The 270,367-nt window shown below is 42.5% G+C and overlaps 9 protein-coding genes across 13 annotated transcripts; 6 read left to right on the top strand and 3 right to left on the bottom strand.

Moving 5' to 3' along the window:
* Positions 1–33,378: 33,378 nt before the first annotated feature.
* On the top strand, positions 33,379–107,854 carry tenm2 (teneurin transmembrane protein 2). The gene is made up of 34 exons (XM_034690342.1): positions 33,379–33,382; positions 35,476–35,682; positions 44,707–44,938; positions 57,813–58,051; positions 70,898–71,020; positions 72,421–72,647; positions 73,325–73,520; positions 75,610–75,711; positions 76,187–76,381; positions 77,856–78,056; positions 80,104–80,289; positions 85,836–85,982; positions 86,280–86,490; positions 87,608–87,727; positions 89,089–89,350; positions 89,630–89,897; positions 91,456–91,599; positions 92,829–93,078; positions 93,483–93,503; positions 93,616–93,845; positions 95,925–96,079; positions 96,385–96,486; positions 96,796–96,969; positions 97,296–97,933; positions 98,541–98,716; positions 101,572–101,807; positions 101,907–102,203; positions 102,448–103,005; positions 103,102–103,371; positions 103,506–103,916; positions 104,057–104,167; positions 104,352–104,619; positions 105,123–105,253; positions 105,452–107,854. The coding sequence occupies exons 1-34, from the start codon at positions 33,379–33,381 to the stop codon at positions 106,187–106,189; spliced, it is 7,830 nt and encodes a 2,609-aa protein (XP_034546233.1). The 3' UTR covers positions 106,190–107,854.
* A 1,431-nt stretch (positions 107,855–109,285) lies between these two features.
* zgc:165573 (cysteine-rich and transmembrane domain-containing protein 1) lies at positions 109,286–117,835 on the bottom strand. Its single transcript, XM_034690761.1, has 3 exons — positions 117,647–117,835; positions 112,942–113,255; positions 109,286–110,348 (listed from the first exon to the last, which is right to left on the bottom strand). The coding sequence occupies exons 2-3, from the start codon at positions 113,234–113,236 to the stop codon at positions 110,245–110,247; spliced, it is 399 nt and encodes a 132-aa protein (XP_034546652.1). The 5' UTR covers positions 113,237–113,255; positions 117,647–117,835; the 3' UTR covers positions 109,286–110,244.
* Positions 117,836–122,599: 4,764 nt separating this feature from the next.
* eif4ebp3l (eukaryotic translation initiation factor 4E binding protein 3, like) lies at positions 122,600–126,770 on the bottom strand. Its single transcript, XM_034689791.1, has 3 exons — positions 126,306–126,770; positions 124,198–124,374; positions 122,600–123,157 (listed from the first exon to the last, which is right to left on the bottom strand). The coding sequence occupies exons 1-3, from the start codon at positions 126,436–126,438 to the stop codon at positions 123,129–123,131; spliced, it is 339 nt and encodes a 112-aa protein (XP_034545682.1). The 5' UTR covers positions 126,439–126,770; the 3' UTR covers positions 122,600–123,128.
* Positions 126,771–130,000: 3,230 nt separating this feature from the next.
* On the top strand, positions 130,001–139,198 carry acsl4a (acyl-CoA synthetase long chain family member 4a). Its single transcript, XM_034689788.1, is given in 16 exon segments — positions 130,001–130,130; positions 132,138–132,703; positions 132,785–132,962; positions 133,051–133,160; positions 133,774–133,912; positions 134,036–134,186; positions 134,571–134,694; positions 134,849–134,861; positions 134,864–134,919; positions 135,090–135,229; positions 135,321–135,493; positions 135,581–135,655; positions 135,763–135,951; positions 136,155–136,269; positions 137,533–137,690; positions 137,892–139,198. Coding segments are annotated over 15 exon segments (2,136 nt in total). The 5' UTR covers positions 130,001–130,130; positions 132,138–132,346; the 3' UTR covers positions 138,050–139,198.
* nxt2 (nuclear transport factor 2-like export factor 2) lies at positions 139,195–141,248 on the bottom strand. Its single transcript, XM_034689790.1, has 4 exons — positions 141,084–141,248; positions 140,820–140,906; positions 139,692–139,836; positions 139,195–139,477 (listed from the first exon to the last, which is right to left on the bottom strand). The coding sequence occupies exons 1-4, from the start codon at positions 141,096–141,098 to the stop codon at positions 139,293–139,295; spliced, it is 432 nt and encodes a 143-aa protein (XP_034545681.1). The 5' UTR covers positions 141,099–141,248; the 3' UTR covers positions 139,195–139,292.
* A 221-nt stretch (positions 141,249–141,469) lies between these two features.
* On the top strand, positions 141,470–145,116 carry psmd10 (proteasome 26S subunit, non-ATPase 10). Its single transcript, XM_034689789.1, has 5 exons — positions 141,470–141,713; positions 141,800–141,898; positions 142,293–142,439; positions 143,845–144,011; positions 144,311–145,116. Exons 1-5 carry the CDS (start codon positions 141,600–141,602, stop codon positions 144,462–144,464), a joined length of 681 nt encoding a protein of 226 aa, XP_034545680.1. The 5' UTR covers positions 141,470–141,599; the 3' UTR covers positions 144,465–145,116.
* Positions 145,117–147,775: 2,659 nt separating this feature from the next.
* xiap (X-linked inhibitor of apoptosis) lies at positions 147,776–153,533 on the top strand. 2 transcript variants are annotated; one of them, XR_004632173.1, is made up of 7 exons: positions 147,776–147,956; positions 149,613–149,871; positions 149,986–150,550; positions 150,688–150,787; positions 150,882–150,960; positions 152,446–152,617; positions 152,715–153,533. XR_004632173.1 is itself a non-coding variant. In XM_034690420.1 (7 exons), exons 2-7 carry the CDS (start codon positions 149,632–149,634, stop codon positions 152,906–152,908), a joined length of 1,218 nt encoding a protein of 405 aa, XP_034546311.1. In that variant the 5' UTR covers positions 147,776–147,956; positions 149,613–149,631; the 3' UTR covers positions 152,909–153,533. The 2 variants fall into 2 exon arrangements, 1 of the variants encoding a protein (XP_034546311.1); XM_034690420.1 differs by having other exon boundaries at positions 152,446–152,485.
* Positions 153,534–154,535: 1,002 nt separating this feature from the next.
* Positions 154,536–177,858, top strand: stag2b (stromal antigen 2b). Of its 3 annotated transcripts, none has more exons than XM_034689891.1 (34): positions 154,536–154,886; positions 156,838–156,965; positions 157,055–157,136; positions 157,296–157,439; positions 157,573–157,669; positions 158,425–158,501; positions 158,705–158,909; positions 159,681–159,832; positions 161,056–161,129; positions 161,257–161,380; positions 161,828–161,926; positions 162,117–162,196; positions 162,407–162,514; positions 162,651–162,762; positions 162,871–162,988; positions 163,091–163,194; positions 163,976–164,068; positions 164,185–164,274; positions 164,417–164,620; positions 165,289–165,359; positions 165,472–165,559; positions 165,676–165,756; positions 165,859–165,951; positions 166,364–166,538; positions 166,661–166,800; positions 166,926–167,027; positions 167,134–167,282; positions 168,352–168,480; positions 168,700–168,926; positions 169,800–170,019; positions 170,895–171,002; positions 171,093–171,219; positions 173,036–173,113; positions 175,986–177,858. In XM_034689891.1, the coding sequence occupies exons 2-34, from the start codon at positions 156,922–156,924 to the stop codon at positions 176,007–176,009; spliced, it is 3,819 nt and encodes a 1,272-aa protein (XP_034545782.1). In that variant the 5' UTR covers positions 154,536–154,886; positions 156,838–156,921; the 3' UTR covers positions 176,010–177,858. The 3 variants fall into 3 exon arrangements, with proteins under 3 accessions (XP_034545782.1, XP_034545783.1, XP_034545784.1); XM_034689892.1 differs by having other exon boundaries at positions 154,664–154,752; positions 175,986–177,557; XM_034689893.1 differs by lacking the exons at positions 173,036–173,113; positions 175,986–177,858 and adding an exon at positions 171,329–171,550 and having other exon boundaries at positions 154,667–154,886.
* Positions 177,859–190,578: 12,720 nt separating this feature from the next.
* On the top strand, positions 190,579–251,278 carry efnb1 (ephrin-B1). 2 transcript variants are annotated; one of them, XM_034690723.1, is made up of 6 exons: positions 190,598–191,677; positions 208,473–208,514; positions 215,294–215,571; positions 238,322–238,414; positions 244,843–244,959; positions 247,271–251,278. In XM_034690723.1, exons 1-6 carry the CDS (start codon positions 191,448–191,450, stop codon positions 247,663–247,665), a joined length of 1,155 nt encoding a protein of 384 aa, XP_034546614.1. In that variant the 5' UTR covers positions 190,598–191,447; the 3' UTR covers positions 247,666–251,278. The 2 variants fall into 2 exon arrangements, with proteins under 2 accessions (XP_034546615.1, XP_034546614.1); XM_034690724.1 differs by lacking the exon at positions 208,473–208,514 and having other exon boundaries at positions 190,579–191,677.
* The last annotated feature ends 19,089 nt before the right edge of the window (positions 251,279–270,367 follow it).

Raw genomic sequence — 270,367 nt, 5'->3', positions numbered from 1 at the left:
TCTATATGCATGCCTCTGGTTTGTATTTCCTCCAGATATTCTGGTGTTAGATCCTTTAGTGACAGCCCATTATGTGAAGATGCTGTGCTTGTTCAATCTGTGAGTGTCACAGCAGGGACTGTGCCTCCACGTATGCTTTGACAGTGTGACTCCACTATTAAGAAAACAATCTCCAGTATAATAAGGTTTAATTAAACATGTCACTTGATAATGCACATTTACATTTTACAGACTTACAGTATGTGCTGCTGGTGCAGACACCTCTTTTACACCTGTATATTGTTTAGCATACGTGTGTGTGTAGGTGTGTGTGTGTCTGCACGTACAAAAAGGTATGCAAGCCTGTGTGGGTGTGCGTGTGTGTGTGTGTGTGTGTGTGAACATGTTGAGGGGATTAAGGATGTAATGCAGGATTATCCAGCAGGTAGACTTCCCACTTTTTCTGCAGAGAGGAAGAGATGGATGGAGGGTAGAAGACATGAAAGAGCGTATGAGAGAGTGAATGAGGAAAGAGTTAAAGGAAGAGAAAGAGGTGTGGGCCGTATCACAGTATTTAAATGGAAAAATTCTACCTGCAGAATGTGTTTGAAAAGAATTAAAACTGAAGAATTAAAGGCAAATGTTTGCCTAAGAGAGATTTGGATGGTTTTTTTTTAAAGAGCTCATTTCAAAGTCAATCACATAATAAGGAAGAAAAAAAATGATAAAACATGAACACATGCATAGAAATTAACACCTCAGATCATTTGCCAACTTGTTCCTCAAGGTACTCACATAGAGATACACTGATCTTTGTTCTAACTCAAGGAAGAGCAAACAAACCATCTCAGGAAGATTTAAGAGCTGTAGTAGTTTCATTTTGTACGAGCTAGTCAGCCATGTATCTTGGGGCTGAGCCATTTAATGATTTATAGACAAGTCGTACGTATTTTTTTTACTCTGTGACACACTCGAGGCAGATGCAATGTCAGAGAAACATGGAGTGTGTGTATGAGAGGGAGAATAAGAAGAATATAAATATACAAATACACCTGGCAAGAAGTGGCATAAATGTCTGAGGGAGAGAAAGAAAAAGAGAATTAGAGGAAGAGACGCAGGAGGTACAGTGGTGGGGGGTAATGGTTTTGTACTTTCCAAGTGAAGCACCAAATATTGAATTTTCAGACCAAGTAATGAGAGCAAATCATTCCCCCACCTTTTTCTATTTGTGTATCTGTGTCAGCAAATCAGTTTGTGCTCTTTTCGTCAGCCTGCTTAACATTGTTAACTGCACACATCACTGTTTGAGTATAACGGCACATATTCGAACTTAATGAGACTTGAGTCATTGCCATCGCACTGCTCAAAGTGTTTTTTATTTAGTGCTGCTTCAAGGTCCCTGCTGCCTTTTGCTCACCAACAATTGCCAAGTGTTAAATAAAACATAAGATGTGGGAGCAATGTGAGCAAAAGAGGCCGTGTTTAAAGCCCACATAAGGGGACAGAGGCGATGTAACTCACACACACACATTTACAGCATGCAGCATCCAAGGGGGGTAAAGGGTCTATCTGTAGCTTTTTGTAATTGTTTTGGGCTAATCCTGGTTTTAATATGTCTCTCACAGCAGGGAGGCCTTCACGCTTAATAGACACTACGGATTTGTTTAATTACGTCTGTCTCTCTGTGTGTGTGTGTGTGTGTGTGTGTGTGTGTGTGTGTGTGTGTGTGTGTGTGTGTGTGTGTGTGTGTGTGTGTGTGTGTGTGTGTTTCCGTGTGGGTGTCATGTGTGTTTTGAAAAAGTAGGAGAGAGTGTTTGAGTATCCGAGCACCACTTTGATGACTGTTTGTTTTGGAAGCTGTGCATATGTAATGTAGTGAATAAAAAAAAAAAAACTATAAGAGTAGCTGAGAGGATTTGGAGGTAAAGAGAGCATTTGTGCTTATAGACACAATGCACACACACACACACACACACGTACACACACACACACACACACACACACACACACACACACACACACATCCAACGAGTGAACCCTTGGTAGTACTTCTCAAGTCTGTTTGAAGTATGGTCTCAAGGGAGAGTATAGGACTGTGGCAGTGTTTCACCCACTCAAACACACACACACACACACACACACACACAGCCATGCACGCATGTATGTACACTGGCTCCCATGGAAAGAGGGATTGCAGAGAGAAAAGGAAAAAGACAGACAGAGGAGACAGTAGGGAGGAGTGTTTCACCTCAAACACACTCCAGCTCTTCTCCTCTGCTATCTCTCCGTCGCTCCCCATGCAGACAGGGAGGACAGGTTCAGGTTGTTTACATCCACACTTCCTTTTTCCCCCTTTCCCCTGTGCTCATGCGTTCATATCTCCCTCTATCACACTCGCTCAGACCGGGTGAGATTGGAACAGCACGCTGGGGACACGGCAAGGATATTACCCAGGCTGCATCGGCATCAGAGAGGGGACTCTGTGTTTCCTTTAGTCGCGGTGTCAATTAGAATAGACGACCAGGAGGAGATGACACAGACTGCAGGAGCTACATGCAAACACCTCCCGATAAAAGCACCCCTTCCCCAGCTCCTTCTGGAATATCTTAAACACACAGCATGGTCTCTCAGCCTGAGCACAACTCGTCTTTGTCTGTTTTGTTAGCTGCGTGACCCGATCAAGGCCGCACAAATTTAAAGCACCACTTGCCAATTTCAAGCCCTGTAAACTCATCTTTGAGAACAAACATACAATACAAGCAAATAAGGTGCTGAATAAATAAAGTGGGAAATCAAAAAAGAAAAAAAAAAGCGAGAGTGACGGGCAAGTAAAAGGTATCAAAGGTGTTTTTTTTCCTTCTTCTTTTTCAAGGATGCCATAGAAAGCAGCTCATTTTAATGTTTCTGTTTTTCCGGCCTCTGCCTGAATGCTTCATGTTTTCTTAAAACAATGGACACACACACACAAGCATGAAAATTACACATGCACAAACAATCCCACTTAAAGACAGTGCTGCCGCGCTGCCAATCTGCAAAGCTATTGTGTTATTTTGTCACTGCGTCTGCTGTGTACTTTGCTTTTGTTTTCCATACAATCCCCCTTAAACCTGTAATTTTCCAGCATCTCATGTATGAGTGAAGGTATGCAGACGGGGCCCTGCATCCATCCAGGTCCATTATTCTCTGTCCTCCTTCTCTCACACTCTTTTCTCCAGACTTTTCCCCCCAGTGTCCTCTGGTGTAGCGACAGAAGCAGCTAATAGAGGAGGGATGTAGCTGCACACAAGCACAGGTGGATGTACAGAAAGAGGGCGAGTGACAGAGATGGAGGTAGAAGAGGCATGAAAGAGAGATGGAGGTAGAAGAGAAAGAAAGAAGCAGGGGAGGAAAGTATGTTGCCAACATAACAGCCTTGTTCTCTGCTTATCGGTGACTTCGGCTCCAAGTTGTAAAGTAGTTCATAACTTAACCCAGACTCAGGCTCAGTGCAGGTCTGTCTGCACCAGCTGAGACACGTAGGTGCTTTTTCGTGGATATAAAGGGCTTTCATTAACCTTTATTTTGACTATGGATTGTATGAATTTTATAATTAATCAAAAACAAAAAGATTTGTAATATACAATGAATATTTTGAGAAATATTTTATTTAAAAAAAACTGATTGAAGCTTATCTGTAACATAACTGCAATCACACATTAGAGAAGAAATAGACACACTAAAATCAAACTGTAAAAAATCACATTTTAATCCCTCCACCATCAAAATCCTGTAAGATATTAGTTCTGAATGAGTAACTTTATGTGTCTATAGAAAATAACAAAGACTAATTATCAGCTGATGTAAGTGACCATTACTTAACTGTTGTTTCAGAACAATGCACAGCGTTATTTGACGTGTGTATTGGGTGCTTGCGCTGAGCGCAGCATGACCAAAATGTGGGCAACTGAGTGTGTGTGTGCCTGAGAGAGAGAGAGGAAGTGTGTGTGTGTGTGTGTGTGTGTGTGTGTGTGTGTGTGTGTGTGTGTGTGTGTGTGTGTGTAGGTGTGTGTGTGTGTGTGTGTGTGTGTGTGTGTGTGTGTGTGTGTGTGTGTGTGTGTGTGTGTGTTGAAACCCATTATGAGCAGTTTACTTTCTGGTTGCGTTCCAAATAGCATATTTTTCTATGGTTTATTTATCTCTGACCCTCATTTATATATCTCTCTCAACGCTAGTTTTTCTTAGAGAACCCCCAGAACGCTCCGATTATAGCTCGAAACCTTGCTCTTACTTTCATGACTGAGATTTATTTTTTCTCAAGGTTTAGGTTTGATTTGTTTGCTCTTATAACTTAAAAGCATTACAGCAAAAGATAATTTAAAAAAGAAAAATGGAAAAAAATGCAGCTACGATAAGCAGAAGTGATTTTCAGCTCATCTAGATCCACACAATCCTGAGCTCATAGAAAAAAAGGAAAAGACTATGTATGATATAAAGAATTCATAAAGGAGAAGAAAGTCAACATTAGAACATATGTGTCGCTTTACAGATTACAAAGCTAAACCCAACAGCATAATGAATAATTTAAGTTGTTGTCAATTAATTTTTAATTGGTCAATAATTTCAGCCTTAATGCTGCATTTAATGTTTCCTTGAATATTTACATTGCAGTATTAGCAATCGTTTTCATCTCTGACATGTCATGTGAAAATATGTCCAGCTTAATTAATTCTTAAATTTTACATAACTTACACATTGTTATTCTGACAGCATGCAGCCAAGGTTGTCAGGATTTAATATGATTGACTTCAGAGTAAAATATGTAGCCATGCTTTCGAAATCTAACTCAGAATTATGAGCCCACTTCTTCTTTCCTTCCTCCTACATCCTTGATTTTGTTTCCATCCCTCCCCTGCCCTTCACCCTCTCTCCTCTCGATCTCCTTCATCCCCTCACTCTTCCCTCCCGTTCCAGAGGCAATTTTTTTCATCTCCACTTAGCTTTTAGTGCTCTTCCGTGCCCCACTCAAGGGGAATCCACCTCTTTCCAGACACAGCCTTATTTTAGCAACACAAGCTGATCCTTGGAGAGCACTGTCAGTCCTCATCCACTGCACCGTCTGCTCCTCTGCTCTGTGTGTGTGAGTGTGTGTGTGTGTGTGTCTGCACGTGCACATTTTATGTTACAGGACTGACAGGACATGCAATGTCATCAAGAAAACATTCCCACAAGATGTTTGGAGTTTCATCTTTTTTCCGTCTTTCTATTTTGGAGTGGTCGCAGCTACAGGTGAATTATTAATGAGATTGGGAATTCTCACTCTATCTCAGATCCCCCGCTTCTTCTATGAAAGAGAGCAAGAGAAGTCTCTGAAAGAGGCAAGAATGAAACACCAATCATTCTCTGTTTCCTCTGACATTCAGAGGCCCATCAAGGAATCTGTGGCTGCTCTAGGTTGCTACCCTCTTTGTTTATGCTCTTGGTGGAGACCCTTATTTCCATTTCTTCATTTTTCTCACTTCTCCCTCCCCAGGCAAATACAATAATCAGCCATCCTCCTTCCATTCATCCCCCCTCTCTCCCTCGCTCTGCTTTCAGTCTTCAGATCAGCAGGTGAAGCAGCGTTTGGCTAACGGCGCAATGGTGCAACCAAAACAAGCAGGAAAACACAGAACGTCTTCAGAAGCATCACTGCGGGCCAAATGCCTTATTATGTCAGATTTACAAATTCCCCACTCCCGAGTCGGAGGGAAAGTGACCTACATAACTACCGACCAGAAAAGAAAAAAAACACCACTGGCCCCATTCTCCTCTTCTCCTCTCCTCTCTGCTCCAATCCCTTGTTCTCTCTCTGTATCTCTGCTCCCGCTTCAGCTGCTCTCTTTCTCTCTCATTTCGTCACCCCTCGTTTATCTCTATCCTTTCCCCGACAGCGGCTTGGTGAGTTATCACCCCTCATTCAGATGAGAGGAGCTGTGTATGATGGTCTGTTTTTTGTTGTTGTTGTGTGTGTGTTTGTGTGTTTGTGTGTGTAAATGGTCGGCGGTGCTAAAATGGTATGGTCGGTGGAGGGGGGTGGTTAGGTGATCCAACCAACCTGCTACTAGGTAAACACCATCTGTTCACACAAAAATCTGCCCCCTCCGACTCCACGACTAGAATAGAGTGATCCAATCGCACCTCGCCTCACACACTCTTACCATGCCAGGTTCACACCAAGGTGTGTGTGTGTGTGTGTGTGTGTGTGTGTGTGTGTGTGTGTGTGTGTGTGTGTGTGTGTGTGTGTGTGTGTGTGTGTAGGTGGCAGCAATGATAATACATCATGACAGAAATGTTGGCATGGATTATATTTTGCGTTTTTAGGTGTTGCTCTTTTAAATTTTACAGTCTGAAACACACATGGGAAACATATTTTCTCCACCTGACTTTCTCTTAACCTCTCCCTCTTCTTTTCCTCTTGTCTTATCACTCTTTTATCTCTGCTGTCAGTCCATCCGTCCATCTTTTCTCACTTTCTCCCACTCGCTCTCAGCCTGCGGTGGGATCGAGTCAAATCAATCAATTCAGGTTTCCTGGGCAGACCAGTGGTGTGGCAAGGAATTGACCTTTCATATCAGTGCGTGTGTTTATGTGTGGGTGTGGGTGTGTGTGTGTGGGACAGTGTGATTGTGTGTGTTTGTACACTAAGCAGAGGGAAGCAGTCAGAGCTAAGTCGCAATCTGCCTGCCAGCTGATGGTAACGGCGAGGACGGCGGTGCCCCCAGCTAGCCACTAAGGACTGTGCACACACACACACAAATGCACACAAGCTTTCCACCCTCGGCTATAGCAGATATGACAAGTACACGGACTGTGGACACAGCATTAGCGAGACTCTGTCTTTTTATAGCTTTTATGCTAAGCAGCATGCCGTTGCAGGCTCTCCGTTTTTTGCCCGACTGGGTATTGAGTATATTGAGTGAGTGAGTTAGCCCGGGTTAAGTGGCTGTGCTTTAGGGCACAACAGTACTGCTGCGATCACTGGCTGCAGCTCTCGAATGAGCCCTGAAAAACAAGAAGAAGGGCTCAGGAAAACACACACACACACACAGTCACACACACAGCCTTGGATTGGCTGTGTGTGGGGAAGAGCCGTTTGATTTTCTGTCATCCGTGTGTTTTTGCTAGATTGTCAATTTGTATTTCTCTCATTTCCACCTCTTTTATCCCACACTCTGAGTTATAGATTTTAAACCCCTCACACATACACACATTCACATAGAGTGCCAGATGTGGGCTGACACTCCCCATCTATCCAGAAGGTGGGGGTTTAATAGAGATTTATAATGATTATCAAGAGACCGAGGAAGAATATATCGTGGCTGCTTAAAAGTCTACTGATATGGATGGACGCTGTGAGAGGATGATGGCGAATAAAAAGTGTTCAGTAGAGGATATGTTGGGGAAGTATTGACAGAGTGCTATAAATGCAGGGATCTTTTGTGTGTGTGTGTGTGTGTATGTGAGTGTGCTGCAGGCTAGGTCACATAAACAAAGCCGAAAAATCTGAGAGGCCAAAGCTGCCGGGGCTGTAACCTGAGGGCAGAGTACTGAAAAGCAATCCAGTGAGTGTGTATGTGTGTCTTCTCTAAGACTTCCCACTACTTATTTGCTCTGTGTAGCTTCCATAATATCATGATAATGCACTGTGATTCCTCCACTCCCGGACCCGGCGGACTCTCCAGAGATTTCCCCGTGGAGGATTTCTTGGCCGACTCGAGCCTTCCACTCCTCCGCCGTTGTCTGTCTGTCCTCATCCCGCTGTTCCGAGCTAAAACAGCTCATAATTATTGTCTTAGCATCCTTCATGTATAATTTATCAGCCATTTAAAAGCGGAGGTGCATGCAATTAAATCTAGAGGGAGCTTCTGTCTTTCCAAATATCCCCTTCCTCTCTCCCTTTCATAAATCCTACCCTCTTTCTCTCTCTCTCTCCCGCCCTCTCACATGCGCAGGAGCTTTCAGTCACTTCTTTTTACGCTTTGTGTTATTCTTTTATGCCGCATCCGGCTTCTTTCTGTCTCTTCCACTCAGTTTTTGAGTCCATTCTACCTTCCCTCTCCTTCTCCCTCTCCTTAATATCTAAATATGTGTTGGAAATTGGATGAATCATGCAGAGGTGTTCTTGTTCTCCCTCTCCAGTTTCTTTTCATCCTTCACTCTTTTGCTCCCTTATTTTCCACCCTCCCAGAGAGAAAGGAGAGGAGAGGAGAGGAGAGGCGCAGAGTAATTGGATTCCCCCTAATAGCGAGGGTAATGTTGACAGTACATAAATCCTGCCACTGAAATAGCGCCTCGTTTATCTTCTGATTTTGCCTCATTGTTTTTCGGCGCCTGTTACCCACCCTCATCTTCCTCTCCCAACCAACCCTTGCGTGTGCTTTCCTTCCATCCTTCCTTCCTCACCCCTCCTTCTCCTCTCACCATCTCCCCCAGGGTCTCATCAGGTAGGCTTGATTGTCTAGATGGGCCCCGTATGGGACAATGCGTCTCCGCATAAATTGGTCGACATGGTTTGGTTGCAGCTGAGCAGATATTGGAAGGAACAAGGCGAGGGAGAACATAAAGTGGAGACGCAGATTAAAGGGAACAAGCACAGTGCATTTGATGTGTGGCGCAACATAAGGCTTACAGGAAACAGTGACGGAGGCATTTAAATCTGCGTCAGTAGAAATAAAATCTGCTCCGTCTGTCACCAACATGTTCAGCTCCTATACGTTCAGCTGGTTTTCAGAGTCACATTTAGTCTTAGGGTTGTAGCAAAGGACTTCAATTTGAACAGCACATACAAACCATCTCAATACATTTATTGTACTTGCAGAATTTTGGGGGGGATCAAAAAAGTCTGATATAAAAAAAAAATTAAGTTAAAATATCCTGATATTTATTCTCTAATATGGCTTTAAGTGGGTGTAAAGCACATGGAATGCTGGTTCCTGTATTTCCAATAATGCAACTTTACATTATTCTAAGTTCACAATGGGAAAAGAGGACCTAAGATAGAATTATAATAATAATCAAATACAATCTGTAGTCTAAAAGGATGCAGACTGTGTAATCTTACAACACCTGCCTTCGTGGAGCAAACTGAATATAAGAGTGAATCTCGGGTTTGCATGTGAGAAGAAACAGACAGGCCTGCACCAAACCAGAAGGACAAATCAAGGCTGCAAAGAAATGCGTGCCAAAGGTGACAACAACAGGGTTTAGACTAACACACAGCAAGGGAGTTGCCAAATTAGCAAGCCAGTATTGCTCTAATGATAAACATGACCAGGGAGAAGGACAGCAGTTTGATCATGAGTTCATCTTGACCCGATGTACTGATTCAAGGTCTGCCGTAAAGGTTTGTGTCAGAGATCTGTCTCAGGAACTTGGGGGAAGTTAAGTAAGAGTGGGGGCAAGAAATGTAGGGCTTGTCTGAGAATAGCTATGACGTACAGCCAAAAGAGTAGATATGAACAGTTATAGTATAAGGAGGCATCTTTATGCATCTTCCCTATCTGCATTAGCTATTTCTCAAAAACAACAGAAAGTATACTATTAATATGTCTTTGAGTCCAGTGGACTAAGTCTCCTTATATTAGATGCGGAGGGATCCAGAGGACCCTGTTGCACATCCACCACGGTTAGGTTAAGGTTGATTTCATTAGAAACCCTTAATCTGTGAGCCTTCTGTAGTCCAATTAAAACAGTAACATAATCCACCCCTACACTGCCTTTTAAATGCATACACCTTTTGTAAACCAATGACTATCTGTCTACATTTTAACTCACTCAAAACTGAGTGAATCCATATGGCATCACTGTGACATCATCAAAGCCCTTGTTAGGATATCAACAGGTGCTCTGGACCAAGTTTTTTATATGGATGACAAAAATTGTAAAAAGATAACTAAAGTACTATTTTTACGTTTAACTTTGATGTTCTTGTACTTCACTGACGCATTTTTTGTTTTAAGCCGCTTTTTACTTCTGCGTCACCACATTTAAGAGGCATATATTTTAAGTTTCACTGCTGAAACAATAATCAGTGAGCAGCACAACCATTTTAGTTCTCCTTGAAGGATGAGTATAAGACGGGATCCAAAAAAAAGACCCCCGCATTGTGTAAGAACCCACAAAAACTCCCCAAAATACTGCTCAGAAAGTACAGAAAACGCCTGCAGGTACAAAAAATAATTGTACAAGTGAGTGGAGAAAGGACGGAGAAAGAAAAGGTATGACTAGTGTAACATACAGATAGAGAAAGTAAACTTGGTGTCACACTTCCTATTCTTTTCCCTCTTGCTCTGTCCTTTAAATATCAAACAGCCTCATCAATACTTGGCCAGGAGTCTGGCTCTTGATCAGCTATGATTGGCTCTTTTAAAGCAGCATTAGGAACCTGTCTCATGCACACACACACACACACACACACACACACACACACACACACACACACACACACACACACACACACACACACACACACACACACACACACACACACACACCCTCAAACACCTTCACTTTGATGCTCTTTCATGATCCATCTCATTGACGCAGGAGTCCGGGGTCAGGTCAGCTAATCAATCACCTGCGTGACATTTGAATTGTTTGGTCTGTCTATAGACTTCGTGTGTGTGTGTGTGTGCTAACTCATCTGATCTCCTCTCCTGCAAATACAGGAACACTGACAAGGTGCATCATGAGAGCGGGTGCTTGTTACAAAGTGGAGATTTCTATAAGTTGAAGAGTGCTCTGGTTGCTGTTGACAATGCAAAGAGTCAAGAAGCAGCATCAAGGTCAAGTCTTGCTCTTTTATCCTGCCTGCCTTGCAGGGTCCACTCAGCCCTTTCATATTTGACCGCCTGGAGGAGCAGAGATGGAGAGGATGATAGAAGATGTCTATAAGTGTGGGTTTGCGCTATAAAGCCAATGCATTTAGATGTATGTTCACGATCAACTGCACAGACAGCCCCCCTAAATCTGGGTGTATGTAGGTCAGAAATGTGGTGTTATTTGTCGTTTCCCTTGGTGGTCTGCAGCCGCTCTTAACACACCACACAGTCATTTAATTGGATTGTCAATCTGGGAAGCCCACTTCCTCCTCTGCTTAACACCCTCTCATGATAACATCCCGCAAGCCCCGGGCGCTGTTACCTTAACCACACATCATAATCATATAATAATCAGATTTTATCCGTCAGAGAGCCAAATCACCAGGCTGGATGCTAAAGAAGTGTTGGCAAGTGGATAAATCCGAGCTGAAGTAAATGAAGATGGAATGAATACACAGAGAAGAAGAAAAGGAAGGAAGACATTTTGTCTCGTCCTCATACCACCACTGCCGCCTCCAACCCCCCTGCACGCCAAGCTCTGACATCTTTCTACAGCCAATCAATAGGTCACATTTCTTATTACACCCTGCCACTCACCTACACCAACTCCTGCCTGTACACACGCGCAACACAAACAGACACACACACCTACACTTGCTATTAAACCGGCTTCTTCTTTTAGCCGTTTCTATCACCACTGTCCTCTCGGGTGCTTCTTTCCCTTCCGCTGTCCCTCACCTCTTTCATGCCACCATGTTGCTCTTTGCCATCTCTGCTCCTCTTTCACACCTCCTCCTCCTCCACTTCGTCCCTCTTTTATTCCTCCTCCTCTCCTCTCATTTTCCACTTTGCTGCTTGCCCCTCATCAGTCAGTCAGCCTGCGGTCTGACAGAGACGCAGGGCTCTGATGGAGGCTGCCAGACTGTCAGCACATATCTACTCACCAACGTACACACATGCATACACTTAACATTCGACTAAAAGCAGGAGCAACACAAGCCTTATAACTGAGTCCTACCAGAGTCCCTATGCGTTTATTCCTCCTAAAGCTGTCTCACAGGCCTTTCATCAAAAAGGAAAAATGGTTTGTTGATGCACCGGTTCTCTTGACATTATAATTGGGAGGGTTTGTAGGGAGATAAACAAACTTTAAAGCCATTGTTTGCTTTCTGAGCTCCGGTGTATGTGATACTGTAGATGTTATCTGGCTGATATTATAGTGCTGGACTGTTTTCCAAGGCCAAAGTATGCGCATTATTGCCAGTCGCCCTTGTAAACAAATTCTCGGGCTGTGAGGATGCTCTCAGTGAAAGCTATCACACTGTGTCTGACTTTCACATTGTTGGATAAAATCAAAAGTCTCTCAATATTTGCGCTTGACTTTCACCGTTTTTGTCTCCCTGCCACCTTCTTCTATTCGGCCAGTGTGTTTTATGAGACAGTGTTTGGCTCGTGTTTGTCGAGGCTGCGTTCAGCTCCTCCAAGGTATTGGTACAGGACTTATCTGCTCGACGAGGCTGCTTTGATAGTGAGTTTTTGCCTTCACAAACAGTGGTATCAAAGGAGATATAATTTCTCTTTACAGAAATGAGTTTGATTCAGTCTCCGCTCTTGTAGCGCCGAGTAAACAGACGCAGCAGGCCTTTGGTTTGGCATACTGATGTCCTGTGGGAGTTGGTCTATGAGCAAAGATGAAAATATGCACAGTTTGATTCTGAGGAAAGATGTCCTCCACCCTGCCACTTTTTCCTGCAGCGCCGCATCTCCTCCAGCGCTCTGTTTTCATCCCCTGTTCCCTTGTTAGCCTGTGTTCTCCATCTCTAGGGTTTTGAGAGGAACTCGTGGGTGATCCGTATGTGGACCTTTGGCATGTTCGTCTGTGGATTTGTGTGTGGGAATATGCGCATGTTGAAAGCGAGATAATGTGATGCAAAGACAAAGAATGCACAGTTGTTACAATGGCATCTGGTTGACTCTGCAGCAGGAGCAGGGGTGCAAAGCTAAATCTGGTCCCACATGATTCCAAGTGAAGCTCAAACTACAGTAGATCCATTTCTGGGAGGGTTTTGAATTTGGAGATTTATAGATGTGGGACGCAGGAACAGAAGAACAGACAGTGCTGGCCCTATAGGAGTAAATCTGTTCCCCTCTTTATTGTTGGTTTAAAAACACACACACAAAAAAAAAGAGGGCTCGGCTTTAGCCTCTCCTCTCCTGTTTGGGATGTAACAGTAAATCCACCACCACAAGTGCCTTCAAGCCCCTTCTGCTGCTCTCACTAAGACTCCTCCATACATGCATACACGCCTTTTTACTCCTTTTCCCTTTTTTTCCCTCTGCAACAGTATAGAGCAATCCAGCAGTTAAACCTCTTTTCTCTCCCTTTGTTTTCTCACATGTACTCATATGCTTGAGAGTCACGCTGGCAGCAAAGGGAACTTGTCATAGACGAGATAGCTTGTGTCAAACAAAGAAACGTAAAAATGTACCCAGATTTACTGTGCAAGGCTGAAGACAAACACACTCCAAAACTCCACATTTTCCGCCAAAAGAAAACTTTTAGAAAAGCATTTGTTAAATGGATCATCAGTAAATGAGGCGCTGCCTGTTAAATGAAGAATCGAATAATGTGCAGTTAACGATAAACAGAACCTCATCATCAGCCCGGTCTAATGATAGTCTAATTGAATTTTTTCATGGCAAAGAATTAGAACGATCATTTTGACAGTGTGAGCCACGGGCTATGATGCAGCTCCGAATCGGGCGATAAAAATAGCGAGCCATTTGGATCTGTCATTTCCTGGGTGTTGTTTTTGTACGCCTTAATATTTAGTACTTGTTGTTTTAAGCTCCACTGTAACCCAGACTGCTGCATCAGACCTACACTATAGCCTTTTCTATTTTCCGCTCCAGTAAAGAACTGATTAAATTGTTATACTCTCTAACAAATTGTAACCCAGACAGATTAAATTTCCTCAGCGGAGAATGTATATGAAGCTCTTTGATGAAGTGCACTTTCTAGTTTCTTTAGCGTTATCACTGCCATACCGAGCTCCAGAGCTTGCCAGCGAGTTTGCCTCCAGATGTGACCCAACCCGGGCTGCGTCTTTCTCGGGGCAAGACTTGCCAGATGTGGAGGGGGAGGCTGTGGAGCGGTTAGAAAGATGGAAGCCGGACCACCCCCCAGGCAAAGAGGAGCCATGTGACATTGAGGGGCACAAGTGGCCGCAGAGCTGACAAGATGAGAAGTGATATGCCCTCACCGCTCCTGTCAGTCACGCCACCTCATTAGAGACAGAGAATAAGAGAGGAGGAAGACGGCAAGAGAGGGAATCTAGCAGTGGTATTTATGTGAGCGAAAAAAAATATTTTTTTTGTAGCATTACAATCATAGGAAGGCTCCATAGCTGTCAGGGAACCAAGTTCAAAGATTGTCAAATTAGCATACCGTGTGTTTGGCATACTAGCAGAGCAATGAGGGCTTGCTGCTGAAGCAACTAGCATGGATTTGATGCACAAGCTGGAAATAGTGGAGGGAGGAGGATGCTGGAGGATTGAAGGTGGGATGGGTGGTTGTGGGGGGAGATAACATGGAGGCATGAAATATTAACCCCTGGCTAAACACCCAGGCTTAGCCGTCTGTGAAATCCCACTGTGGACAATGCTAATACATGCATTCACAAGGGAGATGATAGGGCCGTGTTGCACCGCCAGATGGGAAGTGTGCATTAAGAAGCTCTCTCATGTATTCATACACCCATAATAGGATCTATAAGACGAAAATCCCAACAGTCATTTCAGGAGTGCAGACGGAACAATAGTGCAGAAATCAGAAACACGTGTATGCACGCACACACACGCAGTCTCCCCTCGCACACACACCGACACACAGCATCCTTTGCCTCTGAAGCTAAATAGTTGATTGATGGTCTAAGCTGTGAAGAAATGCTCTCCTTTATGTCTCTAAAGGTTTGTAATTGCTGCAGTGAAAGGATGCTCACTCGCCTGGAATATTGATCCTAATGGGATTACCATCCTCCACCAGAGAGAGGTTGATGGAGGGAAAGAGGTGGAGGGAGGATGAGAGAGAGAGATGACGAGGGATCTGGACAGAGAGGTGAACGGATAGACAGAGGGAGAAATCTAGTTTGTCCTTGCAGTTTTTTATTGATTTTTTTTTCTCTTTTACCACCATTCAGTAACGACTTCCGTACGGGAACAATAAAGCATCACTCTGGAAATCAAAGATGGTGAAAATACTGGGAATAGATACGAGGGTAGGTGGGAGAATTAGACTGTTTCTCAAGGGAGTGATCATTGAAGGGGGGATGCGGAATCCCTCCTCCCTCCCGGTCCTCAGGGACTGTTGTTGTTGTTGTCACTGTTTAGGTGCTGCTTATGTCCCGGCAGCTGCAAACAAAAGCAAGTTCAGGCAGGATGTGGAAGAGATAAGGTGAGAGACTGTTTTCAAAGAAAGACTTATATAACTGTGGAGCCGGAGGTGTGATGCCAACAAATATTCAAATGGAGAACAACCATATGCTCTCAGTGGCCATATTGTAATTCTGGGACGAGTACAGCTCACTGCCTCTCCTGATTATTCTCATCACTGTGTACTGATTTCACCCCGCCCTCTTCATCTCTCAGAATTAATCAGCGTGGAGGGCCATCAGCCCGTCTGTCATTCTGTCTGTCCATTCGCCCGCCTGTTTGACTGCAGTAACCCCAGATGGGAGGCCTGGCCACGGGTGTGAGGCCAGACTGTCCTCTGCAGCTAATTGAAACGTTACAACGAGGGAGAGTCACGGAATCTGCGTATATGTGTGTTCCTTAGCGAGTCTGTGCGTGTGTGTGTATGAGGGAGAGAGAGTCTAGGGGTGTGTGTCGGTCTGTTGTAGCAGACCATAATGTTGGTCATCTGCCTGTGTTGTGACTAACTCAGGGCTCACTCTGTGCTGCTGAGCTCAAGCACTTAGTGGCGCTTGCACCAAAAGTCACCTTTATGAATAATTATCAGAAAGCCATTATGTCCGTTCTGCGCCTCTTGATGTTCCTCAGCGGGAGTGTGTCTTTTCATAGTGGAATGTGTGAATGTGTGACTCATTGTTTGGCTGGCTTTGAAAGTTTATTTTTTCCCAGCGGGGGTTCTTAGGGAGAAATGACTTTGCTGAGAGTTCGAAAGGGAAGAAAGAGGTAAGGATTATCCAGAAGAAGACGTGGTAGGTGGGTGTGTGGGAGAGAGGATGGAAGGGCTGAGGAACGACAACTGTTGCCAAGACAATAATAATCAAATGCAAACTGACTAAAAGAAAAGAGAATATTGCCTAACCCACTTGGTGGAAACAGTCTGACTACACACACTCACGCACACGTCTCTCTACCTGCCTGTGGGGGTGATTGTAGAAATGAGTTTTCAATACCTTCAAAGGCTTGTAATGCAGCCAGCAATTTCATTTTGACAGACATACTTCTGAAGGTGAAGGTATTTTTCCCGCACCACAAAGGGAACTTACTGTGAGCATGTGTGTGTGTGCGTGTGGACTCAGTAGTGATCAGACTCCCACAGTGCCGTCTCAGCCTTTAAGAACTGCAGGACACTTGTAGAGGACAAAAAACAGCATGAAAGAAGAGAGAAAAAAGGGGGAAGGAGAGGAAGGGCAGCGGCAGGTTCACTTTCCGACCGCATGTTTGCATTACTTTGTGAAACTACACTTTTTGACAAGGAGGTCTTTGCGGGATGATTATCAGAGCGCTGACTTAAATCCTGCTGATTTAAAACTGCTATTCAATATGATAAGCTAGCAGGATCTGAATTTAAATTACTTCAGGTGAGGGACTCAGTTTTAAATAGACACATCACGCTGTTTACACAAACGGGCATCAATCAAATTCAGCCGTCAGATGGACGGTTTATTAACTGTGTGTCAACTCACAGTCCTGTTTGGAGAACATTTAAACACCGCTACCATGGGCAGATGTCCTCTTAGTCCATACAAACACACGCAGATGTGGATAATGTATGCTCAGATGTACATGTGTGGCATAAAAAAACATGAGTCATTCTGCTGATGGGTCTGCAGTAGCCTCAAATTCAGACACTTCCCCAATAAATTCAGAGAAAAGGCAGAGAAGCTGAACACAGGCCATTAGCAGCATTACCACAAGTGTTCCTGCAGGTGGTTACTCCTCATTGCAGTGTATGCCTAACTGATGCTTTGATGATGATCTTTTATGACATGGGCAGGCCACAAGGAGCCCCGTGGGCTTCCAAGGGCCACACAGTCTCATTTTGGCGTGACATCACAGGCTGTGACCTCGATGAAGGGGCAACGCTGAAGGCGGGAAGTGTCTTGTTTGATTGAGCAGAGTGAGAGTTTGGAAAGACAGAGATTATGATTTACTACTGTGAACCATTTACTCTATTTGTTCTGCTGAGGAAAGCAACAGATTGTAAGGAACAAACACACGGGGTAAGCATCTTTATTTGTAAGAAATCCAACTCTTATGGTTTTAAGAAAACATTGAAAATATGCTGTCTGCAAAAACAGACATTCCTGCATACTGAAGGCTACATTATTTACTATGAGAGAAACTATTTTTCATTATTACCCAGTTGTGTTGAATACTTGATCCTGATTGGTCAAAAGCCCATGACAATTGTTAATAATTCTCAATAGCAAAAGTCACGTCACGCCAGAGACAACCTGATCACACAGGCCATATCAAATCAATGCACAGAAAGAAGTCCGGCACATTTTACCTCTCTGCCTGTTGACACTGTGGCAAAAATATTAGTTTCAATCTCAGGCTGGTTCTGAGAGTTGGGAACTAATGAAAGTTCGTCTCAGATGTGACAGCAGCATGAAAGTTTCTTAATGTTTTACAAATAAAGCCAAGAAGATCTGGCAAACTTGCTCCACTTGAAAAAATATGAATCTTCATAAACAAATATATCCCTTAGAATTGGTGGGAACCAAAACAGAGCGAAAAAAAGAAGAGACTAGTGTACTTCTATTGGTCAGTTTTTGTAGAATAATGTATAACTGGACTGAAAATGAGTGCTAAAGATTTGCATCTTAAGGGGCCAAAGAAACTTGTTACTGCTCCTTTAAACTTGATGGACACAAGACAAGAGATGTCCTGAAGTATTTGAATGGCAATAATTATCCATACGACTGTCTTTTCATTAGATATCAGATAGAGGTATTCATTTGTTCAAACACTTTTTATATGTACCTTTTATCCAAGGAGCTATTTGTGATCATGCAACAAGAGAGAACAGACAGAAGTAGTGTGAAATTGTCATAGCGCTGCAGAGGAGGTTGGTGTGAACAGTTTGGCGAAGAGAGTGTCTCATTTGACACCGGAGACCAAGGTTCACATCTCATCTGCAGCCAAGCTTAGTTTCTTCTGACCATGTTTTTCTAACCTTTACCACACAGATTTACTCACCTAATCTTAACCAAAGCTCAGCTGCAGAGGTGGTCAACCAGAAAATGCTCATATGATTCATTTCAGTCAAGGTCTTGAGGGTAATTTTGGAAGGCAGTGACTAACAAGCTAGAGTGCCAGTCCTTGTTATCCAGTCATGACACAAGCAAAGCAGAAAGTCAGTCCAGTACTCCACATCTAAAATCTTGAAGCTGCAATTGCACAGACTCGGAGTTCTATTACAAAGTTTTCCCCAAAGTGACCCCTCCCGCATGGCTGCGAGAAGAGGGGGGAAATCCAATGACGCAGATTATCTGAGATTGATGACATCTGGAGGACAGTGGAGATTATTCCCTTCCAGATTTATGGTGTCTGAGGAAGAGCCCCATTTCTAGCTCGCTGATTACTGCTGTAGGGCTCGGCAGGTTGCTCACACGTGTGTTTATGTGCATATGTGCATATTTTTCAGGACACAGTACCCTGAGACTGATGTGTTTTGTGTGTAATAAAGAAGCAGTATAATGAGATGCCTAACTTTCCCTCTTTGAATGATATTTTGCATTAAAAATGTAAATTAAAAAGTCCCCTCTCACCACACCCCAAACCCCCTTCTCCTCATCACCATGTCCAAAACAATTTTCTGCATGGCTCCCTTGCGGTAGTGGAATAGCCTGCATGCCTTTGCGTGTGTGTGTGTGTGTGTGTGTGTGTGTGTGTGTGTGTGTGTGTGTGTGTGTGTGTGTGTGTGTGTGTGTGTGTGTGTGTGTGTGTGTGTGTGTGTGTGTGTGTGTGTCCGTCCTCGTCTGGACCCTAACTGATTGTGATTGCATTTCCATCGGATTTTCTCCCAGCAAGAAGGAGAGCTGGGCCCGGACAGAGAGATGGGATGAGAGGGGGAAAAAACTCATCTCCCCTTCCCAGAGACAGTCCCTTCCAGAGTGTGGTCAGGCAGACACACACACACACACACACACACACACACACACACACACACACACACACACACACGGTGTCCTCTATTACTTGGGGTATTAGCATCACTAATGAGGTGTGAGAGAGGGACAGAGATGGAGCAAGTGGAAAAGGAAAAGGAGGTGGATGAGAGAAACAGAGCCAGAGAGGAAGAGGGGGAACTATCCATCTCAGTGCAGGGTAATCGGTTAGAAAGGCAGAGTCAGAGGGGAATGTATTGAAAGAGTTACGAGTGAGAGTTTGGAAAAAAGTGAAGAAGGAAAAGAAAAAGGAAAGATGTGAGGAGGTGCTGTGAAAAAAAGAGTGTGAAAAACACATTTCTCTTTTCCATGCAGAGTTGTTTGTACGAAGGTCAGGTGTTAAGTATGGGAGTCCATGCGTATGTGTGTGTTTGTGTATGTGTGTGTGTGTGTGTTTCCATGCGTCTTATCGCATACATATACACAAGGCTTCTTATCATGTCTGCTAATCCAGAAGGATTTCACGATTCATTGCAAGGGATGAGAGGAGATCCAGACTCGCTAACAATGCCTTTAATTGATGCTTTCACCCATCCTACTCATATACATTGTGTGTGTGTGTGTGTGATTCTGGGTTGTGTGTGTGTGCTTGTTTTTTTCAGTGTGTTTGTGTGTGTGTGCAGGATCAGACTGCATTTCAGAGGAGCTGTACCCACTGGACACCTGTTCTGATAACTCAACATTGACAAGCTTATTGTTCCAAGTGCTGCCCACACTATAATTCCACATAAAGCCTGTAATACACAAGTAATGAAACATCCTTCAGCTTGTATGTGTGCGTGTGTGTGTGTGTGTGTGTGTGTGTGTGTGTGTGTGTGTGTGTGTGTGTGTGTGTCTGTGTGTGTGTGTGTGTGCTGTTTGGTGATGTGTGCTTGTGTTTTTACCCCAGATAGCATCTTTGCTCCAGATAAACCTATTGTTCTTGCCTCTAACCACCATTATCCCGTTGTAGGGGAAAAACTGTTTCCCGGCTTCAGTACAAAACCTTGAGAATTGCTCCTTATCCATCTCCTGTCTCGTCTTCCCCCTCCCTGCACTTTTTTATTTCATCCTTTATTCATCTGCCCCCCCTCTCCATCTGGTGCTCCGCTAACTTTTTTTGTTCTCCCTGCACCTCATTTGCGCAAACACTCTCTCTCTTTTCATCCTTCCCCTCTATCCCTCCTCTTCCTGCCCTCTTTCCTTTTGTCTGTCATAGCCTGGTACGGCACAGTCATTTGCTGCTATAGTCTGTAGCTAGAAGCCCTCTCACTGAGATAGATGCCTGCCTATGAAAGACATTTGTTTCCTTTACTGTCACTGTGCAATAATCAGCCACTCTAACGTAATCAACATATTGCCCTTGCGGTAAATACAGCTGAGCAAGTGGGTCTGAGCGCTTTTGTGTGGGCATGTAAGCCCACGTGTGTGTATGTGTGTGTGTGTGTGTGTGTGTGAGTGAAGACGCAAGGGAAGTGAGGGTATGCCTATGTAGTTGTGTGCATGTGTACCTGCAGTTGTGTGTCTGTGTTTTTTTTTTCTCTGTTTGGCAGTGCATGCAAATGCAGTTTCTCGTGCATGAGTGTGCCATGTGACAGAGAGAGATGATTCTTGGTGAAAAAGCAGTTTGTTAGCGAATTAGAGTTAATTAGCCAACTTTCAGTTCCCAATGCTGTAATTGGGCCCATTTCTCTCTGTTTCCTCCAGCTGGCGTCTCTCATCCACTGCAGAGAAAGAAAGAGAGAGAAAGAAGGGGGAGCAGGGAGGAGAGGAGGGAGATGGGGATGTATTACATGTCTGTAGGGGTCTGTGGAGTGCTAGCGATCCTACCCCCTGGGGCCAAGAACCACTTGCGCTGGGGATCGAGACAGTGAGAAGTATTAACTGGGAGATAATGACGAAAGGAAGGCTGATGGGAGTGAAAATGCAAAAGAACGTGCCAGATGAGGGCGGGGAGGAAGTGGAGCAGGGCGAAGCTGGGAAGGGGGGGCAAAGTGACATAAATGTTGAAGGATGAGAGGGGAGGCGGTGAAATCATAAGCCATTACAAATTGAGGGAGCGGGATACACCGTGGAGCGTGGGGTGTAGAGGGAGCGCACACGCACGGGGCAGCTGTTGTCAAGTCCAGCAAGTCCAGAACTTTCTCATACATCTCTCCAGATCTTTCCGCTTTGTCCTTTTTTTTTTAATGCTGCAGCTGTCTAATAACCCCAGACAAGCCATGAAGATATCATTTAAAGCAAACGTTACTGCAGGGTCTGCGTGGGAACAAGCGCAACATTAAGAAAAAAAAAGAGGAATGGCAGAAAGGGGGAGAGGCAGGGGAGTATTGGAGCGGAGAAGAAGTGATGAAAGAGGGGAACAGGCCCTCTCTTGATGCTGCAGCGTGATGATCAGTAGACTCTAATGACGGTGCAGATGTCCCACAAGAGTCTTGTGCTCTCTTGACGACCACTGGGAATGGCAATTAATGCACAGTGTACTGAAGGAAGATGCATGCATGCACACTGGCTGCCGTGCACAATCTTCAGACAGACCTTACATTGAATATGTCACAGCTCCTCTTGGCCATTGCCTACCCTTAAATACAGTGTGTGGTGCATTCAGCCATGCTACACTTACTATCAGGTTATATAATGACATTTGTTACCAGAGAGCAGTATTATGCCCCATTATTCCATATCAGCACCAGAGAGAATAGCACACTGCTCAAGACATTGCCTCCATCGTGCCTGTAACCATCCAGAACTCTCCACAACACGGCCCTGCTTCTTAAACTGCACCAAAGGAGCCCTGTTCCCTCTGTTGTGTTGCTCTTCTTATCATATAAAAGTCCTATAACTGTAACTGAATCCCCTCACAGTGGCCCTGTGCTCATTATCTTATTGATATTTTATTGGAGCAGGATACAAGGCTTAGGTGGAGGGGTCCCTGCACTGCAGATCAGCTGTGTTGTGTGTGAGTTCTGGGGAACATTTAGTTTTAGAGGCGATCACCGAGGGAATGCACGGTTATGTAAAGATGAAAGGATATACTGCTGAGACAGGAGAACGGAGAGGAGTGGACGAGAGGAAGAGATAAGGAAGAGTGTGCACAGAAGTGTATCTTTACACAGGCATCTGTGCGTGAGTGAGTTGGTGAGTGTGTGTATGCGTGTGTGTGCTAAGTAAATTTTACAAGCCAAATATGGCTAGTCCGCCCTCTTCTGAGATAAAAGCATCAGCCTCTACGTATACCACTGAGAATGTGGCCTAATGGCACAACAAATAACACATGAGGTTGAGAGAAGGGATGGGAGGGTGGTGTTAGAGGATCTGTGGGTGGGTGACGTCAATATTGTCCCTGGCATTTACACAGCAGGGGGTGGAAAATGGGCACTGCTCTGTTCCACCTCAACATCTTGTAGTGGAAGACAGAGAGACAGGCTGAAACTTTCTCCCTTTTTCCGCTTGTCCTCTTCTTTATCCAGTGAAATTACCTTGACCTTTGCATATGTCAATTGAAATTGTTCTTTCCTTCTCCTCATCTTTCATTCTGCTCACTCTTGTACCTACTTGCTGCCTATTGAAAAAGGATTCTTTTTTTGTCTGAGGCTACAGGAAAGACCACTTGAAAATCCCTCCTCCAACAGAACCTACCCCTGCCATTCTTCATGTGCAACACATAGACATAAAAACATTAAAGGTACAAATCAAGGCTCTGCATTCAGCAGTGGACCTTTATGACCCAGAGTTCAGGCTTTCAGCTGGAGATCCTCACGCTGTAAAATGAGATTGACTCCAGTTATTTACCTCAACCAAGGATGTTCAATTCATTCCAAATGATGGAAAAAGACACCTGTGAGCACTTTTTAGAAACACACTCGTGCACGCACATGCACTGGTAGTTTAGTGTAAGACAGCAGAGGTGCTATCAGTTGTAGTTAAGGAGGAGGGGTCTTAGTTACCTCTAGGTTAATGATCCTCATTAATATGCGCTAATATACCCCAGGTCATGCAGTAATTAAAAATCTCATTCGACACTCGCAGCTTAAACTGACTGACTTGGCTTCGTCCTACAAAGATTAGCATTTATTATTTGTCTCCTAGGTCTGTACTTTATAGCAAGAGGGTGAGACTAAAAGCCTAATGTTGAATATTTGACTGGGCTCTCCGTCTCCTCCAGTGCCAAGTAAAATCTTTTTGCATCTGCTTGGCTGGGCACAACTGTTTATGAGCTGAATGGGTTTTGCAGGTTGTGCCTTGGAGAGTTGCATCACGTTTGCAAGAGAGTGTTTGTGCGAAATGGGCGCACAAACAAGCGTTCCGAAATACACACTCAGGCGTACACTTAGATGCACAACTGCAGGTGAAGTCCTCCAGCGCGGGGACTTCCTTATTCCTCTGAGTCAGCTGATGTCAGCTGATGCAAGCTGTTATGCTAATTGTAAGGATGCATGATGATTGCATGTCCTTGCCAAAAAAGAAAAAAATAGAGGGACAGGTAGATGAATAAATACATAGATGGATTTAAAATAACTCAACCCTCTTCCTATGACACACATTCACATTTGTACACGCATACATCCACTCAGCCATTTATGACTAAAGCAGCAGCTACTTCAAAGAGCAAACTCATGCATGAAAATGTGCAACCACTTCTCTCCACTCTCCTCTGCACATTAAAAAATGCAAACACCTTGAGGGGGAAGGAGGTGATGAGATAGCCGAACAGATTTATGATACATCCATTAGAAGTGCGGCGCAAGTTTCCATCGCAACTTTTATTCTGTTTGAGCTCACAATCTGCAAGTAATTAACATTTGATTTACCAAGGCAGCGGCTAATAATGCAATCAGTGATTGGGACGGCATTGTAAGCACGTTCTTCCAGTGATGAGGAGCTCAGAAGGTGCGGTTCAGCAGGAGGATTTGCCTGAGATGCAAGAAAATATAGTTTTTCTAATAACCAAAATGTCAATTCCATTAACTTAGCCCACAATTAAACTCAAACTGAGAAAGTAAATTGGGCATCTAATATGATAAAAATTGTAATGACTTATTTGTACAAAGGGCAGTAGAAGTTTTTCAGGAACAGCTTTGAGTCGTATTAAAAGTAGCACAAAGGAAACATTGCTTGAAAAGTACAAGCTGCAGAATGTGAATACCTCAACAAAAGGGAGCAATCACCAAAATGTTCATTTTTAGTTCACACTCTGCTCCATCTCTCGTCTTATAAAAGAATCACATGTTTTGTTCATTTATTCTAGGGTGCATCTCTCCATTTCTCCCTGAGATAACATTTTTGTCCCTAAACAAACTCACTGCAGCTGTAGTTGCAGTGCCCTCACATTTAATTAACTTTTCTTTCCTTTGCCACAACCAGTGTTGTTTAAAGGCGAGAATTACCCCGGTAACAATGGCTCTCTCAGCCTGAAAGAACTTTCATAAAATTCAGTGGAATCAACCAGAGTTATTGTGTCACCTTGTTTTGTTTGTATTATTTGTGCGAGCCCTTTCCAAATTCATGTGCATAAAAGCAAGAGGCGCACAAGGTGTACCTCAGATGACAGCCAAACTGTGCCTTCACACTGCTGTGTCTCTTTGATAAATAACACACACATCTCACAGGCGCGGAGTGTGTCTGAACTGAGGCGCAGAAGGCTCAGTAAATTTGGCCCAGAGTGTGGAGACTGCAGCCTGTTCACCTTGAGAGAGAGAGAGAGAGAGAGAGAGAGAGAGAGAGAGAGAGAGAGAGAGAGAGAGAGAGACAGAGACAGAGACAGAGACAGAGAGAGACTCAGCAGTAAGCTAGTTTTAGGGAATATAATGTGGCTCATTGTCTTTTTCAGCACTCCCTCCTTTTTTTCTGCTGTTACTATAAATAGCGGCTGCAGAACATCAAAGAGAGGAGTTTTTTTCTCTCAGCAACAGGCCACAGTACAGTCATTATCCGCTGGCTCTGAATGCATCACCCCTCTTTCAGCTCATCCAACTGTGGTGGACTCTCCCTGCTTGTGTGCATGCATGTGTTTGCTAATCGTCAAAGGAGACACTGCTGACTCAGCCTCACAAGCTCAAACACACACTCAAACACACACACACACACACACACAAGAATCACACACGCACACACACACAAACACACACACACACACGCAAGCACGTGCTCCAGATAATGTAACATCACACACACACATACGAAATAGACTCCATAGAAATTTAGTTTATTCATGAGTTTACAACACAACACGCTATCTCTGACTACACAAGGTCGCAAACTGGCAGATCCATGCGCCAAACAAATCTGGATCGCTTACCATCTCCTCCCTCTCCCAGGGCTCTTCCTCCAACCATTTTTTTGTATTTTTTGATCTCTCTTTCAAATGTTTTTCGTCTTTTATTTTTTTCTTTGTTTTCCTGTTTCTTTTTGTGCTTTTTACAGAACTATATTGTCATAGCAACCAGCAGAAATTGCCTGTTGTTTCAGTGAAGCCCCGCTATGTTGAAAAGGTAGTTCTGTAGGCACCTGCGCATGTGTTGAAAGTGCCTGCATTTCTGTATTGTGTATGATCTCGTGTGTCTGTAAGACTCTTTGTGTGAGTAATTCAGTAACCATTGGATTCTCAATGACTGTCATCATGTCAGATGTGGGGTGATTGTGGGTAATGCAGTTTTTTGCATGAGCCCTGTCTTCCAAAATGTCATGAAATGGGCCGTATCTTGAAAAGCAAATGTAACTCCTCTCCTCTGCAAAAAAAAGCCTTTTTGCATCCACCATATTGTGTGCAGGAAATGTGAGTGTGATGAGGCAGCAGGCAGATCTATTAAGGTGGAATTTTAGGGTGTCATAAATATGTGTTAAGATTTGATTTAAGCTTGGATGCCTCATATTTAATTGTCAGCGTATTAATCTTTTGTAAACATAATTTGCTGCTTAAATCAAACCGTCTTTTTTTTTTAAATATAATTTTGACTCTTAATTTTGAGCAGCAGGTTAAAATATGGACAAGGGACCAAATTCTTTCCTCATATCCTGCCTAATTCATATCAGCAGCTTGTAATCTGCAGTTCAGATTTCATTCTCATGTCTCTAAACTTTCTCCAAATGATGCAGCACGGTGGCAGATTGGAGGAAAAGCTCTCCCAGCATTTCGCTCTGCTGATTTTTGCACCACGCCATCTAAAAGCTTTCTCCAGTTGAGATAACAAACACTGATATTGCTCTTCCAGATACCATATAAATCTACGAAGGTCCCTCCAAAGCCGCAAGCAGGTTTCTGTTGTTTTGTTAGTGTCTTCACAAAGTGCCAAGACCAAGTGCCAGCACCACTCATAAAAGAGTGTCCATATTTCACACTCAACCTTTTGCTCAAGTGAGAAAATATGGAAGCAGCCTATCTCGTAGCATAAAATCTCCTTCCAACCGGGTGAAACATTTGAATTTATTGCAGAAAAAAAGCTTTTCCTTGGCCCTTAAATTTATTCCTTTAATTCATTGTTCCACACAGCACAGTTGTTGTCACTGTATTTTGTAATTTGAATAACAAATTTGGAAATAATTAGGTGCCATTTTTTTAAGCCTAAGTATCTTTTCTGTGGAGAGAAATTACTTCATTTATTCTGGTTCCTGGGACTCCATTATCACGGTTCATACCACTTAAATGTTTTTATTTCAGTGCAGATTTTTATTTTATTGTTTGTTCTGCCCCCAAGATTAAAATGACATTTTTTCTCCTGCTGTCAAATTGATTCACAAATAGACATAAAGCATTTTATTGAACAGAGTAGCAGCAAAAAGGCATTGTTACAGATTTTGTACATTACTCACACACAAACACACACAAACACACACAAACACGTAAACAGATAATTCCTCCTCTGCAGATCTCCTCTTTTCAGCTGTTACAGGCCATGTTCAGAGGTAATGGAAGGCTGAGAGGATAGGTGTCCCTCTCTGCACCTGGGATTGAGGATCTGTGCATGTTTGTGTGTTTCCATGTGCTTCTTGTGTGTGTGTGTGTGTGTGTGTGTGTGTGTGCGTGCGTGCGTGCGTGCGTGCGTGCGTGCGTGCGTGCGTGCGTGCGTGCGTGCGTGCGTGCGTGCTTGCATGCTTGCATGCGCACGATATGCGCGAGTGTGTGTGTGCACATGTGCGTGTGTTTGCATTTATGTGGGAGGAGGAGGCTATTTATTTTGATTGTTTTCAATGAGGGTCCAATGTGTAGAATCCATAACAATACCATCAATCCACAGCAGCAGCCGCAACATGGATGTAATTTATATGGTAATGCAAGCGCCATGGTTGCCCCAAGTTACACAGTGGCCATCTCTGACAATGGACAGCATGAGTGTGCTGTAGCATCCTAATACTATATATACAGCCACGGACACACACTTGCACTTCCCAGCAACAGGGAGGCATGTTTCAATTAGCAGATGCAGATCGGTGCTGTGCTGTGTTTGCGTGTGTGGGTCGAAAGGTTGAGTGTAACACTTCGTGTCAGCTTGTGTCTGTCCTCATCTCGTCCTGGGTGAACAAAAAAAAGAGAAAAAAAGCCACTCGAGTGAGGAGAGGGGTAAGGAGCAACCTTATGATCCAGATACTGGAATGAGTCAGAGATGATCCGTTAGAGTACCTGCTGCAGATGTCTTTCATTGCAGCACCTTGTAGTGTGCTAACTTACACTGGGACTGAATTTATTCTCCATTGTCATGCAAAACGCTGCAACCCTCAAAGAAGTTCTGAATGTGCTCATTCAGATAAAACTCTGTCATTCAATTCACCATCACCTCGCTCTTCTCTTAAAACTTCTACGCAGATGACTCAGTATCTGTGCTCAATGATTCCAAATATGCTATCCGCGGAATGCAAAGGTCGAAGTGTGTTGTTAAGATGCAACTTAGCATCAGAGGCGTTCACTGGTGAATGGCTTCACAGTCAGTGGGTGTCATTGTCAGCAGTCGTGGGGTTAGATTTGTGATTGAACGAGACGAAGGTTTCCTGCCTTTATCTGTTCGTCTCTCTCAACCCATTACACGTATTTCAAAGAATCCTTTCGGAGAATTCTTTCAAAGATCCCCTTCAAAGAATTATTTTCATGCACATCCCGTTGAGCTATTGTTGGCTATAATTTTTCCCAGTTTTAATGGTGGAAGTCAGTCATCTTCTGGCCTATTATATCTCCAAGATTGTGATGTACAGTATGCTGAAATCATCGTGGAAATATTATACTCAGATGAAATTTTTGGGGATAAATATTAGGTTACAGTTTAGCAGTTTGTATTTCTGTTCATGTAGCCTACCATCAGCTGCATCAACCACTCATAGTTTTGTCCTATGATTTCCAGTCTACGGGTAACTTGTGCAGCTGAATGTTTTATTTTATTTGTTGTATTTTTTCTTTGCTTGACTGATTTTAAAAAATATATAGTTGAAAAAAGAACTTGTTTTAAAAATATTAAGTCAACTGTTCCTTGTTAATACTAAATGTTGTCATTAAGACTCTGAACAGTAGTTAGCTCGCTGAAAAGTCTTTAAAGTTGATCTAGATTTGATGATGGAAAACTGAAAATCAGCTTCAAGTACTGGTTTCATAATTAAAATATTTGATTAACTATTACTAAAATAATTAATTAATTAATAATTATTATTATTATAATAAACTGTTAGAACCATTGGCTAATTGAACAGACTGAACTTAAATAAGTCAGCTGAAAGTAATGGATAAACAGTTGAATTACTTACCCCAAACCCAAAGGGATACTCAGTTTGCTTTGAAGTTGGATTGTATGAGGTACTTGTCAATAATAAGTGTATTGCCCACAAAGGATCCCAGCCAGCTCGGCCCCTTTGTTGAGAAACATGCCGTGAACAAGCCCAGAGGGTAAACTATCAGCTGCTGCAGACGTGGTCAACTCCAGCACAGCATTTATTTTATATTAAGAAAGTCTGACCCAAACATCAATATTGGCGTGAGTGTACAATGAATTTAAGAATATTCAGCAGTCAGGTGATGTCTTGGTCAATTTGACTCCACCCCATTTCTAAACAAAGGGTCGAACTGACCCGGATTCCCTGAAGTTGATACAGTCACTATTGAGTTGTACCTTATACAACCCCACTTCAAAAACCCCAAATACTTCTTTAAATAGACTGTAAAACAATAAGAGAATAGATTTGCTGTCATGATGACTGGGCTGAAATTGGTGGGCCTAGCTACAAAACAAAGGGTTTAAATAGTTTGCGAAATTACCAAATAAATGATATAATTAGCTTGAAGTAATGAAAGCGTGGCTGAAATGGTCAACCTTATGCTATACATAAATGGTTAAAATAAAAATGTAAACTAAGCCTGACAAAACAGATGGCAATTATTCAATAAGTTGTTAAGAAAAAACAGTGATTGTAATAATCCACACTAAAATTTGTAATCCATGCGGCAACTTCAAGTGTTGAAAACTAAGGCCAAAACTCAGGTGTCAAAAACTGTTGTTCCTCAAGTGTCCACTTGAGGCTGACTCCAAAAGCCCAGAAGCTCCCATTAGGTCTCACGTCATGCCGGTTTTTACAGGAAATCAAACATGTTCCAGGCTGGTTGATAAAGCAGTTTTGGTTTGTAGCTTATCTGTTTATTCATACACACTGTATGATGCATCCGTTTTTGTTTTATCAGGACTAAGAGTTGTACATACATTTGCATAGTTATGGGTGCAGCTAAGCTGACAGACAGGAGGCAATGTTGTTGCCAGCAGGCTTGAAGCCCGCCTCAGCTTCACTTCTTCGCTCGTTTCCAGGTTGATCAAAAGTTAGGTTGAGTCAGCATTTCTGATACGGTGTCTGCCATCACTGGGCGTCACGTCTCCTCAGAAACCAATGGGTGATGTCACAGAGACTGCATCCATGTTTTTAACAGTCTCTGGTTACTTCACATGCAGTTGGAAACATGACTCAGTGTGTCGATGCAGGAATACTTGAGTTGATAGAACGTGGCTGTGGCGGTACAAAAGTAAAACCAGACTGGTGCAGACTACGCAGTTAACAGGATTTGCCACTTTTGAAACAATCCAGGTATTTTCAGACACAAAAGAAGTCTGACTCAGTCCTGGGAGGAATATAGAACCTGAAAATGAACAATGCTGTGATGTAGAACAAAACAGTGTGACGCTGTGAGTGAGGATGGCGTCTTTTTCCCAGCCGGAAGGCGTCTTCAACCTCTGCTTCAGGCTGTTTGTGTGGTGTGTATGTGGAGGATCTGCCTGTTTGGGAAGTGGGCCCCACAGTTTTTGGCGTGATAGAGTGATGCAGGCGTGATGAAAGAGAGAAAATGGAGTGTGAGCGGAGGAGAGCTACAGGCCAGAGAAGAATCCAGACACTCTGTTACACATCAAAGACAGAGCCGGTGATACAATCATCTCTTTAGGCTGTGAAAGCCCAACTTTATTAATTAAAACACGTCTGTTGAATCATCCTCTCATCTCTGCCGTCTCTCTTTGCTCATTTTATCACTCATCTTCTGCAGTGGCACTGATTGCAAGAGGAAAGAAATGAGGGGGAGGCTGTGGGATAACACATTCTAGGTATCAAGCGGTAGGATTCAAAACGCTCCTGGATAGGCTGTGACATCCATTTGTTGCTCGCACATGCTGACAACAACAGGTGTGCGTCTTGCCGCAGTCGAGCAGAATTTGAAAAATTAAAAAGGAATGAATAAGAGGGAAGAGGAGGCGATGATTTGAGGAAAAAAGGGAGGGAAGGGGGAACAGGAAGAGAGATTAGATGGAGGAGACAGACTGCACTGTATAGATAAATAGAGAAAAGGGCCCATTGTGTCAGCAGCTGTCATCACTAAATAGCCCTCAGATCACTGTCAAACACTATCACACACACGTACGCATACTGTATATGTGCATACTTCCACAAGCACACACACTGACTGACAGCTCCCCCTCAGTCCAACATCTGTGCTGACAGCAGCCGTGGTAATGAGTCTCTGCATGTGCCAGCATGGGTGTGTCGTTTCTTTTTCCTCCCTCTTCTCCCGCGTCCCGCTCATTTCACGTCTCTCTTATCTTGTTGTTTCCCCTTCTTTTCTCGTCGTTACTTTCCGTCATCTTAATAGAAGAGCGTGCTGATTGACTCAGCATCAGGAGCAACACGAGTTGCCGCTAAATCAGAATGACACCAAGTATGAAGACGAGAGGAAGATCTGTGGGGGTTTTTTTTGTTTTTGAGTTACCATCCAGGTGCGCTGTATTTCACGTTGAGGTGTGTAAAAAAGAGAGGGATGAAAGAACGGAGAGATGAAGCAATGATGAATGGCTCTCGTTAGAGGGGTAATTTGTCTCTCCTTGTCTGACTGGGCTCCAGCTGTCGCTCCATCCCTCGCTCCACTCCACTCTCCTCGGCCTACCACTCCTCACCTCAACCAGATGGGTGGACGGATGGACGGCGCGAGGCGGTAGGGAGGGAGCAAAGAGAGAGAGAGAGACAGAAATAGAGACAAGGACGAGTGGAAGTGAAGTTACTGAGCAGTCAACAAGCGGAGTTATTTTTGATGTATAATGCCACTGCATGCTAAAGAATGGCTGCATGGGGGAAACAATGGATCGTACAAAGCTCCTATTGAGACTATTCAGCGTAGATCATACAGTAACAAAGCAACAGGCATGTATGACTCACACAAGCACGTCTTAGTGCTCACACAACACACAGATGATGATGATGGCATTTCTTTTTACATTGTTAGAAATCATCAAGGGACGCCACTAATGCCTTCAGTACAATGCCACAGTGTTAAGATGACTACTTTTCCCCCATGATACTCTTATTTTTCACACTAATCAACACTTTAGTGAGAGAAGCACAGATTCAAAGAGTGAGAGACGAGCGCAGAGAAAAGGACTGAGAGATGTATACAGATGGCCGGGGAGGCGGCTGAAGGATGGCGACGCACAAAATCGTCAAGAGAACCTCTTTGAGCTCTCTTCTAAGTCTTTGTTCTAATAACACAAAGCAATTTCCACTGACCTTTCTGGAAATGTAGCGGGCAGAAATGACTGAGTTAAGGATGCCCCACAGCATAATTGCTAAGGAGATTAAAGTTCCCTTAATTGCTTTTGGCCAACTAGTGCAATTTTTCCTTTTTTGTAATTAAAGTGATTTAAAATATTAATAACCACACCCGCATGCACATAACCTTCTGTGCAGGAGCTCACACACAAAAATTGTGTAATAAAAGCATGCAACAGCGATAAAACAATCTTTAAGTTGTGCAGCTGCACAAACAAAACCACACTTGGACACACACACACACACTCATTTGCGTACATATTTCCTCCCCTGTTGTCACCAATAGCCTCATTATAGGTCCAGTGAAATATGCAAATAGCTTGATCTCACCCGCCATCAATTGAAGTGAGTGATCGATTCATTTAGATCAATCGCGTCTTTCTCTTTTTTTCTTTTTAGTCTGAGTGTCCATTGCCTATTCCCTCTGTACCTCTTCATTTATTTTCCCTGCCCTCCATCTTCCATTGCTCCGTCCCCTCTTATTGCCTCCTCCCCTCCTTAATTACCCTCCTCTACAGCTTTTTTTTTATTAGCAATAAGTTCTGTCAGCTCATAGCTCCTCATCTGTCCTGTTTTTCCCCTTTCTGTTCTCCCTCCATTCATTTCTCTCCCTTTCTCTTTCTATTCCCCAAGTCACCCCCTGTGACCTCCCTCGTCCCCCCCTCCCATCCATCCGTCTCTTGCTGTCCCTCCCTGTCCCTCCCTGTCTCTCTCCTTTTCCCCTTCTGTTGGCCACAGTGTTTGCTTTGCCATTGTTTATCCATTTTTCTCTGTTTGCACTGATGAGATTGACCGGACACAAACACACACACACACACACACACACACACACACACACACACACACACACACACACACGGACACACACATACCTAAACAGAAGACAAGGCTGGCATCTCTCTGGGGTGTAGTTAACGTGGGGCTGTAGATCGATTCTAGCTCTGGTTTCCATGACGCAAAGCTCCAAGCTGGAGCAGTTTGGACAGCAGGACAGAGGCATCACTCTGCCTCCTTCTATATCAAATATATCTCTATAATGCCACAACGGCACTTAGACTCAAAAGTGTATCTCCTGTGATTAATGGGTTCCACTCTGAAGCAGCATATAGATGGGTAAGTTTACCAACAACTATCTCTGAGCACTTTGATTCTTAAAAGAGCTCTACGTTTATCCTCCCCCTCCTCCCTCACCCGGCTCTTGTTTCCCTGATGCAAGCAATATTGCACCTTGAGAGAAAAAAAAGCAGCCCATCTATCATGGCCTTTACACATTTTGATTTCTATCAATACTCTGTGATGGGAAGGTGAAGGCTGTCAAATTACAATCACAGCACATCTGTATTCTGAAGAAGTGCCGGTAAGAAAGGGGAAAAAAAGAGAGAGAGAGAGTATGACAATGAATGTTCAGCTATCTCGTCTTTTCTCCTCAAGGTCTCACAACTTTTTTTTCTTTCTTTTGTTGTCCTCCATTTCAGCCTCTTTTTTCGTTCCATAAAGAAGAAAAAGATGAAAGAAACAGTGACTTACTGAAAGGCTGTGCATTGTTACTCCTCAAATTTTTCTTGTGAAGTTTACAGTGTGGAATGAAAGAAGGAATAGCTGAAGTTTGTTAAACTAAGGCCGCTATTTCTTCTCCACTCCTACATTTTTGCTCTGGAATGTGAAGGACAAGGCATCATTAAAAAAGAAAAAAACACAGTTTATTTGTTAAACTGTGCAAAAGAAAATTTGTTGGTGCCCTGGGCGATCATTTTCAAATGTAGAATCAGGAGGAAATAAGTGATAATCAGTGTGTCAAAGTGTCTTTTTGGTCGACTTTCTAATTAGTAGATGTAATAACCTGAGTCCTTCGGTGGATTGGCTGGACTCAGTGGCCTCATTCTTACCGTATTGTTGATTGATTGAGCTGCAAATATGGCAGACATAATTATTCTATATTTTGAGCCGTCTCTAAATAGAATTTATTAGATTTGTCTTTGTCCTTGATTCCAACCCTTAGGAGAGTCGAGTGAATTCTCTTCATGCCTCTTTTCTCTCTCTCTGGTGGATGGGACAGCCTGATTGTGTCCACGCGTCCCATGGCTCGCACTATTTAAAGACTTGGCTGTTAACTTTCTTTTGTCTTAGCCATGTAGAGGACAATCGTACGGTGGGTACAATGGTACAAAGTAGGTCCTCCTCAAGAAAATCAAATCCTGTCATTTCATGGAGCGAGACAGTGTCACACTTGAAACGCAAAAAGAGCAAAATCTTCCTCTGAAAAATGAAAAGTTGGATAAAAAATCATTCAAATCAGTCCTGATTTGGCTCAGTTTGGTGTTCTATCTGGTCTGACACACACTTTACATCTTGCTGTCTAACTAAAGTGAATTCATAAGTTTAATTTATTTATGACTTTTGTTACTCATGAGAAAGAATATAACCAGTTTTGGCTAAAGACTTTTGGGTGGCTCTTTGGATGGCCAATCAGATATCTGGAGGGTCCATGCCACTCCCGACCAACCCTCTGGACACGTCCCTGCATCTGTGGGCTTTTTACGTGAAACTCTTTCTATCTCTTCATTCTTTCTCTCCATTCTCAGAAAGCTTCTTCGTTTGTATCCAAGCTGCTTTGAATGTACCAGAGGCCTGTTCCAAAAGCCATACCTCCTGCACATCTTGTCACATTAATCCAAGTAACTGGTTTTTAAGGTTTATTTAATCCCAGTTATTAAAGAAACTTAACACTTCCTCACTTAAATTCCACCATGCAGATAAAGATAGTTTATTTGATTATAGTACCAGCCTGAGATTTCTGCACCACATGTTTCTATTTTTACTCTCAGCACTACTGAGCATCTAAAAAAAAATTAACACCTATTTTTTTTTCCTAAAACACATTGTCCCACTTACTCCAGATATGGCTGTCAACAATTTTCACAAGGACTATTTTAGATTTTTGAGGTATTAAACTGTTCACATTTTTATTGTTCCCAGTCGTACCAAAAGAGAGGCAGAAATCTCACAGACAATTATCTTTCAAGCTGGCATGGTTTTTCAGTGATTTGACTGAATCAACAGTAGAAGCGAGGCCTCAGTGCTTCACTATCTCAGTCAACCTGCTGGAACAGGCCCCTGTGTCACTGTCAGTCATTGCCATCTGTTTTGTCTAACACCCCCCGCTTCCCTCCTTCTCCCCCCCTTCTTTCTCTCCCTCCATCCTCCAGGTCGCCCACTCCCTCCGACCTCCTCCTCCTCACTGCTCCCTCCGTCCCTTCCGTCCTCCTCGTCCGTCCCCCACCACCCCTCCCCCGGCCCTTCTCCTCCGATCAGGGAATGCCAGGTGCCCCTGCTGGAGAAAAACTCCACCCACTCTCACCTGGATCCCCACCCGGATGACTCATACATTCTCCGTGCTCAGCCCTCCTCCACGGGTAAGAGAGCTCTCCATTCATCCATCATTGAATTCTTTTCATTCACTCATTTTGTTTATGCATCAGTCTGTCATCCATCACCTGGGGCTCTGCGTTACGACATCATGTCCATCTCCTGATCTGATTTGGTTGCTGCTCAGTGAAATGCCAAGCAATACTCTGCTTTATTCAATATCGCATCCGGCTCTTTCAGGCGCTCTGTCTCTGATTTTATGCATTCATCCAAGTCAGCATTTTATTTTTAGGATGTAAACAAATATTGTTTACATTGTGAAGAATCATAAACTAATCTTAGATATTTAACATCACATGATGATTGCTATTGTGGTCAATCACTTATATGAGTCTCATGGTGGGTCGGGTTGATTGTGGTCATTTAAAAAACTTCTATATTTCTTCATTTCTTCCTTCTTTCCAAATGAATTGCATACTTGGTCGTACTATGCTCTAAAACTCACTGAATTTGGTGTGTGCTTCAGGCCTGGTGAAAAATTTATATTTTATGGGTTTTGCAAAAACTTTGGGAAAATGGCACCATAGCTCCCCTTGAATTGTTCAAAAACTCTTTTTACCTACAAATGTGAAAACTGGTAGGAAAATATATGTATCATGTCCAGACCAAAAAAAAAAAGTCTCCATGGTGACAACAGAAAGTCCACTCAGTTGAGTTGATTTTCAAAAGAAGGGAAATCAGTCTTTTTTACAGAGTTTACATTTGAGCAAATTTCAATGTCTGTTTTTATTACAGACGGATAGAAATGATTGGTTTTTATTTTTAAATATCTTCAAATTTAAAAAAATCTAAAAGCAGTTTGAATGACTTACCATCTGGCTCAACTTGTCCTACTGTCTCCTAATCTTCTTAACTTCTCTTATATGACATCATGTATTGGAGACCTCTTCCACACTTCGGCCTCTACCATCAGTGAGTAAATGGGTATGAATGGGTGAATGTCACGAGTAGTGTAAAAGCGCTCCAGCAGGTTTCTGTAGACTGACCTGGTGATGCTGACTTTACACCAAACAATGTTTCAAGCTGTTCTCAAAGTCACAGACCAATTTCCAAGGTCCTGATACAATCATGAGAGTTTCGCCAAAGTTGGGTCTTTAGTCCTCGCCTTTGCAAATCCTTTTGTTGAATGATGTGAACATCGTCAACAAAATGTGCCCTCTCGCTCCAGTATCAAACAAGAAGCTGCAGACAAGAAAAGCCAACATGATGAGAAGGTGAAAGAACATGCGGTTCTCTTGGACTGTTGAAAGGACAAGATACTTGTGGAGTTGTGAAGAGAGCAAGAATGCCTCTTTGATGCGTCCTCCTGTTTGTACCATAGTATGGAAATGTGGTAAAGAGGACAGAAACGGCTGTGGTCCTCAAAGTCCTCTGTGCTATAGTTAGATAACTAGCCAACCATTGATCTGTACGGAGTGATGAATCCAGTCATTCTTGCACTTAGTGACTCTGCAAGATTCCCAGTCTTTGCAAAATCTTAAGTCTCTGGCTAAACCCTCCATGACTTGCTGACACTGACTTTAGATGTGAGAGGATGTCAGACGGTAGTCTTTTAAAAATCTTTTTGAAGTTCTTTCAAAGTCTACTAGTGTAAGGGAGACAGAGGGGTTAGTTATCTAACTTATTTGGGAATCAATGTGATCTCTCCCTGTTAGGAGAAGTCATCGGTGTGTCTGCATGATCCACAACTGCTGGGACGTCATGAGTTCATGTAGAGGATTAGATAATGAGTCTGCATAGTCTGGATTTCTTATCAACTGATCCTCAATAGTTTGGTTTCAGACCCCAATACAGGCCTCTGCTGTGCTTCAACCTTGTTGTGGAAAAATGTAGCATGTGTGGACGTTAGCTGATATATGATTTATAACAGCTAAGCCACCGAAAAAGGTATCTGAGTCTGTAAACGGCGACGCCACCACAAAGATACTGAGAAATGAAACTACTAACGTCGCTGTCAGTGGTGCTGTTACTGCCCAACGTTGTATATTTTAACAGTTAAATATCAGCCAGTTCAATGAAAAGGTTGCATGTTTAAAAGCTTCATGAATTAATGAAGGATTTTGCTGAAAACTTTGCCATTTTTGAAAAAGGACAATCAAGAAGGAACAGAAAAGAAATCTCTCTCTGTGTTCCCACCCCTGACTTCTTTTGTTGCTCACATAACAAAAAGCAAAAATCTTGAGCTGACAATTGTTAATCTCTTAATGGATTACATTTAAATGGAACCTTTTCCACCTTTGTCAACTTTTGCCAGAAAACAATGATGCAAGTGAGAGCAACCCTGCACTCTGCTGAGAGCAGACTGGTTGCCACTGAGTCGTTGTGTTTGTACCTTTTTTCCATATGACATTAATAATCTGCTGGAAAGTGAAAGGTAAGGGGATGATGAATTTTAAGTGCCGGCAGGAGGATCAGTGTAGGAGACATACTAGTTACTTTTCCCCAGCTCTAAGCTTTCTCTTTCATCATTGGTCTCTTTCTAGCTGGCTGTTACAGGTCCTACTTGCTTATATCAGCTCCTCACAGCCATTCATCTCCCCCATATCTGCTGTGATGAGTTTGTTCATCAGCATTCACATTTATTCTCAACAATTAGCCACTTTGAGCCGACTCTGCATGCCTCTCTGTCCCTCTCTGCCTCTCTTTCCCGATCTTCCCTCTGTTCCTCTGTGCATCTGCACTTGTAATCAGCAGATATATTTAGCAGAGGCCTGATGGGAGGGAAGGGGGTGGGCAGAGAAGTCCTAATGTGATTTTTGGTGGAATACAATCTATTGTTAATGGCGTTAGGCTCTCCTTTGATCCAGTATAAATCTTCATTAGGGAAGGCCCGGGTCCCAGGTTCAAGAGCAACGTGATTAGGAGGCTTTTAAAATGACGTTACATCAGCCTTCTAATTGGTTTACTGTTTGCTGGGGCAACATCAATCATTAGCCCGGTAACCGCACAGCAAATAAATTCACTCTGCCACTGACACCCTAATGGCAGACACTGGCAAAGAGGGAGAGTGAGGCTTGCAGGCGCACTCTCTCTTTCTCTCATTCTTGTTGCATACACCCACACTTTCTGTTCTGGGGCTTCTTTCAGTCTCTGCTGAGCGTGAACACACAGAGACGGCGAGCAAAGAGACAAAGAAGGGAGAAAAAAAAATGACGACGGAGACGCAGGAAAAAGAGGCACAAAGAGGCAAATGGGAGCAGAGATAGAGAAAGCCAAACTTTGACTTTTGAAGTTGTTTAATGAGACATCTTGCATAAAAAAAATCAAAGAATAGAGAGAAAACATTAAATCTGATGCACAGCAGTAAAAATAGATGGAGAAAGAGACTGAAAGAGAGGCAGAGACCAAGAGACATTGGGAGTCAAAGAGACCAAAAACAAAAAAGGGGGGATGAGAATGACTCATGGTAGGCTGATGAGAGCTCAGAGGGTGAAAGAGAGATATTTGGATGAAGGGAGAACAACATTGAGATGAAATTGCAAATTGCTGCGCTACCCAGCCAGGACTGCTGAACTAATGGGTGCAGAGAGAGTCCTTGGCTTTGGGCGTCCATTAAAATCGACCTAAATGAGTTTAGAGTGGCAGCCTGGCACTGCGTAAACACACCCTGGCATGTAGGAAGACACAGGAATGGCTGCTAGGAAATAAAACACCTTTAACCCAGGCCTGTTTATGCATGTACTGTGAGCGTATGCCTGTGTGTGTGTGTGTGTGTGTGTGTGTGTGCGTGTGTGTGTGTGTGTGTGTGTGTGTGTGTGTGTGTGTGTGTGTGTGTGTGTGTGTGTGGTCCTGTAGAGAGTGGACGCTGGGCAGGAAATGAGCCTTACCAAGCCAGGCAGAAACTGACCACAGCGAGATAATCCTCAGGAAGCTGCATGCTGCTCATATGTGTGTGTGTGTTTGTGTGTTTGTTTGCATGCTTGTGAGTGCGTGTTCCTATGAAGTCGTCCACCATTACCTAAGCTAACAGGTGGACAGACATGACTTGTGTTCCTAGTGAAGCGTGACAGGTGAATGGGAACGGAACGCTGTTGCCGAGGATTGGCTGGGAATTGGGTCTGCGAATGTTTATATGGGAATACTGTCTGGCTCAGAGCACCTGTCTGGGAACGCTACCCCCCTCCTCCCCCCTACTCCCCGAAACACAGGGGGAGCTGAGACGGCCAAACGGAGCGTAGCGGATCACTCCTGGAAAGAGCTAGCGTTAGTGCTGTCTCTGGTCATTCATTATGCATGGAGAATGCTAAGCTATTTTTAGCCTGTGCCTCATTTGAAGTGGCTAGCTATCGGCTGCCGGGGAAGCCACCTCAAGTCACTGCCGGAGCGCTAAATGTTTAATGGCTTTGTTGAAACAAATCTACAGAAACAATGGCACAACAAAGATGCGTCCCCTTCATCTGCTCTAATGTTATTCCTCCTAATGGTGCTTATGTAAGGCTGACATTTGAGTAACAGTGGGTTGTGTTGCGCGCGCGAGTGTGCGTGTGAATTAAATGCACACATGCATTTCTGCTCATGGAGACTGTTTGTTTTTGGCTGAATTTGATGACTCTTCTCTAGCGGATTATTGCCTCCTAATTAGACAGAGATGACTAGCCAAGGCAGAGGCGGTATATGTGTGTTGTTGAGCATGTGTGTGCCTGCATGTGTTTAGATTTATGGCTTTAAGTTTGTCTATCTCTTTGGTGCCTGCATGCATCTACGTGTATGCCTGTGTATTATAAAGCTTTTGTGCAAATTAAGCCCCTTTTGTCAGCCTGTGTGTGTTTGTATGTGTGTTTCACCTCAAGCTCTCCTTCCATTGTGCTCGTGCAGCCTCCGAGCTCTGAGAAGAATGACAAATGAGGGGCATGTGACATTCTGAGACAGAGGACATAAGAAGAAGCGGCACATGGGAATATACCACCTTAAACACAGGGAGCATAGTAATTAGCAGAGAGAGAAGGTGCATGAAAAACAATGGAGGGTGGAGTGTGTTTTTTTTTCTCCAGATAAAGCAGTGGATTATGGGGCGTGAAAGAAAGAGATGGATAGACGGAGGGAGAGAGAGAAGGACAGAGGGAGGAGAGGGAGCGAGGGGTGGGAGCTGAGCCCTGCAATGATCCTTTTTAACTGCTGAATGGGCATTTCTGTCCTGCACCAACACACTCACACATAAGCACACACACACACACACACATAGATGCACATCCTGCCCTGCAACTTTTCTGTTAACCACAGAAAATGTCAATAAACAGTTTGCCCATCTAGAGCTGCAAAACAAACTGCCTTGGTGGGTCCCTGCTGCCAGTCGGCCACACAGACACACAAAAAAACACACACGCAGACACCCTGAGATTAATATGACGCTGTCAGCCTCTGATGTATCTGTGTGTTGTGTGTGTTTCATGTGAGGCAGGTTAGCAGACAGGCTAATGCTCCTCTGCTGAATGAGGCTCCTTTGAATTGGCAAGCATAATGAACTTCCAGGATTTAGCCTGAGCCAAACCCACCGGCTCACAGCTACAGCATCCCCTTTCTCCAGACTCGAGGGACTCTGGACGGAGTAAAGTGGGTCAGGCTTCAGCAGCAGTCAGGAGGGCTCTGTGGCAGAGAACACAGAAAATCTTTTCATGATCGCTGTTTACTTACACTGGCTGAGGGAAAGAAAGGAGGAAAAGATAAAGTGGAATAAAATGTGATCTGCTTGGCTGCTCCCTAATTGCTCTATTTGGTTGCTGCATGTTTTGTCTTTTATCAGACGGGGTTCCTGGTAAAACGGTTGTTCCTATTAGCCTACCTGCGGGTTGTTTTAGCAGCCGGACAATTCATCTGCTAACTTCCCCCTCTCCTAATTTATTGGAGCCATTTACCTCCGGCCTCTCTCCAAATTGTTGGTCAGATTTGTGTTTATGTGGCCTCAATAATTTGTTAGGGAGTTCTCAATGTGCTTTAAAAAAAAAAAAAAAAAAACCTTGCACCTTGGCCATGCTGCTTAAGCACTTCTTTCTCTGCGTGTGTTTTTTCTGGTGAGCTAAGGGCTCTTGTAAGGATTTGAAGTCTACATGAAAATGAATTTCTTTGACGTCTCTCTACTCTGCTGTAGCAGAAAAAGAGAAGAAAGCAATTTGTCTCTGATCATAAATTTTTTGCAACATTTTGGGAGAGACTTTCTCTTTTTTCAAACTCTACCAAAGGCTGTGTGACTTTTGAATGGAAGTGATTTCTGTGTTCATTTGTATGCGTAGCTGTAAGTTTCTCCTAAAACAACAGTAAACATTGGTAATGAGTCATTTATACAGTCTTCTAAAAATATTGATTCAATGATGAATAAAACTACAATCTCTTGTTCTCATGTAACCATTTAGCTCAGTTAACCTGACAGCACATGACTGTTCAGCTGAGCCCAGGAAGCTCTAAAGAGAGAAAATGCACTAGATTACACGCAGTTGTTTTCTCTACTTTACATTTTTCTGACATTATCTGGTGACATGTAATAGAATTTGCTGCTAGATGATAGATAATAGTGTTCTCTTCTTTCTTTGAAGGGAAACGTTAAAATCTTCATTATAAAAAGTGTTAGGATGTGATGTGAGGGATCCTGTTGAACAAGACGCTTTCTCCTTGAGACGTACATGCACATATATGGGCAGAAATGCCCTCACACTTGAGGATCCACACACACACACAGCAGCTCGTGGAAAACTAAGGCTACAAAATCATGTATTCTTTTTCCATGCAAGGTGTGCTATATATTATTCATTTGAATTTGAATGCAAAACTGTTCAATATTTATAGCAGGAAAGTGAACAAAGGAAATGCATGCATTTTCTTATACAAAGATTTAAACATTTGAGACAGCGGGGCAGTGTGTGAGGCTACGACTGCATACTGTTATTTTTGGACCTGCTGCGTCCATACTCATGTATGCTTCTGAGATGATTTTATTCCAGTCTAAGGCTCAGTGTGTGTATTGTATTGTAGCTATGCTAAGATAAGAGTATTTATGCAGATAGGCTGTAGTAGGAGCTATATCTCATTTACATGTGCAGTGGTGAAGAGAGTGGGAAACAGGTCAGATGTATTCATAAAGTGCTTTTAATAAACAAGTTTAATCAAAGTGCTCTAAGGACATAAACAAAATGCAAATAATGAGAAACAAGAGAGAGAAAGGATATCTTTAAGAAGAAATAAGGGTCTATAAGAGGAAAGCATGAGAAATCAAGTACATTTCTGCATACTTACATATCAATTTACAAACTGCATGTGTGTTTGCATGTGTGAGTGTGTATATGCATGCATGTGCGTCCGTTTCTCCCAGGAGCATCTTTGCATCAGCAAGCAGATGTTTTGTGTCTCTCCCTTGTCGCAGAGGTCGGGCCCCTCCATCGTTCTCTCATCTCCCGTCCCTCTTCTCTCCTTTCACGAGCATCTGTTCTTCAGGGCCATGTGGGTGACACCTGCGTCCCAGCAGCGGCATGAATGAATCAGGTCACCTTACAACTTGGTTCGCCATTACAGCTGGAGAAGCGGGGGGGAGCTCACTGCGACCTATACGCTCGGAATAAAACGTCTATAGGAAGCGAAAGGGGAGAGAGATGGAGAATTAGCATAGGCAGAGATAAAGTGCCAGAAAAACACTTAAAACTGTGTTTATGTGAATCTGCGTTGTATATATGCTAGTCGCGATGATTAATGCCTTTAAGAAATAAATGAATGACGCATATCAAAGCAAAAAAAGCTGATGTGGGTGTTTGGCATATCTACTTGTGTCACTCCTTTCTTCGTGCACTTCTTTTTCTCTCTAATTCAAAAGGAGATGACAAATAAAGGCAGCCACACTTAATTTCTCATCTTGACAAAGCAGTTCCTTTTATGTTTTCAACTCAAACATATGTGTGCATATGTGCTCTTACTGCATCCTTTGATCAGGAGGAGGATGACAACACACAAACACAATCATCATAATGCAGCGCGCTGTAACGATGAAAGAGCGGTGTGCCGCATTGATGATAAAGCAAACGCGCCTGTGAAGATGGAAATCAAAAGCCAAATGTAACGTCATGACTCGATGTGTTTTTTAGTAATTCCGGTTCACGCAGCATTAGGATGAAGATTTAGAAGGTGTTGTTGTGACATGTGAAGTGATTTGTGTGTGTGAGCGAAAAGTATGCTAATGCACAAGAAGTGATGCAACCATGTCAAGCTCTTCTTTTATGTATAGTATTTGGTTTATTGATTTTTCGGCGGGAACCCACACAGACATACACACACACACATACAAATGCTCTAGACAGGCTCATATCCCCCGCTGATTCATAGAGAGAGAGAGAGAGGGAGAGAAAGAAAGAGGGAGAGACAGACAGAGATAGAAAGGTGATGTGTGAATGGGTGTTCTTGTCTGAGTCATCCGGGTTTGTTTTTCAGCTCTCTCACTCAACAGTCCATTAGCTCAGTGTTGGAAGGGCTGGTATTGGATTCTAGCTGACATGTTCCCCCAAGTCTGAGAGCAAGAGATGAGGGCACACGCTGTGCTGAGTGCTCCAATACTGCTCAAACACACACTCACACACTCATAGACACACACACACTTTCTCCGAGTCTTTTCCTACTTTCTTGAAAGAAAACAAGAAAGAAGGGGTGAAAGTGGAAGAGGAACAAGAGGAAAAGACTAAAAATATTACTGACAAAATGTAGAAGAATGTGAAAACATGTTTATTGAGTGTTATGAATCTGTTTTTGCTGAGATTTCTTTGTAAAATAAGATCGACCATCTGGAAAATATGACACCTACTCTGAAGAAAGGTTTGCCGACACAAAGGTTGCACATAATGGAATGTAAATAAATGTATTTGCTGGATGAAAAAAAGAGTATTTTTTGCATACCCAGAAAGGCTTAATGTCAATTCCTTCATACATTTGGATTTCTAACATTTGAAATTAAATCTCTTCCTCCCGTCATCTGAATCTCTTTTTGTATCCTCTACAAAGAAATGTGACACTTAAATTGCTCTCCGTTCTTGTCTTGTCAGGGGCTGCCAACCACCACAGTCAGTCCACGCTACGGCCTCCACTGCCCCCTCCACACAACCACCACACCTTATCCCACCAGTCTGCAAACAGCCTGAACAGAAATACTCTGAGAGGGGGCCGCAACCCCATCCACGCCCCAGCTCCAGGCACTGGAGACGGGCCGACCACGCCGGAATCGGTCCAGCTACAAGACAGCTGGGTTCTCAACAGTAACGTCCCACTGGAGACCAGGTCAGATGAAAAGTGTTCCCTTTTTCTATTTTTCTCTGCTTCTACAGTTGTTTACCTGACGCTAATACCCAGGGCTACTTACAGTTAGCACAGCAGCAGAATAAGCTTTGGGTAATCAATAGCGAAGAATGAAAGGTCAGAGCAATGCTGCTTCAACAACATTCCTATGAGCACAGAGTGATGGTGTCAGACAGAAAATGCTAGGAGAGAAAAAGAGCTAAGGATGATGTAGCCTTGATACAGAGCTATTCACTCCGCCACTAAAACATGGACTTTGTGCAGGAATGTTGAGAACATCAGCTCAATAAAAGGACGGCAATCTTCGAAGTCACCTTGAGAATCACTCGGCTGCTGCTGGTCACACAAGAAGAGACAAAGTGTTTCCACTTCCTTTTGAAAGGGCATGTTTTGCATGATGGTGGTATGGAAACTTCTATAGGTTAGGTTGTTGTGGCTGGCAAGCTAACTGAAATCATGTCAGCACAACTGTAATGCTAGCATCCCAGGGGAGCGCTGATGACATCACCGAGTTGACTTCAGGGTGATGACATCATTTGGTATACAGGCGCTGGTGAGATGGTCTTGCTGACATGCTTATTACATAAGAGATGAATAAGAGATGAGTAACAGCAGGGAGCTTCATACAGAGCGAGATCAGCATGTATCCAGTCTTCATGTGTGACATGACAGAAAACTAAACGGCAGAGATTATATTATTGAAAGTGTTTAACATGGAGGTCACATGAGAGTGCAAGCTTTTTTTAAAGGACAAACTGGCCAAGCAGAACAATAGCTACAGATTTTCTGCCCACTTTGGGGAGAAAACCCACAGGGGTCAAAGATTATACCAGGTCTTTTTCTAAGTATGATACAACTAATCAAACCCACTGCCTCAATAAAATAATCACATTGCTGAATGTTTTTAAAAAGCCATCCAATTAGTTTGCTTTAAATTGGACGCTGATTAAAAAAAGCACAACACCTTAGCAGTGATGACTGTGTTGTAGCAGCTTGCCAGGATGTGAATAGTCGATCCTCCGCTGAGCCAATGTAAAACTGTCTCCGTGCCTTTTTAGATTTCCGCCTTTCTTACTTTTTTTTTTTTACAAAGATTTAAATCCAAAAATTGGAACGTTAACATTTTCTGTGGATTTGTTAAATTAAATGAGAGCTTGTTCACACCTGCTGCTGACATGCGTCTTGGGTGATCTGATCACAAGTTGACAGCTCTAAGTACGGCTGTTCACACCTGGCATTAGAATGCGTCTCCAAATGTGTCTCTAGTGACCACTTGTGATTGGAGCTCGCCTCCCTGCTCTTTATGCAAACAGACACGTAGCCTGCATCCTCTTCATTATGAAAACACACAGGAGGGAGAGACAGTGAGAGAGCGCTCATGTAGACGAGTGAGAGAGAGGGAGCTGGTGATTATGAACTGAAGTGTTTAGTAAGGGATAGGCTGTTTTCGAAACTGCCTACTATACTAGCAGTACGTACTGATTTGGCCAAAATTCAGTATGTAGTAAGTAGTATGTGAAAAAGAGAAAAATCTGCAGTATGCCAAAACTCCCCGGATGCCTACTGGTTTGGGAATATTTCACAGTATGCATCGGACCAGTCTGCCTCACGTTATGTCTCCCACAATGCACAGCATTCGTTCCACTTTTTCTTTTTCCTTCTTTTTTGACGGGAGGAAATCCGTTTTTGGGTGAAGTGAAGGTTATTGAATTACATATAAACCACTTCCTAACTTTTTAAATCATAAGTGATGCTAAAGAAGCAGTTTCTCTATCGGCTTCGCCGTTGTTTACTTCCGCTTTCCGAAACCGGAAATTCAGTGACGTCTGACCCAGGATACTGCACAACAGATCGAACTGAACAGTCATACTACATACTAAATTCAAACGCAATATGTAGAAGGCAATACCTACTGCCTACTACATTAGTAAGTAGTATGTAGCAGGCCGTTTCGAAAACAGACATAAAGTTGAGTTTACAGGTAGTTTTGCAAATTGAAATCCTGATAGGGTGAGCAGGACCCCTGAAGATGACATATGATATATTTTTTAAAGATTTTTTTACTGATTTAAGATTTATTTACACATTTTAAAATAAGTCCCTCATGGTTGGTAACCTTTCAATGACAACAGATACTTAGCAGCCCAGACCAACTTGAGACGGAAACGTATTAAAAAGCTAAAAGAAACTTTTTATTGATTCATTGATTTGATATAATGTGTGATCTGTTTACCCTGGCATTGCTTTTACTATTCAAATTAGTTAATGTTGGTGTGGGATTTTGACCTATCAGAATTGAGTAGTCAAGACGGCTGGGTAATGATGTGAAGTAAACACCATCCTTTATGAAGCCTAATGTAATACTGACAAATAGTTTTGTGCTACATTATGCAATCATAGCAAGCAAGAGTCTGTCATTCAACATCATTAACACCCTAATATGGAGACAAGGTGGTCCTTGGATTGAGTCAAGGACACAAGAATGCAGCCATATGTGTACATGACCAAGGGCCAAACAGCTCAGGACCCATGTTAATACCAGGTTCTAGCAGGGCCTTAGTGCAACAAGTCTGTAATCCAGTCTTTTGGGCTGCCAGATCATACAGATCCATGTTGTTTACCCATTCTTAGCTTGTCCAAATACCATTGGCTTGGCTTTGCAACATAGCATGAAGGTCTTGGATGAGGACAAATGCAGAGCAAATAAACTTGTTTGTGGAACGGTACAACAGTTCTACAGACCCACATATTAGAAATATGTGGAACTGTAGAAGTGCATACATAAAGTATAATTGCTATGTAGGCTATACTGACACTTGAGTTCACAGAGCAAGCACAATACCACAGAATAACTTGTGCAAAGTGTCACTGAGCGTCTCCCCATCATCATTCTGAGGCTTTATAGGAGCCTTATCTAGAAGAAAAATTGCTCTTGGCCTCTGATTCACTAACAAGTGCTATTCAAATCCATTCTCTACCTTATTTCCAAGTGCAATTTATACAGAAATCCACCATGTGTCAAAGCTGTTATGCATGCAGCTTGGACCAGAGAGCAGGAAATACAAACCATTTCACACACCCTACACATGTGCTTTTGCCAGTACACAAAGAACACTTACAGGGCAAACAGAGCATTCATGCAGGGTATTACTATTCATGAGGCATGCAGTGAGAGGGACACTGCCACCATGCCTGCTAGCATGCCCACGTTTGCTCTCTGAGCGTTTACTCTGCAAGCTGTAGTTGTGTTTCTCCTGCTGGGCGCAGGGCCTTCCAGCTCTGATGGTCCTGGATGTGCTCCCCAGAGTGCTGGCCCCTTGCAGTATTTATGAGGCAAGGCCATGTTTAATTCAGCCCCACTGATCTCAGGTCTGTGCTCAACCTGTGCTGATGCATCGTGCTGGTATGCATGATGGGAAAGAAGAAGAAGCATGGTGTTGAACAAGAATACCTTTAAATAGAAGCTATTTCCAGTCGCAAATGTTTATCTAGACCTACGTTGCCATGGTGATTTGTATGCCATATTATAGTTTCAGGGGAGAGGAAATATTTGGTTTCCACTTGTTAAAAAGATGCACAGATCTTTGATGTTTCAGTTACCAAAATAAAGTTATAAAATCTTTTCACAGAAGGTGTTTGGATTCCATCCCTGCAGATTTAAACAAAGCCACACACACACACTCACCCATGCTGTCAAGACCTCTGCAGTGCCAGTATTTGGTCTTTTTCAGGTGGTGGGGTTGGGCATGGCTCAGAGCCTGTCGCAGTGAATGGAGCCCAGAGGAGTGAAACAGAGTTTCCAGCTCCACCCTCCAGTCCAGATTGGGACTCCTCCTCTCTGGGCCCGCTGATGGCGGAGGCTGGGTGGGCTGGCTGGAGCTGCTGGAGCTTGTGACTGGGTCAGAGCCAGACGGGCAGAGCCAGAGAGTCACACCATCCCTTCACTGGCAGAGCCTGTCTTCCATCTCATTATACCCGGCAGCTCGGAGATGATGAGCTCACATGCTCATGTGAAGGAGGGAGCGTGTGATTGTGTGCATTTCTGTGTATGTTTGCATCTGAGCATGTGTGTTTTTCTCTGGCTGCTCCCAAATGTAATCATATGTAAATCTTGGCATTTGTTGTCCACTCATTACAGTAAATGTGCGTGCCCATGTGTGTGTGTGTGTGTGTGTGTGTGTGTGTGTGTGTGTGTGTGTGTGTGTGTGTGTGTGTGTGTGTGCGTGCACACGCTTTGGCTTGACCTGATAGTGTGACAGCGCTGAGAGGATGAAGATTGATCACCTAAGAACACCCCAGGGCTTGGATGACTGGCACAGAAGAGAGGGAGATAGAAACAGACGAGAGGAGGAGTGGTGATAAAGCAGAGAAATATAAGTCGGGTGAGCGAGAGAGAGGGGAGAGGAATGGAAAGGAATGGTTTACGGTAGAGGAGGGAGAGATAAAGAGGGAAAGAGGGGAAGAGAAATAGAGAGAGGAGGTGATTGAAGGAGATTGTTTTGGGGAGTGAGTATGAGAGAAGATAGAAAGGCAGAGTAGGGAGATTGGGGCCCGTAGAACATGGATACATTTACCGGTGTGAGATAAATGACTAGAGATGGCTGCTGCCATTGTGTGTGTGTGAGCAAGAACCAGACGAGGAGGAAAAAAATGCCTTCCTCCCCGTGCATGTGAGTGCACATGTGTGTACATGTGTTGCAGCATTTTGCAAGAAAGCACCTGATTTCCAATCGGTCCCTTGGAGCCTCTTGGCTAGCTGGTGCCAGTTTCAATCTCTCTGTGTGATCTCAGGACATACCTCTGCACCCCCTACTTGCACGGCTGTTGGCCACAGCTCTAGGGGAGAAATAAGATCACTGAGAGGGGTTGCAGCATCTCAATTTATCTGGATGGAACAGCAGAGGAAGGGGTGTTGTTGGGGGAGGGTATAGGTTACTTTATAATGCATTACTGTTGGGACAGGTTCAGAAGTGCTACCTGTGGAAACCAATGGGGTGGATGAAAAGATTAAGGAGTTGGCCACGGAGCACTATCTGTGCCCAGTACAGTAACTACAAATGGCACCGTACAAAACTAAAGCTACTGTTCTACTTGTACAGAGTATATTGTAGACATAGTTTCTGTTAGATAAAACCACTCCAACAAACTAAGCTCTCTTTAAGCTACCTTTACACTTGTTTGCCCACTGTCGGCATTGTAGGATCAATATTATTAAACATTAATTATGTATTTCCCTGACTAGTAATTCTTGTGCCAACTAGCAAAGATGACAACATCTAATCTTAAAGTCAACCAAATGCCCACTTACCTATTCTCCCCTAAGTTATGTTAAGAGCCAAACGCTTCAAATTTTAATATCTAATTCCATTCACTAAAGCTGGATTGTGGCAGTACAGAGGTTATAATGGCATTTAAATCGGGAGAGAAACAATTTGAAGATTAAAGGTTATTTATTACAACTGAATGAATAATGAAACTTGACAGAAATCTTTGGAATAAGGACTCTATGGGGAAAATTTTGTGAGTGAAGGATGCGTGAATTTGGCAGCAGAATAAATCCCCCTAGACTACAGACACTGGTGGTGGTTGATGAATTCTGAGAATTGAAGACTTTGCGGAGACCAGGTGGAGGGGTGCGCACCATCAATGCAAGAGGGAACTAGCAGAAGAGAGAGACACATTTAAAAAGACAGCAGAAAGTTGTTAGGCTGATGATGAGGGCGTGCCACTAAGCTATTGGATGACAGCTCCGGAGCATGCAGCTGTAGCGGGTGAGCTATTGAATGAGGGAGAGAGAGTTAAACAACTGCTGTGATTGCTTTATAGTCTTCCTGTCTAAACTTTTGCTAGAGCTACATTCTTACAGAAAGTTCATTTGAATCATCATACCAGCTTGGCTTTGTGGAGTTAGCATGTTGTTTATGTGCCTGTGCACGTTTTCAAGTTATCTGTGACATTGCATTGCCAGTATGTGACCGTAAGGATGAGTGGTTGTGTAATCTCATACGTCAGCCCCCTAGAATCCCCCCCTCCAAACCTGTCCATTATGTACCCAGCTCTGACCCCAGTGTAAGCTGGGTCATTTTCAGCCCCCTACAGTATAGATTATAGTTAATTGGCCAGTCTTAGGATGTGCTCAGAGCCCTTGTGCAGTGAGTAAACTGACTTTGCGGTAGGATTTTTCAGAACTGAATGTAATTAGTAGTTTTCTTTTTTAGAATGCATTTTTTTTCTTGTCCCTGACACACCAGCGCAGCCAGATGGGCAAAATGCCCTGAAACCCCCAAATGATGGAGGGCAAGTTAAACCACAGACTTTCACATCCTCCAAGCAATATTGGCTGATTTTACAATGTGTGTTGGAGGTGCAGCAGTATGAGAACTAAATCCATGAAACAGGACAAAAAAAACAGGGTGTCACCCAACGATACATCCTGTCCAGTCACAACCATTTATCACACGAGTCCAGCTTGATGTGCTTTTGAGTAAAACGTGTTCCCACTGATGATTATCAAACTAACTTCAGCTGACATTGCAACATGCTGCTCTAATGAATTGCTTGGAAGCGAGCGTACAAGGTGATCAATCGATCAATCACTTGCTGAGTTTAATCAGATCAGATCCTGACACATCTCATCCACTTGATGATGGTTTGAACAACCCAGTCACTCATTTAATATGAGTCCTTTGGTGTGTGATGTGTCACTACAGCTCATTTTCCCTGAAGCTTAAAAAGTCTGATATTATAGTTCATAAAAATGCAGCCCATTCCTTTGATGCTAGGTATTCAAAAGCAATTAATCAGAAGCACTTTTTCCCTTACCACCAGCTTTACCTGCTGAGGTTTTTTGAGGTATCCACATGTGTAACACCTGTTTCAATTGTGAAAGTGTCATTTTGCTCCTTTCATGAAACAAAAAATAATAAATCTAAAACATTTCTGGATTTGAATACTATATTGGCTGCCTTGTATGTTTCACTCAGCCTCAGAATTTTTACATGTCCCTCTTCAAAGCGACACTCAGCAAATGAATGCCCATTATACCGCATCCATCTGCCGCTTATTGTTTCCTACCGTTGTAGCAGGGAACAATTCTCATGACGCCATCCTCAAGCATTCTCCACTCCCTGAGCCCTTTGTTTCATTCTCAGATCTGACCGCTTTTGCAGTCAAACCCCGCCGAGTCGACCTCCGCTAATTGTTCTGTACCTCTGATGATGATTCTCCGAGTGCTATCCCCAGCAACCACATGTTTGTGAGAGCTTATGAAATGTGTGATGTGTGTGTGTGTGTTAGCGCTTTGGAGAGCATGTGTGTCAGTCTGCTCAAGGGGAATGCGAGCTTTGACTTCTTGCTAATTACCCAGCATGCTCTCTGTTCTGTGGTTAATTGTCCAGGTCCTCCTTTCCCTCGATGGGGAAACATGGTTGGAATGGAGTAAAAACGCATCCCCGGGTTCCTCTATCTGTTGTCTCCCTCTCTGTCCTCCATCCTTCTCTTATGTCACTTTGTGCTTCTTGATAATGCAAATGAAATGTTTGGTATCACATAAGGGATAATCTCTGGAAGAAACACCCACATATATATATTTTTTGTGCATGGGTGGGCGCCTAACTCTGTGCAAATGTGTGTCAGTGTGTGAGTATGCATGCTCCTGCATTTGTATGTGTGTTGCATGTGTAAGACATGAAGCATGACACAAGGTAGCACCGGTTGGAGTTGATGTGGTTGGCGAGTGGGGGTGGTAGGGGTGTTGCTGCTGCTGGCAGCTCAGGAGAAAAAAGTGGGAATGGAAGAGAAGGAGGAGGAGGAAGGGGGTCTCTGTCAGCTCTCTCTAATTATGTGTGACGTTTCCATGCTGGACTACTGTCAAAAAAAGCCAACACAATATTCTCACACACACAGACACACATACAAGCAAACGCACACCGCGCCTAATGATACAGAGTTGTGATTGCTGGCTGCCTGCTATGATAGAACCCCTCCATAGTTCTCCACAACATAAATCAATGTCAATTACCTCCCCAGAGCACATTAGACACTTTCCATTCCTACTCGTAATTAGTGTGGCCCATAGACATATTCCCATCCCACATCAAGCTCACAGTGGAGCTTCTGCACACAAACAACAAAGCCAGGGAGTGAAAGGACTTTAGTGTGCAAGTTCAAATGCATACCAGCACATTTAATCATATACATTGTCTTGCATAAAATGAAAGTAATACAGCAGCTCACCCTCTCCTCCCAGTCACACACACATTAGGGGTATCATAATTAATTACCCCTGGCCATGCTATCACAGAGAGCGACAACGGCTGTGAAAATGAGTTGCAGCGACTACACATGCAGCTTGACCTTGGAGTGTGTGTGTGTTTGTGCGTATGCATGTGCATTCCGTGCGCATCCTTGAGAAGATAGATTTATGCTTGCATATTAAAATTGATGGCAGTGACACTGAGAGGATGGTATTTTTAGACAATAACCTCATATTTCTTTGCATGCCATCTCTTGTGCTCTTTCAGCCTCTTTCAGCCTCTATCTGTCTCATGATTTTTTTTTTCTCTTATACTCATTCCTCTATTTTTCTTGGTGTCATGCAGCGTACCTGACAGGTAAAGGGGGAAGAATGAGTAGAGAGGGAGAGGAGGAGGATGAAAGAGAAGATTTCAGCAGGATACCAATTCCAACAATCAGTGGCATGAGAGGATGAGAGAGTAGGAGAGAAACAAAGCACAGACTGGCTGAATAATTGATACAGAGTGGAACGGTACTCCCAAACCAAATCTTTGTGCTTTGAGCAGATCACCTGTTTACACCAACTGCTTCGAGATGCACAGACACAGGTACAGACAGGGTGTTGTGACAGCCGTTATTAAAGACATCAAAAGGAGAAAGACCACACAACAAAGTGCAGTTAAGCGCTACCTCAAACAGCAATTATCAGATACGGCCACAGCAGTGGGTCATTATTGGTCCTACTAACTGAGTCTGAATAAAAGAGAGTGAGCTACTGAAGGAAGAGCAAAGCAGTGAGTCACATTTGTGCACAAACACCTGTTCATATTGAGACAGGCATACACTGCGCAGACTGAGGCCATTTCTGACCCCACTTTTGAGCTGGATGACTAATTCTTTAGTCGACAACCCTCGTGTGCGTTAATGGAGGGGGGCAAAATATTGAAACAACTTTGAATATGATGCACTTCAGTCTGCTTTCACCACCCACTATGACTTTGGTGATAAATATAAAGTAGAATTATCACCTTCCTGAGCTTGTTGATAAAAGCTGAAAACAAAGAGGGTAGAGTTGTGTTGTATTGAGTTGAGTCAGATTGCTCAGGTGGTCATAATGTTATGTAGAACCTGTTTTCCAGATATATTATAGAGAGAAGTTTTAATGTGTTTTTTGAGTTTAAAGAAAACTTTACTGACATTTGTCAATCTGCTGATTCAACACGTACACTATGAGCACTCAGGTCGAGCTTGACAAATGGACCGGGCAGCATGAGAACAGGTTGTGCATTGTAAATGATTCACTCATACAGTGTGAGCTGATATTCCACCCTGACATTTATACAATCACAGGGTGTATGTTCAGCCTTAGTTGCCATCAGTGGGCTCCATCTGGCTTAGTGCCTGAAAAATGTGTCACATTTCTGAGACCTGAGGAAGACTTAGTCAAGACTCTGGTGTCGCTGAACTCCACATGACACTACTTATTAAAGACAAGATTTATATCTCAACTTAAACACCTGAGACTTGTGACTTCACTTGAACTTAAGCCTTTTTCTAGGAATGACTTGTTATCCTCCAAAAGCTTAAATATAACATAAATTTCATAAAAAGCTGTAGAGAAAGTCAATATTTCATTCCTTTAAAGACAGAAAGGCTTTGACCTGTCTGTCATGTTGGAACAAAAGTTGTGGTTACATCCTGAGAACAGTACAGAAAGTTAACCCTTGTTTTTTAGCTCGCTCAATTTTGAGGTACTAGCTAATATAAATAATCAGCGGGAATTATCAAATACATTTCAACAGTCTCAAAAAGGTAATAAAATATCTTTCTGTCCATCGTTTGCATCTTAGGTGATCTCTTTTGCAATCATTAAGAAATCAACAATGTCTGATATTAGTGTCTGCTATCTGTCACCTAGCTAGCAGTAATGTTAGCATCAAAATACCAATGTTACAACTTCACCAGCAGCATCATGTTTTATAAAACGCACAAACAAAAGGCCAAATAATCACGCCCCTTGCCTGCAATATAAACGCCACAGTGGTATGTTGGTGAGAAGTCATCTCACCACTGTGCCGGCATTAGAGGTAGTAACAGAGATGAGACAGGATCACTAGGGAGCTGTCTCTGTGTGTGTGTGTGTGTGTGTGTGTGTGTGTGTGTGTGTGTGTGTGTGTGTGTGTGTGTGTGTGTGTGTGCGTGCGTGCGTGCGTGCGTGCGTGCGTGCGTGCGTGCGCGCGCGCGCGTGCGCGTCAAGCTATAGCAGTGTGTTTACCTCTTGTGCTTCAGCAACACTGTAACGCCATGTGAGATCACACACTGGGACACCAGTATTTTTCTGATGTGAGAACAGTGTGACAGTAAAAAGGTGTGATGATGGCAGAGCTTCATTAAGGCTCTGTTGTAGACCCGCAATATAAAAAGGGGTAGTGAGTGAGAAAGCAAGGGAAAGAGAGAGTAAGAGATTCATTTAAGTGTTTTTCTCTCTCAGCTGGGCAACAATATATGACATTATGAAAAAATTTGACGTCGACATGTTCATCTAACTCTCACAGAACAGCATTCACATCTATTCAAATATGATGAATGTCCGCCAGTCATTGTATTGGTAATATATTTCTATAAACACTAACAGCTCACAGCACTCATGATGGACACAGGCTACATTAGGAGAAACTTGATGACGGAGGAAGCTGAGATTTGATATTGCTCCCTGAAGAATGTTTAGAGGCATCATCACTAAGAATAGTTTGCTTTATGTTCAGAAAGCATAAAAAAGAATAATAGTCATTGTTTTATGTTCTCTCATTTTTAGGTTCTTATTTGCTTGCATAAGTTAAGTTTGTCAGCACCACCAAAGGAGCCATTGAGGTTTCATGTAATTACCCAAAGCCAGTCGTTGAATTTGCGTCACTGTGTTGCTGAGAGGAAAGAATGGAAATCAGGAAGAAGATGAGGTCTGTTGTTGTCAAAGTTTGATTTTTAAGAGAAGATAATAACAGTCCTAATTAAAATAGTCACACAGTGTCCGCACAGCTGGCACCACCACTGACCTCTATGGTGACTTATTTGAGATGTGAACTCAGCGCAGCTAAAACGTGGTCTGGACTTGTCGCCTTTAACTCATCAGTTATGATTTTGGATTTGACTCAAGACTTTAAAGCCAAAACTTGTGCTGACTTTTTGGTTCAGTTTTGCACACAAAACACAAAGTTTGATGTAATCCGCCATCTAACTCGTGTTTTTGGCGTGTTTACTTGGGTCATACCTTGATACAGAGTAGCATAATATTCTACCTGAATGCTCTGCTTTCAGACAACCCATCTTATCTTGTATCCCAGGTCTTGATTGGCAAGTTTTTGGTTACATGTCCAAGAAGTTTGAGAAGAAAATTGGAAAAGAAGACCCAAGTTGGATAAGCAAGAATTTATCATCACAACATTACTAGCATCAATACTGAAACGAGGCCGTGAGCCCAAATTTGACAGAATTTTTTATCTTTTTGCAGACATGTCCGCACTAGCAAGGTCAGAGACCCACACAGATAAAAGTAGATCTAGCAAGATAGCAGTACTAGAGCATGCACACCCACACACGCACACACACCCACAGACACACAAACAAACAAGTTCCACAAAGACATGGAGACAAAACACTCCCCCTGCTCAGTCATGTTTGAGGCAATAGAGTGACCTCGCTTCTCTGATCTGTCACTCTCACCTGAGGGCTTTCTTCTGTCGTACCACCTGGAGTCAGTGTGGGGGCAGCTCCTCACTCCCCGTGTGTGCTAGGAGTGTGTTGCGAAAAGATGTCGCAAAGGTGTCACAAAAAGTTCTGCTTGCAGCGTCCTTGAAAAGTTTTATCAAGTTTTCATCAGTTTCATCTTTTATTTTCTTTCTATGGTGCTGATATTCCTTCAAGGTCTGATCAGAAAATAAGTCTGAAAGGGAGGCTGAGGGACATCTTTTCAGGGATAGATGGAGAAAAAACATCAGTGTAGTAGCATAAGGTGGGGGGACATGATAGTGAAAGGTAACTGAGAGAAGAAAGGGAGGGGGTGTAGCAAAGGAGAGGCCTTAGGTGAGCAGGTGCAGCGATAGCAGAGGATAATGTGTTATATAAGTGAAGGGATGATGGTTCAAATCCCATTTTGATCCTCTCTCTGAGCTGTGACCCCGCTAGGGCAATGAGGACAGGAAAGGGGGATGGCAGTTATCTTCTGCAGCTCCTGAGAGCAGAAATGAAGCACATCATTGGTGGCAAAGAAAGGGATGGGGGGGAAAAAAGAGCAGAGCAGGTGGAGGTTAAAAAGAGACCTTGGACTGGAACAAGCTGAATTGGAGACTAAATCAGTTCAAGGATGTTCAAACCCATATGGCAGGAAAGGTTCATCGGAAAGAGAAATTTGACAGAAGCTTGCACATATGTGACCCTGTCATCTGGACTGGATTGGATGGCAGATTGGTGTGTCGGTGACATGTTTACCTTCCAAGAGTCTTTTTTTAACCCTTTATGTAACCCCTCCAGAACTATTACCTGCTGAAACACATGGTCATCTTATTGTACTTGAGAAATAACCTTTCCTCTCATGGTTTCTTTCTCTCTCTCTCACTCCCTTCAGGCACTTCTTGTTCAAGACGTCTTCAGGGACAACCCCCCTCTTCAGTAGCTCCTCCCCTGGTTACCCACTGACCTCGGGAACAGTGTATTCTCCGCCGCCTCGCCTGCTACCCAGAAACACCTTCTCCCGCTCAGCCTTCAAGCTAAAGAAGCCGTCCAAGTACTGCAGCTGGAAATGTGCCGCTGTGACAGCCATCGCAGCTGCTGCCCTGCTGGCCATCCTACTGTCCTACTTCATCGGTAAGCAAACATGCACCGAGTGTGATACATGATGAGCATTGATTACATTATGTCTTAATCAGAGGCAGAGTTGCACACACACACACGCACATACACACGGACGAATGCACGCACGCGCACACACACACACACACACACACACACACACAGCCAATAAAATGTTACAAAAAGTGAGGATCACTGGAGCTACCTCCTAATGAACACATGCTCAGTCAGTTGTCACTTTCTTTTGTTTTATGAGCCCTCCCTGTTCAGCAGTGACACCTACATGAACATTTCCTTTCTTTAATCCTTCCTAGACCACAGACAAAACATGTCAAGCTAACAGCTTGTTCTAAACACAAAGCAGATTTGTGAAGCATAAGCTTTGTTACTGCAGCCAAAGTCAAAATCAGACTCAGCAGGAGCCCTGGCCCCCGCTCAGCAGTAGTAAACAGCCACTCAGACATACAGAAAGGTACATAAGCACACCATAGTGAGGCTGTTTACTCGAACACACATCAGTAAAGGTAGGAGTCACAACAGACCCAGTAGGGACATGGACGTTTTTCACCAATCTGAAGCCAAAACGACTACATTTTGAGGAGAGCTCTTACCGAGTCTCTCAGGATGAGATCCGATGGCTGTCTACGAGTGGATCCGCTGGAGGGAGAGAGATCATAGCTCAGAGCATGTGGGCGTTTATTTGGGCGTGGATTTTATTCCATCTTGACCTCATTCACAGGACAAAAGATGGCAAACCTGTGTGTCTGATAGTGTGTGTGCTTGTACGGTACAGAGCAGTGCGTGTGTGTGCGTGTGTGTGTAGAGGAGGAGGCAGATGTGTCACTGAGCCGTTGATTGGCCTCTTACCCCAGAGACCAGAGTCAACAGATGGGGGGATCTTAGGAAACAGTAACCTCAGCAGAAAGAACAACCCCCTTATTGCCTCTGCATACATTATTAATTGAGTTTTACATTATTTATAAAAATATATATATATTTCTTATTTATATATATATTCCTTATATATAGATATGTTACCATCCATCAAACCATCCTGAGTGAGTGCATATGTGTATGACAGTGTGTGTGGGTTTTTATGCGCCTCAGCTTGCTCACCAGGATGTGTCCACATTGCTTATGTGAACCCAAATCTGTACCTGCTATGGGCATGTGTTCATGCTTGTGTGTTTGTGTGTGCGTCTGGATGTGTGTGTGTGTGTGTGTGCACTTTCTGTATCCCCTCGGAGTGCCCTTCAGAGTGGTGTGTGTCCTCCAGAGCAGATCAAGGCCCCTCGCCTGGGGCACACAGACAGATCCATCCTCTCCTGAGCCCTACACGGTCACACTGTGCTGGACAGCCACATATGGAGCTGCAAAAGACAGGCGAGGGGAGAGGGAAGAAGGCCACAAAACACCACAAAAGTTCACAACACCTCCCCCTGTAGATACTCCAGGGCAGGGATGTAGTGGAGCATACACACGACCCAAACCTCAGTTTATCCATCTTATTTTATTAGCAGCGTAGTGCTCTCTTGGGGCTTTAATGATGCAAATATTTGTTTCTGTCGGAGAGCACACATTTGTAACTCAGCTATATGTAAAATAAGGAACTAATTAGGAAAATAATTCCAAAGTCTGTCTAATCTAAGATAATGATTGCAGCCTCATCCACATTTTTTTAATCACTGCATCAGTGTTAGTGTGCCATCTGGATACTTGCCAGGTACACACAACTTGTTTACAACAATGCCTGTCTGTCTTAATAATTGGTTGCATTAGCTTATTAGCCACTCTAAGAAACTGGTTTATTTGTCAGTGTTCAATGTTAAGAAGAGACTGGTTAGCTTTTAATCCTCATGCAGTGTGAATATGATATTTGAAGCTGCATTTAGAGTGGAATTCACTCAGTGAGGAGCAGTTTCCCTGTAAGCTCTACTTTCTGTGAATTTACTATTTTACTCAAAGTAAGGGTCTTCAAGCTAAACTTAAATTTGCTACTGCATTCGGCTGAACAATGCTGAATCATACTTCATTGTTACTGTTATTTTTGCTAACTCTGTGGCCTCTTTTCAGCTGCTGTAAGGAAATATTTTGCTCTGTTGTGTTGTCTGTACTGAACAGAGCTGTAGCAGTGCTGCCAAGCCTGAAACCCTTGTGTTTACCTAGCTTTTTGTAGCGTTAATCGTGCAGCGGGCTTCAGTCGGAGGAGTACACTGCTCATAAGGGGGTTTTGTTCTACCTTGAGTGTGTGTGTTTAAGTGTGTTAGTGTATGTATGTGTGTGTGTGGTAGCCCAATACTCACTGGGGGGATTGCGCAGAGCACCCAAAGCCATGCAGCGTGAAGAGGACCCCTCTGAGGCGTCCACCCAGGAGCCCACTCATAAATTACACCAGGACACATGTGCCTGAACAGCACTTTTTTGTGTGTGTGTGTGTGTGTGTGTGTGTGTGCGTGCGTGCGTGCGTGCGTGCGTGCGTGCGCGTGTGTGAGTGTGTTTGTGTGTGTACTTCTTCTCTAAGAAAAGGCAACAACATGAGTCTGATTGTGCAGCTTTCAGAGCTTGCCGGCCTACAAGGAGTTCTTTTTTATTCTTTTTCACTTAAGACATATAAGCATTAAAAACAGAAACCCTAAATAAAGCTTCAGAAATTATTCAAGAATCTTTCAGAAACACACACAAGTATGAAGGCGCTCTGGAAACCTTTTAGTAAAGGAAGGACCCAGCATGCTTCAGGAGGAGCGCAGTAGACGACATTTCTTTGAAGCTTATTCACTGTGTCCTACTGCTGGAATGGAGCCGTAGGGATGAGATAAGCACACACACGTGGATACACAGCATGGCAGAACCATGTGCAGCTGTGTGTCTTTGCATTTCTGGATGTAAATGTGTGTTTGTGCGAGTTAGAGAGAGGGAGGTAAAGCATTCGGTTCCTGACTCCAGCAGGGTATGTCCTCCTCTTTACGTGTGAAGGAATGACTGAACGGTTGGAGAGAGGAGGATAAACGAGAGTGCTTGTTCTTCATTCCCCTGGCGTCTTGTTTGCTTGCTCCGCATGGAGCACTGGAGCCAAAGGAGAGGTGGTTGCTAGGATACAGGTGAACGGTTGGCATACAGGAGGGAAGACAGGTCCGTCATTGTGAACGGCAACCTGGAGAGTGCGAGATAGAGGAGGGTAAAGGGAGAGGAAGAAAGAAAAGTAAGGAAAAGAGTCGGGGCAGAGGGTGAGAAAGGAGATGTGTCACTGTCAGCATGTAGCCACAACAAAAAGGGGTGAGGAAGAGGAGGATAGATGACTGGGAAGAAGGAGAAGAGTCGGAGGAGAGGATGGCTGATGCTGATATGTCATTGTCGACGCCGTAAGGGATGAGAGCTGGAGATTGGAGAGGGAGCAGGAGAGGAGCGAGGTCTGTTTGCACTGCTGAGGAGAAAAAAGGGGGGAGCTGATGGGAAGGAGGAGCAGGAGTGACAGGACAGCCAGGTGTGGAGAGGAGGAACTGAGGGGAGGCAGAAGGAGGAGAGATGAAGGAGAGCGTGGCCTCCCGAGGCTCTGTCACCTGGAATATCTGTGGGACTAATGTCTCCTAATTGATCACAGCGAGTGGAGAACAGAGGGAGCGTGACAGCGAGAGGAGAGGACAGAGCGAGACTGTGGAGGACAAGAACAGGGGGATGACGCCAAAAGAAGTTTGGAGGGATGAAAAGAAAAACGGATGAAAGCCTCAGAGGGGAGAAAATGTACAGAGAGGAGAAAACAGACAGAAAGAGAGATGCATGGTGGTTAGAAATGAGAGGGAAGGTGGGTTTGATACATAGATGAAAGATTGAGGACATGTCAGAGTAGTTGAGTCCAGGTGGAATGTTCTCACACACACACACACACACACACACACACACACACACATGCACACACACATATATACACAGGCGTGCCCTTGACTACAATGAGCAAACTTGCTAGCGGGCGCTCGTGTCACCTTTGCAGGGGTGTTTGGTGTGAATGTGTGTGTGATGGCTGAATTTGTCGGGCACAGTAGCACACTCCGCGTGGTATTGTCAGCACTGATGAATGAGAGCGTGCGCACACACACACACACACACACACACACACACACACACACACACACACACACACACACACACAGGCATGCACACACCCAATGTATTTTTAGTCTTACTCTCAGCTCCCCTGTCTGTTGATTAAACAGACCCACACACACATACACTGACACAGACACACACACACTGTCATGGAGGTTGACCTTCATGCCTCTAAGCCGACCGCTTTCCATCCATCACTGCTGTCTCACTGCTCCAGACTGATAACAATCGCTTACTGGCTATTCTCCCTGGTTATAAGAGTCTCACTACACTGCATTCATATCGCTGCTCTCTTACATAACAACATGTTAATGGTTTTTACTGTCAAAAGATATAAAACTCTGTGAAAACACTCCAGCTATTATTCCAACCAAATCAATAAGAAGAATGTAAGAAGACGCTGTAAGCAAAAGAGTTATCATATTAAAGCGAGAAAACGGATGGCATTTCAGGAAAGTATTTGCCAACAGAATTGTAGCGTTTATTGATTTTTTTTAATTCAATACAAACAACATAAATAAAAGAAAATGTTACATTTGCTTATTTTAGCTTCGACATAAAGTTAACCAAAAGGCTTTCGTTGGATTTTAATTTGTATTGTTAAACAACACATCAGCATACAAAGGCCGCAGACTGCATCAACAAATCAAAAAGAAGAGTCAGATTTCAAACCGTCAAAGATAGTAACCAGAATATAACCTTGCAAATTAGATGGATGGCCAGATTCCATATCTGTCATCAGGGGGATCCATCCTGCAAAGCTTCAAGCTGACACGTTTGTTCTCAGTCAGAAAATGACCGGACCAATCAGCATCATTTCAGGAGACAGAGGTGGAACTACAGGTGTGCTTCAGTTGTGGAGTAAGCAAAAAAACAACTGCAAGCCTGTAAGCCATGGCAGTCTGTGAAGAGGTTTTTGTGACATGCAGCTATAGTGGCAGATTTATCAGAACTGGACATTTCTTTATTAAAAGGAGAGAGGAAGCCTTTAATGTGCAAATGTTATAACTGTTTATTGACATGAGGACAGCTGCCTGTCAAGCTTGTGTTATGTTTACTCTTCGAAAGCAGCACTCCAAGCACATCGTCCATGGGGTGTTGCCCAGACGGATGTAAATATACCCCATGTCATGGATATGTGAAACACTATCTGATGTGTCAGATGAACCATAGCTCAGGGATTGCAAAATAACACGTTTTAAGACCAGATCACTTATTATCATGTCACCTTGCATCCTTTATAACTGATTATTACTGTTTTCAATCCTGACATATTTAAATGGGTCAATTTTGACACCACACCACTTCTTTTAGATGAAAACCTCTCTATATGGGTTCACAAACAGCCCTGTGAATGACGTTTTGAAGACATTATTTTAAGTTCCAGAGTAGATGTAATTATGCAGAAACTCTGGGCTTTAGTTACACTTTAATGTTTCAGGTAGCAAGGAGAGTGTATTTTACTCCACTCGTTTCTAAAGAAAAACATCTACTATCTCACAATATCATATTCTACTTTACCCGAGACCCGAAAACGTTTCAGCCTCATTGATTTAAATATGTTTTATTAAAACTATAAGTGGAAAGAACATTCTGTAACTGTGGGGATAAAATATATTACTAACCATTAAAACCACTTAACACTATCCTCACTGCTACATCAGAAACAACATCATCATAAAACCATATTTATCTATAAACTTTTGATTAACACTTGGTACATAAGACATAAAACACTGCTTGTTCCGAACTAGTGTGTTCTTTCAAAGCAGGAATAGTGTGTGGGACTTCACTCCCACATGTCAGAAGATCAGATCAATGCACAGTAGGTCCTTTTGCCTTAACCTCAGTCATTAAAATGGCAGCTCAGCTGCCTTTATGATCTTATACCCCCCTAACTTCTCCTTGATCTCTGTTTTGACCTCTGTTAGCTTTGATTTAAAATATTCCAATTAATTTGTTTATATTGTTACATTGAACGCTCTTGTGCTAACAGACCAGATCTTTCAACTGTTTCAATGCTCCCGCTGACCTTTGTATGTCTTCTGTTCCTTATGTGCACCATATATGGTCATTCCTCTGCAGTTTTATTCTTTAACTGTTTCAAGATCCCCTCATGACTCTTCAAAGACCAACAGGTGTGTCTTTGTGGGAACCAAGGCCCACGTGGTAGGATCCCAGGCAGAGTTTATGAAAGTCTCAAGGTTCCCCTTTAAATTTTGTCATTACTGTCCCATTAAAGAAACACACATACATGGCATGTGTAGTTTCTAGATTCCTGGAAGCACCATTTTATTATATCAAACCCACATTAAAATCCATTTAATTACATATAGGTCAACATCAAGCATCAAACGTCAAACATCAAAGATTAGCTAAAACAATGACATCCAGGGTGTTTTAACTGATGTAAAATATCAAAAGGAGTCAAATTTGACCCAAACAGTATGTAAATGTTAAGTATGCTTTGCCGCACTGTGAGCTCAAACAGCAGTTCGTTGGTTTGCCTGTGACTCTTTAAAGTAAAGGTTTGCCTCCTCCATGAGTTATGATAATTCATTCAAAGAGCATTATTCTCTTTTAGGATTGTAATATTTTCCAGAAAAGAGAAGAGAAGATAAAATATTCCTTTCAGTTTAATTCATTGCCTCACAATAAAAGAGCAAAAAGACCGGACAAACACAAAAAGTGTCACTCGTAGCATGATTATTTCAGCTCATATGTCTATAAATTGTGAGCTATTTAGCTGAAGCTTGATGTTTCCCTCTTGGATCGTTTTATTTGTATAGTTTCAGAGTCCTTAATATGTAAATGTACTCATTATTTGAAAATAAAAAAGGAGAGTTTTGATGAAAACATGAATATCCATGTTTGAGAATCAGAAATGTTCTCTTCTTCTCTCCTTGTAATCATCTTGCGACTTCACAAGTATCTCTGTGACCCGTCAGGGGGTCCCAACCCAGGGAGCCTGTCTTTGAGATGCAGGCTGTTACAACGAAGAAACGTTTCCTTGTTAGATTGTTTCATTTTGTGATCTGGTGAGGTGGAACTAAGATTAAATAAGAATCAAAACAGTCATACGCTTCTGAAGCAGGAATATGAGCGTACCCTGAGGGGGTCTCGACCTAAAGTTTGTCTCAGTGCTTCTGTTAGAAGAGAAATAAAGGAAGAAAATGCAAATGAGTAGCTAATAACACATCAAAGTTTTTTAATTTCTCATGATTTTTTTTGTAAGTTCATCGCTCGTCCTTTTTTTTAACAAGAAACACAAATAGTAAGCCCTTGAGTATGCAGACTGTCTGCTTGAGTTGTGTTGCACCTGCAGGTCTCACAATGTGGCTGCTTTCCAAACCCAGCACCTTGACCCCAAAGTCCCCTCTCACTCTGCATGTGGCTTCCCTTCTGCTGATCCAAGGTGAAACAGCTAGAGGTCAGGATGTGTCGCTCATGCCAGTGTATGTGTTCGCGTGCGTGTCATTTTGCATTTGGTGTGTGTGTGGTCTCACGTGTACTGAGGTGAAGGCACAGTTGGGCATATGGTGAATTCAGGAACCTGGGCATAAGGATCAGACGTGGAGCGGGTGTCTGTAGCAGCAGGGCCTGTCGCACTGATAAAGGTTGGGATCTTACCACACGATGCCAGTCCAGGAAAGGGGCAGGGCACGGCCAGGACCAGGCGCAAGGTGCTACACCATCTGCACTGAGGGATAAATGGGTCACCTGCACTGGTCAGGTGACAAAAAACAGGGTTCACACTTGTTCAGACGGTACATGGTGGTTACATCAATCCTCGTCCTCTGACTCTTTGTTAGATTACCTGGAGTTTTTGGACACACTTAAAGGGAAATATTCATTCTTTGATGTCTGCACAAATGCAGAATTTCCAGGAGTGTTTGTTGCATTGGTCCATTTCATTCATCTGTTTCCTCATTCATTTATTCATTAGTGCAGGTCTTATCAGGCCCAATCATTAGTCCAATTAGGCCTGTGGTGTTTCACTAGTCCTGTGTTCGAAGCAGAAGATGGATGAAGGCAAAGAGAAAGAAATAACTGTCCTCTCTTCCCCTCCCTTTCTGTCTTCTAATTTTTTCTGCCTCTACCTTCCTTGGCCTCCAAGAACCTACTCTTTCTTCTTTCTTCCTCACTCTTTCTCTCTCTCTCTCTCTCTCTCTCTATGATCTGCGATAAGATAGCATAGTTCCTCATATCCTGTTTCTAATACAGATCGATGAGAGGGAAAGGACCAAGGTAGGGAGGGATGAGACGAAGCAGAGTGGGTTGATGTGAAGAGGAGGAGGAGGAGGAGGAGGAAGAGGCGGGTGAAAGGGAGGTGGGGGGGTCAGGGTAGAGATATCTGAAGAGGAAATGAGGATTCAGAAAGGAGGACATCACTCAGATTCACATCTCTTTTCATTTAGCCCATCACACACTTGCATGCACGCACACACGCGCACCGCTGCATCTGCGTCGGTGCCGTCTCAATATTTCAGTGCCAATAAGGAAGCTGTTTCTGCCGTGTGATTGAGTGAGTTGCCGTTTCTCTCTCCTCTGACAGACACACACACACACACACACACTGTCTTGCAGGTGGGAGCTGCGAGCAACTCACATAACCTTTTGTGTTGCAGTCAATTACAGTTCAGTTGCATCAGCTGGGTGAGGAGGTCCCGTCGGGGGTTGCAGTGTGTGTGCCGGCGTGAGTGCGTGCGGGGCCGTGCACTTTGTTGTTAATACCATGCAATTTTAAGCATGCATACACAGACGCACTCACACACTTAGTAGCAGAGAAATTGTCTCGCTCAGAGTGTATGACCCCCAAGGGCAACAGCCAACCGCCGCCCCCGTCGCTCTGTCTGAGACTCTAAATGATCTCAGCAAGCATTGCCTTCAGAACTGCGCTGAGAGAGCGGGCTGCTTTATTTATAGACTACATAAGTGGATATTGTGCTGTAAACTCTAAGACACATCCCAAATGGCCGGAATATTGAGAATCTAAGGCAGCATGCTGCTGTTTTTTTTCTTCTCCTCAGTCCCTCAATATTAGCGCTGCACGCCTGTGCTGCAGAGATAGAGAAGGAGGTGCGAGTGATACTGAAATAAACAGGGAAGGTGTTTTCTCAGGTGGCTGCTTTTTGTGCATGTGTTTTGGTTCGGACAATAAAATGTCTACCAGCTCGCTAAATGAGGGCCTTGGAGATTGAAGTGGGAGCTGAAGGTAGAAAGGCTGGGAAACAGGCTTCCTAAACCAATTAGCAGCCAGGCCCTGGATGGGGGGCTAGCTACAATTACCGCCCTAATTGAGGTCAGAGTTGTTAATTTAGTGGTGAATTAGAACAGTTAATATGCATTTATCAGGATGGCCAGGGGAGATGGCAAAGAAAAATGTGCTACAAATGTGTGTGAGAGTATGCAACATGAGCTCTTTGTGTGAGTTTAGTTACATTGCAGGAGATTACACACAAAAACATGCAAGAGGCCAATTCTGTGCCTTTTGTACAATTAGGAGCAACGCATTTGGTTCAATTGGAGACGCTGCCTTTTAACAGGCACCTATGGGCGAGAGATATAGAGTAGGAAAGAGAGAGAGAGTTGGTTTGAACAGTTGGAGCATGTTCCAGAGAACAGAATGATGATGATACAATATTTTCCAGTCAGGGGACACTCAGTGCACAAAGTCACCTTTCTCCATCTCTGCCGCTCTCTTTTCCTCTCATGCAGAAATCCATTTACACCCTTTAACTCCGAGACATATAAATATTTTGGCAAACACATGTAGCCCTACACACCAGCATTGTATTTCTGTCTGATTGCCCGTGTTGTGAACCACTTACTGTCAGAGGATGAATCACGGCCATCTTTTCTCACCCAACCAGTCAATGAATACAGGGCCACTCATCCTTTAAATCTTTTCTCCCCACTTGCCATCTTCTACTCCCTTCCTCATTTCATCCGCAGAGGCCCTTATTCATCTCTTCCTCTCTTCTCTGCAACATCATCTGTAGCCTGTTTCCCTGCTCTTTTTTTTCTTATCCTCGGGGATTTTATATGTTCTTTAATATTCTCTCAGTTCTCGCTGTCCTCCAGTATTCTCTCTGTTCCCTTTTCTCTTACTCTGCCAAGGTTCAGCACAATTCCTCCAAGAGCGCCTGACCATTGCCCCTTCTCTGAGGCCGGCCACCACCTCCTCCTTTTCATCTCTCTTGTCCCCCCCTGTCCGTCAATCCGCTCTTTTTTTTTTTCTCACTTTCGTCACAGGATCACGTGTGCTGCTGCTGTTTCAGATGCTCTCTTTTGCAGACGATACTGGCAAGCACTTTGCCTTTCTGAATTATGCATCGAGATTACATAAAAAAACCTCATGAAGCAGCTGATCTATTTTTAATCCAACTGGTTTCGCTTGTTATACCTCCCTCTCTCTGATCTTGCCACATGTGTGTGGGTAAATGTGTGTTTTTCGTGCATGTATCTGTTAAAATGAACATGACAGAGGAGACAGATAAAAAAAAAAAAAAAAAAAAAAAAAAAAAAAGAGTTCAGCCTAAGTCTGACTCTCTGTTGTTCTCTGTCAGTCGATTTTGGTTCAGACAGGCTTTACTGGCATGGCATTTAATAAAGCCTTCCAATGCAGCTTGAAAACAGTAATTACGGCAATTATGATCCGAAAAGAAAATGCTTAAAATTCTGGCAACATGAAATTGAAATACATCAATTTCTGCAGATTTATTTTGGCCTAAATGACACCCTCACAAAGTTAAAAGTGTTGTTAAAAAAGAGGGTCGGTTCTTTGTTAAAAGAATGATAACAAATGTCATTCTGTGTTTCTGTCTTCGCTCTCGTCTGTGTCTCCTGCTCCGTGTGTTGCTGCAAAGAAACCTGTTGACAAAGCTTTTGTGCCCCTGTCGCCAAAGGAGTAAGAGTGCCATCTATCGGTCTGCGTTTCCAAACCTCCCAGGGGAGAAAATGTCAGAGAGAGAATGAAAAACTCATTCTGGGAAACCACACATGTGCACCGACCCTCAAACACATGCACACAATATGAAGAGACAAACACAATACGCTAACTATAGGGCCGACTGATGTGTTCCCCGGGATGACCTAGATTGAAAGCACCGCCACAATACACTCACTATTGCTTACTGTCTCTCGCTGATTCAATAGGTAATCTTTCCATCGACTGCTCCTCGTGATACCATCTATGCGCGTGTGTGCGCCTGCATGTGTGCGCGGATGCATGTCTGCGTTATCTACAAGCATGGACAGGCAAAGATAAGAAGGAAAACGGAAGAAAAGGGGGGATTAAAAGGGAAAGAGGGGAGAGGGATGAAGGTCAAAGGGATGAGAGAGGAGAGGGCAAGAGGTGGATGTAGGAGAAAAGAGAAAGAGGGAGGAAGGACAGTGTACTTTCCCTGCACTCTCTCTTGTTCTCTATACCGTTCTCCCTCCTCCTCCTATGAAAAATAAAAAGAGCTGACAGTGGAGGCCGAAACAGCAGCCGAGGTGTCAGCGCTTTCCTTTGACCAGGAGCGAGGGAGGAGAGATAGGAGGAAAGAGGAGAAACATAAAAAGGAAGAAACAAAGAATAACAGAGAGAGATGGGACATTGGGGGTGAGAATGAGTCTGCCCCTGCAGCAATACTGAAAGCCTGAAAGCGGCATCCCTCCTTTTTCTTACAAGTTTTACACTCAACCCTGTTTGTGCAAACCTTGGGCGAGTGGAGATAGAATTTGACAAGAGGGAAATTGATTCCCAGGCTTCAGATGCAGGTGTTAGAAGGCTCATGTGCTGGGGATAAGGCCAATGCTGAGAGGCATGCAGTAACACCTACATAATGCATTGAACACAATCACGCATCCATCCCATGTGCATCCTGAAAGATCACATCAAACTATTCATGTATGCTTACAACACTGCAGGTGCACTGCTCCGTTTCTGTTACATTGTTTTAAATATTCAAAGACAAGAAAATAGAGCTCAATTCGGAGGATTTTTCAAAAGCGTTTGAGATCGTTTACAACACTCAAAAGCAACCAAAGAGAGGAAAAATCTCTTAACTTCTACTTTTGCATACAGCACGAGAATCAACTGTTTCCTCACTGTTTGTATATTCTCGTTGTGTTTCGTCTCCTGATTTGGGGAGGAGAAAAATTAGCAGCAGCAGGCTAAGGAGGGAAGACGAGCTGGAGGAGGAAAGAAAGAGCTGACAAAGTGAAGAGCGAACAGTGGAGCAGACTTATACCTCTAGAACACAATAACACAACAGAGGACAAAAGAAGACGAGAAGGGAAGGGAAGAGTCATGAAGCGATCTCTTCAGAGACCAATCTGTCACTTGCTCTCCGCGAGATGGTGTAAAGGCTCCAAAATAAAAGCAAGAGATGCTGTCAGGTTGAAAGAAGATTGTGAGAGGTGGATGTAAAGAAAGGACACAAAAGAAGCATCTTTATTGTTTTTAATTGTCTGTTTTGTAAGACTCATCTCAGTTTTTGTGCTGTAGGTTACCTGCCACTTTGTTAACAGCAGTTCTTGATTGATTTGCCGACACACAAATTTAAAAGCAGCGCTCCTTAAAAACCCTGCTGGTTTCTGTGGAAATGACAGATCAGACATAAAGGGTTGGCCTCTGGTGTTTCTTTTGGCTTGATGAGCTTTCAAGTGGGTCTTTTTTTATTTTACAGCCGACTCATAGACAATTCCCAATCCAAGTCATACAGTCTGTCCTCACACTCTTTCTTCTTCTCTCCGTCTCTCCTTTGTGTGCAGCGATCAACTTGCTGGGTTTGAACTGGCAGCTGAAGCCGTCCGATGGCCCGGTGTTGAACAACGGACTGGGAGCTGGTCTGCCTGTCAACAGTGATGTGGCCACGCTGCCCTCTGGAGGCAGAGGTATGAACTACATCACACGTAACCCGCTTGAAAAAAGAAATCACTCTGCCATGTCGAGTTACCAGGCAAAAGTTAGGCCTGGAAACCATTAAAGACGTAACAAGGCATAGAAGGAACTACATGGGATGTCTGATATTTGTTCCAAAATATCCACAAATGCAATGAAAGGAACTAATCTTTTCCTCAGTGCTCCCCGCAAACTGTAAAAACACACGTGAGCCACATCAGATTAACTTACATGTTCTCTCATTTTGGTGAAAATGCGCTCTCTTGACTTTATACCACACACGAAGTCTTGGCTGAAAACACTCCAATAAATCCACTGCTAAAAATAGACCACAGCAAATGACATATATACTCCTTACCTAAAGCTTTACAGTTTGACCTATTTTGGAAGATTTATGACTTCAGAAGGAACAAACTGGCTTGGGGCTGAGTGCCACAGACAGGAAAGGAAAGCCAGAATTTAGTGAGGCACAGACTTACACATTGTTTAATTCATTTTAAACACGATAAGTTACACCAGACTGGTCCTTGAAGGATTTAAAATGCTATTTCTGATGTGTGTAATGTAGTAAAACAGTCCAGTAGATTTCTTTTACACCCAAATAGGCTCAAACCAACTAAAATATTTCCATAATTCATGCCACAGTACTAGCTGCGCTATCAGTATGTGCTGTTTAACCACTCCGCTGAGTTGTGTCGAGCTAGCTTTATCGTCTCAGTCAGCAGTGAAGTAAAACACCAACTGCACAACCCCCCTCCCTTGTTTCTTTTAAGGCCCCCATGCGGTTCTCCATCTATTCTTCTCTCTCTTGCTCAATCTCACTCTGTAACACACACACAGCATGTACTATAGGTACGTGTGGGCTGCTGCTCGGTGTCTGTATTCTGTATTAATGAGAGGACTGTTGTGTTGTGTTCCCCAGCCGTCTAGGCCAGATGCTGCTGTTGTTCTTCTCATTGTTTCTTTTATTTTTTCTCCATTCTGCACACAAACACACACAGGCTCAGTCTTTTTTCCGTCTGGGCCCCAGCGCTCTGTTCTGTTAGATGACTGACCTGATTGCAGGATGCTGTGTGTTTCTGCGTGCATGCCTGTCTGCGCGTCTGCTTGGAAAGCTGTGCCCTGCAGTTCTATCAGTCCGCTCTCGTTTTAGCCCAGACAACAAAGTCCCCAGTCTTGCAGGCTTTTTTACAAAGGCATCATTTTGCATCCCACTGTCACATGTAACAACAATCATTGTTGCATAAACTGTTGGCGCATAGTTTGCCGAGCTAATGGGGCTTGTCCTCTACCATTCAGTTGCCATGAATTTATACGGCAGATTATTTCTAGTAAACTATGTTGATTAACTATTGACTCTGACAGTCGATGCCTTTAATCACAGATTCTGCAGTTTCTTTCCCCCTCTCTCCAGGCCCGTGGGCAGGTCGGAACAGCAGTATAGACACAGGAAACATCGAGGTCGGGAGGCGAGTAACCCAAGAAGTCCCTCCAGGAGTGTTTTGGAGGTCCCTGCTCCACCTCAGCATGCCCCAGTTCCTCAAGTTTAACATCTCCCTCGGCAAGGACGCCCTGTTCGGAGTGTACATCCGCAAGGGCCTGCCTCCCTCACACGCACAGGTGACATCTGGAACCAAGTACCAAGTGTAGATTCTTAATCTTCTACACCTGTAGGCTAATGGATTAATCACAGAGTTATCCTTTTATCATTAGGACTCCTTTATCTTCATATTGATCAGCCAAAATGGAGAATATATTATTAGATACTAGCTTGTGTCAAGGGCCTTCTTAAAATTCATTTGTGATTCATTATAACAGTTGTTTGAAAAAACTCATTTAGTCTAGGATTTACCCTTAATTAAATTTCACAGTAATGTAAGTTTTACTGCCTCTTATTAATTAGAAACCATTCAATTAACAGCAGATTTGATTTGTAGAATGGAATTATTGCAGCCGTTTCACTGGCTGACCTGACTTAAGCTGCTAAAGACCATGAAGTTGTGGCTCCTGTGCCGCAATAAAAAGTTCTTACTGCAGTTTCCCCAGAAACCCAAAGAGAATGACAGAACTCAGGGATCTCTGTGTTACATTCTTCATGCTTCCCTAGCGATTTGCAGTCACACTTACTTCCCTTACTTTTTAATCTCCCTACATATACAACTACGGGTCATTTTTCAAAGTCTAAAAAGTGCCAGCGCAGCACTTCATAGTTGAATCATAGGTTTCATACTTGCATTCACTCTTCCATTCAACCCAAAACCTCTCTTTCTTTCTTCTTTTGTTTCTGTCCCCTGCAGTATGACTATATGGAACGCCTGGATGGGAAGGAGAAGTGGAGTGTGGTGGAGTCACCACGGGAGAGGAGGAGCATCCAAACTGTGGTCCTCAATGAGGCGGTGTTTGTCCAGTACCTGGACGCCGGTGCCTGGCACCTGGCCTTCTACAACGACGGCCGGGAGAGAGAGACAGTTTCCTTCAGCACAAACGTCATGGGTGAGACGGAGGCAGCATTTGTATTTGTGGGTAGAGGGAGGTGAAAGAAAATGAAGGGGGGGAAGGCAGGTTGATAGGTAAGAGGGGATTGAGCACCATCATTTAGGAAATAGAATAAGTAGGGAGAAGAGGCTTTTCACTACACTTGATACTGATTTAAGGAGTACTCCAGCGATTTAACATAGCACTCCAGCAGTAGAACTCCGTCAGCCTCTCCGTGGACAGGTTTTTATTTGTAAGGTATAAAAACGGATGCTGTAGAGGCAGAAAACTTGCCCTCTTAGTCCACAGATTCCTCTTCCTTTTCAAAACCTAGTGGGTGTTATGCAGGCATTTTATGCCAGCAGCGCTTAATGTAGCCTCAAGCCACTGGCCTCAAGCAGAGTTTAGGAGCAGGATACAGAGGTCTGCAGAGTTCACTTCTTTCTAACTCCATAAAATTTTTCATTTTCAAACTTAAAGTCTGCAGCTTGAACGGAAACTGACTCATGTGACATCACTGGAGGCAATTTATCAAGCTCATGGCAACTTTTTCAGATGCACTCTCCTTCACCTGTAAGTACACTGATGTTAAAATCAGTGGAGCTCCCCTTTCAGAGGGACGTAGCAGCATATTTACCCTAATTTGTCGAAGACTTTACACATTCGTAGGGTGCAAAAACACCAGTGGAATGTGCAAAATGTTGCCAATAGCAACGCAACTATCGCAACATTGTCAAGTAGGCAGGACCGCTTAGTGGGTTCAGAGATTTGTTTTTGCCAGAACTTGGTGGGATAAATTGATAGAATGCATTCAAAAACAAAAACAACTTGTTTTATCTGAGAGTGTAGAATCACTTCCACGGTGTTTCTTCATGTGTGAAGAAAAAACAAGGAGGGGAAGAAAAAAAAATCAATTGTCTCGAACCATATCTGAAACCAGAACAAGATGAATCCAAATAAAATACCACCACAGCCCTGTAAATTGCTTGTGTTTCCGAGACCTGAAACAGCGCCCCAAATAATTTCTATTGTGTTGGAGGCATGAGTTTGAGAACAAGGAGGATGGATAGAAAGAGTAGAGCAGAGGGAAAGAATCCTTCACTGTCAATATCTGGTTGTGGAGCTTTCAGCTGTAGGAGTGGAGGAGAGACGGAGAGGCAGAGGCGGCGAGGGCAGAATTAGAGTGAGTGAGTGAGAGGGGGAGCCAGAGGAAAGACATAATGACGGGGGCAAAGCCAGAATGGAGTGAAGTGGAAGTGAAGGACGGGAGGAGGAGGAGCTGAGGAGGGGGAGTGAAAGACAGGGTGGCATTAGGGTAAGAGGGAGACAGGGAAGGGGCTGAGATTTTGGGGGGGAAATTGCCGAGAACAGAAAAGGAGTGAGGAAGTGTTAGAGAGGAAGGGCAGTTTGGATGGGATGAGTAATGCTTTGTGGAAGATGAGTGGAAGCTGGATAGAGTGTGAGGGAAGGCGGAAGGGATGGATAAAAGTCCAAAATGCCTCCTTATATTTGGCATTGACCCTGTTTCTTCCGAACTATCTGCTCCACTCTGGTAAGTGGGTTAAGAGGATGGAGCTCTGAAGTCATGTGGCCTACGCAGACGGACAGAAACGCTCAGCTATGGTCTGGCTAAAATCTAGTTGCACTCAAAAAACACACCTGGATAAAGTATTAATGATGCTGATGGGGCCTGAGCGAGACGCTAACAAAGAAAAAACTGAGTAAAGTACCGGTTTGAGGGAGGAGGGTCGAGAGAGCAGCAGGAAGGTTCAGGAATATTGTTGTAAAGAGGAGGAACTGCTTTTATATTCTGATACAGTGCGCAGAGATCTTACAGATGGGTAATGGATAGCATCTCGAGGATGGGCTGATTCAAAATGCATTTTCACCGTGTGAGGAAATATGCACTTTAAAGGAATGCATGGAATCTATGAGGAGTGCGTTCGCTCTTTGATGTCCATGTGACAGAGAGACTCGCTGCACCTTCACTCGTTTTGTAGTATCTTAAAGAATGAACGGTGCCAATGTCTCTAATCGAACGCTTTTGATGCCTGCCATCAAAACTCTCTCACCCCCTCCCCTCTGTTTCACTTTGTCTCCTTCACAGATTCAGTGCAAGAGTGCCCGCGCAATTGCCATGGTAACGGAGAGTGTAATTCTGGCGTCTGCCATTGCTTCCCGGGATTCCACGGCATGGACTGCTCCAAAGGTATTCGCATTCCTCCCACCTCACTTGTAAAAACGCTGACGTTCCTGCTGTCTAATTAGACAAGCAGGCACAATTTCAGCTCTGTGTGGCGAGTGGAGAGGATTAGGAGCGGTGTAAGATGGCGCGTGGCCTTAGGTGGAGCTGAGACAAGATGACTGATGATGAATGGCAGCTCCCCCGGCTAACGTCTCCCTGGCTCGCTGCTCACCTGGGATAGACAGCTTTGATGAATAGTTTAGTTACCTCTGCCTGTAATTACTCTTCATGTCATTGCCACTCGCCAGCCCCTTAACCACTCTATTCACCCTCACTGCAGGTGGGGTTAGGCGGTGGGTGGGTGTGTGTGTGTGGGTGGGCGGCGTTGGCTCTTCACTGCTTTGAGAATCTCTAAAAAGGCTGCTAATTGTTTTTCCTTTTGTCACGCACTTGCCTTAATCTCTCCCCTCTTTCTCCCTCCCTGTCTCTGCTCCTCCAGCGGCATGCCCGGTGCTCTGCAGTGGCAACGGCCAATACGACAAGGGCTCCTGTGTGTGCTACAGTGGCTGGAAGGGCCCTGAGTGCGACGTCCCCATCACACAGTGCATCGACCCTCTTTGCAGCGGCCATGGCACCTGCACCGACGGCAATTGTGTGTGCTCCATCGGCTACAAAGGAGCAAACTGTGCAGAGGGTGAGAGGAGGCAGGGTTACGGTGCTGTGATCTGAAAGGATGGTTTTATTTGTTTCAGACCTCTTAACTGCCTGTGCTTGTGGTTTTTGACAAGTTGGAGTGGTTATTTTAAAGGAACATGAATGTATGCACCACAACATACACACCTCGCACATCTAAAAACCTTCGCACACACACTCTATAACTTAGACAGCTCATCATGCCATAATCTCGCTCTGACTGAGTGTCTGTCCTCTTCATATATACAGATGAAGTATGATACTGCAGCCAAACACATCAGACATTTTATTAAGGTATGAAATTGCTTTTATTGATCCTTGTTAAGAAGGATCAGGCCCCCACATTCTCTGTCATCACAAAGATATAAGAAAGGAGAGCCAAAATGAGGAATTAGAGACTGACCGGGAGTCAGGACAGCAGTCAGAGGTGAATATGTATGAAGAAAGAGAGAAGTGGATAAGAAGCAAGAAAGACAGCGCAGTGTGCCAAGAGGGTGAAGAAGAAGAGAGGGAGAGAAAGGCAAAGGGAAGAATGGAGCAAAGTGACAGACAGAGGAAGTCAAGACACAGGGCTGGAGAACAAGGTCAGCACTTTCTCCCTCTCTTCATTTTTTTCACTCCATCTCCCTCTCATCCAGTTTTTTGCCTCCTCTCCTCTAGTCTCAAATCTGATATTCATCACAGCAGAGTCCCTCAAACAATTTACCTGGAGTGCAAGCGACATGAAAATCGATAGCTGTGATCCGCCGTTTCTGCCAGGCAAACAGAAATGAAGGGGACGCTGTTATGTGCAAGAGCATGCCATATGAATGTGTGTGTGTGTGTGGGAAAGGGGTGCGGCTGGGGTCAGTCATGCCTGGGCAGGGGGAGGAGGAGGAGGAGGAGGAGGTGAGAAAGGTGTCAGACAAAGAGTACGAGGGGAGGGAGAGAAGGAGAGAGCGAGAGCAGCCGGGCTAGAACAGAGAGAGGACGCCAGAGGTGGGGGGTGGGTGGGCGCTTTGCTGGGAGGAGGTAATTTGTCAAATTGGTTTTCACTCACTGCTCGGACTCAGAGCTGCCTGTCAACCTGGCAGACTGACAGTGTCAGATTCTCCCTCATGTATTAGCACATACGCGCATGCACACTAATGCATACACAAGCACTCACACCTAATAATGTGTCAGCGCAGCTCACTGCTCTTTCAGATGCATTTGCTGCTCTGCCCCAATTATAGACTCAGCTATTCATTATTGTGTGTTTTAATTGCCTTAGTAATATGCCTGGTAATATTTTCTTTTATTTCATTATCTTTGTGTGCACACAAAGACTGAAAATATGTCCTCTGCCACATGCCTTTCTTGTTAAAAACCCATAATATTTAATTTGTTTTTAACATTAGCTCTAATGTGACATTTTCTAGCTTGTGTTGTTTTATTCTCATTCTGTTTTCCTCTGTATTCTTTTCCCACATTGGTGTATCTCTGGCTTAATGCAGTGGATTGCCTGGATCCGACGTGTTCCAACAATGGCATCTGTGTGAATGGGGAGTGCCACTGTAAGCCAGGCTGGGGAGGGCTGCACTGCGAGCTGCCCAGGGCCCAGTGCCCGGACCAGTGCCATGGCCACGGGGCCTTTATACCAGACACCGGGTTGTGCAGCTGTGACCCCAACTGGATGGGACCTGACTGCTCTATGGGTGGGTACCACTGCAGAGCTTGGGTGTCATAGTGACAAGAACAGGGTAGTCACTTCCTCCTCTTATCATATGCTGTGACCCCAGAGGATACACTGCTAATTAGTTTAGCATTTTATTCCATTCGGCTTTGGTTATGAACTGTATTTGGATAAAACTAACAAGACCAGAAACACTACAGCATGCTGAGAAAGACAATACAGCAACTGTTCTGTCTACTGAGCCAAATTGGACCTCGCAGGAACAAAATGTGACACGATTTTACTATCAATGCTATATAAAATCATCCTTCTCCATACACTGTCAGCGACTGTATGGCTATGGCAGATTTTTACGACTATCGGGGTAGTGCTCAAAGTCGAAAATAGACATGGCAAGTAACTTTTTTTTGTACAAAGAACATTTCAACACAATGGGTGGTTCAAAACAGTGGCAACATGTTACATCCATAAAAGAAGACGATAAATAATAAATGAAATACAAAAAAAGGAGCAAAGACAACAAAAGAAACAAAGAAACAGGAAGAAAAAACGCCCACAAACAACACCAACAAACTGAACGTACCCCCGCAACTCGCCCACGGATAAAAACAAAGACTTACACACACACGGCAACTAAACTTAAACCAAAGAAAGCAGGGAAAAATACTTCTTTCGTTTGAACAACACAGCTGTGACAGTTCTCAGGTCATTTGTTGCAGACAACAAGGCCATAGTAAAGCAACTGCTGCATGGTGAAAGTGGAGGTCTGCAGTCAGTGAGCATGTCAGACATGTGAAATGTAGGCTGCTTTAAAGATTGTGAGAAATTTAGAACCAAGTTTTGTCTCATAAAAGTCAATGAGAAGATTTAGGTGTAGCAAAGATAATACAATAATCCAGAGGTTTCTTGAAGTTATGACAACCAAAAAGAAGCAGGTGTGTGTGTGTGTGTGTGTGTGTGTGCGTGTGTGTGTGTGTGTGTGTGTGTGTGTGTGTGTGTGTGTGTGTGTGTGTGTGTGTGTGTGTGTGTGTGTGTGTGTGTGTGTGTGTGTGTGTGTGTGTGTGTGTGTGTGTGTGTGTGTGTGTGTGTTAAAAATGGCAGCACATGTACAGTAATTAACTAGGGATGGAATAATGTATGCAGGGCAAGAGAGGAAGTGGAGGAGTCACTTTGCTCTGTTAAAGACATACAGATCCCAGCTGCTCCCCTGGAAGGATTTAAACAAAAAAGGTTATTGCTTTGACTAAATGTCGTTCATATTAAAATCCTTGCCTTCAACCATCCTTTATCTCCAGAAAATAACACTGTAAGCTTCATCTGGAAGAGAAGCAGCAGCCTGAGCAACACATCACATCTCAGGATAACAAACAGAGCTCCAATGAGAGAAGCAGTACTTAACATTAATAAAGACAACATTGTTCCACACGGCAGGATCCCTCAGCAAGTGTGATTCAAAACATCTGTATATACTTCATTCCCACACAGCGGGGGTCCCGGATACACGATCGGGATTGTCACATCACACCACACGAACTGTCGCTGCCTGCAACATCTGAGCCTCCCAAACTGTGATTGTAATGGAGGCTCTGGAAGTAAACCCTGTTCACAGAACTATAATCACTGATTCTAATTGAAGGTGTATGTTGGAGAACAGTATTTAGTGTAATTCTGTTTTATGTGCTGTTTTGATTGTTTCACAGCCTCAAGTACTTTTCTTGTTTTGCACTTTCCAGGTCAAGTTGACTTTTTCACAGACTGCCACAGGGGATAGAGTCAAAGATAACATCACTCTTTTCTTATCTGAACAAAAACACAAATAAAAACACTTTAAACAATTTAAGATGTTACATTTTTATTTTGTTTTTAGGACCTATCGTGTAGAAATAAAGCTTTTTTCATGCAACCTGGACATATAAGAAAAAAATAATTTTGTCTTCCTTTAACCTACAAATCAACAGATCAGTTCACTGTCACATATGATAAATAATGTAAAAGAAACGTAGAAGAAACATCCGTTTCTTAGTCCAACAATATTCACTTTTAACAAATTTGATTCTTTCTTCCTTCAGAGGTCTGCTCTGTTGACTGTGGTACCCATGGAGTTTGTATGGGGGGAGCTTGTCGCTGCGAGGAGGGCTGGACTGGCGCCGGTTGTGACCAGCGTGTGTGCAACCCACTCTGCATCAAACATGGAACCTGCAAAGACGGGAAGTGCCAGTGTCACCAGGGCTGGAATGGAGAGCACTGCACCATCGGTAAGCACCTCTATGTAACTGTGTGTGCGTGGGGAACTGTGTGTTTGATGTGTGTCTGCGTGTCAACACGTGGGTGTGCACAGAAACACCAGCACCCAGTCAGACTAGAGATGCATCTCCTTTGGAAATGAGAAATGGAGGCAAAAGGGAGACCTTGGGGAATCTGAAGAGGGGGCTGACGTAGGAGGTAGGTGAAACAGAGAAGAGAGGCGCAAACTTCTTAGAAGTGGGGGTGGGAGGATTACAGGGGAACATGATTTAGCCGTTTTTAGGTTGCTTCTCAACCTGAGACCCAGGAGTCTTAGTAATTGTGGCCTTTGAAACACCAAAGTTATGAGATGAAAGGTAAAACTCTTCACCTCACTGCGATCAAAAAAAAACCTCTCTCACATTGTTTGTGTGTGTGTGCATGCACACAGCTGTGCCAGTGTGTGTGCCAGTGTGTGTGTGTCAGTCAATCACTGTCTCATACTGCCATCACTGTCACTTCGGATGGATGAGTGCCAGATTTCTTTGATTCACCCACAGTGCCTTTAGAAATAAAAAAAAAGTCTGATTTTCTTGTCACCACAAGCACTGTGATTGCAAACTGATACACACACACACACACACACACACGCACACACTAAAACACACACTAAGCAACATGTAGCTATATATACATGCACGCACATGCAAGCCAACACATACGTATACGCACAGGGGAATAACAGTTTATGATCTCCGTATTTCCCCCATCAGAAAGTAGGGCAGCTTTGACTGCAGCATCAGCCAGAGATGAAAGAGTTGTCAGGCCTCAGTTTGGCGCAAAGCACACTTCACTCGCACCAGACACTCTCAGTGTTAGCTTATCCCAGCTTGCCTGTTGTTCATTTCAGCTCTGCATGATGTTGCTTGCATTTATTTTAAAAAGAAATACTCTCCCCATCTCTTACCTTCTGCACGTTTTCTCCCACTGCAGACCATGGGAGCATGGTTGACAAAGCAGGTACCGTATCTGACTCTGGTGTTTTGTTTCTTAGCCTGTGGTGGTAGAAGCTAGCTGCTGCATTTGTGGGTTTTTATGGCCTGGCTTGGCTCTGTAGACTCTGTGGTGCTATCTGTCTGTAGATTAGGGTGCCAGCCTCAATGATAACTCCCTACGTGTAGCGCACTCCCATTTACAGCAGTGCGCTACAGCAGGGGCCAGCTGTCATTGAGCCTAGATGTGTTGTGGGGTACCGTAGAGCCGAGTGTGATATCAGCAGTGTTGAGGGGCTGTGCTGTGAATGTGTGTGTGTGTGTGTGTGTGTGTGTGTGTGTGTGTGTGTGTGTGTGTGTGTGTGTGTGTGTGTGTGTGTGTGTGTGTGTGTGTGCGTGTGTGTGTGTGTGTGTGTGTGCGTGCATGTGTGCGCGTGTGTGTGCGTGTCTGTGTGCGTGTGCATGTGTGTGAGCGTGTCCCTCTCCATATTACACACAACTCTGCTCAGGTATTCTAGTCATGTATTGCATAAACACAGCTGCTACACATGAAAGGAAAACGATGGAATCCATAAAGAACTTTTGAGGTAATTGGTGAATTTCATAGGCCACTGATGCAAGGCCGTAATGTGTCATCAAAAAACACAGATCTGTTGAGTGTGTAAGTGTTCACATTTGAGTGTTTGTGGGAATAGTTGCAGCCATGGTGGAGCTGCTAATAAATTTATATTGTGTGCATATGTTGGTGTTCGATTGGGCGTGTGTGACTCAGCGATTAATTCCAGATTTTATATCTCTTCATCAAACCAATCCCCTGCAGCCTAAATGCCTCAGAAAAAAACTGTTAAGTCAGATCACACACAGATAAACAGAATCATGGCTAAGGTTAAGACGTCATTGCAAGCCGAGAAGGCTGCAGGTCCAGGGTGAGTTGTCTCACATGCACGGTGAGAATACTTAATAGATAGCCCCGCAGCTGAACCTCTGTCGGAGCAGCACAGATTGCCTGACAGTACAGGTCCCAGGAGCACCGTTGAGAGTGTCCTCTCACCCTCTACGCTTAATGGAATAGCTCTCATTGTTTTATGAAGAGCCGGCCCAGAGAAAAGGTAAATCGCAGGGTTAAAGAGAGAGCAAGACGGAGAGGGAGAGTAAAGAAGAAACAGATTGAGTCTGAAGGAAGCAGGTCAAAGCACATGTGGACTAAAGCAATCAGTATAATTTCTAAGGTAGCTTATTAGGAGTAGGAGGAGCAGATGAGTGGAGGCTTATCTGAGAAAGTGCAGAGTTATCTGGTTCATCTTTAAGCTCAGGTCGTGGATTTATGGCAGTGCCCTTTACTTTATGACCTTTAGAGGAGACAGAGCTGGAAGCTGGGAATACGGTGAGATTTAAGCACAAAGTCTCGTCTCAGTTTTCTTTTGCGCACTTTGTTCTCTTTTTTTCTGTCTCTGTCTCTACCTCTGTCTTTCACTCGCTGTTTCTCACTTTTTTCGCTGAAGTTTTACAAAGTATTTTTTCTCCATCTAGTCATATTCCCTTACACCCTCAGCCACACACACACACACACACACACACACACACACACACACACACACACACATCGCACAACATAAGAGAGGGTGTGTGTGCTGACCCATAACCCAAGGCAATTTCTTCTCCTTTTTAAGGGGATTTCATCAGAGTCCAACCACATTAGTGGGGAGGGTGGACTTAATAGTTTCTGAAATCCCACTTTATTCTAGTTAGTATGAGGGGGTATCGACTAGGCCATGGCATTAAAGAGAGAGGAGCCTCATGCAGGCCTGCCCAGGCAAGCCGATCAATGCCCGCTATGGATTGTCCTGTCCGGGTGCTTCATAAGTATTTGGCTGCTTTAAATGGCAACTCCATTTAACAGGCAATCACTGCTAACTGCCTTTGTTCCCTGAGCTCAATACTAAGGGACAATCTATTCCAGCCCGACTGTTAATACAGCGTCATGAGCAGTCCCCTGATGCAGAAAATGGTAATAATTAAAGATAAAAACCTTTGATTTGATTCCTCTTGTTGAGCTGAAAAACGTGGTTAAGCTTCTCTGCGTCCCCTCCTCCCTCCCCCGCCTCTTATTTAGAGTTCAAACAAGTTGGCGCACTGTCTTTTTCAAAGTCCTTTGTTGACTTTCCCTCATCGCCTGGTGTTTGAGACATATGATAAAATGCCAATCGGGGTGAAATGCCTGTTAATTTAGCTGCTGCCACGGTTTAGATTGCATTATTTGTATTCATAATGCATGGCTTTATTGATGAAGCGATTTGTTAGAGGGCAAAATCCTACAGTGCAACTTGAGTGAAAATATGTTCATTAATCTGCCGAGCAGGACTCAATGAAAAGCATTTCATATTCATAATCTCTTACTGGGTTATTTTGTCCTTCCTCACCCTGTGTCGGCATACCGCTACTGAGTGGGAAATGTCAGGTTATATCTCCAGGGTGTGTCGTGCTGAGTGTGTGTATGTGTGTGTGTGTGGTTGTGACTAAGTGCCATGGTGTGCATGCACGTATTGTTTTATCAGTCAGCCCTGTCTTTGCCTCCGTCTCCCGTGGGTAGACTTAAAAGTGTCTCATCCTGCTCCCTCATTTATTGAAGAGGAAATCACTGTGACAAGTTTGTTTGGGGCTCTTTGTGCTGCAGGAGAAAACATTGTCATTGTGTGTCATCATGCCTTTTCCCCTCTCCCTGATAGATTATAATATGGAGAACACACAGGCTCGTGTTGGAGCTAAGGTTCGATTTAGAGCAGCAGGGGAAAATGGAAAGATAGGCCAGGAATGTAAAAACCTTTTCTAGAGAAGAGAGACACTGATGGGAACTCGGTCTCACCGTGGATGAAAACTATTAGACAGAATTTTAGAACATTAAAGCGAGATTTCAGAAACAAAAACATGGATTTCTTGGGGATTTAGTGGATGCTTTTTTCATCCTCGCAATTTGGTGCAATTACTTTAAACCAGGAGCAATCTTATAGGAATAGTCTGACATTTTTGAAAATGTAAGATCTGAATTCTGTTCCGAGACTTAGACGAGAATATTCATATCTTCTGATATTAGTATGTTCAAGATGGAACCAGAGCCAACAAACAGTTAGCTTATCTTAACATTAAGGCTGGAAACAATGAAAGAGAGGGTTGTTTTTATTTATTTATTTATTTATTTGTATCTTAAATTTAGATATTGCACTAGCAGGGTATGTGCAAGACTTTTTTAAGTGCTAAGTTTTTGTGCTGGTTACTTGGCAACAACAATTAAAACAATAATAAAAACAAAACAACAAGAAGGACTGGCTCCAAGTAAAAGTATAGATCAACAGATTTTTCGTCTGTAAACACAAGATGTAACATGTTTTATCAGTGAGCTTCAAAGGTGCTGGGAGATAGATTTTCTTTCCTTCACGAGGAGCAGAGCTAGCGGCCGTAATTTTGTAAGCTAAGCTACACACATGCGCCAGCTTAATGTCACACAGGCCAGAGTGGTGTGTGAACTTCTCATGTAACTCTGCACAAAAAGTAAATTAGCTTTTTTTTTTTTGAAAATGTCAAACTATTCCTTTAAGTTTCTCTGAGCTTACACCCAGTGAAAAGTTACCAGATATGTCTTGTGGCAAAATGGTGCTGCCTTCTGTAATTGCAAATTTCCTTATCCACACTCCCTCAAAATGTCTGCTTTTCTCTGCCTTAAAGTCACTCTTGAGTTGAGGGTGGCCTTGCTATGCTAGTTAAAGAACTTTCTTGGCTCCAGGCCCTCAGATTCTGGTAGGGGCTTTTTGCATAAGCTAAAGTGAAGGTTTATTAGTTCATAGACATGCATATACACACATATCACATGCACATGCACACACACACACACACACACACACACACACACACACACACACACACACACACACACACTCCGTTGAACATAATCTCATTCTCTCATGAGAAAGCGTTACTCTCAGGCCATCAGAATCCCATTACCTACACTGAATTATAAGTAAGAGAGAGAGGAGGGGCAAGAGAGTGAGAGAGAGAATCTGGTGAGCTTCTATCAAGTAAGTCAATCAAATGATCTACCCAACTGTACCCCCCCCCCCCCCCCCCCACACACACACACACACACACACACACACACACACACAGACACACACATCAACAGTGATCCCAAAGGTGCAGAGACAAGATAGGAAGGTGTGTATGGAAATTGACCTGCTGCATTAGATTGATTCCTGAACAGTCAATACTGACACCGCACTGCCATCTGGTTTATTAAATGGAGTACCCTTATTGGTCTATCATAACCATATGAGCATGAGAGTGTGTGTTTGTCTGTGTGTGTGTGTGTGTGTGTGTGTGTGTGTGTGTGTGTGTGTGTGTGTGTGTGTGTGTGTGTGTGTGTGTGTGTGTGTGTATGTGTGTGTGTGTTTGTGTGTTTGTTTTCCAGAAAGTGTGTGTTCGTCTCTGTATCACTGATGATAAAACAAACAAGAATCACCTCCTTTTCTTCCGCCCTGACCTCTTTTCATTCTTTCTCAATCCCCCCCACCTTCTTTCCTGTCCTCTCCTCGCAGACGGATGCCCTAACCTGTGTAATGGGAACGGACAGTGTACGATGGGGCAGCAGAGTTGGCATTGTGAATGTCAGACAGGCTGGAGGGGCCCCGGCTGCAGTGTTGCCATGGAGACCTCCTGTGCAGATAACAAGGACAACGAAGGAGGTGAAGCAGGGGGGAAGCGGGGGGGAAGCGGGAGGAAATTTGGTGTAGAATATATAAAAATGACTCTTGGAACAATTCTGGGGGAAGGATGTGAGAGGGAAATAATCAATTAGAAGAGGAGAAAGAATTAAGATAGAGGTCTCACGAGAGGAGCCCTTGTACTGTTGGCCAAATTAAACTTTCCTTTGTAGGAAAATCCAAGATTATCAAAATAGGAGCAATAATGAAAGAAGTTGGGGTAGCTGTTTTACATTTCTTGCACCACCACCTCATCTTTTCTTTCTATCTAACCCTCAGATGGACTCACAGACTGCATGGACCCAGACTGCTGTATCCAGAGTCCCTGTCAGAACAGCCCGCTGTGTCGGGGCTCCAGGGACCCTCTCCTGGTCATCCAGCAGAGCCCTGCGCCCCAGCTCCGCGTTCGCTCTTTCTATGATCGCATCAAGATGCTTGTGGGACGGGACAGCACCCATATCCTCCCTGGGGAAAACCCATTCAACTCAAGGTATGGCAGGAAATGACACAAATCCCACAGTCAGTTCTGGACAAGCACAGACTTTGACACCAACCTAGAACTTCAGACATTACACTGGACATGTGTTACTAAGAAGCTCCATTTTCTTTAGCTCCATTGTACAGCAGATATAACTACTCCACTCGGTTTGAGGTTTCACCATTGCCTGAGAAACAAGGCTATACAGCATTTAGGGCATCTTTAGCACCTAGAAGTAAAAGGGATATATTGGTGTGGTGTACTTTTGAGAGGAATTCGACCTATTTAGAGAGAGGCAACAATGGGGGAATTAAAAATGGGACTGAAACATAAAAAAAAAACACTTAAAATCAATAGTATGCTTTATTAGATACTTCACCCTCATTCTAACCTGTTGAAGTACTTGTTCTACATGATATTAAGGGTTCACAAAGCATATTTTATAGGATTAATGTCAGCCTACAACTTTTATTGAGTCATCAAAATTTTCTTCAGACATATGTGACATCTACTCAAAGCATTCATTTCAAACCTAAGGAGCATGGAGTGCTTTCATTCATGTGCTTTTTCATTACAAACAAATAGTCAATGCTTACCTTACAAACTGTATATTCAATGAAACTAATTTAAAATAGATTTCAGTTCGCAGAGTCCCTGAGACCTTAAAAAAATCCCCCCCAGAACCAAAGCCAAGCCAAGATTCTTCATAGATTTAGTGGATGCTGAGAAGCGCTGTCCAAGGTGCTGATTCTCATCTGCATACATTTAAACACGCTGACATCAGACAATTCAAAGGAAATAAGTCATCAAAGTGAGGATCCTCTTAAATGTTTAAATGCTGTTCAGTGTGTAAGAGTTTTCTAGGTCACATCCACAGGCATACACACACATCCATCTACATTGTCATGTTTTGTTTACATGATTGACATGAGCTAATGTCGCTGGTGGGGCTCGCTGATTGCTTCTAATTAAAGAGTGGTGGAAGACCAGAGCAATACATGATCAGCTAAATTGGATGATTGAGAGATGGGAGGATTAATCAAACTGGATGATTGATGGTGAGGAAGGCTTGGCTCATACAGTGACTATCGCCCTTTCACTTTGTCTCTTGTGTCGTTTTTTCTTTCAGTTTGGTGTCTCTGATCCGCGGTCAGGTGTTGACTACAGATGGAACCCCTCTGGTTGGGGTGAATGTGTCTTTTGTCAACTATCCCCACTACGGATATACGCTGACACGCCAGGACGGAATGTATGTACAACCGTCACCCAGCATTCCTGAATATCTGAAACTACCTCACCACATTGGCTGTTTTATGAGATTACGTGGATTAGATTAGATCACACTGGATTAGATGAAATCAGATTAGATTAATTTAGAAAACTGTGATGATCCCATGAGGAAAGTAGGAAGTCTAAGTCAAAAATAATCAGATACCGCAAAGAGAGTGCGTTTGGAATAAAAGCAGAATAAACCTATTTACAGGAAGCAACTGGGAATTAAAGCAATGCAATCTCCTAAGTGAAAATAAATTAAAAATGATAACTGAAATCAGAATGAAATGAAACACAAGTGGATGAAATAATTTATAAAATGTAACACATTCTGTAACACTTTTTTAATAACAGGTTTTCTTTTACGTTGGGTCATAGAAGTAGAAGTTTCACTCAAAATTTCCACACTAAAAAAGCACCTTTAAACCCTCTACTTGAGTAGTCCCTTTTTGAATGTATCTGGTTAACTCACCTGACATGTCTTTCCATTTCTCCTGCAGGAACAGCAGTATCCTGAAAGTTTAGGCTGCTTTAATTTGACTTTTCTGTCCAATTTCCCTCCAACAGGTTTTATTGAATTCTAGTCTGGCTGACATCCGTAACATGTTATTTCAAAGTCTGATACTGACCTCCTCTAAATGTGTAACTTCTGGGTCTCTTGTCTCAGGCTCTTTAAGCACTCCTCTCCGCCTCTAACCAATGATTCCTCTGCAGTATTTTCCCCCAGTCGGGCCGAGCTGACACTAAAGCATCCAAACTTCTTGTAACATTTAATTGACCTTGTGTTTCAGGGGGCAGTTACTCGCCCGTTTTTTTGGCCTGTTACTTGAAGAACATGTTCTGATGTCCGTGTCTGACCTTGTTAGGTACTGATGAGTGTCATTTTCTTCCAGTTGTTAGGAGCTCCAGACCACTGCAGCTGCAGACTCTTACAAAAATGTGGCATTTTGTTGCAGAAAACACGTGTATACAACCTCTTTCTCTGCTGGTTATTAACCTTCATCTGTTAACCATAATTTGGTGGCAAAAGGTTGAGGAAGAACATTTAATAAAATCATGAATATAGATGATTTTCTCCAACCTATCAATTTGTTATTTTGTATTTATGCCTTTCACTGTTACCTGAACAGTGTGTCTAGACTTTGTAAGATTGTGTTGTACTTTAATGAAATAATTTTGAAAGTTTTATTCCAGGTTTGTTTTGTTAAAGACTTATTGCTAAAGCAGTGGAGTAAATACTTTATACAAAGAACCTGACACTGTGACTCTATGTAACGGTCCACCTCAGCACTCCCCACCTGTGCCTCATTCCCACCCTCTTCTTGCAAACCTCCCCAGGTTTGACCTGATAGCTAACGGCGGTGCATCTCTGACTCTGCGGTTCGAGCGTGCCCCCTTCCTGAGCCAGGAGCGCACAGTGTGGCTACCCTGGAGCCAGTTCTATGCTATGGACACTCTGGTGCTTAAGACAGAAGAGAACACGATCCCTGGCTGTGACCTGAGCGGCTTCGTCAGGCCTGACCCTCTTGTGATTGCATCCCCTCTCTCCTCCTTCTTCAGCTCCAAGCCAGGGGAGAAACCCATCATACCGGAGACACAGGTGCAGTACCACTGACCTCTGGCAGCCGGCTAATCTCCCTTCTGGTTCTCTCGCTCTCTTGTCACTCTCCTGCATCCCTGCCTCCTGTAGCTTTCTTTCTGCTTTCCCCTCCATAGCTTTTCCCCCATGTGTTCCCTCTTTCTCTCTTTCTTTATTTCTCCCATTGTTTTTCCCGCTTTTGTCCTTCAGCCGTCAGTGGAAGCGTGACCCCCATTACTCCCTCTCTCTCTAATCCCCCTTAATCCCTCTCTCCTGTCATCTCCTTTCATTGTCTTCCAGGTGCTGCATGAGCAGATCGAGGTGCCCGGCACTAGTCTAAAGCTGTGCTACCTAAGCTCAAGGACGCAGGGTTACCGCTCCCTGCTCAAGGTGACCATGACTCCAGCTGTGGTGTCCATGGGCCTGCTGAAGGTTCACCTGATGGTCGCTGTGGAGGGACACCTCTTCCAGAAGTGGTTCCATGCCTCCCCTAATTTAGCCTACACCTACATCTGGGATAAGACGGATGCGTACGGGCAGAGGGTCTATGGGCTTTCTGAGGCTGTTGGTGAGTAGAAGGGACGGATTGAAGTGGAGCTATGTGAAGTGTAAAGGGCATTTCTTTCTCTATGGGTTGGAAGCTCTACCAGTCATGCAGCTAAAACAATGACAGAGGAAGAGAGGGCTAATTAGGGAGCTTGAAGAGGAGATAATACACAAGAAGCCCAGCCTCCATCCACTGTGCAGTATAGCCACAGTTAAGTGCTCTTTTGTCATACATACGTCTATTTTTCATTGAAGCCGCGTGTGGTTCAGCCAGCCAGCCGTAACTGTGGTGAAGGGTTATTAGCCATCAGGGTGAGTTAGCTGGTAGCTACTGGAGCAGCAAGCAGGAGTCCAGGGGAGCCGCAGTGCCATTACACTCTGCTGTCACAGTCACTCACAGATGCTGTCAGGCAAACACGGCTGTCAGGCCACAGATGTGGTGGACATCTGGGGTTTCAGCGTGGACAGGAACCATGAGGGGCATTGAGAATGTGAGGTTTGGGTACTGACTTTCACCCAAGATCCCATTGTTCCCTGGACTGACTGTAATTGTGAATTTCTTTGAGAACACGTTTATGATTCGTAATTACAGCTCTGGAAAAAAATTAAGAGGCCACTCAAACTTTTTCCTTTAAATCAGCATGTCTGCATGCATGGGAGCGATTCAGTTCTGGTGTATGTTGAACTTCAACACAGACACAACTCGTTCTGTTGATAAGGTACTGATTTGGTGATCACCTGGCAAGTCAGGGAACAAAGACAAGCTGCTTGAACTTTTGCATCAAGAGTGACATCATATAGCAATGTGAAAGACTGGTGGAGAGTATTCCAAGATGCATTGATTTCGGAACTCTTCCTCACGTAAAACATTAGTGACCTGTTGTTTAAACATGAATATGAGCTTGTGTCTGCTTTGCTTTATATGCAGTCTGGAAAAAATGCTGCAACTTCAGTTATCTTAACCAATTGTCAGTTCCTGTGAATAAAATACTATATGAGATTATTTCATGGATTTTACATCCAGTTGTCTCTTCATTTTTACTGTAGCTGTATGTCTTGCTAAACGTGGATCCAGATACAGGTGTATTACTTGCAAGTTGGAAAGGTGCTGCCAACACTACTTTCACTGTGACTCAAGTGGGAGCTGATGTGTTAACACTCTTGTTGTTTCAACATATTACTTGTATTTTTTATTTCCTTCCTGACGTCTTTTCTACATTTAGCCGTATCAAGCGAGACTCCATGAGAACATGTGTAATGTTTCCACTAGCTGGTTTCTCACCGAGACATCGGGTGGCCTATAGGTTCAAAGGCCGCCTGGGTAATCTGTCCAATTAACAAGGCTTTTAATTGATTTAGCAGAACATGTGAGGGTGTTATGTAGGTGTGAGTGCAGATTTTGGTTCAGGTGCTAACGAGATTCTCTGTGTATCACACTTTTCACAACTTGAATTAAGTTTTGAGGTTATGCTCTCGTGAAGTTTCTTTCTTCTTCTGTTTCTTTTATGTTTTTCTATTGCCTCTTCTCTTTTTCATACCTTCTGTCCGTTTCTTCCACTTTTTTCCTCCTCTACATGTAGTATCGGTCGGCTATGAGTATGAATCCTGTGCCAGTCTCATCCTCTGGGAGAAGAGGACAGCCATCTTACAAGGCTATGAGCTGGATCCAACCAATCTGGGTGGCTGGTCTCTAAACAAGCATCATATACTGAACACACGCAGTGGTATGTACACACCGGCTCTAAGATTTCTTCTTCCAGTTTACTCATATTTCTTGTATTGTTTAAATGTAGCCAGCTCCCCACGTGTAGCAGGTTTAAAGTACTGTATATCACACCAAACCTGCTATTGTCTTGGGGAGGCTGGAAACCACACCGTGCTTCCTGTGGTTCACATAGAGTTGCCAGGTGTCTCTTTTTACCTGTCAGTGTGGATTTTCGCAGGAAGTGTTTGTGTTGTCTCACCTAGTTTGACTCCCTTATCCACTCACACCAGTTCTACTGAGTAAACATGTGTACCAACCAGTCGGCAGCAGGTACTCAAACAGAGGGGGTCCAAAGAAGGCCAGAGGTGCCTTTAGCGGGCACTGGATCAGGAGGGGGGAGTCATTCTTGATGCGTCATCTGCTGTACCATTATCTACACTCTATGCACTAAAAAGCATGAAAATATAAATTGGCTGATGCTCTGATGTTCACCTGCTGTGACAATCAATGTACTAATGGAAAGGGCACAAGTGGAGACCCAGGGGTGTATAGAGGTATTTTTAGAAGTGAGGGAGTGTATCCAAACCTGTACAGTGCAATCATGTTTCTCCTGGACATTTATGCAATGCTACAGAGTTTAACTTTACCCATCCAAACGACTCATGTTACATAGAAGATAATACAATGTTACTCAAACCAGCTGGTTATTAACTTCACTGGTAAACAGCACACAGTAGGTGAGCTTTGAATGTGTTCCTGTGGATCTGACTTCATATATAAAATATGTTTTTTGAAGACATGAGCGCTAAGTGTTTCAGTGGATTTGAGCAAGTTTGGATCACCCTGATGCGTTTCATGTTGCTGTTCAACAGGCCTCCTATGCATTGCTTACAGTTAGTCCAAAACGCTGCTCAGGCACTCATAAAGATGGACACAATACTGCCATCCTGGCTTATCTCCACTGCCTCCCTGTTAGTTTCAGGACTCATTCATATCAATGACACAAACTTCCTCATAGAAGCTTTGATGTCTGAACAAAATTCAAACGTGATTAATTCAATTTACATGTACTTAGTAATGTTGTTGCCAAGCTGGTTAACTTCTTGGCATTCCCCATTTTAAAGCAACAAAGCAAGACTTGAAAACCAAATGTAATTTCCCACTGTTCATTGCATATCAGAATATTACTCTCTAATTGTGCAGTTATCCTAATCTATGTTTTTTTTTATACTCCTTCTCTGTCTTCAGGCATTTTGCATAAGGGAAGTGGTGAGAACGTCTTTGTGACGGAGCAGCCCCCAGTAGTCATCAGCGTCATGGGAAACGGCCGGAGGCGCAGTATCTCCTGCCCCAGCTGCAACGGCCTGGCAGACGGTAACAAGCTGCTGGCACCTGTCGCCTTAGCCATGGGCACCGATGGCAGTCTGTATGTTGGGGATCTCAACTTTGTACGCAGGGTCTACCCTTCCATGAACACAACTGGCATCCTGGAACTAAGGTAAAAACCCTCTTATATATACAAATGAAACGGTAGACTGAGAAGAATGATCAAATAAAAGGAAAATTAGAATTTAAAAGTTTTCTTATATAAGAAAAATACTTAAAAGATGCAAGAAGAAATGGTTAGATTTAAGTAAGTGGAGGGGAATGAAACATTAAGTTTTTAGTGCATAGAAAATGTAGGGTTGCATCCTTGCTTTAAAGAGAAAAAATAAGGTGAGACACTGGGGATGGCAAGATGGAAGAAGAATAATACACTGAACTAGATACCGTTTCTCCAGGGTGTTTTTACCCATGGTTAAATTCTGCTGTTCACACCGCAGCCTGTTTTGTGTTGCTCTCCACAGACTGTGTGAATTAACATTTGTTTTGTTGTGCTTTATCTCACTTTCTCCCTTGAAGGAACAAAGATTTCAGACACAGGTAAGATCTTTATCATGATGAATTAAAGTTACCTGAAATCATCTTCAAAAATAACAAAATAACAAGACATATCGAGTAACCTTACAATCATTTCTTTTTTGTCTCACTACAGTAATAACCCGACTCATAAGTACTTCCTGGCGGTGGATCCGGTCTCGGGGGCTTTGTTCATCTCAGACACAAACTCACGCAGAATTTACAGAGTTCGATCTTTAACTGGAGGCCGGTTACTGTCGGACAACGCAGAGGTGGTGGCTGGGACAGGGGAGCAGTGTTTGCCTTTTGATGAGCGCTGTGGAGATGGTGGTAAAGCCACTGAAGCTACACTTATGAGCCCAAAAGGTGAGCCACAGAGCAGCTGTCTAAAACTTCATCATTTAATCATTACATCAAAATATTTTTGTTATGTAGCTCTTCCTCCAAAACGGAGACCGTTCTTTATTCTTATCTCTGTCATAATATTGTCATGAATACTGTTATAAATTATCAAAATTGTATTTCTCTTTGTTTTGTTTGTTGTTCATTCAAAACACAAAATAAGGACAAAAGATGTTTCCATTAGCTGCTGAATATTCTGACACTTAGGGCCTGTGTCTACTGACCACATTTTTTGCACTAGCAGCACCTTAATACAAACTTAATACCACACTTAATACAAAACTAATACTGTTATTGTAGCTGTTATTTGTTGCTGCACTCACAGCACTCTTAGTTGAAGTACTTCAGCCAGCACACTCATCAATGTCACTTCTGCAGAACCAACCAATCAAAACCAAGAAGGGTTAAACTTCTGATATCACGTGTCAACAACAATGGCGGCAGTCTGTAAGACGAAAAATCTGACCACACTCATTATTCTGTGGGTAGAGTTTCCTTGACTAGAGCAGCTGCTAATGCTATGACATGATTTCTGTCAATTGTTTATAAAAAAATTTGTAACATTCCATTGAATAAAAACAAATAAGAAGTATCAGAGCAATTTGTAACAGGCTTAATGGTCATGACTAAGAGAAGTGGAAGTGCTGCAGGTCAACTTTTCTAACCAAGCAACAGTAATGCTAGTGAGAAGCACTCTGAAAGTGAGGCTGTTGGCACTTCCAGCACAAAAAAAACACTGTGAGTGGACACAGGCCCTAAATTGTCTGAGCATGTATTTTTTTTATCAGAAAAATTAATAGATGGATAAATTCATTCCAAAATGTATTAGTATTTACAGCCATTGATAGATACAATAAGGCCAGGAGGGAATTACTTCAAATACAGATATTTGTCCGATTTGTCTCAGAGTTATAAAACCCCCATTTGTTGAATGAAGTCGATTCTTCTAAGTTTTGATCCCTGAATGAGGTATAAAGAAAGTATTATTTAGGATTCTCATTTTTTAAAACTTGTGTTTTCCCCGGCAGACTTCATCTTAATTCATGATCTGTAATTTAGTGCAGACATGAAAACTTAATGTGCTTTAATTTTTTCTTGATCAGAGGATGATTTATTTCACAATCCACCAATCTTGTGACTCAACTAAAGCGGGCCAGCGACAGAAAGAGGTTATAAAGCAGGTTAATGTTAAACTTATTAATGGGTTTTCTTTTGTGGATCATCGGATCTTAGAACAGCGTGACACCAAACTGTCAAGGATGTCACGCTGTCACATTTCTCAGTCAGTGACACAATTGTGTGTACATGTGGGACTGCAGATGTTAGTTTATACAGTATTTGTGTGTGTGAGAGAGAAGATGGCAGAGAGGGAAGACAATGAGCCACTGGTTCCCTCTTACTTGTCACAGGAAAAGTCAGCCAGCGCACATCAGCTCACCCTCTGTCTGCCTGTTTTCCTCTCTGTCTCTCCTTGTCCCTTCTTCTCTCTGTCTCTTCCTCTCTCATTTGCTCTGTGCCCTTTTCTGTATCCTCTATCTGTTGTTGTGTATCTCAGTGCGTCTAGGAGTTATTTTGGGGCACAGTTGCCTCAAACAAACACACCTGTCTCAAATCCTGCTGCCTGTTAGACTGATAAGCCCAACACTGCACCACTGGTAAACGCTAGAAGAAGTGAAACAAATGAAAAGGAGGAAGGTTTGGGCGACAAGAAAAGCAGGGGAGAGAAACTAAGGAAGTAGGGTACATCGGATCACTTGGCTTTGTAAAAAATCAGCTTGCAGTCTACGGTCGCCCTCTGGGAGGAGTATGAGCTCAGCCTGATGACTCATCCCAAAAACTAACACATCTCTAACAGTTCAATGCCCGCTCCATCACTTTGTTCCCTCTCATTCAGTGAAGCATTGAGCAATTCAGCTGTCAGGGCTGCTATCTGTTTTCAGCCGGTGGAAAGAGTGAAGTTTAATTGACTAAAAACGTCTATGGGTTGCCCGCAGCGTTTAAGTTATGAGTCGTCACTCACAGTGTTCATCTGTGCTTTGACAGGTATCGCGGTGGATAAAAATGGCTTGATGTACTTTGTGGATGCCACCATGATCCGAAAGGTGGACCAGAACGGCATCATCTCCACTCTGCTGGGGGCCAATGATCTCACTGCCGTGCGGCCGCTGAGCTGTGACAACAGCATGGACGTCAGCCAGGTAAGACGTTTAGGAGGAAGTGCAGGAGAGACGAGAGGTGATGGTGTGATAGATGATGATCTAACGGCCTCTGTGAGTGCTGAGCTTTGACGATTGTGTGGACACGTGCCAGCCAGGAGGTCGAGGAGGGACTGATTTAGGGTGGGATAAAAGAGTCCATTGATACATTAATGGATGGAAAGAGAGTTAAGACTGCAGTCACTTAAAAAAATGAGGAAGAGACTAGTATGAGCCTTGGCAATCTTTCAAAACACCTCCCCCAACACAGATATCCCCTCATGTTTAACTTTGCCTCTACCCATCAGGTGCGTTTGGAGTGGCCTACAGACTTAGCAGTGAACCCCATGGACAACTCTCTCTACGTCCTGGAAAACAACGTGATCCTCCGCATCACTGAGAACCACCAGGTCTGTAACACATGGCTGGGTGGCCACTGCAGAATCCTTAGAGTGGACACCCACTGTAGGCTTTTGACAGGATTTAGTCCTAATTAGTCTTTCTTGGTCCAATTTGGAAGTGTAAGTTCAACTTCCTGCATATTTTTCTAAGTTTTGCAGTGGTCGCACTATTACTACTTAATTAGCTCCAGAAATACTCCACTTTCTGGAGCCCCTCTTCATTATGGAAAGTTTTATCTCTACACTTTTAACAGCAAACCACTTAAAGCATCTTTGCTTCCTGAATCAAATATTGGGTGTTTTCTGTTGTTTCTGCAGGTGAGCATCATTGCAGGTCGACCCATGCATTGCCAAGTGCCAGGTATTGACTACAGCCTTAGCAAGCTGGCTATACACGCGGCCCTGGAGAGCGCCACAGCCATCGCCCTGTCACACACTGGTATCCTGTACATTGCTGAGACGGACGAGAAGAAAATCAACAGAGTGAGACAGGTAGGGAATGAAGAAGTGCTTCTGTCAGTTGTTTGGCTGCGTGGTTGTTTAAGTATTCATTTTTTATATGTAAATAAAGCTATTTTGTTGGCTAGCAGAGATGACAGCACAGCTGGTCAGGCCATGTGGGTGTGTTTTTTAAGATTTTCTGAGATAGTTTCAGATCTCCAGACACTGCATTCAGTTCAGAGACTTCGACTTTTTTTCCATTTCTCAGTTGTGATAACTTAAAGCGACTTTTGATAATACATCTTCTTTCACTGAGTGGTAACTTTTTCTGCAATCTCATCATTCCTTTTCCATTTTCTGTCCCTGTGTTCTTCTAGGTAAGCACAAATGGAGAAATCTCGCTCCTGGCCGGTGTTGCCTCCGACTGCGACTGCAAGAATGATGTCAACTGCAACTGCTTCTACGGTGATGATGGCTACGCCCCTGATGCCGGCTTGAACTCCCCAACATCCTTGGCCGTGTCCCCTGATGGGACAGTCTTCATTGCCGACCTCAACAACATTCGCATCAGAGCCGTGCGAGCCAACCGGCCTGGCCCTGCTGTATCAAGTGTGGGCTTTGCAGGATTCGCACAGTATGAGGTTGCGTCGCCAAGAGAACAGGAGCTGTATGTCTTCAACGGGGAGGGTCTACACATCCAGACAGTGAGCCTTGTGACTGGGGAGCCACTTTTCAACTTCACCTATGGTCCTGATGGAGAGCTGGCCATGCTGGCTGATAACTGCAACAACACGGTGAAGGTGAGGAGGGACGGCCAGGGCCAGGGAACGGGAGCTGGCCTGCTCAGACTGGTGCTGCTGCCTGAAAATCAAGTGGTGACCCTCGGACTGGATCCCACAGGGGGGCTTCGCAGCGTCTCAGCCATGGGCCAGGAGGTGGCTTTAATGGGCTACAGCGGCAACACGGGCCTTCTGGCTACCAAAGCTGATGAGACTGGATGGACCACATTTTACCAGTGAGTGTTTGTGAAAGTGGGAAAGTGTGTGGATATGTGTTCGTGTTATTCAACCCCTTTTCCACACATCTAACATGCAAAGTGAATGAGTTTCACAGGTTTTATGTTGATCATGTTCCAGAGCATTCCCATTTATCCATGTGATAGCTTAGATAGTGTGCTGCTGCCCCCCAGTGTAAGCTTTTATAACTGCAGCCAATCCATGTAAGACGATGGTGTGTTCGCTCTGGCAGTATTTGTGTGAGTGTGTGCACGTGTGTGTGTCAGCATATATTTCATTTGCAAATCTAAACATGTTTTTCATTCACTGCCTTGTATTCGTTTGTATTTTGTAATATCTGTGGTGTGTTCTGGTTGAGTTTTAAATTTGTTGATTTAAGATAGAGTAGAGATATTTATATTAAATATTATCAAAGAGGATGGTGTATTTAATCTACATATATTGTGTTTATTTTTGTGATCATGTGTCTTTCTGCTGGATTTATATGTATATGACATGTAGTTCTTTTGAAAGCCTGGAAAAGCTGCTGCTGTTACACCAAAATTTCCCTTTCTGGACTCAGTAAAAAACACCTCCAGCAATAAATCAATTTTTTCTTCTCCCCAGGTATGACAGCGAGGGTCGCCTGACCAACGTCACATACCCCACAGGCATGGTGACCAGCCTCCACCGCGAGATTGAACGCTCCATCAACATCGACATTGAAAGCTCAAGCAGAGACGACGATGTCACTGTCATCACCAATCTGTCCTCGGTTGAAGCCTCGTACACGGTGGTGCAAGGTAGAGACACACTCAGCACATGTGGGACTTGCAGCAATGGGGGGGAGAAAAAAAAAAAGAGAGCTGGTCATGAATTTTTAAATAAGTTTGTGAAATTGCAGAGTTGGTGGCTCAAAGGTGGATAAATGCTGGGCAGCAATCTGCACCCGAGGGCAGAATGAATCAAATTAATTTGAGATGATTTTGAATTAATTATTTTTATGAAGCATTCTCAGCAATTTGATAAAGATGCATGAAATCTTTTAGAAGTGTGAGTGAGTCTTTTCATATCTTATTGATATATTGATGAGATGCACACAGGCTCTCCAGCTACTTAATCTTAGTATTCAAAAACATAGGCGCCCTCTGTGATGCTGAATATGCGCCGGCCTGCCGCCTCTAATTGAAAGTCTTGTAATTCTCACTCAGTTATATGAATGCTCCAGGAGATTATTTTCCATCCCTCGCCCTCTCTCACTCCTTCTCATAGAGTAAAATTACCAATATATAGTTGTTAATCCCAGCTGGGATCATCCTGCTTTTGAATATCATCACAGAAAATTTCATTAACTCATGTAGAGTGAATCCTCTTCATCCCTCAAGCTTCCTGCTCTCACACACACACACACACACACACACACGCACACTGTCATACAAATACAGCTCTCAACCAGTTCCCATGATCCCTGAGCTTATTTGGTCTGTTTAGAGAGGAACAAGAAGAAGGAGAGTAATTGCCTTTCTTCCCTTGACCAGTGCGAGTGGCGTGACAGAAGTGTGTATGCAGGCTGTGATACGTGATATGAGTCTGAAGGCCTCAGAGAGAATAAGTTGTAGATGTATTCAGTGATCCACCTGCGATGCGGAGGAAAACGCGAGAGTTGTTCACAGAGCTGTAAGTCATTTAAGGTTTCCAGCACACTGTGTGGGTTTCAGCACAGCTCTCTGCTGACATACTCACTTAACCATCTCCCTCTCTTTCCGCTCTTTCTCGCTCTCTTCATTAACTCCTGCACAGTGAATTCTCCTTGGCCCTCGAGCTCCCTGGTTCTCTCCCTCTCTTTCCTTCTCCCTCGCCTCGGTTTTATTACGCGGTTGTTCAGACAAGAGAGAGCAGGGAAGATTTATCTAAAGGCTGTTGCTGCCAAGTCAATAGAAAAAGCTTCACTTGTCTGTTTGAGGCATTGTTAAAATGTGCCTGGAGCTTTATTACAAATTGGCCTTATGGATTACTGTCATTTATGGCGGGGCTTCAAAGGGAGGCCCCATCTGATCCCCTCACCTTTTGTAAATGAATTAAAAAAAGATCCCACGCTGCTCATGCCAGATACGTCTGAGTCAAAAACAATTTAATCTTGCTTTCAATCATATCATTGTGATCAGGACGTCTGTTTTCAGACATCAGAGGGAAAATTAGCCCCAGCATTAGGCATGGGCTTATCTCCTTCTATTCTTGTGTTTGAGACTGAGTCATGAAACTGTGGAGATAGGAGGATTGTAGATAGTTTATCCGAAATCATTTTTTCTATTTAGAATATTTCTGAGTTTGTTGTAACAGGAATGAAGTCATTTAATATTTTATGGATCTTGTAGCTGATGTATGAATAAAAGGACACAGAGGCCACCAGTTTATTGATACATCACAATCCTCTTTTATACCCTTCAGAACAAAGTGAAAGTAAAACTCATAAAAAGAATAGTGGTGCTCAATTGCTTGGCCGGGCCAATGACATCCTTTTACGCACACAGTCTCTTGGGAAACATCATCTGGGCTTTTTTCTGGCACACGTCGGTGAATGTCTGTTGGAAACCTTATATGGCTTTGCAGAGTATCCACATCTGAGATCAGTCTTCCTGAGAACTTCTATCAGATCCGGCTCCTGTGATTGTTTCTACGTCAACAAAGTCTGTTTACCTCAACAAAATGTCCCTAACTGACCTTATGAAACTCTGGCGTACTTAATATGACATGCAAAATAGCAGTTTACATTAAAGCTGAGATCATTTTAAACTCAAAATAATTCCCTCATCTGGAGGTTTCCAAACCGACAACATTAGTTCTTATACTATCAATACAAATGAAGAAGAAAAAAAAAATTGGTGATGGAAAAAAAATCCCTCATGACCCCGTGTTCTAGTTCAGACTGACAAGAGTCTCAAGGCTATCTTTCTATTTCATTTATTTGCAGGCAGAGCTGCATAATGAGAAGTGAGATTTATAATAGGCTGTTAAAGTCAACAGATCAAAGTGATGCCTGTTTCCCTTAACCTCTATGTAAAATGTGTACAGATGTAGAATCAGGTGAAACTTGTGTGGCTGTGGCATTGAGAAGGTTAAATTGAACCTAAATTAAAAGATATCATTCACTGTCAGTCTAACAGAAAAATGAGCTCCTTGTTATGTTTAAAATATAAGGCTGTCCGGTTCAAATTGTGGGTTGGCAATATTAATTCTGCACCAAGCCTTTCTTCTGGATCGGGAGGTTTGACAAGCTATTATAATTTCTTTTGAAATCTCATCACATCTTTTTTTTTCTCCAAAAGTGCCAAGCAGCCGTATACATGATGAATCCCTTTGTCCAGTACCCATGGACCCCCTCCTTGAGTCACTATCGTCCCTATCAAACCCATGCCCTCACTCAGACTCCCTTGTCTTCTCTGTCACATTAATGACAAAAGGTCACTCAATTAAGTTAGGAACCTTCACCTGCAGAAGCCTCTTTAATAGTGCAGTCCCAAAATTGAGGAAAAACTCATCAAAATGGCCTCAGGTTATGAATTTGCAGGGGTCTGACAGTTTTTCTTAAGTGAGCTGGATTTGTATGCAAATGACTGCCTTCCATGCTTACCTTTCACCTGCGTGTCTCCCTCTACAGACCAGGTGAGGAACAGCTATCAGCTGTGTAACAATGGCACCCTGAGGGTGATGTATGCCAACGGTATGGGCATCAGCTTTCACACAGAGCCCCACATCCTCGCAGGCTCTGTCAGCCCCACGATCGGTCGAAGGAACATCACCCTGCCCACCGACAATGGCCTCAATTCCATTGAATGGCGTCTACGCAAGGAGCAGACCAAGGGCAAGATCACTGTGTTTGGGAGGAAACTGAGAGTGAGTGTTCCTAGTGACAGCCTTAATATAACCACATCTAATATCTTTACATAAAATATTCACTTTAACCATTTTCTCGTCTTTTCTGCTTCTCCCCAGGCTCATGGCCGCAATCTTCTCTCCATTGACTTTGACCGCAACACTCGCACGGAGAAGATTTACGATGACCACAGAAAGTTCACGCTGCGTATCATGTATGATGCTCAGGGTCGGCCAGCCATGTGGCTCCCCAGCAGCAGCCTGGCAGTGGTCAATGTGTCGTATTCTACCACTGGACAGCTTGTTGGACTGCAGAGGGGGAGCATGAGTGAGAGGACCGAGTTTGACCCCCAGGGACGCATTCTGTCTCGCTCCTTTGTGGACGGGAAAGTATGGAGCTACAGCTACCTCGACAAAGTAAGTTCATCTATCTTCAATATTGTCATCCAGGTGTCAAAACTTGCCAAGAAAAGGCAATAGCAAGACGGGGTAGTGACTGTATTGCATGAATTGAGTAAAATAATACATCATTTTTATGGTTATGAAGATTCAAATTTGTCAGCTGAGAACAAATCACTCCTGGCGCTACCTCACAGCAGGCAAGTCACCCATGATAATACGATTAAATTAATTCGTATTTTGCTCTCCTCTCTGCTTACAGTCCATGGTGCTGCTCCTGCAGAGCCAGAGACAGTACGTCTTTGAGTTTGACGCTTCAGGTCGGGTCACAGCTGTCACCATGCCCAGCGTTGCCCGCCACACCATGTTCACACACGTATCAGTCGGCTACATCCGCAACACTTACAACCCTCCAGAGAGCAACGCTTCCATCATCCACGACTTCAGCGAGGACGGCAGACCTCAGGCCTCGCACTTCCTGGGCACTGGCCGTCGTGTCCTCTACAAGTACGGCAAGCTGGCGAAGCTGTCAGAGATTGTGTACGACAGCACCGCCGTCACCTTCGGCTATGACGAGACAGCTGGTGTGCTGAAGATGGTTAACCTGCAGAGTGGGGGATTTTCATGCACCATTCGTTATCGCAAGATGGGCCCGCTCATCGACAAACAGATCTACCGCTTCAGTGAGGAGGGAATGGTCAACGCCAGGTTTGACTACACCTACCATGACAACAGCTTCCGCATTGCCAGCATGAAACCAGTCATCAGTGAGACTCCTCTGCCTGTAGACCTCTACAGATACGATGAGATCTCTGGAAAGGTGCAGTGTGTGCTCTTGATGTCCTCTTTCTATTAATGTACCTTTTGGCTGCTAGTGAACTCACCTTTTCTCTAAACCCTTCTTCCCCTCCTGCAGGTGGAACACTTTGGAAAGTTTGGGGTCATTTATTATGACATCAATCAGATCATCACCACAGCTGTTATGACGCTGAGCAAGCACTTTGACACCCACGGTCGCATCAAGGAGGTTCAGTATGAGATCTTCCGGTCACTCATGTACTGGATGACGGTGCAGTACGACAGCATGGGACGGGTGGTGAAGAGAGAGCTCAAAATCGGGCCTTACGCCAACACCACTCAGTACCGTTATGATTATGATGGAGACGGACAGCTCAGTGGAGTTAAGGTGAAAATGAAGGCCGTCTTTTAAGACTCAGCAGTACTTATAATACCTATAAAGGTTCAGACGATCTATTTTGTCACACCAGAAGATTTCTCTCTTGATTGAATCCCTTATTCAAACACTCTTATTTTCCCCAGGTAAATGACTGGTCTACCTGGCGCTACAGCTACGACCTGAACGGTAACCTCCATCTGTTAAACCCCGGGAACAGTGCCCGCATCCTGCCACTGCGCTACGACCTCAGAGACCGCATCACCCGCCTGGGAGATGTCCAATACCGCATGGATGAAGACGGATACCTCAGCCAGCGTGGTTCAGATGTCTTTGACTATAACTCCAAAGGTCAGCTGCTGAGAGCCTACAACCGGGGCCCAGGTGGCTGGAGCGTTGTGTATCACTATGACGGGCTGGGACGCAGAGTGTCCACGAGGAACAGCCTGGGACAGCACCTTCAGTTTTTCTACGCCGACCTCAACCACCCGACTAGGGTCACACACATCTTCAACCACTCCAGCTCAGACATTTCTTCGCTTTATTACGACCTGCAGGTACAGAGAGATGTGCTGCTTGAAGCTATATCATTACTATTTATTTTAATGTGGAATTATCTTTCATTAAATGAGCTACTGAATAGGCTCCCAAATACTGTTGATAGAGTAATACAAATGACACTGTGTCTCATAACCAGGGCCATCTGTTTGCAATGGAGGTGAGCAGTGGGGAGGAATACTACATAGCCTCAGACAACACTGGAACACCGCTGGCTGTCTTCAGCAGCAACGGACAAATGATCAAACAGGTAAAAGACGAAGCTTTGAAAGTCACTCTAACATAATCAAAAGTCTTCAAAGGCAAATATGAAGAAATCAGAAGAGTCCTCTCCAGGGAAGCTCTGCTGTCCCAGACACACTGTTCTGACCTTTTGTCCCAGAGGCAGAGCTGAGAATAACCGGAGGAAAATTGATTCTGCTTGTGTCACCCAGGTGCAGTACACAGCCTACGGAGAGGTGTACCTGGACTCCAATCCGGAGTTCCAGCTGGTGGTTGGTTTCCACGGCGGTCTCTATGACCCCCTGACTAAGCTGGTCCACTTCACCCAGAGAGATTACGATGTGCTGGCAGGACGCTGGACCTCGCCTGACTACAGCATCTGGCCCAAGATAGGGAAGGACCCCTCTCCGTTTAATTTGTACATGTTTAAGAACAACAACCCTCTCAGTGACATGCTGGATGTCAAAAACTATGTCACAGGTAAAGAATTCATCTGGTGCACATGTTGAAATGTGTTAGTATGAATATCTTAACATGATTTGTCCACTTTACTTTTTCTAAAGCGTCTGTTCTTCTTTCAAAGTCTATTTCCCCCGAGGCATTCTGAAAATGAAATACATAAAAACAAAGTGAATGTTTTACACTAAGTATTTTCTGAAGTGAACACATTTTTAAAAACAGTTCTGTATTGATGAAGCAGCATATTCAGGTCACATCTTCAGAGCAGTCTTTGTGTATCTGAATGTGTCCTGATGTTGACTCTGATATCACCAGTGTGCAGAAAAAACAGATTGTTATGGACAAGCTAGTTTGAGCTAGTTACAATGTGCTGCAGATGGTCTGCTTGCTGCTAGCTTTGCATAACACCAGATGAGTCACAAGCGCAAATACACTTTCACTTTTCTATGAAGAAAAATGATTCATTTGCAACCTTGTTTAACTTTGTTACTCAGCGAATTAATTTTTCATCCTGTCTGCTCTAGATGTGAAGAGCTGGCTGGTGATGTTTGGCTTCCAGCTCAGTAACATAATCCCAGGGTTCCCTCGACACTCGCTCTACTTCGTGGAGCCACCGTACGAGCTGCAGGCCACACAGCACTGTGAGAACGGACAGGTACGAAGCAGTGTGCTTACTTTTTGTCAACAGAATCAAAGCTACAATGAATCCCACGATAGTGATTCAGCTTTTCTCATGAATGTTCTTATTAATACAAATACCACTTCCTTTTGACAGCAGTATCCAACAGTGGCAGTCATTTCTCTGTAACTACATAAATATGTCTTTCACCGCTGTCTTCTTTTTCTCATGTAGCTCATCACTGGTGTGCAGCAGGCAGCAGAGCGTCACAACCAGGCCTTCATGGCCCTCGAGGGCCGTCTCCTCGACAAAGAACGCAGACGACGAAAGGACAAACCCGGTCACTGGTTCGGCACCAGTACTCCAATAATAGGCCGGGGAGTAATGCTGGCTCTGAAGGAAGGCCGAGTGGTAGCCGGAGTCTCAGCTTTAGCCAGTGACGACAGCCGTAAGGTGGCTCTGGTGCTTAATGGAGCTCAGTACCTTGAAGGCACCCATTACACCCAGGATGGGAAGGACTGTCACTACTTTGTGAAGGTGGGCTCTGCTGACAGCGACCTGTTGGCCCTGGGGCTCACAAATGGGCGCAAGTCACTAGAGAGTGGTATCAATGTGACAGTGAGTGGACGCTCGAGAAGAGGAGTAACTGTGGAGTTTGCAGTTCCATCATTAGTACTGAGCATTCGGTATGGGCTCGCTGTAGACGTGGTGGATGAAGAGAAGGTAAGACTGTTGGAGATGGCCCGGCAGAGAGCTCTGGCCGGGGCCTGGGCCAAGGAGCAGCAGAGGGCCAGGGACGGGAAGGGGGGCAATCGGCTGTGGACGGAGGGGGAGAGACAGCAGCTCCTAACAACAGGCAGAGTACAAGGCTATGATGGCTACTATGTACTGCCTGTAGAGCAGTATCCAGAACTGGCTGACAGCAGCAACAACATCCAGTTCCTCAGACAGAACGAGATGGGTAAGAGGTAACAGCCCTGAGGGGTAGACTCTTCCCTCTTCCACTCTCACTTCTTTAGATCCTGCTCCTTATTCCTACCCAGCCTCCTCGACCCCCCTCCTTTAAAAACCCATGGAGATTTAACCAACAAATGGGGTTACTCACGGAACGCTGCAGGGACTTTTGAAAAGAATGACTTATCAGAAAACATATTGTTAATTTTACTGCCACAGGCAAAAAATTTAACGTTTGGTCAAATGGCTCTTTTTTTGAAAAACTTTGAAAACCTGAAAAAGCACTGAAGAACTTTAAGAACTGATGCTTAGTGAATAAGAAGATTCCCCTTTTTAAAAAAGATAGTGATATTTTCACCCATATTTTTTGGGTCACACTGAGAGCGGCCATGACAGCTACTGATCACACGGTGGAGTTGTTCTGCACTGGCTTTCTGCTGAAAAGGCTTGTCTGTCTCTAATAAACACTGAAGGCACAGGGACCAAAGTGGAGACAAAGCTACTCCAGAGTGCAGGCATTACAACTTCACATCACCAGAGGACATCGTAAACAGCGACAGACACGGCAATGTTAAAGGTCGTCCAATACTATGAGTCGTCTCCCTGTCTCAGGCCTCCCATCGTCCACCACGGACCAGCCCGCTGCTGCTGAGGCAGCACACATCCAACCAAGCAACACACAAGCTAACGGCATCATGAAGAAATCCGAGCTGTTCATGAACGAGAAAATAAACTTTATAAAAAAAAACAAAGTCAAAAAAAGTGATGGCTATATTTGTGGACAGTGGTATCACACAGCATTGTTTATTTTGAAATGGGGAGAAGAATCATATTACTACATATGTGTCCGCCTACACTAAATTTCAGGATGTTGCGTATACTGTAGATGCCGTAGTTTTGTACGTTTCAGTCGCGGTAGAATTGTGAGACTTTCACCAAGGCACTTCTGTACAGAACGATCAAACACACAACTCACAGAGTCCGGAAATCATGCTAAGTTAGTATTTATTTTATTTTAATCTTTTTTATTTATTTATTCTTAGTACTATATGACAATCATGAATGAGTCACCAGTTCTATTCCAAATGAACAAAATGGATGAGTTTATTTTCTTTTGTAAAATATGTATGAAATGTTCATTTTGTTTTTGTATTGATTTCCGTTTGCTGCCAGGGCAAATAATAGTCACTCTCAAAAAGAATAATTTATGTAATAAAGTGTTTTAAAAAACGGTTTATACTTTAAATAAAGTCTTTAAAACTGTGAAATCTGTTTTTTCGAAATATATTTCGATGTACAGTGTATAGACCTACCTTTATGCAGCACAGTAGAATATTGTCAAGAATATCGAGTTTTATATTTCTAAGAGGAAGTGGCTTGTAATGTGCAAAATCTTTAGCTGGTCTTACTACTCTAGAGTTTTGTGGCACTCTAATATTCCATATCTACAATATCGATCCCCAGTTTGTTGTTTTTGACTGTTTTTTGTTTGGAAGCAGAGATGTTTCTGTCCTAGATCCCGACAGCAGTAGCAGTAATGGATCCCTCTCACTGTGAAGAGACTCGTGCTGGATGTCATTATGTACCAAATCAGTATTATCAAAGGATGATTCTTATACATTCACTGAAACGAGACTCTTCTGAGAACCTTATCAATAAAACATAATTGTTTACTTCGACTGAGCAACGTGTTCTTCACTTTCATCTCCTTTTTGTGTTTGAAGTTTTTGGTTTTATTTCACTGGAGTAACTTCCACCAGACTCAGAGACGCACGTTACCATCAGAAGCAAATCAAAGCAAACTTTAGTGCTGGGTTGGTGCACTGAAGAGATCCACTGATTAAAGTTGTTTTTTATCCTCCTTTGTTAATTATGCATCATGCTTGCAGATAAACTACATGTGCTCCAGATATTGTTTGAAAAAAAACACAGCCATTGTTCTCCTCTTCCTTCAAACACATTTGTTGTCCTCTTAACACACATTCAGAGGGAGAAATATTTTGAGGCTGAATGTTTTATCGATTCTCATGTGCTATTAAGTAGCCATTACAATTACCCCAGTGAAGGCCTGGGAGATAACCGTGATTCCCTGGATCATTTCACTCTATTCCATTGATTGTAAGATTACTCTCCTCCTTTTAGCCGCAGCAAAAGAAGACGTTTTTTTACAAAAATATTTCTATGACAACAATGAATGATACAGCTATGTAAAACGTGTTCAAGGAGTCCCACTGAGTGTTATCACACATTCCTTGCAGTTCCCCACAGCTCTCTCTTGTCTCTCTGTGAACTCATTTCTTTGGAAGCTGATTGTCAGCTGTCAGGCAGCATTTGTTATCAACATAAAAGTCTTAGAAAAACAATCTGCTGCATCAAACAGCAGTGAATAAGGTGACGCATTTAGCACTAGACACAAACAGGATTCCACATTAATGTTTGTGATGCTCACTTCCAACTGAACATTCATATAAAACTGTCATCGACTGCTACCATGAGCACCTTATTAACTTCAAAGCTGTGATTGCCGTTGTTCGCAGCTTGTTTCCGATGCCCCCAAGTGGCCAATTAAAACAAGTAAATGCAGATTTCTGTTATAGTGGCACCATCCTTTTAAGTATTTTATTTAAACTAAAGATCTATCACCGTGATGTTTTAGTTCGTCCATGTAGGATTTGTTTCATATATTGGATGGTTAAATATGTAACAATGCATGGTATTTCGTAAACTGATCCTATGTTGTTTTAAACCTTGATCTAAGAAGAAAACAGTCACTGGACCTGTACTGGAGGAAACAGTGGAGAAGCAGTATTAAAAGGTATTAAAGTTCCATTAAAAACACAGTTACTATATTTTCCACGTGTTAAAATAGCCTCTTCACTGCATTAGTTATACGCAGCTTCACTTTAGTAAAACATATTTTCAGTGCGTCAGGCAGGGAGCCATGTTGCAACCAACATCCTGCTCCAGCAGCTGTGTTATAAATAGTTGAATGGATCCGGCCAGGCCCCAGGCAGCTACTGTACACTGATCTATACTCCCTATTTCCCTTGAACCACCCACACACCACTCACACTTGATTTCGCCAAAATACACATAAATGAAGAAGCCTTATAATTAATGGGAATAAATTATTTTAATGCAAGATTCTCATCCAAAGCAAAAAGGCATATACAAGTCATTTGGTTTCTTCTGCAATCACAACTTTTTTCACATTTTCAGTTTTTATCTCCAAGATATTAGTAAAAATAATAATGGAATAATTTTCCAGATCAAGAGAACCATGAACATAAGAAACATTGAGGCCTTCGAATGTGAACAGTAATCAAACATAAATCACTGTCATCATCAAAAATGCATTCCATTTGTTGTAGTATGATTTCACTTGAAGACGAACGTCTGCAAAAACAGCTTCTGTGCAAATGAAAGGGACACATTTCAAGCATCAGCTTCTTAAGAGCGAACCGTGGCTCATTAGTAGCCAGGGTCTTGGTAGCTTGTGGGAAATGGAGGGTCTAGTACACAGGCTTGTCCTTGGCGAAAGGGAGAAGCATAGCTTAATGCGGGGTTAGGGAGGGTTGGAGATGGCTGAGAGGGAAGGCAGGAGTAATATTTTACAGAGGTAATCATCATAAAGTGCCAAAGAGCCTCACACTAGATGAGCCTGAGATCCAAGTACACTGTATGTGTGTGCGTGTTATTGTGTAACTAGTTTGGTGTGTGTGTGCGTGTTTGCGTGTTGGTATAAAGTTACAGCCAGGAGCCTGAGATTCAGGTTATGCTTAGAAGCTCAGTTACAAGCTGCTACAGAGTTTCCCCTGTACAGGGTCAGTCAGTCAGACATCAGTCAGTGCTGAGGGTTCACATTAAGGAGGAATAAGTGGCTTGTTCAGGAGACGTCCATATGGGATCAAGGCTTTTTTAATTGACGAGCATAAGACTTGGAGAGGAAATAAGTGGGAGTGGTTTTGAAGGAGTGTGAGGTGTAAGGCAGACGGGGGGGATTGGGGTGACGGGGCTCGAGGCACAGAAATGGGGGACAAGAGGGTAATGGGAGCGGACATTCAGGGAATACGTTATGTCAGCATGTCCCAGAGACAGCAGCAACACAGAGCTGTCCAGCAGGCTGTCAGGCATGTGTCGGCTGAGTCGTCTCTTCTCCTGTCCTCCACCACGTACACTGGAGAGAAAAACAAAGAGAGAGAGCCGAGCAGAAGGAAAGGAAGGAAAAAGATGACAAGGTCGTAAGGAGAGGTGAGAGGACAATTAAAAGAGAGCAATTAGTGATTTTGTTTGCAAACCCGCATAAAAGCAGAGATAATTCTTTGGAATCACACCATCAGGTCTCAAACTGTGAACTGAAGTGTGACCACGGCTGCTGTGATTCTCCTCTAATTCCGTTCATCATGGGAGGCACATCACTATGGTAATGCCATAGCAGCCAAGAGCCATGATCAGACAGTTATACAGTAGAGTAGCATCGCTCTGAAGTACCAATAAACCAATGAAATGAGAGGTTTCCTAATGACACACCTCCAAGCCCTCCAACAAGGCTTCCCCTTCACTACATGTAGAGCAGTGGACGCAGAGTCAATACATCCCGATGAGGCTGGTTATATGAAAGGATTATGTCACCCATATGTTAGCTTTACCATCTGCTCCAGACAAAGAGACAAGTCACACAACAGGCCTGAATAAATACATCTCCTTCTCCTTGTGTTTGTGATTAATCATTTATGTGGAGGGGAACAATCGGCCAGCTTTTAACAACCATGTGCACTGACTCATGACATAGGTGAGTGTGTAACCACAGTGACCAGCTCAGGGTCAAGAGATAAAGTCACTTAACGAGCTGAAGACTGATAATTGTAGGACAAATATCTGGTTAATGATGCTTCTGTGTTATTAACGATCATGTCTATCAAATGACTCAAAGTGAGAATCCTGATAGCAGAACCATCTCCTTTAATCCACCAGAAGAGGCTAATCTAAATTCAGTAACACAAGCAGTAACACCTCACTGCTTGCTACATAAAAGGTGCTAACTGGAAGCTTCATGGTTTTCTTTGCATATTAAATTTGAATATTTTGCAAAGGCATTTCAGTTTCACAACTTGTGCTCTTTATCCTGGATGCTCAGTTTGAGGTGTTACTGCATTAACACACCTTTTAATCTTAAACCTGCTTGACTTCACACAATCTAATCTGCACTTGCTTTCTCTTCACACTAACAGCTTTTGGCATTTTTCTCTTAGTCTAAGCGGTCAGGACAGTTCATTCAATAAACTGCTCAATAGATATGAATCTATTTAAAGAACAGATTGCACACTCAATATCTTGTGAGCAGAAAGCCAAACCTTTGATGGTTCCTGCTTCTATATTGTGGCTTCTTGACTTTAAACCGAAGGAGCCAAATGGAAGTCAGCCATCGTTCGTTTCATTATTTAAACCTGGGCTTTTTTTTTGGAACTCTGAAGCTTAAAAAAAGAGTTATGTAAAAAACAGAAAGGCTGTTTGGGGGGCTATGACACACTGCTGCAACCATCAAGACAGGGTCACATCACCAAAAGAGACAGCAAAGGGCATTATCTAGCTGATTTAAAGCACTATTAGGAACAGTATTTGATCATTGGTTTGACATTTATCATTTTATTTGTCTTTTTCACCTCTAATAAAAAAAACATGTTTTTACCGTTGTAGTAAATTAAATCACTGACCTATAGCATCCCTTCATTTAAAGTCTAACATTATTCTAAATTTGCATACAAACACATTGTCAAACTGGTCAATCTGTTATCTCTCCCCCTACACAGCCCTCAGTCATCAGTCCTGTTCTGCAGAAAGTTTGCTTGCACACCGACAAAGAGTAAACAAAGCTTTCATCTGAGGAGCCTCTTTAAATGTTGTGTCTGTGTATCAACAATGTTTCCACAGAATGGAACTGCTGACTGCTTGATGAACTTTTGAAATCCAAAGATTAAGAGAAGAAACAGTTTCAGCATTCCTGACATTTCAGATGTTATGGCAACAACAGACAATCAGGAAAACAGCCAGTCTATCCTGACACTACAATGATAACTGTGTATTACAACTAGGCTGGGCGATTTTCATATCAGTCAGTATCGATAATTATCACGATAAATATCAAATCATTATTTCATTGAATTTAAAGGCAGATTTTTGGTCCTGGGTGAAAGTTGAAGAAATCAGAAAGTTTGTTAGCTTGTATCTGGATTTAGTTTTCTGATCAGTTTCTTCAATCCATCATTTCTGACGGTGCTAGGAAGCAGGTCTTTTGGGTAAGATGAGATTTTTGTGAAGTTTTAGTTTGTAGATTCTTATTTTTCTCAGGTTGAGGTTATTTGCATAATTTGATTCAAATTTACAACAAAGATATATCAAATTGTGTACTGTGTATCAGTTTAGTAGAGTATTGTTTTGAGTAATGCACTTCCCTTTAAGAATACCAAGGGTTACGGGCGGAGTGATGGTTTCCCACAGTGCAGTGAATGCATCGGTTATTCATGACAGTCGCGGTGGACTGTAAATGTGTTGGAAATGCACAGCAGAAGTTGTCTCTGTGCTCTTCCTTTACCCACATCCTAAAAGTAGATTTAATGGGGAGGTTTAGTTGGGGGGTGTAATTACAGGTTTATTTATATAGCATATTTATTGTACATGTTGTATTCATATTGAGAAAAATTATATCATGATAATTATCGTTATCGAATTATCACCCAGCCCTAATTACAACCTCCTGTGTCACCACTCACCTGTGTTTTTGGGTGCTTCCCCATACATGGGCCCTGGAGGGGGACCCCCCTGCCAGCCAAACTGTGGTTGTCCAGGGTATCCTTGATAAGGTCCCGGGCCAGGGTAAGGACCTCCAGGGCCCATTGGACCTGCACCATAGTTTGGGTAGGCTGGGTTAGGCTGCTCCATGTTGACAGGGTATCCCTGCGGAGGATAACCTGGAGCAGGGTAGCCTTGTGGTGGCGGGCCCTGGGCTGGGTAGCCTGGAGCTGTGGGGCCACCACCTGGGTATGGAGGGGGCTGCTCAAAATTCATCTTTGGGTTGAAGAATCACCTGAATCACAGAATTAAAGAAATATTTTATTATAAAGTGAAGCTTTAAATAACCTGTAAATAAATAAAGTTTTTTTCTTAAAGCAGTGAGAAGTATTTTATTCCGGTTTGTTTAACAGAAGTTGGAATCAGGACAAAGTGGAGTATTGTATGTATGTAATTGAGTAAGCATGAGTTAATCAGCCCTGAGAGTCACATGAGGACCTGAATTCCTCTGAGTCCTGATATGAGAGCATGAGAACATTTTCAGGCAGCCATGAAATGAAGCAATTGTTCCACAGAAACTATAAGTACACAGCAGAGAGAGTCCTCCCTGTTTCCTTAACCCAGCTCCTGCTACTTCATGGATTTTCAGTCTAACGTCTTAAAAAACAACCATAGTCTCCACAGCCAAACAGTAAAGACCAGCACAGCAAGACTTCATTATCTGTGAGGGTGTCTTGTGAGTCACCGGTCAATCACAACCCCCATCAGGCCTACCAGAGATAAGCACCATCATGCTTTTGTTCACACACAGACGTTACTAATGGAGGAGTCATCGTCACGGTGTGCAGGCTGAGGACAATCAATTGCAACATGGGACAGAGAGGGAAAGAAGAGACTAAACCCTGCTCTGGTAGAAACTTCACACTTGGTTTTCTTCTTTGCTCAGAAAGACAAGCATGAAGAAAGCGACACATCAGATTCTGAACATCACGCATTTCTAGTTTCACTGTGATAAGTGTGAAAAACAAAAAAGAGGATGTTAAAAAAACACCCTGATAATGCTGTAACTTGAGCTGAGTGTTTTTTATTATTAAGCTCTTACAGATAATGCAACCCGTGTTTTTGATCAGCTAAGTGTCTAAAGGTTATTTGTCCCATTAGACTCCTCATGAGAACAAAGTGCATTTACCCGAACAAGCACCAACGGCCTCTGATAGAGCAGATCAGGGTCCATCACAGCCCTTATGCTAGCCTCCATGAGTGGACTTGCTCAGGTAGAACAGCCACAACAAACTAAAAGGGGCCAGATGGAAAACAGCAAGTCCTCAAGGCCTCCAAGGATTCCTCTGTCACATTGTCTATGTACACTATAAACAGCCCAACAGCACTCAGCTATCTACATCCAATCTGCTGTTCATCAGAAAGCAACGCAGAAACTGTAAAGTGAGGGCATCAATTTGGCTATAACCTCCACAAGGTTTAAGATTAGCATCTTATGTAAGTTCTGACTCATAAGATGCTGACTACATTTCATATAATGTCTGTTAAAGTGGAAGAAAAACCACAAGGTCATGGATAATATAAGGAATAACTCTGCTGAATCAAAACTGCTACTTCCTGTTTTCACATCTGCAGTGAACTCCTCTCTGCTTCTTTTTTTTTTCACAAGATGGCCGGACATTCAGCACCTGAATGTGTTCTTAAGGCTACTGACAGATGGCAAGGCCTCTGTAGCTATGGTTACCATGCACCAGGAGGAACAGAGCAATCCCTTATGGTTTGTTTTTGTTGTAGCTTGAGGCCGTGTGAGTAGTAAAATAAAGCAATTACCAGATCTCTTTCTCAGTGTTAACACGGAGGCGTCTTTTGTTGGCAGTTGGAGTTTTGTTCGAGCTCATCCGCGTCTCAGAGGTGTTGCGTTACTGGGTACTGACTGAGAGAGGGCTTCTTTCCAAGGGAGCTCACAAATAATCAGTAATCTGACACTGGACTGCATTTCTACAGCGGCAAAGTTCACCTTGTGGCAAACTTTGCCTTTATTATACCAACATAAATCCACACCAGTGTTAGGAGTGTTCACATTTAATGAGGGGTCATTTAAAGGGATCGACTTCACAGTCTGTGTGTATGTTTGCTTTTCTTTCATTTGCATGTGCTTCATTTGTTTTTCCCCTGCATGAATAGGCTGTGAGCTCAGACAATGTTTCCACAACAGTATCACTGTGGATATCCTGAGTACAGACACACACTATGGCTGTTTTCGAAACGGCAATTTAGTATGTAGTATGACTGTTCTGTTCAATCTCTGTTGCAGTACCCTGGGCCAGACGTCACTGAATTTCCAGTTTCGGAAAGCAAAAGTAAACAACAGACAAGCTGATAGAGAAACTGCTTCTTTAGCATTCACTTATGATTTAAAAAATTAAGAAGGGGTTTATATGGAATTTAATAATTTTCACAGCACCTAAAAACTGAGTTCCCACCGTCAAAAAAAGAAGAGAAAAGAAAAAGCGGAACGAGCGCTGTGCATTGTGGGAAACAGTATTCGAGGCAGACTGGTCTGATGCATACTGTGAAATTTTCCTGAATCAGTACAACATCCGGGGAGTTTTGACATACTCCAGATTTTGCTCTTGTTCACATACTACTTACTACAGACTACTGAATTTTGGCTAAATCAGTACATACTGCTAGTATAGTAGGTGGTTTTGAAAACAGCCTTAGAGACACCTGAAACAGGCTGGGATATGGACTTATTCAAATACATAAACCTCTGGATGTCATGATGACGTTGTACAATATGTGTTGCCAAAGAAGTTAACAAGCAGCTCACTTAAAAAAAAGTGTGATAATAATGGCAGCGTTAAACATTTAATAAAAAAGCTGCTTAGCAGGTGGAAGTTAATAACCTAATACCCTAAAGGCCTCTTAAGATTACAGCAGAGGCAAAACAAGGTGCAGAATCAAACAGATCTAAACACTCATCCAGGAGGACAGGCTGTTGTGAAACTTGTAACAGTACACTGCAAAAACTCAAAATCTTACCAAGTGAAATTGTCTCATTTTTAGTCAAAATCTCTTATCCCACTTGATTTAAGATACATTTAATTAACAAGTAACATTTGAGCAAGATAGAGGGACTTGTTTTAAAACAGTGCATCTTAAGTACATTTTTAAGTCAAACAATCTTGAAATGATCTTATTTTGAGTTGCAATTTAGAAGAAACAAGGTTTTTTTTACATTTTATACATTTTTCAAGCTGAGATCTTATTTGTTGAAGACAGATAATCTTGATTTAAGACAAACCATTTACTTGATTTAAGGAAATGCATTTTATCGGAGAATCTATCAGAAAACAGCTCCATTGATAAAAGACAGAAAGAAAGAAAGAAAGAAAGAAAGAAAGAAAGAAAGAAATGAAGAAAAGTTGTTTTTTTAAGGGTGGGTTACAGTTTTCAAACTGTAAACTTCAAACTACACAATGAAACACCTACTTTTGAGCATAGCTAGCGTATCCTAAAAAACAACATGTATGAATATTAGTATATCCAGCTCACTATGAGAAGACATTATATCTCAAAAGCTCAAATTAAACTTTGTAATCTTATTTCAAGAACAAGATGGTCTTAAACCTAGAGCAGTGCCACTATAATACATCTCAAATTAAGGTGAATATATCTCAACTGAAGAAGTTGACATAAAATTTAGTGCGCAAATCTTTTTTTGAGAGAAAAAATATTAATTGTTAGCATTCCTGGCTTATTCTGAGACACTAAGCTTTAAAATACTGGTTAAATATTGCTTAAATAACTTTTCCCTGCTAATTTTAAGATCAAATTTTCTAAATATTACGTCTTATTTGAAAAATCTTACCAGGACAATTTTTCACTTGTTTTATTGGCAGATTATTTTGTTTATTTCAAGGGAAAAGTACCTTGTTTTTGGAGGGGCATTTTTTCCCGTGTAAATGTTCATGTTCTGGATGTTTATTCAAGCCTCATGAACCAACAGAGATATGTGAGCAAATCAGGAAGTTATCTTTCTACATGGAGGTTTAACAGGAAATTCATTGTCCATATCAACATACCATGTGACACAGTAAATTCCTGGAGTTATCCTTTATACTATGGCCAAATGGGGCAGGTTTTAAAGACCAGGCATATGTGGGCCTCGGGTTCAGTTACCATTACTTATCACCGTGAGTAGGAATTTCGTATCCTGGCAACCTGTTTACCTCCTTTATGCCTGCAGAGATCACAAGACCAAGAGACTGGGTGCACACAAAGAGACCCCATTGGGCCTCATTAAGAAGAATCTGAACCACATTAACACTCACACCAAGTCACGACGGATTGGTGCAGTGAAATAGTATCATGCAAAGAGCCGCTACCAAAACCTTTGTCTCGTAAACAATGCAATGTGATTGGAAAACGTTGATCGGATTCGGGTTTAACCTAGTTTCTTAATATTATTATACTTGCATTAAGTATTTTTAATAGCATTGAGTATTTATGTGAATTATTATCATAACTGTTTGTGTTAAGAATTATTTAAAGCTGTTATCATGGAGGAGAACCTGCAGGCCAAAACCCTCCACAGCACTGACATATTTTCTAGCCCCCTAAGTTCGTGATGACTAGGCTCTTGACAAAAATAAGAATTACGCATGAGTGTGGACCACCTACCTTTGAGCCAAATATATTCCTGTTTGAGAGGAGAACAGTGACGCCGGTGCAGACAAAAACTGCACCTGCCTTCAGCGTTTATTACTAATATTTTATACCGCAATGAGCGACCCTCTTGTCCGCCGAAACCATTGACTGTGTATGAAAACCAGTGCGTGTGGAGTCCGTGCGACACTACGTCACACGCAGGGTACGTCATGGGCAGCAACAAAGAACGCGATTGGCTATTTCAACAGCCCGCTGCTCTGAGCGTCCAATCAGAATCCAGAGCGATGAGCAGAGAGGCGTAAGGGGAAAATCGGTGACTCCTGATCATCTGACTGAATAAATGATTAAAAAGACTGCATCACCGAGTCACTGACGAAATAAATACGGTAATGGAGGATGACTATGTAACAAATGTTAATCATTAATTAGTGACCAAGCAGCTGTCTTCACTGGAATTTTCTTTTTTTTTTTCATTCAACAAGCTCATATAGCTTATGTTATTAATCATGACATTTTGTTTTCAATTAGTTTAAGCTCATTTGGAGGTCTTCATAAGGCTAGATCACCGTTATGTTGTATATTTAGAATGAAACAGCAGACCGGTTTCATTTGGGTGCGTTACTGATGCTCTACCACCAGATGTCAGACTACTCAAAGTCTTCTCCTATGTGGTTGGCTGATGCTTGCTTTTCTTCTGAGTTTGAGGTTTGAGATGAGTTTTTTCTTGAATGCAGATTTCTTTATTTTTGTTTGCGGAAATTGACTTATCACCAGTGCATGCCACTGTGCACAAGATACTTAAATAGCCTACAAATTTAGCCTCTCATTGGTACTCAATGAAACAAAGTTCAGCTACATGTCATGGAAAGCTTTAGCAAATAAAAAGCACTGGACAATATGCTAGCTACAAGATAAGATGATATCATGTATGTGTAATTGTAAAACCCTGTGTTGACATATTTCAGTAAGTAAGTAAGTAAGGAAGTAAGTGTGTTTAGTTTATCTTAAAACACAACAAAGCTTTGGCTCTGGTCTGCTCTGCATATGACACTAAATCAGTGGCAGCCAGTACATGTTTTAGGTGGGCAGTGATAAAACATCCAACATGTGCACATATTTAAAACCACATGTATACTCAGTATATTCTTTACTGAGTTCATGAACATACAGAGTGCATGAAAGACAGTGGTGGAGGAAATTTCAGGTTAAGGTGGCAAAAAAACGAGTTGAGCATTACAAGCAGAAGTCCTGCATTCTCGCACATGCATTGCACAAAGATACAACGGGAGTTAGGGTTGGAGGACAGAGTTGTGAAACATCATCTCAGTTCCTCCATCAGACATGACATGAATACAGTATGAATATAGTAACATACCAGCAGGCATGACAGCTGCCATTGACAGAGGAACTTAAATGAAATGTTCTCCATTCTGTAAGGTGAAACCAGACCATGTGGTATGTATGCGAAAAGGCTTGCAGAGTGAATTTACACAATAGATAGCATACACTAACAGACATAGTTGTGGATCAGTGGTGCTCCCAAAAAACAAGGACCTGACCTTTGACATATACACATAATGCTATTTTTAAACCAGGACAAAGTTATGAATGGAAAAGATGTTGGTGACAGATACTATCACTGGCGACATATTTTGCATCTGTCCTGGCAGCAGACAGTTCTTCTGAGGAGTGTTTAGAGATTCTACAACTAACTAAACCAATTTTACCTCTTTAAATGCAGCAGTGAACTTGATTCAATTTTTTAACCAGCAGAAGTCCCCTTGTAAAACAGCTGATTAACATCTTACATGGTAAATGACCCAGTGTAATATAAATAGAATTTTTCAATGTGAGTCCCTGTCTGAGACAAGCCTTAGCCCCTGTGCCCTCCCTGTCACCATAGATGTCACAAAGCAGGCCCTGTGTTTGAGTGCCTGTTTACACCGTCTCTCTGGCAATACAGCCTGAGCCTGTCCCAACAGCTTCAACAGGAGTAGCTGACAAAAATAGAGCCTCAGCTACCAGCCAATGCTACCCAACCCTCTTACAGGGAAAGTAGAGGGGAGCAAGGAGTGCAATAGGGGGGAGGGAGATGGAAAAGGGCAATGAGGCACAAGTTTACCAGGGTTTATTGATGCAGGGGGGTGTCAGGGGTCTTCGGAGTGGAGCTGTTTACAGTACTAGAAGGCAGGTGTTCTCCAAGACAGTATTTCATGAATGTATGGCAATCACACCTCTGACTGATTCTCCACAAGCAAAGGTGAAGCCTTTACTGTGTAATTGGAGGGATGTAACGACAGTGCTGTCTACTTTGTGTATAAATATTGTGCTTTAAACGTATCCCTCTGAAATATGTCTAGTTATCTTTTTAAAACATGTTAGTTTGTCAAAAATATACAGTATACAGAGAAAATATATCACATCTGTGGATATTAATACAATCTTGCCACATGTTTGCAGACAATTTTGGCTGCAGCTCAGTAAGGGATATCTTGTTCATAAACCTATTTACAGTCTTATGTGTTACTGTCATATGCCAACACATAAACATGCTAGGGGGAGCTTCCCCCGACCAAAGGATAGCTATAATGACAAATATTCTGTAATTTAATATTTTTAATCTCAAATGCGCATGATTAGTATACTGTTTATTTCCAATATCATATAACTGTAGGTTATAAATTATGTGGGTGTGAATAAATGTGCATAATTTTTCATTAACAGTTATGTGGCATGTGGTCATAATAAGTATACACTATTTGATTTGCATGACTAGTATAGTTTAGCAGTATTGCTATCCTGCAGATGGAAAAGTGAGGCAATTTTTTTGACACATAAATCTTGTGCTTTTGTCTAAACAATCATTTTAAATATAAACAAGGACACGTGTGCATTTGTCCCCTCCCATCTGACCTTTTAGTCATGTGAGAGCTATTTTGAGCCAGAGAGTCAACAGTCCCCTTACCTTATGATGTACCTTATGCTGTAATCATTTGTCATGAAATGGTCATCTGAGGTGGAAGGATTTATAGTGGACAACCTGTTGAGTAATTTGTTCCAAGTGTAGCAGACATGGGTTGCATGCCAGTCTCTATCACCAAAAACGTGTGTGTGTGTGTGTGTGTGTGTGTGTGTGTGTGTGTGTGTGTGTGTGAGAGAGAGAGAGAGAGACCTGTAGAGTACGTATGAGTACCAATTTCAGTGTTATATCTCCTCCTATGCCAAAAATCAAATCCCTCAAAACTACGTTGTGGGTTTATATAGCAGTTTCTATTGTCACCTGGTTCCTGGCCCTGTTCTCACGTGCACCTTGCACAAAACACACACACACACACACACACACACACACACACACACACACACACACACACACACACACACACACACACACACACACACACACACACACACACACACACACACACACACACACACACACACACGTTCGAACAGTTCATGCAGGTCAAACTGCACGTTTTACAAAAAGAGCCAAGTACACAAACAGTAAAACGACAAAGTATTAACCTGACTTTTTGGCAACACGTTATCTTATCAACACTTTAATTGCAGCAAGAGTCCACAATCTGGTGTAGGGCACAGTAACCTGTATGGTATACAGTGAGGCGAAGCAAGGATTATGAAGAACCAAATTATGGGCATGTTTAAATCTGCTCTTAGTCTAAGAATTAAAACAGTAAATAAATTTGAGCATGTCAACCAAAACTCCAGTGTTAGCTTTGCAATGCAAATTAGTGGCAGGTCCCACCTGCAAGGCCACGGGAAAAGAACAGCTGAGCAAACTGACCCACTGACTGACCTACATCACCAACTTTCACACGATGCACAGAGAAGGCTGCTTATCTGTTTTCACCTGAATTCTGCACAGAAGCTGAGCAGTTGCTTAAAAGTAGAAGATATTGTTAGTGCTATAAAAAGTTCTGCTTTATTTTGTCAATTAAGTCATACTTACATGTTTGAGATAACAGCCTGCTACATTACCAGCAAGTGTGACACCCCTCCCACCCCACACATTGCAGAGTGGTTTCAGTGTGCCTTAGTCTTCGGGATTCAGCTGCCCTCATTCTTTAAGACCAGGCCTACACCTACAGTCAACTTTCTAATCTATCAGATCAGCATTTGGAACAGGCAGGCTTACTTCTCCTTGACCCTGTTCATGGTGTGAGAGGCTGCGTACATCGTGTGCATGTGTCTGTGCAGCTTTCAGCACCATGTTTTAATGGTGCAATTTTATTTCATTTTATGATGCAATTCAAATAAATGTGGATAATTTCAACCTTCAGCTAACTTATTTGTTTTCGAGACTTATTTTTAGTAATGTTCAAATATCTGATAAGATATGTTGAGATAATTCTGACTGTTAATTGTTCCATCTTAAGAAGCTTACATTTTTGCTTATGCTTGACCTTTATGCTAACAGACTTAAGCAACTGCTTCACTAATCAACTCAACATATATGAGCTGATTTTCAGAGTTCACAAAATACATAACACTCTTTACATGAGGCGGTTATGCAACTCATTAACTGTCTAACATGTAGGTTTCTGTGGCCACATGCTTTTCCATTACACAAGCTGGTTTTAGGGTGTTACATATAAGATCTGTTTGATGGATATACTTGATGGACACGCTCCATCACATCCAACAAATTCATGTGTAAGGCTTGTACAGCCCAAGCTTCATGTCATGAATCATAACCTTTAAACCTTCAAAATACAGAGCAGGGATTCTTACATTCTATATAAAAAAAAAGATAACATGTTTAAGATGCATCAATGACTAAACAAAGCCTTCTTTTTCACTAAAGATATATACACCTCCTTTTGTAATCATTCAGATAAGACATTACATAATTTTATGTGGCCTTTTTCTAATTTTTCATCATAGAAGAAAAACAATTAAAAAACAGAATGTGAAATGCAGAAATAAAAAATGGACTAACAAGTGTTTGCAGACAGTCTGATTAGCCTTTATTTGAAATAATACACATTTCATCTCTTTCCATACACAAACAGAGCAGATCCTGATTTTCATTAGGCCCTGTCCCCCAATATTAGGAGAAACTTGTTTGCCTGAAACAAACAAAATAAGCCGTCCACTTTTGGGGGGAAAACAACAAAACAACTGACTCCTGCAGTGGAAAAACTCTACATGTTGTAATGTAATCATTTATATTCCCCAACTTAAAAAATAGGCTACATGGTGCAATTTTCTTATTTACAAAAGATAAAAAAGTTAAATCAAAATCCTGCCTCAGCTCCAATATGAGTGAGCAACCAGTCAAACCATCTTCTAACTTTTCTGTGCTTCACACATTTTAGGGTCAAAAACACCCTATGGTTTCATTCTTTTTGGTTCCTCACAAAAGCTTTTATTAAAAAAAGATGAAAAAAAGCTTTATATGTAATGCATTACAGTCATTAATGACCTGGAGTTTTTTCAACTAATAACTCTCCATAGGAGGTAATACTGGAGCTCAGATGTCCATCTCAAACTGGTTGTCATCTGTTGGAAAGAGAGAAGAAACAGTTAAAGATTAGGAGGGGAGGCATTTAACAATCAGCTGGTGGTTATCACGTGTGTTTGCACCACAAGCACAACCACACCTCAACTGTCTGCAGCGCTGACAAGTACAGACGTTATCTTACATTTATAACTGGCAAGAAAATACACAACAAAACACTTGACTTAAAGGGGGGTGCTACCAAATCCATACCACATGAAATGTTCTGTGTGTTTACCAATCCAGACAACTGGGACAGAAGTTGAAAAAAAGGGGTCAACCCTAATCCTCATGGTCTTGTGCTTGTCAGGAGGAATGGAGAGGGGCAGATTGATGTCTGAACCTATTTGCATGATACTAAATAGATGTTTCAACTTGCCCATGAGCAAAAACCTTCTGTCACACTGCAGTTTAAAGCCTCACAAGAGAATCAATGTCAAAATGAAGTCCAAACCCAAACAAGTCACTGAATCCTCTCAGGAGTTGAGCATGCACTATACAACTATATTTCCCAAAAGATATGTTCATATCTTCAACCACTCCAAAAAAAACAGCTTATAGCATGAACCTCAAATACAGACAGGATCTGTCTTTCACTGTATAAAATATTATAGCACGTCTGTTTAGTTATAAGCCACTGGTCTAGTTTTACATGCCTGGCTCTGCCTGTGAAGGCTTAACTTAGACGTGCTGGAAATGACTGAGCTCCTGTCCCAGACCTCGACAAACCACAACTGCTAGATTTCCAAAACAGACATGGTACCGCAGGGACACACACTGCACCTATCTGCCCTATTATCACATGATTTATATTCATAACAATGTAAAATAAAGACTCAGTTATGCAGGAATAAATCAATGAATGAGGAAACTGATTGTGTTTTCTCTCACTGGTTACAGGGGACACAAATTAGGGCTTTATCAAATCAAAATGTGCTCCAGCTTCAAAGAGAGCTGCAAAGATGTGGCAATTTACAGCAACAGCAGCTGCATATATTGACATGAGCTCAGAGCAAACATAACTATACAAAGGTATGTTTACCTGCAAGATCCTTCTCATCCTCTTCCGCCTCCTCTTTCAGATCCTGCAGTTTCCCCATGGGGTGTGTGGCAGGTACCGTTACCCCTGGGATCTGGGGCAGACAGCATGGGGGGGTTCGGGCAAGAGGGGAGTTTCGACAATCCAACAAAAACTTTCTGTCATAGATGATGCGAGTACCTGTGTTTTAGGTGGAAAAGAGAGAAAGAAACTTTGATGTTTGATGTATCTCACATCTGGAAAAAAAGTAAAGTAAATAAACCAAAGACAAACATAGCAGACCATATGCTGGAATATCATGGGTTCAGAAAATAGTGGTGTCATTAGTACAGAGCATTGGATTCTAGGAAGGGTGCACATCGAGGGAGAACTGTTACCCTCTATTGGAGGGAATTTGAGAGGGAAAAGGGAGGTTCTGCATATGCACAGAAGGGAGGGACGAGGGCTACCTCTGCAGTGAGTTCTTGGAAATCAGAGCACAAAACATTCTCTCTTTGAAACATGGGGCCTTGGGATTAAAGCCACATGTTTAGTTCTTTGACAGAGTAAAAGTTTTAACAATTGCTTCAGATGAAACAGGCACAAGTAGGTATTCAAAGATGGCCGTTAAGATATGATTTAAGTATAAAGCTCTGCAGAAACCCTGCAGCCTGCCACATGTTAAAGCTTCTTGACATGTCTAATGTCTGTCACAGATGGACTCGGGCCAAGTCCCAACAAAAACAAAGTCATAAATAGCATGTTGTGATAAGTTTGACCAGGACATGACTGAGTCAAGGAATGCCCTATGCTTCTGTATTGGAGTTTGAACTGTTATGTACAGTATCTGTTCAGCCTCTCTAGGAGGAAAACATGTTATGTAATGACCAAGGGGTGAGCAGTTCGTCCTGGACAAAGGAGAGTCAAGCAGAGAGAAAGAGTTGGGGCGAGGGAAAGGGGTTTGGAATTTAAGCTAAAGCGCAAGCAATGCATTGCAAGCAGCATTCAAGTTCAAAGCTGTTATGTAAAAAAAATGGGGGCAGTCCAGTCACACATGGCATGAGCAAAGAAGAGTGAAATGTGTTGCAGAGTTGACAGAATACAAGTTCAAACTGTGTTGCAACTTCCTCCATCTCCTGTGTTTACCAGAGCAATGTAGTTAAAATACTCCCCATGCATTAGACGTTTCCTCTCCCTCCTCCTTTTAACTTGTACAGAATGTTCCCTACTGTTACTGAAATGCAAAGCAGAGAGCTACTGGGATAGGGCAGCCTCCAACTCCTCCACCACTGCAAAGGCCAATCACTTTGCTGTCCTGGGCACGTACACCCTCTTCAAATCACAAGTCATGAGTCACACATGTTGACTAGTTGTTGTCTTAGACGTCAGTGTTTGTGATGCAGACACAACTGAAGGTGTGCTCAGACTTCAATGTGTGTGAAAGTGATGCTTTTAGCTGTCATATATGCATGTCAATATTAAAACATAAGTAGTAAGACAAAAGAGGAACTGTAGGAACAGCAATAAAAAATACCTACAGTGATATGTTATTAAATATTGCTGATCTGATTCTACTTCAGAATACTTTATATCAAAATGAATAGTTACTAGTTCACTTATGGTGTTACATCACTCTTTGTTTCCTTGTAAAGTTATTTCGTTCACAAAGTATTTCCCTATGCCAGATCAAAAGGAACAGAAAACTTGTTGACAATGAGGAGCTGGTTGGGGTGGGGGTGTCAGCCAACTGTCACTCTGCAGAATGTGAGCAACAAGACACTTTATTTTATCTCCATCTCTTATGATTTACCGTGTGATGTGATTTATTTATATTGTGCAAAGACCAAATTTCGCGAAACTTGCATCAGTCGTTTTATACCTTTGTATTGTAAACAACATCTCGCGAGAGCTTATTGTTCAGTCCTGAGTGTTTGCACGTATGCTGAAAACCAGAAGTTAGAGTAACTTAAGTTCGATACCTTTTTCTACTGATATCTATGGTGTCTATACCTGTTTTAAAATTGGACTTAATATGAAAACACATTTCAAAAACTGTATTTTCACTCAAAATGAAAGAAAACTGTAGAAAAATAGAGTTAGAGAGGGAGAGAGAGTGTGTAAACACTGCTTACCTCCAGGCGTGGTGGAGAAGAGGGTGCCCCCGGGTGTCTGGCTGTAACAGTCGGGTAGTTGGGACCAGTCCTTCAGGGTGAGGACCCTGGTGGGGATGGGGCAGCTTTTAACTTCTTTTGTGCCTGTCGACATGCTAGCGTCTGAGTCTCCGCTGCAGAGTGGGAAACCTGTTTTTAAAGGTCCTCAAAGGCGCACTGTAACGCTCAGTCACAGTCTTGAATAGACACGAATGATTTTACAGTTGTGGGTCTCAAAAAAACACTGTTGAAAAAAGTTAATGTTCCGCAGCTTCAACTTCGAAACTGAGACTTAATCAAGCTTGGAGTTTTTGGGCCCGATGGTGTCCGTCTCTACAAGCAGCTACCAAACGCTACCATGTGCTGTATTTGTAGCTCCCACAGCTGCAGCTACCACTCGTGATGTTTTTGTGCAAGAGCCATGAGACACGTGGGGCAATGCTAGGTGGTACGATTGCTTTAGTGTAAGAGACAGCCCATGTGGGCGGTGTTAATATATATATATATATATATATATATATATATATATATATATATATATATATATATATATATATATATATACTTGCATTTTCAGAACCAATTGTGTTTGTATTGATTTTATACTACACTCAGTTCAAATGTGAAGTAAAATACTTCAGCACAGTAAGACCAGTTCACAGATCTCAAATGTAAATGCCATTGTAGAGCAGTAGGGTGTAACATAATAACATAGTAAGCAAATATCACAGTTATATACTGTAAAAAGACAGAGACCATGTTTTAATTTTGTTTTATTTTATTTTTTGGCAATATCTAATTTTGTCTTTAAATGGCTAGTTTTAAAATAACTGTCAGGAGACTGGCACTACTGCTTTTCTCAGTTAAAGGGGAAGGAGAAGGGAATGTTGCTTCTTTGAAGTTTATTTAATCAAAGTAAGTTCAAATTACAATCAAGTATCAAGTGTTTTTTCTGCTTTCCTGAATGCATCTTTGCTGTTGAACATTAAATCAACTCATTAAATATACAAGTAAGGCTGGTTTAAAGGTTTCAAGCTTTGAATTATATGAATATGGTAATTGCAGAATGCTGTTAAATAATCCATACATATTGAAAATTATTTGATTAATGCAGAGTATTGCTATAACAGGTAACATCCATTATCTTAAGAGTCTTAATTTTGGAGGTTTCTATTACATAACCACAGCATTTGAGATAGAAATTTGAGATTTTCCATGTTTTAGCCTGTAATTCGAGGAATTCTTGCAACCTGATCCTGATACATATTGCTTCTGTAGATGGATTGTTTAGTCAAGTCCTTTCTTGACTTTTTGCTCTAAGCTATCCATTGAATTTTAACTTGAAACTGCAGAAATGGTGCAGTGTGATGTTTAAATCTGTTTTTCCTTACACAGTTTTCCTGCAGTGGCGTCCACTACAGGTCATACATGTGGTAACTTTGCATGACGTAGTGCTCTTAAACAACTTTAACAAGGCAGGATAATGCTTAAAGAAGCTTATGGAAATTTTAAAGCATACACTTCATTTTCAACTTACCTGTTTAATAACTAAGCTTAAACTATATTTCTTAGATGTGTCTCTCCTGACACTTTAACCTTCTCCTCAGCGTGTTTTTTTAAATCCCCCTTGCAGACATACAGTTATTCATGTGTTAATTTGAATTGTTTCTCTGAAAGGTTTATGTATAGAAATGCTGCAATTTTTTTGTTAATACATTTAGATAGAACTCATGTGAAAGTCCAAAAGCACAAATCTTCTGGACCTTGCAGAAATATTGTTGTTATGGACGTATAAGTTGAAGGTATGTTTGCTATGTGGAACCAATTTTTTTTTAATGCCATCTGATTTTAGGAAACAGTCAGAAAACACATCATTGAGCTGTGTCTTAGTTTAAGAGCAAGGTTTCACAATGTCAGTTTGTCACTAACTCAACAACACTGCCCTCTACAGGAACCTTACTGTACAGAACAACAACAACTAAAGATACTGTTTATGGAAAACAATATTTGGGCCTTAAGGTTATCTCTTGCATGAAATAATAATAGTATTATTATACTATTATAATAATAGTATTTATGTACCAACATGGTGGATAATTGTAGCTATCTTTATCTTTTGTTTCATTTATATTTTGTTTAGAAGTTTGTTATGGGTACACAAACAGAGAAGCAGACATGAATGCATTGTCCAAAGTTATGCACATCTTACTGGTTAAACTATTTTACTGGTTCAGAAATACAGGTTTAGTGTACCCAGTAAAATTTAAACTGCTTGATTACTTTATTCCACATTAAGCCTCAGTGCTCATTGGGAAACACAAACAATGCATGGTCAGAAATAATTGCTTGAAGTTGCTACTTGCTACCAAATGTGTTTTGCTTGGACTGTTCAACCTAAACATAGCAACATAAAAAAAAGAGATTTCAACATACACTTTCAGTTCCTCTCCTATCTTGGAAGAAAGTTAATTCTATTTTTCAGCCACTTGAGGGCGATATCAACAGCAATGTTTTTTTATTCCAGACAACACAATCAGTGGGAAGGTTTTGTTGTATATTTGAATATTTACTTCTGTAAAAATTCAGAGTTACAGAGGTGTACATGTACAAGTTCAATATAATGATTTCAAGGCAATAGGTGATCATGACTAAAAGTGGGATCCTTATGATTACAGTCCATCTCATTTTTTGCAAAAGCACATGTGGGCTACGTGTGTTAATTTTTTTGCAATTTGTGACATTTAAACCAGTTTGGAAGTTAAAATTTTCTTCAACATGTTGACTCATTCAACACAAACTGTAAAATGTAAAAAAAATTAAATATCTTTTAATCCCTATTGCACTACTGTACATAGTCTAGCCATTCACGTAGATACATATTATATCATATTTACTCATCAGTCATATTGGTATATTCTGTATTATTCATGTTATTTAACTTACTGCTAAAGCCCTTCTGGTTAGATGCAATCTATATTTCATTGCTTGTACCTGTGACATGCTCAATGACAATACATTGAATCTAATCTAATTTAGATAATTGATATATTCAATGAAGGATTAGTACTTATGCAATGGGATTTTTTATGTATTTTATTACATTTTGATCTTATTTCGTTTCTTTTCATTAAAAGACACAGGACACTTGCAACAAAAGGGTTTTGAGACATGACAGGTCTGGGGTCAAATTTGAGTAAAAACATTACACATTAAATGTATAAATATAGAATAAAGCCTAATACAAATAAAAAGTATACGGAAGAAGTTTGAAAGCTTAACACCATTGTTTTTCGTTCAGTAAAATGTATTCATGGACACCATATATTGAGCATATAGTTGTCTGTGAAGGTTCTCAGTGAGCATATATTTTTAGGGGGAGGCTCGGGCGCTATTTGTAGACTATAAGAGAAGTACAGTGTTAAAACTACAGATATACTCAGTATCTATCTTATTTACTGTATTTGCTGATAAACATGTTGACACAGAATACACCCATTTCAGCCATGTGTTCATGTTACCAGTACAAACACGAGGACACAGACATTTCAATGTCAATAACATCTGAGAACAGAGGCGGCATTTACTTCCTGTAATATACTTGTCATTTAGCAGACGTAATGGGGAGCGGGGGTCGGGGGGAGGCGACGCCGACCCCTCTCCGGTCGCTCATTGGTCCAGAAATATGGAATCAGATGACGTAGTAGTTCCGGGTTTCTAGGTCTTGTGAAAAGGTAACTCTCGGTCATTTTCTAGTTTGAAAGACTATGGTGGTAGGGAAACCATTGACCGGGTTTTCAGCTGCTGAAGGTAAGGAAGCAACCCGCTTGCCAGCTAAGCAGGGTATCACTCTCTAGTCTGGCTCGTGTGATCCCATTACAGCCCTTATCTGTGTGTAGGTCTGTGTTTGGCTTAATTTGTGTGGGCAATGTTGAATTGGTTTAGCGACATCCTCAGCAGCTAACGTTAATGTGCATGCCGAGGGTTGCTCAATGATACGGGCTTTACAAGCAACGTGTGGCGGCTTTTGTCATCACTTCATCTGCCATCCCGCTCCTCTCCCATTGTCAGATAACCGCGGAGCAGCCTGTCTTTGAAGGATGAATTCCACTTATATATTAGCTTTAATTGTACCTTGAGAGTTCATATTCACCCTCAATTTACCGTTTTTATTGAACCACAGTAGTTTGTTGTTTTTGAAACGTGAAGTCGAGTATAAACATAACCGCACTGAATTTGTATTTTTGAAATGATATTACAAGTTTTGTGTTATTTTCATGTGTTACGTTATTAATATCTGTCCATCACGGCTATGTTATGTTTCCATGTAAATAACTAATTACTGTGTGATGAGTATATTACAGGAAATTTGCACAATCGAGACCAAGAGCCGTTGTCAAGTCTGACACATCAGCTCACTTTCAATGCTACAACACAAAGCTGTCTTTATTCCCCTATTACATCTGCTGTCTTGTTGCCTTGCTCTGAACAGCATTTTGCAAATGAAACAATTTGAATATCCAGTTAGTTCACGTCCCTTGGGCAAACAAAGCCAAAACTTGTCTCTGAAGTCGCAACATGTACAATTACACAGCTACTTTATTACCTGGCATGGAATGTATTCCACCTACTGTCTGCTGTTATTACCTAGGAATGTTAACTGGTGCTCCTTACAATGAACTAAAACTATGAAAGACTCTGACCTATTTAAGGTACTTAACAATAATTTATTTGAACTTTCCTGAGTTTAGACAGGTGTTTTTTTTTTGAGGATATACAGACACGTGTGACGCAGAGCTGTAGTGTGATTCATTCCAGTGAATCACACTATGTGCAATGAGGGGCCTTCAGGATAGGGAGGAAGTGTTACTTCAGTACATCACCTACTTTTTGTTTCTCATACATTAGATAGGGTAAACTGAGGAAACATTGAGTCATGTTAAAACCAAGAAGAACAGTCTGCCGTTTATCTAATGTTGTGAAGTCATTTGTATCCTTCTCTATCTGTTTTGTGTTATGAAAGCTTGTCCCACATGACGGCTATAAGCTACAATCACTTTATTCATTCTCCAGTTTTAGTGGTTTTCTGTCACATCAGGGGTTGTTTATGTTGAAAAAGAATCACTTTGTCAGTTGTAACTCCATCTTACCCTTCACACTGAGGTTATTAGCAAGCTAAGCTTGTCCAAGAGTGACCTTTCCACAGACCACTGAGTGGGGTGAGCTTCAAGAGTATTATCATTGGTCGTCCGTAGCTGGCTCCTCTCTATTATAACTGGCAGGGCTGTGGTCATTGGACAGATGGGTCATGTCTCACATCCCTCCAGGACCTCTCAGATAACCGGCTCTTTCTTATTAAAGTGGAGGCAGGAGTTTTGACACTTTAAGAGAAGGAGGGGTCTTGTGATGTTGAAACATGCCTTCCTATGATGACTCCTGTTTAATGGAGCATTTAAGCTGACATAATACAGAGGCTTGTGTGGTACAGAGCAAGAAGGAGGTAAGTTTCTGAAGAGTACAGTAGTTCTTAGCTTGTATCGTACAATCAGGGGAGAAATTTTGATGACTTTCAGATTAAAGTATTAGTAAGTGGAAAACTTTGAGTTCCACAAACCACTTTTGCCAGCGTTGTCTTTTTTTTAAGAAGTGTGCCACCAGACAACCAGCTTCCCCTTACCAGACAGCTGACCTTTATACTAGATAAAATTGAAGTCAGAGTTTTCTCTTTTTTTATTCTATAATTAGTGGTAGTTTTTATTTTTCATTTGAAAGGTGAACTCACTTTTCGTCATTGTGTTTCCTCTTTCCCAACTCTAGGTGTCACATCAGGAGGACAGTGGACCCAATATTTTCTTACTACAGCTTGGAACTCTTAGAATTATCTGCTTGAGGCCTTTTCTGAGGCTCCCTGTTTGACACGGACACATCTCTAAGATCCCGAGACTAGCACAGGATTCAAAACTTGTTTGACCACAACTGCTGCTCATTTCCCTTCCTTTCCTCAAGTACTTTTTCCAGAGATCAGTATGGGTCTCCAGTCAGACTCAGCTGTTCAAGCTATCTTCCTCTTTCCAATCCACCTGCTGGTATGGCTGTACTCTGTCCTGTCCTTCGTCCCTTGGTACTTTATCACTGGTGCTGGGGAAAGACAAGCTCAGTCTAAGCGGGTAAAAGCACGTTCAACAACAGGCCTAGCAGAGGGACCATACCGCTGTGTGGACCACTTTGAATCCCTGGCCACAGAGGACTACCCTGGCAAGGACACACTGGACAAGCTGTTCGACCATGCTGTGCAGCGCTTTGGCCCAGGACATTGCCTCGGTACTCGAGATATACTGAGCGAAGAGAATGAGGTTCAGCCCAGTGGAAAAGTATTCAAAAAGGTAAGGATTCCCATCACTTCTTTTTTTGGCGGGTGGTAGATTGTGTGGAAAACGTTATCTGATGTTTATCTTTACTCTTAGCTAATCCTGGGGGAGTACAGGTGGCTCTCCTACGATGATATGGACTCTATCGTCAGCCAGTTTGGCAGTGGACTGGCAGCTCTGGGGCAACAGCCTAAAAGCAGTATTGCTATCTTTTGCGAAACCAGAGCAGAGTGGATGATCACTGCTCAGGCATGCTTCAGGCGGAATTTCCCATGTAAGTCCATTACGGAATATGATGACATGTTTTTTAAAAATGTGAATTGTGTACAAACTGCTTTTTTATGCTTTGTATTCATTCATAGTGGTGACATTTTACTCCACTCTGGGAGATGACGCAATTGCATTTGGGCTGAATGAGACCGGAGTTACACATCTAGTTACCAGCTCAGAACTGCTTGAGAATAAACTGAAGGTGAGTTAGTCTCTTACAGTACATCAGCCAAAAAGAGGAGCAATGATCGCACTTTGATCAGGAAAAATCCTCCTCTGTATATGAATCATCATTAACATCAAAGCTAGTTGAAGCTGAATGAATGAAGGAATGAAGGAATGAATGAATGAACAAACACACTTTTAATGCAGATTTAATAGTCTAACATGAGACTGATTTTCTTCAGCCTGACTCTACACCTATGTTTAATCTTGTGAAACTTCTTATAGAAACAAATTAACATCATAGTTACAGATATTTTAACGCATTGCGCTTGACAGACCCTTTTTAAATTAGGTTCAATAAGATGTGAACATATTTAATCTTTGGAATACTCCTGTAAATGTATGATGATATAAATAAATTATATAGTTGAGTGCGATCTCAAACCAACCTGTAGTACCTGTTCTCTCTTAATTGTCTTAACCTTTTAGTATTTCATTAGAGTTTTTTTCCCAGTGTAGTGGGTTCAGTTGCTGTCCACTATAAAGATTGTCAGTAACTCTGGAGACAGAAATCCTTCTTATTTGTAAAAGGAAATCATGTGCTTGTGCATCCTGTTGTGACAGCAGCGTTGTTCTCTCCTTTTGTTCAGAATGTGCTTCCACTGATCCCCAAACTGAAGCATGTGATCTATGTGGACCAGAAGAAAGTGAGCACAGAAGGCTATCCAGCAGGACTGTCCATCCACAGCATGCGGGCCGTACAAGAGCTGGGCTCACTGCCTGAGAATCGTGTGTATTTCTCTGATTACATTACTTCTGCTCTTGAACACATTAGTTGTACCTCATTGTCTTCTGGTGAGAAAAATACAAACCCATACAGTACACGTCAACAACTGTTTGTTTGTCTTTCAGTGGGAAGGGCGATTGTGAAGCCTCGGCCCTCAGATCTGGCTGTGGTGATGTACACCAGTGGCTCTACAGGCAGACCTAAAGGAGTCATGATCGTCCACAGAAATCTGATTGCAGGAATGACAGGCCAGTGTGAACGCATCCCTGGACTCGGGTTAGTTCAGACTTGGTTATCATTAAGGTTATGTTGTTGTTTAATGTTCTAAACAGGGTTTCTTTCACCAGCCAAGGTTGAGCCTTGTCCCAGTCTGCAGCTCACCCAGTGCTTTCTGTCCTTCCTACCAAAACACTGGTTTAAAAGATACCAAATAGATAGCTGTATAATTTGCTGAGTCAGCTTCTACAAGCAATTCTACAAAATAAGATGAACCTGTCAATTATTTAGAGGTGCAAAGAAGGGTGACATTGTATGTTTTAGAATGTGCTTTCTATGTTTGACACTGAACTGTTGATCCATCATCAAAGTTGCTCAGTGTCAAAGAGAACATGAAGTAACTACTGGCCTTGACACATACTTTCTCTCTCCGTGTTGTGGCAGGCCTAATGATACCTACATAGCCTATCTGCCCCTGGCGCATGTTCTTGAAATGACAGCAGAGATCTCCTGTGTCACATATGGTTGTCGAATTGGCTACTCATCCCCCCAGACACTTTCAGACCAGGTAATACCCAACACCAAAAACAGCTTTTGTTGAGTCTGCCGCTAATGTCTAACATACATGAGTGTAGTTACTTATACTCACAAACATTATTATCATCAGCCTAATCTTTGTTGCTGCCTATTGTGATCAGTGTTTTTTTTCCTTTTTCCTTTAGTCCACAAAGATAAAGAAGGAAGTAAAGGAGACAGCTCAGTGCTCAAACCAACCCTGATGGCAGCTGTGCCAGTAAGAATCCAGCTTTATATTCTTTCCTTTGTCTCTCCCTCAGCACTAAGTTCTTCTCTCTGGTTCTCCGCCCCTCTTTGTTTGCTCAGGTGTACATGCCTGCCTTTTTTTTTTCAACATAGTCATTATCCAACACACAAATAAATGACCTTTGTTTTCTCCTATTAAAGGAAATAATGGATCGCATCAACAAGAATGTGATGAGCAGAGTGCAGGAAATGAATCTCATCCAGAAGAAGCTGTTTACCCTGGGCTACAACTACAAACTAGATCAGATAAAGAGAGGCTATGACGCACCATTGTGCAATGCGTAAGAAACCACTATGTCTCCTTCAGTTTTTTCTTAGAAATTGGTTTGAGGTGATTAAGTTGAAATCAAACAAAGCACTCTGTCTTCACAGCCTGTTGTTCAAGAAAGTAAAGAAAATCCTGGGAGGACGAGTGAGGATGATGTTGTCCGGAGGAGCCCCCTTGTCCGCAGCCACTCAGCGATTCATGAATGTGTGTTTCTGTTGTCCAGTGGGTCAGGGATATGGGCTCACTGAAACCTGTGGAGCAGGCACCATCACAGAGGGTAAGATTAAATTGAATGTTTAGAGTTGATAGAGAGAGTAGAGATGAGGGTGACCTTGTGGTTAAAGGATTATGTGTCATTACACAGTTGCGGACATCAGCACTGGTCGTGTTGGAGCTCCTCTTCTCTGCTGTGAGATCAAACTCAGGGACTGGGCTGAAGGTACGGCTGAGAAACACTTTCATACATACTGAACTCGTGCAGAATGAGACTTTTTTTTTTCTTCTTTATCACAAGGTCATTACTACTTTATTTCCACCTCTCCTCAGGTGGCTACACCAGCAAAGACAAGCCAAACCCAAGAGGGGAGATCCTGATCGGTGGTCCTAATGTAACCATGGGATACTACAGGAATGAGGGCAAGAACCAGGACTTTTTTGTGGATGAAAACGGTCAGAGATGGTTCTGCACCGGGGATGTAGGAGAGATTTACCCCGATGGATGTCTACAAATAGTCGGTGGGTAATTTTGTTCTCTTAGCAATTTCACTTTAATGACGCTCAAAGCTATCATCTGATGGTGTTTATAAAAGGCATACCATTCATACCTGATTTCACAGTACTAATGTGCAGTCAGTGCGGTTGGAACTTTCGACAGGCAGACTGTTTGTTTTTGATAACAGAGCCCTGTTGATAACCGGTATTTTTATATTCCCATTAAGATCGCAAGAAGGACTTGGTGAAACTGCAGGCTGGGGAGTACGTCTCTCTTGGTAAAGTGGAGTCTGCTCTGAAAAACTGCCTGCTCATAGACAACATCTGTGCTTATGCAAACAGGTTAGTAAGTCATCTTAACTCGTGTTTTGAAAAAGGATTATCCTTAAAAGTTCCTGGAGGTGTTGGACAGAAAAGTTATTTTACCTGTTCAAAACCTGCTTCGTCAAACATAACTATTAAGTTGAGGAGGAACCTCCTGTGAGCTTAAATTAGGTCAGTCTATGACCTATCAGAAGAGACGCCCAATGGGAAAGTTATTTCTTCTTGGAATGTAATCAAACATAGTAAAACTGGTTCCAAACCTGTCTGCACCAGGACATAAAAACAATTACTATTTTGTTATTGAAGGAAAGAGAGTAGTGTTATGCATTTGATGGAGTTTGTAAAAACTGGTGGCACGAAATCATCCTCAACACTGCTGAAACTACAGAATCCTGTTTCCTCTACCTTAAATACTTGTGTGTTTTTCAAATATGTATGTTGACACCATTATAAATCACTGTTTTCAAATATCTGCTCATTCTTTTGGTCTGATACTCTGCAGAGTTTGGAAACAGCTTTTTTAAATTAAATGGTATTCAGTCGCATCATCTCACTCTTGCATTTTCTTGCAAGTGACTCAAGAAATGAATGTAACAGCTGTTGAATATACTTTATTTCAGATTTTAAAGCTTGGACGTTATCTGTAGGTTACAGGACGACAACTTTAATTCAGTCACTTTGACCTCTACATCAGTGTAGCTGGTATATTTAAACTGCTTCTGTTACTGATGAAACTCTTGACACCTTCCCCACACCTTACCTTGTCAGTCCTTCAGCTCTGGACAACAACAAAAAACAGCATCAGTCCCTTTAACTCTCAACAAAATTTCTGCTTTAACACAGTTTGCTGCAGCTGCTTTGAAGCTTAAACTTGAGCAGACGCCTCATCTGTCAGTTTAAAAACATAAATATTAATATGTTTGCTAAGGACTTTGGTTTGAAGTTGATGCAGCACCTGAGCGTCCACTGACCTTTTCAATTCACTCATTACTTTAATTATAACTGAGTTTAAAACTTCTCTGAGCTCTTTGACTTGAGCTGAGCTTTACTCAGTAATGCGCAGAATTAAATTAGACTTTTTTTCTTCTTTCCTCACTTCCTGCTTAACTGCGATTTAAACTCTGAATTGTTTTCAGTGATTCCACATCTGACCTTAATGGACTATTTGAATTAAACTAATTACAAATGTTCACCTGCACATTTTCTTTTTCATTGAGCCCTGAGCATGTGTCATATAAGTCTTTATCCTGACCCTGTATTTACCCTCTTTCACCCTTACAGTGAGCAGAACTACGTGATCAGCTTTGTGGTTCCCAACCAAAGAAAGCTAACAGAATTGGCCAAACAGAGAGGCATAGAGGCAGCATGGGAGGAGCTCTGCACCCACCCCGACATGGAAAGGGAAGTCCTGAAGGAGATCAAGGAGGTCGCTGCTAACAGTAAGAACTGATAGTCTTTTCATGATATTTTGATATGGCTGGACCAACTACTTTACATGCCAATCTCCACTTATATGTGTTTGCTCAGTATGTAAAGTACCACTATTCTGGTAGGAGATAACAAATGTCTTGGTGTATTATACTTTGATAAATACAAATGAGTGTAATTATTATCTTTCTCTCCACTGTTAATCCGTATAGTTAAACTCCAGCGATTTGAGATTCCAGTCAAGGTTCATCTTAGTCCTGAGCCATGGACTCCTGAGACGGGTCTTGTCACGGATGCGTTCAAGCTGAGGAGGAAAGAGCTGAAGAACCACTATCTCCACCACATAGAGAGAATGTACGGGGGCAAATGAGTCCTCAAAAATTTCACCCAGTGTTGGTTGCCACCAAACCACTGTTTTGTTCTGTAAATAGTCTTCTGGTACCTTGTTGGATTTTCATGCTGTTGTGTAGCACAGGTGTCCAAATGAAAATATCTTGAAAATGAGAGCTGAAGCTGTTGGTAGTTGTAGCTGTTCACCCACGTGCTGCTTCTCATTTGTTAGTGTGGTTTTGATTGTCTAAGAGTTGCACTCAAGTGGCAACTCTTAGCCCATGAAAGGGTCCAAGACCATTAAAGCAGTCAACTGCCATCCACTTGAATCTGTTGGCTCTTAGTTTGTAGCTAATTAAAAAGTACCACTGTCCTCCATTTGTTGCTGATGCTTTACTCTCATCGAATATGTTAACTGTAACCATAATGGAGGTTTGTAAATTATCTTTTGTAAAGTCGGAGTCCTGTTGTTACTGTGCCTTCAGTCTGCAGTTCCTATGTAGTGAAGCAGAAATAAGTGGCATCTAGATTTAAAGTAATAGTTTACGCTTTTGTTACAAAAATGGCTTACTGCCATGTAAAGTTTACAGCTTCAGGTAAAAACTGCCCACCAAGAGAAACGTGGATCAAAGATAGGAAATATTTAGTGATGGTCAGGTCTTGCTTATCCACTTGTTATTTTGACTCCTTTTGCTTTATTTATACTGTGTTAGTCTTTTCTCCAATAAGACCAAAATGTGCAACATTAACAACTCAGGAAGATGAGCAAATGTTTTAATATATGAAATTGTCAAATAGTGGGTTGCTTATATAAGAAAGCACTTAAGTTACAATTCTTGTGGGCACCTTATTTATTTAAGAGCAAGTATGCTTTATTACTAAAATGCTTATTGGCAAAGGCTAGTTAGAACTGGCACACTGTAATACTGTCATACCTCAGTTAACAAGTTCATGTACAATTTGGTATAAGGTTGTCCTAAGCTAAGTCAGTTCATTTTAATATTGTAGGATTGCTTTCTATGTATATTTTTCAGGTGTTAATGGATTTGCATTATTAAGACTAAAGGAAGCAGATATTGACATTCACTTTACAGTTGGTTGTTTGGTGATCCTACTTGTATTTATTACTCCATCTTTATGGTCACATGCCTTGTTCAACATTCTAGGAATAAAAGTCTTTTCGTATTCAGTGTTGTATGACTTTTGATTTTATTATAAAACAAAATAAAAAAAACTGATGAGCATTCATCCATTTTTACAGCAGAAAAGCATAGAGGAGAGCCTCAGCTATTCCAGTCTTGAAATCGGAAACAGTCACTTGCAATCTTCCAAACAGGCTGGTCATTGTTGGGTGAAGCCTGAGCTGTCAAAAGAAAGTTCTGGTTGAAGAAGCGCGGCTTGTTCCCTTCAAACTTCACTGTCCCACCAGTCACCACGAGCAGTGTCGTCTGGCCTTGGGTTGCTTGTTCTGAGAATGAAGAAAGGGTTGATTGATGCAAGATTACCATGACTTTACACAGAACAGTAGGTTAAAATTGAAGACTTCTCTTAGATAGTTTCACACCTAAATTATCTGGAAATGCCTGACACTAAATGCTCCCCGGATCTACATGCTGAGAAACACATTTGGAAATCACCATTAGCACTTTCATACATTTTAACTTTGAGATTTCCCCACTTACCATGAACTGGCTGACAATCCAGGGTTTGAACTTGGAACTCGCTTGAAGGTAAGGCCTCAAAAAACTCGCCTAGGGCATCCTGTCCAGACACTGCGTTACCATTCCAAACCAAAGTGGCTTTGTCCAGGTAGAGCCGAGTCAAGTTCTGAAAAATGAGCCAGAAGATTCAGACAGTTAACACAGCGACAATGACAAACATCTGAAGAAAAGGACAAAACATATTTATTTTGGTACCATACACTCATATGAGAATAAATGTATAATGTCAAATGATAGTATTACTTTTTTTTTAAACTTATCATTGAGGACCCCTTTATAGTAGTAGCAAAAGTTAAACACATTTGAAGCGGTTGTGTCACAGCTTAAACACAACCACTCAAAACTGATCCCACTTGTGGCTAATGATGTGAGGAAACCAATATCAGCCAGTTCAGAGAGCACTGACTGTTAAAGGTTGTACAATGGACAGAAATAATCTGAGAGGCAGAGAAAGAGTGCGTGTAAGAGGTGGTCGAGGAGGAAGAGGAGGGGAGCCAAATCGAGAAAGACAAAGAACAGTAACTTCTGATGAAATCCAAAGTACTGTGATAGACCATGTTCTTCTCATTTTATATGTGTTTACTTTATTTTTACTGGATACAGGTGATCCGTTCAAAGAGGATTTTTTTTTTTTTTTTGCGAAATTAATTTAGCCTACTATGAACAATAAACATTATTTCTACAGCTTCATGTCCTGAGCTTTGTCCTGAATTTTGATTGACTTGTGGTATGATCTGACAACATTGTTTGGTTTTGCAGGAAGAGTCAGAGGTTTGGGTAAAAAGCGTGGTGGATGTCAAGAAATGTGTTTTAGAAATTGAGAAATACTTCAATATTGTATGCTGGGCAGATGCTGGGTAGGGCATTTTACAAATGAAGAATAAAGGTGTCACTGCCCTCTAGTGGACGTGTCATTGTGACACCTGGTTACCTGGGACGTGTCTCTGGTATTTGTACCACAGCACTTTATTACTGTTTGCTGGTATATTCGCTATTACCAATGTATAAAACTAAAATATGACAGTAACATATATATGTCGATTAATGTCAGTCAATCTCATGGGAGAACAAACCATGGCCGCCACTCACCCTCCTTTTCTTATCCATGCAGTCATAGTAAATGTTCACGAATTCTTCTGAATACCGGCATGACTGGTCAACATGGGTTCTGAAGTCCTGGTGAGAACATCACTGATTAAATCATGATTGAGGATGAAGGGTTGATAGAAGTGAACAAACAAAACAGGTGCGACGTTTACTGGGAAAGGCGCACACTGGAAACAAGCTAGCTAGCTTTAACAAACATTACATCAGCAGCTATCTTGGCTTGGAAGCGGTGTGTTTCTAACTTACCAGCGTGGACGCCATCAGTAGATACACATGTATCAGAACGTTACTGAGAAAAATACGAAAAAGGAAGACGGAAAATGGTTCAATTTCAACTTTAATTGGCTTTTTCCCCCCTGTTCATTCAGCGGCTAACAACGACCCCAAGTTCCGGTTGTATCACTTCCGGAGGCCATCAGCCTAGACTACCAAAATAAAATGTCTGTCTGTTTGTTAAACGCAGCGAGAGCAACAGACAGCTACGTTTCCAGGTTATTGAGTCAGTTTCCCTCTTTTATTTTTTATAATATTTTTTGGTTCAGTCAGAATTATTAACAACAATATTGTGTATCATTTTTTTTGTTTCACTTCCCATAGGTTACACTGTGAGTATTTTAAGTTGAAGGGGGAAAATGAGCCATGCGGAAGTAAAATTCATAATTTCCTGAGTCATTGCACCCCTGTTTCAAATCTGCAACGAAACCTGTCATAGCATCCCCTGTACGGCTTCTTTAACTTTTGTGTTTGGTAGTTTATTGAACAATGGAGGGTTCTGTATCAAATGTGGAGGTCTGTAATTTTGCTTACACGGGTCAGTTTGATAAATTAAGACAGTGCATCATGTCAGATAAAACGCTTGCCTGCAAAACAGACCAGGTAAGAACGCGTGATGTGAAATCATGAGATGTGTCTGTTGTTAGTTTTCTGTCGTAAGTTTTCATCTTCTCCTTTGTTTTATTCAGGACCATAGAACCGCTCTGCACTGGGCTTGTTCTGCCGGCCACACCAAAATTGTGGAGTTTCTGCTTGATCTGGGACCTGATGTGAATCTGCAAGATGATGTATGTCTAATGGTTTTTAACAACATCTTTAGAGCATTATTTATGTAAAACAAAGTATGTTGTAGTACTCCTGTACCGAGATTAAGTGGAGGAACCACAGCTAATACCAGATAGATGCTCGGTGCAATATAATGTACATCCATATTCATAGCAGAAAGTTGAGAAGAATAGCAGAGTTAAACTAATACCTTTCTAAATCAGACTCTTTCCTCCACTAGACTTAGTATTTTATGTGCTGTATTAAACTAAAGAATATTTTCTCAGACTCGTTTTTAATCAGGCTGACTAAAATGTTGGAATAAATATTGGAATAACAGCATAATGTTGAATGATCTAAAGGTAAGTGTATGAGAGAGAGAGATGAATTCTCAACACTTGACGTGTCACTTTACAGGCTTCGTGGACCCCCCTTCACATTGCAGCATCTGCTGGCAGAGAAGACATAGTGAGAGCTTTAATATCCAAAGGAGCTCAGCTGAATTCAATAAATCAAAATGGATGCACCCCTCTGCACTACGCTGCTTCTAAAGACAGATATGAGGTGAGGTACCCAAGTTGCTTTAACATGCAATGATAGTTTGATGTACATGGTGTCACAGTAGGTAATGTTATGCTTTTATTTGAGTAATATATTGTTGATCAAAATGTACTCATCCAAGCATGCAAACCAAAGTGCTTCACAAAAGAACAGATATAACAGATATACTACATTTTGTCCCATAGCTATCAACTTCTGCAATACTTTCTGAAAGCATGTGATCATTTAGATCGTTGCTCTATCTCAAAGTTAGTTCCTTTAGTTCCAAATTAGTTAGTAGAATTATCATTTCTGAATCAGAAGCTTCTTTCTGGACACATGTCCACTGATACCTGCCTTAACTAGTTTACATCACTCTTTATGTAAAGCCAACCATATCCCACACCACAGTGATGATGATGAAAATAAAGACAGTGATAACTTATTTTTAAGAATGAAAGAGGAATCACTAACCGTACGTTAAGTCTTTGAGACAGAAATGTATCTATACCAATTCATAATGAGGTTTAAAATGAAACTCAAAATGAACACAGTACTGTCTTACTTATTTTCATATTAAAGGAAGAGTAATTGGGTCCTTTAACTGAGGTGAAAGGTGTTATAAAAGATGATGATGGAAGTTGTAATGGAGTTGTATGCTCTTTCAACTTATCAAGGAATTAATCAATACATCAATCAGTTTTTGGTTGTAGATTTACAAATCATTACCAAAGTTATCTCAGGACACTTTACCATAAGAGCAGCTCCAGACTTTACTCTCTGTTATTGAGGGAGAGTCGGTGGGAATTCCCCAGGAGCAGCCTCTCAGTAACACTTTACAAAAGTGTCAAGGAAAAAATATTTTTAACAGACTGAAACCTCAAGCCAGAACCATTAGCACCAGCAATATACATCAGCTTTTCTTACAGGGGTTAAAAACACATACAGTCAAACACTCTTGCACACAGTACAACTTCAGCTATATGGGTCAGGAAAGAGGAATAGAGGGAGACAGACAGGAAGATGTGCACACATTGACAAAAACAACAAAAACAGATGACGTAGTAAAAGTCCAGTGATAAAAGTGAAAGTGTGTGCATGTAGTCAACAACAAGAATACACTTGAACATGTGGCAGGCGTTATTCTCTCATAAGGCTTATAACAGTGTACTAGCATTGAATTACCTTCTAAAGTACCAAACAGTTTAGTTTTTATTTTTAAGATTAGTCCTTTGCCATTTACTGTAATTGTTGCTGTAATTATATTACTAGTCAGTAACTGGATAATGATTTTAATTTGTAAGGTTTCCACTACAACCACTAAAGGGAAATACAATCTAGTATACCATAAAAGGGGGAAGTCACCGAAATAAAGAAGTATGATACTTGATAATGATTTCCTATTAACAACCACTTTTACATTTTTCAGATCGCTCTGATGTTGTTGGAAAATGGAGCAGACCCTAATGTCACGGACAAGCTGGAGTCCACTCCCCTCCACAGAGCGTCTGCCAAGGGCAACTACCGCCTCATCCAGCTGCTTCTCAAAGAGAGTGCCTCAACCAACATCCAGGACTCACAGGGCAACACAGCACTGTATGTGTGAATGTGAATGTGATGAATAAAACATTGTGGCTGCTTGCAAAAGAGTAAAGTTGGAGGGAAATAACTTTGGCTGAACTTCGCAAGCACACACCCATAGAGTGTGAGACATATGCTACAAACTTTGTGTCTCATAATCATTTAGTAGTATTCAGTCTTACAGCAAGTCTGTGAAATTTGAAATTTCTTTCTATGAGATATTCACCTTAACCTTTATGGAGGGGACAAAATGTATTGTTTCTTGTTACAGCGTGTTCAGAACCTTTATGTATTTACACTTCTATTTTCAACAGGCACCTGGCATGCGATGAGGAGCGCGTGGAAGCAGCCAAGTTGCTGGTGGAACATGGGGCCAGCATCTACATTGAGAACAAAGAGGAGAAGACCCCCATCCAGTTAGCTAAGGGTGGACTGGGAAACTTACTTCGTCGAATCGTAGAAGGATGATTCATTTGCTTCGTCCTTGCTTATATCCCCACCATTGCAGAGCTACTTTATGAGAATTCTCATCCCAGTCAACCCCCCCTGAGCGTCCAGGAGTTACACATTGGATGTGAAACAGGTGGGAGATGAGACACTCTTAAGGATGAATGCTGGACTGTACTGCAATCTTCTCAAGTGGGGCAGTGAAGCCACTCAGACCTAAATGTTTTGTCAGAAACTCTGCAAAAACCTGCACTAAGATCAGTTTATCCAACTCTGTAGACCAGATTATATGAAGTTTGGATCATTCCAAAATGGCAAAATAAAAATGAGTGCTTAGCCTGTTTACAGAGAATGTTTTTCATTAAGGTTGCCAAACTCAGGCATGAGTCAGGATGGGCCAGGTGTTCCAAAGCACACCCTCTTGAAGAAAGTGTGGGTTGGCACAGTTGATTTATAAAAAAGTTTACCTTTGTGATAACGGAGGAGTGTAAGGATGGAGAAGTTTCATTAAAACACAAAAAAATAATGAAATCGACTAATCTAATGTTCATACCCCGAACACAACACATTTTTAAAAACTGTGGGACACTTTGCCAAATGTAAAAATAAATATAATGATGATAGTGATGATAGTGATGATTTGCAAAATATTAAAACCCATATTCAACTGAAAGAGACTCAGACATGTGAATGTTGAAACTGCAAAATGTCATTTCTTTTGGGAAATAATCTGCTCGTTTTGAGCAACACGTCAAATAATTTAGAACAGTGACAAAAACACTGGAAAAGTTGTGAAATAATAAAAGAAAAATTCTGAAAGACCATTTCAACATTTATTTAATCAACTGGCAACACTTTAGTAACTTGAGTTCATCTGATGGCCATAATCTTCAGACCCTCAGATGGCACTGCATGAGAAAGAAGACCAGATCAAGAAATGCTTCTGCCTTGTCTGGGCTCAAGCTCATTAAAGGTTGACTGAGGCAAAGTGGAAAATTGTTCTGTGGTCTGACAATTAAAAAACCCTGTTCTGAAATCATGGTCACAACATCCTCTGGGTCAAAGAGAAGAGGGACCATCCTGCTTTTTATCAGGGTACAGATCAACAGCTAGCCCCTTAGAGGTAGTGCATTAGTGCACATACAGTCTATGTGTGTAACCTGCACATTTGTGAAGGCCCTGTTAATGCTGAACTAAGTAGACGGATGATTTTCAAAGGAAGGACTTGTAAGACAATAACAAAGCACATTCAGCACATATTACAGCAGCATGGCTCTGTAGTCAAAACAGTCTGTGTGCTGAAGTGACCTGCCTGCAGTCACAACTTGTCATTCATTGCACACTTCGGTACATTATAAAACATAAAATACATCAAAGGACAACCCAACTTGTTGGAGCAGCTGAAATCCTACAGCAAACAAAAAAGAGGAAACATGCCACTTTCAAACTGATTAGAATTAGTCTCCTCTGCCTCTAAATATTTACCAAGTGTTGCTAATGAAGGGGTGATGTAACAGAGTGGTAAATCTGTCCCAACTGCTTTGAAACATGTTGCTGTCATCAAATTCAATACGGTATTAGATTTTCAAAACACGACTACATGTTGTTTCAACATTTGATAAATTGCAATTAAGTCATTTTCAATTAAATGTGGGGTTCCATTGTTTTACAAATCATCACAACCTGATTCTTTTTACATTTTACCATCTCAACTTTTTTCAGGAACAGTTTAAGGTGAAACCAAAACATCTTTCGGAATAACTAATTGATGGGAATCTTTTTCTTGCTGATAAATTGCAACCAGGTGGTTTTGACCAGTATCCTGAAAGACCAAATGACTGTTCAACAACTCACTACCCAGATAACACTATCAAATACTTAGTGACTCTGAAATTTATTGTGTAATTTGACCTTAACCACAAATACATCATGCTATAATTCACTTATTTCCACCCCTGCAGTCACATGTGACATAGAAACACGGAACATGTAAAGCACTTCTAAAGAACACTGACCAGATCAAAACAAAAGTGGGGAAATTCAGGGAAACTGTTGGATTGCCTTTATCCAAAGAGCATCAGACCAGAATGAGGAACTGAGTATTTTCATAATGGAACGAAAAGTCACTGCAGACTTCTTGTCAATGAAAGAAGGAAGTTCCATGGGGAAATAGCCAACAAAGATATGTTGGAAAGTATAGTAATTAGGTTGGCTATCAGAAACCCTTGATAACACACAGATTGTATTGATTCACAAGAGAGACAAGGATCCAACAAACCAAGGAGGATTCAATCTGATTGACAAACACTCTAAGGTAAAGGTAAGGTAAAATAAATAATTCAAATTTAACTTCACTGGCACTTAAACTTGATCAAAAGCTCACTATAGGTTTGGACAATATTATGTTAAGTGTTCTTAATAACTCAATAAAAGTACAGCTAATCCCTCACTTGATGAAACTCATGTGTTTGTTTAGACAGCTGGCTGGTGAATGAGATGCTTGTGATTAAGGTTCTTGTAGCATCAAGAAAATACAGAAATAATGTCAAGAGCATAAATATCAATCCACTATAACACCAAAGGGATATTTATTGAAACATCTACAGCAAAGGAGAAGCATGTTATACATTCTCAGCCTTCATAGAGGCGATTTAGTGCACTTCTTGGTACCTGTGGCACTTTGATTCAATATTTGATAACACTATGAAGTTTGATTGAAGTAAGAGTCAGTTGTTGCAGCAACCCAGACATAAGCACAATCAAGAAAAAGTTCCAATTAGTAAAATAAAATATGTAAAAATGAAAATAGATAAATAAAGATAGAATACAATTTAGATATATACAATGTTACAAATGGAATTTAGATAAATACAAATGTTAAAAATTGATTAAATATCAGTAATTACAGGCAGTATTAAAAATGTTTCAGTAGTGACAGGTTGACATGGTGTGATTATGGTTGGTAATGATAGATTAAGCAATATAATAAATAAATATGGGTCTATAATATGACCGTGAGTTTTAGTAAGCAATAATAATGTAATATTACATAATATAATATAGCAAGATAGTTATATAATATAATGTAATATGCATTATAATGTCATCAGTAGTCAGAGAGTCAGTACGAGATGAGATGAGGGAGATGAGGAAGTGTGACAGACATTCTTTGATGCAAAGTAGCACAAACAGGCTGTGTTTTCGAAATTACTTTAATAAAATACATTTCTGTAAAACTGTAATCCCTTGAATTTGGGGTTTTCCATGGGAACCCCCATAGACTGTATAAATAAGGCACCATAAAAGGAAGCCCCCCCACCTTTGGTTTCTGGAACGACGGTTCCGAAATGTCATGACGTCAGTCTTCCGCTTGGAGGCGCACAACGAGGTGCGCAGTGTGACACCAAGTGGCTTTCTCTTCCTGTCTCGTCAAATAAATAGTTCTCTTTAATCACTGGATCTTCCTGTAGGCCGTGATCACACACAGAAGAGGTGGCTGGAAGAACTTGAACGGTAATTATTGACGTTTTGCGACGAATGTTTCTCAATAACTTTTGACCTGACGTTATGGGGAATAGCTAAGCTAACGTAGCTAGTTGTCGTTTGGAGCTCGGGTTAGTTCACATGTCCATAATCCTGTTTTATTCATTAACGACGTAAAAGCTCTTGTCAGGACAAAAGTAGTGTCTCTGCAGCGTAATGATTAATGTGTTTATTGCTCCAATGTTTCTGTATCCGCACGATATGCGAGTTGTTGTAGTGAGAGTCAAACATAGTGACCGCGGTGCCAGCTGTCAGACGCAGAAACAACGTCGATCTGCTTTATCGATGTTGCCTCCATGGCAGTGTAGACCTTTTGTGTTGCTTTTGTTTACCTTTAAGCCCTCCGACGTTTCTGGAATTCGTTCTGCCAGTCGTTCCCGTGTGAGTATTTAGTACAGAGGGCATATGGAGAGCCGAACTGGGACTCGCTGTCAGATGCTGAAACGCCTTTTACGCATAGCTTTTACGCCATTTCCTTACAAAAGTGTGCGACGCATTTGTTAAACACCAAATAAGAAGAGTGAGTATCTTTACAACCATATATAAAACAATAATTTGCACCGGAACTTCGCTATCGATCTTTTGATTGTTTTGTAAAAGACTGCCAACAAGTATGTCGGTCCAAAGATCACAAGTTGCTACCTTCAATAAAGTAAATACATCTTCTTAGTCTGCAGAAGATTAATTCATATCTACTCAACTAGTGCTGATAAGCAGTGGTTACAACATAGCTCACATGTTAAGATTTAATAAAGCTCTCTTCTTTTGTAGTTGTTTTTACCCTTCAAAACAAAGTTGCTGTAAAAATAATTAAAACTGGAACGTATTGTCCAACAAGTTGTGTGCTGTGCTCATGCTCTGCTCATTGCATGTTCTTAGTACATTTCAATATAGAGTTCTGAATGTTACATGTGATCTTAAGTAAAGAGAGCAAACCTAAGAAACCTGAGGCTGTGTGAAGGCTGGTGTAAAGAAAACATAAAAGTTCCACCCTCTGGGAAAATATGTATAAATAGGGGTGTGATGTGCTTCCCATGATGTGTTGCAACATAATTGATCTTGTTATGAGTAAACAGCATGCGCTTTAGCTTACTACAGTATGATGTTACCCCTCCAAAAAGTTGATCTCAGTTTTATGTCATACATATAGTACCGGACTTGTCTGATAAACAGTGTGAGTTCCATTGTGCTGTGTCCTCCTTGAACAGGATTCATTATTGCTGTCCTTTGGCACAGTATGTGTTGTTCGGCTACAAAGGGAGGGATACACCCTGTGCAATACTAGTGTGCTGCAGTTACCAAGCCTTGACAGTCCTTCCTCTTTGGTGCCCATCCCTCACATGGAATATTCAATGCTTCCATGTGATACGGTGTGGCCGCGTCTCTTAAAGGCATAGTGACTGTAATCCTAGCTTTCAAGCAGAGTTCCATTCAACCTCTAAGTAGTCTGATGATAAATAAACTACTTTTTGACCATGGTTTAATATTTTTTATATTATATAGTTTAAGCTGTTAGCCACTTAGTTTTCCCTTTTTGTTTTAAATCACTCATATTTGTCAATATGAAGTTGTGTTTGCACCTTAACCTATCAGTAATTGTTTCTTTACATTCTGTCGTCTCAGCAGCCTCCGACCCGGTTCAGTGATGGGTGATTTTGGACAAGATGAAAACTTGGAGACAGATAACTTGGGGGATTTTTCCCTGATGAACAGTCGCCTGGATTCATTCAACGGCTCCAGCCTGGCCAAGCAGGTGCCAGCGGAAAGATTGGCCCGAGCGGGCTTTTACTTTACAGGACAAGCCGATCGTGTCCGATGTTTTAGCTGCCAGAAGACAGTGGAGAACTGGTGCAGTGGAGACACACCTGTAGAGAGGCATAAAGAGGTACTCATCATAAAAATGAAAAACGTGATTATGATCTGTAATGTGATTAACATGTGTATGGTTCTTATGATTTTCTTGAAATAGATAAATCATACTTCCCCTCCTTTTTCACAGGTTTCCCCAACATGCAAGTTTCTCAGCTGCACACACCGCCCAAATTTCAGCTCACTTTATGGAACCACGCTGACTAACGGTTCCATCTACAATGAGGCAGCTGAAGACATGGAGTATCGTTTAAGAACAGGGGCGGTGGTTGATGAGTCCACTTATCCAATGGCCCCTCACATGAGGAGTGAGGAGGCCCGGCTTCAGACCTTCTCCTCTTGGCCCTCTACAGCTCCTGTGAGACCCCAACATCTGGCTCAAGCTGGCCTCTACTACCTAGGAGAGGGTGATTGGGTGCAGTGCTTCTGCTGCGGTGGCATGCTGGGCGGCTGGGAAGCAAACACCGCCTGGGGCAAACACACCAATTATTTCCCTAACTGCTTCTTCATCCTTGGGCATGATGTGGGAAACATTCCATTACAAGGGGGTACAGTGGAGGAAGAGGGCGGCCGTAGACAGCGTGCTAACAATCATGTTCCTATGGAGAGTTTTGATGAGAGGCTTGGCAGCTTTGCAGGCATCCAGCACCCTATAGACCATGAGAGGCTTGCCAGAGCCGGCTTCTACAGCACAGGTAGAATTCTGATGCCTGAAGAGAAAATAGTCATGGGATTAATTAACATTATTAAACATTGAATGATTCAATGTGATCAGTAGTATTTGATCACGGTTACAAATGCAAGCAAGTTTACATTGTGTGTGTCCTTGCAGGTACAGGAGACAAGGTGTTGTGTTTCTGTTGTGGTGGAGGTCTAAAAGGCTGGCAGACTGAAGAAGACCCTTGGGAAGAACACGCCAAACACTACCCTGGGTAAGAACAACAGTGACACCCTCTTACCATAACTTGTTGATACTGTGACATTCTCTTTTATATGTAAAACGTACCATTTATTCTTTTTAATCAGATGCAGCTTCCTGTTGGCAGAAAAAGGACAAGAATTTGTGAACAACATCCAGCTACAAGACCCACGAGGAAATAGAGCTGTAAGTATTCAGTGCCTCTGCACACAGAAAAGTAACAAGGATGTTTCTGACTTTGCCAAAAAACGGATTTTGTGAATGGCATGTAAACCAGGAACAAGGTTTCCTTTATCAGCATCAGGAATTGGCAAAACGTGATGCTCTTGTGGCCAAGGATGTGCTTAACTTAGCTTCTGACATGTTTCCTTGAAGATATTTGCATAAATGATACCCCAGGACAGCAATGTGGTTAAACAAGCATGCAATAATATTCACAGTCGCCTATTACTCCCTGCAACGGCACTAAAACATAGCGACTGCTTGAGCAAATAGTTCAGCAGTTTCCGAATAAAGTTCCTCAGTGTAAAATTGCAAAGATGTTTGAAGTTCCATCATCTGCTGTAAATAATATCAACAAAAGATTCAGAGAATCCACAGAAATCTCTGTACTAAAGGGACATGGCCAAAAACTTGCACTAGGTGGCCATGATCTTTGGGTTCTCAGGTGGCACTGAATAAAATACAGACATGATTCTGTAATGAAATCCCAGCATAAGCTCAAAATCACTTCCAACCACAAATGCGGATTAAAACTGTGTCATGCAGAGAGAAAACTATATACAAATATGATTCAGAAACACTATGGGCTGTTTTAGACTAAGCCTGTGGTCTGACAAAACACAATTAATATTCTTTTTGGAAATGACAGACACTGACCTCTGCTCTAAAGAGTGGAAGGACCACCCAGCTTTTTATCAGCCCACAGCTCAAAAGCCAGCATCTGCTCATGACATGGGTACCTTACACATTCAGGGACGCACCATAAAGCTGAACGATATACTGGTATACAGGTTTTGGGGCAACACATGCTGCCAGCCAGACAAAGCCTTTTTCAGGGAAGACCTTGCATATTTCAGCAAGACAATGCCTAACCACATTCTGCACATATTTCAACAGCATGGCTTTGTAGTAGAGGAGTCCAGGTGCTAAACTGGCCAGCCTGCTGTCCCGACTTGTCACCCATTGAAAACATTTGGAACATCATGAAACCTAAAATGAGAAATGAGACTTCAACTATTGACTTTTGAGGCAAGAATGGGAAAAAAATGCACTCTCAAAACTCACTTTTGGAAAGCCGTTTGTGCACAGACCAAAAACTGCCCCCCTCATGCAAACACATACACACTATAAATAAATATTTGTAAGAAGGGATCTCTGATTGAGGCTAATGTGGACAGGAAGAGCAGTTACAGCAGCAAAGTACTCATAATGTCCATGGGTAGTAATTGCTGTTTCAAAAGAAGAAGACTTGAAAAAATGCAGAACTTTCTTGAACTGGTCAAATTCTGATCCCTGTTAGTGTTGTTTTTTCTGTACCGTACCATATATGGATTGTTTTGCTTTGTGTAAACATAAGTATTAAAAAAAGGTTTTATCTGTATTGATGTAAATCAGGCTTTTATTTGATTTAAACTGCTTTGAGAATAACATGACCATGTTTCATTCCAGGCTTCAAGTCATCAGAATGGATATTCAGGAGAAAGGAATGGTAAATAATACTTTATTTTTAATTTGAGTATGGTTGTTTTGGTATTGCACACTGGGTACTCCAGTCTTGAGGAACTCATAGAGGATTGTCTTAAAACACAAGAAAACAATCCCGCAAATTCACAAGAGCAAGGTATTGTACCTCCTGTTCTCAGAACTGGGGTCTTTGTATTAGCTAGTAATGGAAGGCAGTGAAGGCAGACATCTTAATCTTTTTTTTTTTCTTATAGATGAGGACCCACTGGAGAAACTACGCAAGCTGCAGAGGGAGAAACAGTGCAAAATATGTATGGACAGAGATATTTGTATTGTCCTCATACCCTGCTGTCATCTGGTCACCTGTAAGGAGTGTTCAGAGTCACTCACCAAGTGTCCAATCTGCTGTGGAGTCATAACACAGAAGATCAAGACCTTTATCGCTTAAGGGAATCACAAATTCTTGCCCCATTTCAATGCTGCTTTCTTATTATATATAATATTTTATTTTAATAATCAATGTAGATAGCCTGTAATGTATATAAATGAAGACCATGTTTATATGAGTATGAAAGAATGAGTGCATGTCACAAGAAAACACTATTTTCACAATCACTTGATCCTAAATAGATGTTGATAATGAGCTGGCATGAGCGGATGTTAATAATATTGGCTATCAGAGTATTGCCGCCTGTAAATACACACTAATGGACAGTTCCAATTTTAAAACACTCTCTTCCCTCAAGTGCCTTTCTCTAGGGTTAAATTGTCCTGTCTTGTTTTGTCTTGTTTTGTTTTTTCCTTTTTTTTCCTCTTGTTTTTGTGACATTTTAAATTTTTAAACATTTTAATAAAAGTGGGCATGGGATGTAAAATCAGTCAGTTCCATAAGCATATGTATCTCATCTACTCATCTATTTTATCTAGTGTACATTTTGTTTTAGACTAAGTTTGCTGCTCTGGCCGGTAGGTAGGTTGTGGAATTGGATTTATAAGTAACAAAAATCCACTTTGGTTCAGGGCCTACAGATGATCTGTGTGTCCTGAAATAAATGTATCATTCCATCAGTCAACGTGGTCTGTCATTAATAGTGAATATGTTTAAAGTTGGAACTGAAATGTGTTTTCTTTGATTACTATTAAATGTTCCACTTGTCTTATTTAAACTGCATTGATTTGGTGCCTTGAGGAAACCAATCCAGTCTGATAATCAAATAAAAATAAGGTTTGTATGACTTCATGAAACTCGTATGCTATACTTTGCATACGAGTTGTACTACTCTTGATGAAAGGTGCTGGTTAAAAAACGTATTCACAGTTGAGGTTTGGTAGGATTTCGGATATGTACTAATTGTTTGAATAAAGCCAGGTTTTTGGTATTGAAACTATTGTTATACGGGGAGCAGCTTGCAGGTTACACCATCCATGAATGGATGAACAGAGAGAGAGAGAGAGGATTTTCAACAATGAGGGAATTAAATTATGTCTCAGTATACTTGGTCCAAGCGAAGTAGTTGTCGGTGTTTTAATCTAAACAAATGGAAAGAAGCTAAGCGGTGACGGAAAAGAGTTACAGAAAGTATATAGTTTTCTCTTTTTATTCTTAAAGTAAAATTGAGTACAGTCAGTATATTGCCGAAAGAGTTCATAACCCTCCTGTTATGTTGCGGGTCAAATTGACCATTTTTAAAGTTAAAAATAAATAAAAAAATGTTTGTAAGAGATTATTTTTTCGGTATGAAACTTCTTCTGCTTGGCCTATTAGGGGAAATGAACATATACAATGAAAATGGTTGATTTCATATATTTGCAACCCCCCTTGCATAGATAGATATACTGTGGGTCAAGGTGGAGGCTAAAAGGGTTCAGAAGTGTCAAATACTAGTTTCTTTGCAACTGTGTGACATATTTCACCCCAATCCTATACACACGCACACACACACACATTCATTGTATTGAATATTGATTTAAATGCTTATTAATGGCGTTAATAACGAGATTAAATAAATGTTCATTGGGATTTTTGGGGGTTCTGACACTTTTTGATAACATGCCCTGAGTCAAATTGACCCAACATTATTGCTGTTCCTGAGAAACGAACATAACAGGAGACGAACCACACAGCACAATATCAGTGGAGAGACATCCTGTAGTACTTTTCCTTTGCCACTAGATGTCAGCTCGTGATGGTATATCCAATGCGGGCATTGTGGCCGCTAGGTGGTAGCTCTGCACCAGGATTTCCTCCTCCCAGGTCGTCGAAACAACAAACCGAACTACGGAGCAAGCGGGGTGAGAGAACGTCCGAAACCGCCTCTGACCGCGACTTTTAAACTCTTTTTTTCACGATTGTACAGGCATTCAGACGGAGACTACATAAGAATAATCAAAGTTGAGAATCTGCTGGGACTACATTTCACAACAAGGTAAGTTAGCTGTAAAATGGCGGAGAGCTATCTGGAAGTTAGTTGATTTGTATTTAGCCTGGCTAGCTGTGGAGGAGCTCAGAGCGCGGATGTCTGCCTCCACCAAGTCGCTGCTAGCTCGCGGTTCATGGCTACTTCGCTTGTTAGCAAGCTAGCAAACTGAATTTTTGGCCCAGTACCGCAAAAAAAACAAGTTCGTGGCCCAAATAAGCGATATATTGCTCCAGGTGGATAAGTTGCACTTTATATATTTGTAAACAAAGTGTTTGTTGCTTATGCAATCCGGCACTGGAACTCCCGAGGCAAGATGGAGGACGCAAGGACGTGATGTTTTTTTTAGGTAACGTTAGCATTAGCTGCTAGCAGTGCTAACTAGTGGGAGTTATTTGCTGCTCGTTCTTTGCAGATATTTGATTTAATTATTCGAGTAACCTCTTGATACGACTTTTGTTGAGCAGGCAGCAGAAGGTTTTGAAGCCTGTAATCTTGAGAGCGGCGTTATTGTGTGGATGTTAGCATGCGTTGGTACAGTACGTTGTTTTGTTATTATGCTCCTGGTTCGATAGCTTTAACAAACGCTGCTACATTTTAAACCATAATGCACACTACATACCTGTTTCCCTTCATCTCAGGCCACACATACTTTGTTTACCCTGTGTAGTACATGTTTACTTTATCAAATCCAAACTAGCTGACGCCGTTGTTCCTCGGTTGTTAGCTTGTGGCGTTAGCACTAGCGGAGCACCGGGGTAGAGTTTGACAGGGACCCGACGGAGAGCGCAGCCTGGTCGGCGTTGTAGGGGAGAGCTGAGCCGGTACATTGTGGCATAGTTTACTCCCAAGTGTGCTTACTATTGGGGTTCAGGATTCCGTGTTATTCAAACCCGCGATGTCTCGGCCTGTGGAAACAGGTTTATAAGTTACTCTGGTGGATTTGGCGCCACTTTTTTAGTCTACACCCTTTGATTGTCGCCTTCTTCCCGTACAGTTTCCTTTTGCGATCAACATTACCAGCACCATAGTAGACATTAACACTGAATAATATGTCTTTAAGTAGAACATCTTAACTTCATTTTCTATAGTTATAGTGTAACAGTAGTCTACGTGTCTGAACTTATACCACCATCATTGAATATTCATAAAATGTGTGGCACAATCCTGATCTGGGATATGTGGGCAGTCTAGAGAGAGAATCATAAAAATGTTAAAATCATGTATTTGCTCCAACAGTTTATACGTGGACTACAATATGATTAAAATGTCTATTATATTTTAAGAATGACACACTTGTAAGTAACCATTGCGTGCACATGTACGGGGCTACGACCTACTGCACCCAAAGGGGTAAATACGGGGTGGAGTTTAGGTTTGCCTTTTCCAGACTTAATACTGGTTCTTGGAATGCTTCTTTTTTACTCCACTTACTAAAAAGAAACTCAAACATTTGTTTCTCCATTGTGGACTAAGCATGAAACCTAGCTTCGGATGTGTTCCTGCCCTCCCTTTCTCATGTATATAAGCCACTAATTTACACATCACCACCATGCCATAGTTTCTGTGTAGCCTGCAGTATCTTGTTGATGTTGATACTGCGTTTTGATTGGTCGAGGTATATATGGGGCGGATAGGGCAGTGCCATATTTGGCCATTGAGGAAGACACTTCAGTACTCTCGCATGACGTTGTGCGTAAATCAGGGGGAGCAGAGAAAGAGAGGGAGCCAATGGTGAGACAGTAGAGCGTGACAGCAGCACGGGTCCGCCCCCTGTTACCATGTGAAACCGCTTTTTTTTTCTTCTGGACGGCATCAAAGAAACATTTGCTCACTACAGTGTGTGATTTCTGTCTACACATATAGGCTCCATGTGTGCTTTTGCATAATTTACTACTCTTGTGTGTTGAAATGCAGAATAAGTCTAAAGGTTTCTCTAATTCACTGTTTTGTGTTTTAGGTCACATGCAACATCTTCTGTGTTGACATTTCTGAAGATATCAAGCCAGTCTTAAGTGGAAGTTGTCCAGAAGATGTTACAGAAATGATAGCAGCACCAGAAATCCCATCAGAGTATTCCTATACTCAGTAAGTGCCTGTGTTTACATTATTGTCACATTGAGGTTCACATCACTTATTCTGTGTTGACTAATCCTAATATGTGTTTGTGTCTTCAGCGATACAGACACACGATTCTCTTCAGACACAGACTTCTCTGAGGATCCTGATGGAAGGATTGCAGGCTCAGCGAAGGGGAAGGTAAAGTTTGAATTGTTCTATCCTTGTCTGAATTAGAAATACTGGGGTAATAACACAGATTTGTGACTTGAGGTGTTGATACTTTTAATAAGTTTGATCTCATTTTTGAGTCTCCCACATGATTGCTTATGTTTGTGATGGTCTTTTGCTGTGTTTCAGGGTGGAAAGAAGGGGAAGAAGGCAGCAGGGGAGAAAGGCAAAGGGGGGAAGGGAGCAGGCCGTATAAATGGCCACCACCAGGAGAATGGCATGGAGAACATGATGCTGTTCGAGGTGGTGAGGCTGGGGAGGAGTGCAATGCAGGTATGAATTGGCACATTTTTTTAGATTACCACACTGCAATTAACTATTTTCTAAGCAACATAAAAAAGAGAGAATGATCTCTATGCATCAGATGAACTGCTGACTAAATAAATCTGTCTGTCTTTTCCTGCAGTCGGTTGTTGATGACTGGATTGAGTCATACAAACATGACAGAGATGTTGCACTACTAGATCTCATCAATTTCTTTATCCAGTGCTCAGGCTGTAAAGGTATGTGTGTCTGTTAAGATGTCTTATTTGATGTTTGGCATTGTTTACTCGCTAAATGTTGCCACGTGTTTTGTTTGTGTTGGATCAATGTTGAATCTCTTGAATTTGGGGGTTTGGGGCTATACAACTATAGTTAAATATATACTTTATTTGATCCCCATTGGGGGAAATTCTTTTGTTACAGCAGTTTATAACAGGGACAGAGGAATACAATAATGTACTTACGTAGTTAAAAATATGACAATAATAACAGTAATGTTAAAATAAAATAGAATTAAAAAAGGCAAATATTAGATATATACACACACTATGTACACTTCTATCTGATCAATAGATAAGTATGTAAGTTATTGCACAGATAAAATTGCACCAGGTTATGAAAAAACCATACACAGCATGAGAGCGCAGTGCGATTCCGATGTGAGATTGACTGAATAGTTTGTTGGTGTGAATCATAAACAGTGACTAGGGAAGACAGACATGTTGCCAAGTCACACAGTAACTGCCATGTAGCGAAATGAAGATGATAACAGATAATTAACGGGTAATTAACGGGACATTGCGGTGCTGGTGTTAAATAGTCTGATTGCAGATGGGATGAAGGACCTGCTAGTTTGATTGCCTAAGAATATTTAGGAAACCACTTGTACCTGTTTGTCCAACAGATCCACTTAAAAATTTTTGGTTTGCTCTCTTACCCAAGTTGGTCTACCACTATGTTTAGTTAATTGCCTTCTGTCCTCTGTGTTCATCAGGTGTGGTCAGCGGAGAAATGTTTCGCAACATGCAGAACTCTGAGATCATCCGACGAATGACAGAAGAATTTGATGAGGTAACTTTTCATGGTTGAATCATTTATCATATTTGTCATTAAACACCCAAATGTCATTTTATTTTAAGAAGCACCATACAGTGATAAAGATTACTAATGGGATAGCACAGTAGAGTTTACTGCCTTTACAGGATATGATTAACAATCAAAGCTGCATGCCCTTGTTGCATTTACTGATGTTCTTCCCTCTGTGGCTTCTGCAGGACAGTGGTGACTACCCTCTAACCATAGCAGGACCTCAGTGGAAAAAGTTCAAATCAAGCTTTTGTGAATTCATTTCGGTGCTAGTGCGCCAGTGTCAATACAGTATCATCTATGATGAGTACATGATGGACACAGTCATCTCCCTTCTCACCGGTTTATCGGACTCCCAAGTCCGGGCCTTCAGACACACCTCTACACTGGCAGGTAAGGGGGATTTTTGCATGGGCTTAAATTTTATGAAGTGGTTGGCTGGTTTGACGAAGTAGCAAACATAAGGATTCATTTTGAAAACCTACATTGTTTTAGCGTTTTACATGTCATGGCACATTAGCAATGTTGGGAGTTCTTGGTAGTCTTTAAAAACCTTTTAGAGTGTTTTAATGAAAAGAATGATTGAAATGAAGCACCGTTTAACCATGTGCACCCATGAAATTGACTGCTTGTGGAAGATTAACAAGCAGTGTAAAGTGATCTACTTGCTCAAATACAGTGCAAAAAGCACCTCCCTTGGGTGGAGCATGTGGTGTGTGTTGATCACACAACCAGTGTCACCAGCAGCATTATGCACAATTACGACAACAGTTGTAATTGTGCATTTAAGCCGCATGATGAAACAGTCATGCATCATTCTGTGAAGAAAGGTCTTTAAGAGATATTTTAGATTGTATCTTGTATAATAGTGTTTTGAGTTTTTTGAACCTATTTCTAATTTTCAACATAGCTCAGTCCAAGAACAATTTATTTAACAATTCTAATTGGTAATACATTTCTTTGTATATCTCCTAAAAATATGTTGTGTGTGGTGCCACTGAGTTTGTAGTGTTTTAGTTGTCCCTACTTGTTGCACATCCTTGAACCTACAGACCAACACAAAATTTCAATTCTAGCTCACTTGTACACTTTGTATCGTAAGCCAAATGAAGACCTTTTGAATTCTTTTGATTTCTTGATGTTTACTTGTTGTGCTTTTGGCAGCAATGAAGCTGATGACAGCCCTGGTGAATGTAGCTCTTAACCTGAGCATCAACATGGACAACACCCAGCGCCAGTATGAAGCAGAGAGGAATAAAATAGTTGCCAAGAGAGCAAACGACAGGCTGGAGCTGCTCCTGCAGAAACGCAAAGAGGTACTTTGTGATTTCTCTTCAAGACATCTCTTAACTTCCATCATTAGCATAAGAACACACACTTCTATTAGATGATTAAATTGTAACTGGACTGTAGATTGTCAGCCGGTCCTGTTCTGTTGAAGGTGATTGATTTACAGCATTGGTTTGTCTGGTATTGTAGCCAATACTTGATGCTCCAAACTGCTTCTGGGATTTGAATAGTTCTCTCTCTCTCTCTCTGTTACTGTATGAAACACCACGACAGAGGTGAGGAAAACAGCGCGTTTTACCGTACCAGCATTGAAGTTAGAAGTATCCTCCAGCATTTTAACAACACAGCAGAAAGCTTTGTTTTTGTTTCCTTTCCCCCGTCTTCCAGGATACATAGACTCACTTCTATTGTTCAGGAGAAATTGAGCCTGTGATGACAGTAACAATTTGTGTCTCCTGTTTGTTAAGTCACTGACTGCAGGTTTATGATTGTGTGTTGAACTTAACGTAAGAAGCAAGACATGCAAAACGCCCCCCCTAACACGCAAGTATGCACAGAGGCTGAAGCTGAAAGCCTGAGTTAACGGAGACAGTTCATAACCTGCTTTGATACTTGATACCGCTACCTGAAGCTTTAGACTGTGTTGAGCCCGCTTACTCAATGATAGCCTGGGTATGATGATTTATTTCGGCATATACTCCCCAGATCACTTACTGAAAGATCCCACAGGCCTACAGCAGCCTTTATATGTGACAGAAATATGAGTTGAAATTCAGTAAAATATAACTGAACCCGACATTGATAAAAGATAATGCAACATTTCCAAACCTAGAAGTTAAATCCTCTCACATGCCATTTGTCACTGGTCATTAAATACTTCTGCACATGACCACCCTGAAACTCAAGCTCATCTGTCAAAGTGTTGAATCAAATAATCATGAATCATTCCAGTTGTGACTAAAGCTGATTCATATGTAGACCTGCAACACCTGTAGATGGTAGACCTGCAGGGGCTGAGTTATTACTTAGTCTTATTCAGCTAGCATTGACGGTTTATTAGGTTATGTAACAGCAGGTCCCACTGGGCATCCATCTGTTATTGCACTTTGCAGTCCCACCGCAGCATTATGTTGCAGTTGGCGGTCACATGTCTTGTTATGCTAATGCATCCCGGTCAACACTAACTGAAGCGTTCTAGTCACTTTTATATTTTTTATTTTTTGATGTGTTATTTTCTGTTTTCTTTCAGCTCCAAGAAAATCAGGATGAGATTGAAAACATGATGAACGCCATATTCAAAGGAGTGTTTGTTCATCGATATCGGTATGTGCTGACATTCTTTTTTTTTTTCTATCAATCAGTTGTCAAAATATATTTCTGTATCAGGTGGTTTATCCTGCAGTGGAAAACTTAATATGTCATGTTTATAAATTATCTACTGTTTCAACAGCGATTCGATAGCAGAAATCAGGGCGATCTGTATAGAAGAGATTGGAGTCTGGATGAAACTCTACAGCGATGCCTTCCTTAACGACAGCTATCTTAAGTATGTGGGATGGACAATGCACGATAAGGTGGGTCACATGAAGCTTTCTAGCATGCATAGAATGCAACATATTAACCTCTCCTTAGTTTGTAAACATAAATTGTTATCTATCAGTGTTATTGTTGTCAAAGGCTTTTACAATCAATCAGAAGTGTTATCTGTCAGAATAGGTGAAAACACTTGTAAGTGTGAAGGGCTGTTAATTATGTCATCAGTGATTAAATAGTGGCCACAAAAATCTTAAACCTGCTGGAATCCCTACAATGAGTGTCAGGTGTTATTTTTTCACAGATGAAAATTAGGCATTTATTTTGATGAAAACTCATCCTGGTCAAACTTTTTCTATATGTATATTTATATAGAAAAAACAGACTTTGTATAAATAAATTGTTTACTGAATCCTAGTATTTATTGTATTTGAGTCTGTGATAAGTTACTGTTTTTAAATGACAGTGTTTCTTATTTTCCATTTCAGCAAGGCGAAGTGCGTCTGAAGTGTCTGACAGCTCTGCAGGGTCTCTACTACAACAGAGAACTCAACGCTAGACTGGAACTCTTCACCAGTCGCTTTAAGGTCAGCACCACCTGCTGGACGATTTCAACACAACAGCTCAAACTTTTATGTTTGACTTTCTCATGCAACAGTCACCACTGGTCTGCTGCTCTGTGGAAACACATGATTTAAATAGTCTTGACTTAATAACAAAATGCTTCCTTACAGCTCAATGACTCATTATATCTGTCATCCTCCCCTCTTTGTGCAGGATCGTATCGTCTCCATGACCCTCGACAAAGAGTACGATGTCGCAGTACAAGCTATTAAACTACTCACTCTAGTCCTGAAGTAAGTGGATGTTCTGTTCTTGATATTATTTGATACATGCTATCTTAGTTCCAACCACCACCACCACACATCAGTAAGATATAGTCTGCACGTCAAGGACAATCTTCTTCTACACTATTAGTGAATTACATGTACTGCTTGCAACTGTGTGTTACTTGCAACTTTTCTGAGACTAGAGCTGATGGATCTTTTTTTGGTTTGTCTCTACAGTAGTACGGATGAGGTGTTGACCCCAGAGGACTGCGAAAGTGTCTATCATTTGGTCTACTCAGCACACAGACCTGTCGCCATTGCAGCTGGAGAGTTCCTCTATAAGAAGTATGTTAAACAAAAACTTACTCCTAAAGTAATGTCAAATCAAAAGATGTGAGTTCCTGCATCCAAGAAGTGCAGTTTGAGATTATGTGGAGGTTAATTATGCACAATACTTTACTGATAATTAATGTTCTCAAAGACTGTTCAGCCAGCGGGAACCTGAAGAAGAAGGTGCCCCCAAGAGGAGAGGCAGACAAAGTCCCAATGCCAACCTCATCAAGACCACTGTCTTTTTCTTCCTGGAGAGCGAGGTATGTCATCTGTCTGTTTACCTTTTCTGTCACATGCTACAGTTTTCTCTTTGATGACACTTGTGAGTGTTTGAATTATGTTTTATTTGCTCTAATATCTCATCTTAGCTCCATGAGCATGCAGCGTACCTGGTGGACTCCCTCTGGGAATGTGGTCCAGAGCTACTGAAGGACTGGGAGTGTATGATCAGCTTGCTGCTAGATGACCCTTTGCCAGGAGAGGAAGGTAAGATCCTGGTTTATTTGCAGGCCTGGGTCACTTCTATGTAGTCCAGTCCACAGATGTGGAGTAGATCATGCTGATTGTGTTGTTGTTGTTTTTTTGCAGCTCTTACAGACAGACAAGAGACAGCCCTGATTGAGATCATGCTGTGCACTGTTCGCCAGGCTGCCGAATGCCACCCACCTGTTGGAAGAGGCACAGGGAAGAGGGTAAGAGTGGCTTGCACATATCATATAGTGGAAATCTCTATTTTCTTTGAACATGAACCTGAATGTCCCGGGGTTGTAATGACTGGTTCAATGCAAACTTAGCTCGAGTGGGAGATCAAGGCAAGCTGTATTTCTAGCAGCACCTCTTCTTTGAACACCAAGATGAAGCGTTGTGAAGGCCACCAGTTTTTGACTGCCTTAACATTGTGTTCCTAGAATTTAGTTCAAAAAGAAAGGCAGAGCTCACAAGAAGCAAAAGATTGTTTTGAAAGCATGGATGTTTTGTATCTGTTGTGCTTCTTTAGCAAAATTAGTTAAATATTTGGAACGATTGCATGCTGATACAGGGAAATTTGAAGCAATGTTTTGATTGGTGATAACAAACCTTAAAGATTTGTGATGAGATGCAGAAATGTCAATTCATTTTGTTGGTAATTAAGAGTTTCAGGTTGATGTGTTGGTATTCTTCCCCAGGACTGATGTAATTACTGAATCAAAAATAACAAAAAGCTGAATAGACACTTTGTTTTGTTTGACAAAACTGTACCACCATGTTTTGCTCCTTAAATGTGTATTTTGTGGCGGTCTGGCTCTTTTGGTAATCAGGCTCATTGAAGTGTAATGTTAGATTTGAATGATACCAGATGACAGGTTCTATCTTTTAGTTTTTAAATCTGATAGATAATTTTTACAAAAAGTGAATTATTCATAAGGAGATTTTATTGCATGAATGCACCATAGGTATAAAAGCAAACTTCTCAATTGTGTCGTCTATGATCAGGTGATGACAGCGAAAGAGAAGAAGACTCAGCTGGATGACAGAACCAGAATGACGGAGCTGTTTGCTGTGGCTTTGCCCCCTCTACTGGCCAAGGTTTGCAACATCTATCAAATGTTCCCAACACAAGTTCCTTTGAAAAGCTGTTCATGATGTGTGTTCATCAATCAGAAATATTGAATAATACATGGAGTTGAACCTTTGTTTTACAGTATGCGGTGGATTCAGAGAAGGTGACGAACTTGTTGCAGCTGCCTCAATTCTTTGACCTGGAAATTTACACCACAGGGCGTCTGGAGAAGGTGAGAAACAGATTAGACAGTAGCTACTAAATTTGAATAAGTATCAGTGAGTAAACTGTAATAATCTAATAACTCATTTTAACCTCTTGGATTGTCTTCCTCATTAACTTTTATCATTCATGATTTGTCATTCTGCCTTCAGCACCTGGAATCTCTGCTGCGTCAGATCAGGGAAATAGTGGAGAAGCACACAGACACTGAAGTCCTGGAAGCCTGCTCAAAGACTTACCATGCCCTCTGCAATGAGGAGTTCACAATCTTCAACAGAGTGGACATTGCTCGCTCCCAGCTGCTGGATGAGCTGGTGGACAAGTTCAACAGGCTACTAGAGGACTTTCTACAAGAGGTAGGTCGGGGGCAGGATGCACACAACACAGACCCTTCAGCAGCACGAAACATGCAGTATTACTCTCATGGTCCTTTTGGGAAAGTGACCCTAACTCTCTAACCACACTCTACCACTAGATATTATTACCAGAGTGTGCCTTAAGCTGTTTTGAGCTGTTGGCCAAACTTTTTCCATCTGTTTCCTTCTTGCATCAAAAAACAAACAAATTCATTGTTTAATTCCTATGCAAACATGTGTTACTTCCAGTCTAAAGGAGTTGTTAGAGAATGCAATGTGTTTTCCTGAATAATCGTAGACTAACTTAGAGGGATATCATTCTGTGAAACAGTTTTAGGAAAACAAATACTGTTATAAAGCTAATTAGAGAAAGATACATTTTGTATTGTAAATCTTGAAACCTGATTTGGTTGTGAGATGTCTTCCAGAATTTTTTTTTCTTAAGTTATCTGAAAATAGTACATTAAAAAAATGTCTACACTAAAAATAGTAGCTTAACTTGAAATAAAACCTTGAAATTAGAAAATGTAATGATTTTTGGCACCTATATTTTGGGGTTGCGGGATGAAACGTTTGGGAACCCCTGCTCTAGATAACTCGGTTGTTGTCACGTGGGTAAAAATCTTGATCTGTAAAATTTAATTGAGTTGTACTTGATCTCTTTTCAGGGTGAAGATGCAGATGAAGATGATGCTTATCAGGTTTTGTCGACTCTGAAAAGGATCACAGCATTTCATAAGTATGAAATTCACACTCTGAAACACCTGTTCCCTAAACACACCATGCTCCATGTGCACAGCTTTTAATAATAATTGACATGTGACTGACTGAGCCTCTTAAATCTGTTGCAGTGCTCATGACCTGTCAGGGTGGGACCTCTTTACCAGCAACTTCAAGCTTCTTAACACTGGCATAGAGAATGGAGACATGCCTGAGCAGGTACACATGTGCACAAGTTGAAATTTCATCAATCAACAAATTGTGAGTTCTTGTTAATATTGAATGTTAACCACTATTGGATTTTTTTCTTCTTTCTTTTCTGTTCTCATGAGCAGATAGTAATCCACTCTCTGCAGTGTACCCACTATGTGATTTTATGGCACCTAGCCAAATCATCTGAGGGCAGCTCCAGGAAGGTGAGTTCTCCTCCAATGTCATCATCCTTGTTCTGCATTATTTTGTAGAGAACTAGTTTGTTTTAGGGGTGATGTTAATACTCTGCCTGTATTTTGAATCAGGACGACCTGGTGACCCTGAGGAAGCAGATGAGGGCATTCTGTATGATGTGTCAGCGCTACCTCACCAATGTCAACACAGCCGTCAAGGAACAGGTGACACAGACACGAGAATACTAAATCTTCATGATCAGTAGTAAAGTTTTTATAGAAGTAATAAGACAAAGTGTCAAAATGACATCCTAAAAGATAAGGCGCTTGATGGCACTTGGAAAGACTGTTCATTGCAGCTCCAGCAGATTGCCAGGCTTCAACGTGCAGCTTAAAGTGGTTGTGTGGCTTGAACAAGTGACTTCAATGCAGGCGCTCTACTTTTTATGGACATGTCTGCTAAAATAATTTTGATTCGGATTTATTGAAGCTGTCTTAATGAAGTAAAAATGTCACTGTCTGTTAGATACTCTGTGTTACCTTACTTAGAGACTCAGTCTTCATCCTAATTTATACAAGTTCTTTTTGTATTGCACCTTGAAAGTTAACTTTTTGTCCCCACTCGTTCCTCCCCTAGGCCTTCACCATCCTGTGTGATCTCCTGCTCATCTTCAGTCACCAGATGGTGTCCGGAGGCAGAGAGCACCTGGAGCCTCTCGTTTATTCCCCGGAGGACTCGCTGCAGGCTGAACTACTCTCCTTCATCCTCAATCATGTCTTCATAGACCAGGATGATGACTCAAATAGCACAGGTACGAATGCAAATATGGATCCAGAGGCTCATTTACTTTCTGCTCTGCTCTGCTCCAATGGGCAAGAAGGACACAGAAAGGATGTGTAACTTACTTCTGTCTTTTTCTTTCTATCTTCTCAGATGGGCAACAGGACGATGAGGCAGTGAAGATTGAAGCTCTGCACAAGAGGAGAAACCTCTTGGCTGCCTACTGTAAACTGATCATCTACTGTGTCGTAGAAATGAAGACGGGAGCTGACATCTTCAAACAGTACATGAGGGTAAGTTAGACTTAGGACGGCGTGTTTATCAGACACATCTTTAATTGCGTTTAAAAAAAAATGTAAGTCAGATAACACTGAGAAAATCCTTCATGTCTGTGTTGTGTTTTTCCCCCCCTTAACAGTATTACAATGACTATGGTGACATCATCAAGGAGACTATGAGTAAGACTCGGCAAATCGATAAAATCCAATGTGCCAAGACGCTCATCCTAAGTCTGCAGCAGGTCAGTGTGCACACTCTTACAGATTCCATGCAGTAATTCTGTAGATTTGTCTCTTTATTTTTGAATAGGTTGTTGACCTATTGTTCCTCTTATCTCTTTCTGCTAGCTTTTCAATGAAATGCTGTCTGAACTGGGTCATGGATTCGATCGCTCCTCCTCTGCGTTCTGTGGGATCAAAGAGTTGGCTCGACGTTTCTCTCTAACCTTCGGCCTCGACCAAGTCAAGACAAGGGATGCCATCGCGATGCTTCACAAGTAAGTCTCCATGCCGCTCTGGTTACATGGCACTGCTCTTCTTTCATTTTGGCCTTGCATGTGGGAACTGTCATGTTCGACAAATTGCTCCTTGAAGACTCTGTTTCCGCTGGAATGTCCTTGAATTCCTGGATTTTAGAAAGGCTTAAGTGATACTCTGTTGCATTTTTCCTATTCCCATCTACTAACAGTACTGTAAAAATACACCAGGGATGTGATCCTTCTAGATTTCTCTGGAATTTCTGTATTTTTCAACCTGAAGAGGTGACCTGTGAATCTAAAGACATGTTTTGAGAGAAGCGGGTTCATAAGCTGCTTTGACAAGTTCAGAGAGTTTGAAGATGTATACTGGCTACGATGTGATGATACTCTTTACCTCGTAATGTCCCCATTAATGTTTATTAGCAGGCTGTGCCTGCACTTCAAAATATGATACATCAGCCACCAGCAAAAGAGAGCGCCAACGGTGCTGTGCTTATTGTATTATATGCTTCTGATCCAGTTTTAATCAACACTTTGTGCCTGCATGTCGTTAAAAGGCTTTAACTGGCTTTGATATGAGAGAGATTCAGAACTTTGTTGCTTTATCCAAGTTTAGAAAATCGACACCATTTAACTTACAGAGGCACTTTTTGCTTGAAGTGATCAGCTGCGCTGCAGCACAGCATTTTTCTCTGTCTCTCTCTCAATAAGAATTCTTCTTTCTTGACATCCTAATCCAGATTACTAGTATTTATTTATTTATTTATGAAGGTTTTATATTGTTGTTATCAATGACTTTGGTTTCAGTAGGATTGGTAGTTTTACTTTAAGTGTTGACAGTTTTTCTGCATGTCTTAAAACTTAGGTTTTATACATCTTGCCTTGAAATGATATTTAAACTATGACATTAGTGTCCTTGGTTCTTGAGCATACATGCCTATTCAGTATATTTTATCCGAAAGTTTTCAATACATTCATAAACATGTTTCACAATTAGTATTATGAGAGTTCTGTATGAACACATTCCATTAAACATCTTTTTTTCTCTGCTTCTGTTTTTCTTCCTCCCCGTCTCTGCATCTCTTAGGGATGGTATTGAGTTTGCATTTAAGGATCCGAGTCCCCAGGGAGAGGGAGGCCCTCCCCTCCACCTTGCATTCTTGGACATCCTCAGCGAGTTTTCCTCCAAGCTTATGAGACAAGACAAGAGGACTGTGTAAGTTTTTCCTGCTGAGCTGACAGGTGTGAGGCTTCGGTGTCTCAGTGTAACAGGTGTTTGTGACAACTGGTGCTACTGGTGTTTCTGATGCGTGAGTGGTGGATTTGAGGCCTTCATTTGGAATGTGCACCTGGTTCTGTATGTGAAGTTTCTCCTGTGTATGCATTGATGCGTGAGTTTATTCATCATTTCTATGTGACCTCCTTCTTCCCCTAGTCACATGTACCTGGAGCGCTTCATGACGTTCCAGATGGCACTGCAGCGAGAGGACTGCTGGCTTCCCCTCATCTCCTACAGGAATTCCCTGCAGGCGGGTGGTGATGACGACACCATGTCTGTGATGAGTGGCTACTCCAGCAGAGGCTCCTCAATCCGCTCCAAAAAGACCAAGCCTCCTGCTGTTACAGCTGGAACTTCAGCAGCCAAGAGGAAGCTACCAGAAGGTAACCACTCTTAGAAATCAACAATCACTAATGAGGGTCTCATTAACTTTTTTTAGTAGAAAGGAGGGCTCGACTAAAGTTTTTATTGTGCAGGCAGCTGCAAACCTGTGGAAAAGTTTAAAACACTGTTGGTTCATTCTCCTCAACACCTTGCGTCGCACAAACACTGAGAGTGGGGTCTTCGTGAGAATCATATACATTAAATGAAGCCCATGATGTTGCAAAAGCAGAATTGGAGCCCAGATTAACCCAAATGTGTTCCTACAAGCCTGGCTCAGCCAGCCAAGCTTGATGGGCGAGTGAGGAGATTAAACAGCAGATGGTGGGATAGTAACGCGACTCCTTACAGTGGCATGGCATCATTCATATCTGAGTCCGCACAATGTGTGTCAAGGCATTAGTTTACCCAAACTGACATCATTTCAGAGTCCAAAAAAAAGTTATCTTCCCAGTAGTTCTCTTTATTTCATTGGACCCTTTGTTTCAGGTGGCTTGTGACCCCTTTTACTTTATTAGTAAAACCTTAAACTCCACCCTCTTTGTAAGGGGGGAAGACCTCTCAATACTGTGGTTGTAAAGTCATTCCCCCCGGTACTTTTCCACAACTCCTGCACAACCTCCTGACACATCTTTGAAGGTTTTTGAAATGGACCGACTTTGAACATTTGTGCACAGAAGTGAAGGTTTTGGGAGATTACTCAGTAGCAAGCCCAAATTTTGCAGTTTTGAATCTTAACGTTGTTTACAGCTAAGAGATTAAAGAGGAAATTTCATAACACAGGAAATCAATTCTTTGGCTCTTTGTACCAGTTTGACAAAAAAGACTGCGCATTGCTTGCATGTTGGTGTAACACTGTGACCCTGTGTTTGCAGAAGAGAGCAGCAGCAGTGAGGTGTGGCAGCAGAGCATGCAGACCCCAGTCATGTTGCCATCCCCCCACCTCACCTCCACTGCCATGCGAGATCCTAAGAGGGGTCGTGATGACAGTTTCATGGGGGTCTACCCCCTCCCTCACGACCAGCAGCAGCCTCACCAACACCCGCAGCACCATCAACAGACGCCTCAGCACCACCAGACACCCATGGATTACAAGTATGTATGCTTGACTGTCGCATTCCTGAGGTGTACCAGCACAGTCAGTTCACAGTTTGTAACATTAGACATTGAGATCAGTACATACAAGATGTATTTCGAAGAGTTACACACAACTTCACTGAGGAATATTTAAGCCCTTTACTGACTAAACTAAAGCATGTTTTCAAATGTCACAACATTTGAGTTTGTGTTGAAGCTTTCCCTCAAATGTCAGTGTAAAGGGGTTGAGATCAGTTCAAAGTGAAGTTATTAATGTTAGCTCTTGCTTTTAATTGATATATACTAAAACATGTTCCCTCAGGAGAGCATTATGAATATGTATATTTCCATTAATGTATTAGCTCCAGGATTTGTACCATCAAACATGCCTTTGATTATCATTCATCTTTTAGTCTCCAGAGTTTAAGATTAGCTTTTATCTTCTTCTGATAAATCGCTCCAGCCTTTCAGAAAGACTTTGATGACCATTTTCTTTGCATTTGTAATCTCTTTTATTCCTTTGCATTCTAATGCTTCCAAACACATGATTTTATAGATATGTTTAGGCCCACATCCAGGCCCATGGTTGAGTTCAGTGAATCATGTATTCTCTAAGAATGGGATTAGAAGACTGGAGTGCAAGCCAGAATACATTAGGACCGGGTTCAATGTAATTTTCCATTTGCCTGCTATTAATTTGAGAGCAAACGGTTGCAAATAATCTCGTTTAACAGCCTGCCAAGTGTTGGTACGTCTGGGACAGTGAACGAGTGGTTTTAACATCCAGCTTTGCTTTATCACAGACTTCAGGATAGTGGGTTAGCCTCTGTAAAGTTGTGCCTGATATGGTTGTGGTTCCAGAAAACTAATCAATGCTCTCCTGTGCTTTTTAGTTCCCAGGTGACGTGGATGCTCGCTCAGAGACAGCAGGAGGAGGCACGCCAGCAGCAGGAAAGAGCCATGAACTACGCCAAGCTCAGGACCAATCTGCAGCATGCTATGTAAGAGAGACGCACACCCTCACAGAGATGCCTGTAAACATCTGAAAACTGTGTTGACATTTTAACTTCATTGTTTTTGTTGTTTTTCAGTCGTCGCGGCACTGGGCTTATGGAGGAGGATGAAGAGCCGATAGTGGAGGATGTGATGATGTCATCTGAGGGTCGTATGGATGATCTCAATGAAGGCATGGACTTTGACACCATGGACATTGATCTGGTAAGATCATTAACTTGATAGAGAAATACAATGATGTCTTAATGGTGTTTGTAATATCCTCCACCTGTCAGTGATCCTGTTTAAGTATCCGAGTCTTTATTCCTTACAGTAAATGAGACCGTCTCAGGAGATGAGGTTTCCCAGCTAACAGGCGTTTTTACATTTCTTTTACATGCCTGGTGAAATCGCCTTTATTAGGAAACAGTAGTTGCTGTTTCTGCTCATGTAGCATCTGGTGTTTGGACAGAAGGGCCAGATGCTACTTCTGCAAACTGAGTTGTCTGATTATTTTACAGTCGCTGTAATAAATGTAATGTCTTCTGACAACAAACAGTTGCTCGACATCTTATTTAATTTGGGAAAAATCAAATTGCAAACATTTTAAAACCCTTTTTTCTTTTCGCATCCAAAAAGTTCTCATGTATCTCTGTGAGTGAAGAACATCTCGTGGCTTCAAAGTTTCAAGGCCACCAGATACGAACTAACAGTCCAAAGATACCCTGCTCGCCTGACTGGGTCTTAACTACCTCAGAAACCATTATGGTGGAGGTTTGTTAGTGAAAACACATTTTGTGTGGTTTGCTTTTTGTGGTGGTTTTTAAATTTGCATCATCTTTTTTCTGGCTGGTTAATTTAAGTACGCTCATTAAGTCAGTTCTTTTCAACGTCAGCGAGGGCAGCACCCATTCATGGCCTCTCTGGAAAAACACAGCCGTCCTCTTTCTGTTTTCAATTGATTGGCTGTATGGTTTCTAGAGTGTGTAGCCCTGAAGCTCTTTGTTTCCTTTCATTTTCTTTTTTTTAATCTTAACAAATCAAATAAACTTTATATGACTAAGACTAGAACATATTGTAATTTAATTACATATTGGCAGCTGTTTGGCATGCATGCGCTCATCCTGCATGAAGAATAAAGAGTCAGTTATTTGTTAAACATGCAACAGCTTCTAACAAGCAGCTTGTGAGCATTATTGTATTAACTTCAAACTACAGGAAACACAGGAAATCATCAAAACAGTTGTTGGCAATGTGGAAGAAAATGTCTGGATTTTTGCTTTTCAAAAAAAAAAAAAATGATGAAAGATGTATTGTTGACAGTGCCTTGCAACTATTGGTACAACGTCAGGCAACATGACTAATTTATTTGAGCATTTAGGCCAACACCAAAGAACCATGTATTCTGAGTGAAAGCCAGAACTAAATTTTATCAAAGACAAATGTCTATTTTGGATTCATGCTCGTGTGCTGCACTCCATGAAAAAGGCTTCACGTGTCACGTTGAATAAACCAGAAATCTGAACAACTGGCCTACTTTCTCTACATTCATTTCCTGAATTTGGATAGATTTCTTTCCAAATTGAGCTGCAGGAGTCGAATGCTGCAAGTATCCTCAGGAATTTAACGTTTCCCTTTTTTATAATAATAATAATAATACTTTATTTATATAGCGCTCTTCAATACAAGCAACACAAGGTTTCACTGTGGGCAATAAAACAAGAAGAAGTGCAAAGCAAAATGAAGCGATAAAAAACAAAATGAAATAAAAGCTTAAAAACATAAAAACTTATTAACAGACCCTTAAAATCAGAGCTAAAATTAAATAAAATCACACATTAAAAGCTTTCCTGTAAAAATGTGTCTTGAGTAATGACATAAAACACGGGACTAACTCTGCAAGTCTGATCTCCTCTGGCAGGCTTTTTACGTCTGAGTATATCTTCAGAATCCATGATATCACACTTATGTTCTATTTTTATTCATCATTACTGCTTGTAAAGATGGTTCACATATATCATGTGCTTTTTCTCTCTTTCAGCCGCCCTCTAAGAATCGCCGGGAGAGGTCTGAGCTCAAGCCAGACTACTTTGACCCTGCTTCTATCATGGATGAATCGGTAAGGAGCCGTCTGCACTGTCGCTTACATTTGTTTCGTGTCCTCTTGTAGTGCCACAAACGAATACCAGCGTTCTCGTGGAGACTGCAGGTGTGTTTGTGTAAGGGCCAGCTGGAGGAGCCTGTGAGGCAAGACGAGAGCTGACACAACTTGTGATTTCCTCCGAGCATTCATAGTAGCACTAAAATTAGTATAACTCTGTGGACGTAAATCAAGAAGAGGTGGCGTGCGATCAGTCACGTTACATGGACCACTTGCAAATGTTATATTTGGGGCACTTAGCACGGTGTGAAACATTTGGACACCTTCCTCTGACCAGCCTGCGTGGGTTACGGGCCGACACAACACGTCTTCTCATGATGGCAAAGCACCTTTTTTTCTCCTTTGTGAGCTCGACAACCAGAATATATTTCAGAATGCTCTGCTTGCCATAAATTCTTGTTTCAACATGTCGCAGCCCTAACCCTGGAGATTTGTTCTTACACTGAGCTTTGAAATGCACGGTTCCTTAGACACTGCCTCAGAATAGATCACAGACGAATGCGCGGGTGTTTTGTGTCAACTTTAAATAATTTCATTGTCACAGAAAATATTACCCCAGAAAACAGTTTATTCTTCAAACACTCAGCGTCTTGTTCCATTAGACTTCTTCCAGAGCAAAGAAACAAGATTCGGAACAGTTAGCTGTTAAGCTTTTACCTCTTGACTCAACTCGCTGCACTCCTGCTCTGAACAAATCTGCCTCAGATCCTTTTTTACGCTCTGAAAACACGGTGTTAGTATTGATGTGGATGTAAATGAGATTTTATTTAAAACAGCAGACAGATAGTCGAATGCATCAAGCAGTGTGATAAAAAAAAAGACAGCAAACACTAAGGTGACACCCCAGGTGCTCTTCAGGTGACCAAACAAGTAATGACGTGTTTCCACCGGTTTGAATCAGCCTGGCCAAAAAATGACGCACGTGTTCCTGGCTGCATTACGAAGCACCCATAAATCTAATCCCAGATTGTGAGTAAGGATGTTACATGATTTGATTTTTAAACTGTGATTAATCATTGAATGCAGTAATCACATTTTTAAAATGACATTATTTTACATTTTAAAAAGTTCAAAAGTTTTTGAGTCCATATTAACGATGCAGAGCAACTCTTACCCATGTCCTTATTCTAGTGAATGCAGTTAAATTAGAGCTGAATGATATATCGTTCGACCATCACAATTGCGATGTGCGCATGCTAATTCCAAGGTGATGTCAGTCATGTGACCTGAAACACGTCATGCTGTCACCACCTTTATATCGGGCAGACTTCTTTTGTTGAATAATCATGAAAACCAATCTAAAGCAGCCCCTCACTTGAACACAGAGAGAACTAACCGCCATGCTTGCAGATTGTGTGTCACATAGCTTTAAAATGTAAACATGCATGCGACGCTGCTGCTTCTGGCACAAATTCCCTGGCAATCGCTTGGTTAAGCTCATTATTGTAGTTGGCACATGTATGGAATACTAACGGGTCCACCAAGTGTTTACTTTCCATGTGTGTAGTGTTGTGAGAAGCACACGTAGAAGAGCACAGGTAGTTCTCACTTAATAAGAAGGTACTGTCTCAGGGCTGGTGACGCAAAGTAAACATAACTTCAAACACCATCAGGAATGATTGATTATGTCTGAGTTAGTCCAGTGCGTTACGTTAATGAAGTAACGCGTCCTTCCACCTATACTCTCTCTCACTCTTTTCTACTTCTCCATGATAGTGTCAGAGCTGCTGAGAGGTAACAGTCGGGGGGGATCTGAGTTAAAAACAGATAATACACTCAAAGATCCAAATATAGAGTAGAATTGTATTATTGACATTTTAAATTGTTATGTATATACAATTAAGATAAGATATTACTTTATTGATCCCAGGGAGAAATTCAGTTGTTGCAGCAACCCAGACATAAGTAAAATCAAGAAAAAGTTCCAATTAGTAAAATAAAATACGTAAAAATAAAAATAGACAGCATACAATTTAGATATATACAATGTTACAAATGGATTAAATAACAGTAATTATACATACATACAAACACAACAGTTATCTGGTATAGATTGCTGTATTTTTTTCATATTGCAGTACGTATTGCAGAAAGGAAAATGTCAATATAATTATTTTTTTGTACTCTTGTGCAGCCTTTAATGTAATGTACGATTCAGAATATTAGATATATCATGTAAATAAATGCTGCATTGCTCCACCAGTGTGGTCTAAGACAAGGACTTAGGGGTAGAAGAGCTTCTAAGTGTTTCATCCTCCGGTCTGTGGTGATTCGCACGCTCTGAAATAGTGCTCTGTCAGCTTTTGCGACGCAGTTCCTCATTGTCATCAGTCTTATTAGCTGCACATGTATGCATAGCTAAAACTCAAAGTATTTTTGGGATTCTTTAATTCTATTTTGACACAAAATGCTAATTATTTCTGACTTGTCAACTCTCCTGTCTGGGAGTTTCTTGAAGTGAATGTACCACACAGAAGTGCAGTGGTGTGTCTGTATTTTCTGTCATGGCAGCAGCAGCATGTGGCGGTCCAACAACAGTGTGCCACAAGGGACAAAATAGCACGTGATTTCAAGAATAGCACATCAATTTCGGACCCTAATCGCATCGCAATTAACACTGACTGCCCCTCATTAAAATGTAAAGCAAATCGGCAGCAAATTGTTACCTATTAATCCTGGAGAATCATCTATGTAAATTTCTCGACTGCATTATCACATGCATGAGATTTTTCAGTATCAGCTTGTCATAGTGCCACCTGTGAATATTTTTATGCTGAACATTTCAAACTGGTTACTGAAGCTTATGTTGTGTCTTGTTCTTTTTTTCCAGGTCCTTGGAGTGTCCATGTTTTAAGCTAATATCCAGATGATTTTGAAGCTGGGATAACAGAAGAGGCGCTTTGTATTTAAAGAGAATTTTAGATGCGAAAACAGAAGTGTTTTCTGTAAGAAAAAACAAAACAAAAAAAAATCTGGCTTGTACTCCACGTGGACCAACGACAACCCACACTCAGTGTTGCTTGCTCAGAGAGGACTTTGTTTCAAATATTTACTTTTATAATCTTGGGTAAGCTCTTCCTGTTCAGAAATAGTGTAACAGGCCACTTCCAAACCTATTAGAGATGAGACATGTCTGAAGAAAAATCCATAATAGCTTTTTTTTTTTTTTTCTCCTTTCCTTATTTTTTAAACGGGGATGAATTGGTGTGTTTAACTTAAGAAACTTTTTTTTTTTTTTTTTATGTCTAACCCTTTTTACAATTGTAGTAAGTTACCAGGTGTGAAGTAGTAATTTATAAACAGACTGTAGTAGCTTGCTTGTACTGTGTTAGCCAAGTGGATGGAGGTCTTTATGTTTCTGTGCTTTTTTTTTTTTCTCCCTCTATCTCATAAGTTTCTTTTCCCTGTTGTTGGACCGAATTTAAGGTCCTGAAAACCACTGGTGGTTAAGATGGTGAGATGTCACGTAGAATCAGTCATGATCCCTTTATGCTGTGAAGATATCCAGAGTCCACTGAATGCTCCACATTGTTTAAGCAGCAAGTCCCAAAGCTTTACCCCAAGATTTGGACCGCTCCTTAACCACCATCTCAGTAGAGAAACATGCCCCCTCCTCCCCTCGATAACAGCAGAGCAGATTTTCACCCCGGTGGAGCCACTGTGTGGGCTCTGGCAGAGCGCGGCTTGGATAATGATTACACATCTTTTTCTCTTAAAATCCAGCAGCATAATGTTAAAATGGGTATCTCTACATTTTAAATAAAAATTATATATGAATCGGTGCTGATTTTATATATGTGCTTTTTGTTTTCTTATTTTCAACTTTTCAACCTTCAGTCACAAAGTTTGAGAAATGTGTAAGTAAAACAAAAAAATGAAAGCATGTGAAGTCATGCATCAAGGAAGATTTTTAAATTTGTATTTTTATGTTCTTTTTTTTCTTTTTGTCTTGATAATGTCTTCGGGTTTCTACCTTTTTTCCTACATGTAAATTAGTTTGGATAAAACTAATGAAAAGACTTGTGAAATTCAGCTTTAAGGTTTTCTCAACAGAAAAAGTCCTGTCACAAAACACTTAAAGGTTTCAAATGTTAAACGCAAAAGGTAGTCATTCAGACAGTACTGAAGATGAGTTATTCAGCAGCGCTGTGGCAGCTAGACAAAGCTTAGATTTTGACATATATTTGTCACACACAAGTTTTAATGAAATGTTTTGTCTACTGAGGTTGTTATTTTGTAGTCATTCCATGCTTAAGCCTTAAACATGCTTGTGAAAATCACCTTCTCTCACAGTAATCTTCCATGTCAGAGGATCAGTCATGTTTAAAGGTGGATAATTGGCTTCTTTAGAACATGAAACATGAGGTGGTCAGATGTAATGTGATAAAGTAGATGAACAGCCTATATGTGTTTTGCCTAATTATTTTATGTAAGTAAAAGAAAATTCTTTTAAGGAAAAAGTACTGTTTATTGTTTGTTACTTACCACTACATTGGTATAAATTCTTATTAGATCATGTGTACATATACAAAATTTAATTTCCTTTCCTTCCTTTTGGCCATTTCTGTGTTTTATTTTTTTTTCTGCACTCTTGCCTACACTCTAAGTTGTTGTCTATTATCCCATCCTCTTTCAGTCACTCTGTTTTCTGATTTGTACTTGTCTGGAGACAGTAACTTTTGAATAAAAATCAACACATTTCATCGGTGGTATTTCTTACTTTTAGTCACAATTATCTAACTGCAGCTTACACGGAGGTTATTTAGATCCACACTGCATGCAATGCTATACGCTGTGCGTCTACCTTTGGCACTTTAAATGTTAATTTGACGTGAGTTATAGTAAGAGCCACATTAAGCTAGTCACTTTCATGACTCAAGGGGGCAGTAGAGTCCAAGGCAAACACCCATTCTCCCCTTAAAGGCAGTGCTATTACTGTACATGGTGTCACACTTCAGCTGAACAGTCTATGAATATGTATTCTCAGGCCCTCTGCAGCTTCAATGCACACATCTGTCTGTATGTGACAGCTTTTGCATTTGTGTCAACTATCAAAAGTGCCCATTATAGCAAGGGTAATTTCTTGTTCTGCAGAAACAAAGAGAGCCATAGTTGCTGTAATGATAAAAGTGAGGACATGGGGTAGCAGAGGAAAGGATGAAAGCATCACAGAGTTCTGTGTTAAGTGCATGATTAATAAAGCGGAGCTCAGATCAGTGCGGGTGTATTAGAGGAGGACGTTACAGAGAGATTCCCTTCATGTCCAGTCTGTGGTACATGAAGAAGCTCATCTATCACTGCGTCAGTCTGCCTGTCACATGTCGGCTGTCAGAATAATGTGCAGAAAAGCACTTACCTCGGCAGCCTCGCTTCATTGTCTTCTGAGCTGTCAGCCCTTTTTTTGTTACGTGCTGTTAGGGGTGTTCATGCAGAAAGAGACCAAAGAGAACATTTAGATTAGTGTAAAGCTGTTGTCAAAGCAGCTTTATGAAGGGTTGAGGAGTATTTTATGTCCACGTCTCTGCATTACTTTCCCTCCTCTTGTCTCTTCTTATTATTGCTTCCCATAGCAGTGCATCTGCATGGGCTTAGCTAGGTTAAGATGTGAGGCAGGGGTCAGGGCTGCTGAGTTTAAATCTGAGTCACAGCCTCTGCAGGGCTTCAAGCTTGTATTTACTCCTGATAACCCGTAGCTCCTATCAGTTTAGCTGGTGTTGAGACCTCAAAGAGGGTCAAGGAGGACTGGGAATCATGATTCACACATGCATGTGCAGACTTCACTTGGGAAACTAGTCCAACAGGATCTTAAAAGAATTTCATGGCAGTTTTAGCAACACCATAGATCTATATTTAAAGCAGGCACGCTTTCATGATATTGATTGTATCTCTTTGAAGATCTCTTGAACATGAATGACAAGACTCATCCAGTTCTGCCAAAAGTTAAATCACAGAATTTAATTCCTTGGATAAATCATCAATGAGAGCAATGGCTGTAATCTCCTCGGCTTGTAAGGGCAGAGGAAAGCAGCTGACCCTGGAAAATCATTTACCAGGATTTCAGATTAGGAACACAGACACACACTCACTCACACACACACAGATAGAACAGCTTCCAGGCCACTGACGCTTGCATGTCTAGACTCATCTCCCTGCGCCTCATGGTGCTCTACAGTACACCCCATCCTAGACATTTCTGAGCCGTATCACTTCAACAATGCGCCGTACATCCAATAAAATATCAGGTAACCAAATAAACGGAAAGAATCTTCCCTGGATTAAAAGGAGACGCTCCGTGGGCCGTAACAGAGATGTCAAGGTGAATGTGAAGTGAGCAAAGGATCAATAGCCTTCATTATGAGGAGCAGGTTTCATGAGACAGGCCAGAACAGGTCAGAGATTCCTGTGGAAAGCTATGAATAGAGCGCTGTGAGAACCTTCTTTACTTGGTATTGACACACAGGCCGGGCGGCTGAAGGTATGCTGAATGAGTGAACGAGTGACGGGGCTATTGTACTTAGAGGACAGAAGCGGGAGGATTAGTCTCTCTCTGACACTGAGGGGCTGAGATGGTCCACTGTGTGGAGGGAATCTGTCATCAACTGGGCTGCAGGTGGTCCAAAGGTCTGGGCAGGGCATTGGACCCTGTGAAGCGAGAAAACAAGACTTGTTTTCAGCAGGGAGCAGGCTGATATTTACCCTGGGTTACCCTGGAATCTGATTCTCTACACCTTCTCTCCTCACCTCACATCTTTGTTCGGGAGCCACTTTCTCTGGTCCCAGAGGGCCTGAGCTCTGCAGTGAGGAGGAAAAGTGGTTTTCCCCTTGCAGAAAGAGAAAACAAGATTATGGTTTCTCAATTAGGAGGTAACTCTGAGAACATGCAAGCCTGTGAGGTAGCTGTGCGCCACACAAGGCCTACATTGCTACGCTTTCGAATCCCTTGAAGCTCATTCAAAGGTGACCTGCCGATGACTGAAAGCATTTCTGGGCCAAGCCAGCTCTGCTAAATCATGAGTCTCAGTAAAGTTTGGATGAGTGTCTTATAAGGGCGTGATGAGACAGGCCCCATAAAGATGACGAAGATCCCTGCATGTCACCAGCCCCTGCCAGGAAACCCCTGTGATGAACGAGGGCCAGGACACCTCGGCTAATAAGACTCATCTCTTTAATTGGCTCTATGATATGGCTGTGCAAATGGCCAAGGTGTGGGTGTGTGTGCCTGATAAATGTCCACATCTGCGCTATGTCCATTTGTGCATGAGTGTGTGTGTGTGTGTGTGTGTGTGTGTGTGTGTGTGTGTGTGTGTGTGTGTGTGTGTGTGTGTGTGTGTGTGTGTGTGTGTGTGTGTGTGTGTGTGTGAATGGGGATAACACTGGGTGTGTCTGCTTGTGTATGTGTAGGCGGGTTGCCCATGCATGTGCCTGTGATTAGCTTATCCTCTTGCGTCTGTGCTGATACAAGCCAGCAATGAGGTAGAGAAGCCTCATTAGAAAGAGAGCACTTCTATTGCTGGCCAAGATTTAACACCTCACCCAATAATAATTTATTCAATCTATTCTTAAGTATTGCATGCGCTGGTAGATAGGGGTTAGGTTATGTAAGAGTGCGACAGTGCCTAGTTTGAATGTGATATGATGATAATTATAAATCCAAGTGAGACGACAGATGGCGAGGTACTTTAAAGGTTCAGCAGGTATAAGTATTACTACTCCACTGCTGCCAGATCAGTCCCCAGGAGAGCGAGTCAGGAAAACGGGGAAAAATTGGAGGCAGTCAAAGACAAGAAGAGAGAGTGCAGACTCAGTAAGAGAGAGCTGGTCCTTGTTAGCACACCATTCATCAGTCTTGTGAGGTCAGGGAGCCCTGAGGGGTGGCAGGTGACCCATCACCCCTCACCCCTGACCCCCAGCCAGCACCTGGAGCTGCGGTATTTCCTCATAACATTAACTTGCTACATTTTGTCTCAATAACCGTTTCATGACCGGAGGGGGCTGCGGCCTTTAAAGCTCATGTTGAGCTGCGTCTAACGGCTGTAAATTTCACTATCTCCAGTTTGCATCGCAGGAAAAATGTACCAGTCAGTTCTCCTGTTCTCTCACAAGGGCGTATTTGGAGTGCAGGGAGCGGTTGACCCAAGTTGAATGGGAGTGGACGGCACAGAGTGGAAGGAGGAAATGCAGAGAGGACAGGGAGGTACAGGAGACAGAATGGGAGGTGGAGGAGGAGGTCAGGGTCACAGCTGCGATAAAGAGGTCAGAATGAAAGATGTTGCTTCAGTCTGGCCGTGAGGAAAATAAACATCCCCCTAAAAATAGTTGGTAGACCTGTTCATCTTTCATCGCTGTTGCTTTTTCCAGGTGTGAACAACTTTCTCTTGTGTTTACAGATTTGGAATTGGCTAACTTCTTGTTGCAAACTTGGGTACTTTGGTATAAAAAACATGTCCTGGGGCCCAGATCGAAACTTCTCTGAAGTTCATATGCTCTTTGACAAACAGAGTCACTGATTATCTTAACCCTTCAAATAAATATGACATGCTGGGTTTAACATCATATCTGGCTGACTGTTAAATGTTCAACTCTGACCTCCTACCCCGAACCAAGCTGTTGACCTCCCCTCTCACCATATGTCTTAATTTCCTGTGAAGACTTCAACCCGAGCCAAGCAGAGCTGCTTGTAAATCAGATTTTTTTTGTCTGGCTGATTGACAGATTGCAATGTGAATGAGCCCAAATGCTCCAGGCAAACAAGACAAGCAGGAACACACACCCCCCGTGACGCCCTACGCCTATCTTTCATTCTGTGTTTCTCTATATGCCCCCTCGCTTCTTCCGGTGCCCCTCCTTCCTTTATTTATGCCTGCAGAGCCACTTTGTTGTGCTTTTAGTGGCTGGGTTTGTAGATGGAGCAGATGCTGGAGCTGATATTCCCTGATCCTGCAGCGAGCTGAGATAAGAGCAGATTTATGCCAGAGTGAGGGAGCATGGGAGTAATTGCTGAGGCTTTGATGATGCGGCTGAGAGCACTCGTGTACCCTCGGCTGCTTACTAACAAGGACATCCTCAGATTTAGGAGTTTGTCTCTGTGGGTTTAAAGTGTGTTTTTTTGGTGTATATCTTGGGTTGCCATAGGTGGGGTTGTGCAACGGTGCATGCAAAGGTGCGATGCTCCCTTTGGTTCAGCATGTGCACAAGTGTGTATTAAAGCTGGGATTTTAGTGTTTACTTTTGAGGCGTGTCACAATTCCTACAGCATTATTTGTTTGTGTGTGGGCATCACACTGCAGATGAGAGACCTCCTCCAGGATTTTTTTGGCCTGTTTATTTATAGATGCACAATCACGATTTGCTGAAAATGTATGACATAATTAGGATGACAGATAACATTTTATCCGCAGATACGGTTATCTCAGTGGGATTTTCTTTGCTTCCAACATGAGCGTATTTCCTGGAAACAGATGACAGCAACAGCTAGATTTGAAATAAAAGGCAGTCAGAGGATGTGCCTCTCCCAGCCCGTTCACAATTAGGACTGGGCCTGGATGCGTGGCTTCCGTGTTACCTCCTAAAATATAAATACATGATCAAAGCCGCAGCAGCCTACGCTGTTAGACTCCACCTGCCAGTGGAAACAAGGCAGAGCTGATTAGGTTGTATGGGGCTACTTTTATTTCGGCACTCTGATTAGAGATGGACACTAATGGCTCTTCAGCTAAGCATTGAGGAGAGATGAATCATGCGCTCAATGTCCCCAGGTGATGATGTCACTAAGGAGTTGTCAGTGACACCAGCCAGTAACAATGACATGTTGATCCCAGGGGCTTTGGAGCCTGACCTGACTCTTGACTGCTGTAAGTGGGCTCAGACAGGACTGATAGCATGTACACGCACACACACATGATCACACACAAATGCCTAAGCGCACAATACACTCACAAATCTTATCTTTCTCCTTGCCCTGGCCATCACCCCGGGTCTTCCTGTTTTTCTCAGGGGGCCCTGTAAGATTCCAAACTCTGTCTGCAGCCTTCAGCGGAGTCGTGTGCGGCTATTAGCTCTGCTTTGAGAGACACTTTGAGGAGTATCTTCTGTGCAGAGCGGGGTGATAAGTGGGGGATCATTAGAGGCCTTGAGTCGGAGCCAAACTAAATTAGATGACGCACGCCACAAAATCATAACCCAGGCCAAAAGCAGTAAGGACACTGGGATCAAATTAGATGCTAAATCCCTCTGTATCATTTAGCAACAATAATTTCTTCAACCTGTCAGCTCGGTGGGCTACTTGTTTCAATTCCAATCCCACCAAAGAGAGCAAGCACTCAGTTCAGAGGGGGAGAGCAATGAGTCAGATCCTGTGCTCCAATTATATCTGCATCCTGCAGTCTGCCCTTTTAAGCAAACACACACATCCTTGCAGAAGACAAAAACACACACGGTTAGAAAGACACACTTTGAAATCCACACTGCACGCATAGCTGCCAAGAAACGCATGTAGCAGTCAGAAAATAACAGGCTGGAAAACAGAATCTCACACACACACACACACACACACACACACACACACACACACACACACACACACACACACACACACACACACACACTCACACAGCACTTGAGCAGGAGCTTGTTGACCATCACACAGCCAAGGCACTGTGAAGAAGAGGAGGAGGAGGGGGGCGCTGAGCTCAGAGGTCGCTTTGAAGTTTCTATTCAGGTCTTTGTCCCATTCAGGCTGCTGGCAGTAGACATCTCTACTAGAGGCCTGGCCCCTCCCACCGTCACACCGTGCCCTCACACATACACACACACCCTCAGAAAGAAAAGAAGGCACGTCCGCAGGTCCTGTCCATCACACAGGCCTTAATTAGAGTGGATTCGAATGCACCCTTTTGTACCCTTCTCACTCTCTCCTCTTTCTTTAACCCCCACCCTCACTCATTTCACTCTCTTTCACAGCTCTCACCCTCTCTCTTTCTCTCATCCCTCCCTCTTTCTCCTAACCCTTTCTCACTTTTGTTACCCTCCTTTTTCTTGGCAGGGAGCGAGGCACCTCTTCAGACGTTTTCTTCTCTGAGCCCCCTTCTATTCGCCATTTCTCTCTGTGCGCCCACCACCCTCCCACCCAGTCTGGAAGCTGAGTGTGACCTAATGTTTGACAGACAAGTAGCCTTGGAGAAAAGACTCATCTATCAGAGGCTTGTAATTCTATTAGAATGGACAGAACATCCCCCCCAGGCCACCATTTGGCATATTCTCTCCATCAATTTAGCTCTTCTCTAAACCCTCCGGGCCACGGGCCTACAAAATCCAGTTTACGCTAACAAATAATCACAGCGAGTTAATAACGTGTGTGTGTCTGTGTGTGTGTGAGTGTGTGGGTCCTAACTTTCTTCCTCCGTTTTCATCTGGAATTGTTGAGCTCTGAGTTCTTTGATATTTAGCATCAAAGAACAATTTCTCTTTTCAAATTCTAATCTCATCTGAGAAGCTAAAAAGGTATAATGGAGGGAGCTGTGGGGAGTTAAGATAGGAGGATCACATCCAGCTACTAATCAGGATTGTTATCAAGATCCTAAGATGTTTATATGTAGACAAAAATGGTTACACGAAACATCCATTGTCTTGGCTTGTTATTAGATTTAATTACTGATATGAGAAGCAGGGAGAGAAGAGAATAGAGGAGAAGAGGTTTAGCTTACATCTCATGCTAGGATGTTAAATTGGGGAGGACATGTTTAGCGCAGATTGTTATTTGTCTGTAATCAGTGCTTTCCTGTCAGTCATGATGGCTGAGATGAGTAAGAAGAGGAGGTAGGGTGAAGCATGAGAAGGAGAAGGGAGAGGAGGAAGACGTCTGGACAGCAATCAAGCTTTACCACAAACAGGAAATGGAAGTCTGCGGATGCCCCAGCTGTTGTGTTTGGCCTCAGCGCTGTTACAGTCAAATCAAAGCAGCCTGAAAAGCTCATACAACAACTTTCAAGTGTCAGCCTCTGAAAATAGTCTGTTTACATTAACAGAGTTTTCCCACTGTTTCAGCTGGCCCAGTGTTTGGAGTGAGCCCATGTTGTTTGCATTTATGCTCTTGTGTTTCTTTTAGTGGACACTTTACTGTGCGTGAGGCGGATGGAAAAAACATGTTGCTAAGTGCTTGTGGGTGTGTGTGTGTGTGTGTGTGTGTGTGTGTGTGTCTTTGTGAGGGTGTGTTATCTCAGTGGTTAATGGCTATTCGATATTGATTACAGCTGGAGAGTCCCAGTCACATGTTCCTAGTCCTCTCTAGATAACAAGGGTTAACCACTTGACCCCCTGCATGCCAAAAGGGCTGTACCTGGATCCTTAGCTTGAGCTGTAGCTACATTTCTCAAAGCCCCACTGAGGCCGCAGCCCTCTGGTCTCTAGCTTTGCCCGTAGATCACGGCTGTGTCACGGAGCCACACTAAAGGGAAATGTGCCAGACTTCATTAAGGGCAGATTAAAAGCAAGAGGAGGCCACTTTAACTGTGATTTATTTTCACTGTGAGGTTGCTGGGCTGACTTAAGGCCTGCAGTGGCTTCACCCTGGAATGATGATGTCATGGTTTCAGTGTTTGCTGAGTGTAAATATCAGATTGGGAAGGGACTTTGTCCTCAGCTGCAGAGTTCATCTTGGAGTTTGAGGGAGGAAAACAAAAGCTTCAGAGAACGACTAACTATTTTCCATTTCAGAGCTGAAACGAATCATTAGAAGAGGAACAGAATATTAATCTGTGACTTATTTTAAAAAACAATTCATCTTTTCATCATTTATTAAGAGAACAGTCTAAATATTAGCTTTTTTAGTCCCAAAAATCAGAGGATTTCTTGCTTCTCTCTGGTTGGTATGATTATAAACTGAAGATTTCTGGCCATGCTTCAGAGACTGCTGCTCTGTTTTTTCTACCTCTTGGATCCTGACTTTCATTGATTGCCATTAAACTTTGCACGGACGTTCATGGTGCCAAGAGGATGAATCTTTTGAACATCTTTCTTATGCTAACCTTTGCTGATGTCACAGGAGGTCACTGCATTGATGTATTTGGTGTAATATCATTACGTCACATCGTTTTTTTGAGTTTGGATATCTTTAATCTTTAACAGATATTCAGGGTGATGAGAGGATGAATCCAGATGACATCCTGTAACTTTTCCCCTCGTGCCACCATGAAGTTACCATTTTTTGTTGTGAATGATAAATACATTTTATAGACCCATTTAAAGTTTGGAAACAATGATGCATGCTCACACAATTTGGCAATGAAAGCATGGCGGGGTACAATCATTTGTCAAGCCACGCAAGTAGAATATCCACCAAAGATCAAGACTACTACTTAAAACAAACTGACCATGACAAATGATACATTACTTACAGATCTGTGTGATAATAGTGAGAGGATTAAAGACATTAGCAAATGGATAAATATTAAGTGGCTCGAAATTCTTGGTGGAGGAACTCAGTGTGTACACCACCAGAAAAACAAACAAACACACAAGTCACTCGATGCTTAGGAACTCCGAATTGTTGTGCCCATGTAACTTCCTCACAACCAAGGCGTAAAACCAACTCTTTCCGTCAACACAGTTGGGCTCAGAATTTCAGCGGTTACTGTTGTTTGTTTGCAGTCAAAACCGGATTGAACTGATGTTGGACACAGTCAACATGTTTAATAGCTTGCAGCCACAGACGCCGCCTCTGTCTTAGTCTCAAGAGTGACCCTGTTTTCTGGTGACTTCAAGCCGAATGTGTCCATCGCAAATACCCTCAGTTTTTTATTAAATACATATCTGCTGAGTACAGTTTGACACAATAATAAAAAAAGAATCTAAGATGCATTTGTGAAGATTTCCTCCATGTTCCATCAAAAGAAAGTTGCAAGGTAACAGGGTCCTTTTTTTTTTTAACAAAAACACTGGTTCCTCTGATGATCCAGTCTGAATTCTGTAGAAGTCAAGTCCACTGTTAGAATATCAAGTCTGACAACTTATCATAATAATACTAATAATATAATAATAACAATAACAATAACAATAATAATAATAATAATAATAATAATAATAATAATAATAATACATTTTATTTATAGAAGCCTTTCTGGACACCCAAGGTCACCTTACAATATAGCAATAATAAAAGCAACGCTCAACAGTAAACAAATACATACATTAGAATAAAGATACAATACTAGAAAAATGAAAGGGGAGGGGAAGTCATTCCAGTCCCAAAGAGATGGATAAGAGTGAGTATGCTTGATGGAAAAGATCAGTTTTTAGGCGGGATTTGCAGCAACCAGACATTTAATTTAGGATTTCAAACTTGCTTACTTGTCGAGATGAAAGGAGCAAAAGTCAACTTCTGCTGCCAAGTTGTGTGTATATTTTTGATGACATTGGTCATGTAAATGGGTGTATTGGCATTTAGGGTACCCACAGGATGAATCATAATAACTTTATCCCCTGAAATTTCCTACAGTGGTGACAAAAGGTCAAGTTATAACTAATTTGTAAAACATCTCTGCTTCATGAGATACACTTGCAAAAACTTGAATACATATTCCTGGTTGCCAGAGGATAAATCTATATTGCTTTGGCTATCAAGTAACTTCCATCCCCTCTGACACCACTGAGATGATGTGGCTGCAAGAGAAGTGACTCAACATTTTTTTTATTTTTTTTAAAGTTATATTTTTTGGTCGTTTTGCTTTTATTGGATAGGACAGCTGAAGAGAGACAGGAAGTGTGGGGAGTGGAGAGTGAGGGAAGACATGCAGCAAATGGTCGACCGGCCAGGAGTCGAACCAGTGACCTCTGCAATGAGTACTTTAGCCTCTATACATGGGGCACTTAGACCGCCAGGCCGCAAGTGCCCCAGAAATGACTCAACATTGATGTGGTGGATGTCCATGAAATTTGATACTTGCTTTTATGCTCCCCTCAGGAAAACTACAATAGTTAAGATCATTTTCCGAGCTCTAGTGTCTGGTCAACACTTTAATTTTTCCAAAATTGAAGGTTATCAAACTAAGGACACTCCAGTGAGCAATAACTCAGTAAGCGGGTGAACACATTTCCTGTTAAGCACTACAGGTTAGCATTGCCATTATTAGTAAGTTAAGATGCTGGGATTAGCTTTTGGCTCACTGTTCATCACAACCTCACAGAGCTAACAACATTCATATGTTTTTAAGAGTATTTAGCAGTTGGTCAGACAAAAAATAAGTTCAACATCCTCTGGGTGGTGGGACTCAGCATTTTCAACGTTTTCTGCTTATAAACCCAAAATGATTAATTAATGAATCTGAAAACATTTATGAATAATGAAACATATTCTTTGGTTTCAGACCTGCTCCACTTTGAAAGGTCTGGAGATTGTGAGTATGTGTATGAGCTTCAGTGGTATGAAAGTACATTTAGACTATTAATAGAACCACTAATCACAGCCACATATACACATTAACATGATGACCTCATTTCTTGAAAATGCCACTGTTTCATAGGTGGCTGTCTGAGGGGGTGAAAAAAAAAATCAAATTGGCTTCCATGATGTGTGAGACTGAACATAAAAGCTAAGCTCAATACACTCTGCCAAGGATCCCTGCTTAAGTGGGCTACATAGATCTACAGCTACTGTAAAGCTTGTGTGTAGTGTTTGTGTAGTGTGATGTGAAAAGTCCATTATCTCCTACATATCCTTCATAATCCTTTGTACTGTACATGATGTGTTTTTCTTCTTTTGCGTGTACTGTTTTTACAGATTAGTCTTGATTCCCTCCTAAGACGGTCCCTGTATTATGTTGCACTGGTCTTATAGGGTTATGTTATGTTGCTTTGCTGAATCCATGCTTTGATGGCACTTTTAAAACAACAGCATGGTATGCCCACTTTCAAAGTCCTGGGGCCATCTTCTTATTGGCCTCTCATTTTGGCTGCAGCTGTGGCATTCAACAAAGTCCAAACAGGAGGCAGCTCATTGGCTCACAGCAGATCAGGTATCTCTCTCTGACCATGTGATTGGTCAGCAAGGTATCAGGTATCCCAGACGCCCTGGCTGTCAGATGGGACATGCCAGCTCTGTGGCAACTGGCCTCTGTTTGCTGTTACTGTGACAACACTCTGACGGTTTATGGGCTGGCTTCTGAGGATGCAGCAATGGCAAAACTCCAGCAGCACTTGTAGTACAAAGAACAACTTTATGACCTCTTAACACCTTTTCCTCTCTCCATGCACCTTGGACATAGGTGACATTGTGCCAGAAATCCATACTCTGCTGCAGCCGTGGCACTCAAACTTCAGTGGCCCTCACACACACACACAGCAGACACACACACACACACACACACACACACACACACACACACACACACACACACACACACACACACACACACACACACACACATAAATTCACTGAGATAAACTGAGCGCATAATCATTCAGGTGTGAAGTTGATTATTGTTTTACAAAGATTTATGGGCTGTCAAGGCACAACAGGATGTTATAAAAATAATTCCAGGAAACACAAGACATGTCTTTAAATGCCTGTTATCCTTCCTTTCCAATTACACTGAATTCCCCTCCTGTATGCTGGAATCGATTCCATCACAACCATTAGGGGGCGGCATTGATTGAGTAAATGCAAGAAAATTAAGAGAAGTCTCCTGCTTTTTCTTCTCTCCCTCTCTCTCTCACACACACAGGCACACAAAAGGGGCACAGACATGGACATGATCAATTATGTGTCAAGCATTTCTTCCTCAATGAATGAATGGCCCAATGACTATAGGCTACCGACCGTCTATTGTCTATTGACACTGGAGACTAAGTTCTCATGCAGTTCATTATCCCAAACGGGGACAACAAGAGAGAGATCCAAAGAGACCATTAATCATCATTCCTTTCAAAGGGTAAGAAAGAAGAGACTAAAATAACAGGTAATGTAACCCCATACAGTAAATTCTAAACATTGTTGCAGAAATAAACTGTGAATAAAAATAGAGAAGTAGATTATGGTTCAAAACTTTAATTACAGCCTGGTTATGAATAGAAAACATCACAAATTCAGACTTAATTACAATGCCTTATTGTGGCGCAAATGTTAAGTGTACGATCTTCAGGGGCAAGCAGGTCCAGGACTTAAAGGGGCCAAACTTTTCCTCCTGTTAGCACTTTTACGCTCGCTCCAATAGCCTATCACGCTTCTTTTCCCCACCAAAGCTCTCAGTATGACGAATAACTTCAAAGTCCATTTCAATTTGGGTCGATGGCTCGGGCCGCGGTGGTGGTGGTGGGGGGGAGTGGAGATGTGGGGTCAACCCAATAACAGACTCACTCCCCTCCCTCCATCTAGCCACCACCACCAACCCCTCCACGTCCCCATAAATGCCTTCGCTTCCTGCTTGCAAGTTCGGACTGTGATTGGACGCGGCTCGCACTGTGGGCTGTCCCCCCTGCGCTCTGCTCGACTCGGGTTACAGTTGAGCTCGAGCTGCTGCACACACCGGAGCGCAGAGACTGTTGTTCACGGTTTTTAAAAAAAGACACACACACCGGCATGGAAACGTTGGCAGGCGGATTTAGAGGCGCCGAGTGGGCTGGTGCGCAGGTATAACCTTCCATCGGCACTTTTTGTGCCTGAGCAGCAACAACAAGCAAGGTGCGGAGACGTTGTGTTTTTACGCACTGTTCACGCAGCATGCCCGAGTTGGAATAGAAGCACCCCTGCTGGAGCGCAACACGCACGCGGAACGGCGCTGAGAGCCGGGAGGGATATTTACAATAGAAACTCAAATCCGTTGCGAAGAAGAATAGCAAGGGGGAGGAGGAGTGAAAGATAACACTGGAATGAAGTGGACCTCGGGATTCCCAGCGTGCTGCGGAGTTGTGACTGATGGATGAATGTGGTCATCTGTAGGCTATAAACAGCGACAGGTACAGACACCATCAGGGGAGCTCTGACAAAGACTCGGTGCAGCGCTTCATCGGCAGACGCATCGCCAAACTGTGGCTCCAGAAACTGTACGATCGCTTAGATCTGTTTCTTCACTCATGAGATCGTATCCTTGAGTTGTCTCCACTGAGTAATAAGGTCGCGAGAGCTGTTTTTGTCTCAGCTACAGGTCAAGCAGGACACTCGGGGGCTGCTCTCCTCCCAGATCCCACCAAGAATCGGGGGCTTCTTTCCACGTCCTGCGGACAGTTCAGTCAAGGACACGGGGGCCTGGAGCAGATTTTTAAGAAGTCGGACAGAAGGACATGTATCTGATATCGACCTCACATGCTCCCGACTGATCGTAGCTCACCTTCCCACCGGGCGAACCACAGAGAAAAGCTGCCAGGCGCACTGTCCAACGCTCTGAGTTACTGGCTCACTGTCTGTACAATAAGCAGAATGGCGGGACTCGGTTGTTGGAAGTATTATCTCTGGATCTTTATTTTAATGTGCAGGTCGGCGTTACCTTCTGCCAAATCGCTGGAGACTATAATTTGGAGCTCGCAGAATTCCAAGTAAGTCTCGTATTTCATTTGTACAAGCATACCAAAGTCACTGGGTGTGTGCGTAATAGAGGGCTGACATTACTGGAAAAGTTACCATTGTGTGTTGGGTTAAATGTTCTGTTAAATGTGGCAATTATCTTAAAAAAGATCATAATTTATTTAGATGTAATTGTCATTCCTGCACCGCAGAGTTTTGTGTTGACTTAATTCTCAGAGGGGAATTTCCCAACACCACAGAAACACTGTAGAAAGTGGCTTAAACAACAAACAGTAGGCCTTACTTAAAACACAATGATAGATGGATAATTATGGCAATTTATGACTTTATTACAGGCACCTTTTTATTACAGAATGAGGCTAAAGTCTACTTCGACACTCCATTTATGACCATCTTAAAGTTATGAGAGTTTGTTCACTTCAGTCCTTCACTTTCTTGTAAATGATGTAATTAACTAAGCAGACAATGGAGGAAAAAAGTCAAGGAAAGAGTGCCAACTGTGTCAACCTGTAGCCCAGTAAACTAGATCGAGGATTTTTCTTCTCTCAGTCCGTCTCAAGAGCCCTGAATATGGGCTGCTTCTCTTTTGAAAGGGCCACACTCCGTCCCAGCTCTCCACGGTGTGAATTCAGTTTGCCCACACAGAATGTGCGATAAGATGGTTCCAGATATAAGTGCAAGAAATGCTTGAAATTAATATAATTTTCTTTAATGGTCATGGCTTGGATTCAGCCTAATTTCACCACATCAAAACCAAGGGAAAGTTTCTCAAAAGCAAACAGCTAAAGCCAGACACTTTTCTTAAAATTCATTTTATTCCCTTCAAAAACAAGCAGAGTGAGCCCAGACTGCTGATAATAAAATCTGCTCTGGTAACAATTATCACCCACTTAGACTTGACTCCCACATTTGCATGATGTTGGAAAGCATACATAAGGGGAAAATACAGTGAAAAGGAGAGAAATAAAACCCTCGCCTGTATTTGTGTGTGGGGCCGGGGAGCTGACCTTCATGTGAGCTCACAGCACCGAGGGGAAATGGAGAGTAGCTCGACCAGATTATAACTAGAACGTACTCATTCAAGTGAATCCATGATTTATCCCCCAAATGTCAGATGTCATAGGAGCTCGTTGTGCAGTCAGTGAGTATGAATATTGCTGCCACATTCATTGGACTGTGTATGGATATGTGTGTAAGTATGTGTGTGTGTGGCCTGGTCCTAATGGTAAGACTTCTACGGCCCATCAGCTTTTATTTGACTATGGCAGCAGAGGTAGTGGAACAATGAGCGTCATCAGACAGAGATAAAAGACCCACACACATATCCCTTATGCACAAGAACCCACACCTTGTGTCAGTCATGGGAAGACAGATGAAAAAAAGTGGGGGAGACATTTATTGATTGATGATGTCACCTGCAGGGAATGTCTTAGAAGGTTGCCACGCTGGTTTAGAGATTGAAGGATCATTTCTCCATCTGTTTCTCCACTCTGCTCCTTGTAAAATCCCCATGCTGGCTGAATATTTCATAAAGTTCACAGTGGAACAATAATGCACTCTGCAAAGTGTTCTCTCAACCTAATTATCCTGCTGCTCTGCGCTTACAAAACAATAGACAATTATCTTGCTGTGTGCAGGCTTTGCAATAACAAAAGACAAACCTGTTTTTCTTCTGAAATGTATCAGTCAGCAGCGGCGTCCGATAGGCAATAAAAAAGGGAATACTTGCACAGCAATCAGCATCTGTCTTCACTGTTTGTTGTTTTAAACTCCATCTCTTTGTCTCTGCCCATATTACAGCACAGCGATAACAGAGAGAGAGAGAGAGAGAGAGAGCGGCCTATAGAAATGTACAGTACACTATCTGGTGACTTATCTAGATTTACGACTTCTTACTTCCTGTTCCCACTTTGGGGAGCACTGCTGCCTCAGCTAATAAATTAATCTGGCCCTCTGCTTGCACACTGTACCACATACACACAAAATGTAACAATGCAAGCGCCTCCCTACAGGCCATGAGTTATGAGACAAAGTATAGGAAACCAGCAGGTTTGGGCCACTATGATGCGTGTGTTTTCTCTATTTTAATGTGTGTGTGCGCAGGCTTACGAGCAGGCCCCCCCAAGCGGTCCTGCTGTTATGGATTTCCATGTGAGGATGCTATCAGTCCCGCTCCTGCATTATCAATAACTGGGGTTTGCTTAATTGATTTCCTCCCAGCGTGCTTGAACAGGCAACATACATCATCACTGTAGGCTCGTCTGGAAATAAGAAGAAGAAGGAGAAACATCCTGGAGTGTAAACTTTGCTGCGGGATGTTTGAGACCTTTTTGATATTTAATTTGAGGGTGGATGAGTGAAATGGCGAGGGGATAGAGCGGAGGGGGGTTCTGGGTGAAGGAGCAGCCGTGCAGAAGAAGGCTGGATGTGTCAACATCCCCGGTCGGTAAAGAACCGTCTAACATTTGATCAGAGCAAATCGGATTAGTTCTCATTTAGCTGAGTGGGATTACGCCAGAAAATGTCACTTTGTTATGACTGATCACGTCCCATCGGTTTTTCTGGGGCTAGCACAGCAATGTACAGGCATACTTGATACATACACTCACACACACACATCTCACAGTGTGCTTAGGAATGCTGCAGTGATGCCAATTTAATGATAATCTGACAAGGTTGCTATGACTGGCTCCTGCACGTCCTCTAACCCTCCTTCGCTAATATTTACCTCATGACCTGAAGCCACTGCAGCCTGTTTGCAGCAGCTCAGGAGACAAACAAGATGATGGGAGAGAGAGAGAGGGGAAACACTCTTGCACCTTTGAAAACACACAGTGAGGAAACAGCCACGGGCTGGCCGGGAGTCTGTTGCACTGGTTTTGAACTCTTCACATTTTCAGAGAGGCTTGGAAACAGTTTGCAGACATTCTCTGGCCTCCATGTCGGATTTTGAAGCCCACAAACATAACAGAGAGAGGCGTTTTTGTCGATAAGCTAAAGTCTATGTTGCTTAGGGTCTTTACTTACTCATCTTATTTTGATGCCTATTGACCTCAGCTGCCTGGCGCTCAGTTTAACAGCTCACTGGTTTGGTTTGTAGCGTGATTGTGTGGTTTGAAGGTTGAGTGAGTTTGATGATTAAGCTGAATTTGATTAACACAAAGTTATTAAGTGACATTTAACAAACATCTTTTTTCAAACCAGTTAAACAGATAAAATGGGTTAGATTTTTTTTAAGCAGAAACCAAACTTGGAGTTGATGAGGCGGAAAGTTTGCGTGAAATTCATCTTCAAAAATATATAATCTCACACAGCTGCAATAATGAGGAAAGGTGCACACAAGGCTAAATTAAAGTTCAAGTTTTGTTTTCATAATTAGCTTTTTGCCGATAAGATAATTGGTGGGAAAAATCGTTTTTCCTTGAAGGTAATTAGGGGAAAAAACAAACGCTGCCTTATCTTTGTTTTAGAAACAGATGCAATCACAACAAATTTTCTAACACTTTGTTCTCCAACGCTGAGTAACCTTTGGCTCCAGCTAAGTGAAGTTTTTTAACAGCTTCTCTGCCCTGACATTTAAATACAGAAATGTCAGAATTCATTGTCAGGTTTCAGTAGGAGGTTAAAAAAAACAAGCTGCCACCGCAAAACGTGAAACTGCCGCAACCTGTTGAACGAGAGCGGGGTGAAACTTCAGGACGAGACCAGAAACAGGATTTTGGTCCTTTGGGGAGAGTCCTGCGAATGCTCCCCTCATGCTCGCTTCAGAGTGGGTCACTGCTGAGAGGGTCAGAAGCCTGTTTTTGTTTCTCCCCTGCCCCACGCCCTGCTGCTTGCCCCCTTTACCCGTCGCGATACACACCTTCTCTCTCCTATCCTCCCTGAATCCCCCCTTTCTCCCCCTTTCCACTCTGATCGTGTTTCCCTCTGATAAAGATCTCATTACACACAGAGAGGACTTAGAGCCCGAGCCCCACTCAGAGAGAAAGAGAGAGGGCTGACCAATAAGAAATAGTTGTGGAAAGCAACTGGCCCACGGTGCTGTAAAGGCTCTCTGTGTCTCCCTGTGAGGACAGCTGCGTCTGCTTTTATGTGTGTGCACTTCTGTGTGGACATGTCTGTTGTTTCAGCGGTGTGCAGCGTCAGACTCTTCATTTGGTTATCTTTGTGAGGCACCTGGGCCCAGAAAGGGGTTCCAGCGCTTTAGGTTATTTCAGGGAAAAAATGCAATTTTTCCATCATGGCTTTTCTCTCCAGATGGACTCACTTTATCCGCTGGTGGTTTGGCTGCCACATCACTGCAAACTGATCATTCTGCTTTTTGTGTCTTATGATGCGTTCATTTCTTTATATTCATGTGGTGGTGAGCGTGATACCAGTTTCAGCCCCCTGCTTTGGGATAAGAAGCATTTGTAACAGATTTTTAACTTTTATTTGTTGCATGTTTCAGGCGCTCTTGTCTTCGTGTCTGACGGTTACAGTTGGTTTTCTGTTAAGACAAATCCTGCAGACTGATTCACAACTGGGAGAACAGCTGAATGCAATGAATCACTTGGAATAAGAATGGAGGAGATGAGTCAGTTAATCAGATAGCTGATCAAAAACAGTCAACAGCGACTTTGATAATCCATCTTGATTAGGCCACATTGATAAAATCTTATTTTACTGTATAAAACCACATGAAATATGTTTCAAACTCCTATATGATGAAGAAACTCAGTTGAGAAACTATGAGTCAGAAATGTCCTGAGGTTGTCTGTATTTATTTATCCAGGGAACTAAAAACCTCACATTTCAAAATGCTTAGTCGAATTAATTTAACAATCACTTAATACAACTGGATAAAACAAGAGTTTGCTATATATTAAAAAGATTAGAAAGTCCTCCTACTGTCGTCAAAGCATTATTTACTCATGGTAATAATCGGCTACAAACTGCCCACCCCTATAATTACTAGTGAATCACCTTAGGTGTTCAAACAAGAAGCTTTTGTTTCCAACTTTCTGCAATCAAAATTTGCCTTATTTCTGTTTCCATAACTTGCCCTCATTTCAGAGACTAAGTGACTCAGAAGTATATGGAAAAATTAAAACTGTTTCATTTTTTGACGCTTTATAACAGATAACCCATATCTTTTTTTGATCTTAAAAAGCAGAGGTGGAATTTGTCAGACTCTCACGTAGGCGTGTCAGACGTGAGCTCAGGCTGTCTTTTGTGAGTCACAGAATTATGAGACACCTGTTGAAACTTTGTGCCTCTCATTATAATTATTGCTGTAATAAAACCACATTATTCAAGACTGAAGTGGCCCAAAACAAACATAGTATTGGATATCTGGACTTTATCCAGTAATTTCCGTAAGTACTCTCTCAATTATTTTGTAGAGTCATTTGCAGCTCATTTAATTTTTACTTTTTATGTGTTCCTTCTGCAATTAGAAGACACTGAGTCTCTATGAAAGGAACAAGTATGAGCTTATGGAAGTGAATGAGTGCTTGAGAGAGCACGTCGTAGTGCCATTGTTCTTTGTCCAGCCACAGTGGAGCATTAAGGAAGTGTTAGAAGCGTGCCAGTGTGCCCTCTGTGAAAGTGCTGAGGGCCGAACGGTGGACGAGTGTGGAGTGGCTGAACAGTGGCTTCCTTACAGGCAGTTAGCGACCCGGCTTCATTAGACAGAGGCCTGGCTGGCAACAACCAGGAAGTTCCCATCAGCACCAACGCTGCCAAGCAAAGGCACAGGCGTTGGAGCTGGAAAGCTTCCCTTAAGATCTCTTCTTGTCTAGGCCTCAGCTGAATCAAGGGAGAATGTAGAGATGCAGAGTTACAGGAAGTGGGGAAAAGAAGTTAGGCAAAAACGAGGAAAAGTCTGCCTTTTGTTTGCCATCTCCGTTCTTTTACATAAGAGAAGCTGAAAATAAGGGGATTAAACAGGAGAGGAAAGGAAGCTGATGTAGAGCGTTGAAACGCGGCCCTGAGCTCAACCGCACATCCTTTCAGTCCAGCGTAGAGCTCCCAGATTACTTCCATGTGTCAGTGCGAGGGGGAAAGAGAGGGAGAAAGGAAGAAAGGGGGACAGCAAGAGAGAAGTTGAGCGATTGAAAAGCGAGCGAACTGGGATTGGTGGAGATCAGCGGCGGTGTTGGACAGTGGAACGGATCTGTGTGACAGCCATCTCTAAAACCATTACCCCTGCGGCTCCGACTCGGGAACTCGTAACCTCCTCCTCTGGACTGACCTCATAGACTTAACTCTTTCTCAGAGAACCCCTCTGTGCTGTGGAGGCAGACCTGATCAGACGCCAGGCCCAAACAGCGGGCAGGCAACCTTTACAGCCAGCTGCAACTTCTGTAAGACGTCATGAGTTGTCACCGGCATACAGGAGACAAGGGAACTGTTTTCTCCACGTTTGTGACACTCCAAAGACTTTTGTGGGAGGTTTGAGTGCCAGCACTTTAGGGTAGGGGGTAAGGCATTTCAACAAAATGACACAAACGGGAGAGATGGGAGTAGGAGAGCATGTTTATTGACAAATAAAAAAGTTGTGGTTTTATAGAAAAAATGTAGGCTATAAATCGTAGCACAAGACGTAGCAGCTTCGACTAATTTCTTCAGTGCTGTCGAACAAAACTACAAACCCATGATTTAAAATATCTGCATCAAAGTCTAATTCTCAGCTGGGATAGTTATGTCGGCAACTTTCTAGCAGCTTACGACCACAAAACAAGAAGAGGGTAGAAAACACAAAGTTCTAAACTTTTTAATACGAGCCACTTTCAGAGTAACTAGTAATTTTGTTTGGATTTTAAGAGCTGAAACAACATAAAAAGCAAAAACAAATAGAAAACCAAAAGGAAAAAAAAGTTTTTTTTAAATAGTATCCTCAAAAATGAAATAAAAAAGAAAAGTTGGTAGCCACGTTGTAAAAACTACTCAGATGAGTAAAATAAGTAGCCTTACTTAAATTTAAGTATAGTCCTGAAAATGTTGAACAATTTTAAGTAATTTATTATTTTTAAATAGGATATAATGGAATATAAATATTAATAAATATTCTATCTCAAGGATTATTTGTGCTTCTTTTTTTTTGCTTATGAAGCATGAATGGCAAAACAAACTCAACCTTGTGTTCAGTTTATTTTTAGTCAAACTTTGCAAGGTTAACAATAAGCTTCTACTGAGAATATTGATTTTTTTCTAACTTTACTATACTTTACTATACTATACTATACTACACTATAATATAATATAATATAATATAATATAATATAATATAATATAATATAATATAATATGATATAATATAATATAATATAATATAATATAATATAATACAGATGTATTATATAACTGTTGAATCTCTTACCTGTAGCTCTTGAAGGTGAACCAAAGTGAGTCTTAGTTTTGTAACAGATAATATTTTAGAGACTGGATGAAACATGACCAAACCCTGCCAGCTCTGAACATATCATTAATGATCATCATGGAGCTCTTTGTTCACTGTTATGAGTATCCTAATGGAATGACAGTGTAATTGAATGGAGTGGTGGGATAATAGAATGATAGAATGATAAAGTAATGGAGTAGTGTGGTAGCAGCCCCTTTCCCAGGGGATACCCCCTGTAAGTGTGTCAGTATGGCAGATGGGCGGTCTGTAACAACCCCCCCTCCCCATGTTAATTATAAAGCATCATAATCCATCTATGGCATACAGAGGCAGGACATGGAGACTATTAGGGGGAGCATGGAAATGGCACAGTGTATAATCCTCAGGACTTTACCACTATTAGGCTCCCCAGGCATCGAGCAAAAACCACTCATTTCTCCAGTAATCTTGCACCAGCAGTCCCATTCTGCTCTGTGTGTGTGTGTGTGTGTGTGTGTGTGTGTGTGTGTGTGTGTGTGTGTGGCTGTAACTTTTCTGATGTTAACTGGAAGTTTGATTTATCTTTGATTTTATACCCACTTTATCTTTATTTCCCACCATGCCCACAGGCAAAGACAGACAGCCCAAAAAGCATTTGAGTTTGTGTGTGTTAGTGTGTGTGTGTGTGACTGAGTGAGTGTGTGTATGCATGCCTCCGTTAACCCATTCTGCCAAGTTTTGGCTCAGCCTTTTCTAAGCAAACTCCCAGCATGATCCCGGTCCCCCTTGTGCTGGTGAGAGGAGTTGGAAGAAAAGGCCTTTGGGGACTCCTGCAGGCTCCCAGGCCCGGCCCGGCCCCTCCGCCCACGAGGGCCGGGCCTGGGATTTGCTGCGCGCCGGGGCTCTGTGTGGCAGCTGTGACTGACGCTTCAATCGCCTCTCCCCGGGACACCCCAGTGCAACCCTGCATTCCCTTTCACACCTCGGAAACGGGGGGAAAAAGACAATTACACACATATTCAGCAACCTCCCTCTCTCAGTCTCTCCACAATGCTCCACATTTCTGATGTACGGCTATTTACCAGACCTATAAAAACATCTCTGAAGTTCCTCTGTTTTGCAAATAAGTCCTCTTTCCAAACAAATTGCAAATTAGTTTAGTTGTCTGAGCAACCTGTCTGCATTTTATTATGTTTTTTAAATTGCTCTGGTTTATTTATATATCTCTGACTTTTCTTTCCCTAAAGTAAACAGGACAACTAAATTATTTCCTTTGCGTATCCCTTGATATTCAGAAAATGTAAGTAATGGAAAAAGATTTGAGCCTAAAAGTGGAGTTAATGCTATCATGTATGGATTGTCAGTAAATTGAGTTTGTCTCTGGGCTATTGGAGCAGGGACTCGTAAGCCAGCGGGATTTAAGTCTCTTAATTGAATTATTTTGATTGCTGACTTGATTGATGGAGTCAGATGTGCAGCGTTTTCCATGAGTTTTTGTCCGACTAATTCTTCTTCCAATAGAGCCATACCAGACAGATACAATAGGAACCTGCAATCAATCACAACTGCAACCCAGAGCATTTTGTTAGGAGAAAAATGTGCCTGCCATCAGGTCCGAGTTCCACAAGCCAACCAGACAACGTAAAAACCCACAATGACATCAGATAGTAGAGCACTCTAAAGTCTAATCTTCCCATAATGCCATGCTAAACCCCACAGAGACCCACGGCAGGGAGAAAGGCTTTTTTTTTTATGCCCCAGCGCTGCTCCTCCTCCTCCCATGGCCTCTGGCTCTATGTGTGTGTGTGTGTGTGTGTGTGTGTGTGTGTGTGTGTGTGTGTGTGTGTGTGTGTGTGTGTGTGTGTGTGTGTGTGTGTGTGTGTGTGTGTGTGTGTGTGTGTGTGTGTGTGTGTGTGTGTGTGTGTGTGCCCATGCATGTTGGGAAGAGGAAAAGAATTCAGACTGAATGGAGATGTCACTGTCAGACTCTGGCCTCCACATGAATCCGCTACAGAGTGGCCATATTGGCAGCTTGTGTGTGTGTTGAGTGAGGGAGCCTGTCGGGGGTCTGCCGTTTCCCCTCCACGCCGACTTCTTATAGCTGTGATTGGTGCGCAGCGGGACCCAGGTCTATATTTCATCCCATTCATATGAGGGAGGCCGTTTCATCTCCCACACACATGTTTCCCATTAGATGTGTGTTTATTCTCCCCCATGATGTGCTTTGCCATGGAAGCCTCTCATGTCTCCGATATTGGAAATAGGAGTGAAGGTCTGCTTAAGCAAACACAATATCCCAAACTTCTCCTCTCGCTTTTATGAAGTATGCAGAGTATAAGACTGAAGGCACTGCGTTGACTCTCTTTAATGAGTAACCGTGGCAGTGTTTCCTCTTAAGGCTCTGTAACATAATATTTCACACTGTGATTTTAACATGCTTATCTTAATGTGGGCTGCTCTTTCAGCACTCTGCTGTCTCATCTTCCCTTTTCCCCCTGCACTGAAAATGTTGACTACTTTTAGCTATTCTCATCATCTGTCTCTCCCGTCCCCCACTGCGAAACATGACAGCACAAACCTCCACCACATCACTCCTCTCTTCTTCTCTCTCCTGTCTTTGAGATGAAAGCTCTTCTCAGCAGACAAACCTCCGTGAGCCCTTTCTGTGCGCCCGGCCCGTACTTGTGTTGCCGCTTTTAGTAGCTCTGTTTGCTGCATATTCTGATTTATTTATACATCTCTGATTGTAGCACCTTGTGCATGTCAAGAATCTCAAAGTCGGCACCTCTCCATGTGCATTATGCGGCCCGAGTCAAATTCTTACTTGAAATATACATGAATGCATGAATATATTTATCGTAGAGAAGGCCCTGTGCATTCGAGAGAGTCTCATTTCCTGTAGTGGCCCTGCTCTGGAATGGAGTGGCGTGATCCTTGAAGGCGCCCCACATGCGGCCACCAAATAGAGCCGGCTGGTGCACCGCTCACACAATGGAATGGTGGAGGGAAGGGAAATGATTTGGCTCCTATTTGAGGGGCTAGAGCAGTCGCTTCAAAGCAGCGTGCCTGGCTGAGGCTTTAACCGGCCTTCTCTCTGCATTAGATGTGCGTCCTGTGATGAGCCTTTGAAGGGTGCGGGCAGTTCTGGCTGGGAGATTGCGATTGCCTTGCACGGGTGTTGGGGTGCGGGCCTTGAAAAGAGACTTGCAAGTCGCTGGCTTCAACAGGATTGCGGTGCTCCACTCAGCGTAGCTTAAAGAGGGTCGACTGAAACGTGTTGACCCTTGAGTCGCAATGTGACGAGGGGAACAGCGGCTGTGTCACGTTTGGATATCCACACAACACACACACACACACACACACACACATATATATCACAGCGGAAGTCAGAGTGGATGTATGTGTGTGTGTGTGTGTGTGTGTGTATACTAGCTCAGGAGTCAGCTGTGGTTGCCTTGTACAGATTAAGCTTTGAGTGTGCATTACAGATGGTTGTAATAATGATCAGATAGCCCTTGTAATGGAGACGGCCCAGTTTGTAATGGCTTCCTAAAACAACACATGGAGCGTCTTTACGAGGCCACAATCCGCCCGGTTATCGCAGAGCAAACTGTGTGTGTGAGAATAGTATCATGTCAAACAAGCTATTTATTAGCACACACATCACACACATTTCATTTTAACATCGACAGCCTGCATCTTGCCTGCGCTCGGCTTGTTAAAGGCGAGTGTTATCAGAGGAGACACAGACTCCCGCTGCACCAGTTAGGCCGTCCTCCCCTTTTACATTCACTGTTAATGAGCCTAATGATGTGTGTCTCCGCGATTGCATCAGTCAATATGCTGTTCAATATGGGTTTTAGAAACCCACTGACAACTTAAGCATGTCCGCCTGGATAAGATCTCCCATCCAAGGGAGGAAAGAAAGAGCAACTAATTTGTCTTGGATTGGATGGGACATGTGTAGCTGTCTTAAACAATCATGAGCTGAGATTGTAAGCAGAGTATAGACCTGTCACTCAGATTCTCTGATAAGAAGCTGCTTTTAAGTCACAGAAGGCAGCTGTGTATTAAAAACACTGTGTCCCAGTTATAACAGGCGTCTGGAGCTTTGTTATATGGAGATTTGTTGTTTGTTTGGTGTGGATAGTTTTCAGCCTTTTTGTGTCTCTCTGTTGTTTTTCTTTTTGATTTCTCTGCGATTTTAGATTCAGTTCAGTTTTTATAGCACAGAAGGGGCTTAGCTGCAGTTTTATTTCATTTTATGTCAGAAGGTGTTTAGTATGTTGGAGACGAGGGACATTTAGCTTTATGCTTTATCACAGACTTGCCTTAGGAGTTTAATAGTCTCTGAATAGTGATTACAGATGTGCCTTTTCATTTCTTCCTCGCCTTTTTTTTTTTTTTTTACTGCATTTGGCTAATAAGTCACATTAGTTAGCGCAGAATTCAGCAGCTCTCTTTTTCTTCACATTAAGTTTTCTGTGTTAACACTGGTTTCTTGAGTGAAAAAAAAGCACACACTGAGCCTCTTGTGACACTGATAGAAGCTGTTTCTTTTATAAACCACATAGCATTTGATTGATCTGTCCTTTGGTCTTGATCCCTGGGCTTGGCTGATTAAACCTATCCATCAGCTTCTCTTATCAGCGCCCTAACAGATCAACCACAGGACACTGAACTAAAACCCACGTATTGTTGTTACACAGAAGAAGTCAAAGGCTAAGGACAGGGAGGGGAGAGTTTAACCAGAAATCCTCCCTACAAGGCCTGATGAACAAAGACAAAAATCCCCCTCGGTTTTTTAAAGAAATCACTCCGGAAAAGTGGTTTGGAGATATGTACCTTTCATGCCCTTGTCATGAATGTGCTGCATTTAAACACACATTTTTCACACATGTAGCTATTAACTCAAAATGAGGTTGAACAGTGGCATTGCAGATTGTGACAAGTGTTTCCTCTCAAGAGGGGAATCACAAAGTAATGTTTCCTGTCCGCAGTGTCGGCTCCCCACCAGTGATACGACCCTGCCCCCGGTCACAACTCACACAGACATCAGCAGGATAATGACATCTCTTTCACTGACAGGCTGTCAGTCACATGCCTCTGCAAGCATCGACACACACACACACACACACACACACACGCACACACAGACTTGGCCGTGCAGGCTTGCTCTTGTGCTCACTTGAAAACGAGGGCAGACGAGCACGGTCGCCGTTATGAATCATCTGAATGATTTGCAAGTCAAATAGCCAGTTTCATAAGATGTGCCTGTTATTTTCTGAAATAAATTTGAGTTCCTCATCTTCCGGATGACTGTTAAAGCAAATACATCAAGGCGACTAAAACGTGGATGATTGCATGTCACTTTGCTCTCATTTATCCCCAAGCATCTATTACCATCATGTTGTCAAGTCGATGAAAACAGCATCGGAAAAGCCAACAGATGGTGCTTTTAGAATTCACAGATGTATGATTTTGGGACATTTTGTTAAAGATAAACCCTGTTTATCTTAAAGCTTATCTTTATTTACTTAATTACTTCAGGATTTTAACATCCGGAAAACAAATTATTTCACATAGTTGAACATAAACACAGCTTTTTATGGAGGATAACGATCATATCACAGCCTGCAAGCTAGTTTATCGTCACGTTACAGCATGTCAAAATCAGATAGTACTGAAGTTTGCGACTTGCTCTCTTATCGAGAAACAATCAACCCAAGTTTACACAGCCAGAAATTCATGTTGAAAGAAGATGGTTTATTGAAATCCTGTCATAACATGTCTTACAGAAGCAGGTGTGGACCTGCTTGCTCGCCTACTTGCTGCGAGTCACTTTAGAGGGAAGGGGGATGTGAACGCTCCCCAAATGCCAGACTGGAGAAGTTGCCTGTATGGCACATTCATTAACCTGGTATCCAGCTAATCTCCTGGCTAATTCATTTAGTCCTCCAAGCACTCCTGTGTATTAATATCCTCTTCGCTGCTGCTCGTGGGATGCAGTAGGAGCGTAGCCATGGCGATGATTGTGTCATTATTTTGCAGTCAGATGAGTGATATCCCAGAGGGCTGTAGCTGGGTTGTCCGGGCCAGTTAAGAGCGTCTGATTAGAATTGCAAATGGCGGCCAAGTGTTGTGTTTATTGTGTGTCTCAATATTGGAGACAATCAGGCGAATCAAAGCCCTCAGCTGGAGAGATGGGACTGAGGCACGGTGGGCCTCTCTGGTTGGCACCATGTCCTCAGTGCTTGCACAGTGCTCCCCCCCTTCTTCTTCTCCCCGTTGCCTTCTCTCTTGGTTGACTCTGCCGTGTGTTTAGGTCCTGAAGTACGTGGACACAGCTGGAGAAAGAGACGGGGAGACAGACAGAGACGCTAAATCTAGTGCACTCAATCATCTGTAGTGTGCCGGTCCTCTCACACAGCTGAGAAATATTAAACACGCTTTATGATAATGAAAGCGCCGGCGACAGACATAAATATCAGGGGCAAAGTGCTGAAGGATTAAAATGTCTTGTACGTTTGCTCATAACACAAATTTGTCATTGATTTCATTGCTTCTAGAATCATTAGAGACAGAACTATCAGCTTTCCATCAGTGGAAGTTCTTTTTCTCTCCTCCGAGGCCTGTCTGTGACGAAGTATATCATGTCTCACATAAAGGGCTCAGGAACATTCAGATGGATGCATGCATCTCTGGTGTCAGGCCCTGCAAATGGAACCCATTGGCAGCGCGCCCTTGTTATGGCTGCGTGACAGACTGTGGTGCAAAGTGCCCTAAACACACATTTTCCCCGCAAATCACTTGTGAATTGTTCTTCCTCAACGATTGGCCATTACCCCATTATTGACTCACTGTTTGTTCAAGATTCGGCGAAATCCATCTGAAAGCCATCCAGAGCTGTTGTGTGAGACAGGAAGTTAGTGTTTTAGCTCAGCATGTAATTCACTCTGTCAGTTGCACACAGAGAGGCCTATCTTCTCTTGTTTCGCTACTGTTGGCTTTTTAAGAATGTATGTGTATGTAATGTACTTGCACATGCAGGAATGTGTCTATGTCTGTGTGTGCTTGTGCACTCATGCATGCATATGTCCCTGTTGGAACACAGGATAATTCCTCAGGTCATACATGCTCCCCATATAGCACCGCATGACCAGTCACAACAGGCATGTGTGGGGCCCAGGTACGGGCATGTTCAGAGAACAGGTATTGCTACAGGGAAATGACTGTTAAAGCTGAGTTTTATTGCACCACACACGTTTTCTCAAGCTCGGGATGCTGAAGGCTAAATGAAAAACTAAGTTTAGAGGAATGTGTCCGCACACTCTACGGAAATCCCTCAGATTTACCGTGATCTTACCGTGACTTGGCTGCAGCCATCAGAAGGCCAAGATGCCTGACATGATTTGTTCAAGAGTCACAAGCCTTGGAAGGCAACAGTCGGTGTGAGAAGTTGCAGCTCCCGGCCTGTTTAGACAGCTCTGTGTGCTGTTGAACTTGACAAGCAGTTGATGAGAGATCCTTACTATTGTGTGTGTGTCTGTGTGTCTGTGTGTGTTTGTGAGAGAGTGTGTGTAAGGAGAAAAAAGAGAATGCCTGAGTGTGTGTCAGATTGCCAGCGTGGCTGTTTGTGAGTGTGTGAAACCAAGGAGAGAGTTCATGAGGTGACATCACGTCAGCTGTTTGACTTTCCCAGTTTCCCAGGGAAGCAGTTTCAAGAACAATGCAGACAAAAAACCACCAACCACTACAATTGAAATGCCACATGAAAAAAAAAAAGAACCCTTCGCTGTTTGTTGGTGACTGAATTATTGCCATTGCTCGAGATTGGAGACAGGGGAAACGTGTGAGTGACTGCACTGTGCTTGTAGCAGACACATATCACCTACTGGACTCCTTTACCCATCCATCTCCCCGCACTCCTCACAATAGCAGGAATACATTAAAAAAGAGTGAGTCAGGAGGGAAAGGGACGCAAGATAAATATTGTGTTAGTATTTTCCCTCCCTCTCCCGTGCAATTGTCTTCCACACTGACAGATGAACAATGGAAGTATTTTGAACTTTGCTGCATGTTATCTTTTACGTCGAGTTCAGAACCGAGCTGTCAAAGCCAGACGTGTTTTGGCAGAGATTGATTGATTGGCTTTCTGTGCACCATGTCTTCCCTTTGTTCTTTCAGCAAGGCTTTGGTTGCTCTCTGGTATTTGAGACTCTCCGTAGCTGTGTCCTATTAACACCTGTTAACAACATACAGACTCATAAAATATCGATTGAGTTCCCCCTTGATCATAAAGTGTTGCTATAAAATCCAAACTGGAAGCAGTTCATTCCGTATCCTAAAATAGACCCACCTAAGTCGTGCAGTAGCAGAACATGTGCTTAAGACGGGTTGGGGAAGCCAAAAAATAATAATCCTAGGATCTGGTGTCATATTATTACTGTCACAAAAATAGTTTGACATTTTGAGAAAAACACTTTTTTTTTTGCTTCCTGCTCACAGTTAGACGGAGCATTGCTTTAACTCTCATGTTGTTATAAATATGAAACTACAGCGAGCTGTAGGCTAGCTTATACGTTGACGTCTTAAAACAGCTAGCACTGCTGTGGCCACAGCTCCTCACCAGCATTTTTGTAGTTGACTAATTAACATAATATCTCATTTGTATAATCTGTGCACAAACCAAAGCGTAAAAGAGACAATTAACAGGGTTACAGGTGGTGCTGGTCAGACTTTGTTAGCTTGTGGCCCATCCAGGCAAGCTGTTCCTCTTTATTATTTTTTTAATCTTTATGCTAAGCTAACAAGCTGCTCATGTATATCGCTCAGCTATGAGAGTGGCATCACTTTTGGAAAAAGAGTGGATAAGTATATACCCAATATGTGGAGGAGAAAAAACTCATTAGCAATTGGAGACATCATGTGGCTGATTTGACTCCCAGATGTGTCAGAGTCAAAGTACAGCTGAGCAGGGAACTAAACCTCCCCCCCAGTGTGTCTGAGAGCCGACTCATTCCTTCCACGAGTTAAAAAAATTAGCTAACTTTAGCTTCAAACTGTAGCCTGACTCTCATCTTCAATAAGCTTCTCCCTGTGCTTGATTATGCAGTCTGAAGCGGCCATCCCTGGAGTAGTTTTTAACCATGCTGAGATAGGAGGGCAATTGTAAAAAATTTAATTTAACCATGACTGCTTGAATCTAAGCCAAACTGAATTTAAATAGCTGCTGTACAAAATAAAGCTGTGTGTGTATGTTTATTAGTGAGCATGTGATAGGCTGATAGAATTGCAACATTAAAGGGCTGTTTTTTTCTAAGAAATGTTTTCCCTGGACTTATCGATGGGGTGAAAGATACAGAATGAATAATGGTTACTGGTTAACAACCCAGGCAAGCTGTGTGGGTCTGATAATGGTTATGATTTCTTTTTCTCTTTAGTTTCTCCATCGCTCCCCCAAGTGGGACTGAAACACAATCAGGGTGAGTTAGAGAGTTTCTATTGTTTGTCTGGGTGGTTCTCTTGCTTTCTGGTCTCCGGCTCTGCGCAGCACTGATTACAACCTTGCATCCTGGTCCAGCTCTTGACTCTCTGCTCTGCAGCTCCTCATCCTGAGGGATTCCTCTCTGTACGGCTGTCCAACCCCCCCAACCATACGCGCACGCATACCAACTCTGGCACGTTCAGGGGTGTCTGGCACGCTATCACACACACACACACACACACCCTCACCCGCTCCGGCACGTATGACCACACGTATATCAGCACACAGAGTCACACAAACACGCTCACACATACAGTGGGTTCGGGCCAGGCGGGTTTGGCAGCGACTGTAGACTGGGCCTGTGGAGAGATCTTTACGGAGCATGCAGAGCCCATCTGTGGCTGCTCCTCAGTGATGGGAGGCAGCTGGCTGTGTGAGTGTATGTGTGTTTGTGTATGTGTTTGCGCATGTGTGTATGCTATGTCTTGGCCAGGGAAGGAACTAAGGGAGCAGGAGAGAGGCTTGTGTGTGTTTGTGTCACAGAACAACCCCAGAATGAGGGCTAAACTCGGGCTGAAACTGACCCAAACTCTCATGTCCTGCGGAGCCAAAGCCTTCCCTTCTCCTCTCTCCTCTTCCTCAACCCCCCCCGGCCCTCCAGCTGGAAGAGCTCAGTCCCCGGGCTCCCGGATGAATAAGTGGGGATTCAGAGAGCAACAGTCTGGGCCTTCTCTTGCTGTCAGTGATACTGTGGATGACGTTCAATCACAACCGCATACACCCATGCTCGCTTAACTCCCCTGCTCTTAGAAAGGGATGGGCTCAGCATGGACAGAAACCACAGAGGCCATAAGAAGAAACAGATTATGCTCTTTCTCCTCCCTAATGACTTCTGACACTCCTTTCGCTCAACAGTCCTCTTCAGCATGTTCCTCTAGCAACAACGTCCACTTCTGTCGTCCTGGTGGCAAGGCCATCTGGGCGTCATCTTGTTAGCTCGTTACAGCCACTGACGGTGTGATGCTAGTCCCCCATGTGACAGTGATCAAGAGCAAGCATGCAGAGCCTGTTTAGTGAACTAGCTGAGTATGAGAGGTGTGTGTCTGCCTCACTCACGTGTGTGTGTGTGTGTGTGTGTGTGTGTGTGTGTGTGTGTGTGTGTGTGTGTGTGTGTGTGTGTGTGTGTATGTGTGTGTGTGTGTGTGTGTGTGTGTGCGCGTGCGTGATATAACTCGCCTGTGTGCAACTGTTATGAGTCACGCTGAATGTGATTTGCTCTGCATGCCAGCATGTTGACTGAGCTAACTGAAGCTAGAGAGTGTTTGTCTGTGTCTGTGAGAGAGAGAGAGTGTCTGTGTTCACACGTACAAAAGCAGTTCTCTGCGGGGTGGAATTCAGGATATTCTGTCTGTCTTTTTTTCCTTTGACATCTTCATTTATGCGCCCCTAATGGGGACAGCATGGAGGGAAAATACTGAGCTTTCTGCTTTCCAGCAACTCACCGTTGCCAAGTCTGGAGTTTAAATGCAACTTGGATTCAGTTTATAGTTTATCCAATACAACTACCCATTGGCGAGCTTGTCCTGCTTTTCTATAATAAGGGTCAAATCCTTCCTGCTTTGCTAAACAATTCTGGAGCCAGATGGGCCTTGTTTTGCTTAATTTCAGGTTCCTTGTGTGGCAGTGTGTGTGTGTGTGGCCTAGCCAGCATTGAGGCGACTTGTTTACCGTGTTTGACATGTGAGGAAATCGTTTTGTGTACACTGCGGGGCGTGTGTTTATGTGTGAGTGTTTACAGTCAGGCCTTCCTAAGAACATCTTCCCCTGCGACAGCCTGACAGAAGCCAGCTATGTATACAAGCACACGGGTCAAGCCCCGGGCTACTATGACCCACTTCACTTCCCATAGCGTCTCTTAATCCTCTGCAGGAATACTGGTCAAACTAGTTTCGGATCTGTTTGTCAAATAGTCAACACCTCACGTGACCCCCACAGCATCATAAATGTGGCGAATATCTCTGGAGTCGAGCAAACACACTGACAGTTTGATGATATGTGCATTTCTCCCAAGAACGAAATGATCATACTGTGTCAACATCTCTCAGAGGATCTCAACCACACATCAAGAGGGAAGCCATTTCAGAAGCTGCAGCTTGAATGTTTCCATTGTGAGTCCGAGCCAGCATGCGGCTCTATCTTGATGGATCTGAAAGCGGTTTAAGGCTGAAACAGTTCCTGCAAGCAAACAATTATTTAATATCGATTGGCTTGAATAAGAACAGGATGCATTTGTACCCTGTGATTACACAAAACGTAGACTGCCTCAGGCCAGTGATTCGGCGGTAAATCCCCACCATTATATATATTACCCAACGGCTCAACGACAATGCTCTTTGCATAACACGCCTTTGTGCTCTTTACAGACTTAACTGTAATGCTGTCATGTGGGTGACTTACAGTAATATTTCCAGAGCAGCCATAAAACCCATCATATGGAATATTGGTAGAAACAGCTGTAAAGGGGTGCTGCATGGAAAGTGTCATCAGTAATGAAAGGGAGAAGTGTCCACACAGGTTTTATGCATAATGTAAGACAAAAATGATAATTGGTGAGGAAACAGTTTTCCTGGTGTGATAATTACCATGCAGAGAGCAGGGGGAATAGAGTACCTGTTGCGGTGATGATTGTGCGTTGAGTGTCTGTTTGTTTATGGGTGATGCACTTATGAGCTTTAAAGGCCAGAGAGAAAGAGAAGGATTGAGTGTTTTGCTGCAGAAACAGGTGGAAATATAGTCCGAAGTATACCTGCGTCTGGTCTTTCGGCATGCAGAGATGGATCGCCCTGTGAATGTAGTCCTGGATAATTGATTTTAATTCATATGTATGGCATGTTCATGCTGCTGCTCAGGAGGAACAAATCAATTTGACAGCATTCTGTTGATATGAGCTGTTTCTGCCTCTTTCTCTCACAGTTCCTGTGTCTTGGGTCCTTTCATTCAGCGGCCGAGGCTGCCTGCCAGTGCTATACTCGGGGCAGAGGCCTGAGTTGACTGGACGGGGGTGGAGAGCACGGGGGGAAGGGCTGGTTTGAGGCTCTGTAAGGGGCTTTGAGTGGGTCTGAGTGTAGGCGGCGTTTTATATGAAAGTCGGTGAGGGCAGGGCGCCTGAATAGGGGTGGCTGGGAAGTTGTGCTGGGAAGGTCCAGGATGCACCCCACAGTGCTTTTGTGTGCTCTCACATCCATGTGTGTGTATGTGTATGGGGAGGTGGGGGGGGCGGTAGCATATGTGAGATCATGTGCTCATATTCACCAGTGGAATGTAAAAAGAGAGAGGAGGGGGTTCTCCTCTCTCCTCTCTTTTCCTCCACTTCGTTGTTTTCTGTTCTCTCTCTGCTGTGCTGTAGCCGAGTCCTGTTTGTATAAGCTCTTTACAGGATTGAGCGCGCTGAGGAGCCATCCAGATGAAACAAAACCAACCTCATTTGGTTGTTTTGAAAATGATTCTCTTTATTTTGTTTGGTTTGGGGAGATCCACCTCGTTTGACATGTGGGGAATAAAGGCGCTCACCCGTTCAGGGTCATTTCCCAGAAACATCGTTTGTATCTGCACGGCTCTTCCTCTGTGCACTCAAACTTCTTTCATCAACAGGTCTCCAGACAACATGAATGAAAGACGCAATTCAACCTCTCCTTTCCCCCCCTTTTCCCTTTCGACCTTCTCAAAAGTACAATAATCTTCAGTCACTCGTCTCCTCCTCTCCATTGCGTGGCTGTGTGTAGCACCGGAGTGGCGCTGATTAAGCCAACAGAGAGACAAACGGGAGACAAAGTCCCAACCCACCAGTTTAGTTTCACATCCTGGACTGGAGCTGGGCTGCAGCTTGCCAAGTGGAGGGCTTTTAAACTGGGCTAAACACTAATTGCTGCCCTATTTCTTTTATGTTGCTTCTTTCCCATCTGCGATGGCGCTTCCAGACCTCCACAGCAGCCAGAGCCTCATTATAGCAGACAGTTAACAAAGGCTGGGAAACAGAAGCAGAGAATTCACTTAGGATAGCTATCTAACCGCCAAGTAGGAGGCCTGCTCGGAAAATTGAATCAATGACAGGGGCCGGCTTGTGATTAAATCCTTCAGGGATATTAAGATATTATGATTTTAGAAATCTTAATTATTCATCTAAATTGTTGCGGTTCGCTTTGATAATGGATTAAATAGGCTGTAAAACGAGAATTGGGGGTGTAAGGCTCAATGTTTTCTTTGAGCGAGGGGTTATGAAAGTAGTTTTTAACACTTTGGAAAGAAAACATTTGAAAAAAAGTTGCCAACAATTACCCCGCAAATAAACAGAGAACACCTACTTGTAGAGCGAAGCACATCAAGGTCTAATTGTGATGTTTGCCTGGTATTTCTTTCCCCCCTCTCATGTTTGATGCTTGTTTTTCTGTAGGTGTTTTTTTCTTGTGTGGAGAGAGAAGGGGGGAGAGAGGGGGAGGCGGGTTAGAGAAAACCGAATGAGGGAAATGTTGAGGAGGTGAATGACAGGGAAGGATAAAGCTAGAGGGAATGAGATTGGGGAGCTGAAATAGAGGGGGCTGAGATTGGGGGGGAGAGGGAGGAATGGAGAGAAGGTGGAGAGGAGGAGGGGGTGGTCAGCAACAAAGCCTAATGTTGCCATGGAAACTTGTTTATGCCTCACTGATGCATCTTGTAGATCCAATTAGAGACTGATTGTGTCTGTGTCTTCATAGACACACGCACGTGTACCCTGATATAGTGTGCACACACACGCACACACATGCACACACACGCACACACACGCACGCACACACACGCACACACACACACACACACACACACACACACACACACACACACACACACACACACACACACACAAGTGGATTCATGAAAACATATGTACGCCTATAAAAGCAGACCCTCACACACACACATTTGAGGCACATGCAGAGTGTTGCTCCTGAAAAGCAGCAAATTGTTAGGGAGGCTGGGACAAAGGATACCCCGCGTTCTCGCTCTTATCAGCCCTTGAATTAGCGCAACCCCGCCTCTCACCCCCAGCTCCCTCCTCACCCTCATGATCATCAGACAATAGCGTGGAAATAACGTCTCACCCGCTCCCAAGCCTGGTATTACAGATCCTATCCACACTTGCTTTCATGACATCATATTAGGGGGAAAAATGGGGGCCTGACGGATGGGATTTTGACCGTTTTGCAAATTTCATGTTGCATTTATCTCTTTTGTGAATGAAGTCATTTATTTGGTAATGTCCCTGCCAAAGAAGAATGGCCATGAATGTTGAAAAGGCCTTAATCCAATCATGTTCATTTTCATGGGGGGTATTTCTTCAGAAAATGGGACTTTTTAAATGATCGTTTCTTACAATGGCTGGCCGTTAGCCAGTGTTTAACATCAGATGAGGAGGGATGGTGATCGTAATCCCCCCCCTACGCTCACACACTCCTCTATCAGTCTCTTACAGGAGGCATCACAGTCCTCCCTTCCCCGGGCCTGTCTGAAGAGCCAGTTATTTAGTGGTGAAATGATGTGTGTGATGATGAAATCAGGGGCTGTAGATAAGGTGAGATTACTCTCTGAGAGAAAAAGAAGGGAGAGACAGAGAGACAGAGAGGGGCCCGGCCCCTAATGTCTTGTTAAAACGTAAGGGATCAGAAAGAACAACAAATGCATTGCGCGCTGCTAAATCCTGCTTAAATCCGCTGGCATGGACAGATCTAGCAGATAGCCCCGCTGCTGTGCTCACTGTCTGCGACCACGACACACACACACACATACACACAAGTACATAAACACACCCGTGGTCAGTCCGGCTGTCTGGGTTAATGCTTGGCTAACTGGGACAGCAGAGCTGAACCATGTTGACATTTTAAGCCTCAAACAAGTCCAGAACAATGATTCAGCCCGTCTGCCCCCCCATCAGACCGCAACCTCAGCCCATTTTGCTGACCGACTCACACACATACACACACATGCAGACGAGCATAAACATACACACCACTGCCCAAACACACTGCAAGTACTCAGTGCACCCCCGCCCCCTCTTTTCACACACACTTACACACACACAGTGGGTCTCCTCCTGTTTTCCACCTTTTGTGAATAAAAGAGAACAAGCGCTGATCTGATTGAGCTGGCAGCAGAGAGCGAGGTGGAGAGGTACAGTAAGGCCAGATGGATTATCTTAATCCCCGACTAGATGATCATGGCAGAGGGAAGATGAACCCGGAAGCCTTAACCCCCCGGTTGACCCCCGAGAAATGTTTTCTTCCAAAAACCGAGCCTTCTGAAGTAGGAGCAGAGAGGTATTAAGTTGAGAAACAAGACTTATATGGAACTCAAAAATATGAAAAAATAATCTGTGGCATACTTTGGATGTAATCCTATCTCTTGCTGTTTCTGCGGCAGCCATTTTGTGTTTGGCCATTTTGTTTCCCTCCTTGCACTCTTTCGGTATGCTTTGATTCAGATCCAAGAATGAAAAGAAACTTTAGAGGATTTGTGTGAAACGGTCTGTCGACTAACGCTGAACACTGTCAAGCTGCTACATGTAGTGTTTTTAGTGGGGCCAAATTAACTACGCTTTGCCTAAAGCCCATGCCAGACAAATCTAAACCCATAACTCTTATAGCTCAAAGTATTAAGACTGTGTAAACTGTTTTTGAATAATGTGGGTGCTTTTCCAGACTAACTTTATCAAGTGTTAGTAACAGTGTGTCTTTTTTCCCCCCTCAGGTTTCTGCCTGGAAAAGGCCTGGTGATCTACCCGGACATCGGGGACAAATTGGACATCATTTGTCCAAAAGCAGACCATGGCAGAGATTATGAATTCTACAAGCTGTATCTGGTGAAGAGGGAGCAGGCGGAGAGCTGTAGTACAGTCCTGGATCCTAATGTCCTGGTCAACTGTAACAAACCAGAGAAGGACATCAAGTTCACCATCAAATTCCAGGAGTTCAGCCCAAACTACATGGGCCTGGAGTTCAAGAGAAATGTCAACTACTACATCACCTGTAAGTCTGTCATAAAGGATGATTTATTGTTCATATTTAGCTCTCTAACCTTCATTTAACCAGAGAAGCCTGGCTGAACAATCTGAGTAATAATGCCTGCTTCACACTCAGTTACCCACAGTCACACTTGGGAGTTTCCTAGCAAAACTGTATATTAATGGCTGCTGCAGCGGCTCCATAGGAACAACTGGGGGTGATGCGCTTTGCTTATTGCACTGTGGTAGCTGGCATTTAGAAAGGAAGTGTGGTACAAGGTGAAAACCTACTACAGCCAAGTTCTACTATCCTTAAATACAATTTTAAAACACTAAAAGAATCTTCGAGTCAGAAGCAGGTCAGCTGGGAATAAGTTGGGAAATTCACTCTATTGTTGTGTTAAAGAAAACCATCTTAGTGTACAGCACAGGCAAATAGAGTTTACATGAATTAAGAATAGCCAATTTGTTTTAATCTTTTGAGCAAAATGTTGTCCCTTCATATTAAATCTGACCTTGTTACAAAAAACATCAAAGTGCCTCATAGTCATGCAGTTGAAGTGAAACTATTTGCATCCTCAGAGAGTTAGTGTAGGGTTGTCACAATACCAGAACTCTGAACTTTGGCACTATGCAAATAAATCAAATGATAACCATAACTGTTTCAATACCACAGCAAATCATTGACCTTGTCCTCAGTCATTACACAGTGGTTTTGGACTCACAGTCAACAGGTTGGGGCTAATACAAAACATATCATGCCCAGGTGACATTGCTGCCTCTCTCCTCTGTTTCTCTGTCTGCGACATAAAACTTACCAAAGCATCAGTATTTGATGTCATGTGATTGAAGACAGTTAGCAGTGTAGTGGCTGTGACAGAGGGCAGAGCTGAGAGACAAAGCATGACTTCGAAAAAGAAAATCCTGCACAACCTAGATCATTTGTATGGAGGTGTGGAGGTGTTATAAGTTCTTGAGAGAAACTGAGAAACAATCAGAAGAAACATCTTAATTATTTACTTGACTGCATATTCTTTAACAGTGTGCCCTTTCTCTTTACTTATCTAGAAGTTGAGAGGACCACTGCTGCTTGCTCTCTCTCACTCCTGCTCTCTTTTCTGCTTGTGGCAGCTTTTCGTGTAAAATGCGGCAGTAATATTTTTTGGTTCATAACCACTGGGCTTTTAAATACTTTGGAATGTAAAAATTATAGATATCGTATTGTTTTAATTACCCATGGTATTGAAAAGTATCTAAGGATAAAACATTTTGTAGTGCAGCAGTTAATAGGGGTGCCAGGCCCAGACTTTACATTAATCTTTGCAAGAGCTAAACCCTAGTGAAAGAGTTTCTTGTAAATAATATTTTTTACATGGTCTTAAGATGTTACACAGGACAAGGGATGTTTTGTCTCTTAAAAATATTTTCTTAATAGCTCACTCCAGGAACAAAGCAGTTGTTCTAGACAGTAAACCTGGTCTCCCTTCTGTCCAGCCAGGGCTTCATAATAAACCAGGGGAAAAAAGCTGTCCCCTCCTCTCCAAGCCCATCATCTTTATGTGTATGGAATTAGACTATCAGCTTGAGAGCACAGCTCTCGCAGCAGAGAGCAGAGGTGCTGACAGCTCCAGTCCATGACTAGACGTACAACAAGAGTAAATAGCAATGAGCTTCAAATCTTAATGGGCCTGTTTTTGCTCACTGTGAATCCAACCTGGAGATGGAGCAGACAGCTGCAGCACAGTTTATGGAGCTCGCAGGAAGCTGGTATACATTCTGTTGTTAACCTGCAATATTTCATATTTTCACATTGAATGTAATTGTTGCACATTCAGAAGAAATAAAAGTGAAACTGTAATAATTTACTAAAAAATAATCTTAGTGGTCTTAAGATTATTTTCTTACAAGTATAGGCTTGACCATTTCTTAGTTCAGTCTCTCCATTTGAAACTTTCAAAGCCTTCAAATAGACACGAAACCAGCCTTCTCATTACTGTCGCTTCCTTAATCATTAGAGAAGTATTAGACATGACATGAGCAGAGTTAATGATATAGTAGAGAACCCTTTTATATGTAGTGTCTCAGATACTCACTGTTCCCTCAGCTTATTTTTGCTTTCCTCCAAAACCAAGCTGGTCATGTCTTCTTCAGCAGTCACCTCAGATGGGATTTGGTGTCTCTGCTGAAGTCTCAGGAGTTCAGACACCAGCGCAGCCTGAAAAATATATAGGAGACAGTTTCTCTTAAAGCATGACAAGACATTGTATATCAACATAGCTGTTTTATATGGGGACCTGGAAGGATGGTGGAGCTTACCAGGGATTTATAACTCCTTTGCTGCAAATCCCCACAGCCTGATTATATGAGTGTGTTAAACACCTTTTGAGGATATCATGTATTGTTATTTTTAAATTTAGTCTTTTTTATAATAAAAATGAAATCTTAAAGTTTTACTTCAATAACAAAGTGGCACTTTGACATACCCTGATAGGCTTTTAAACTCCTAAACTTTCTTTGAGAAAGGCCATATTAATGTGTTGTTGTATGTCACGACAGAACAAATACAATCAAAGCTAAAATTATAATTTCACAAGTGTATCTTTCAAGAGTTAACCTGCAAAGCAGCCAACATGGTCAATTGTTGCAGCAAAAATGAGCTCTGTTGTAGATTTATAAACCCTGGAGCACAATTGTAAATTGTGAAGTCACACGTTTTGAAACAGAGCTCATTATGACACATTTTCTGGTTGGTCAGCAGGGAAACACTTTTTTTCCAAACAACCTGTTGTTAAATAAAGTGTCAAATCTCTAACCCCTCCCCCCGTAGGACACTGCTGTGTAATGCTGCATGCATAATACAAGCATGTGATCATCACAACACCATAAATGTTGCCATGAGGCATCATTAATTACACGGCAACAGTTTAGTTGAAATCCTCTGGGGGCTGTATTGTTCGTGTAAAGAAGGATTGTTGGCATTTGGTATGTTATGAATGACAAGTCCTATGTAAGACAACAATGCCCTGATCCTACTAGCATAATTTAACTTATTCTTCTGTGACATTACCAGTCACATTAGTGATACACAATGTTACATACTTTCTTATTATGATTTATAGCTGAATCTTTTCTTTCTTGAGTAAATTGAAAATATATATCTGGTAGCCTTAAATATGCTCTAAAAGTATCAACACATTAACAAATGTTTGTTAATCCAAAACCGAAATCATCTTGAGCTATTGATGTTTCAATCAAATTTCCAGTTGTTAGGAAATCAATATCCAAATTGTAAAGACTGAGGGAAAAGGTTTAGTGAGTGGGTGGTTACAGCATATTGGAACCCTGACAGCAGGACCCTGATGTAAAGCGGAGAGATGTTGTCTCTTGGTACCAGCCTAATGACTTCAAAAGTAAATAAGTTAACACAAGACAGTGACTGATTCCATGGTGTTAGCACTTCCATGACAAAGGTATGACATTACTATTTGGTCAGCTGTGGCTCGGTGGTAGAGTTGTTTGTAGGTTTGTCCACATGCCAAAGTGACCCTTGTTCCTGGTGGCCTAGTGGACATAGTGGAGTTTGACTACATGTGTCCAGAATGAGTCACTACTGATGGGCACTTTGCATAACATCCTCTGCCATCAGTGTATGACTGTGGTGTGAATGGATAAATGTCACATGTGGTGTAAAAGTGCTTTGAGTGGTCAGAAGGTTAGAAAAAGTGTTGCATAAAGACAGTACATTACCTTAACCATTAAACTGAGAAGTCAACAGTGTAGTTAAAACATCAGCCTACTTATGTGTTATAAATCACATTGAAATGAACATTTGATGGTAGAGTTAGACAAGGGAACCATACCGTGTTAAGTTATGTGGTTGCTTTGTGTCTGAATTTTTCAATTTGGTCAACATCTTTTTCATTCAGCTCTTGTGAATATTAAATTGCCTTTCTGCTTCTGGGCTGTTTTCCTCTGTTGTTCTTTTCTGTGCTGATATCTGGTACCATAAATCTGAAGTTCCATGCTCTCCAAATAAATGACAAGTAATGCTAAAATCCTCCACCATGATGTTTAGTGATTTAGAATGCTAACAGAAACTTGCCTTTATACATTAAGGTCTTTAAAAGGAACACATGCACTTGGAAGTTGCACTGACATGACAGGGAGTTTAGTAAATGGTGAGAAATAATGTTTGTTGGTTTTGGTCTTTGAAGATGATTTGTTGACTGCAAGAAATTATGTTACAACAACACCAGCCTCATAAATCAAGTCAGAAGTAGGAATACCCGAGCAATGTTTAATCTGGTGGGATGAGACGATCGAGAGTCTGTTACTCCATCTTGTGAGCTCAGTAGCACATAATCTCTTAATTCAAAAGGCAGTGTTATTTAGGCCTTATCTAAATTTCCCTTTAGCTAGTCATTTCCTACATTTCCTGGATCAACTTGAGCAGTTTTCTAAAATCATAACATGTGTTGCGGTTGATCTGGTCTGAGGATACTGACAGTTGGGTGCTTTGCCATATCTGTAATTGATTCCTTATTGAATCAGTGAAATGATCAGAGATGACTGTGACATTAGAAAGACATTGTCTAAGCTAACATGCGACGAGCATGCTTTGCCAGACCAGAGAAGTTCTGGCAAGGGGAGGAATCAATCAAGTCTCTGTGGGAACCAAGGAATAAAGACACCACAAATCATCTCCGGTGAATTAATTGAGGTTTGTCGGGAAAGCATGATACAAAGTAATCCAAGATATTTAACCATCCTAAATCGATCCATTTTCACAGTTATCACATTAATCTTATTATTTTGTTCCTGAATATTTTAGGTGTTATTTGAACCACTTATTTTAAGGTCTCTTGAAGTTTTTAAACGCTTGATAAAAAGTGAAATCTCTTTTTATGTGAAGAAACCCAAGCTATATTTTGTTCTTACAGTAAAAATAGCTTTTTCATATCATCCCCCTCTGAAGGAAAAAATCCATGCTTAATTAAATCTCACATATGTTTTTCTTTTGATCTGTAGCAGTTCAATCGATATTTGTGAACTCTCCCTCAAAGACAGAGAATGCAGGGAAGCATGAAGCCTGTGATGTTATCAAGCGACAGTTTTAGAGGGGGGGCACTCCTGTGGCTACACATCATGTGGACTTAAAGACATATTTCTTTGAGCTTTATTACGCCCACATGTCTTTAGAGAACACCTTGGGCAGTTTGTGCGTCTGCTCCAAGTTTTTCCTAGCTGGTTGTTAGCGCTGCTGCTCCACATATTGTCTCCTGATTACATCATAAATATTTTAACTAACTCTATTAGTGACATGTGCGTGGGCATGCATGACTAAAGTGTGAACCAACATCAAGGGGAAAACATCTCCTTAACATTAGGTTGAATTTCTTCATACAGCACTCTTGCTGATGTTTGTTCTTAAGTGTTAAAAATACTTTTCACTCGCTCTATACTGTTTCAGTCTGTGAACTCATAACTAAATCCCTCACAAAGAAGGCGAGACATGCAGAATCCGGCCTGAATGTGGATCATCATTAGGCTGGTATACTGTAACGTTCTCATGTCAGCAGTAATCGGCTGTAGTATTTGTCTTGGTATTATGTTAATGTTGTTGTCCTTTGAAACAGGAAGAGCTGGAGTTATTTATTCCTCTGCAGCCTGCGCATACACCATGACACACTTCATCTATCATTAAGATAATGACCATGCTTGGTTTCTGCATGCGCTTTTAATATATGTGTGTTTTCTTTGGAGAGCAAGAGAGGGACAGCTTGCACCTGCTCTAACACACTTTTCCTGCTTGTCTTGTACAGTAGACTCCACATATGTGTGTTTGTGTGTGTGCGCTGAGGCCCCTTTAGGCCAGCTTATCCCCGCCTAGAAGATGTGAGTGCGTTATCCCACCGTCTCTGCTGGGAATGCGGTCCAGCCGGCCAGCAGAGCGGTGTAAATCTGCTCGGCCTATAAAGACCCAGCTTATCTACCCTGATTAACGGTCAAACGTGACGGCAGTGGTTTGAGACGAGAAGAAGATGCATAGGGAGTGGACATTCCACTGAATCTTCCTGCAGTCTTTTTCCTGTCCACCCTAGGTCTCCCACTCCGTCTCTTTGCTCTGTTTGTCTTTTCCTTGATCACCCCCACCCCTCCCCCGCTTCTTACTTCTGCTCCATCCATGGGGTAGAATAAGCAACAAAAGGTGTGGGGTAAAGTAAGCAACAAATGGTGCATGTGTGCGTATATATTTGTGTGTGCCTCGGTGTCACCGCAGGGGAGCCCGTCCACACGGTCCCGTCTATCCAAGCCGAGCACTGACAGGAGTCGTGAGGGGGTTAAAGGTCAAAACTCATGGACGAGGGGTCGCGGAAACACAGCAGGGGCTCCGTAATGATAACCCTGTACTGATCTAAACCACAGGCCAGCACCAGCCTGTGCTGTCCATCAGCACCCCCCACCCCCTATGTACACACACACACAAACACACACATATGTATACAGCTTTCAACCCCTCTGGTGTATGAGTGAACAAACTGGTTGTATTTCATTGTGTTGTCTAAACACAGGATATGGAATGAGCTGTTTGTGAAGAAAAATGGCCACGCTGTGTTTAGGGGTTAGAGTCAGGAGAGAAGTGATTTTAGACAGGAGGCTTTTAAGTCTGAAGAAATATAATGGAGAAAATGAGCAACAGAGCGGGGAGAGAGAGAGAGGGGACAAGCATACATAACCCCCCCCAGACTCGCATAGACATACAGACAGTCTTTATACGTTCCCAGTGGAGCCCAAAAAGTCCCTCCATTTACTCTCCTGCTCCTTATTGAAATAATGTACCATGACTGCTCGGTGATATGTTTTCAGTGGTTAGTTGGGTCAGAGAGTCACTGTCCTATATAAGGGTATAAGGCCATGAGGCAGTAAACAGACACAGCCTGTCGTCATGCACTCGTCTTCTGCCTTGATTTCCTGTGTAGTGGGCAGGGTAAGCCTGATCCCTACTGACAGCTGTCACTCTCCATCTCAGTGTACCATCGGTCTCTGACACACACCGACTTCCCCACCAGAATACTGCTGCAGTGGAGCGCACTGCTATCTCACCTCCAGAAGATTGCCTCAGTGACACATATAATGCCCACTCACAGCAAACAGCAAGGTTGTTTTCATTCTTCTCGCCTAGTTTATTTGACTTTGCAGGTAAATCCAATCCCACCCCTCCATTTTTTCAGCCTGAAAACACAGCGGCTGATTGTTATTAGAGGATATAGTGGTAATAGAAAAACTCTTATTATTTCTTTACTCGTTATAACAAGGGTGCTGACACGGTCTTTAAGAAACAAAGCGCATATCTGACAAACTACATGTGCGTCTGTGGGATGATCTTCCTGCAGGCTCTCACCTGACAGGATTAGGGTTTGGAGGCATGCTGTATATTTCTAACATTCATGCTCCTTTGCGTGGGCTCTCCTCTGTGTAGCTGTGATTTGCTCACCAACCTACACATTACACACCCATACATCCAGATACCCCCCAAAGGAATCCTCCTCTGTTGGCTGGTATGCATTATATACAGTCTACTTCTGCTTTACTTCTTCTATTTGCCCTTGGGAGAGTTGAGGGTCAAGGTTGAAATCCCTGGCCCGGCTGCATCGGATCACAAGATCCCTGCCTGCCCTACATTTGAGAGGATGTAAAGACTCCAACATATGTGCACATGCGCGCTCCTGTAGGTACTCATATTAATAATGCAAGTTAGAGCAGGAACATTAAACACACACAAATGAGGCTTAAATACAGTCTCAGAAATATAAACAATTGCAGGTGCACACTACATTTTTTTGCAGTGTAATAACAGCAATCTGAGTAGAAAAAAGTGTTAAATGTCATCTTCTTGAGTTAACATAAAATTACCATAATCAAATCACAGCTATTTGGAAAAGAGGCGGTTGCATTTGTCAGTGCCGCGTGTATGAAAAAAGACAAAGGCATTTTGATTGTCAGATCAGAGGGAGCCAAATAACTCACACATTTCTAACTCGCAATTAAATGAATTTTTGTTGAGAAACGATAACTGTTAACATCTGGTAACCTCCCTCAGCAAACTCACTCTGAAATATTTAATTACAAGCAAGAGACACTGCAAAGATTTGTGGACTCCCCCAAATACATGTTAGCAGAAAAGAACAAAGGACAAATTGTTTTGTGCATACTCAGAACAGTGCAGACTCTGACAATCATTTGAAAATCACAAACAGTCATTTGTTTTGATAGAAATATTTCTTGAAACAGGAGAAATATATAAACTCTTCAATTGGTTAGAGAAAAATCAGTTTGGATTCTTGTTCTCGAGGATACTTGTTGATTATGTCATTCAGACCTTAAAATTTGAATCTAATGCTTTTACTTTTGGTTCCACAATATGATAAGATTTCAATGAGTAATGTAAAATATCACGATGCTCTAAGATTTGATTCATATAGAAAATCATGGTGGGCTGGCTGTCATTGATGTTGCAGATTAGAGTTTTAAGCAGTAAGCCTTAAAGGATTCCATTTTCAAAGTCATCCCTGCTAACAGGTCAGGTTAGCACTGGTGGAGCAGCATGGCCTGGGATAAGGAGATTTAACCCCCCTGTGAGGGAATACAGCCCCAGTGTTTATTAGAGTGCCAGTGTAATATATGACTTTCTGCTTGCTTTGCAAATCTATCCAGGCTGCCTCCGCTACTTCTCCTTTGGATATTTCATTCAGCGAGGGTTAGCAGGCACAGCGTTATTGTCGCTGGTTATTGCCTTTCGTTTATTACAGAGGAGTTTGTTTAGAGTGGAGGGGGCTGTTTGGGTGTGGGTGGCGGAGGGGGGGGGAGGGGGGGGGGGGGGGCATGAGGACTTTCTTTTAGAGGGAGGGCTGCTCACGTGGCTGTACAAGTGAATGGTAACCATTGGATACGAGCTGAACCCGTCGCTGTTAGATGAAGCTGATATATTCATGTATTCATCTCAATTAGTCCGCTCCGTGCATCTTCAAATGCAGACACTCATCCCTCCTCGGCTGTGCTCCATGCTTATCTTATTAGAATATTTTATCCTGCGTGTGAGCCCTCTTGCTATGTTATCCCTCGCTACCACTCCTCCAACCATTCCTTTCTTCTTTCATTATTCTGCTAAGTTGTGTGTGTGTGTGAAGGTGCAGCGGGAAGTCTGTGCTCAACTCATTTTTGTTAACTGATATCTTAGATCTCCTTTCAGCACACAGACCGCGAAGAGACCACAGAGCTAACTCTGGGAAACAACAGCGCTGTTAGTTGTACTCTTTTCCTCTCTGAGCTGACACAAACTCAATTGCCATCTGACTCTTTTCTCTATGAACGACTTTTAGTCGCTGAAAGTAGCTTCCCTGTTTTTTTAATCCCATCCTAAATACGGACACCATCTCTGTGGTTTTGCAACCCTTTAATAGCTTCAGGCAGAGGGAGAGGAGACATCTTTAGACTCCTGGAGGGATGCATGTCTGGAGTGGAGTCCATGGTGATTAGGAAAAGTAAATGTAGGACACAAGGAGAGGAGCATCATTGTCCATAAGGCAAATTGAACCGGACAATGCTGCATTTCTGTGTAAAAAAGCATAAGTGCAAGATAAAACAAAGACAACCCATAATCTAAAACACTCTGGAAAAGCACATTTCCTTTTCCATCTGAGATGTCTGAGGTTGTTTGCCCTCTGCTTTGCCAACAACACATATTCTCAGTGTCTTTCTTCTCCAGCCAAAAGCTAAGCTCAAATCACAGCTCTCTGTCTCTCAGAAGGAGCTCGCTCTCCCTCTTCACCATCTCCAGAACAGTGGTTTCTCTTTTCCAAGGCACACTCTGAAATGGCTTTGTTTTCCGACAGCCATTCACTGGCACCCTCAGCCCGGTCCTGCCAAGAAGTCCGCCTCCCTGAGCTGGAGCCTGGGCTTGTTTACACAAACTCATCGGAGAAATATGGATGGGTAATTATAGAGGTTGTTAGTTTTAATGTCGCATCCTTGCTATGGAAACCACTGAATGCTTGGTCAGCTACGATGAGGGGTGGCTGATGAAACTCTGACCGGGGGATGGCGTGAAACATTTCTGCGGAAAACGTGTTGGGAGAGCAGCAGAATAAAGAGGAGCTTCTTGATGGAAAAGAATCAGTGCCGAGCAAAGCAAACAAACATGAATCACGAGGCGGTGATAGAGACTGCTGTGGTTGTCCAACGCATAAATACACAGTCTAAATACTGCTCTGCAGGCCGGGACCAAGCCCGTTTCTGTGAATTCAGCTCAGTGGCAAAATGTCCGTGTTCCATTCCAGCACAACCACAAGCACACAAACAGCAACAGAAGCAGACGAACACACAAGAGGCGTGTGCGCACAAACACACAGGCATAATAGGCACAAAGCCACATAAGCAAATTCAAATATATATATATATAAACACATAAGATCTCACTAGCATGCAAATAAATGCTCACACAAAACACAATGCACTCTCACACGTCCATCCTCCTTCTGCACCCATTTGCACGCGTAATGGAAGCAGCTGAATCCATTGTGTATTTGTTGCACATACACATCCAATTCACTGTATCCTAGCTGAGCATTAGATATTTCCAGTCAGCGGTCCCATGGGTGTCAATGTGTGTGCTGTCAATGTTTGTGCAAGCATGCCATGATGGATGGATTGATGGATGCTGGAAAAAAGCACCATGTCTTCAAATAAAAGCGTGATGTGTTTGGATTCAGGCCGCCACATCGAGTTGATGATTGCGTAGACAGCGAGGGAACAATTTTTACCTCCCAAACACACAGGTCCAATTTCTCCCTCTCTCTTTCGGTTCCTCTTTCCCTTTTTTTTTCTTCTGCAACTCAATCTTTCTCCCCCTCCGCCTTGCCATTCCACCCATTTTCTCTCCTTCTTAGATCCCCCCTCTTCCTCCTCTCCCCATCCCTCCTGCACAGTGACAGATCCTTCAGGAAATTGTTTCGAGTCTGCAGACATTTTTGTGTTGTAGCTGTTTATTTGTGCTGGGGGGCACAGGGGTCCGGAGCCTCAGCCCCCCTGCCTCCGCTCTCAGACTAGAGGTTAAGCTCCCAAACTCCTTCACTGCCCTGCGCCAAAAAACACTGATCCTCGATCGACGTGGCTTTACCGTGTAACTGATACCAGGGATGAGGAGAGAGGAGCACCAGAGAGGATGTAATCAGTGTGTGTGTGCGTGTGCGTTTGTATATGTGCGTCAGCTGCAGGCTTTGTGTGTATTAGGATGTAATCAGCAGCATTTTCTCTGTGGTCGGTTGTGCTCTCTGATTGGGGTTTTGGCGAATAACAGAGGAAGGGAAGAAGTGTGTGTTTCTTTTGCTGCTTCTTGTGTTGCAGTCTGCATGGCCTCAGAAGCTTCTTTTTGGTTTGGAGCTGCGCTCTGAGTTTTGGTACTTTTACACATCAGCTACATCCAACTCTCTTTCTATTATAAATCTGTCTTCCCCTCTGCCACTTTGTGTATCTTCATGTCTGTGTGTGTCTGTGTGTGTCTGTGTGAGTTTGAACTGCTCCGACTCTGGTCCCATGTTGGCTGCAGTCAGCTTTGTTCACTCGCCTCCATGTTAGCAGGTACAGGAGAGTCCCCCAGGGTTTGTAGGCACACAGACTCTCACATACACAGTCACAGGGACACACGCACGCCCACACACATGTGCACTGTCCTCTTTCTCTCTCTCTCTCTCTTTTGCTCTCTATCACCGCCTTTGTTCTGCCGCTTGCAGATTTTGCTTTTGCGGACAACAGATGGGCTGACATCGACTCTCTCTTTAATAACAAGTACACTGTCTGTCTGTCTCTGTCTCTGACATCTCTCTCTCTCTTTCTGTCCATCTCGCCGTCTTTACTGTCTCTCTGCAGCGCTGTAATCTCTTCTGCTCTGAAATGATTTGTCTGTTATTCCTTTCAGTCATTTAACTAGCACAAAAACTCTCCAAACATTCACCCTCTCCATCCTCTCTACTGTGAGGACACTCTGCCCTTTTCTGTTTTCATTATTGTAAATTGAGCATCTTTTTGTTTTGGACTGCTGGTTGGACAGAATTCAAGTTTTGAATAACAACCTTGCGATTGTGGTTACCATTTTTCATTGTTTTCTGGCATGTTATTGGCCAGAAAATCCATGATCCAAAAGAAATCATCTACATGGGGAAAAAAGTGACTTACAGCACTAAATCTTTCCCTTTTTGTGTCTCTCTGACCTGTTCATCGCTCTGGCAGCCTCATTAACCATGATGGCATTTTTTTCACCTACACTCAGCTTGTCTTTCCCTGCACGTTGCATCGCTGCACCATTCCCCCCTTTCCATAGAATACCTCATTGAATTATTTTGCATCGCCTATTTGCAATTGCACGCACAGAGGCTGTGGTAAGAGTTAATGTTTGTTTATTTGTTTGTTTCCCATCTCTGATGTGTGTTATTGTGCAGAGGAACACAAGGCTGGCTCAGCTGTCACAACCCTCTTCTGGAGGCCGGATTGAAAAGGTCAATGAATATGATGTGCCTCTCTCCTCAGAGAATGAATGGACACAGTGTATAAGCTCCACACATACACAAATGAAATCACACACATGGGCACACACTTAGGCATCAAAACTCATTTACATAAATGTGCATAGAATCATACTGGGCTGCTGCAAGCACACACATTTTTTAAAGGCACCAGCACAGGCAGTGTTGTTCTCAGAGGAAATTTAGTCCAATGATGTTCATGTTGGTTAACTTGTTCCAGGGTTTCAGTTATGGTTCCCTCAGGGGAGGTGTGTGTGTGTGTGTGTGTGTGTGTGTGTGTGTGTGTGTGTGTGTGTGTGTGTGTGTGTGTGTGTGTGTGTGTGTGTGTGTGTGTGTGTGTGTGTAGGTGTGTGTGTGTATGTGTGTGTGCATGTTCGTGTGTTGGTGGGGGCTGCAAGATTAGCTTTTTAGTCAGCATAGATTTTTGGTGCCTCCTGGCCTTTGACATGCCACCACTATCTCCCACCACATTCCGATCCATCCCAGCGCTTCTTTTATCAGGCAGCGCAGGCTGATTTGTGGCTCGTGGACCTTCAGCTAGAGGCAGGCGACTCCTCTCCAGAGTCCAGAGTTCCATATCACCCTTGTAGACAGCCACAAAGGCCAAAGAAAAGACGCAGAGGATCAGTTTTATCATCTGGTGGGATTTAGCGGTGAACCACGGTTCACCTCATGTGATTATCAGTGCAAATGAAGCAAAACGAAAACTTCAATGAGCCCCCTGCTGAGAAACAAGCTCACCAAGAGACCTTCTGTGTGCATCTGTCAGCTGTTTACACATGTGTAACCTGATGATACCCATACCACCCACTGATGTGGATGTTGTTGCATAGTTAGAGAACATAACTACTGGGAATTACATTAGGCTTGGTTAATACAAAGGCCTTTAACAGACTAACAAAGCCCTGTCTCAGTCTTGGAAACATTTAATTTAAAAACAATAAAAAAGATGCCAAAAACCCTTGCTTTGTGTTCGAACTTTGTGCATTTAGACTGAATGAGAATATTCTGAGATCAATTGCTTCAGAGACACATTTTTTTTCACACGTTTTCAGAAAATAGATCTTGTAAATTCTGAATAAACGTACTTTTGGGAGATCAGCCTCTTGCCATGAGCTGGTGTGATGAGAATCCCTGATGCATGCAGTGTGTTTTCACCACTTCTCTTTTTGTGAATGTAATCCATCCCAAACATTGAATGAGCTCATAATACCTTTGTATTATAAAATCTATCAACCGACCTTTGCAGCCACTTCTTTCAGGGCACTTACCCTTTATAATGTCAACAGATAGTTGTCTCTCTTTTGTCCACCGTTTCTCTTGGCATCTTCCCCAACTCTCCATGATAGTTAATGGAGAATGAAAACTGAATACCGTGCTCTACTTCTTTGTGCATAACCTCCCAGAATGCTCTTAACCTTAGACAAGGCCAAAGGATACGGCTGAGGTGTGCAGCTTTTCATCTGAAGTGGCAGAATGAAGTGATCAGTCAGCTAACTGAAGAATGGCAAGCGATGGAGGATCAAAAAAAAACTGGCAAAGCTGCTGTTTGCTACAAGACTGAAAGAACAGAACTTCAGGAGCGGAGGAAGTCATGTGGACTGATTGTTGATGTGGATTAGTGGGCATTTGGTTGAGAAGAGTGGGCAACTTGCCAGCTAATACCTGTGATAAGGAAAACACTGGGTTCATGAAAGGATTAATGAACACTAAAGTGGAACCCCCCTCTGTCTTAAGCAGGGATGAAACTCTGTGTACTCATTGATAGCTACACACACAAGCACACAAACAAGCCTTAAGCACACACACACACACACACACACACACACACACACACACACACACACACACACACACACACACACACACACACACACACACACACACACACACACTGGTTGAGCATGAGATAAACAGTAACTCAGAAACTCCCACATGAACAATATTAACCTTTAGCTTTTGGAGTTTGTGTGTGTGTGTGAGTGCTTGTGCGTGTGCGTGTGTGTGCTTTAGTATGTGTTGCATGTCTTCTAACCTTTAGCTCCAACCAATAGGAAGGTGAAATGCTGGTCTTTTCTCTCTGACCTATTTTCCACTCTGCCTTCTGCTTATTTCTCTGAACACGCAACATTTCAGCTGCTATTAGTCAAATGATGCACTGTCTGCGAGCAGATTTCAGATGCATGTGTGTGTGCATGGTGTTTTTTTTTCCGTTGTGTGTGTTGTTTATGTGTGCAGCTCTCAGAGTGTGTTTGTTCACCTGCTAGTCTTGTGTGTTCAAGTGTTAATGTGTGTGTGCCCACCAGGGCCGTGCCAGCTTGGTTTTCTTTAAATAATCATCTAATGGATAAGGAGCGAGGTTCACAGCAAACAAAGAAAAATAACAGTCTTCTCTGCCTTAACTGAAATTTGTCCTTTTATAGTTCTGTTAAGTATGAGCTTTTTAGTTGTATACAACTGCTGGTCAATTGAAGCAAAAAGAGTTACTGCAGGCCACTTCTCCAGGCTGTTCTCTCCCGTTTTTACTCTGCACATGATTTGTGTAAAACTGCTGAGGTTTTCTGCGGCTGCAGCTCGATGATATCGGTGAAAAGAGCCATTACATCCAATTAGCTACTCTGTCATTAGGGAGGGTTGTGTGGGCTACTGGCAACTTCTCCACACAACAGAATACATTATTGCTGAAATAGCTGGTAAAGTTGAAAAGCTAATATCTAAAAATGCTCCATATTAGAGAGAGTGAGAGTCGAGGTACGCTTGAATTTAACAGGCTGGATGGTTATGAAATTATCATTGGATGCCTGGGCTGCTGTCGCTGCCTCTCATAACTTTAATACTATATGCAACAGCTTATGGTATTATAAGCTGTAAGTCTCCCTCCCTCAGGTTACTCCGTTTTATTGTGCCAATCGACCGGGTACAAAATTCTATGATCTGAACTCCCTCGGTGCACACCTGTCAGATTATGTGGGGTTTTGGCTTTGGAGCATGCTCACACATTTTGAGCAGGCACCCTTCATCATTTTGTGTGTGCCCTTGTGTGTGTGTGTGTGTGTGTGTGTGTGTGTGTGTGTGTGTGTGTGTGTGTGTGTGTGTGTGTGTGTGTGTGTGTGTGTGTGTGTGTGTGTGTGTGTGTGTGTGTGTGTGTGTGTGTGTGTGTGTGTGTGTGGAAGGGGATGGCAGGGAGAGGCAGGAGTGCAGGAGAAAGGTTGAGGATGCAATGTGCTCTTAGATGAGTCTGTCTGCATCTGTCATGTTGGAGTGTGCTCAGTCTGTTCGTATTTGAGACAGATGACTTGCTCCGCTCCCCAAGGTCCACCTGTTATTCTGCGTCCTTTATCTCCTCCTGATCCGACAGACGGCCTGCACCCGGTGTGTACTTTTGGTTGTTTGTGTGTTGGCGTGGGTGTGTGAAAGGAAAATTCGGCCTGTCTTGTGTGTTTCCTTGTGCTGGCCTGGCACATAGGACAATATATGTTTTGTGTGTGTGTGTGTGTGTGTGTGTGTGTGTGTGTGTGTGTGTGTGTGTGTGTGTGTGTGTGTGTGTGTGTGTGTGTGTGTGTGTGTGTGTGTGTGTGCGTGTGTGTGGGGATGAAATGGGAAGTTTCGTGCTGTTTTCAGGAGCAGGGGGTTTTGAAGCATGCTGAGTTGGGAAATGGAGAGTGGAAAGTGCAGCAGTGTAAAAGCTCTGCCCCGCTGGATTCACCGGAGAGGTGACACAAAGACACCCATGGCTAAATGATGCAGAAGCTCTCTGTGTCTCTGTAGTCTATGTGGCTTGTTCAGACACACTCTCACACGCACACACAGACACTTTGGGAGGTGCTGACAGGTCCTCTGCAGAGGTTAAAAGCTGTCATAGGTAGACTTGAAGCACAAGCCCAGTTGTGCTGGACACGAAAGTCCATAATGCCCAACCTTTGGCTCCATAATCTGGGACGGACTTGACTGATGTGGCCAAGACCACACACATCCACACACACACATAAAACACCAAAGTTATGAAGGAAAACTCATATATTCCATGACACTTAAACATTTTTATGCAGAAGCAGAAATTTATGCTCATGCACATATCTATCCCAGCATGCACACACGCTTAAATACACATAAATGCACTAACACACACACAGCTCCGCAAGGGGATGCTCATTTGCACAGAGGCCAAATACACACACCGAGACACTCAAGGGAGCATGCAAGAGAAAAAGTGAGTGTTAGTGAGGCAGAAGCAAGCTGGCAGACATGCGCTCATGCACACACACACACACACACACACACACACACACACACACACACACACACACACACACACACACACACACACACACACACACACACACACGTAGACGCACACACGCATATGCTTCTTCTGCTTCACAGAGAGAGATCACCTCCCACTTCTTCTTCTCTCCAAACTGAACTCTCCTCCTCCTTGTCTCAACTCCTCACTTCATCACCTCCTTCCATATTCCCTCACCAACATATGCATGCACGCACAGTCACCCCATCCAGTGCCCAACACACACATACACAAACTCGCACACACTGAAAACACACACACACACACACACACACATAGACTTGCATGAAACTCCACTTCAGACAGATCAAGTCACACTCCTCCCCAGCTCACACACTCTCCCGTCTTCAAAAAAAAGGAATCTCCTGCTTCCTCTCCTGCACCCCCCCCTCCTTTCCCCAACTCACCCTGCACTCCTTTCCAACCCCTCTTTAAACACCTCACCCCTACACACACACCTCTGCACTTCACCTCCCTCCCTCACCCATCCATAGCACCACCCCCCCCCCCTCTTCCTCCCCCCACCCTGCTCTATCCCATAGTGCTCTCTGCTGGAAGGATTTAGAGGTACCCTGTAATTTTGGTGCCGGAGGAGCTCTTAAGTCCTGCCTGATCTTCTGGCTACACAGGCAGCCAGTGTGTGTGTGTACGTGTGTGAATGTGTTGGTGTGTTTGCACGCACATCACAGTATGTGCTTCAGTGTGTGTCAGCGGCTGTGGGCCCAAATGCTTACATGTCTATGTAGTTTTTTGCAACCTTTTTAAGTGTGTTTGTATTTGTGTGCGCAGCAGTGCATGCTTCTTGCTATTCGCTTGTGTGTCTGTTAGTTTGTGTGTGTGTGTGTGTGTGTGTGTGTGTGTGTGTGTGTGTGTGTGTGTGTGTGTGTGTGTGTGTGTGTGTGTGTGTGTGTGTGTGTGTGTGTGTGTGCATGTATGTGCGTGAGAGAGAGGGAGCAGTGTAATCAGGACGCAGGAGAGGAGCTCCCCCTCTGGCTGTACACTGAAGCAGTGAGCTGAGCAACAGTTGTGTGCAGTGGGCCGCTAACCACGTTAAACCCTGACACTAATGCTGCTACCTGCTCACCGTACACGCACAGAGGGGCTCCTGGGAACAGGCAGCACGCAGTGATATTAGAGCTACTACAAGGTGATGTTTTGCAAAAAAACAAATGAAAGAGAGCACCGTTGTTAAACATGAAGATGAGAAAATCAGCTGTGTCCATGCACATTACTCAAAACCACATTTATACTAATATAAATTCAATATTGGATTTTGAAAATGCAGCTCTAGTGTCACAGATATGACTACTTTATATTGTCTGCCAGTTTTTATTATTGTAAAGAAACAGGAGGAGAAAACATTGGCCAAGCCGAGCTCTCCTAATTCATCTGAGATGATATGAAAGTCTGAATGAATTTTCTTTGCCAAAGCCAAACCTGTGCAGGAGGCTATGTGGGAGACATGACACTGAGGGGTTGGAGGTTGATTACTGATTTCCATTTCTATTTCGAGGACAAAGAAATGGAAGGCTGATGGGCTGGGACATCTATTTAGATCCATTTCATTCTGCCGTAATCAGGCTTTAGCCATGTCCTAATACTCTGGATTAGAAAAGGTTCAAAGTGCAAACATCTAGATCCCCCAGTATTATTCCAGTCTGCCAACCCCACTCTGTATGTGTTTGTGGAAGACTGTGTGTGTGTGTGTGTGTGTGTGTGTGTGTGTGTGTGTGTGTGTGTGTGTGTGTGTGTGTGTGTGTGTGTGTGTGTGTTCACGTGCATGCTTGCATGCATGCCAGATCTGCTGGGGAGGGTTATCTCTGGAATCAGGCCCATAAACCTAATCTAACCCTCTCTGTGCTCATTCAGGAGTGAAATATTTTGTGCAAATAGGCTCTCTTTTCCTTCTCCCCCACTTCGAGTCTGGTTCACGGATGTAAACAAAAATGGAGATAGTAATATCGCAGGTATGAGAAATAGCCAATTCAGTTGTGCCGCTCTGTTTGATACAGACAGACACACCTGACACAGCTGTGTTTAGCTCCCTGCTTTGCCTCAAATGGATGAAACAGCTCTGTGAGCTGCTGTTATTCCTTGATGCTAAGTGTGAGTGATCAGATGGTGCCAGTGTCTGTTTATGTATTTAGCTTTTTATTTTTTTTCATTGTTTTGTGAAAATTTTGACATTATTGCCTGTGGTTACTGTGACTACCCTGCTCGGCTCATCTAAGTGGAAGTCTGAATGCTGTTGAGAATAGGGGGGCGGTGTGTGAAAGGTAGCCAATGAATGTCACCTCTCATCCACTTTCTCATTAAACAACCTGCTCTCTGTCTGTCACATGGGCTGTATCTATCCTCTTGTTCGGCGCTTTGGGCAGATGTCGTGCACGAGAGCTTGCATAGACAGGGGAGCATGTGCACGCACACGTACACACAGCCCATCGTGCTGTATGAAAGTGAGCCCCCCTGGGCTGGACAGGAATAATAAGCAGCAGATGATTCATGATGGAGATGGGGAATGTATTCAGCAGGACCACCTGAGTGACCTCATTTAGCAGACCTGAGAATAAATATAGACCACCGCATCGCACTCTAGCCTGAGCTGGTGTCGTCTCGACCAGTCAGCTCTGCATCTCTCACACATCTCCCACTCTTCTTGACAGGTCGCCCATGGGAGCAGTCTTTTCACTCCACCCCAAATGTCCTTGTGAAATCTGTGTGCATTTGGGTATATGCAAGCCTATGCATTTACACACACATGTTAATGTGCTAGCAGTGGTTATATACGTGTTGTATTGGAACAAGAGTCTTTGTCGCAAGCCAGTTATTTCCCCTGTACGATGCTCTTGGCTGATATATTTGTACTGTAGATATTTCCCAACATCAACATTTGGCACCTGGTTTGTCTTATGACTTCAGCAGCTGTACATCTTTTGTTCTCCCACTAGTCACTCTGTGGCCAATGCTCCACACCCACAAGGAGGACCTTAAATCATACAAAAAGCCAGCTCTGGAGCCGACCGCTTTATTACAAAAAAAAGCAACATTCCTTCATGCAATGACCAGTTCTTTTGGTATCCTGGACCGCCAACGCTGAACCAGTTTGTTCCACCAAATCATTACCAGCAGAATGAGTCTTTCTTTGTTCTTCGTCCTGTCGCTGCTTTATCCCCTTGTGTTTTTATCTCCATCGAGACACACAGGAAGACCCAATTCCCCAGTTTCCTCTTTCCAAAACACGCCATGACCGACGGCCTTTTAATATCTGGAAATCCAGATTTGGATTAACGTCAGAATGCTGGGATGAAATGAGAGAGAGAGGAGAAGCGGAGATAGAGTGAGTGAGAGGCTTTCAGATTAAAAAAACAAGCTGGCAGTGTGTCCTTGTTGCCTAGTGGGGTTAGAGCGTCTGTGAAACCTGGCTGGCAATCATTTATTTTTGAGTGAACTCCGACATGACAGACGTAAATACATTGACGGCAGACAACAGTAAAAATGATAAAAACAGGAGTGTGTTGGGCTTTACATTCTGGTCGCGTTTTTTAATGCACTCAGGTTCAATATTTGTTTCCATGGATGATTTCCAATTGTAGAAATCTTGAATAGCACTTAATTCAAATAAGGAAATATAGTTAACATTGGACACTCTTAATCGGATTATACATTCCCAGCAGTTCAGTGAAGGCCTTGAATCATTTGACATTTTAATGGTGCGAGCACAAACAACACATAAAGTAATCATCTCTTTATTAATCCAGCTCATTTTCAGTTGTCTGCCTAAACAGACGCCTAGAAGGGCCAACTTATCATCATGCCACATCAGTGATGCAGGAGCCGGCTCAGCCCGCCTGAAGGAATAGTTAATTTAGATGACAGAAGTAAGTTAACACTCGGAAGATTTGCTCTCCCTGGGTGGATATAAAATTCATAGCATGACGCTCACTCTTAGTCAGATTATTCAAGCGCCTTTGAGCTCGATCTTCAAAGAGCTCATTTTTGTCTAACCTTGCCCTGGAAATGTAAAAAATTGAAAGAAGAGGAGAAATTGGGTGGAAAATGGCAGGATGAGGTCAGCACTTGTGGCAGCGTCTGGGCCTCTTAGCGTTGTGAGACGGTGTGTGCCTTTAAGACTGGAAGCAGTCCCGTTCACCTCACTGTCTTTGAATGTTTCGGTTTGAAGAGACATGCTCCCCGTCTGAATAGACTTTACATAAATCATAAGACTCACTTAGCCTTGAGTGTTCATTCACATTAATGTCCCACGTAAATTTGCAATCTTTTTGTTCCCGCTCTCTCTCGGCTCAGCTGGCCCCCTCGTATATATTTCAGCGTCGGGTTCACTCAGTCGTGTTGAGTCTACTGCTCGGGGAATTCACCAAAGAGCTCCTAGCACAATGTTATCACAAATCCTGCTCACAAATTATCACGTCGCTCTGTCCACACTAACAAAATGTTGTGGTTGTGCTTGAAATTTAGAGCCTGGGTATGATCTGATAATGAAACATAATATTAGTGAAACTCATTTAGTTTTCTTCAATTTCGCCGGAGCTCAAAGCTGAATTCCCACAGGGCAACAAATGTCAACATTAATAATACTTAGGAATGACAAGGCATGAATCAACTAGATGAGCTTTTCCGTTGCTGAAGAGCCTGATTTCAACACGGCTTGATACACTGTCAAGTTATAAATGCATGTAGCAACATTGAAACATCATGCTAGCAGCAGTAGTTGTTACAGTGTTTGTAGATCAGTGTTTGGACCCACCCAGCCCTCCCTACTCATACAGCCTGTAGCTTAGTCTGGCTCCCTTTGTGTCATCATTAGATAAGCACCCTCTCTAAGACTATCTCATCATAATGAGGGTGCCATCTGAAGCAATCACCCAGGGAGATGGTCATTGAGTTAAGAGGGAGGGAAGGGGAGGGGTAAAGTAAGATACTGCTGATAAAAAAACAAATGAAGTGAGGGAAAAAACAGAGAGAGAGAGAGAAAGAGAGACCAAGACGGGCAGTGCAGGAAGAGAAACAAAAGCATATTGAAGGAAGGGAGTAAGTTAAAACAGCAGACTAAGCGGAGATGGAGATCATTTGGGGAATTCCAAAATTAGAGCTGCCATTGCATGGCAGGCAAGGCGCACACCCACACACACAAACACACACTCACGACTCGTCTTGTGTGTAGCTGCTCAGTGTTAAGGTCAGAGTCACACTCTGTCTCCCTAGGTCATTATCATGGGTTCTAAAATAGACAGCCAATTGTGTCACAGCGTTTGAAGTGGATGTGACATTAAATAAACAACCCTCGACCCTGAGCTCCTTGCTCAAGTCACACAAGAACACACACTTTGAAACAAATGGAGAGAGGCAGATATACACACAATGTATAAAGGGACACACACACACACACTTGCACGCAGAAACATTAAGGAGGCATTTAGCTATCAGCACCACCAGCAAGTAATGACACATGTGGCTCAGAGGGAGTAAGCTGCTCCAGGACTTGGCAGCAGCTGGAACTTTCGCTGGCATGTCTCACTGCTAAACTATGCTCCGACAGAAAACACTCACACACACACACATACAATCACATAGGTCTGACCATGTTCCTTGTCTTCACCTCAGCGCCCAGCTTCTCTCTGTAGGTTCTGATGTTGTTCCATTTATTTGACTTCACTTTACTGTGTTAATGAGAGATACCGTAGAGAGGAGCTGCCGCTTGATTGAGGGTGAGAACGGCTAATCACTGCAACAGCTAATCAGTGCTTGTCGTAAATATTGATTAGCTCGGTGCGTTATGGACGTGCTCATTAACCAGTGTGTCATCTTCTCTCCTCCTCCTCCTCTCTTTCCTCCCTCTTCTTGTCCTCCAACTCTTCCTCTTCCCCTCCATGCAGCAACCTCCAACGGTACGGTCGAGGGCCTGGAGAACCGGGAGGGAGGCGTCTGTAAGAGCCGAGCCATGAAAGTCATCATGAAAGTCGGACAAGGTAAATGTGTGCTCACCTCACATGTAGAACACAATACAAGGGCTGCTGCCTTAAAGCCATGTTTCACTTTGGTGTGACATTCTCATTTATCGCCATGTGTGCTGAGCGTGACTTTGTCCGCCACCGGCCTCTGACAGGACTCGTTCTCTACAACAGCAAAGTTGTGAAATGAATTTGCCACCAGTAACAATTTTTTTTTTCTGCTATGACATTTTTAGTAGTATGGATGATACATTTGGCTTTGGTGAAATATTGATGATATATTGAAATTAATCTATCATTAAAAAAATGTGTGGATGCAAATTATTCATTTCTAAACACAAAGATGAAATTTGCAAAAACAGAACTCAGTCTTTCATATTTACCCTTAAACCTTCAGCTTTCTAATAATATGATAAGATATATTATTTTATATTTTTTTCCCATATATTTACATTTTAAATACTGTACAGGGAAAGAGGTCAATAATCTTAATAATATGGTAATAAATCTTGCAGTCACATGTCTGAGCTTTCCTCTTAACATTCATTTAAAATACACATAATATATTTAAATGGTATTAAAAAAAAGAAAAAATCCTTAATGCGCGGTGGGATTGCCTATTTAATTTTACAGATTGTAAGACAATATAGATACAGAGCATCCAGAGAAAACTACTGTGATCTTTTACCTATCTTACTAAATAATTGTTATAGCAACACTTAACTACAAACTGTTTATACACTGAGCAATTTATTGCTTTAATTGGCTACATTTTTCATCAAAATCGACATTAAACGTGATAAAAAATTCCCTTTTAGAATGCCTGATGGGGCAGACTGCTACAGCTGCAATTTAAAGACACTTAAAGATAAATAATTACACACAAGAACAAATCCCCACAGTGTGTCATGAAATATTTATTTGCAGTTCATACATATTACTATGTTTTACTGTGTTAAACTTGTGAAGATGAGTTGAATGAATTGGTCCTGCTGCAACAAAGGATTGACCAAAAACTGCTCAATGACGGTGTACCTACAGTCCTCTTTTAGAGCTTTCAGCTACGTCTCGTAGCTGAAGGATGGAGTCTGATCAGCTCTCACTGAGAGAAATTAAATATTATTAATAGAGTGACTGCATTACATATCTGGATGACTTTTTACCTCATCTCAGAATACTACCGGTACAAGTTAAGCAAGATGCAATTCTGTTATTGTCCTCTGAAAGAGTAATACATATCCACACTGGTGACGCCAGTTTTGCACTCGACTGCTAGTTTTTTTCTTCTTCACTTATGTAATGGCGGAGCACTTAGCATCACCTACTGTGTCTGAAAGTGTAGGTTTCTTAGTAAGTAAATGTAGTGCATGACGATTTCATATATATACTCCAGCCTCCGTACATGGGGCGCACGACTCAACCACTAGGCCAAACTTAGGCCCCTATGTCCATGTTTTTAAGATCACGTTCAGACCAGCAGTTCAAACCATTTAGTGTCTACCATCAAGGGTTTTGTAAGATATCATTCTGAGTTAACTGTTGCTTAAATGTCTCTGTTTTTTGTGAGACAATTTGCGAATCAAAGAACAGGAATGTTCATAAACTGCAGTTTTGGATTTACAGCTTTTCTGCTTCAATGTTGTGAAGCTCTGTGATTTGTCGGGTACTTATTTAACCATCTGTCTTCCCTTTAGAAACACGCCTGTCTCATCTGTTTTCTTTGGGTGTAATCAGTTCCTAAAATGATTATCCGGTAAAAATCACAATATATTTCAATATCTTGCCATCAAATATAAACCGCTATTAGTCTTCTACAGTAGTGCTGAATAAACCTTTTGACACACATAAACAGTTTGCACAAATCATGAGATCATCAAGAACGAACATCCAAATAAGTAATGACTTCACTTCCACATGGAAACAAGGCCTCTGACAATCCTCAGCTGTTTGAAAGCCTGATTGTTTTATACAGAATGAAAGTTGTTTGAATTTGGGACGTCAGTGAGTGGTCCGGGGAAGTCTTCTAAAAATGCTGGAAGTAAACAAGCAAGCTTTGTTTAGATATTCGTGGACATAACATTTGGTTTGCATCGTGCTTTTCGCTTTTAGATGGAGTTTTACTCCGTATGTGGACATCTATATCCTGCATTTGACAGAGTACAGTACACAGATGTGTTACTCTGTAAACATTCCCCCATCCTTGTTGTGGTTGTTTTGACCGAAAAAAAGACACCAACGGCCATCTGAGAGGAACATCTGCCCACCACTATGATCTGATTCTAGCTTAAGAGTGGATATCAACATGTCAAGAATAAAAATGAGACTAGCTGAGAAATCTTCAGTGTGTGGGTGTGTGTGTGTGAGTGTGTGTTCATATTTGTGGGCTGAGATTTGAATGCTGGCTTGCTGGATGACAGCAGTGCATCCTGGCACTCAGTGGGAGAATAGAAGCTAACAAGCTGCTGATGCTAGCAAGGTCTGAGTCGGAACAAATTCAGCAGATACAGTGAAAAATACCCACAACCATCTCACAAACAGACAGGCATTGCATTATCTCTCCATGTAGGTCAATTTGAGCATCCGACAGCCCAGGATTGCAACACCCGCGCCAAATGACAACACAGCTGCATCCATGCAGGCGAAACAGGCTTAAACACAAAACTATTAACCATGAGAGAAAGAAATCCCTGAACTCACATTAACGAGAGTTGAAAGGAAATGTCTTATTCGAGGAAAGTTCTAGGAAAGTTCCTCTCAGCCTGACACTGTTTCTGTGGCTGCCGGCTGTTCCTCAACTTCGCCAGAGCCGTGCGCTCATTTCCAAAAGCGGTCCGAAGTGAGCTGTCACTCACAATCAGTGTGCCCTATAAACCTTGTTAGAAAAGATGCTGTCGGCCCAGCTGCCGCTACTTTTAATTCTATTTCTGTGAGTGGAATTTTTTGATACATAATTTGTCCATCCAACCCAGTAACTATAAGAGGAGAGGACATGAGGAATTAGAGCATCGACAGGAACTTTGATTTAACCGCTGTGTACAAATTCTAAATGATTGTTTTTCCCACTAAACAGAGGGAAGCTGACCTCAGGGTTACAAACAATGACTTTTTCATTATTGACTCATCTGCTGAAACTGATTATTTTATGGATTAATCTATAAATGTTCTCATCTGTCACATTTCAGAGAACACTAGGAAGTGCTTATTGTAGAGAAGCATTTTTTAATGTACTTGCAACATAGTTCTAGTTGTAATGGTGTGTTAATGGTGTTTAATTTTATAGTGTAGAACTGCTTATTTTGCTTGAGGAAAGACCCCGATACATCCTCTTCCGTTGTTGCCCAACCAACTAATGAAAACACCCATGTTGGTGTATCATCATTCATGACAGAGAATTGTGCTAAAATAATTTTTTGAGTAATTGACTAAAGGGCAGAAAATCCATTAATCTATCAGCATTAAAGAAAGCAAAAACTCAAATCCTCTCCTGTAGCAACGATAAATCCCAAACATTTTCTGGTTCTCTTGTTAAGTGTCCTGAAATAAGATACTACCTCTTAGCTCTGGCAGCTACTTTTTACTCATTATGAGTAATTCTGACCTTGTGATTGCATGTACACTGTAAAAACTCAAATCCAGGTTAGTGTTTTTATGTTATGTGTAGTAAAACAATTCTTTATTCAACTCAATACAAGCCACATTGGATCAATACGTTTTGGTAAAAGTCTCATTTCAAGACACTACGAGCTCAAAATAAGACCTAGATCGCTTTTCATGAGTATATAAAAAAAGCTCAATCTGCTTCTCAAGTTTCTTGAAATATGTCTCAATTCAAGAAAACTAGCAAGTAAAGCAGAAATGTAGGTCTTATTGTTAGCTTGTAGTTTATTGAATAAGACTTTTACCTGGACTTCTACAATTCTACAATTTCATTTAGCAGACGCTTTTGTCCAAAGCGACGTACAACACAAGCAAGAAGTTATACTGGAGGGAAAAACCTGCAGACTTGTCAGGTCAATGCAGTTTAGATAAAGTCTGATAAGATATCTTTTCTTTACTCGAAACAAGATGAAAAACACTTGCTTAGTTTTTGCTGGGTAGTATCTTGAAATAAAGTCTTCAATCTCGAACCCTTGGCAAGATCTTGAGTTTTTGCCGTGCAGAAGCCAAATCTATTAATCAAAAAAACTTGAAAAGATGAATCAGACTTGAAAGCAGTTATTATTTACGGCCCTATAAATCTTCCTGCAGCTATACCAGTCGCTGTTTTAACAAGCAGGACAAAAAAAACACTGGGCTCCTCTTTGCTCTGACCCCAGCTGCTATTGTGTTTAGACCACATTTCCTCCGTCTCTGCAGCTGAATGCCAACACCTCCTGTGGCCAAGTCCCCAAGATCTTCCCATCTGTCCATCTCGCACTCCTCTGCTCTTTGCTCTATGGATTATATTTTTGGGTGACTCACCCCAGTGTGTGATGTGTGCACATTCTTTCACTGTTACATTTTTGTGGCGACACTCCCAGGCGCAATCATGTTGAATCAACTGTTCTGGGAAATGATGCACTCTGACACGTCGATATCTTATTGTATTTTAAATGCCACGTGTTCCGTCTTTTGTCTTTATGAAAAATATGAAGTAAGAGAGGAAGTGAAATTGATTGAACGAGGAAATATGAGGGGACCATATTTTCTACATCCATCGCTGCTGTGCACTCTCTTTCCCCTCCAACACATCATGTCACAATGCTCATTAAAAATATGTTGACTCACCGCCTAGCACGCACCCCCCCTTCTTTCCTTTCCCTTCACCTCCCAACATATTCTTATCCCTCTTCTTTTGCTCGATCATTGTCTCCCTCTCTCTTTCTCTCACTCCTCCTCTTCCTCTCCCCTCCGCCTTCTCCCTCCTTCTGGCGGTTTGGCAGTTCTGAGGTAGTTGCTGTCTGCATAGCTAAGGGAAATGTCAGCAGTACACACAGAAAAATGGGTCAGAACATTAGAACGCTCCCTGCACATGCTCAGTGACACACAGTTGGGGCTATATGCACGACAGTGAATCAGATCACTGTGTCCTCTTGTATCCCCTGCCACACATGAATGTTGCCACTTCTCACTCCTGTCTTTTCTCATCAATTATTGACGGTGCAAAACAGCTCACGGCTAAGTTCACTACTGCTGCAATCATTGTGGAGCAATGCGGTGGTCTGGACATGGAGACAATAGAGGAGGAGATGAGATCAATTTCTTAATACTACGCTTATTTTTGCCAAACACCAAAAGACAAATGCTGCGCATGAATTTATTGCCCTCTTTGTCTTTACTCCTCCCATGTTTTCCTCCCTCTTCTGCCTCTTTTCTATCTTTCATGTGTTCCAGATATCCAACACCAAAATGCTTTCCTTACTCGAATCTCAGCCAAACAGTGGTGGAAATAGAAAAATAGTCTGCTAGACTGTCAGGTCCTTTTTGGAATCACACACACATTCACAGTCATGCACGGCCACACGAAGGCGAAGAGGGACTAAAATGTAAATTGCCTCCCCACACACTCTCCTCTCTATTTCTCACACACACCCCTTGAGCAGGCCTTCGGGCAGATGCAGATAAGGCCAGATAGAGGAGAGGCATCTGATAGTGTTCTGTGGAATCCATCAGACCGGCTTCGGTAATAGTTTGTAACTGTCTTCTGTCTGCCGGTCCTGCCCTCATAAAAGCCACACCGCGGACCCACCAGTGTTTACCGCACAAAGACTTCAAAGCGCGTGTGCTGAAATCACAACAGACAGACAGATAAACTGTCTGTTTCCTTTGCATCCCCCTCAGAGCTTATGTAGCCTCCCCCCTCCTCCTCTCCTCTACCCCTTGTCTCCCCCTGTTCTCCTTCCTGTGCTCCTCATCTCTCCTCTTCAGAAGTGTGCCTCTTTCAGGCAGAGTTAAACCCGGGCCAATAAATAAGGCATATTATGGCCTTTTAACGTGATGAATAATGTAAAACAATAAAAAGTTAATATATAACTACTTTACCCTCATTCTGCCATGCCTAAGTGTATTGTAAGAATATCCTAGGTGTGGGTTTATATGTGTGCAGGCATGTGTGTGTGTGTGTGTGTGTGCGCTCCATGCTTCCATGAATGTGTCAGTGTTGGAAATGCCTGTCTGAGTGTTTGCTGAAGGAGCTGCCGATGTAGATGTGAGCTCATTTTTTACGACAGGACAGGGATACTGGCGTGTTTCACAGACGTTCGCTAACTTGTCCTTCCTCTTTCTGTGCTTTCATCTCCACTTCTGAGACACTTTCAACACATGCAAAGATAACCTTCTCTGTGAATAAAAGACATATCAAAAGATAATAAAAAATAGTCCTTGCAGATTCAGAGGGACAATTCATTGTCATGCAGCACATGTGTCTCTCCAAGGCTGAGTTTCTCTCTGTTTTTTGTTTCCCACAGTCCCAAACGCAGCGAACCCCGCAGAGTCGGAGACTCCAGAAGACAACGCAATACCAGAGTCCAGTCCAAGTCCGTCCGACCAGGACCGAATCGGACCCGCAATGCCAGGAAGCCCTGGTGAGCAGATTGACAGAGTTACATTACACACACAAACTGCAGCTTCAGACTCTTTGCACAATGCTCTCTACTCTCTGGAGTGCAAATATTTTAGTAAAATAAAGGTTTTTGAAAAGTAAAAACAGAATATTCACAGCCTAGAGGGTTCGTCTAATAATTAATCACAATTAGCCTGAAAAGAGAAAATAAATATTACAGTTGAGTTTCCCTGTGTAAGCATTCTCTTATATGGATTTTTAACGCTGCAGGCGTTCCTTTGATTTCTTGGGGGTCAACATGAGTAAGAAGGTGTTAAACCAATGTTGCAAATAATAAAATAATAGAAACAAAAAGCAGCTTTGAAACATAAAGAAACCACACCTTAAGCTAATGCAGCTCAACTTGAGTCACTTTCCTCATTCATACTGAGCATAAATGGTGTGCTGCACCCAAGGAGACTCAAAGACACAGCTCTTTATTATATATCTTTTTAAACTTCATTAGAATTGCAAATGATGAAGATTAAAAGCAGAGATAATTGAAGCAGTCACTCGAGCCTGCGTGGATGCTCTGGGCCCTCCCAGTTTCCTGTTTTCACAGCACCTTTAAGAGCTGCTGCTTTCCACAGGAGGGATGGCTCCTCAACTTTTTGACTTACTCCACAACTTTGCCACTAACTTCTTCCAAGTACAAGCTGCTCTGCCTGTCCCGATGTGATAAGCTGTCCTCATTTAATAGTTGCTTATTTGACATTAGTTGCTCTATAAAAAGATTTCCTAATGTCACTTTTTCCCTAAACCCCAGCTTTACCTGTCTGCCATTGTTAGATCAGTGATTATGTCAAGTGAAGAAGTGGAGGGTGGAATGAAGGACGTGTCATTGTGGTTTGAGGGGCTGATATTTCAGGAATGAAATTTCTGACAGCATCCCTCCAGCTCTCCACTCTGCCCAGAATGTACAAAATTCCTTGCGCCTCTGATTTCACCGATAAGGCTGGAAGAAGTAGCCTTCAGTGATGTCATTTAGGCGTGATAAGACGTAAGGGGCAGTTATCCCCCTCCTCAATAAATGGTTAAGTGCAGAGTGCGGAGACACAGTCATTAGTGAGGATGGCAGTCTCGGGAGGTATGAGGCCTTTGTGTGCCTGTGTGTGCCTGTGTTTGCGTGTGTGTGTGTGTGTGTGTGTGTGTGTGTGTGTGTGTGTGTGTGTGTGTGTGTGTGTGTGCGCGCGCGTGTGTGTGTGTGTGTCTGTTGGGGGGGGGGGGGGGGGGGTCGTGGACAGTAAAGAGGTGGTGGTGCTGGGAGGAGGTGAGTGCTGCTCTTTGGCAGCAGCTGCATGCATACATGGAAAACAGATTTGGTTCTTCTCGGATTTCAGTTACTGGAGGAGCCAGTCATTCTCTCCCTCTCTGTAACAGCCTTCCCCCTCCCTCACCCCCCCCCCCCCCCCCCTTGACAAAAGGACAAAATAAAATCAGATGTTCCGATATGCCCGCCTTATTCTTTTTTCATATCTGACTTGGCCTTTGCCATAGAAACATGGCCTTGATATGTCATACAAGTTGCCCCGGCTCAATGGTATCAGGGCAGGAATCTTTGTTGCGTTGAGTGATGGCTGCGGATTTCATTAGGAGGCTATTTTGATGGAGCTAATTCAATTAGATTACATCAATGGGCTGTTAGTCATGTAAAGCAAACAACAAACGGAGATGTGATCCCAGTTGATTTAGGCGCAGAACAGTAAGATTTGCAGATGACAGGTCAGGAGTGGCTTACTGTAACTGTTTCAGCCCCTCTGTTTGTTCTGCAGTCTCCAAGGGACTGCGGGGAAATTATTTGGGTGGGGAAGGATGCCAATCCTCTCTACAATTAAGCAAAGAAGAACTTCACTAATGTTATGAATGTTTTCTTTAGATGCGCCCACTTTGTCTCAAAAACAATCTGTGATATCCAGTATCTCAGATAATATACCTAACAAAATGTCAAGACTACAGCCTCTCTCAATATTTGAACAAAGAGCAGCGAAATGAACTGTTATTATAACCACCAGATGTGTGAACCTGAAACAGAGCTGGGCTGTACAGTTTCACCGCATGCCGTATCGTCTGCATACAACAAAAAGCACCTTTATGGAGCACATGAAACCGTCTTTTGATGTAGCTTTTTTCATATCTCTTCTGAAGTGATAAATCTCACAAATATCAAATAAAAATATGGCTTATAAAAAGCTCAGCTCTTTTTCTCCTATCCTCACCCCGTTCTAACCTTGCCTAATCTCTTCTGCACACTCCCTAAGCCCTCTCTCTCTCTCTCTCTGTCTTTTTCTCTCCAGACCAAGTGAATCAGGACCAGTCTGGTTCCTCCGCAAACTCAGACGGCATCCTTAGCTCCAAAGTAGCTGTGTTCTCCTTCATCGGCACCGGATGCATCATCTTCCTCCTGCTTATCCTCCTCCTCGTCATCCTGCTCATCAAGATGCGTAAGCGCGCCAGGAAAAATGCCCACTCGCAGCCTCGTCCCTCGGCACTGTCACTCAGCACGCTGTCCAATCCCAAGCTCCCAGGGGGCACGGCTGGCACGGAGCCCAGTGACATCATCATTCCTCTGCGGACAGAGAACAACTACTGCCCTCACTATGAGAAGGTGAGCGGCGACTATGGCCACCCTGTCTACATAGTCCAGGAGATGCCCCCGCAGAGCCCCGCCAATATCTACTACAAAGTCTGACACGCTCCGTGCAGCCTGCCACCCCGTCAGGAGAGAGAATGAGAGGAGCGCTTGATTTATGTTCTTGGGAAGGACACTTTCCTTTGCATTTTATGGGACTTGAAGCTTCCTCGAGCCCATGTTATTTCTACCACCTGCTGCACAAATCTGGAGAGACACACACTGACCAGTTACCAGCGGGGTTGTGAGCTGACTGTTGAGAGAGGTTTATTCTGTTTGTTTGGGTTGTTTGACAATCCCCTTCCCCCTCCTCCTTCCCTCAACTCCCATCTTCTACACCTCCTCGATGCGCTCCGAAAGAGGGGGCGGGGCTGGAGCGAACCAACAGATGGAACTCTAGCTTCCTGGTTGGCTGTCCCCTTTAACGGGCAGGATATAACTTATCTCAGTTCCCTGGAGTACAGTCCGTGCTACACCCAATTAAACACACCATCCTAGCACACTAGCCAGAAGCAGGCAGACACAGGCCCTGGATGCCACTCAGCCTGCAGTTTGTGTGCAAGCATAAAACGTGTGTGTGTGTGTGTGTGTCTGTGTGCATGTGTGCGTGTGTGTTAGTCAGGGCTCTGTGCTGGGCCAGGGAACTCTCCAGATAGCTCAGGTATCAGACACAGTGTGTGAAATGATGTGTTCCTCTCCCTTCGCACCTCTGATGTTTGCCTTACTTACTATTTTTGATGGAGGATTTCCTCGAACCCTGATTCAGTTCACAAAGCAGTTGTATTTTGTTAGACTTTTCCTACAAGTGCACAATGTATAGAGTTGAATAGATCACCAATATTACTCCATCTTTCACCAACCATATCACCCATTGTACTAATTTTTTTCCTGAGAACGTGACCTGGACTGTTGATCTCGAGGTGTCTATGTGTCTGTGTGTGTCTGAAGTTCCCCCTTCTCCACTGGTCTGATATGAGCTTTACCATTACTCTGGTATTTATGACTTACGTGTGTGTAGTTGAGGGTGCGCCCTCTGTGAGTGTGTATGCGTGTGTGATTGGGCATGTCAGGACTAGTTTTGTATCTGGGCTGACTTATTGACTTAGGGGCAGAACACTAAGTTACTGTATCGCAAGCTGCAAAACAGGACGGATAGACTGACAGGCTGACAGACAGACAGACAAGCCCTAAATCTTACAACACCCTTCCTGCTCCACTTGGCACCCATTGAAGGTTGTGTGCCTCTGATGAGCTTTCCGGGAGCTGTTTTTTGAGACAGCAGGCAGGTTGATATTTGTTTGTTCTAGCTTCTGGTGCTACGGTGTTAGCATCAAACAGTGAGTTAGTTTGGTGCCTGCTGCCTGGGCAAAATGGGCGTAGGTTGGCGATGATTGGCCGGCCTACATAGGTAGGATGCCCTAAATATAAGTTGGATGGCAAGAGCTACGGCTGGGATACAGTATTGTCAGATGCCAATTGGCTGCCATCTGTAGATGAATTGGTGGAGTGCGCAGCCGTGCCTTCATCGGCGTGTGACTAATCTATGTGCCATCTCGGTGCCCACACTCACCAGCCGGAGAGAGAGAGAGCGAGAGAATGTTCCCGTGACTTGGCTTTAACCTGAGAGGAAGATTGAGGTGTTGATGGGGATAAGAGGGGGTGATGGGTGAGGTGTTGGGCGGTGGTAATTTAGCATTAATTTTTTCTATCCTCTTACCAGTTGTGCTGTGAATAAAAATGCTGTGCAGGATATTCCACAGTCAAGGTGTTCAGCCAGCGAAGAGGACACTGCAGCTCAGCTATCACACAGCCCAGGGCAGCAGCACTGAGACAGGATTTACAGCAGCTGGGTGTGTGCGGGTGTGCACACCAAAGCTGGCTTTCAGGTGCTGATGGTGTTCAAATCTGTCTGCGTGCACATGTTTGGTGCATCTGTGTGTAAGTGCTCATTTGTGCTTATATTTGCATCTTTTTCTCTGTGTGTATGTGTGAGCGTGTTTGTGAATATGTCTGTGGTGGAGCAGACAAACACTCTTGTTTTGGGATTGGATCTAGGTGCTCCAAACAGTGTGGTTGCCAAAGTACGGAGCACCGCAGTCCCAGTTAATGATGTGTGAGAGGAGAGGGGAGCAGATAAGGACAGCTATTCCTCAGCACAGACACGAGCTGATGTTTGACGCACATGTGCACACACATGCGCAAACACACCAAGACTGACAAGTCCAGGTTTATCTCCAGTAAAACGGTCAGACTGCCAGCCGATGTTTTCTCACCGGCAGACACCTATCATCCGCTGCCACATACTATTGCCATCCTCGGATACACACTGCTGAGTTAAAAGGCAGCCCAGCTTGAAGACTCGGGGAAGACTCCAGTGGCTTTTTGCGTGTCGTTAACCTCAGAGTTAACAGCCTAAACAGCTGCTCTTGCTTTTGTGGTCCTGTGTTTTAACTCAGCATGCAGCCCTCAGTGGCCCTCTGTGAAACACATCTACATCAAATGTTTTTGTTTCGGATCGGTGCGCATCCATTCACCTACACCAGCCAAGGGAGTCATTACCAAACTACCACCAACCATATGTCATTTTTATTCATTCTTGTGACCACTTAATGTTATTCAATTTTTTTGAAAGAAAAAATTAAAAAGAGAGAGAAATGTAAATATATGGATAGAGCCCAATTTAAGATGTAATTTCACCTGAACACTGCTCATAAGAAAAATTTAAGATTAGATTTTTGTAATGGAGGATGTTTGTAAATAGCTGTCTTTTTAAAGTGTGTTTTGTATGAATCCTTGCATTTTTGTCTCTGTTTGCAATATGTTTTTATTTTCTTTTTCTTTTAGAGTTAAACTGAATATTGCAACGGACACATGAGCTGTCTTTTTTCGCAGCGTCCAGTATTGTCAAAAAGTCTTTGTTACCACACGTGTTTGAATAAATGGGGTTCAGAGTTTTTACATCGCCATTCAACAGGATTCGAGTTGCTCAGAAACTGTTCGGGACGGAAGCTTTGTCAGCACTCGGCTTTGAAACGGATAGGTCATTGAAACTATGAATGATAAGGCCACTTCCCTGTTGGAGACAGCACTTAGCTCTGCATATGAAGACTGTGTTATTCCACTGCCTTTGAGTTACCTACACCTTCCACTCCATTATAAGACGTAACAAAAACATTTTTGGTCCAGAAAGATTAATCTTTTCTCAGTTTTAATAAGTCTATTGGGCTAGACGGAGAGAAGGAGGGAGAAAAAAAGAGGCCACGAATGAGAGTGTGACCGTTCTGCGCTCGCCAATAAATCATCCGGTTTACACCACTCATTATCTCCCAGGCGGTCCTTTGTTTTAAAGTTGCTCTCACCCTCCTTTCCTAATTTAGCTCAAAGATGTTGGCTCATGATATGAGCCGCACTGTAGGTTGATTTCTGCTATTGTTCAAAGCCACAGTATTATTTTTCAATGTGCATGTGTAAGCAAAACCTGTTGAATTTGTTTCCCTTTGTTTGAATCATAACTGTCAAGTTTTGTTATTTTATTTTAATTATTTTATTTTTTTTGCCACTCACTTTCTCGCCGCTTCTCAGCGTAACCTATTGGCACCAGCTACAATGGAAATAACGTTCCACCAGTTTGGAAACTACCGCATATTGATAAATAAAATTTTTCCCATGGAAATTGTTCTGGAAAGATGTTTTTATTTCTTTGTTCTGTCTTTAAACTTTACAAATATGGGTGAAATAATTATTTTGCTATTTCACTGACCACCTTGGATCATTCTGGGATCATAAACCAGCCGCCCACGCTCACTCACACTACTTCCCTTCTAGCCCCCCCAAACCCTCACCTCAGGGGTCAGTGCTGCACAGATGGGTTTGTTCTGATACATTAGTCAGATTGAAATCACAAGCAGGCTTCATAAATTCATATTCGAGGAGTATGGACACGCCTTTTTGCATAGTAACTAATACCTATATCAACCCACGCTGCCCTGGTGTCCTCCAAAATTACATTTCTTCATAGATGATTAAATCTGATTGGCTGCGCTCGGCATTTCCATTGCGTTTGTCTGAAATTACAGTCTGCATCCAGCCGACTGAGGGACAAACTCTGAGTCCTCTGTGAAAGCAGAGATGGCATGAAATGTTATTAAAGTGATTGGGCATTTTCTCTGACAAACACATCAGTGTTTTGTGGGCATGGCTGCTTTCATGAGGATGATGATGTGAGCAGAGACGGACAGAGTGGGCGAGTGAAGAGACTGATGGCAGGAGAGAGAAAAAAGTCAGGGCAATGAGAGACATAATGTGCCTGTGGCTTCTCCGAACTATCCCCCCTCCCCTCCACTCCCACCCCCACCCTCGCTGTTTCTCTCTGTGCCCCAGGGCAGGTACGTTCATCCGGTTTCCTGGCTCGGTCCCGAGACGCCCCCATAGATCCACGTTACTGTGGGTTTATTAAAACCTTCCCCCCACTGAGCTACTGTGTGTGACTGCATGTTTTCTGCGTATGTGTACGTCTCTCCCTCTCTTTTTCGCTCTCTATATCTATCTGTGTGTCTGTGAGTGTGTGTGCGTTTGCCACAGGGTTCTTCTGGTGAACAACAGCAGAGTCAACATCACAAAAACAAGGAAACATACAGTTACAGCAGCACTGCAGTACTTCTGCAATTCTTTTTTTGGAAGATACAACCTCTTAATGTATATTACATCAAAGATGTGCATGATATTCAACAGCCTGGTGGATTCAACAGTTGAGGATACTTTGTATAATGGACATACTAAATATATGAACAGTTTTAGGCAAATGTAGAAGACCTACGCATATTACTAAGCTCATCATGCATTGTCTCTTGAATCTAGTTGCTTTTCGTATCAGTGTTTCCGCGCTTACAATCCACTTCATTTGCATTTTTAAACACCGGTACAATTTTAAACTGCAGCTAAAACACCCTTGTGAGTTTTCACTTGATACGAGCATGTGTAATTCCCCACATTGTGTTTTTTTTATTGTGTAACACGGTGGCTCGCATGTCTTTATAGATGAAACAAGTCACCTGGGACAGCAACAGCTGCCAGCAGTTTGTGGTGGCTTGGGAACAATTTAACTTACACTCGTTTTTATCCATGACTATGAATACTAATCACGGAAAGCACTTTCAAAGAAGATTCTGTTTCTACCAGCTTAGTTTTCCTAACAGTTTGTAATGTTTTAAAGTAAAGTGAACCACTGGAGATTACAACAGAGTCACTTTTAAGGCACTGGAACGTACAAGGAGAACAAACTTGCATTTTTTTTAGTCAAGTGACTATGAACTTTACTTAGGCTCACAAAAATTGCATAATATGAATTCATAGCGTGTGGCCACCACAGTAATTACTTTCAACGTGATGTAAACTAAATGAGCACAGTGTCTTTTAAGGTGAGGAAGCATAGATTAATGCCTTTTTCAGCTGAGTATTTTATTTTAAATTGCACTGTTAGCCTCAGATGATCACCGACCGGTTTTGGCATTAGCATAGTTTACTTATCATTTTGTTTGCTACATCACTGCCTGCAAGGCGAGTCATTTCTACTCTGACTGGGGCCACGAGGGCAGCAGAGCTTGTAAAGAAGCCGTGAATGGAAAATAAAGTTGTCAGTGGGAGATGTAAAGTGATAGCTAACCAGATGAGGGGAAAGAATTCAGCAACATTTACGAATCCTTTAACAGTGTTAGTTGGCACAGCTTCTTAGTTTCCTCTCACGTTATTTCACACACTCCACTCCCACAGAAAATCTGCTGCATGTGCACACACTCCCCTTGATCTGGCGAAGCAAGCAAGTTCAAAACTCTGCAACTTCTCAACTGTGACCGAGCATCCGGAGGGGGGAGGCCGTCAATAAAGCTCTTAAGCGATTTGGTGTGCATCACCTAATGTTTTTTTTTCTTATGGCTCGTGCAGGAGACTCGTAACTCACACCAGAATCAATATGACATGCTATGGGACATGTTCGTTCTCATGTAATGTACACATACATATTTAATGAGTTAATGCATCACTCGACAGTCATAAATAATGCAGGCCCACTAATGCCTTTCATCAAATGCTGCTCATCAAATATCAAGCAGATTTTTGGTCAATCTCTGAGCGACACAGGAAACCTGAGTCTGCACAGAGAATCGGAGACTGGGAGAAGAAAAACAATGAAGGGAGAGTTCATTAGTCAAACAGTAACGTATGGATCGTTCATGAGAGGGCTAATTAATGGGATTCAAATTCCAATCAATGAGGGGAACTATATCTAAACAGTGTTCCTCCTTAATCCCCTCTGAGGGGCAGGAAATGGAAATTCCACCAATGGATCTTGGTTCTCCTGGGTTATGTTGGGCTTCATTTTTTTGTTTCATTACACACACGCACACACAGAGACGTCAGCCTCATATTGATGGCATTGTTATGACCAGAACATGCCTGATCAGGCCTGGGCCACGGCAAGGATCCAGGCCCGACCGAGACTCATCAATCATACAGAGAGTGCCAAAACCTGAGAGACTTACACACATAAAAAAGAGCGCGCGCACACACCAGTTATGGGAGAAATAGCTGGGGCGGCTGGCTGCTGGGTCACAGGTGTGGAAGAAAGTGGGAATTATTCCCTTTCTTTCTTTCCCTCCCTGCTCCCCTTTAAAGAGAAACAGCTCGCTCTCTCTGCCTCCCGCTCTCCCACGTCTTTGAAAACATCCTATTTCCATCCACTTTCCCTTCACCCAATTTAAAACCCACACTTCATTCGCCCCCTCAGCATCACCACCCCTCTCCCCCTCCATCTCTGAGTCTCAATTAGGCCATGCCTCGAATCTCAGGCATTATCTCTGCCGGCCATTTATATAACATGACTCCAAAACGCATTTGCACAATTTTCCAATTACAGTATTATGCCTTGAAGCTTTGGTTCCTTCTGTCTCTCTCATTTCCCCCCCTTTCACTCAAACTGCTCTTGATGTTTAACACTACAAAAGAGTCACCGTGCCAAATGCAGACACACATTTGTACTTTAAAGTAATGGCCTGCCTCTTTTTTAAGCATTGTTGGTGTTTACGAAACTTTGTGTTCTACTGTTCAAGGATTCGGGTCCTGGCCTTGGCTGACTGACAGGTAGGTGAAGGACAAAAAAATAACTCCTGAGAGGTTTTTTTGGCAAAGCTCAAGAAACAAATTAAAGTCTTCAAATTTTCAAAATACGATTTAATGCACTCTAATGCACCCTGTCCAAGCCATTGGCATAATGCAAGGTAATGCTTTGTTGCAATACTGCATTGAAGTCTGCACATTTATATGAAAACAAGAAATTATGGGATGGTGTTTTTGTGCAATATTAAACAGAAATCTAAAATATTGAACAAATATCAGAAACAGGGTTTGTGCAAAGTCTGGAGAGTAAACTAACTGATTAGCATGTTTTCAAGGTTGGGATGCGATTGAAATTTGAAAGAAGCTGGACAGAAGTTAAATCAGCAAGACTGACCATCTTATCCTTCATTAATTATTTATATTCTCTCTCTCTCTCTCTCTCTCTCTCTCTCTCTCTCTCTCTCTCTCTGTCTCTCTCTCTCTCTCTCTCTCCTTAACTCCTCATCTGGCTGTTGGCTCTTTCACTTAAACCAATCACATTTCGCCACGACCTTCAATGAGCCAATCATCCCATGGCTGTCAAAGTTTAAACTGTCCCTCTCGGCTGCCGTCAGTTGTCATTTCAGTCAAGCAGAAGCAACCCTTCTCCACCTCATGCACCTCCAGTCTTCAGTACATTCATCCCCCAAGGGTCTCTCTCATGCTCATCTGAAGTTCTGCTTCACATCACATTCATCCGCATCTTCTCCTTTGCTCCTTAAACGTGCAACGCCAGCAACCAAAGTGGCGTCACGCCCTACTTATGTTATGACATTAGAATGTGCTCTAACACTATATTACATCATCTTTAGCATTACATCAGTAAGTTCTTTAACACATTCAATAAAGTGCCCCTAGTTGACACTTAATCATCACCATATTCATGTATGTTGTTTTTATTGTTCCTTTCGGTATCAACACCAATCAGATAGAATATAATGACCACCTGCCTAATGTTGTGAAAGCCCCCCTATCATCAGGTCAGGTACAAAACTTGATGAGACATGGACTTCAATAGACCTCTGGAGGTGTGCTGTGCTATCTGGCACCAATATGTTTGAAGCAGATCCTTTAAGTCCTGTTACCTGGGAGGTGGAGCCTCCTTGGATTGGACACGGTTGTCCAGCACATCCCACAGATGCTCAATTGGATTGAGATCAGTTGAATTTACAGACCAAGTCAACACTGATGTGTCCCTCTAAGCCAGCTCTTTCCACTGTTCATGTTCTCATTGTAGGCCTTGTGGCAGTGGAAATAGGTCAGTATAGGAACCCTGACTGGCCTCTGGCTATGCAGCCCCATACGCAAAAAACTATGATGCTCTGTGTGTTCTGACTCTGTTCTATCAGATCCAGCATCGACTTTTTTTGCTCAATTTGAGCTTCAGTAGCTCTTCTGTTGGATTGGACAATGTGGGCCAGTCCTCACTCACCCATGACCCTGTCACTGACTCACCGGTTTCCTTTCTTGGACCACTTTTAGAAGGTAGTGACCACGTGGACCGGGAACATCGCACAAGAGCTGCAGCTTTAGAGATGCTCTGACCCAGTCCTCTAACCATCACAGCTTTGTCCTTGTCAAAGTTACTCACATCCTGACATTTGCCCTTTTTCCCTTCTTCAGCTACATCAGCTCTGAGGACAAAATGTTCATGTGCTGCCTTCATATCCTCCCACTCACATGTCCCGCCGTAACAAGATAATCAGTGATATTCAGTTCACCTGTCAGTGGTCGTACTGTTATTGAGGATCAATGTAGTTTGGCTGTGTTTTTGTCATTGCATAGAGAATAACTGTTGCCAGCCAACTGTTGAACGTGGTCATTAAAAAGAACATTTTGTTTGGTCTGGCTGTGATGACGTAATGATAAATGAACGGTGAAGGATGAATATTAAAAAAGGCTTCATAGGCAAAGGCAGGAAAACATAACAATCTACAGAAGAATGAAGAGCCAGTGCTGCACATGTGTCAGTGAATGTGTCACGTTTGCTATGCAATTTCAAAAACAAAGACAGAGCTGACATGCTCATCTCAAAAACTCAACAAAGGAAACTCAAAGCAAACAGTGTTGGCATAAAGGCGTCAGCACACATACAATAAAGAGTATACCTCTTAACCAGAAAAACAAATAAACACCATCAAGGTAAATAATTCTTGATGTTTTGATGATCAGCTGTTTTCACTTCTGTGCTATTTTTAATACTTTGTCACCAAATCACCTGGCATCAACTCTTTCAAAGGTGTTACACCCACTTCTGTCTGTGAAGCACTGACAAAAGCCCCGGGCTTGTTTGTCTCCCTCAGCTGCTGTTTATTTATTTTTCTCATTAAAAGTTAGACACTTTATTGTGAGAGCTGACAACTTTGTGCTTACAGTGGTACAAAATGTGTTGTCTAGGTATCTTCAAAAGAGCTTTAAAAGCTTGAAGTTAACTCTTAAAAGCTTGACAATAACCTGCAGATATTACTGAATGAAAGTTTTCTGAAAATGAAAGAAAATTAAATCTGACCTAATCGATCAAAGAGCAGAAACTTTTTAGTAATCTAGAAAAAAATAATGTGTGATCATTTTTAAACAGATTATACTGCACAAGATACTGAGAACAATACATACAACTTTGAGAATACCACACAATCTGAGAATCTGAGAATACTACCAAACATACAAAGCAGGAAAAACTGAAAATATTGACTGAGTACAAAACTGAGATAATCAGATTTAAAATGACTATTGACTGAGAACCTGAGATTATTGAACTGAAACCAGAGAATACTGAGCACTTAAGAGGCATTAAAGATAACCTTAACATATCAAATAACAATCTAAAATAATGGATTTAGGAAATAGGTATGCTGACTGAAAACTATGAAAGCTCATATTCACCAATAAAAAATACAAAAGGGAAGATTAGCCTATGAAAGAAAAAAATCTTGAATGTTATGTTACTATTGTGAGCAGTTGGTCTAAAAAGTTGAACCAGGGGAGAAAAAAATGCGATAATTATGAGATAAATTAAAAATAAAATAAAAAGTCAAAATTATAAATTAATATGGCATTATTATGAGATAAAAAGCAATAATTAGGATTTATACATGATATATATATATATCTGGGGTAGTAAGTCAGTATGGAATAAGAAAAATAGAAATGAAAATTGACATTAAATTATACTAACACGTATTTTTGACTTTTTAATTTAGAATTTCTACTTTTATTATCATTTCTTTCTTTTGACTTTTTATCATATTTCAACTTTTTATCCTTTAATTATGACTTTTTTGTCTCACAATAATGATCTATTTTGTCATCATTTTAATTTGAATCTCATAATTATTTTATTTAATGTTATTATTATAACTTACTATCTTATAACCTTGTCTCTTCGTATTTCTATTCAGACTTTTCATCTTGCCTTTTTTGTCTCATTATTATGACTTGATTATAACTTTAAATCTAATTATTACAGCTTTTATGTTATCATTAGACTAACTATCTCATAACTTTGACCTTTAAAATAACTTAGAAAATGACTTAGATTTTTTGTTTAATTTTGACCTTTTATCTCATGATCAATACTTTGTATCAGAAAATTACGACCAACTTCCTCCTCATGTTGATCTTTTTCTCATAACTGTCACTTTTGATCTTATAATTTGAACTGTTATGTCATACTTTTCACTTTTGTATCTCTCAATATTCACTTTGCATCATGTTTTGTTTTTTGTTTTGTTTTGCATTATTCCTATACTGTATATAAATATATATATATATTTATTTGACTCCTTTGTGTCTGTCTGACACTGTTATGCAGTATCAGCCCACACTGTAGTGAACTAACTGACCATCGATATTTCTGATTTAGTCCTGCAATACCCAAAAAATCATTAAAAAACAACAATGATGCGCACAAAGCTGTAGAGTCCTTGATAATAATGTTCCCAGCTGTAATGTTCCCATTGTTAGACTGTAGGTCATGCATGGTCATGTGATTAGTCTTATCTCCAAAGCTTCTATACAGTCACTCATCAGTACGTGGGATTGTGACAGCAGTCTAATTCTCGTTGCACCAGTCATTAGGCAGACCTTAATGCTGTTTGGTATCTGTGAGGGAATTCTGTCCGTTGTGATTACAAAGAACTGCACTTCCGGTCTCTTCAGGGTGGCTGCTGAGAGCTGACTAGTCTATTGTATCAGTTCCTAGAATCCCAAGCTAATACAAGCGTTAGTGACCACCCATCTGCAAACTAACTGACCTAAATACTGTGGGCAACATCTGTGGGGGCAGAGATGGTGGATGCTGATGGATAGACACTGTGTGTGCGTTTGTGACAGTGTGTGTGTGTGTGTGTGTGTGTGTGTGTGTGTGTGTGTGTGTGTGTGTGTGTGTGTGTGTGTGTGTGTGTATGTGTGTGTGTGTGTGTGTGTGGGAGTGCGCATGCCCGTGTGTCTCTCTCTCTGCCATTCTGTTTGAGAATGACAGTGTCAGAATAATATCATCTCTCACTCAGTGCAGTAATGAAGGATCTCTCAATGTCACTCTCCTTGAAGAGAGCAAAACAGACCTTTTATATCAATGCTTTTCAGCTTAACCGAAAAAAACTCACAGCACATACCCAGCTGAGAAATTAAAACTGAGAAGAGCAGTCAGGAAGCATCATGAGCGGGCGCAGACATGCCTTTGTGTTCCCTACGCTGCTGTGGCTGCACAGCGGTTGACAGGATGCATTAGAGAATCCCTCAGTGAAGGGTGACTGACCTAAACATGTGACCTAAGTGCTGCCCTACTTTCAGAGGGTGCCACATGAGATCAAGATTTCACTCTGCTGCAGTTTATTACTGGCTCCAGACCAGCTCACTTTAGCGTTTTGGGGACAAACTACAGTACACAACCTCGTTTTTTTGCAGCAGTTTAGGCAGCTTTGGGGGAACACAGTTACTGGGGCAACTTGTTTTTCCCACATGCAAACTGACATCAGTGAGACATCAGTGGAAACGCGGGGGGTAACTGAATATTCATGAAGGGCAGGGACCCATTTCAGCCCAATGAACACTCCCTCCCTCTTTCTCTCTCTCTTTTTCTCTCTCTCACTCTTTCACTAACACAAACACACACACACACACACATAAACACTCACAGCCCAGTCACAAAATCATACGCACACATGAAGAGCAAGGACTTGTTCCATACCAGCAGGCACATACTCATCTCACGCCTCACTGCACTCATTCATATCAAAAGCGCATGCTCATTACATACAACAGCAGAACACACACACAGAAGTGCACGCACTCGCAAGCACGCCTCATCCAACTCATCCAACTTGACTTCTCATAAAGATATAATAAACATTTGAACAATATCTCTTAGCAGGGGCTGCTTATGAATCCATTAGCTCAATAAGTGCATTTCTTGTTTCATTATAAAACAACTGCTTAAAAACGGCTTAAGGCAAAATCTGCCATATGCAAAAAAGCAATGAGGAGAGACAGCTCGGCTTCAAGCAGATGGTTCCTAGCTGCAGCTAACAGCTGGATTCATGTTTCCCTGTTCATGCCGACATTGTTTGACATCGTGATTATTAAACAGGCCCATTTCAGCGCTGCTCCTCCTCTGTGTTATTCTGATATTGGTATGCAGAGGCGGCAAGAGGAGGAGGAGGAGTGGACGGTGCGATGAGAGGATAGACTTGGATGTGATGAGAGGCTGAGGGCAGTCAGTCAGTCTGGACGTTTGGCACAGAGACAGCAGATTCCATTTCCATGCCAATCTGCCTTGTCTCTTTCTGAATCAGACTTGACCTTCACAGGCTGATGACTCCAGAGGCCTGGGACCGGGACACGCTTTCTGCCTTAAACCAGAAACACGCACACTAAGATATGTAACAGCATGAAGCGTGCACAATGAGAAAAACATTCCCTTCTGTTCACTTGCAACTCTATTTACACACACGCACACGCAGCCATAAGTAGGCACACACAGAAAAGCTTAAACCATCAGAAAAAGTCTCTCCCTTGATTTACTGTAAAGGAGTGATACAAAGGATTGAAACGAGACCAGATCGTCTTCAGAGAGCCAACCCTCAGAGCAGATGGCTCTGTTTTTCATCTTCCCTCTCATGAGAGCTCATTTTCTGTGCTCTGTTCAGCTATTTCGCTGTTTTTTCACCATTTGAGTTTGTTTCTATAAAACACCAACAGAATCCAGTTCAACAAAACAAATAACAAACAAAACAAATGACTCTCCAGAGGTTCTTTTGTCTTCTTCCTGCAGGTTTTTAAACCTCCTCCTCTCCCTCTCCTGCTGCTACAACTACAACCACCCCAGGTCCAGGTACCCAGCACCCGTCCTGTCTGCCCCACCATCCCCCCCTTTGTGTTTAAAGCCAGGCGAAGATAGACCTTTACAAGTCTCCTAATGAAAGTGACTCCAGGCCCTCTGGTTAATTGACCACCTTTAATGAGTGTCAAACTGCGGCGGTCATTAGACTGGAGGTTGCTACGGGTCACCGCTGGGGTGAGACAGAAAGCAAGAAAGGGAGAAAATGAGGGAGAAAGAGAGAAAGCAGGTAGGCAGTAAAAAATAGCACAAATTATTTTCCTTGTCCTGAGCCTGTGTTGCTATGTTTGTGTGCGAACAGTGTTATTCACAGCGTGCATGCATTATGTGCACAGCCTAAGGGCAGCACCTGTCTTGCTAACCATCCCTGACAAAACACAGGGAGCAGCGGCCATATGGGTGGAAATTCTTTCATATCTAATATTCAGCATCCAAATCTGTCCCTCATCTCTCCACCGACCTCCTTTAGTTCTCTGCCTTTTTCAGCTGCTGGGCTCCTCTTGATGAACAAATCTAATAAAGCAGGGGAAAATAAAAAAAAATCCCCTTCAGTTTTTCCATGAGGCTGCTGAGCTGTCTGTCATTTTCCATCCCTCCCTTATGATTTAGGAACCTGAGGCGGTAAATGACCACTATCATCTAGTCTTTCATCACTGATAGGGGAGAGATTTCTGCTTTCATGTGTTACAGACGATCATGATACCACTTTAAAGGCGTGCGTTCACTGTTGATGACCTCATTTTAAAATCATATCGCAAACAAACACAATGTCCTTGTCCTTTATTTTTGTCTACTGTGCTCCTCAAGGGTACATGCAGATGCACTCGTACATGTGCAGGCACGTGTGCGCACACACACACACACACCTAAACCCCACCTCCGTGTTATTGGATTGAAATGGAGCCCACCACACATTTCCTTGGAGTATTGATTTAATCAACTGTGTATCATGTTGAGACCCGTATCATCTGATGCAACACACACCACCGGCAGCAAAAAGAAGCGATCCATCACCATTTAGTGGGACAGGCCCTTGTAGTCTAAACACGGAACCATTACGCATGGTTTAACATGGACACTTTGACCTCTGAGAGGTGACACGGTCAATGACATCATTAGAGAGGAGTCAGTCTGTGCGCTGGAGCAGGACTAATTGCTATCAGACCTCAATCACAACTAATAACTGCTTAAATTTGTTTCCATACTCATATTATCCACTTCTAATATCCTGATAGATTTGTTGTCGTTTCCATGCCAGCATAGAGAGAAGCTGGTTTGCACCTCTTTTGGGTTTGTTGCTACGGTAGCTCAGTAGATCCCTTTATCCCAAGGCTCTGTTAGTCCATTCAAAGGTAGCTAAGCTTACAAAATAGCTAGAGGGTGATTTCCCACACACAGATAAAGCCTAGACTTGGAAATCACTTTCAAAGCAGGCTCTCCTCTTAAGATGCTTTGAAGCCCAGGAGAAGAGCTTGAAAAAGCCACGCATGGGAACCAGAATTCTCCTGAGTCTTACAGAAATATTAAACTTTCTTATCCCTCTCTTAACCCCTAGTCCGGCCCGATGCTAGGGTTCACGTCTGTGGTCCAGGTCTTGTCACACCAACCTGGGCTCGCCCTGAAGGCGCCACACACAGACTCGCCCATCACAGCTTTGTCAGCGACCTCACTGGACCATGAACGCAGACAGACCACTCCGGAATGTCGGTATCGACCTCGGTGCTCAAATGGACAAGCGCACAGATGAGTGCATGCTAACACACACTTACACACACATATGCTAGCAGAAGTAATCTGATCCAATGACACAGGAGCTGCCTCAGTGTGGGCTAACTGCCTTATCTCCCTCTGGCCGCGCTCCTCTTTCCTCTCAACATTCTTTCAGGTATTTGGCGGAGACCTTTTCTCTTTGTCTGCCCTTTTCAAAGACCTGCTTTATGCTGCGAGCCCTCCAGCCGTCGTGCTGCAATCTCCTCTCTCCCTCTCTCTTTCTCTCTCTGCCCACACATCTCCTGAAGTTGCTTCCCTCACTTTCTCTTTCTCACTCTCCCCCTCCTCACCCTGTCTCTCACATCCCTCTCTCCTACACTCTCATTCCTCTCCACTATCCCAGTATGAAGCGAAGATACACTGTACGGTGCCACCTGGGCTACATCCCAGAGGTGTGTGAGTGTGAGTAAAGTTGAGGGGGTCATGCAGTTCCTGGTCTCTGACATTCAGACAGAAGTAGGCTCAGGTTCGACTAACAGGACCTGTGATCTGGTCCTTGTAGCCGAGCAGGAACAGCTTTCTTTGAAGAGACAGGTGGAGTGTCTCTGGATGTATATGGGGGAGGATGGCAATCAGTGTGCATCTGTGAAGGGCCATCCAGCATCTTCAAAAACTAGCAGACTAATCTGTCATGGGATAACTGACTAATGATCACACTTCAGAAAGCAATTGCACCCTGCTACCTACACAGATGCTCTATCCTGGGGTGATCTATGAATATTTTTTTTGCCCTAGCTCCTATATGAATACAATCAACACAATACCTGTGCAGCTTTTGGAGAGCTTTCGGACTAATCAGCTCTGACAAGTGGAACAAAACAATTTAATACAGGGCTGATTTCACATCTGAGCGGCTCGTCATTTACATAAGCTTTTCACAGTCTGCTCACTGAGCTGCGACAGGCATGTGGTGCGCCTGGAGAGTCCGGAAGGCTGCTCCAAATACTCTGCCCCCTCTATATCTGACCTCACCAAGAAGAAGGCTACACATGCGCCTGTACATGCAAAGACTCATTAGGGTACACATGTGTGCAGATCCTAGCCCACAGTCACCCTGTTTCCATCACATGGACACACATATGCAACCATGCACATACACACTATTAGTGTCCTGTGGTTAGTAGGGAGAGGAAGCAGTGGCGCGTCTCAGTGCTGACTTAATGTCTTTTAACAGTTTGGCTCCAGGACCAGGGGTTGGTCAGAGCTGAGCTAAAGCCAAAACTGGGCCTGATCATCTGTGACGGCAAGAAAAACCCCAGGCAAAGTGTGTGTGAGTGTGTGTGTGTCTGTGTGATAGTGTGATGTCCTCTATATCTCTCCCTCTCCACTCGCCTCTCATTTTCTCTCTTTCAGTCCCCCTGCGTTTTCATGTGTGTGCATGAAGTGTGCAGACGTGTGTGGGACGCCTCGCTGGTGGAAGCTACAGGGGACAGAAACAGCAGTGGACTGAATTACCCAGGACAAAGCCATTGACAGAAGCATTAAAGTGACAATAGAATATTTACTGCACACAGAGCTGATTCACTCCGCCACCTAATATGCAGCACATCAATATCCTGGAGAACGCTAGTAGCACACTGCAGTGCATCATGGTGGAAATTAGCCTGGCGTACAGTCTTGACGACACACATTGGCACACACATACACGCACAGAAGAAAGTACTAACTGGTGCTGACTTGAAGGCAAACCGGGAGGGATTGGGAGCAGAGCGGAGCAGAGTAGAGCGGGGAAATAACTGCTGCTCTGCTTGAGTAAGTTTCCTCTCAGCACTGAGAAGAATAGATTGCTGTGTCTCCTTGCACAGCTCTACCTCTCAGGTGGCCTACAGGACACCAAGTCACCTTGTCGTTTAATATCAGACACACCAGAACAGCTGTACCTTAGGAATGTTTATGCTGGTGGGGATGGGTGGCATAATCAAGCAGGGCCCCATGTGTATTTTCATGCGTGCTCGTGTGTGTTTGGAAAATATTTGAAGTTCATAGTTTAAAAGCCTCGGGTTATCCCAATCCCCTGGAGCGCCTCGGCAAAATCTGCATCAGATCACACAAACATGTCATTCAGTTTGCTAACTTTTCTCCCCGACCGCTAACCACTGGTCTGTTCCTCTATATTCACAGCCACTTAGATCATGCTCACATGCACGACAGACCTCTCTACCCCTGTCTCAGTTTCACAGTCCAGAGCTGCTGAAATAGACAACATATGTTAGGAAAATGAATGTGCTGCATAGAGGTCAAACAGCTACGCAGTGCACAGCTCTGGGCTCATTTAGTTAAGTACAGACCATCACATACTTAGCTTGATTATTAAGAAACCCTCTACAGTTGCTCTATGCTGGTTTTTGAATATTTTATATCATTCATAATTCACCAGCTCTGGAAAATTAAGAGCACTTAGAATGGTTGTAATTTGAGAGAAGAAACGAGTCGGTGGAGTGCTTCATGTTGACAGTGATGTATTTACGCTGCACTGATTAGAAAAGTACAAATCGTTGTGTTACATGCATTAGAGGAGAAATAGAGACTGATATATTGCACGTTGGCATACAACACAGAGCAGTGAAGTGTTGAAATACACCAAACTGGAATCCAGGAGTGCATTCTCTATTAAATGAGCTCTTTTTATGCTGTGTTTGGCATTACACACACTGTGTAAGAGGATCTTTGGAAGAATCTGCAGTCTTCCTGCAGCCTATACTAAAACAGGCAAGATATTGCATAATCCACAGAAATGCTTGTATACACCAAAACAAATGAGCCATGCAAAAACGACTTGGAAAGGTTCCCTGAACCTTTTCACCATATTGCACAAAGAATGAGTCAAAGCACCAGGTTTGACAAATACAGGAGTCTGAGGCTGTCCAACACCAACAGTTGTGATTTGTCTTTAGCTGGCTTTGGTGCTGCACCATGGCATCGGGGGTCACTCCTCAGAGATTTCAGGGGATGTACTGGTGGATTTTCCATTTGTTGAAAAACAGCAGAACAGCCGAACAGCCGTTCTTACATGAGACTAAAACCAACCAAAGCTGGAATAGCGTGACACCATAAAATCTGACTTTGAACCGAAGTACAATGCTCATATCCCGGTGGCATCTTCCAACGATGACCGTCATCTCTCAAACATGACTTGATTATTTTTGTGTATAAATATGACCAAATCTCAGCCACAGAGGTCACAACCAGGACACAACCATATGGTGTATTTGGGGATTTTATTGGACTGATTTAAAGGGTTTCTGAAAAAAATGTTGGTGAGAAGTCTGGATCAGAAAACATCAAAAGATCTGTTTGGTCCCTTCTGTTGTCAGACTTGTAAAAAAGTGAATGCCACACAAGCATCAACACAATCTGAACCAATAATGCTGAATGTCATAAAGTACAAACACTTACAAATTAAAATAAGAACACATTGTGGTTGTGTTGACATGTGTTACAAGTTTACTGTTCAGACATAAAAATGTTTATCTGATAATTACTGAATTCTTCAGTGTTTTTTTGCAACAAACAATTGTTCTCACTGGTCGTAATAACAACCAAACATAAAACACACATCAGCTTAAGTTAATTTTTCATGCAAAAAATGAAGTGTAGTCCTACATGAGGCAGCCAAGAAGTATGATTTATGGAGGTACATTTCTGAGAACAAAACAGGGATTAAATAGCGTAAATTAGGCAAAGCCATCAAGTTTAGAGTTACAGTAACAGATGTTTGGGATATGAGTTTGACAGCCATGCAATAAACTTTTCAGACTTGTCTCTTGTCAGCTTGAGCAAAAAAAAGACTGAATATCTCACTGAGACAAATTAAGACCAGTTGTGTTAATAATTCACTGCAAATGATGCTCGACAAGGTTATTCATCTTGGGTAAAAAAAGAAAATTCAAAGTTTGAAAATACTAAAACTTTCTAGAATTGCCCTACTTTTGCAGTGTGAGAGTTTGTCATACCAATAAAAGGTGAGCAAAGTTTTTGTGGGTCTGATCTCCTCCACATGCCACTGAAACAAAGCAAGAAGTAAAACCAGTCCCACTGTGAGATGGTTAACCTTCGCCACAGCGTCAACTCAGAGCAGAAACAGAGCCTGAGCAGAGTCGAGGTGTGGATGTTGACCAACAACAGACGACAGATGAAAGAATCCAGCCTGTCTGCTGTCCTTCATTAGGACTTGTCCGGGATGCAGCTGGATGTACTTACCTTTAATAGTGCTGATAATTAGCCCTGCCATTCTACATTCTCCCGACGTAAACACTACGCCACTCACACACACACTGAACCACACACACACACACACACACACACACACACACACACACACACACACACACACACACACACACACACACACACACACACACACACACACACACACACACACACTGCAGGGTTTATTACTTGGAAGGGAATCATTATCAGGGATAATTTGAAAGCAATTTTGAGGCTCACCTATTACCTCTGTTTTGGTTCCTCCTGGTCATTAGCAGAGCTGTCAGGAAGATTGAATATTACACATTTAGAGGGAGGTCCCTGACTCCAGGTGTCAGGAGAGGTTAGGTAGAGCAAACGCAATGACAGGTCATCACACATAAAGCCATGGCCTATCCTGTGAACTGCACCTTCATTTGTGATTCTTGTTGAAAAATGAGTTTGGTTTGCAATTTCGCTAGTTTGTGTATTTATCACCTGGGGGGGATCCTGGCTGAGATAATTCTGGGCTCTGATCGGCTAAGCTGGTTGCACCAGAGGTAAAATGGGAAGTTAAACAAGTCTCGCCATTATTATTATTTTTTTATACCGTGAAAGATTATCACTGTTTCAGGAGCTGTGTTGTGGAATATCAATAAAGGGCCCAATTATAAATTTGAGGTGCGGCCATTGTCTGTGGAAGACATCCTTTTTTACCGGATTAATTATGAGGCTGCCTCTTACCTGCTGATTTTATTAAGCCTTTTCATGTCTCTACTTCCATCTTTTCTTTGGGCATTAATATGCAGATCAAAAAAGAGACAGATTTTCTCTGGCAAACAGCGAGGTCATGCTTCAAATTAGCATATTACTAATCTACATAAAATTGCTCCAAAGACACAGTCTTGTTAGAGTCGCAGCTCTGGGTGCAGTTTCACGTCGGCTCAACCGTGACAAGGCTGAGTGGGCCTGTTATTCTAAATGTAACACTATTAACTTTACACTGGTACATTCCATGCTATATGCCTGCATATATTTCATCTGAGTGACGCTGCGTTCATGCTCTGTGATTTACAACTCTTTGTATTGGTTATCAGGCCGTTTTAAACTTCACTCACTCAACTGTTTCAGCTTAAAGTATTAAGGAGTGAAATTGAAAGACAGAGAGGGCTGTCTCAGCCAATGTGTGGAGGCTTATGGAGACATAGTATCGTGAAACAACCAAACTTGGACCTATGAATAATCTGCCTGAGTGTTGTTGATATTTACAAGCTGAATGCAAATGTCATCGTCTCAATAGATCGTCTTCTCCCCTCGTGCCCGCTGCTTGGGCCTGTTTTGTATTCTCTCAGCACTTTAAGGTAAAGCCGGAGAAAATTAAATCATGAAATCATTACTGGGAAAGGTCAGAACATAAATATTTCATAATCTGATATTTTCTGTGTGCGATTGAGTTTATGCATAGTGACGTTAAGGCTGTGAGAATACAGATATATCAAGCTACTGTGTCTTTATCTTGGCTTAGCAGGTTCTCACTGTTATGGCATAAAAAGGCTGGTGATTTTTTGCTGAATGTCCTAATTCAGACCAGAGTTTGGACAATGACGGATGAAAAAGTGGAGCAGCAGGATTTCTTTGTAGTCTTTGTTCCAGCTGTCTTGCATAAATTAATCCTTTTACCACTTCAGGCAGATCAATAAGGTCCTATACCTGCTAGTCCAACTCATAAAACGGTTGGGTAACTGAAGTCTCCGCAGCATGTCCTGGGGTGCTGAGGCCCTCAAGTCTGTGCACTGGGCCTCCCCACACCCTTCCCTTTCTTAATGATCAGGATTAGAAGGGCTGGGGCCTCTACTGTAGGAGGAAGCAGCTGCTTCCATGCTCATTATAACCTCACAAGTCCGTAGAGTGGTAACAGCTGGAACACACGTTTCAGAGAGAGAGAGAGAGAGAAAGAGAGCTGGGATACTACGAAGATCTCATGTGGCCATGTGCATTCCACATTGGGCGGTAAGCTGCAGCGTTGCGGCTTCACATGACAGGCAGATGACAAGAGGAGCAGGAGTGAAGTGATGGATGCATTAAGGCAATTATTTGTTAAGGTGTTTAGTAATTTGAATTCATCAGGTAATGCCTGCTGACTGTAAATTCTGATCAACTTTCCATTACTTTTATGTCAGCTCATGATCACTCAAATTTGTATGTAGATGAAGACATGAATCTGCAGAGAAATAACAACAGTGTCACTTAATAGAGCGCTTTAATCAAGAGCTCTGGTTAAGTTATATGACAACTCTTATCTCTCCCAGACTGTATCTCCTTCTGGTGATGGCAAGATGAGGTGGGCTAATGAAAAGGATGTTGGAGTATGCTGATAAGGCCGCTACAGTCCAGACTCAAATATTTCTTTAATGACTTGATCATCCTTTGCATTTATAATGGGACAAGGCTTGTCTGCAATGGCTTGATAAAATGGCAACAGAGTGCAAAAGTGACAGGCCATTTGCCTACATAAAGTCTCGCTGCTGTACCTGCACTGAGACACAAAAGTACTGCAAATGTAAAACCCTGCAGCAGAGGCAGACACGTAGACACTTAACAGAAAGGTTTTAGAAATTTAACAGCTGAAGCTATCCCACTTGACATCTCCTAAATATGTAAAAGTTTGCTTCCATTTAAGTCGTCTGAGAGCATCCATTTTCTTACTCCCGTATCAACCCCCCTGCTGTGAGAATGAGAAAAATCCCTGCTGGCTGGCAAGGCCAAGGCTGAGGCTGAGGCGAGACGGACTCTTTAAATTACCCGACGCCTCGCCTTCTATAATTCTCCACTAATTGTCTGGAAGGCTCTGCATTCAGGTGTGGAATAATACTGACCGTGTGGCGTATTGAAATTCCACTGCTCTGCTCCCTGGGGTCACATTCACAATATCCAGCTCCACAGAGCTGTGAATCTAGAGTTTAGCCTTCTGCATGAGGTAATGAAGAGCTGCACGCATTCAGAAGAGTTCCTCCTCCACCGTGATGAGGCAGTGGCACCTTTGGGCCTATTATCGCAGCACTGCTATGACAGGTACAGAGGCTCCACACTAAGACACCCTGAACTTTCATTACAGAGAGCCTCTGAGGAGGTGCTGGAATCATAACAAGGACTTTTATGTTGCTACATCCATCCTATCATGCTTGGGATGCAGCTACAATAATAGGATGAGACAGAGAAAGAGAGAGAATGAAGAGAGAGAGAGAGAGAGAGAGAGAGAGAGAGAGGAGAATAGAGAAAGTAAAACAAATGAACTCAAGCACAAAAAAGAGAAGGTAA

Source organism: Notolabrus celidotus, chromosome 8 (assembly GCF_009762535.1).
Source record: "Notolabrus celidotus isolate fNotCel1 chromosome 8, fNotCel1.pri, whole genome shotgun sequence".
Taxonomy (NCBI): Eukaryota; Metazoa; Chordata; class Actinopteri; order Labriformes; family Labridae; genus Notolabrus; species Notolabrus celidotus.
This window is presented reverse-complemented; position numbering and strand designations above follow the sequence as displayed.

Excerpts from the sequence above, each read along its gene's own strand:
- tenm2 (XM_034690342.1), top strand. Across the intron at positions 75,712-76,186 it reads CGGCATGGACTGCTCCAAAG|CGGCATGCCCGGTGCTCTGC; the intron begins GTATTCGCATTC and ends CTGCTCCTCCAG. Across the intron at positions 97,934-98,540 it reads GGATGGACCACATTTTACCA|GTATGACAGCGAGGGTCGCC; the intron begins GTGAGTGTTTGT and ends TCTTCTCCCCAG.
- zgc:165573 (XM_034690761.1), bottom strand. The coding sequence starts at position 113,236 with ATGAATTTTGAGCAGCCCCCTCCATACCCAGGTGGTGGCCCCACAGCT. Across the intron at positions 110,349-112,941 it reads GGAAGCACCCAAAAACACAG|TGTACGTGGTGGAGGACAGG; the intron begins GTGAGTGGTGAC and ends TTTTCTCTCCAG.
- eif4ebp3l (XM_034689791.1), bottom strand. The coding sequence starts at position 126,438 with ATGTCGACAGGCACAAAAGAAGTTAAAAGCTGCCCCATCCCCACCAGG. Across the intron at positions 124,375-126,305 it reads CTTCTCCACCACGCCTGGAG|GTACTCGCATCATCTATGAC; the intron begins GTAAGCAGTGTT and ends CCTAAAACACAG. Across the intron at positions 123,158-124,197 it reads GGATGAGAAGGATCTTGCAG|ATGACAACCAGTTTGAGATG; the intron begins GTAAACATACCT and ends TCTTTCCAACAG.
- nxt2 (XM_034689790.1), bottom strand. Across the intron at positions 139,837-140,819 it reads GCATGGATAAGAAAAGGAGG|AACTTGACTCGGCTCTACCT; the intron begins GTGAGTGGCGGC and ends CTCATTTTTCAG. Across the intron at positions 139,478-139,691 it reads GGATTGTCAGCCAGTTCATG|AACAAGCAACCCAAGGCCAG; the intron begins GTAAGTGGGGAA and ends CTTCATTCTCAG.
- psmd10 (XM_034689789.1), top strand. The coding sequence starts at position 141,600 with ATGGAGGGTTCTGTATCAAATGTGGAGGTCTGTAATTTTGCTTACACG. Across the intron at positions 141,899-142,292 it reads ATGTGAATCTGCAAGATGAT|GCTTCGTGGACCCCCCTTCA; the intron begins GTATGTCTAATG and ends GTCACTTTACAG. Across the intron at positions 144,012-144,310 it reads TCACAGGGCAACACAGCACT|GCACCTGGCATGCGATGAGG; the intron begins GTATGTGTGAAT and ends TATTTTCAACAG.
- xiap (XM_034690420.1), top strand. The coding sequence starts at position 149,632 with ATGGGTGATTTTGGACAAGATGAAAACTTGGAGACAGATAACTTGGGG. Across the intron at positions 150,788-150,881 it reads CACGCCAAACACTACCCTGG|ATGCAGCTTCCTGTTGGCAG; the intron begins GTAAGAACAACA and ends CTTTTTAATCAG. Across the intron at positions 150,961-152,445 it reads ACCCACGAGGAAATAGAGCT|GCTTCAAGTCATCAGAATGG; the intron begins GTAAGTATTCAG and ends GTTTCATTCCAG.
- stag2b (XM_034689891.1), top strand. The coding sequence starts at position 156,922 with ATGATAGCAGCACCAGAAATCCCATCAGAGTATTCCTATACTCA. Across the intron at positions 166,801-166,925 it reads TCTTCAAACAGTACATGAGG|TATTACAATGACTATGGTGA; the intron begins GTAAGTTAGACT and ends CCCCCTTAACAG. Across the intron at positions 173,114-175,985 it reads CTTCTATCATGGATGAATCG|GTCCTTGGAGTGTCCATGTT; the intron begins GTAAGGAGCCGT and ends CTTTTTTTCCAG.
- efnb1 (XM_034690723.1), top strand. The coding sequence starts at position 191,448 with ATGCTCCCGACTGATCGTAGCTCACCTTCCCACCGGGCGAACCACAGA. Across the intron at positions 208,515-215,293 it reads GGGACTGAAACACAATCAGG|GTTTCTGCCTGGAAAAGGCC; the intron begins GTGAGTTAGAGA and ends TTCCCCCCTCAG. Across the intron at positions 244,960-247,270 it reads CGCAATGCCAGGAAGCCCTG|ACCAAGTGAATCAGGACCAG; the intron begins GTGAGCAGATTG and ends TTTTCTCTCCAG.